General features: G+C 47.5%; 9 long non-coding RNA genes across 30 annotated transcripts, besides 26 other annotated features; 3 read left to right on the top strand and 6 right to left on the bottom strand.

Annotated features, from left to right (window-relative positions):
- Positions 1,924-2,053: a silencer, noted in NCBI's record as "fragment chr20:46857183-46857312 (GRCh37/hg19 assembly coordinates)". NCBI's record gives its function as "represses an EF-1alpha promoter that drives an FKBP-Casp9 reporter gene in an ReSE screen in phorbol 12-myristate 13-acetate-treated (for megakaryocytic differentiation) K562 erythroleukemia cells {active_cell/tissue: K562(+PMA)}" and the evidence as "EXISTENCE:reporter gene assay evidence [ECO:0000049][PMID:32094911]".
- Positions 16,349-17,173: an enhancer, noted in NCBI's record as "NANOG-H3K4me1 hESC enhancer chr20:46842063-46842887 (GRCh37/hg19 assembly coordinates)". NCBI's record gives its function as "activates a minimal SCP1, AML or CMV promoter by ChIP-STARR-seq in naive H9 embryonic stem cells {active_cell/tissue: H9 hESC(naive)}" and the evidence as "EXISTENCE:reporter gene assay evidence [ECO:0000049][PMID:30033119]".
- Positions 23,950-24,481: an enhancer, noted in NCBI's record as "H3K4me1 hESC enhancer chr20:46834755-46835286 (GRCh37/hg19 assembly coordinates)". NCBI's record gives its function as "activates a minimal SCP1, AML or CMV promoter by ChIP-STARR-seq in primed H9 embryonic stem cells {active_cell/tissue: H9 hESC(primed)}" and the evidence as "EXISTENCE:reporter gene assay evidence [ECO:0000049][PMID:30033119]".
- Positions 25,548-26,080: an enhancer, noted in NCBI's record as "H3K4me1 hESC enhancer chr20:46833156-46833688 (GRCh37/hg19 assembly coordinates)". NCBI's record gives its function as "activates a minimal SCP1, AML or CMV promoter by ChIP-STARR-seq in naive H9 embryonic stem cells {active_cell/tissue: H9 hESC(naive)}" and the evidence as "EXISTENCE:reporter gene assay evidence [ECO:0000049][PMID:30033119]".
- On the bottom strand, positions 27,737-38,171 carry LOC105372641 (uncharacterized). 4 transcript variants are annotated; one of them, XR_936809.4, is made up of 5 exons: positions 38,003-38,171; positions 37,454-37,599; positions 35,844-36,039; positions 35,054-35,242; positions 27,737-29,810 (listed from the first exon to the last, which is right to left on the bottom strand). It is a non-coding gene; the product is annotated as an uncharacterized LOC105372641 (long non-coding RNA). The 4 variants fall into 4 exon arrangements; XR_936807.3 differs by lacking the exon at positions 27,737-29,810 and adding an exon at positions 30,937-33,627; XR_936808.3 differs by lacking the exon at positions 27,737-29,810 and adding an exon at positions 30,937-32,956.
- Positions 54,457-54,957: an enhancer, noted in NCBI's record as "H3K27ac hESC enhancer chr20:46804279-46804779 (GRCh37/hg19 assembly coordinates)". NCBI's record gives its function as "activates a minimal SCP1, AML or CMV promoter by ChIP-STARR-seq in primed H9 embryonic stem cells {active_cell/tissue: H9 hESC(primed)}" and the evidence as "EXISTENCE:reporter gene assay evidence [ECO:0000049][PMID:30033119]".
- Positions 54,958-55,458: an enhancer, noted in NCBI's record as "H3K27ac hESC enhancer chr20:46803778-46804278 (GRCh37/hg19 assembly coordinates)". NCBI's record gives its function as "activates a minimal SCP1, AML or CMV promoter by ChIP-STARR-seq in primed H9 embryonic stem cells {active_cell/tissue: H9 hESC(primed)}" and the evidence as "EXISTENCE:reporter gene assay evidence [ECO:0000049][PMID:30033119]".
- Positions 103,634-104,519: an enhancer, noted in NCBI's record as "H3K27ac-H3K4me1 hESC enhancer chr20:46754717-46755602 (GRCh37/hg19 assembly coordinates)". NCBI's record gives its function as "activates a minimal SCP1, AML or CMV promoter by ChIP-STARR-seq in naive H9 embryonic stem cells {active_cell/tissue: H9 hESC(naive)}" and the evidence as "EXISTENCE:reporter gene assay evidence [ECO:0000049][PMID:30033119]".
- Positions 103,679-110,217, bottom strand: LOC105372640 (uncharacterized). Its single transcript, XR_936803.2, has 2 exons — positions 110,071-110,217; positions 103,679-109,624 (listed from the first exon to the last, which is right to left on the bottom strand). It is a non-coding gene; the product is annotated as an uncharacterized LOC105372640 (long non-coding RNA).
- Positions 135,861-136,030: an enhancer, noted in NCBI's record as "experimental_60566 CRE fragment used in MPRA reporter constructs". NCBI's record gives its function as "activates a minimal promoter by MPRAs in K562 erythroleukemia cells, with activity observed for both the introgressed and non-introgressed 20:46723291 variant alleles {active_cell/tissue: K562}" and the evidence as "EXISTENCE:reporter gene assay evidence [ECO:0000049][PMID:34662402]".
- Positions 137,261-137,769: an enhancer, noted in NCBI's record as "H3K4me1 hESC enhancer chr20:46721467-46721975 (GRCh37/hg19 assembly coordinates)". NCBI's record gives its function as "activates a minimal SCP1, AML or CMV promoter by ChIP-STARR-seq in primed H9 embryonic stem cells {active_cell/tissue: H9 hESC(primed)}" and the evidence as "EXISTENCE:reporter gene assay evidence [ECO:0000049][PMID:30033119]".
- Positions 137,770-138,278: an enhancer, noted in NCBI's record as "H3K4me1 hESC enhancer chr20:46720958-46721466 (GRCh37/hg19 assembly coordinates)". NCBI's record gives its function as "activates a minimal SCP1, AML or CMV promoter by ChIP-STARR-seq in primed H9 embryonic stem cells {active_cell/tissue: H9 hESC(primed)}" and the evidence as "EXISTENCE:reporter gene assay evidence [ECO:0000049][PMID:30033119]".
- Positions 154,061-154,246: a silencer, noted in NCBI's record as "fragment chr20:46704990-46705175 (GRCh37/hg19 assembly coordinates)". NCBI's record gives its function as "represses an EF-1alpha promoter that drives an FKBP-Casp9 reporter gene in an ReSE screen in K562 erythroleukemia cells {active_cell/tissue: K562}" and the evidence as "EXISTENCE:reporter gene assay evidence [ECO:0000049][PMID:32094911]".
- On the bottom strand, positions 164,202-205,274 carry LOC105372639 (uncharacterized). Of its 8 annotated transcripts, none has more exons than XR_936798.3 (5): positions 205,228-205,274; positions 188,707-188,814; positions 178,240-178,416; positions 167,724-167,837; positions 164,202-166,887 (listed from the first exon to the last, which is right to left on the bottom strand). It is a non-coding gene; the product is annotated as an uncharacterized LOC105372639 (long non-coding RNA). The 8 variants fall into 8 exon arrangements; XR_007067630.1 differs by lacking the exon at positions 188,707-188,814 and having other exon boundaries at positions 164,202-164,646; positions 166,769-166,887; positions 175,868-178,416; XR_007067629.1 differs by lacking the exon at positions 188,707-188,814 and having other exon boundaries at positions 164,202-167,049; positions 175,868-178,416.
- On the top strand, positions 164,606-173,131 carry LOC124904923 (uncharacterized). 2 transcript variants are annotated; one of them, XR_007067632.1, is made up of 3 exons: positions 164,606-164,679; positions 172,787-172,872; positions 172,957-173,131. It is a non-coding gene; the product is annotated as an uncharacterized LOC124904923 (long non-coding RNA). The 2 variants fall into 2 exon arrangements; XR_007067631.1 differs by lacking the exon at positions 164,606-164,679 and adding an exon at positions 166,951-167,032.
- Positions 166,998-167,167: an enhancer, noted in NCBI's record as "experimental_60555 CRE fragment used in MPRA reporter constructs". NCBI's record gives its function as "activates a minimal promoter by MPRAs in K562 erythroleukemia cells, with activity observed for the non-introgressed 20:46692154 variant allele {active_cell/tissue: K562}" and the evidence as "EXISTENCE:reporter gene assay evidence [ECO:0000049][PMID:34662402]".
- Positions 203,125-203,174: an enhancer, noted in NCBI's record as "active region_18013". NCBI's record gives its function as "activates an Ori minimal core promoter by ATAC-STARR-seq in GM12878 lymphoblastoid cells {active_cell/tissue: GM12878}" and the evidence as "EXISTENCE:reporter gene assay evidence [ECO:0000049][PMID:35858748]".
- A 1,010-nt stretch (positions 205,275-206,284) lies between the features above and the next one.
- On the top strand, positions 206,285-215,313 carry LOC107985437 (uncharacterized). The gene is made up of 3 exons (XR_001754652.3): positions 206,285-206,354; positions 208,130-208,365; positions 215,105-215,313. It is a non-coding gene; the product is annotated as an uncharacterized LOC107985437 (long non-coding RNA).
- Positions 209,430-243,435, bottom strand: LOC107985436 (uncharacterized). Of its 6 annotated transcripts, none has more exons than XR_007067622.1 (5): positions 238,783-239,238; positions 237,959-238,025; positions 219,112-219,885; positions 210,793-211,630; positions 209,430-210,277 (listed from the first exon to the last, which is right to left on the bottom strand). It is a non-coding gene; the product is annotated as an uncharacterized LOC107985436 (long non-coding RNA). The 6 variants fall into 6 exon arrangements; XR_001754651.2 differs by lacking the exon at positions 238,783-239,238 and adding an exon at positions 213,589-213,675 and having other exon boundaries at positions 237,959-238,326; XR_007067623.1 differs by lacking the exons at positions 237,959-238,025; positions 238,783-239,238 and adding an exon at positions 243,369-243,435.
- Positions 209,670-210,170: an enhancer, noted in NCBI's record as "H3K4me1 hESC enhancer chr20:46649067-46649567 (GRCh37/hg19 assembly coordinates)". NCBI's record gives its function as "activates a minimal SCP1, AML or CMV promoter by ChIP-STARR-seq in primed H9 embryonic stem cells {active_cell/tissue: H9 hESC(primed)}" and the evidence as "EXISTENCE:reporter gene assay evidence [ECO:0000049][PMID:30033119]".
- Positions 210,171-210,671: an enhancer, noted in NCBI's record as "H3K4me1 hESC enhancer chr20:46648566-46649066 (GRCh37/hg19 assembly coordinates)". NCBI's record gives its function as "activates a minimal SCP1, AML or CMV promoter by ChIP-STARR-seq in primed H9 embryonic stem cells {active_cell/tissue: H9 hESC(primed)}" and the evidence as "EXISTENCE:reporter gene assay evidence [ECO:0000049][PMID:30033119]".
- Positions 224,003-224,503: an enhancer, noted in NCBI's record as "H3K4me1 hESC enhancer chr20:46634734-46635234 (GRCh37/hg19 assembly coordinates)". NCBI's record gives its function as "activates a minimal SCP1, AML or CMV promoter by ChIP-STARR-seq in naive H9 embryonic stem cells {active_cell/tissue: H9 hESC(naive)}" and the evidence as "EXISTENCE:reporter gene assay evidence [ECO:0000049][PMID:30033119]".
- Positions 227,505-227,554: an enhancer, noted in NCBI's record as "active region_18012". NCBI's record gives its function as "activates an Ori minimal core promoter by ATAC-STARR-seq in GM12878 lymphoblastoid cells {active_cell/tissue: GM12878}" and the evidence as "EXISTENCE:reporter gene assay evidence [ECO:0000049][PMID:35858748]".
- Positions 227,565-227,734: an enhancer, noted in NCBI's record as "active region_18011". NCBI's record gives its function as "activates an Ori minimal core promoter by ATAC-STARR-seq in GM12878 lymphoblastoid cells {active_cell/tissue: GM12878}" and the evidence as "EXISTENCE:reporter gene assay evidence [ECO:0000049][PMID:35858748]".
- Positions 236,921-237,421: an enhancer, noted in NCBI's record as "H3K27ac hESC enhancer chr20:46621816-46622316 (GRCh37/hg19 assembly coordinates)". NCBI's record gives its function as "activates a minimal SCP1, AML or CMV promoter by ChIP-STARR-seq in naive H9 embryonic stem cells {active_cell/tissue: H9 hESC(naive)}" and the evidence as "EXISTENCE:reporter gene assay evidence [ECO:0000049][PMID:30033119]".
- Positions 240,376-250,400, top strand: LINC01522 (long intergenic non-protein coding RNA 1522). The gene is made up of 3 exons (NR_110027.1): positions 240,376-240,478; positions 241,751-241,886; positions 249,715-250,400. It is a non-coding gene; the product is annotated as a long intergenic non-protein coding RNA 1522 (long non-coding RNA).
- Positions 246,180-247,267, bottom strand: LINC01523 (long intergenic non-protein coding RNA 1523). Its single transcript, NR_109942.1, has 2 exons — positions 246,972-247,267; positions 246,180-246,511 (listed from the first exon to the last, which is right to left on the bottom strand). It is a non-coding gene; the product is annotated as a long intergenic non-protein coding RNA 1523 (long non-coding RNA).
- Positions 246,885-247,384: an enhancer, noted in NCBI's record as "H3K4me1 hESC enhancer chr20:46611853-46612352 (GRCh37/hg19 assembly coordinates)". NCBI's record gives its function as "activates a minimal SCP1, AML or CMV promoter by ChIP-STARR-seq in primed H9 embryonic stem cells {active_cell/tissue: H9 hESC(primed)}" and the evidence as "EXISTENCE:reporter gene assay evidence [ECO:0000049][PMID:30033119]".
- Positions 250,318-251,292: an enhancer, noted in NCBI's record as "OCT4-NANOG-H3K4me1 hESC enhancer chr20:46607945-46608919 (GRCh37/hg19 assembly coordinates)". NCBI's record gives its function as "activates a minimal SCP1, AML or CMV promoter by ChIP-STARR-seq in naive H9 embryonic stem cells {active_cell/tissue: H9 hESC(naive)}" and the evidence as "EXISTENCE:reporter gene assay evidence [ECO:0000049][PMID:30033119]".
- Positions 255,128-255,247: a silencer, noted in NCBI's record as "silent region_12982". NCBI's record gives its function as "represses an Ori minimal core promoter by ATAC-STARR-seq in GM12878 lymphoblastoid cells {active_cell/tissue: GM12878}" and the evidence as "EXISTENCE:reporter gene assay evidence [ECO:0000049][PMID:35858748]".
- Positions 259,313-259,812: an enhancer, noted in NCBI's record as "H3K4me1 hESC enhancer chr20:46599425-46599924 (GRCh37/hg19 assembly coordinates)". NCBI's record gives its function as "activates a minimal SCP1, AML or CMV promoter by ChIP-STARR-seq in naive H9 embryonic stem cells {active_cell/tissue: H9 hESC(naive)}" and the evidence as "EXISTENCE:reporter gene assay evidence [ECO:0000049][PMID:30033119]".
- Positions 259,813-260,314: an enhancer, noted in NCBI's record as "H3K4me1 hESC enhancer chr20:46598923-46599424 (GRCh37/hg19 assembly coordinates)". NCBI's record gives its function as "activates a minimal SCP1, AML or CMV promoter by ChIP-STARR-seq in naive H9 embryonic stem cells {active_cell/tissue: H9 hESC(naive)}" and the evidence as "EXISTENCE:reporter gene assay evidence [ECO:0000049][PMID:30033119]".
- On the bottom strand, positions 269,250-279,683 carry LOC105372637 (uncharacterized). Of its 6 annotated transcripts, none has more exons than XR_936789.2 (7): positions 279,569-279,683; positions 278,648-278,736; positions 276,659-276,792; positions 273,640-273,753; positions 272,830-273,505; positions 272,357-272,538; positions 271,443-272,230 (listed from the first exon to the last, which is right to left on the bottom strand). It is a non-coding gene; the product is annotated as an uncharacterized LOC105372637 (long non-coding RNA). The 6 variants fall into 6 exon arrangements; XR_936793.2 differs by having other exon boundaries at positions 272,357-272,472; XR_936790.2 differs by having other exon boundaries at positions 272,357-273,022; positions 273,202-273,505.
- Positions 277,584-278,084: an enhancer, noted in NCBI's record as "H3K4me1 hESC enhancer chr20:46581153-46581653 (GRCh37/hg19 assembly coordinates)". NCBI's record gives its function as "activates a minimal SCP1, AML or CMV promoter by ChIP-STARR-seq in primed H9 embryonic stem cells {active_cell/tissue: H9 hESC(primed)}" and the evidence as "EXISTENCE:reporter gene assay evidence [ECO:0000049][PMID:30033119]".
- Positions 278,697-279,256: an enhancer, noted in NCBI's record as "H3K27ac-H3K4me1 hESC enhancer chr20:46579981-46580540 (GRCh37/hg19 assembly coordinates)". NCBI's record gives its function as "activates a minimal SCP1, AML or CMV promoter by ChIP-STARR-seq in naive H9 embryonic stem cells {active_cell/tissue: H9 hESC(naive)}" and the evidence as "EXISTENCE:reporter gene assay evidence [ECO:0000049][PMID:30033119]".
- Positions 279,684-283,089: the final 3,406 nt, after the last annotated feature.

Below are 283,089 nucleotides of genomic sequence, written 5' to 3'. Positions count from 1 at the left end.
CCTCCATGTTGGAAAAAAGTAATTAGCTGTGCAAACAGCCTGATGATGGGGCTGTGTTTGGGTGTCTGCCACCCCGAGCAGGAAGGGAGATTCTCAGCTGGAAACTGCTAATGTGATGACATGGTGGTTTATTAGCGTATCTCACTAACAAGCTGTGCAGTTTGCAGACACACAGTGGAAGAGTAAAGATGAGAAGGAGGCGGGCCAGGGGAGGGAAGCACTGCCGCTCAGCTCTAGGGAAGCTTCAGTAGAGTGAGGGTTATACAGTAAGCCTCTCCTCTCCTACCCCACAGTGGCCTGGGACACAGTGAGTTTGGGAGGTGCTGGTGCTCGCCTGCCTCCCCAAAAGGCCAGGCATTCTCTCTCTGTTTCTCCAGAATTAAACCTCCAACTGGGAAGATTTATGGGCACAGCAAACAGCATGTCCCCAACTGAGCTCCGATATTCCCCACTCTGAACCTGCTCCCCTGCAAGCATCCCCATCTGAGTTGACGGCAAGTGTCCAAGATGTTGGACAAAAAGGGTCTTAACCAAGACTGTAAGGATAAGTTGAGAGCTAAGATGGTGATAAGTGGAAAACATTATCTGCAAGATCTGATTAAAACAATCTGGCAAAGCAGGGACTCAGAGAACCAGAACAAGGTGGGTGGGGAGGCCTGAAGTACAGTGTGGAGGAGGGGCTGGGGATATGGTTTGGCTCTGTGTCCCCACCCAAATCTCACATGTCATGGGAGGGACCCAGTGGGAGGTAACTGAATCATGGGGATGTGTCTTTTCCATGCTGTTTTAGTGACAGTGAATACGTCTCACGAGATCTGATGGTTTTGTAAAGGGGAGTTCCCCTGCACATGCCCTCTTGCCTGCTGCCATGTAAGATGTGACTTTGTTCCTCATTTGCCTTCCGCCATGATTGTCAGGCCTCCCCAGCCATGTGAAACTGTGAGTCCATTAAACCTCTTTCCTTTATAAATTACCCAGTCTCGGGTGTGTCTTTATTAGCAGCGTGAGAACACACCGATACAGCTGGGATCTCAGACATGGTGGGGTGGGGATGGGGAGCATCACTCTAGACCAGGCAGCCCATTTTCCAGAAAGGTCTGGGAAGAAGAGACCTGACCTGGCCTTGGGGTGCAGAAGTGGTGGCCACTGGTGGACACAGAGCTGCTCACTGCAAATCCTGTCATTTGATTCATCTTCCTGAAAAGACTACGACCTTGTGCAGGTAACAGATCATAGTAGACACTGTGGTGTCCCTGTGGGCCCATCAGGTGAGGGATGGGGATTTAAGCTGCTTAAAGGACTGGTCCTCATCCCCAAGACAACATTCCCTGCTTCTCTAGAAAAACGAGGGTGAAGGGTGCAAATTCAGGCCCCCCTGGAAGTCTTATGTGCCACCAATATGGCTGGGCTGGAGGCCCCTGCAGGAGGCCACGCTGTGAGCTTTTTCTGTGTTTTTCTTCCTGTCTCTCCCAGGATGTTGCGTTAAAGTCATTCCTCACCTCCTGCATTTCCACCTCTGCCTCTGTGGGTCGCGAGCCACTTCACTTCCATTCTCCTGTCTGCAAAATAGGTTGAAGTCTGCCAAGCAGGCTGGGAAAAGCATCATGGTGTCTCAGGATGGGGCCCCCAGTCCCCAGTGCTCCAGAAGAAGTCAATGTTATTATTCTGGGGCAGTCATATCCTGATCATTAATTTATGATAATGTTAGAAACAACAACAATTATAATAATGACTGGTTTTTATGGAGTTGTTCTTACTACTCTAGCAGGAATAATCAATTTATTATGTCATTAAACACCCTAATAGCTATTTGAGGCAGATTCTATTTACCAGCATTTTTTATCTTAAAAATGAAGTAACAGACACAGAGAAGTGGAATAACTTTCCCCATGTCCTCCAGTTAGAAACTAATCCAGGAGTCTGTCTTCTACACTGACTCCTTCTGCGCCAGGCTGTGCTTCCACCGATGTGTCCTCAGTGCCAGGTGGGCATGGCCCATGGCTAGACTTGAAGGATACAGCCATGGTCCCTGACCTCAGGGAGGATGCAGTTTTTAACATCCAGGCTTTAACACTCCACAGACCACCCGATTAGCACATAGCACCCATATTGAGATGATCCGTTGACAGGCTTGTCTGCCTGGACCGGGCACCCCTCAAGGGAGAGGACCCTGCTTCATCACCCCCGTATAGCCCACTGTCTGGCAAGAATATTAATGTTTCATCTTTCCTGGGACTTTATTCTGGAGTTATATTTTGCTATGCTTGGTTCTGTTTGATTGTTCCAACATCAGGACCGTATGGATTTGCTTACAGTGGCTCTGAAATCACTTAAGACCAGTGGTCCCGCCCCTAGTTGATTCCATCTTGTTTTTTTTTTGGCTGTTCTTTTTTTTTTTTTGAGATGGAGTTTCTGCTTTTGTTGCCCGTGCTGGAGTGCTTGGCAACTCGGCCCACTGTAACCTCTGCCTCCTGGGTTCAAGCGATTCTCCCGCCTCAGCCTCCTGAGTAGCTGGGATTACAGGCGTATGCCACCACACCTCACTAATTTTTGTATTTTTAGTAGAGACGGGGTTTCGACATGTTGGCCAAGCTGGTCTCGAACTCCTGACCTCAGGTGATCTGCCCACCTCCACCTCCCAAAGTGCTGGGATTACAGGCGTGAGCCACCGCACCTGGTCTCCTTGGCTGTTCTTAAACATGGGCTCTTGCGTAAGAATTTGAAGATAATTTTAACCTGGAGTCGGTCTGTGTAAATTTAAACCCTGCCTCTACCTCTCACAACGTGGGCCAGTCACTCACCCCCTTGTGTCTCAGTTTCCTCATCTGTAAGTGGTGGGTGGGAACAATGACAGGTGAATGGAGCTTCAAAGAAGTTGAGTGATGTCAGGTATGCTAAGGCAGTTGCAACAGTGCCCAGAGTGTGGTAATCGCTCAATCAATGGTAGCTTTTCTTTTCTTTTCTTTTCTTTTTTGAGATGGAATCTCACTCTGTCACCCAGGCTGGAGTGCAGTGGCACGATTTCAGCTCACTGCAACTTCTGCCTCCAGGGTTCAAGCGATGCTCCTGACTCAGCCTCCTAAGTAGCTGGGACTACAGGCACATGCCACCATGCCAGGCTAATTTTTGTATTTTTAGTAGAGACAGGGTTTCACCATGTTGGCCAGGCTGGTCTTGAACTCCTGACCTCCAGTGATCCACCCACCTTGGCCTCCCAAAGTGCTGGGATTACAGGCATGAGCCACTGTGCCCGGCCTCAATAAATGGTAGCTATTTAATTATCATTATTATTGAAATGTATGTGAAATAGGGAGTCTTCAGTCCTGCTTGCTCAAATCTCTTTGGAGCTGTTGAGCTTCATGCCTTGTGGCTATCTATTCTTGGGGTGAGAAGGTGCTTAAGCAGGAGATGGAGGCAGGAAACAGGGCAGGAGACTGTAGACCCTTGTTCTTTCTTGTGCAGTTGGCCATGAGGAGTTGACCCAGACAGTGAACAGTGAAGGAGAATTAATTCTCTTTCCCCAAGAGCCTGGCATCAGGCAGGCCTTGGTGAATATCTAGTTGGTGGCATTTCACCAGCCTTGGAGATTGTGCAGGTCTGGAAAAGTAAATGCCGCAGGGAATGGTATGCGACAGGAAAATAAAGCATGTCAACATTAGAAGCCTCATTCAATCCCTGTGCACACACTGTGGTTGGTCATACAATATCTGTACCCTACTCACATACAGACATTTCGAACACAACCCAGGACCCCACCAGCCCATTATACCCTCCACACGCACACATTTGCACACCAGTACACACATACTCTCAGCTAAAATATCTGAGCCCCCAGGGCCTGCCGTTGACCCCAGCACCACCACCTTCCTGCCCTGGGGAAGCCCTGCTCAGGCGTAATTTGGTCTCATTCCAGCTCTCAGACCTGGATTTGAGGCCGACTGCTGCTCTCACTTCTGGCCCTGCAGGTGTGGTGATGTCCCCAGCATAATGCCCAGGCCTGGGGATGGCCCTGGCTTCTCACCCCACCACCCACACTGCCTCAGCCACCTATCTCTTGCCGATGTCCAGACAGCCTGCAGGGACAGGGGAGGCCCTGCCATGCTTTCTTGAAATAGAAAGTAGTGCAGCTGGGTTTGAGTCCTGGGTGGGTGAGTGAGAGCCTCTCAGAGCCTCAATTTCCTCCCCGCATCATGGGGGCATTGATGGGACAGCACCGTCTCCCAGTCACTCCAATCATCAACCCGTTAAGTTTCACTTGACACCTTCTGGAGACCCAGCCCAGTGGCTGCCAGGTGGGTTCTGGGCACTTGCACCCTGGGTGACCATGGACAAGGGGGTGCCCCTCCCTGGGGCACAGTCTCCCCATCTTTACAACTCGAGACCTGATCAGGTAAGGGCCCTTCCAGCACAAATGTTCCATGAGTCTCTGAGTCCACAAAGAGCATCCGAGAAAGTTCCTCAGAGTGATGGTGTTGGGACTGGATGAGGGGAGCCTGTCCTTCATGAGCTCAGCCAGGAGTAGCCACCTTCCTCTGACTGGGGCTTCTGATAAGGCCCAGATCTGAAAGACACTGTGATTGGGCCAAGAGGGAGGGGATGAAGGAGTTGGCCATGTCTGAGAACAGGAGGGGTGTGTGTGCAGGTGGGGACATATACGTACGGGCACAGATCTGTGGGTGGGTGGGTGGGGATGCTGATGCACGAGTACTATGCACAGGCACAGTACACTGTTTGGGGGCCTAACCTATTCGTACACATGTGAATGTTCATCTCCGTGTGTGGTGCCTGGGCCAGGTATCCACGCAGGTGCATGCATGTGGGTGCCCACGTGTGCATATGTGGAAGCGTGTGGACATGCACTGGGGCTGTGTGCTTGGGGCTCATATTTGTCTCATGCCTGTTGCTTGCCAGCCATTCTTCTAAGCACTTTCCGTGCATTAACTCACGCAACCCCCATGACGGCTTTATCTGAGATTATTTCTTAGGTTGGAGGAAACTGAGGCTCACAAGGGTTAAACCACGTGACCCAAATCACAGGTTCAGAAGTGGTGAAGCTGGGGGTTGGACCCAGGCTGTCTGGTCTCGGAATGAGTGATGTGGCCTGTGTCTGTGGGGTCTGTGTAGAGAGTGGGGCATTTGCATTCAGCTGTTTCAGGGGGTGTGCGCCTGTGGGTGAGATGGCGGGAAAGGCTCTGCGTGTGTACGTATGTGGTGGAGTGTACGTGTGTGCAGGTACAGGCATGTGTTGTAGACAGGCTTTGCACACACATGTGGGTTTGTGCTCACATGTGTATGTCTACCAGTGTCCCTGTGGCTGTGTGCTTGGGCATGCACACAGGCACATTGGTGGGGATGTGTGAATTTGCACCCCAGCATGATAGAGGGGAACCTCGGGGCCCTGGCAGAGAACAGAGGGAAGCTGAGCCCTCCTGGCAGGGTCCCTCCCACTCTCCCCCACTTCCTCCTCCCCCAGCACCACCCCCCATGCCACTGCAGTCCTCTCAGTCTAGTCGGGGAGGAGGAGGGCAGCCTGCTCAGTGAGTTGCATTCCACGCTGCACATTTGTGTTTTCCAAACTGGGGGATGGAGCACTAATGGGTGTCAGCCGCCCTTGGAGAATGAGGGGTGTGGAGAGAAGGGCCTCCTGGGCTGCTCCTTATTACACAGATTGCTTTTGGGGAATACATATGAGGCTGATCTTATTGAGACAAGGGGTATGGCCCCGAGACAGGCCTCACCCATGACTCAGTGCCTCCTGGGAACTTCTCAGGGTGTTACAGATGGAAGATTGGATATGCCCTGCCCTGGAGCTGGGCGTGAAGCCCTGGGCTGAAAGCTTTTCCTGGCCAGTTTGAGCTCCATGACCCTGGTGAAGTATCTCCCACCTCTCAGATTCAGTTTCCTGCTCTGGGAGAAGGAGCCACGGCAGCATCCATGATTTCTGTCTGGATGTGTCCTTCCCGCCCACCTTTGACCTTCCCTTATGGACTTGGTCAGCCTCATGCTGAGCCGTGGTGTGGACCGGGTGGGGCTGACCCAGCACTGGGCTGGGGGGATGTGTGACCCCAGGGAGACCATACAGAACGCTCCATCCTACTGGACTCTGATTGGAAGTGGGAGGGACATTGTTTCCTGTGGCCACTATGACAAATTACCACAAACGGTGCAGCCCACAACAAAGAAATTCACATCTCACAGCCCTAAGGTGGGAAACCTGAAGTCAGGGTGGCCACGGCTCTCTCTGGAGGCTCAGGGGGTGGGGACTTTGCCCCACTTTGCCTCTCTGTTCTTTGCCTTTTCCAGCTTCAGGTGGCTGCGGGCATTCCTTGGCTTGTGGCCACAATGCTCCAGTCTCTGCTACTGTGGCCACATTGCCTCCTCCTCTGTCTTCTCCTCTTCCCTCTAATAAGGACCCATGACAGTATTTAGGGTCCACTCGAAATAATCCAGAATCATGTCCTCGTCTCAAGATCCTTAGCTTAGCCACATCTTTGCCCTACGTGGGCACCGCAGGTTCCAGGTATTTGACGTGGACACCTTTCGTGGGGGCCGTTCTGTGGCCTGTCACAGACATGTGACCACAATGGGCCAATGGGAGCATGCCCTGGGGCTTTGCTGACTCTGGGAAAGAGACGTTCTCTGTGCTCCGGGACTGCTGAGCTGGGGGATGGAAGCCAAGAGCTGCCGGCGGTCGTCATGGTCCCCTGTGGAGACTACCTACTTGGGAGTGAAGCCAACACAGAGGACAGCGGAGCCCAGAAGTGGAGACAGACTGCGTCGTGGCCAGATTGTTGGAGCCCTGGAGCCAGCTGGGTCAGAAGCCCAATACGCCTGACTTCATTACATGGGCTGGGAGGTTTTCTTGTTTCACTTAAGTCTGTTTGAATTGAGTTTTTGCAAGAATCCTAACAGAGCTCAGAGTTTTCCCTTGGGTCACCTAAAAGGTGGGACCAGGCTGATCCACAGAAGAGAAGGCTGCTTTATGAAGGCTCTGTCCTCTGCATCTGGGGACCAGGGACTGCTAAGCATCTTGTCCAGGAGGAGCGGAGCTGTGCCACTTCCCTGCCTCCAGCATGGCTCTGGGTTCAGGGTACCACGAGGAGCCTCAGCACCCAGCTCACAACATCCATCTCTTTCCATGGATCACACAGGTCCCACCCAATTGGCTGAGCTATCCACAGTCAGGTGGCTCTAGACAAGGAGCACGGAACTCCCTGATGACACCTGAGGGACATGAGGGAGGAGACGAGTATACAGGAAATGGGTCACCTTTAAACAGAGAGATTGCCTGCTTTTGATCAGTATCTAGTTAGTTCACCACTTGTAGGGGCCATTTGCTACCTTTGCCTACCCGGGATACAAACCCTTTATGGTCTGCTTCCTGATTAAATCCAGGATCCAACTGCTTCTCATTACCATTGCCACCACCCAAGTCCAGAGCCATGTCCCCTGTCTCCTGGACAATTGCAGTCCCCTCCTCACTGACCTCCTGCTTCCACCCTCCCCATGACAAACTAATCTCATACAGCAATCTGAGCAATTCGATTAGAACACGGATCATGTCTCTTTTCTTCTCAGAACCCCCAGGGGCTTTTCATGGCAGATAAAGCAGAAGTCAAATTCCTTCTAATGGCCCACAAGGGCCTGCAGGATCTGCCCCGTCACACTGGCTTGGGCCAACTCATCTTCGGCCCCAGGACCTTTGCACCTGCTTTTCTTCTGGGATTTCTATTTTCTGAAACATCCACAGGACTTATCTCCTTCAAGTTTTGCTCAAATGTCACCTTGTCTGTGAGGCCTCCCAGGCCACCCCATCTGACACTGCATGCCCTGTCCTCCCGTCCTGCTTTACGTTTCTCCACAACACTGCTGTCGTGAATATTATATAACTAATAAGTTCATTGATTATTTTTGTCTATACCCCTGCTGTGTTTTGGATATCCCTGTCAAAACTCATGTTGAAATTTAATTGCCAGCTGGGTGCAGTGGCTCATGCCTGTGATTCCAGCACTTTGGGAGGCCAAGGTGGGAGGAGCTCCAGGTGGGAGCCCAGGAGTTCCAGACCAACCTAGGCAATATAGTGAGACCCTGTCTCTTTTAAAAAGTTAAAAAATTGGCCGAGCATGATGGCACACACCTGTGGGTCCCTGATACTTGGGACCCTGAGGTGGGAGGATTGCTTGAGCCTAGGAGGTCAAAGTTACAGTGAGTAGAGATTGTGCCACTGCACTCCAGCCTGGGCAACAGAGTGAGACCTTGTCTCAAAAAAAAAAAAAAAAAAGAAATTTAATTGTTATTCTGATAGTATTAAGAGGTGAGACCCTTAAGAAGTGACTAGGTCATGAGGGATTTGCCCTCACAAATGGATTGATGCTGTTATCACAGAAAGGCTGAGTTACTGCCAGAGTCCAGCCCCTTTTTCTCTCTGTCTCATGCGTGTGCTTCCTCACCGTATGATGCCTTCCACCATGTTCTGATGCAGCAGGTAGGCCCCTCACCAGAGGCAGCCCCTCAGTCTTGGACTTCCCAGCCTCCAGAGTGGTGATCTGTGAGCCAAATACATCTCTTTTCTTTTTTCTTTTTTTTCTTCTTGAGACAGGGTCTTGCTCTGTTGCCCAGGCTGGAGTGCAGTGGCATGATCTCGGCTCACTGCAGCCTCAACCTCCTAGGCTCAGGCAATCCTCCCATCTCAGCCTTCCGAGTAGCTCGGACTACAGGCACATGCCACCACACCCAGCTAATTTTTTTTTTTTTTTTTTTTTTTTTGTAGAGAAAGGGTTTTTCCATGTTGCCCAGGTTGGTCTCAAAGTTCTGAGCTCAAGTGATCCACCTGTGTCCGCTCCACAACATGCTGGAACTACAGGTATGAGCTACTGTGCCTGGCCTCTTTTCTATTAAATCACCCAATCTGTAGTATTCTGTAATAACAGCAGAAAACAGATGAAGACAATCCCCAAACGAGGCTCTAAGCTCTTTCTTCACTGCACATAGTAAGCATTTTCTAAACAGGCAATGAATGAATGAGCTCTGCCTCCTGGGCACAGCACCTTGATTGTCCTTTGGGAAACCTCCATCCTCCACTCTTGGTTCATGTGCTGTAGGTGGGTGGGCCCCACACCCAGCTCCATGCAAGGGACAAGATCCAGGTCTGTGAACTGGCATATTCAGAATCACCAGGTACAGACTTATGTCCTGGCACAGGCTGCTTCTCCTGAAAGGAAGGGGCATCCCTTTCTTACTCGTACCAAGTCACCTGAGGGAGTGGCCCTGGCTGTGAGCAAATCCTGCCACCTTGACCCCAGTGTTTAGATCAGAGATGGACACATGGCAAGTCGCGTCCAATCAGGTGAATCCTGCGAAGTCCTCAGGGGCCGCCAGGAAGAGAAGGTCTTTCCCTGGGGCTGCTGAGCTGGTAGGTGGAATCTCTCCACAAGCAAAGGAAGAGGAGACAGCAGCCCTGGAGGGGTGGGAGAAAGTGTCTGGGTCCCTAGATCAAGCTCTACCTGACACTGGACTAACCCTCAAAGCTTTTCAGTTCTTTGAGTCCATTATTCCTTTTCCTTTTTTTTTTTTTTTTTTTTTTTTTGAGATGGAGTCTCACTCTGTAACCCAGGCTGGAGTGCAATGACATGATCTTGGCTCATTGCAGCCCCCACCCCTAGGTTCAAGCGATTCTCCTGCCTTGGCCTCCCGAGTAGCTGGGATTACAGCTGCACACCACCATGCCAAGCTAATTTTTGTATTTTTGGTAGAGACAGGGTTTTGCCACATTGACCAAGCTGGTCTTGAACTCCTAACCTCAAGTGATCCACCCTCCTCGGCCTCCCAAAGCTATCTATTCCCTTTTTGCTTAAGTCTGTTGGGGTTGGATTTTCTGTCCTTGCAACTTTAGGACCCCATCTGACTCAGGGTTCAGGAAATGCTACCCTACAGGACAGCCAGGAGCAAATGTGCTTTACTATGTTTAAACACTTGAGGTCCATGAAGGGCTGCTGGGGCTGCTGTGGGCTCTGACCTCATCACCTCCTTCCTTCGTCCAGGGCTGCTCCCTACAGGAGTCTGTTCCCCTCAGCGCAGCCTCTGCCTCTCCTCGAAGTGGGTTTCAACACTCACAGCTCCTTCCCTCTCACTTGAGTGATTTTCTCCTTTCCCATTTTTCATCTTGAAAAATGGCAAATTGAAGCACTTAATTTTCCTCCTCCAGCCCAATTAATGTGGACATGCTCAGTGCTGATGGGCGTGCTTGTGAAAGGAAAGTCATTTATATAAATCAGCAGAATAAACATGAGCTTTATGGCCCTCTGCAAACTCCAGGTGGAAGCTTCCTCAGAGAAGGAGAAGGGAGACCCCACGGGAAGGCCCAGGGGCAAATACCCCATTGGATGCATCTGGGAAGTCTGGAGTTTAGGGGCCATTAGGACTGTGTCGTGGTGGCATTTTGGAGAGGGCACAGGTCCAACCACCTCTCCTTCCTGTGAGGTCGCTCAGTGAATATGTCCCAGGAACAAGAGAATTACCAGACATGGCTATACCTCAGTGTCAGCAGGGGCTCTGTTCCTAAGCCTTAACGTAGAGTCCATCCAGCCAAGCAGGAATGCCGAGCCTATCTCCAAAGTGTGCCTGAGCCCCCCAGATGCCTCACTGGACAGAGCCCCTCATCCATCTTGGCCTCCTGGATAGTCACAGCAGCTTCATCCGTGGTCTCTGCTGTCCAATCAGGCTTCCCTCCATCCATGCTCATCCCGGCAGCTGAAATGAGCGTTTAAAAATGTAAATCAAATCATGTGATCCTCCTGCTCGGAAATTCTCAATGGCTCCCTATTGCCCTTGGAAGAAAATCCAAGCTCCCTTTCATGGCTTCCAATATCTTGCATAACCTGGCCCCTGGCAGCCTCTCAGACTCTCCCCTGGCTCCCTCAACCACAGGGGCCTCCTTGCTGTTCTTCCAGCTCCCCTTGCTCACTCCTGCCCCGAGACCTAGGCACTCGCTGTTTCCCACATCTTCTTCTGGTGGCTGTGTCTCATCCTTCATGTCTCAGCTCCAACAGCTCCCCTGCACCCAATCCTGGTACCTGTCCTCAGCTGCTGTTTATCTCTTTTAGACCCTTTCAAACCTAAATATGTAGCCAGCACCCACGGTAGACCAGCCCCAGCTCCGTGTGCTCAGTGTCCAGAGTGAGCAGGACACACAATAACCCCTGTCTTCCCAGCCCGGTCCTGGGAACTCTGCAGACAGATGAGATGCAGAAGACCTCCATTGCCTGAATGAACTTCCAGGTTCTGAGGACCCAGTTTATCCCAATGAGGGGCTTACAGAATGAGGCGTGGGTCGATCATGTAGAGAAACGATGCTCACAGAAATTAGGTGAAACATAGAGACGTGAGGCCTGGAGCCGTTAGCAAATGCCATTAGCGTTGGGTCCTCAGCAAGCCTGGGCCTCGTTGACACACCATGCCCATGAGTGTATGTTGGACAGAGGCAGGCCCTTAGGTGGGCACCAAGAACATGCTGAGGAAAGGTTTTTGCTGTTGGTGTTTGATTTTTTTTTTTTTTTTTGAGACAGAGTTTCACTGTTGTCACCCAGGCGGGAGTACAATGGCACGATCTCAGCCCACTGCAACCTCCGCCTCCTGGGTTCAAGCAATTCTCCTGCCTCAGCCTCCCAGGTAGCTGGGATTCAGGCACGTGCCACCACTCCCAGCTAATTTTTGTATTTTTAGTAGAGACGGGGTTTCACCATGTTGGCCAGGCTGGTCTCGAACTCCTGACCTCAGGTGATCCGCCCGCCTCGGCCTCTCGAAGTGCTGGAATTACAGGCGTGAGCCACCACACCTGGCAGGTGTTTGATTTTTGTTTTAACTGATATGAAAGGGATTCTAGGAAGGGAGAATACAGGGAGGACTGGAAAATAAAAATCCCTGCCCTCTTGAGCTGACATTGTATTTGAGGAAGAGACAGACAGCCATTGAGATACATAAGCAGATGTCAGATGGTCACAAGTGCTAAGAGAAAAATAAAGTACAAAATGTGGGGGTGAGGCTGCCATTAGAAATGAGGTAGTCAGGGTGAGCTTCACAGAGGAGGAGACACTTAAGCCAAGAACTGGGGGAGCTGACAGCAGGATGCCTGGGGAAGGAACTTCCAGGCAGAGGAAAGAACAAGGCCAGGACTGCACAGTGGGCGAGCCAGTGTCTGGTGTGGCAGAGGAAGGGCGAGGAGGCCACAGTGGCTGAGAGGGCGAGGGGGCAAGGGGAAGGAGCTGGGGTTGTAGAAAGTGGTGGGCAAATCTCACTGGGCCTTGGGGTCCTCTGTAAGGACTTTGGCTTTTGTTCTGAGTGAGGTGGGAGTCCTGGAGTGCTCTGAGCAGGGGAGGGCACGGTCGGCCTCAGGTCTTCAAGGAGTCCTCTGTTAGTAAGTGAAGAATGGCCTGGGGAAAGTGAAGGCGGAATCAGGCAGAGCGGTTTGGGGGCTGCCCCAGCAGGCCAGGCAAAATGCCATCTGCAGCGGGGAGAGGAGCAGAAGAGGGCCAGGTTTCTTGATCTGGATCCTAAATAATTCTTGGGAATGAGAAAGTAGGGGAGAGGGAGAGGTAGAGAGAGGCTTGGACCCTTCCTTGGGTTTGAAGAGTTATCATGGAATCCTGATGTGCAGGGACTTGACAGTGATATGTATTTGCTCATGCGTTCACTCCAGAATTCATTCATTCGTTCACTCATTCATTCCGTCCTTCCTTCATTCCAGACCCGTGAGAGGCTTTGAATTCAGGTGGACCTGGGTTCAATTCATGCCCCCACCACTTCCTACTTGGGTGTCTCTGGGCAGTTACTTTAACCTCTCTGGGCCTCAGTCTCCATATCTGTAAAATAGCGCACATAACGGCACTTGCACTGACGGTAGGGTTGCTGTGAGGTCTAATGACAGTGCATGAGCAAACCGGCAATTCACTGGCATTCGCTTGTCCTTCCTCCCTCACTCCCTCCTCCCATCGTTTCCTCCTGCCTCCTGTCTTTATCTCACCTGATTAGACTATATTTCATCTGTGTCTTTTTTCTAGCGTTTCACGCCCCGATGCCTGGAATCTTGCTTGGCACAGAGTGGGAGCTCAATGAATACGTACTGAATGGATGACCTCACTGGAGTCCTGAGCAGACGGAAAGCGCCACATCAGGAGGTGGGAGGTAAATTATAAATTTCGAAACACAGATCAAAGTGGGGCGGGGGTGCCACAGACGTGTCTACAGGGAACCGGATCACGCAGCAGAAAGCAACACATCCACAGAGCTAAATTCTGAGGCCCAGCAGATAAGCATTAATGAAATGTTTAGTGTCTTTTCCAGCTTATGTGCAAGTTTTAAGTCAAATTTATGGCCCAGAGAGAGTTGTATTTTTAATCTGCTCTATGTAACTTTGTATTATATTGGAGCCTATTGTGTAATCAATACACACTTTTTTTTTTTTTTTTTTTTTTTTTTTTTTGAGACGGAGTCGCTCTTTCGCCCAGGTTGGAGTGCAGTGGCGCTATCTCGGCTCACTGCAAGCTCCGCCTCCCGGGTTCACGCCATTCTCTTGCCTCAGCCTCCCGAGTAGCTGGGACTACAGGCGCCCACCATCACGCCCGGCTAATTTTTTTGTATTTTTAGTAGAGACGGGGTTTCACCGTGTTAGCCAGGATGGTCTCGATCTCCTGACCTCGTGATCCACCCGCCTCGGCCTCCCAAAGTGCTGGGATTATAGGCGTGAGCCACCGTGCCCGGCCTCAATACACACTTTTAAAAAACGTGTCTAGGAGCATATTTTTATGATGTTAGCTGTTTATGACGATCTACCAAGCCACCCTTGCCTGGGAGTTTGGCAGAGCCTGGGGCTTTGGGGATGCTTTTGGGGGAAGGGGGTATTTGTGTAAACGAGTGACGATGAAAGCTTCTGATTTAATGAGAAGTCACTCGGTCCTGAGTCCACTGTTCACATGATTCACATGTGTGATTTCACCGCAGCCCCAGACAATCCTGGGATGATTCCATTTTACAGATGAGGAAACCCGGACAGCAGAGGGGCTCGTGTTCCTCCCAAGGTTGCTCAGCTCTGAAGATCAAACCTCCCCTTGACCCCAGCTGTGTGCACACCCACAGCCCCAAAGCCCAGGCTTTGCACCAGCTTTTGGCACAGTCGAAATAGATAAATTATCCCCAAACAGCCTCCTAAGCTCTAGAAAGAGAAGCTAAGCCAGTGTGAATAAACCTTGTAATATTTATTCTAGCACCTATGTTAATTTTGTGTCATATCTGTGGTTCTAGAGACTTATAGTGTTAATGTATACATGCATATTTTTATACAAGAGACCCTTGATACAATTAATGTCTTATAAGACTTGGAGTATAATTTCATTACTTTTAAATATTTACAGAGGTTGAAAGTTGTAACTCTCCTTTTATGGCGTAGTGTGGGATACTATGGTCCTGTCTGTGATGTGTTTAACACTCCGTCCTCAGCTAAGAAGACACCAAGGACAGCTTTGGGGGACAAGCAGCTCTCTGAGGACCCCACAGGAGGCCCTGGGGAGGAGGGAGGAGCTCTGGCCAGAAATGAACCCCAGTGGGTGGGCGGGCAGAGCTGCCTCAGGAGCTGTGAGGAGACCCTTCCCTGTGACCCAGGAGCTCAGAGGAGACTCCTGGGAGAGGCAGGACTGGGCTGGGCCTGGAAGGGCAGGTAGGGCCTCGGGAAGGAGCAGCTGGGGGCGGGGCTTCCCCAGGGAAACCACGTGAAGTCATCCACTGGGACGATTGCCATCTGAATTTCCTTCCCTCTGAAGATGCTGTGGTCGACCTCCCCAAGCTCTAAGTCACTCAGGTCTCATTATGTTGTTTCCTCCATAAATCCTCCCCAGACACCCGGAGCAGAGAAACAAGGATAAAGCACAAATCCACAGAGGTCTGGCGATGCTCCTGCTGGGAGAGAGAGTCTAGGTAAATGTCTGGTTCGAATTCACAGGTGTCCACGGGGCAGTGAAGATGGGCACTGGCTCTGTGGTGGGCACCATTTGAAGCTCCTCCCAGGGAGCTGTATCACGTCATTGGACACAAGAATCCCACCATCAGGAAAGGATCCTAGGGTGGGCGTGTTCATGCACACAGGTGCGTGAGTGTGTACAGGTGGGACAGGGCTATGAATGTATGTGTGTGTTAAATGCACACTGTGTATTCACTGATTATTTTATTTAGCCAAACACTACTGAACATTTATTATGAGGCTGGGATTGTGTTCGACCCTTGAGATTCAGTAGTTAAAATGGAAGACGAAAGGCAGTGCTGAACACTAATCACCAAGAATGATCATTGCATGATGAGGATTGTGTGATGAAAATATAATGTGCTGCTTTAGGGATCCATGGGGGAAGCAGGAGCACACACTGTAGATGGGAGGGGTGAAGAGGTGTCCCTGACAAGGTGACACTGCAGGACACACATCAACCAAGACACCCCCTTGACATCTGCCTCCAGCTCAGTCCCCTCCTCGAAGCTCTGGGTTCTGAGTGACAGCCACCAGCTTGACATCTCCACTGAGATCCATTCTGCCCCAGGTCCATGTGGCCTGAGGGAAGCTCCTGTTTCTCTTGCACAACCTGCCCCTCCCTCCCCCAGACTTCCTCACGCAGCCCTTGGCTGCACTGTGTACTGAGTGCCGGAGGAGTGGGTTAAGGAGCAGTCCGGGCAATGGGAGTAGCCAGTGCAAAGGCCCTGGGGCAGGAAAGACGGTCCTGTAGTGGAGGATAGAAAGGAGGCCAGGGCACAGCCAGCCCCAGGCAACCCCCCAAAAAAGGAACCAGGTGAACTCCAACACCACCCCTGCTGACCTCCCAATGGGACTCCCCACTGGGGGGACACATCCAGAGCCAGAGGCAAGGGAGCCCTGTGGTGTGGGCCACCTGGTCAGTCTGCAGGTCACAGAGCAGGGGGAGGTTGGGGGAGGACCCAGAGGACAAAGGGCAGTCATGTGGCACAGGCTAGGGCCAAGGCCGGGGCGCTGGCACTCATTCTGAGTCAGGTGGGGAGCCGTGGGGGCAGCAGGCAGAGAGATTATGGCCCGACTTGCAGGTTTAAAGTGTTCTCAATGCCATGGGGACAGTAAACTGCAGAGGCCCCGGGTAGAGGCATCTGCGGTGACCCAGGGAGAAGTGACGGGGGCTCTGCCTAAGTGTGGACAGGGCAGGTGTGCAGAGGCGGCCTGCCTTGGGTCAGAGTGGAAAAGCCACACTGAGGGACTCCAGGTGGCTCTCAGGTCTGCCTTGAACAGCAGAGTGACGGTCCCGTCCCTGGACAGAAGCAGCCTGAACGTCTGAGCAAATGGCGGGATCCAGACCCTGCTGGACGCTGGGGGTGAGAGCTGGAATGGGACAAACAGACTCTCTCACCCTGGGCCGCCTCCCGAAAAGTCCACCTCGGGCCTCAGAAGGTGCAGACAGCGGGAATGAGCGAGGTGCCCGAGGGTGGCCCCGCGCCAGGGCACCGCTGTCCTCACATTTTCTTTCCCATCCATTAGGAGGAAATGCGCTGGGGCCACAGCCGGCTTCCTGTTGAGAAATCAATGGCTCATTAGAGTTCACCTTTGCCTCCCCTCTGCCCTCAGGCTATTAAAACTGGCCAGGACAGAGCAAGACTCAGCCTACCCAGGAAGGACAGCAGGCCCCGCCCCTCCTGCAAGGCCACCCCAGCCAGGGCAGCAGCTCTGTCCCCAAGACTCCCCAGCAGCCTTGCTGAGGGCCTGGCCCTGGCCCTGCAGAAAGGAGACCACGTCAGCCTGGAGTGGAGCAGGCGCAGCTGTCCGGTGTCCCCAGTTCAAATCCTGTCTCCACCACTCATGGGACCTGTGACACTGGGAGTCACTTCCCCTCCCTGGGGCGCAGCCTCCCCATCTGTAAAATGAGGCTTTACCATGAGAGTATCAGCGCTCCTCTTGCAACCAGAGGCTCCACTCTGGCTGGTTTGAGCAGAGAAAGGAATGGATTACAGGGTCACCAGGGGCTCTTGAACCTCTGGGAGGACAAAGAAGCAGATGAGGAGGCTATGCAGGCAGCAAGAAAGCATCTCTGGCAGGACTGATCCCTGGGGACCCAACACTGATGTTGTGGCCACAGATACCGCAGCCTGCACCCTGACACCCACCACAGGGTCGCAGTGCAAACTCCTCCCACTCTCAGTCCAAGTGGTTCAAGCCCCTTCTCTGCACAGGGATGTCATGTGACCTGGCTCTGGCCAGTAAGATCCATAACTCTATCTGAGCCAATGAGTGTCACCCCAGGGCTGTGCCAGACTCACTGGGAAAGAGCCCAGTTTCTGCTGAGGGTGCTAAGTTGGAGGATGGAAGCCTGGCTGCTGGGGACCCCCTTGCCACTACCTGAAGGGCCAGTCTGAGAACTCCACCGACACAGAGGGAAGCAGGGCTGAGAGACCAAGAGGAGGCACCCTTGTGACACTGTAAGAGCCCCTGGATGCAGCTGTGCCTGAAGCCATCTTGTGAATGTGGAACAGCAAACCAGACATTTTGTTTCTTTGTTCTTAGTTTTGTTCTAGTCCTTGATTTGGGTTCTTGCAACCAAAAGGCCAAGGAATAATTCAAGGAAACACCTGGCATGGCACAGGTCAGCATTAATTCCAACACTCAGGGGCCTAGGGCTGAGCAGTGGAGGTGAGGAGAGGACTGGAGAGGAGAGAGAGATGAGAGGAAAGGAGAGAAACGAGAGCCCCATGCCCTTCCTACTTGCATCCTCAAGGTGCTGGAGTGCCACCATCTGTGATTTGAGGAGCTGGGGCTGGGGTCCGGGCACTGCAGGGAGGGGCCCTCCATTCTCATCAGCTCCTTTCCCCTCCCGGAGGTGAGCAGACATCCTCCGAGGGGACCCAGGATCCTGATGTGGAGTGTGTCCAGGGGAGCTTATGAGAGTGCAGGGAAGGGACCCCAGACGTCTGCCTCCAACTGTTGCCCTGTTCTCTGTGCCAACAGCCCACCCAGGGCAGCAGCCTTGTGGAATCTTCTTCCCACTCACACCTGGAGGAAACGCCCCATGGAGATACGGGCAGAGCCTGGTATTTGGCACCAAACACACCTGAGTGCCTGATACCCTCTGTCTCTCACTGGCTGTGTGACCCCAGGCCGGTCACCTCACGCTCCCAGCCTCAGTTTTCTGGTCTGTGGAATGGGGGTAATGGTAATGCAGATCCCACAGAATTAAGGGAGTCAACCTGTATAAATGTGCCTGGTACACAGCAGGTGCTTGGAATGTGTGTCCTAATCCTTCCCTCCTGTCAGGAGGCCTGGTGGGTGCAGGAATGACACCTGAGTCCTCATCACCCTTGGTCAGTTAAATGAGGTGGCTCAGAGAGTGAAATGCAACTCCTGGCCTGTTTTCAGGACTCAATAACCATTCATCGTCATCATCATCATCATCACCACCATCACCATCATCACCATTGTGATTGTTATGGGTTGTGGAGGCGCACACCTGACATGCTGACTTGGGGAGATCTGGGCGCTGATCAGAAGCATGTTTACCTGAGGTGCTCATAGCCTGTGATGGTCAGGGAGGGCCTCTTGGAAGAGGAAGACCTGAAGTGGCATCCGAAGTTCGTGGGGGCTTAGGTGAGGTAGGGAGTGCTGAAGAACAATAGTGCTAACACACATGCAGCTGCTGCTTGTCGATGCGTTCACTGTGGGCAGCTGGGGTCTGGGCGCTCGAGGTGCCTGAGCTCACTCAGCCCCCACAGCCCCAGGAAGTTGGTGCAATTTTGATCATCCAGGTTACTGATGAGGTAACCGAGTGGCAGAGAGGTTAGTAACTTGCCCAAGGTCACTCAGAGATGAAATGGCAAAGTGGGGATTTGAGTCCAGGCAGCCATACTGCAGAGCCTACCCTCCTGACCCTACACTGTGCCGTCTCTATAACTTTATAAACAGTAACCATAATCCTAAGATTGTCTGACCTGTATTGCTCATCTACGTTCCAGGCACTTTATACTCATGATCTCATTTGTCCTTGTAACAGCTCTGCAACGTTGGGAGAGAGTGGGGTGACCTCAGCCTCAGTGTGGAGTCCCCAGTCTGGCAGGGACACAAACTCACAGGAGCAAGGCAGGGGGTGTGAGTGAGTGAAACAGGCCAGGAGTGGGGACAACAGGGAGGAGTGGGGATTGTGGCAAAGTGGGGAGCACAGGCCCTGTGTGGAGGGGCAGCTGCAGCTCAGCTCAGGGATTCCCTACCAAGGGCAAATGTCACCTGTGTTCCCACAACTTGTGATTACTCAAGAGAAATTGGAAATGCAGTTCTTTAAATGTAAAGTCTCCTTATTTAAACATTTTGACTACAGATTCCACTTTTCAGTACACTTGGGGGCCATTTCCGTGAATGAAATAAAACCCATCTGGGAGTGGTTCCGCCCATGCCAGCGCTCATGACCTCTGAACGGTGCACTGCACCCTCCAAGGAAGGCACCCGAGGCATCACAGTGAGGGCAAAGGTGGGAGACAAAGGAGTTTCCCCTCCTGCCTGAAATAGGGAGGACAGGTGGCCGCACAGATGGAAACGGGAAGGGACAGGGGCAGTCAGCCTCTGTTCCACACAGACCAGAGCTCCCAGGCGGCTGTCCGGGTTGTGGATCCCACAGTCCTTGTCTGGAGGGATCAGCTGTGGGAATTCTCAGGATGGGTGGTCCTGACCCCGGGCAAGTTCTAAGAATTGTGGGAACATACTTGGTCATCACTGACAAGCAGTGGGCGGGGCCGGGGTGCTGACATTGTGCCCTTGGTGCATGGGAAAGTCCTTCGCAACCAGGGCCAGTGTCGGGTCCAGCCGGGCTTTCATGTCCTGCCAGACATTCGAGGAGGTGAAACCCGTTCCTGAGGCTCTACACCTAGATTCTCGCTCAGTTGGGGTCTCAGTTTGGCCTCCCCAGAAGCAGACCCTGAGTCAGATTCAAGGGCAAGTCGTCTATTTGGGACATGACCCAGGAACCCTGGAGTGGGTGTGGGAAGGGAAGGCATCCCCATAGATACTGGGTGTGTCAACACGTCACCTCTGCAGGCATTGGGAGCTCAGACTGCTGGGGACTGGGGAAACAGTCCAGGACCTGCGCCCGGCAGTGTCCCCGTGAGCCACAAGGCTGCTGGCGCATTGCACACCCGCCTCCCTCCACGTGCAGTGAGGGCCGTACTCTGGGGGCGTCAGTGCCCTGGACTTCCAGCCACAGCTGCAGGGGAGAGAGGACATGCCCAGAATCAACCCGTGTCCTCGAAAGGAGGAGGGACATGGTGGACATTGTTGTGTCACCACAAAGGGTTTTCTTTTTATCCTCTCCGTGTGATTTTAAGATGCACTGAATTTTTTTTTTTTTTTTTTTTTTTTTGAGATGGAGTTTCACTCTTGTCACCCAGGCTAGAGTGCAATGGCGCGATCTCTACTCACTGCAACCTCCACCTCCTGGGTTCGATTCTCCTACCTCTGCCTCCCAAGTACTGGGATTACAAGCATGCGCCACCACGCCTGGCTAATTTTCGTACTTTTAGCAGAGGTGGGGTTTTGCCATGTTGGTCAGGCTGTCTCGAACTCCTGACCTCAGGTGATCCACCTACCTCGGCCTCCCAAAGTGCCAGGATTACAGGTGTGAGCCACCACACCCAGCCAAGATGTGCTGAATTTTTAAGGACGGCATCAACCTTTGACATTGAGGGAAGATTGTCCACCTTGCGGCACACCCACCGTCGTGTTCTTGTGTTGTGAGGTTACGGCACCAAGCGTGTCAGTCTGCCTTTGCACCCCCATGTTCACTGTCCTCTTGTGCTTAGGTGTGAACACCCCACGGCTTCATTTCAGCGTGGTCATGCTCACAGATGTACATATAGAAAACATTTTATCATATAATAAATAACATTTGATTCGAATTGCTGTCATTTCACTGTTTAGCATGTTTGGGCATTTACTGACCTTTATAAAATAACTTGTCTGGCTAGGTTACAGTATTTTATGACTCTTTTCTGAGCAGTGCAGGACCTGTTAACAAGCATTTCTATTTGAGGGCAGGCTGGGCTGGGAGTCTCTGTACTGGGAGTTTGAGCCCATGTGGCTGAGGATGGAGCTCAGGGCACTTTCTTCTCCAGCCCACGTGACTCCCCAGTGACACTGACAAGTGACAGCTGGTCCAGGCTGAGGCTTTCTGAGTAGAAATCGATCGTGTCCCAGGGGCTTCTAGGAGTGACCCTCTGGCCTGGCGAACCAATTAACCACTTCCCCAAGGAAGGAAGAGGCTGGAGCAAAGGTCAGGCTGCAGTGCCCCCGCCCACCCCCACACCAAACAGCCCAGCTGTTTACATGGGCACATGCCCTCCAATTCACTGTCTGTACAACAGGGCAGCCTCAGCCTGAAGAGGTCCAGAAAGCAGTTGGTGTTTACGGGTCCTGTTTAGAGAGGAGGTGAAGCCACACCTCAATCCACCAGTGAAGTGGCAGAAATGCACCTTTTGTTGCAAAACTTCACAATATCTTGGTGGCATTAGTGCAAACTGGTTGAAGCACAGATTCTGGATCCAGAATGCCTGGTTTGCACCTGCTTCCTCCCAGCCCTGTGACCTTAGCCAAGTATACTTGAACACGCTGGGCTTGAACGTGTGTTTCCTCATCTATGAAATGGGACAGTAACAGAATGTTTTCTTCATGTGGCTGGGACATTTAAAAACATTTTCTCATAAAAGGACTTAGACATAGCTATGCCTGCCATGTTCACTATTATTTCTGTTTGAGTCCCTGTGTTGCATGGGTAGTGGAAGTTTGACCTCAGACAATTTAGGGTGGCCCTTTCCCTTTTTGGAGGGTTTACCTGGTACCAGGTGACAGTGAGAACTAACATGGTCATTGGGTCACATCCCTCTGAGTCAGCACTTGCTGAGACACTCGTCTTGCAGCCTGGATCGTGGGCATCCTGGACACGCTCCTTGTGCTGGTCCCACAGCCCTCCTAGCCCAGCTGTTCTCTCTGCTACTTCTGGGCCACTTGGGGGCACATGAAAATACCCCACAGCTCCTGCACCTTGTGGGGTGGGCACTCTCTGCCATTCTCTTGGATCCAACAGCCAACCAGGCAGGGGCTGCGAACGCACATGTCTGAAGGGGCGAGGCGAGGACATAATGGGTGAACGGGCCCGTTGGGGGTGGCAGTGAACTGGCAGGAAGGTACCATGTAAAGGGACGGCCACTCCCCAGGTCTGGCTAATTGTTATGTGAAGGAAGCAAGGCCCTTTGAAACTTAATTCTTTGCTTTTGCAAGAAACCAGGGGTTATTCTATGAAGTCTCCTGATTTTTAAGTATTGCTAAAAGTCCGTTTTAAAAGCACCATGTGGGCCAAACATAAAATGCCTGCAAGACTGAGCTTGACCTAGACTCGAGGTGCAGTTATTCCCTGCCTGGGCCTTGGTGCCTCCTTGAACTCCACCCAGGCCCTTGCTGTACTCAAAGCCACACACCACACCCATCAGGGACTCTGGCCACCTTCCTGGGGCATTAGACACAGGGGACCCAGATCAGTCTCCCTAAGGTTTCTGTGTTTGATACCGGCCCCAGAAGGAGCAGGGGCCTCCAGATCAGCTTGACAGGAGCAATGCACGACCATTGATCTATCCATCCAACACCCACCCATCCACCCACCTTCCCACCCATTCACCCATCCATCCATCCATTCATCCATCCACCTTCCCACCCATTCACCCATCCATCCATCCACTCATCATCCATCCATCTATCCATCCATCCATCCATCCATTCACCCATCCATCCATCCATCCATCCATCCATCCACTCATCCATCCATCCGTCCATCCATCCATCCACCATCCAGTCAACAGAAAAGTATTGAATGCCAGGTGCAACAGACCCAGCTGTGAACAAACAGCTGTTGACCTCATGCGGCTGATATTCTATCAGTGGAGCCAGCAGTAAACAGAGTAATTAAGTAAATAAATAACATGTTGAGTGGTGGTAACTACAAAGGAGAAAAAGAATGCAGGTGAGAGGAATAAGATGTGTGTGTGTGTGTGTGTGTGTGTGTGCATGACACACATGCATGTGTGTGATTGTGTGGGTCTAAATTATATATTGAGTAATTGGGAAGGGCTCACTGATAAGGTGACATTTGAGAAAAGATCTGGATTTGTTGAGGGAGAAAGCCATGTGGGCTAGTCATCTGGAGAAAGGGCATTTCAGGTAGAGGAAGCAGCATGTGCAAAGACCCTGAGGTTAGATGATGCCAGGTGTGTTTGAGGAACAGCAATGAGGCTGCTGTGGCTGGAAGAAGGTGAGAAAGAGGGAAGTAAGGGAAATGAGGCAAAACATAACCAGGGTCGCATCAGGCAGGGCCTTGTAGACAACTGCACGGACTGTCTTTGGAGGGAAGAAGTGCTGTGAGGAGGAGGAACAGGAGCTGTCTCAGGTTTTCACAGGGCCCTTCTGGCTGAATATGGAGGAGGAACTGCAGAAGACCAGAGACGGGTCCAATGCAGTATTCAGGAGGGAGGTAAGGAGGCTTGGATGTGTGGTAGCAATGAAGGAGGCGAGAAGTATGCGAATTCTGGTTCTACTAGAAGACAGATGCTATGGTCTGAACTTTTGTGTCTCTTCCAAATTCAAATATTGAAGTCGTAACCCCCAAGGTATTAGGAAGTGGGAGCTTTGGAGGTGATTAGGATTCATGAATGGAATGAGTACCCATATCAAATAGCCCCCAGAGAGCTGGCTCAGCCCTTCCACCATCCGAGAGGACATGGCAAGCAGGCAGCATTTTCTGAACCAGAGAATAAGCCCTCTCCAGTACTGAATCTGCAGGCACCTTGATCACGGACTCCATGTTCTCCAGAACCGTGAAAAAGAAATTCCTGTTGTTTAAAAGGCACCCATTTATGGTATTTTGTGATAGCAGCCTAAACAGACCATGGCAGCAGGCTGGCATGGTTTACTGCTGGAGGGAAGGGGCGTGTGTGAGGAAGAGGGGAGTCGCTGGTGTGCTGTGAGGCTCAGGGCCTGCTGAGACAGGCCCCGGAGGTCCTGGCTCCCTTCACATTTAGTCACCTGCCAAATCCCAGAACTATCACATGGCCCCGAAGAGGTACCCCGGTGTGGGTTGAAGTTGCCCCCTCCTCACTCCCCCGGAATGGGGGCTGGGAATGAGGGAATGAGACATTCAATTGGGAGAGAAGTACGGGGGTGATGAGTTTCCCGCTCACCTGAGTGTGAGGACCAGACTCAGTCCACAGTCTGACTAATGCTCACAGTTGCGGGCCTGGGATGTCCCTCAGGGTGGAGACGGGGTCCGTTACCTCCCTGCTTCCCCTGCACCCAGGAGTGGACGTACTGTCTCTGCGTAGCCTCTGCCAGGTTGGGGGTCAGAAGGCTTCATCCTTCCCTGGGGCTGGGAGCTGGAGTAAATCCCCTCTGCAGCCTGAGGCCCAACAGCTGCTGGGTAATTCCTCAGCCCCCAACATGTGTCTGCCGAGACTCCGTAATCCCCAGACCTCCAGGGGCTCAAGTGTCAGTTGTGCCTGATCAGAGAAGGAGGGAGGAGGAGGGGCGGAGTGACACAGAGGAGGAGACAAGGGAAGGGAAATACTTGGTGGCCCTGGGAAATCCACCCCTGCAGCAGCTGTGAGGGCCCATGGTGCACCAAGACTGGCCTCCCCACCAAATCCACAGGTATTTATGGAGGGCCTACCACAGGGGTCACAACTGGATGTCCCAGACTCAAATGCAGCCCACAGGCGTGTGCAAGGGCCAGGCATGTTCAACACACCCAACACTCAGTAAGTCAGGACAGACACCAGCAATGCCCAGTGGGTGCTCACTGTGTAAATACCTGCCCTGGGCATGTCCCCTGTGGCTGTGCTCAGTGGTCCTGCCCTCATTTGCCTGCAGATTTTGGCACCCACCTGCTGTGCTTGAATTGATGAGACGCTTGTCAGAGCCACTTGAGGAGGCCTGTGTCCACCCACCAGCCAGGACATCCAGGAAGCCAGGTCCCCAGTGTCCCTGCCAATCATAGCCCTAGTCCTAAAAGCCCAGTGCTGGGAGCCACTCCCTTGCCGGGAAGCCTCAGCTGACAAAGTATTGATCAGCCATTGGTCGATGGGGGCCTTGAGCTGTCTGGGCTTCCTGCAAGGCTCGGTGATCCTTGGCTCCAGGAGCCCATCCTCCCAGGGCGGGGCAGAGCACTACCTTGGTCCCCCAGCAGCCTTCTGCTGATGGTGACTCTGTGCCCACCCTACACCCAGCTGTCTGCTCACAGCGCCCACTTCATCTTCCCAACGACTCGCCAGGGCACTGTCCCCACTTTAAGGACCACAGACCCAGATGCAGTAACCTGCTGAGGCTGTGGCCACATGGGGTGGGGTCACTCCCCACTGCCTGTGCCCCCTCCTGCTGCCAGACCCCCAGGTCTGAGGCCACATGCCCAGCCCAGGGCAGCAGCTCCAGGGGGCTCACGGGACCTGCCCGTGAGACTGTGATTGGCAGGTGGTGACCCACATCTGACAAATAAGGGGTATGCTGAGGTTGAGTCTTCTAAGGAAAAATTCAACCAACGCATAGACCCTGCGTGCTCATGCTTTTTTCCTGCTGCCACCCTTTCTTCCTGCTCTGGCCCCGTGTCCCATCTCCCTGGCCTCCACCCTGGTCCAGCTCCACCATACCCGGCCCACTGAGTGGCCTTCTCCCAGGGTTCCCTGCCTTCCCCTTCACTCCCACAGTGGGTCTCCACACATGGCCCCGGGGGACTTAAAACCTTGCTCAGGTCCTGTCCCTCCTGTGCTGGGACATCCCGGCCCCCAGCTTGCTCAGCACGAAAGCCAAAACCTCGCCTGGGCTTGGGGCACCAGCTCCTCCTCAGTCCACCTCCCACCCCACAGGGGTCCCTTGCAGCCCCCCAGACTCTCCAGGCTGCACGTACCCAGGCTTGGCCTTGCTGTTCCTTGTGCTGAAGCCCCCTGTTCCCCCCCAATCCCACTCCTATGTCTGCCGGGCTCCCCCACCTCCTCCAGATCTCAGGCCTCCTTCCACAGCGGTCCTCTCAGACCTCCTTTGCTCACGCATTGCCCGTGACTCCCTGTTCCTCCCTCCAGCACGTTTTTTCTTCCTAAGACTTATCCCAATCTGACATTATAGTTTATACTTAATCATTCACTTCTTCAATATCTGTCTCCTGTCTCGAAATATCCACTCCAGGAGGACAGGAATATGTGGCATTTTTGCACCGCTATGTTCTCAGGGTGCCTGAACATGGCACCGGGTACTTACAGGAGCTCATGGATGAGTGTTGGGGAAATGGATGGAAGGAAACAGCCTGGAGAGGGAGGCATGGGCTGATGGGCAGCGCTGGCCTTGGGACACTCAGGGAACCTTATGGCAAAGTCACCGCTCCCAGGGCTCCGCGTCTTGTGTCTTCATTCATTCACCACCCATTCATTCATTTATTATTTCACCCAAACAGGCCTTTGCTGTACACCTACTATGTGGCAGCAGCTACTATGGGTTCTAGGAATAAAGTGTTGGGAAGGAAAAAAAAATTCTCCTTCACGTCTTAGTCTCTGGCTGAGTTCTGAATTCAGCTGACATAGGGCAGATGAATAGGAGAAAGTGGACAAGCTTGACTACATTTTGACGTGTACATGGGGCCTTCACAAGAGAAGGAAGCCCTGAAGAAGTGCCCAGTGCAGAAAGCATTTATCTCTCTCGAAGAAATGATATATTTGTGAAGAAATGATGAGACAAAAAGGTTTGGACTGGGGGCAGTAAATCGTGGGGGAGGAACTGGAAGATTCGTGGGGGAGAAACGAGTAAAACTGGTGGAAGCAAAGGGTTATTTTATTAAGTGTGTTTGTGCAGATGCACCTCGGCATCCACTCCCAGTGTTTGGTGATAAGGATGTTCTCTTCCTGGTACAAAGGGAGTGTGTATCTCGTGGGAAATGTCATGGCCTGTTCTTGGTTAGAAAAGGGGAGGTCCGAAGGCCCTGCCTGCACCTGCTGTTTCTCCAGTGCCTGCAGCTCAAAATAATCCATATACCAAAGTGACGTCATTTGGGGTAGCTTGTCCTTAATTCCTTCTAAAGCAATGAACGTAACAAACAAAAAAAGCCTGTGTCTTAGGACTTCACATTTCACAGCAGGGGCTGGACAATGATCAAGAAGTGAAAACTTGGTTTGTCTGATGGTGATAAGAGCCAGGAAGAGGACAGAGGGGAAAGGAGGGAGGAAGTGTCAGGGTTGGCACTTTAAATGGGGTGGCCAAAGACGCCCTCACTCAGAGGCAACATCCGAGTCAAGACCTGAAGGAGGACACTGAATCCTCCCGACAACCCTGTGAGGGGAACCATCATCCTTATTTTCCATGGGAGGCTCAGAGGGGTTCAGTAACTTCCCTGAGGCCACACAGCTGCTGCATGGTGAAGCCTGGTTTCAACCTGAAATCAGGCTCTTGACGGGTTGTAACTCTGCTCCTCCACGTCTTGCCGGGGCTCGTAGTCACTCTGGGTCTGAGTGTCCTGGGCTGTGTCTGCCATGAGAGCTCAGCTAGGGGCCTGTGACAGCTGCCTGGGAAGGACGCCCCTCCTCCTGGGCCTTCTCTCCTCACCCCTCCCGATGTTCTAATGAGCAGGGAGAAAAGACATCATACAGCACAGCTAGAATTCATTTCAATATTAATTCTGAAACCTCATTTTCAGCGGATAATTAAATTACTTTTTAATTACAAACAGAATATCTGTACATTCCCTCTGAGTGAGCACGGGCGGGTGGGGAGTGGGAAAAATGGTGCCGCCTGGCATTTTCTGCTCTGTCCCCAGCACACAGCAACCCCGCAAATGGTCCCCTCCTTGTCACATCTGAAGGCTGGGAGCACGTGTCCAGGCGACCCACCTGCCCAGTCACCAGACAAATCCCACCAATGAAGCCGTGTTCTCTGCTGCGCGCAGGCAGAGCATGAAGCCCCCGCACTGCCGCCAATAGCCACCTCCTCCCCAGCCCCTAAAAGCACTCAAAGGGAGGACACCAGGTTTCCACTAAAAAAGGAAAAGGATCCCCTCGAAGTGAGTCTTGGACAGCAGAGGCCACATTGCCTCAGATGGGCTGCAGAGAGGGGTCTGCGGTGAAGGCAGATGCGAGCTGTCCTGACCCAGGCACTTCTGCAACCCAGCAGAGAGCCCGGGCCAGGGCACAGTGTCACTGCAGAAAGCGACAGTGGACAGCAGCCTCTTCCCTTCGTGGAGACACATGTCTGCAGCTACAGGGTCACAGCAGTGTCCCCTCCTGCTCTGTCCCCAGAGAGCCCCTCCCACACCCTCTGGGCTGCCTCTGGCTGGAGTGTCCAGGCTGTCCAGGCCTGGGCGGGTGAGTGACAGAGGAGGCTCCTAGAGGTGCAGCCTCTTGACCACTGACCAGATGCAGCCTGGGGACCATCCCCAGGCCTTGGCCACCAAGTGTTTGAGGCGGATGGCCTGGTGGGCACAGACTTTGGGGACAGAGGAATTGAGTTAGCTCCTGGTTCCATGGCTGAGCAGCTGAGAAGGGGGTGAATGCCTGCTGCCAGCCACAGCTGCGCCCTGGGTGAGGAGGGGGCCCACCTGAGCTGGGGGAGCCCAGAGCTGCCTGGGCAGGGATGAGCATAGATGGTGCCCACCACCCACAGCAGCCCTGCCCGTCAGAATCCACCCTCTGCGTGACCAGCCCTGAAAGCCACCTTCTGTTGGCTTCCTTCTTCTCCTTCACTTCTGCCTGGCCCGTCTGTGCAGCCCCTGTCAGGGGGACACAAGACTGTCAGCACAGTGCAGCCCCCAGGAGGAGATGGCAGTCCCCAGACCCCATGTCCTGCCTGGCCCCCTTTCACATGAAAATGGGAGAGACAGCCAGGCAGATAGCCACTAAGCCGGGTGCTCTGGAGAGTATGGACACGAGGCCACATCCACACCAGGTGGCTGGAGCGGCTGCTGGACAAATGGTATCTGATGATGCCTGTCACTCCTGCATCCTCTGTCCCTGGAGCCCTGTCCATCCTCTGCACAGAAATCACACCTATTATCTCCCCTCCATAGCACTCTGCGACCACGGGATGGGAACTGCCAGCCCAGCCTCTGAATATCCCGCAGCCTGGTGAGCACGAGCGGTCCCTTTATTTAAAGTGACACCCAGATCCCCAGGGTGAGGAGCAGAGCAGATCTGGATCCCAAAGGGGTCTCTAAGGCTGCTTGGAGGGAGGAATCTAGGCATTGTGGGTGGGAGCAGGCTTTCCAGGCAGGAGGCCCCAGCAGAGGAGAGAGCAGCTGTTGCCTGGAGCCTCCTGTGGGCCTGAGTTCAGGGTCAGGGTGGCACAGCCTGGACGCAACCGTGCTCTGCCTCTCTACCCAGGCCCTCCACCCATTGCCCTGGCCCCTGAATAGGGAAAACTCCAGCCCATCCAGAGCAAGCACCATGGCATTTTGCACCCAGCCAGCCTGTTTGGACGTGGAGAGGAGGCCTGGCCTCGTGGCCCCAGAGAGCCCTCAAGCCAGAGAGCCCCAGAGTGATGGCAGTCGGTGGAGGGGGTCCCCTTCCAGGCTGGGGATTCTCCACTCCTAGGATTCAGCTACTCCTTGGCATGCAGCAGCACAGCCCCAGAGGCTGGTCATGGCCCTCCTGGTGGGAGATGCTGTAGGGTCCGTGACCCTCTTGGTGGGAGATGCTATAGGGTTCATGACCTGTGGAGATGACGTAGGATGTCTCCTGCCTCAGAACCTCCCCAAAGCCTCATGCTGGCCCTGTGCAAAGGAAAAGGGAGTTAATTCTACTCCCTCTAATTTCCAGACTTTATGGAGAGAAGCCAGGACTTCCATTCCAAAGGAACCTTAGTTTTCTCATCTGCTAAATGGGCTTATGGGGAAGACAAGAATCACCTAAGAGCAAACAAAAGAGGGAATTCTGCTGGGATTGTGGACCTAGAGGCGAGTGGCGATTGGGCTTCCCCACTCACCTCAACAAAGTAACTTCCCTCCTGCTCCCGGATCAGCCACCATTACACAGCCCCGTGAGAGCTGGGACCTTGCCTGTCACGTCTAATGTTGGATTTTCAGGATCTAAAATAGCAGGTCCTGGCTCACAGTAGAGCCTCAAAAGATTCGTTGAGTAAGTGAATGAATGAATTGAAAGGTGAATTAATGCATTGACTTTATGTGACCTTGGTCCTGCTCCTTGTCTGGGTGCATCACCATCACTCTCCCCCTAACTTACTCGGCCACACCAGCTTCCACAGGTTCTCAAACACTCGGGAACCTCCACTCCGGGCCTCTCCCCTTGCTATTCCCTCTGCCTGACATTCCTCGTAGTCACCACCCTCACCTCCTTCAGGGATCTGTACAAATGTCCCCCATCTTGGGACCTCCCTGACCCCTTTGCCTCAATCTGCGATTGACCCTACCTCCCGGCATTTCCTATCCCCACTTCATCTTTGTTTTCTCCGTAGCACTGAGCACTTTCCAATATATTAATTTCTCTATTTTGCTTATTATCATACTCCCCGCAGGAAGGCAGCCACCAGGGCAGGGATTGTGGCCTGGTTCGTTCAGTGCTGTTTCCCCAGCGTCTGGGAAAGCAGTGCCTGACACATAGCAGGTGCTCAGTCAACATTTCCCCAGTGAACAAGGAAACAGTCGAAGGAGCGTCCTGTGGGCTGGGGGAAGCGGAGAGAGCTTTCGTGGCTGAGAGGACTTGAGATGAGTATTGATGAGAGAAAATTCCAAGTAGGACAAAATACTCAAAACCAAATGTGGTTTCGGGGGCTTGGGGCAGGTAGCATCCCGCAGGCCCAGTTTTGGTTTGTTGTTCTGTGTGTGTTGGTTTTTTGCATGTGTGCCTTCATTAGATCTCATGCAGGCTTGGCAACAGTTCTTTGGCAATTAATTTAATGTTTTATTCATCTTTGAATTCCTTAAAGCTGCAAATCAAACCGTCACTGGGTGCTTTGCTCACCACGTTCCAGGCTCTGGTGTCGCAAATAACTGTGCTCTTTGCATACCAAGCAGACCTTGCTGTGTCCTGGGAAAAAGTATTTCTCCTGGTGCTCATTGCTCTAATTGCATCCACAGCGAGGCAGTCCAAATATGTTTCCATCCGCATTTGCATTATGCAAAACCTTAATCTCCCCAAGTTTCCTAAAGCACTGTGAGTGACTCACAGCCTCTCGATGCCAGGAAATGCACTGTTTGATCTGCCAATCCATATAAATTAGATTTATTGGGAGGAAAGAAAGGAGGCTTGATACTATAAACTATTGGGAAATAATCACCCATGTGCACGTGTGCCCCATAAATTTGCTACTTTGGAGAAAAACGAGGCAGCTGACCCAGCACATGTTGCTGAATTTATGTCCTCGGTGCAATGATCACAATGCAATGGTTGGTGGACTTCTGTGTTGGGCAGACTTCTGCGTCATCTGAGTCTGGGTTGACTGGTTTGTCAACTCCCACACTGCCCGATCTGAGGACAAACTGGCCTGAGAGAGGCCAGGGAGGACAGTAGAGTAGCAGGGTTGTCAGGGTTATGGCCAGAGCCCAGAGTAGGGAATGCCAGGACTGTCCTCTGTGTGCTTCAATATGTCATGCAGGTAATTTATCTTCCCTTAGCTTTAGTTTCTAGTTTCTTTCTTCTTCTTCTTTTTTTTTTTTTTAGACGGAGTTTCACTCTCATTGCCCAGGTTGGAGTGCAATGGCGCAATCTTGGCTCACTGCAACCTCCGCCTCCCAGGTTCAAGCAATTCTCCTGTCTCAGCCTCCTGAGTAGCTGAGACTACAGGCACATGCCACCACGCCCAGCTAATTTTTGTATTCTTATTTTTAGTAGAGATGGGATTTCACCATATTGGTCAGGCTGGTCTCGAACTCCTGACCTCAAGTGACCCACCCACCTCGGCCTCCCAAAGTGCTGGGATTACAGGCGTGAGCCACCGTGCCTGGCCAAGCTTTGGTTTCTTTAACTGCTGTTGGGGGAACACAACTTAATAGACCATGTAGCGATGAGGGTTTGATGGTGTCCTGGGTGGAATCCTCACTGGACGCCTTCTCTGTGCCAGGCCCTGGTCTATGCTCTCGGGGGCAGTGGAGAAAAAAGGTCAGCCTAGGCCCCTGCTTCAGGGAGCTTACAGAGGACGCACCAGGCGGCAACCCTCATGGAGGAACTCAGACCATGATAAGCGAGGTGGTGCATTGTCTTTATCACACAATTCACTTTGAGTTGGATTTTCTGTTACTTGCAGCCCAAAGCACCCCACCTGCAGTAGGCAGGCCCATGCTACCTGCACGCAGTCTCTTCCATTTGGTGAGCAAAGACCTTATCATGTAGAAAGCGCCAGAATTTTGCAGCATCAGAACCCCTGCAAAGTGTGGGTCATGATCCCTACTTACAGATAGGAGTGTTAAAAGAGGGTTAGTGAGGTCCCAGTGTCAGACCCACAGGCCATGGCTGAGTGAGCAATTGGCTGTGGTCCCATCTCGAGTCCCAGGGCAATACCTCTCCTGCCCTGCCACTGCATCCAGAAGACCTTCATCATTCTGTGATTTGAGGCCCTCCTCAGGGCATCCAAGCCCCATGGAACCCCCACATCCCATCACCATTGCTTTATGTTCTCTTGATTGGAGTGGCTTCCTGGGTTGAAGAATTACATCTCAGGACATTTCCTGTTGACACCTGCATGTCTCACCTAGAGAAATAGTGCTCGTCCACTGGCACAAATCAGTTCTTCAGATTAGGCCTCAGAGGTGGCAGGATATGGAAACAATGGGACAGGTAAGTTTGGGGCTGAATTTAATCATGGTGGCAGGGTGAGATTCTATTTATTCGTTCACCCATCACTCCTTCTGGGAATATTTACTGTGTGTCCTCCGTGCTGGACACTGTGCCCTCAGGACCCAGCCTTCCAGTGAGCAGAAAGAAAGCAGACATAAAAACAAGATGATTAGAGCTTTGACAAGGGCTACCATTGTAAGAAGACCAGGGGACATACAGAGAGTGATTAGCGAAAACGAAGGAGCATCCAAGCTTGAGCTCCCTAGACGACGACTTTGAGCATGGAGCCAAGGGCAAGTCGTTTGTCTGGAAGGGGATCCAGGCAGTACTGGTAAGGGGTGGGGAAATGAGACAGGAGAGGGAAAGCAGCCAGCACAGGGTGTTACCGAGCAAGCAATGCAGCGTGCAGCCGGGGCTCAATCCTCCTGGGGCAAGTTAGTGTAGAGCACACAGCTCAGAGTCATCCCGCTGCGGGGCGAGGGGCCTGGGATATTTTCCCACCAGCTACCAAGAGTCACTGGTTGAGGGCCGCTCCCACAGGGTAATGCGTCTTTGGCATTTCTAGCCCACCAGAACAGCCTTCCGGGACTCTGGAGAAATAGCCTCAGGCACAGAGATGAAGGTGGAAATCTGCACAGCGCGCTGCAAGTTCCGGGCTTTATGGGAAGGAACTAACAGCATCTGCCACAGGGATCCCCGTTAGATTGTGGGGGCGGGGGGGTGAGGGTGTCCGTGATGCTTAACTGTAGGTGTCCCATCGGCCAGGTGAAGCTGCCCAGTTGTTTGATCACAATCCATCTAGATGTTGCCGGGAAGTTAATTTTTAGATGTGATTGACATTTAAATCAGTAGCCTCTGAGTCGCGTGGAGTGCCCTCCACAGTGGGGGTGGGTGTCATGCAATCAGTTGAAGGCCTTAAGACACAGGTTCCCAACCCCCAGGCCCGTGGACCGGGATACTGGTCTGTGGCCTGATAGGAACCAGGCCGCACAGCAGGGGGTGAGTTGTGGGTGAGCAAACATTACCACCTGATCTCCACCTCCTGTCAGATCAGCAGCAGCGTTAGATTCTCGAAGGAGCATGAACCCTATTGTGAACTGCGCATGCAAGGGACCTAGGTTGCGTGCTCCTTATGAGACTCTAACACCTGATGATCTGAGGTGGAACAGTTTCACCCTGAAACCATCCACCCAACCCCCCACAGTCCGTGGAAAAATTGTCATCCACAAAACTTGTCCCTGGTGCCAAAAGTGCTGGGGACTGCTGCCTTAAGAGAGTGTGGTCCCTCAAAGAGGAAGGAATTCTGACTCCAGACTGTAACGTAGAAATTCTGCCTGAGTTTCCACCCTTCCGACTCCAGACTGCAACATTAACTCTTGCTGGAATTTCCAGCCTGCCTGTCTGCTTGCAGATTTCACACTTGCCAGCCCCCGCAATCCTATGAGCGAATCCCTTAAGTTTCTCTCTCTCTCTCTCTCTCTCTCTCTCTCCCCACCCCCCCTCTCTCCATATGGATTCTGTTTCTCTGGAAAATGCTGATTGATACAGCCTTCACGTGGGGGTGACAGGTGAGCTAATACCAGAAGGATGAAAAGGGGTCAGATACAAGAAGGTCTGGGAAGAAAGCAATTCAGGCTGCAGGCCCAGCAAATGCAAAGGCCCTGAGGTGGGAATGTGCTTAGTACAAAGTGAACAGGGAGAGATGTGTCGTGAGGGCAGGGACCAGATCACAGGGGGTCATGCAAGCCACAGTGGGGTTTGGATTTGATTCCAAGAGCAATGAGAAGTCATTGAAGATTGTAGATGAGAGAGTGGCATCATCTTAATTGCACTTTATCATGCTTACTCTGGTGGCTGAAAGGAGAATGGATCATGGGGGCAGGCGCAGCATGGAAACTCCACAGGAGCCTGTCTTAATCACCAGGACAAGAGAGGACAGTGGCTTGGACAGGGGGTAATGGACGTGGTGCTGAGCAGTGGGTGGAGCTTGGAGGGCCTGCTGCCCACAGGCTGGGGTCCAGGGTCCAAGAACCCTGGGGTGCAGGATACATAAGGCACAGGTTTCCCCACATGAGCAGAAGTGAGGAGGAGGAGGAGGAGGAGGAGGGGAATTGCATGGTGCCATGTGTGCAGCTAGGCAGGAAGAAGAAGAAGGGCATGGAGTCAAGGGCAAGAGAAGGGAGCTGCCTCTGCAGTCCCTACAGGGCACTGGGATCTGACTCACCTGTTAACTGGGAGGAGGAAGGCTAAGTTTTCTTTCATGCTTTTTCTGGCTCAGACATTCTGAGCCTCCACCATCTGGTAGGGGCAGACCCTCTGAGCCTCTGCCATCCGGACAGACCCAGATGGAGCAGAGGAGGGTGCGCAGGCCAGGGCGTCACGGTGTTCTCAGTCCCTCTTTATAGCCTTGACTCTGCAAACAGGACAGGGGACTGGCTCGGCGCTGCCAGGACACAGCTGTGGCAGCCCCTCACACCCCCATCCCCAGTCTCAGCATCACAGTCCTATGAGCCCCCACAATCCTATGAGCGAATTCCTTAAGTTTCTCTCTCTCTCTCTCTCCATATGGATTCTGTTTCTCTGGAAAATGTTGACTGATTCGGCCTTCATGTGGGAGTGACAGGTGAGCTGGCACCAGTGGGTATGAAGGACGGAGGGCAGCCCTGTGTCCCACACCCAGGCCCCCTCCCCTCCCTTGACTCGCTGCTCCCCAGCAGTCCCAGCTCCATCGTCCTCCAATGTTGCGCGTGCACCATGGAAACAGGTCCCACCTTCCGGGGCCATTCCTGTGCTCTTTTCCAAAGAGCTGTTTGGGCCAAAAGCCTGCGAAGAGAGCCGCAAGTCTGCGCGCCCTGCAGGGCTGGCCCTCGTCCAGCTCATTCGCCCGCAACACTCCTGTCCCTGGAGCAGCTCATCTAGGCCCTGCTGGTGTTTGAAAAGCTCCCATCATCGCCTGCAGCTCTAGGAGGGCTCTGGCGAAGCACAAACCAGGACCTGGGGGCATCTCCCATTACCTGTGGGCCCCACGGCGGTGATGGTGCACGTGTTCAGTAGGCAGTAGAGCCACTGGGAGGGACACAGTGTGGGTCGGCTCTGATTGGAGGGGGACATGGCAGGAAGGATCTGGAGGTGGAAGCCAGGGCAGCAGGGCTGGCCATAGGGTGGGGGTGCTCAGGCAGCCCCGCATGGGGAACCTGGGCCTGGAAAGTTCTGGAAGGGAAACATTTCAGGAAGCAGAAGGATATGGCAGCATCCACACCACATGCTGGGCAGAGGCTGGCTAGGGACCCGCCCTGGGAGTGGATGGACTTGGATCCTGGGCCCCTCTGCTGAGACCCTCAGGACTTCTGGATGGGAAAACAGAACAGCACAGGGCCGCTGCAGTGACCTAGGGAGAGGAGCTGAGCCAAGCCACCCTCACACACCCAAGGACCTGCCCCTGGGCCACACCCCAGACAAAGCCCTGGGCTTAGGTCTGGAGCCACACAGCCTGGGCTCAAATCCAGCCACTGTCCTTGTAAGAAAATTGTGGCTGCAACAACGGGAGATGCGGTGGGTGAAGGTGCCAGCAATGGAGGCCTTTTCTTACCCCTTAGGAGAACTCTGGAGGCGGGAGGGCCATGGCCAGGCAGGGGCTCCACAGAGTCACCAAGCCACTGCCCAGTCTCCTCTGGCCTCATGTGGCCCCCAAGGCATCCCTCATGGTCACACATTGTCACAGCCCCCATGTACATTCATTCACTTATTCAGTCATTATTTATTTGGGGATAGCCACGTGCCCAGCACTGCCCCAGGCCCCAAAAGGGGGCCCATGAGGGAGACAAAGCCGCCGTAGAGCTGCTGTTCTGGTTGGGCAAGCGGAACAGCAAACCAAATAGCTCGGTGTACCAGGTAGTGTATCAGAGAAACTAAACTGGGAAGAGGTGGGGGCCCAGGGCATGGGGAGGGTTGCATTTTAGACACTGTGACAGGGAAGGCCTAGTGGAGATGGAGACTTGTGAACAGAGACCTGGGGGACGGAGGGATCCATGGGGGTTACTAGGGTAGATCATTCCCTGCACAGGGAGCAGCTCGTGCAGAGGCCTGAGACGGAGCTGCCGGGGAGGTCAAGGGCCTGTGAGGAAACCAGGGTGGCTGGGACAGTGAGTGGAAGGGAGAGACGCAGGGGAGGGTGCGGGGAGGGGCGGGGGTCAGTGGGGTCCTGTGGGGAGTGATGGGGTCTTGGGCTTTGACTCAGTGTGAGATGGGAAATCCCTGGAGGGCTCCGAGCAGAGGAGCAACACGGCCTGACTTGGATTTGAGCAGAATCCTCGGGCTGCATGAGACCAGGGAGGAGAAGACCAGAATATTCCAAGCAAACGAACACAGGATGCTGTGCTTTGGATTAAGGTGGTGGCAGTGGAGGTGGGGAGGAGGGGTCAGGTGACAATGCCCAGGGCAGGAGGGGATGAGGCCAGGGGAGAAAACATGCTCCTCATGAGCCCCCTCTCTTTACAGAGAAAAGATTTTCCCAGAATCCCCCAAGCACATCCCTTGCACGTCATTGGTCAGAAGTGGCTCAATGTCCACCAATCACAGGCAGAGAGGTGGGATCCCGCGATTGACTTAGACCCCTGTGATTCACCTTCCGGGCTTAGCTCAGGACCATCCAGAGAGAGCAGGGGTGTTGTCCAGGAGGAGGAAGGACTGTGGAGAGGTGACCAGCATGTTGGCCATCAGCACTCTCCAGCTTGAGGTCTCAGACATACAAGCGACTGTGCCTGGATATGCCTGTACAGAGAAATGGGACACCACCTCGGAGAGTCGTCTGGAAGTTCCAATGGAAGGATGCAGGTCAAGCTTAGGACAGAGCCTGACACACTTGAGAGAGAGTACCTTCAATGTTAACCAGTGTCATTCCTGTTTGCTACGAGGACCCATATCTACCTCTTTCTCAGCCTAATGATGTCACATCACTGTTCTCCCCGCCCCCCGGTTTTCCTGCAGAATTTCTGCTCCCTTCGCCCTGTCATGGTGCTTGAAATTCCCGCATTAGTCACACACCTCCCAGAAGGACCATGAACGCCCTACTTTGTAGTTCATTAGAGAGACAGCTATGAAAATTTGAGAAAAATACATGTCATCATAACTCTATAAAAGTCATAAAATACAAACAAAAAAGCTTCTGACCTACCTACACACAGGGTACAGAGGCCATTCTTGTGCCGTGAGTGTGAGTAACGTGTTGGTCGTGGCAGTGGACACCTGGCACTTCCCCACCTGACTCCTGCTGACCCCGTTCCTGATCACGGCATGGGCGTTGTCCCAGGAACCACCCTCCACAAGTCGCCCCAGTTGGAGCTGGCCCACACCTGGCTGTCGGCCTTTACATAATGCCTAGGACTGACCAATCAGAGAACTGCTTCATTCCCTTATCCATGATGATTGGTTAACGGGGGGCGGGGGAGGGGGGGGGGCTCCTGACTCAAGGCTATCCAATCAGATTCAAAGACAGGTAATTCCAAGCTTTTCACCGGAGGGATTAGAGAAAGACTGTCTCTTCCCACGGGGTTTATAGGTGAGATTAATCAAGGGTGCAGAATTGTTGACACTCACCTTGCCAACCCATGGAGCCTGAGAATGCAGCCACCACAGAGGTAATCCTAGCTGAACCCTGAAAGAGACTTGGTCCTAATTCCAGTATCTGGGGTTCTAGATCCAGCCATGCCTGAAGTAAAACAGCTTCAAGCTGAGCCTGTTGGGGATGGCTTCCTGCCGCTTGCAACCAAACAAGTCCTAACTGACACATTGATGCTGCGATGGGGAAACTGTCACCCTCTCCAGCCATGTCACCATCTCTGTCTCCCTTCATATCCAGTGAGGGGCAGTTTCATCAAAAGACAGTCTGGAGCAGTGGTAAAGAGGACAGACCTAGAGGCCAGACTGTCTCCGCCACTTTGCTGTGTGACCTTGGACAAGATATTTAGCTGCTCTGCACCTCTGTTTCCACATTTAAAAAAACAGGGATAATTATAGCACCTACTTCACTCCAGAGTTTTGGGGATGGAATGTTAACATATCTAAAGCACTTAGCACAATGCCAGGCCCATAGTATGTGATGTGTGTTTTTAAAGAATTATTAACTTTTAGCAGCAGAAAGTTCCCCAAAGCGGCCTCAGTCTTCATGCAGGGACAAGACAGCCTGGAAGCCAATGGCCTAGTGGACTTTGCTAGGCCCAAGACCCTGCAGGAGAGACTGCCTCATAGCACCTCTTACTCCAGCAGGGACATGGGAGGGAACTTCTGGGGTGACTCACACACCAAGTGTTAGAGCACTGAGTGGCTCCTTCCATGGAAATTCGGAGCACAAACACAGAGCTTAGGTGTGAAATGGACATAATAACACATAACACGATCACATCAGCAGAGGATTAAATGAGATAATATGCAAAATGCACTTGGAACTGTGCCTGGCAGAGTTAGCCCTCGGTGGGAATTGGTGTTGTTGTTCTTACTATTGCCTTGTTAAAATATAATTGTTTCAGGTGAGCCCTGTAAAAGAAAATAAAATTTTAGAACTGTCTAAAAGTATTATGCCATGGGAGAAGTTAAGCCCTGGCGACTGAGCCACGGCTGCATATTTGCAGTTCTGCTTCTTAGATTAGAGCTTAACTGTCTTCCTCATTGTTCTCGTTGCTATAAATGACTAAGAGAGACCAAAGAACAGACCTTCTCCTCCTTCCAATCACTGATCTTTGTTATAGATTAACTGTCTCCTTTATTGTCCTGTACCTAACTCAGACCAGATGGTGCCCAAGACCCCGTGACAGTTACATCTTCCATGGAGAATGTTAAATTCACCTTTCTGGAAAACAAAAGCCATCTCAACTAATCAGATCATTTTAACTATGCATTAAGCCTTACATAGAAAGAGATTGGAATTCTGTTAAGCCTCCCTAAGCTTTGTCTATATAAAAATCCCAAACTTCTACAGTTTGGAACATTGACTTCTATTCTTTGGAATCTCTGCTTCCTAGGCAGCTTGTCCTCACACTTTGCACTTAAATAAATTCTCTTTAAACTAGATTCTGACCCTGTTGATTATATTAGGTTGACAGCCCATTCTTAGCAAATTAATTCTTAGTGAATGAATCAATTCACTTACCCCAAAATGGTCACCAAGCTCGTGCTATGTGCCAGGCATCGTTCAAGGTGCAATGGAAAAAAAGCTAAGCAACAATAAACAAAAAAAGCTAAACACACAAGACCTGCCCTCCCTGATCTAACACTCAGACCCCAACAACAAATCAAACCAATGAGAAAATGCCAAGCAGTGAGAGTGCTCCACAGCCCCAGCTTTTGGAGCTCTTGGGCTGGGCTGCAGCAGGTACAGGAGTGGGCTGACTTGTGGCAGCTGACTGAGGGCGAGGGTGGGGTGGGAATGGAGACTCTGCATGGAGGCTCCCTTGACTGCCAACTCACAGGCAGGGCACCTGCCTTCTTTGCTGCCCATTTGACCCAGTGCACACCTCCTTTCCCACTCCAACCCCTGGTCCGGAAAGGTCATGGCTGGCTTTACAGCATGTATGGCTGAGCTAGGCAGAGTGAGGCATGCACCAAGGAAAGCCTCTTGTTCTTCCCCAGCTGCAAAATCCTTCCTTCCCCACCCTGGGGAAAAGCTGGCCTGGGTTCCTAGGCCCCTCCTGACTCTATGAGCAGCCAGAGGACAGGACGGGAGGTGGTCAAAGCACAGGCCCTGGAGCCAGAGAGAGGCCTGCTGTCTCCTCCTCTTCCCACCCACTTCCCGCCCCACCTGCTTACCAGCTGGGGAATATTTAGCAAGTCACTTAACCTTTAGTCACTGAATGCCTTAGTTTCCCCATCTCTAAAATGGACATAATAATACATTTCTCCTTGGGCTGTGGGGGCATTAAATATGCAAAATGCTTAGATAAGTGTCTGACACCAGAGTAAGCCCTTAATAGATATTAACTCCTATGGATACTTCAATTAAAGGCACTTCCAGAATAGCAGAGTAAAGACCTTCCCAAATCTACTCTTCCATAAAACAATAAGAACACTGGCCAAAAAGCAACTGTCAAAATCGACTTTTCAGAACTCTGGATATTAACCAAAGGCTTAAACTGTACAAGGATGTTTATTCAGGAAAATGCTGAATCTCAGAAAGAACAAGCTTTGTTTCAACTTGCCCTAACCCATCCCCATCTCCCCAGCTCCGTGGTAGCCTTGAAAACCAACCACCTCAACTAAGCAGCTATAGAAAGCAGCCACCTAGCAGCCACTTGGGGGAGCAGAGGGACAGGAATTTCCCCAAAGAAGATATGAGGATGCCCAGTAAACACATGCAGTTGCCCAGCATCAGGAATCTTTAGGGAACTGAAAATCATGACCACAATGAGATGCCGCTTCACACCCACGAAGATGGCTTAAATCAAAAAGACAGACAATAACAAGTGTTGGTGAGGTTGTGAGAAACCAGAAGCCTTATTCATTGCCAGTGGCAATGCAAAGTGTGCAGCCACTCAGGCAAACAGTCTGATGCTTCTTCAAAAAGTTAAACAGAGTTCACACACTATGCAGCAATTCCATTCCTAGGTATATATCCAACAGAAACAAAAACACACGTCCACACAAACATTTGCATGCAAATGTTCACAGCAGCATTATTCATAATAGCCCAGAGTGGAAGTGACCCAAATGTCTATCAACTGATGAATGGATCAAGAATGAAAAGCTCCCTTTGGGAGGCTGAGGCAGGTGGATCACTTGAGGTCAGGAGTTTGAGACCAGCCTGACCAACATGGTGAAACCCTGTCTCTACTAAAAATACAAAAAAAAAAAAAAAAAAAAATTAGCCGGGCATGGTGGCACACCCCTGTAATCCCAGCTACTTGAGAGGCTGAGGCAGGAGAACTACTTGAACCTGGGAGGTGGAGGTTACAGTGAGCCAAGATCGCACCACTGCACTCCAGCCTAGGTGACAGAGTGAGACTTCATCACAAAACAAAACAAAACAAAACAAACAAACAAAAAAGAATGAAAAGTTGTGCAGTCGGCCTTCCATATCCACGGTTCCACATCCTAGGACTCAACCAATTATACATCAAGAATATAGTCAGTCCTATGATGATCATGTCTGTAGTGAACATATATAGATAGTTTTCCTTGTCATTAGTTTCTAAATAATATAGTATAACAACTATTTATGTAGCATTTACCTTGTATTAGGAATTATAAATAATCTAGAGATGATTTAAAGTATACGGGAGTATTGTGTAGGTTAAATGTGAATACTACTCCATTTTATATCAGGCACTTGAACATCCAAGGACTTTGGTATCCATGGGGATATCCATGAGGATACCAAGATGGGACAGCCAGTGCAGAGGCATGCATGTGGTAACTGTTCAGAGGGCAGCAAGGAGGCCAGTTTGGCTGGGGTGGAATAAACCAGGGGGCAGATTCAGTGAGAAGGGAGGCTGGCAGGATTCGTGGAACCAGTCCTCTACGAATACCAAGGGACTACCGCATATGCATTCAGAGTATTATTCTATTTCTATTATTCTACCACAAAAAGGAATGGAATGCTGACACATGCTACCACGTGAATGAACCCTGAAAACATTATGCTAAGCAGAGGAAGCCAGTCACAAAAGATCCCATATCGTCTGATTCCACTTACATGAAATGACCAGAACAGCCAAATCCACAGAGGCCGACAGTAGCAGTGGCTGCCTATGGTGGGAGGGTAGTGGATGGGGAGTGACGGCTCATGGGTATAGGGCTTCTTTGGGGATAATGCAATGCTCTGGAATAGATAGGGATGATGACCACACAACTTCCCGAGTTTAATCAAAAGCACAAAACTGTATACATTAAAAGAGTGAACATCATGATATGCAAATTATCTCTCAATAAAGCTGTTACTAAAAAAAGATTCAAACACCCAGTCCAAAGCACCGCCATCTCACGCTTGGACCACTCTGGGGCCGCCTCATGGGTCTCTGGGTCTACTCTGCCCCTTTGAATCCCTGGACCCTTCTGATTTGTTGAAGCCAGAAGCATGATGGCGTCTCTCCCCTGTCTACGGTCCGCCATCCTTCATTTCCTTGTGTTCACCCTTCTCTCATGATTCAGGCTTTGGCCTGTACTGTTCCCTCACTGGATGAGCCTTCCCTTCCTGTCTCCCTGGCTAATCTCTGTCCACCCTTCAGGATCCAGCCCCCTCCTTGGAGAGGCCTTCCAGAAGCCCTCTGCCTGGGTTGCTGCCCCAGCCAACTCGCCCCAGCTCAGAAATGTTTCCTGTGCACTGTTGTCTCTCCTGCTGGTCCAGCACCTGTTTTTTCACTAGATCAAGCTCTTGCAGAGGAGAGTCTGGCTTCTCCACGGCTGTAGCCTCAGTGCATATGTCAATGTCTGGCACAGGATAGGGGCTCAGTCAACACCTCTGAGTAGATGATGTCCCGGGCTGCAGTGCAGCCCAGGAAGGAGCCCAGAAGCCAGCTCTGCAGAGACCTGCTCCGGGACGTTGGGCAAGACACCACCCACTCACGTGTGAACGAGCTGGAGAGTGCTGGCAGGGCTAGTGTGACAGCTTAATTTAATTGGCTTAAATAACCTCTGCATAACAATGCGTGGTTTAGCAACAGCTTCTCTTTGTACAAGCTTTGGAGGAAAAGAATCTAATCTCTCTTTAATTAGCACCACTTTGCAGATGAAAGTGAGGCTGGCAAGGTGCACTGACTTGCTTGGAGTCACAGTTTGAAAGAGGTAGAATAATTCACCTTGTTTGTTCACTCACCCATTCATTCATTCACTTGTTCACTCAGTAAGTCAGTATTTATTTTTCATGTAAAAGTTGTCCTGGGTCCTGGGGATACAGTGGAGAAAAGACAAAAGTGGGCCTGATTCCATGGAACTGACATTCTAGAGAAAAAGACAGGTAATGACTCCAGATTTTGGTATGTGCTGAGAAAGAAAAGTATGATAGAGAGTGAGTGAGTGGTGGGAGTGGGGAATGTGTGGGGGTGTAGGAAGTGCAGCTGTTTTAGCTGGGCTGGCTAATGAAGGCCTCACTGAAGAGGTAACATTTGCCTGAGATTTGGGAAGAACATTCCAGGCAGAGGGAACAGCCAGTACAGGGACACGCATGTGGTGGCTGTTCAGAGGGCAGCAAGGGGGCCAGTTTGGCCGGGGTAGAGTAAACCAGAGGGCTAGATTCAGTGAGAAGAGAGGCCAGCAGGGTTGGTCTCACAGAGCTTTGTCAAAAGTGATGAGGATCAGAGTCTGGCTGCTGAAGTGGACAAGCATGCTGGGCTGTGGAGCAGAGTGTGCAAAATGTGTGTTTCGTGTCACATTAAACTTTCCCAGGGAGTCACAAATATGCATTCATTAAGGTGAACTTGAGTTCTCTTCTGCACGTGGCTGGAAAAGACATTCTCTTGACTCAATCTGGTGGAGAGACCCAGCCAGGACCACCTGAGACAGAACCGTCCCGAGCAGTTCAGTTCTGCAAATACGTGGAGGAAACTTCCCCAACCAAGGCCTGTGCTGCAAAGAGAGAAGTAAAGTGGGCCAGCCCTTCCCTGAAAGATCCCACAGTCCTGGGGTAAGAAACCCTTGCCCGTGTGGAACAAGAAAAGAAAGACAGGTTTCAATGCTCATAGGTCAATCCAGCAAGGCATCTTCCAGAATATCTGGGAAAGACTACAGAGGTAAAAGTCAAAAGTTGAACCATGAGGCATGGTGAGATTTGTGGAGAGAAGGTAGTGAGGTTGGCCCCAGCAAGACTTTCTGCAAAGGCAAAGGTCAGAAAGTGGGGAAAGCATGACAAGCACAGGAAGGGTGCAAAGGAAGAGGCTGGGTGGAGAGCCTGGTAGGTCCTGGGGCAGGAGGGCATGGCGTTCAGTGGAAGTGTTGGTCCCTGACCACGAGAGACCTGAAGTGCAAGCTGTGGAGTGTTGGCTTGATCCTCAGAGCTCTGCCCCTCCCTGAGAAGCCTCATGAGTCCCCTATATCAGTAAGGGTAGATCCAATCTCATAGAACAGAAAGTTCAATACAAGAGAGCCTTCGACACAGGGATGCACTCCTATACTCTACTTAAAGGAAGTTTGAGAGATAAACAGTCCATGACTGATACGGAAGTTCCATGAAGTCAATAGGGTCCACAGAACTTTCCTATTTCTGCTACTCTATGGATATTCATAGCTTATATGCAAATACTACTTCATTTTGTATAAGGGACTTGAGCGTTTGTGGATTTCGGTATCCATGCGGGTTCACTTCCTAGTCCTCATGGCCACTTCATAATCCAGGATGGCTGCGAGCACCACTATAACATCCACATTCCAGGTAGCTAGAATGAGGAATGGAATCAGAGCACAAAAGGTGTATATTCCTCCTGAACCTGTTCTCTACCCTGAAGCCTCACCAGAGACTTCTTATGATATGACATTGATCTTTACTTTATCACATGACCTCACCTAGTAAAGGGAGGGTGGGCAAAGTCATCTTCCTTCTAGGGAGCCCTGTATCCAGTTAAACTGGGGGTTCTGTTTCCAAAGAAGAAGAGAAGACTAGATAGGGGGTGGGCAGCAAGCAGTTTCTGCTAGACCCTGGGTTTTGTCTCTTCCAAGATCTTTAAGGAAAGGAGCACGAACGCTTATCTATTCCTCAAACAACGATGCTTTGGCCAATTCAAAGGCCTTCTATTCAGCAACTCACTGAGGTCCATTTTTGGCCCTAATAAACCATCTCACTCCTGCAACCTCCTTGAGGAGAGTGGGCCCAATGAATGTAGTCTCCTCTTTAGGAAGAGACAGGACTTTCTGGCTGTCCTCAAACTCTCCTGCATGATGGCACCTTGGTGTGGAATGTCCTCTGACCAACCATGGCCCCTACTAATGCTCACTGCTAAACCCAGCTTCTCTCTCCCCTTTCCACAATGCCCATGCTTTTTGAGAAATGTTTTGAAGGCCTCTTTCATTAGCTAACTCTGATGCTGGGGAAACCAGGAGAGTACCTGGGGGCAGGAGGGTGAGGAGGCAGCTGTGTGGTTGACAGACATTTTCTCCCAGGATCCCAGATGTTGGAGAGGAAGATGACAGGTGGGATAGAAGCACATGAACCCTTCACACACCAGGTTCATGCCTCAAACAGTAGCATGGTTTTGGCAAATTACTCATTAAGTAAAGTAAAGCCCCAGGTTAAGGGGTATAATTACAGCCTCTGCATGTGTGGGCAGAAGGGTGATGTTATCTCGGAGCAGGACTCTGCTGTCTCCTGGGAACTGGGCCTTCCCAGTCTGGGGCCTCATGGGCCCCTTGGCTGGAATTTTCAGTTTCACAGGCTGAGATTTTTAATGTATTTTCTATTTTCCAGAGAGGGAGGACAGAATTTATCTTGAGTGTTTGTTACCAGCCTTGTGGACCAGATAATGAAATATGAGAGCAGACAGCTGAGATGCTAGAAAGATGGTCATCTGCAGTGGCCCCTAGACTAGTGAAGCCCTTCAGAGGCTTCCAAGAAAAGGTTCAGGATCAAAGGCACTCTATTTGAGAGACCTTGCAGAGCAACCAGTACTGGCATGGAGTCAACTTTGAAAGAGAGAAAATCCTGTACAGTAAAAGCCACAGTGGCACTTCGTGACATCGCTCTGCTAGTGGCATTGAGAGCAGCTCTCAGGGCCGCATCATGGGTGGTGTGAGGACTGATTCAGGGCTGGGCTGCCCAGGTTCAAATTCCTGCCAAGGTGGAACCCTCAGCGGGTTATTACAGCCCTTTGTGACTCAGTTTCCTCACCTGAAAATAAAAATAGTCCTAGGAGGTACCTCACAGGGTTCTGAAGATTAAATGAGCTAACATTTGTCATCTTCCTTCTAAGGTGACAAGTATTGGCTCATTAGAATGGGTTAACTCGTTTAGAATGGGGCTCAGGCTTGGTGGCAGGGGCTGTTAGAAATCATGACTAAAGAAATTATGGGTAAAAACCATGTGTCCCTTATCTTTGGACACAGCCATGTTTTCAGAATTTAAAAGGCCCAAAGCCACTGATTAAAGGGAGGGTAAGGAGCCATCTATGGCAGCCCCTACGGCTAGGTGGTTGGTGAGGCTGGGGGTAGAGCACCTTCATGGATTTAATGACCATGCATGATTGCATGCTCACCTTTGAGCCAATCACTGTGGCTTGGGCAATGGACTGCTCTGATTGGTCAGCTCTGGGTCATGGGGTAGAGTCAGCCTTGCTAATCAACATGAATGACAGCAGAGTTAAGGCAGTTCCCAAGAGAAGACCAGGCAGGTGTGGCCAGAGATGGGAATGTCAGGGTTGGGCAGGCTGAAAAGGTCCCTCGATGTCACGGCACCATTGGTGTTAATCTGCAAGCAAACATGGGATACTTAGCTAAGAAGGGAGACCTTTAACACGGCCACGAAACCCGAATATCCAAGTCATTAGAGTGGGAAAGGAAAAAGATCACCACCCGTTGGTGCAGTGCCAGTCCTCAGGCCAAAGCTCGATGGAAGGAAGAACTTTCTAGAACCATGTGCAAAATGAAACAGGCCATCTTGCAAAGGAGGAAACTCTGTTATTCCCAAGGTTCGAACCATGGCTGTGAGTTTGCAGGGATACTGTAGACAGGGTTTTATCTTTAGGAGGGCTAAGCTCCTCTAGTGTTTTCCAAACATCTCTCACAATTTTATCCATTTCCCTTTGCACCATCTGTACTGTAATCTATGAAACATTTTTATTTGCCTACATCTGTGTGTTTTACTTATATACATGGATTTAAAAGAAATATATACTTTCCAGGGGCTAGGGGCAGGGAGGGAGTGAGGAGTTGCAGAGGGTATACAGTTTCCATTCAGAAGATAAACAAATTCTGGAGGTGGATGTGGTAATAGTTGCACAACAGTGTGAAAGCATCTAATGCCACTGATCTTTCCACCTAAAATAGTGAAAATGATAAATTTTGTGATACGTATATTTTGCCACAATACAAAAAAAAATTTCACTGAAAAGAAAAAATAAGAAAATACACACATGTAAATGTCATCATCATAAAATGGAAAACCAGAATCATTTCCCTAAATAGAAGGAAATAGTAAGAACAAAAGCAGTAAGAAGAAAATATTGATAGTAAATTCTAGCCGAATACCCACAGAGCACTGTGATCCTGATAACCTGACCTCTGATTTTTCAAATGAGTATTAGCAAGGGCTATGAAATTTATTAAAATGTATTAGCATTAACCTTTGACTTTCTCCTTGATGAGGTTGAAAGAGAATTGATCTGGGAAGAAGTTTTTCTTGGTATGAGTCAATGTTATTCTTGGTCAGGGTCTAACTCCCTAAAGTCATCTTTGAAGCCCCAGCAGTTTTTTTTTATTGTCTTCCCTCAATTTCCAAGGAAGAGCTGATGTTGGAAGAATTGGGAGAACTAAGAGGGTGGGACATTGGGCCTTTTTCCTCCTTTTACCCTTTTCCTCTTTTAACTAAATAGCTTAGTGTCGATCCGTTTTCATCATGGACGTTCCCACAGACTTTAGATTTTATTTGACAAAAGAGGTCTGTGGCTCTAAAAAAAAAATGTGTCTGGAAACTATTGGTCTCAATCTGGGAAGATGCTGCTAACTTTAAGATTCCAGGATTCGTCATAATCATGATTATTCTCATTCTCAAAGTAAACATACCCAATTTCCTTCTGTTTTTTTTTTCTTTTTTTTTTTTTTTTTTTTTTTTTACAATTTTAAATGTTTTTCAGACCAAATTTTCCTTGCTTCAAATACGCTTCCCTTTTTTCTTGTAATGAACCCTATTTTCCTGGGCGAGCCACCCCTCCTCCACTCCCTGTGCAGGTAGTTTTGTTGAGTCCAGGGCTATGATGTGACCTGGGTCTGACCAATCAGAAGTCTCTATCCCATGACCACAGTGATTGGTTAAGATATGCACATGTGACCCAGTTAAAGTTACTAAAGGCCAATTCTCAGGTATCGGCCTCAGTAACTGCAGGAGCAGTGCTCTCTTTCCACTGCAGTTGCTGAGAAGTTACGATGCTGAGCTGGAGCAGCCGCTGGCCACCTTCATACGAGTGAACATCTACCCTAAAATATAGCCAACTCAGGGGAATGCACAGTTTAAAAATAGAGAAAAAGAGCCACATGGTGACATCCTTTGAGTTCCTGGATCCAGCCACACCCAAAGCAAAAATCCCCATCCTGCTTCAAGTCTGTGATTCAATGAAACACTTGGTTGGATTAAACCAACTGGGGTAGGATTTTCTGTCACTTGCAACCACAGAATCCTGATGGATACAAGACACTCTTTCTCATAGAGCCTCTCTTGAAGCTGCTATTTGATTACTGCATGGTCTTCTAAATAGTAAATATAAAATATCACACTTGGAAAGAACCCAACTTTTAGGCCTTTGGTGGGTAGATTTTTTCCTGAGGATTCAAGTCAGCAGCCTAGAGACCATCGTGTGTCAAGGTCTTAACCTCAGACACTCGCTCTTCTTTGTTACTTTAAAGCTGTCTAATGTAGAAACCCCTGAGATGCTGCTCCATAGACATGAGAAGACAGAGTCCTCGGGCCCTGCGCAAGGTCTGAGGCCCATCACCAGCTCAGCTTCTGCCCTTTTGCAAAACACTGGTCTTTTTGTCTCTGATGATGTGAGTCCATTGCTCACATATCTGGCTGTTTCATCCAAAAAAAAATATTTTACTTTTGGCTTAAAAGCCCATCTCAACATAAACATCGGAGCTCCCGAATGTTGCTCTAACAGCTTGACAACTCTGTAGGTGTAGAGCTGGCTGCCCGCCAATCCAAATTTTTCTGCTTCTTTCTTTTAATATAAACAGAGCCTTTGAAGAACTGTGGATTCATTGAATGAACAAATGAACTTGTTTACATAAAACATGCAGGAGGAAATTTCCACTGTGCTTCAACATATAATTTCAGTCTGTTTTTGGATGGGCTGGTGCATTATGGAGATTGTTTTTCTAGACCAGGATGCTGTCCTCCATATGGTGGCCTCATTGTTCACTCCAGTCGGTAAGTTCAAGGTTTAGCTATGAGGGGAGAAGGGGTACAAAATTAAATTCTGCTATGTTGGTTCACAAAGAACAGACTCGAGTTTGGAAGACCCCTGACCAATTATAGGAAAGAAAGAAATGGAAATGTGTTTTTTTCTTAGTGTATGATGTTTTATAGAAACAGAAGCAAAGGTCTTCTGGCCGGCTCTTCTGACCCTCCACTCCAAATATGCACCCTGAATCTAGTGATTTACATTAATTTGTAGAAGTTAAAACAAGCGAGGAGGTCGCTCAGGATGGGTTGGGTAGGATGATTAATGATAGTTTTATGTCATTTCAAGAAAATAAACATTGCTTTTCACAGGCTTTGTGTGCAGCCCTATGAATCATCTCTTGGTTAATAAAGAGGCTCCTCCCATCACTCTATTTGCTGGTGACAAATCACTTTAGGAGGGGGTGACAGGAGTTTTCAGAAAATGCCTTGTGTGATGATGTGAAATCCAGAGATAGAATATGCCGGTGGAAAGTTCAGGGAGGATGAGAGGGTGTGTATTAGTCTGTTCTCATGCTGCTAATAAAGATACACCCAATACTGCATAATTTATAAAGGAAAGAGGTTTAATGGACCCACAGTTCCACATGGCTGGGGAGGCCTCACAATCATGCAGGAAGGCAAATGAGGAGCGAAGTCACTTCTTACATGGTGGCAGGCAAGACAGCTTGTGTAGGGGAACTCTTCTTTATAAAACCATCAAATCTCATGAGACTTATTCACTATCATGAGAACAACGCGGGAAAGACCTGCCCCATGATTTAATTATCTCCCACTGGGTCCCTCCCATGACACATGGGACTTATGGGAACTACAATTCAAGATGAGATTTGGGTGGGGAAACAGCCAAACCATATCAGATGGTGTGGGCATGAGATGCCGGTGGTGGGGGATGTGTGGTATGGGGAGGTCTTGGGAGGAGGTGGCCATGCCAACACACCCTTGGAGGATATTGGTACATCCATGGGTCTGCAAAGGTCTCACACATTGGTAATCACCAAGGTGGATGTAGGAAATGCTCCTGTTTCCTCCCCTATTGTTACCAATGAGGACTTTTTATCATGAGTTGATGGCGAGCTGGTTTGATCAGTAGTTGGAAGCGGTAAAGTCTACTTATAAAATATATAAACAAGCCCTCTTGCAAGGAGTTACATTTTATTCTTTATTTCCTGTGAATGGTTTATAAATTAATACCTCTAGGATGCTACCTTCTGGGACACCAAAATCAAATCACAGAGTTCTTTAAAAAGTCTTCACATTTCAGCTTCAGCTAAGGGCCTACTTGTGCTCCTCCAGCCAAGCCAGATAAAAATTTAAATGATGATAATAATAATAACAGACTACATTTAGTGCCACGCACTGTTCTGAGCATTTCTGCACTTTAATTCAATCATTACAACAACTATGTAAGGACCACTTAGTCCTATTTTGCCAGTGAGGAAACTGAGGCACAAGCAAATTCAGCACCTGGCCCACAGTAATGGATCTAATAAAGGATGGAGCCAGGATTGGAACCTGAGTGGATGTTAGGGCCTTAGATGAGATTGAAAAAAAAAAAAGAGTGAGCCAAGAGCTTCAGTCTTTACTGAATAAAGGGGACTGAGTGGGATGTTTCCAGATGAGGGGCGGAGAATGTTGGACGGGAGTTAAAGACACATGGCAAGAGCTTCAAGCAAGATGTGCTTTTGAAATAGGAAGAAGGAAAGTGATATATTGATTGTCATGAAAAACAGAGAGGGGGCTGACCCTGCCTCTAGACTTGGAGCGCCTGAATTGTGAGGGAAACAAAGAGAGCTTCCTTGGAGAGGGGCTGCTTGTCCTCAAAGAGAGTCAGATTACAGGCAAGGCTGGTCCGTGGAGGGACTGGGAGAGTCATCTGGAGATGTTAGGGAGAAGGGGGGATTGTTGATAAAATAATTGTCTTAAAGATTTTAGGAGGCAGAGAAGATAATAGTGGACGGAAGGGTCAGATGAAGCAAAAATTAGGAGAGAGGGTAAAAAATTGTGTTGATAGAGACAAGAACTAACTTACAGATAAAAGGAATCTCTCAAGGAAAAAAAAGACAATGCAGCAAGGGAGCAATACAAATACCGAAAATAATAATTCAAAAAAACTTCCAAAAACAAAACCTTGGAAATTATTTGTTAAAAGAGCAGGCTGCATCCTGTGAATAGTGACCCATCATGACCAACACCAAGTTCAAGTAAAATTGCTGGACTTTAAAGAAAATGAAAACAAAACAAAACAAAAAAAAACTCCCACAAATTCTTTGGATCCATGATTGAAATGTCCAGAGGGGATCTGATGGATTTCAGGCCTGGCTAGATCCAAGGGCTTAAATCTTTTCATCAGGACTCGGCCTTTCTGGCTTTTTAATCACTTATCTCTGTTTGCATTTTGTGGCTCCCTATGTAGGCAAATTATCTCTATATGGTGTCTCCAAGCATTTCTCAGCTTCTATTATCACAACATAAAATCCAGCATAAAAAGAATATCTCTCTTGTTTAACAATCTCAACATAAAATCCAGCATAAAAAGAATGTCTCTCTGTTTAACAATCTCAGTGACAATTTAAGACTTGCATTTTGATGAACCGACTGGGGTCCTAGGCAGCTGGTGAATCTGATGCTCTGATTGGCCAGGCCTGGGTCACCTACTCACACCTAGGGTCAGTCCAGGACACCCGAGTAAGGTGAGAGTGAGAGACAGGTGGTTTCCCAAGAAAAACACACATTCTGACCTCAAAGGGAGGAGAAATGGATAAAGCATAGGCAAAACAATTTCTGTCCACTCAAATTATTAACCTCGGCTTTCCTGCTGATGCATTTTGGTCTCTAACCTGGGAGGAGACCGCTGGGCGGTAGCAGAGGGGAGGATGGGTTGGTGTGTGGCTGGAATAGGATTGTGTCCAACACCCTGTTTTCCTATTAAGGAATGTGTCTGGCTTTTGTTCTGGGTTCCTAGGGGGAGCTTGCTGATTGGTGAACACGTCAATGTGTATGGAGGGGGATGAGTCCTGATTCCACGAGGCAAGAATATGGGAACTCTACGTTTGAGACCATCCCAGACCTCACCCTTTGTGCCTCTTCATTTGCCTGGTCCTGATTTGTAACCTTTATAAGATTGTAACCATCCATATAGCGCTTCCCTGAGTTCTGTGCATTGTTCTAGTAAATTATGAAACCTGAGTGGCTCGTAGGAATCCTTGATTTGTAGCCAGTTGGTCAAAAGTGTGGGTGGCCGGACTTGGAGCTGGTGTGTGAAGGGAGGGCAGTCTTGTTGGGGACCGTGTCCTGAACTTGTGGAGTCTGCACCAACCCAGGTGGCGTGCCTGGGAATGGCGTTGAAGTATTGCAGCATGCCTTCCTCACTTCTTTCTGAGGGCACTTCAAGTGAGGACTTGGAAATGAGTCCCAGTCTCAGCAGATCGCACAAGTCTGTTCTCAATCTTATTGCCACAGAAAGGAACACGCTAGCAGCAGGCACAGCCAGGACTGAGCCCAGGTCTGTCCATTCCCCTGGCAGAGCCAAACCTCAACGGCACGTGGACCATGCAAGAGCTCCCTTTGGCCATTGGCATCCGGCTGTTTCTCATCCCACTTGGCTGATGCAGGGTGAGAGGGACAAGTGGGTGCTGCACCCCTCACTTGTGGGTCCAGCCACCCACACTTTTGACCAACTGGCTACAAATAAGGGATTCCTACGAGCCACTCAGTTTTCCTAATTTACTAGAACAATGCGCAGAACTCAGGGAAGTGCTATATGGATGGTTACGATCTTATAAAGGTTACAAATCAGGACCAGGCAAATGAAGAGGCACAAAGGGTGAGGTCTGGGATGATCTCAAACGTAGAGTTCCCATATTCTTCCCTCGTGGAATCAGGATGCATCCCCCTCCATACACATCAATATGTCCACCAATCACCTTCCTCCGCTGGGGACAGAGGTAGACAGTGGCTGACAGGGAATGCGGGGAGGAAGGAGCCTACATGAGCCTCAGTCTTGCTCAGCTCCCCCAGACAGGTGAGAGACAATGACATTTCAAGTACATGGCGTGCCTGGAAATGAATGACAGATTCCTCCTGAAACCTGGAACTGCTCACAAGCTGCTCTCGTGTCTCAGGGCTTGGGCCAGGCCGACTTTGACATTTACCGCTTACCTCTTCATCCCTCCTCCCTCCTTTCTTGTTTTCTTCTTAGGCCTGTGTTCCCACACTGCAAAGAGAAGGCAGTAAATGCCCATCTAATTTATCAGGGCAGTAAAAAGTATTGGGATTCATGACCAGAGGATTGTTCCGGAACAAAAATTGTGCAGCTCACCTCACCTTTCCTTGCACTGTATCTTTTTGGAATCTAAGCACGGCGAGCAGGGCACATGAGGACACGGATTCCCTGAAAAGCCCTTGAGTAATTCTGGCTTAGGCCATTAACCTTACACAGGCATAAGAAATCAACATATTTTACACATGTTCTTGTACCCCAGCTAGTACATAGATCAATGTAACTGACCTATAACATGCATATGAACCAAAATACTAGAAATCTTGTCCTGGGCTATCTATAAGGTGCATATGAACAAAAATACTAGAAACTTTGTCCTGGGCTGATCTATTACATGCATATGAACCAAAATACTGGGAACTTTGTCCTGGTGTTGTCCTGAATAGGACTTCTTCCAGTCACCAGAATGCCAATATCATTAGCAGACACTTTCCCATTTAGCAGCGAAATGGCAGGTCTGTGGGGATGCTACTGAACCATGTTTGCTTTCATGGGGTGGAAACCTGCTTGGCTCTGTCTCTGGTAAGTTCAACCTCAAAATATTTACTCTTAAATGGGTTAACTATTTTCTCCTAACCACACTGAAGCTAGCAGCAAAGGACGAACAGGTAACTTTAACATTCATTTTCCCAGGGAAGAAAGTAATTCATCACCCCGTAGCGGCCGGCTGGCGGGCCAGGCTGAAGACTGGTGTGGAGCGAGCCAGCAAGGCTAAGGTTGGCCTAAGAGACCACAGAGGGTGCCAGAGCCACAGAAAAGGCATAGCCTTGCCCCCTGGCAGAAAAAGAGGGTGAGAAAAACCCTGGCTTCTCCCTTCTTCCATGCTCCATGGCCCCAGCAGTGGCTTGGACTGGCCAAACCTGGCCCAAAGACAAGGGAGTCTGGGGAAGCTGGGGCCGGGCTCCCTGGGACAGAGCCCAGCAGAAGGGCAGGCAGTGGGCCTGAAGACAAATGCACCATTAACCAGTGACCAGCACAGAGAGAGTTCAAGACAGTTTAAATAATGGGCCTTCCTAGAAGCTGGACTTTGACTAAGCAGGTCTCTCAGGTGCATTTCTGAATTCTGCTGTCTGATATAATTCTCCCAGTAACCCGCCTTAGAAGAGACTATTTTTTCCCCAGTTATGCTGGCTTCTTGGTAGTGTTGACTAACAGAAAAAATATACAGTCCAGTTCATTATGCGAGAAATAACAGAATTCCAACTCAAACTGACTTAAACTACAAATGGGGACTTATTGGCTCAAGTAACAAAAAAGTTCAAGAAATTCCAGCTTCAGGTATAGGTAGATCCAGGGGCTTAATGTGTTCAGGAAGCCCTCCAGCTCTTGGCTTCCCTCTATATTGGCTTCACTGTCTGGCAGGCTCTGCCTTTGTGCTGATAAAGATGTATCCAACACCTCAAGGGTGAAATCCTACCAGATCAGCATTGCCAGCAAGAATCTACAAAAGTCTCAGGATTTGCACAGATTGGATCAGCCTGGGTCCAGTGCTCACCCATGAACTAGTCAGTGGGCTGGGAGAAATGGAAGACAGGGCTAAGCCAGACCCCTATCCCATACTACAGCCTGACACATCGAATCGCATCTCCAGAAATGAAAGGGTCCTGTGTGTCTGATGATGAAGCCCGTCCCTTCTCCTCCTTGTGTCCAGTCAGCTCAGGTTTTCGGGTCTCTCCTTTTCTGGGATCCTTTCCTGGGGAAATAAAGGGACATATTCCAACCAGGAAGGTAGGGAGTTCCCGGTGATACCCAAGTTGCATGGAGAACTCCCTGGTACACCCAAGGAATCCTGCCAGGCAGTTAACAGGGGATCACAGTGACTTATCCCTTTGTTCAAAAGGAAAATCATCGGTTTGGGCTGGGCAGTGCCTCTCCCTGTGCCAAGTAATCAGATGTTTCCTGAAGAATCCAAATTAGAACGCTGAGCTCACCAGGTCTCGTTCGAGATGTCTCTCATCACTCTCCCACCAAGAACACCAGCCCTTGGCTCAGAGCTGTCTCTGACCACTGCAGACTCGACAGAGAAGAACTCGCAGGCTGGTCTGTTAGACCGCAGAGAGCCAGATCATGATCCTCACTTTATGGATAAGGACTCGGAGGGGTTGTGATGACCATGGCTCTCTGCCACGTCTGTCTCTGCCTCTCCACGCATCTCTTCTACTTTGTTCTGGTTTGTGCATCTCTCTGTTACTCTCCTTTGCACTGTCCTTCAGCTCTTGGTAAATGTTTGGGTCTCACAATAAACATTTCTTAAACATCTACTGTAGGCTGGAGGTAGTGTTGGATTCCAGGGAATATAAATCTGAAACAACAACATCTCCATCTTTGTGGAATCCACCCTCCACTGTGGAAAAATTGATTTAAGATACAGCTTGCAGATATTATAGGGAGAGGATGTTTTGAGAATTCCCCAGAGAGGGACATGCTTCTGTCTGCCTTGGATAATCAGGGAACCATGAATAGACACAGATGTGATAGGTGGATTCTGAAGTAGGAGTTTTCAGGTTGCCTTTGAGATGCATTTCCACCAGATTTTTCCTTTCTCATTTTTCACTAGGACCCCGAAAAGAAAGTGCAACCTTATGGTTTGAAGTGCAAACTCAGGGACAGACTTCCTCGTTAATTCCTGGCTCCCCTACTAGCTAAGTAGCCTTCTGGAAGATGACCTTGAGAAATAACTTCTTCCCAGCCTCAGTTTATTCATCTACACAATGAGGATAATAGTAATACCCATCTTATAAGATTGGTGTGTGATCTTATAAGTCACACACCAGTCAGGGCAGCTCAATTGCTATACCAAATGACCTCCAAATCTAGGGTGATTAGATTTAGGTTTGCCTAAGACTGAGGGGTTCCCCAGGAAGCAGGACTTTCAGTGCTAAAACCAGGACAATTACAGGCAAACTGGAACTGACAGTTACGCTGCTAAGTCTCCATGGCTAACATAATAGAAGTTGTTTTCCAGCTCACATGGTTGTTGAGCAGCTGCCTTCCATGCAGTGACTCAGGGATCCAGGCTCCGATCTTCTTTTGGCTCCACCACCTTCTCCACTGGCATCTGTAATTCTGGCTGGCAGGTGGAACAAGAGGATGTTGATTTGGAGGTTCTTTGGGCCAGACCTATAAGAAGCTTGCATTACATCCAGCCACATATGCTTGGTTGAATTTAAGTCACATGGCAGGACCTAAATGCAAAGGAGGCTGGGAAATGTGGTCGTTTTCTTTGACCAGGAGGGAGAGGAAGCTGCTTTAATAAGGACATATTGGTGTCTGCTACAACAGTAAACGAGCTGAGGACAGCGACCAGCATGTTTTGATGTTATGCATTCTTATGATGAGGCTTTCCCTGACCACCCAAGGAAAAGCAGCCCCTCCACTCCTGGCACACTCTCTACTTAATGCCCTTGTTTAATCATCTTGACAACACTCAATCATAATATGGATTTCTTGTTTACCATTGTTTTCTTGCTTACTATCCATCACCCCTCCCCAGCTAGAGCATCAGCCCCAGTAGAGCAGGGGCCTTGGGAATCTTGTATGCCCAGGCCTGGGCACTGTGCCTGGTATACAGTAGGTTCTCAGTACATATCTATTGAAGACATGTGAAGAGTGGGGCTGGGCCTTTCACACCAAAGTCTCTCCTTCTCTGCCTGGCTCATTCTGTTTTGTGTTTTTCAGTCTGCAGTCTCCTCTGATCCCCTTGATCCCAGCTCCTCCCTCCCTCTCTGGAGCTCCTATCCAATCTCCATTTCCAGGGATCCCTGGGAGTCCTGGCAGGTTCACTCATTCCAGACTGCAGCTTCACTCATTCCACACCCGTGGTGTGGCCAGCCTCTGCTGCAGTCTCCCAGGAAGCTGCCTCCCAGCCCTTAGCTCCCACCCCCACCTGACACCTTCTTTTTGGAGAGGTGTTGGGTACAAAGGGAATTAGCACACATTCAGCAGACACCGAAGTCAGACATTGCACCAAGCTCCTCGCTGTTAGATTCTGCAGATGGCTTCTGGGCACAAAATATTGATGAATCACATTTCAGCATCACGTGGTCCGAGAAGCAAAAGTCACACGGATGGAGCATGTGTCTCTCAGCATGTATCCCTCTCTGCTGTCTCTGGGGTGGTCAGTGCCTGCTCCCCACTCCCTGTCCAGAGGATCTGCAGGGTTTGGAATGGGGCCTTTGGGTGGCCCTCCCCAGAGACCTGGCCACAGGGTTCTGTTGGAACTCAGGGCTAGCACAAGAGAGAAGATTCTGGGCAGCAGGAGGTAGAGGGAGAAGGAGAGGAGAATGGGATGGGTGTGGGGGTCAGGACTGGGCAGGGGTGGGGTAGGAGGTGGGGGGAATGAATCAGAGGGCATCCTGCAATTCTCAGACTCTGAAAAGTGGAGGAGCCAGCTCCACTTCAGCCTTGCACAGATGAAGAAACAGCTGGTGGCTGGATGGTTCAAGGCTATGCATTTGTTGAGCCGCAGTTAGGACTGGGACCAGCAGGGGGGCTTTGGGGCCCACTCTGCGGACTTATACAACAGGCAAGGTTAACCTCCAAGACCCCATCTGCCTGTGCCCAGCAAAACTGAAGACACAAAGAAAGAACGATGTACAGAGAAAAAGGAAATCATAACTGAAAATGTGAATGCCGGCTCTGCTGGCACCCAGACACGGACCAAACCTTCTTCTGGATCTCTGAGGGCGCAAAGAGGATTATGTTCTAAAGGTGGTGCACGAAAGTAAACAGGGTGCCTGCTTAAGATTACCCTTGACAACCTGTCATTGCCTATAAAGAACAGTCAGGGCTGGCACAGAATCAGAAGGCATTTCATACCGTGCCGTCACTGTCTTGAAATTCTTAAGTTTTATCTTTGAGCTTGTGATGTGTTGGTGAACTCCGGTGAGACACTGGCACATGCTTGGTCCTGCCCTTCCCCCCCACCAGATGAGTCCTCCAGGGCCCCCGGCCCCATGCGACCTCCCTCTCCCTGACCCCAGTCACTGCCATCAGATGGCAACTTGGCGGCAAATGCAGGGGCAGTTGCAGTGGGGCACATGCACTCACTTCATGCATCTCAGAGATGGGAGTGGTGGTGGCTGTCTCCACCCCAGGCTGGCAGCTAGACATTCCCTGTATCTTTTCAGTGACCGAGCCATCAATTCTTTATGTCTTTTTCCCTTAAGCCATTTCGAACTGGGCTTCTACAGTTTCAAACTAAAAGACTCCTATGGACTCTTTAGGCAGCACCCTACCCCCGCCACATCAAAATCAGATTTTAGGAAATGATACTGTAAGCTTCTTCCAGCCAGGTGGCAACAGCTGATAAGCTTTCCTGTGTTACCCCTCAGCACAGCATTGCCAGGAAGGCAGAAAGTCCAAGAGAGGGAGCTTAGAGATGTTTCCGGGGATCCACAGCCTTCTTCTCTATCAGCAAATTGATACTCAGAGAGGGTAAGGGGTTGGCCTGGAGTCACACAGCAAGTGAGGGCAAGAAGCCTGGTGCTCTGACCCAGGTTCCCATTTGGATACTGTGGTACCCCAGACATGCTCTTGACCCTACCAATTCCAGTGTCAGGATTCCCTGGGTTCTCTCTCTCTCTCTGCCTATCTCTGTCTCTCTGCCTCTGACTCTTTCTGTCTCCGTCTCTTTTTGCTTCTCTCTCTCCTTCAAATACATCATCACATAATGAATAGATGAACAAAATGTGGAATACCTGTACAATGCAATAGTATTTGGACATAAAAATGAATGAAATATTGATACATGCCACAGCATGGAAAAATCTTAAAAATACGCAATTCAAAAAAGCCAGGCAGGGCACAGTAGCTCGCACCTGTAATCTCACCGCTTTGGGAGGCCAAGGTGGGAGGATTGCTTGACCCCAGGAGTTTGAGACCTGCCTGGCCGACATAGTAAGAATCTGTCTCTACAACGTTTTTTAAAATTAGCCAGATGTAGTGGTGCACACCTGTAGTCTTAGCTACTGGGGAGGCTGAGGCAGGAGGATGCCTTGAGCCCAGGAGTTCGAAGTTGCAGTGAACTATGATTGTGCCACTGTACTCCAGCCTGAACAACAGAACAAGACCCATTTCTGAAAAACAAACAAACAAACAAACAAAAAAACAGGCCACATTTTGTATGTTTGTGTGATTCCATTTATATGAAATGTCCAGGATAAGCACATCCCTAGAGACAGGAGTAGATTAGTGATGGTGAAGAGTGAAGAGCCCTGACAGCTAGCAGGTGTGAGGCTTATTTGGGGAATGATGAAAACGCTCTGGAATTAGATCGTGGCGATGGTTTCATAACTTTGTGCTTCTACTAAAACCTCTAAAGCCCGTGCACAAGGCGTGCATCCTGAGGCAGAAGAGGGAATTGTTTCCAAAAGGATGGATTTTTATGGTGTGTGGGTTATATGGCAATAAAGATGTTATTAAGAAGCACCGTCATGTGACTTGGCACGTACACTCTGTTAGACGCTGAGCACTCCTGCGTCTGCGGTGCGGATGCACATGCAACGGATGCACAGGGTAAATCCACAGAGTCATGGGCACTGTCCTACAGGATATTTACAGGGTTTTCAAGGCCGATTTTGACTCTGTAAGATTTCACCTTTAGAGTAGCTGCAGAGGCTCGTGCCCCAGGTAGGATACTCGGCCACCAGCTCACCAGTGCTGGCCAGAAGAAAGAGCCAAGAATCCTAAACGTAAAAAACAAACACGATGTGTACATTCTGGGAAGATACAGAGCCCTGGAGGCTGTCTGTGGGGCTGGATTTCCTTTTTTTCAAAAGAGAGATTTTTGGCTCAGCACGGTGGCTCACACCTGTAATCCCAGCATTTTGGGAGGCTGAGGCCGGCAGATCACTTGAGGTCAGGAGTTCAAGACCAGCCTGGCCAACATGGTGAAACCCTATCTCTACTAAAAATACAAAAATTAGCCAGGCAGGGTGGCAGATGCCTGTAATCCAAGCTACTCGGGAGGCTGAGGCAGGAGAATTGCTTAAACCCAGGAGGCGGAAGTTGCAATGAGCTGAGATTGCACCACTGCACTCCAGCCTGGGTGACAGAGTGAGACTCCATCTAAAAAAAAAAAAAAGATTTTTGACTGTGCACAGAGCCTCCTGTCTATAATCCCAGCACCTTGGGAGGCCAAAGCAGGAGGATTGCTTGAGACCAGGAGTTTGAGACCAGCCTGGGCAACATAGCAAGACCCCATCTCTACAAAAAATAAATGAGTGGAGTGTGTTGGCACTAGCCTGTAGTCCCAGCTTCTTGGGAGGCTGAGGTAAGAGGTTTGCTTGAGCCCAGGAGTTCCAGGCTGCAGTGAGCTGAGATCATGCCATCACACTTCAACCTGTGTGACAGAGTGAGACCTTGTCTCAAAATAAAATAAAATAAGATAAAATAAAATAGAGAGAGATTAGCACTCATTAGTGCTTAAGGACTCCCTATAAGGAACTTGAAACTTTCTCCTTGATACAATCAGAAGGTTGAAAATGAATTTTAAAAGGCCCAATTCTGGATGGGCTACAATATATCCAATGCTGTTTCCTGGACCCCCGACCTTGTCTTCAAGACAATGAAGTCTTCAGCTGCACTTTAATCCTAGGCAATTTCATCTGTGTGTACACAGCACCGGCCATCTCAGCTGCTCTCCAAGCGCTGGGCCCCACACAAGCATGGAATGGGAGCCCACACCCAGCCTCCCAGACTCTGTGCTCTTCCCTGCTCTGCTCCTGCCTGAACATCTCACCCAGGCAAATGCAACTGTGCTCTTTAAAGACAGACAATTTTTCCTACCATATGACTGGCCCCTAAAGTCAGCCAACTCGTTCATCCAGGACTCAACTAGAAAAAATGGATGCCGTGTCTCAGCGCTGGAGGGAAATGCTATGTCAGACTCACCAAAAAAATGATGCGTCCAGATATACCAAACTCAACGGGCAATGGTGCTCTTGTGCCATTTTTGTCTCATACTCCATCCTCAGGATCCAACATAATCCTCACTGTGCGCTGGGGGCCTGGGGGAGGGAACCGTGGGATGGCTTCAGTTCTGGCTGTCAGCTATTGAGCACTCACTGTGGGCCTGCCACATCTAAATCCTTTGCAGGCATTAACTCATTAATGCTCACGACAGCCCAGTGAGATCCACGTTATTACCCACATTCAATATCCAATAATATGAGGCTCAGGAGGCTACTGACATCACCTGAAATAACAGAGCTGCCAAGAGGGGCAGCTGGGACATGAGCTCCAGGGTCTGTTTCCCTTTGCCATCTGGAGTCATTGCCTGCAGGACAGATAGGAGTCATGTCCAGGTGTGAATGGTCCCCACTCTGCTTTGGAGGCTCTTGCTGTGCACTGGCCTCCTCCGATAAAGGGCCAGCCTCTGGCCAGGGGCAGGCAACCAAGCAGGAGTGTGACGTTCCCACAGTACCAAGTGCCAGCAAGAACACGGAGCTACCACGCATGATGCTGGGGGCCATAGACACTGACGCCAACCCTTTGGAAAGTTTGGCATTGTCTACTGGAGATGAAGATGTGAAGACCCTCTGGCCCTAGCAATTGCACACTTGGTATATCCCCAGCAGAAATGCATTTTACATGTGCGGTGGGACACATGTCCAAGTCGTCCACCGAAGCGGCATGGGGAACAGTCCCTGTGCCCTGCTGATGACTCCGGCAGCCATCAGCAGCAGAATGGATAAGCACCTCATGGTGGACTCACCCCAAAGCAAAACATCAGCAGTGCAAGGAAGAATGAGGCTGCATCCAACATGCCACTGAGCAAAAGAAACCAGACACAAAAGTCCAAAATCAGGCAGAACTAAGCTTCTGTGTGTTCAGGGGATCAGGCTTAGGCAGTGTAAAAACAGAGGAGAACAAGGAGGCTAGTGCCTCAAGTCAGAAGAATGATGACTTTTAAGCAGCAAAGGAGACTGTGATTGGACAGGGAGACATAGAAGGCTTCCAGAGTATCTATCTGTATCATGATGTAGTGGAAGGGGTACCTGAATGTTCAATTTACAATAATCTGCTAATAATAACAAATACGTATTATGCACTTTTCTGAACACGGGTTCCATTTCACAAAATAACCGTTCCACCAACAGAGAGTGGTGGCCTTCCTCTTCAACCTTCATCCCTGATTTCCCTCTAATGACTTATCCGTGTGACCACACGCTCACGCTTGAGACTAAAACTTTCTCCATAACGGCAAGCTTGTCCCTGGCCTGTGCCAAGCAACCCCAGCAGAGCGGCTGCTGAGGGAAGGCGAAGGAAGGGAGGTTGGTTCTCCCGTTTTCCAAGGGTTCTGTGCTCCAGAGCCAGCTGTCTAGCCTCAGTTCTTGAACGTGATTTTTTTGTTCACTTTGTAAATGAAAGTTCAAAGCAAGGAAAACTTACTCTGGAAAGTTTTCCCAGGGAAAGCTATGTTCCTGCAGCTGCCCACTGAAATCTGCTCCCAAAGACGTCCCTCAAGCCCCCAGCCTCTCTCCATCCACCCTTAAAATGAGAAAACAGAATTGTTTTATTTTCAATGTCCAGTGATGAGCCCTGATCTCACTCCACAGAGGGAAGTGCGGTTTGTTTGTACTTGCAGTGTTTGGGCGTTTAATTTCGTTTGCTTAGTGATTTGCTCTTCTTCTTCCCGGTCTGAGGTTAAGACCAGGTTTTGGTCTTTGTGGCTTGTTTATGACCTGGGTGGTTGTCCTGTGGAAAAGAACTCAGCTCCCTGACCCTGCAGAGAGAACCACGGGTGGTCAGTGCTGCTTTAGAGGAGCATTTCTGTTTATGGTTGGCAACCAAAACATTCTTTTTGGTTTGGTTTCATCTCCTTCTTCCCAGGCTCTGGCTGGGATAGGATTAGAAGCCTGAAACAAACAAATAGAACATCTGACTTTGCAGGGCGCCTACCCTGTGCCCAGTACTGCTCCATTATGCGTGCTGACCAAGCTCATCCCCAAGCCCTCTCTGTGGGAGGGGCCATTACCTTCATGCCCATTTTACAGAGGAAGACACCGAGGCACAGAGAGGCCAAGCAACTTGCCCAAGGTCACACAGCTACTTACTGGCAGAGCTGGGACTGGAACCCTGACTGCCTCCGAACCACTGCTTCTTTCCCTGTCTCTGGAAAGATGATCTTCCCATCCCAGAGTCAAGGCACAGTCAGTGGCCGGGGGGATACTCTGGGAGTTGCATTTACAGAGGATGTTCCCACCCAGGAGAATGCCACCCTCTCACAGGACCTGTCCCCGTGGAGGACCAAAGACCCTGCCCAGCGGGATGCCCAGGACTTGTGTTTCACGGTTAGAGGTTTGCTTACATATTGTCATCGTCATGGTAGGAGCAGGTACAATCTCTACACCTTTGTGGGAAGGGAGGTAGAAATGCTCAAATGGGGACTTGTTCCCCTGAGATGTGTCAACTCCTCATTTTAAAATTGAATCTTCATTATTTTGGGGATTTCATGATTTCGGGTGGATGGGGAGGGGGCTCACCCAGCCCGAGAAAAAGGGCCCCTCGTCCTCAGGTGAGGCTGGCTGAGCTGTGTCCCTGGAGCCAGACCACCTGAGCTGAACCCTGGCTCTGTCACTTAGCAGCTGTGTGGCTTTGGGAAAGTTACTGCCTCATTCTTTGCCTCCGTTTCTTCATCTGTAAAAGGGGAATAATAGTCCCTGTTCATAGAACTGTTGTGATGATTGAATCTCTCAATATGTGGGAACCGCTGAGAACACTGCTGGCATAGTAAGCCCTCGATACGCACCAGCCAGCCTAATAACGGTGGGAACGATAACAGTTGCTGCTATCAGAACCCTTCCAACTCTTCCTCCCACCCTCCAGGCAACTGTCAAGGCCAAGTTCTGCTGCGGCGCTGGGCGGCAGAAACATTCCTCCCTCTGTGTACTCAGTCTGGCTTCCCGCAAACCCACCCAGAGCCATCCCCCCAAAGGCCCTTCCTCCCATGCGCCTCGAGTCCCCAAACCCCACCCTTCCTGCCCATCTTCAGGAACCAACCTGCAGGACCCACTCCTTCCTCTCTGTAACTCCTTCCTCTCTGTAACCCCCAGCCAGCCTTCATTCCCTCCCATGGCACCCGGCTACCATCATTACTTGATGGTCACGAGGTGTCAGCCTTGAAACCTGGACAGAAAGGGGCTCAGAACTCAGAGCCCCCAGGCCTGGTTTGCTTCCCAAAGGACAGAAGGTCACCTTGCCATTCTTTTTCGGCTGAGAAGTCCACAGGGGCTATCAGAAAGAAGAAAAAGAGATGAGTCACAAACTAATGTTTTAATCGTATTGTAATGTAAACAATCACAAGGCAATGTGATAGTCTTTCATTCAACAAACATGCGTGGAGACCCTACTACGTGTCAGGCACTGTTCTAGGCTCCAAGTATGCACGGTGAGCATTATCCCTTCCCTTATGGAATTTAAATTACACTCAGGGAGACTGACAAGAAAGAAATGTACAGGGAATACCAGGTGGTGATGAGGACCGGGGAGACACATGAGGGCTGGGAGGAGGCTGTGGAATGCCGGGCCGGGCTGGAATGATTTGCCCTTCCGAGCTGGCTGTCATCACACGCAGGGCTCTACTCACAGGCACCTCCTCCGAGAAACCATCCCTGACCACTGTCAACAGCAGCCCCACTCTCTCGCTCCATCTCCTGCCCTGCATTCTTTTTTCCACAGCATCTATAATTGCCTGGAATTATGTGTTTATTGGCTTCTTGGCTTAACTGACCCCATAACCACAATGCAGACTTCACGTGAAGAAGGGCTGTACTTGCCTCTTTCAACTCTATACGCCTGGCCCCTGGCACACGGCAGGTGTGCAATAACTATTTGTGGGATGAATGAGTCCAGTGGTTATTGGTCAAGCAATGGGGATGCCATAATTACTACAATGAGCAAAGCCCTGCCCTCGTGGAGCTTGTGTGTGTGTGTGTGAGAGCATGTGTGTGTGAGAGTGTGTGTGTCTGTGAGTGTATGAGTGGGTGTGAGTGTGAGTGTGTATGATAGTGTGTGTGAAAGAGTGGGCAGGTGGGTGTGAGAGTGTGAGTGTGCGTGTGAGGGTGTGTGAGGGTGTGTGCCTGTGAGTGAGTGAATGGGTGTGAGTGCGTGTGTGTGCGTGAGAGAGTGGGTGGGTGTGAGTGTGTGAGTGTGCGTGTGTGTGTGCACGTGTGTGTGCTTGTGTAGGGGAGCTGGGGTGGCAGCAAGTGGAAAGACAGATACTGAACGTGTTAAACAAATGAAGCTTGTTTGCTGGGGTGTTGGCCATCAAGCCCCCGCCTTCAGTGAGAGTTCAGCCATCATAGGGTCCTCCCGGCATGGGTGGGCAGGAGTGGGCATCCCTGTGACACAGAGGCCTTGTTGATATCCCAGAAAGTGCCTCCTGTTGCCAGCTGCCTCCTTCACGGGAGGGAGGACCTGCCTTTTGTCTCTTTATGTTGCCTGTGGGCAGGTTCAGGTTCTTGACTCCGCCACACAAAAGAATTTGAGAGCAAGTCCAAAGTAAAAGCAAGCAAGGGAGTGGATTGCAAAACGGAAGTGTGCTCTGCCAGCTGATCAGAGCAGGCTGAGCAAGGGTGAGGCTGCACCGACGGACGCTGCAGATTTGGGGGTCTTCCATGAGAATTCATGAAGGGCCAGGAAGGGGCTCTGCTGCTGAGCATGTTCTGGGTGGTTTTCTGGCAGTGCATAGGCTGCGGCTGTGCATGGTTGTACATACATGTCTCATTAGCATTGTAAATCTCCACTGAGGTGTTTTTTACTGTTATAATAAGCACAGGTCAACCCAAGGACATTAATCACAAGTTTCTGCACTTGCATGAATTTGGGGATTTTCCTTTCTGCTCCTCTACCTCCTGGCTGCAGGATATTCTAACCACAAGCCCAGGATGTAGTTTGTGCACAATTGGGCAGTGCGTTCTCTCCATATATTTAGCAAGTTCGCTCTCCTTCGAGGGAGACTTTAAGGTCTCCTTTAAGTCTCCTTTAAGGGAGACTGTGACCACATCATCTAACCTACCTCATTTATGCTATGCCGTGCTCCGGACACAGGTGGTGCTCAATAAAGCAACCAGGGCTGACTGGGTGATGACCCCAGATTGTCTTAACTGATGGTCTCCTGATGTTCTTAAACATCCTGGAAAATCACAGGGATGTGTTGTGTTAGACTTCTCAGCAGATCAGAGCTGCAGGGACCTTAGGGAAATCAGTCTAATATCTCCTCCCATTTCACAGGTAAAGAAACTGACTTGAGCCAGATGGGAGCGCATGGGCTGACCTGGCACAGATCTGATCTTCCAGCCATGGTGCCTGGCTGCTTGGTGGACTCCGTATTTCCCACAGTGCAGGACGTGTGAGCCACACAGAAAGGTGGGGGGGCTTTCAGACAAACGCAAGGTGTTTTGGTAGCAGGCTGACGTGTCACACGCAATGACATGGACTCGCAGGTGCAAATCTCTTTTGATCCCTCTGTTTTCCCCTGGCCAGAGTCTCCGCCCATCGAAAGCCTGCCTTGAATGCTTCGCTATCGCTTGCTCATCCTTCTGCGGATGGAGCAGGCCTCAGGCTCAGAGCCTGGAAGCCACTGTGATACTACTCACACTGTATTTCCTTTTATTATTATCTTCTATTTATGGCACTGGTTTTAAACGTCAAAATACGAAGAGAGAGAGAGAGCGTGTGATTTCTGTAATAAATAGCTGTGCTTAAGTAGAATATGTATCCATTTTGAAAAATCTAGGAAAAACTAGAGACAGGTGTTGCTATCATGACAACCAGGAAGCTGGCCGGGTGCAGTGGCTCATGTCTGTAATCCCAGGACTTTGGGAGGCCGAGGCAGGCGGATCGCTTGAGCCCAAGAGTTTGAGACCAGCCTGGGCAACATGATGATACCCTGTCTCTACAAAAAAAACACAAAAATTAGCCAGCCATGGTGGCTCACGCCTGTAGTCCCAGCTACTCAGGAGTCTGAGCCTGGGGAGATTGAGGCTGCGGTGAGCCACGATCGAGTCACTGTACTCCAGCCTAGGTGACAGAGAGACCCTGTCTCAAAAACAAACAAACAAACAAACAAAAAACAAAAAAACAGGAAGCTAAGGTGTAAATGACTGAAGTTTGGCAAACCATCAGTTGGTGGTTGCATTTTTGGGAGGATATTAAAAATAAGCAGTATTTGCTGAGAATTTACTATGGGCCGGGCTCTGCTCTCAGGCCGCCCCCAGCATGAGTGATGGTTTCCCAGTGGATGCTGACCCCATGTTGCTCCTCGGTGCAGGCATCTTGAGCAGTTGAAGATTTTGTCATCAGGGGGTGGATGGGGTTGGGCTCCCTGGCACAGTCAGGCCTGATCGACTGCCCTTGGAGTTCCTGGTCTCCGTGGGCTGAATTCTGTGGCAGATATCTGCAGAGGACCTGAGGATGGAGTTGGAGGTGGCAGGGCCTGTGGCTTCCTGGAAGGCATCTGGTGTCCTTGCTGTGGGGAGTCGGCGGCATCAGGCCTCTCTGGTTAAGTCCCATTCCACACCTCCAAGGGCACAGGAGTCAGAAGCTCCATTCAGCTGTGGCTGGGACCCAGGTGGACCTCAAGAGATGGGCTGAGTCTTCCCAGCCTGGGGCTGTGGCCCTGACCACCCAGCCACGCTGACAGCTCTGCACTGTGGGAGCGGCTCTGGCTATAGTGAGGGTGCATAGATCAGCATGTATCATTTAATGGAGAATAAATCCACATAGCCTGACCTTCCCTGGAACAGCGAGGGGAACGAAGAAGTCAACAGGAGGACTTTTCTGGCTGAGAAGCCATCTCGGAGATTTGGAGCCCTGGGTTCCGGGTAGCTGGAAAGGTAAGCTGCCCAGCGTGGCTAGTGGGTGGCATGTGGAGCTGAGCAAGCCAGGACCCTCTGGGGCACTTGGGAGGGTCCCGAGGGGAACTCAGCTGTGCAGACCCAGCTCTCGACTCTTGCTTCCTCCACCTGCCTTCTCTCTGGAGGGAGTGGGGGTTTGTTTGGGAGTGAGTGAGGGGGCAGGAAAGTGGGGCCACTTCAGTGTGGCCAGGTCTCCTGCGTGCAGTGATAGGGGAAGAGGAGTCAGAAGACAGCATGTGGAGCTTTGCTCCTGCTGGATGAGCAGGAGGGTAAAGGGAGAGGAGAAAGGCACAGGAGCACAGCCAGGCAGGCTGTCCAGGTTGGGTGGGGGAAATAGGTGGTCCCTGGGTAGTCCTCTGGGATCTCCAAGAAGAGGCCAAAGTCAGCCCTCAGTGGGGGCAGGGGTAGGGGAATAGAGACCTGACCAAGGACATGGTCAGGAGGCCTGGGAGGAGCATGGGACAGCCCTGGGGAACCCCAGGGACAGCCCCTAAGCAGGCAGGCAGGAGCCATGAGGATGGGTGACCGAGGGGGAGCAGTTCTGGTGTCTGCTGGCCTGGGTCCTGTGTGGAAGCTTTGCCCCATGATAGGAACAGGCAATGACACCGAGAATGGCGTTTGTTCAGGGCATTGGTTATGTGCTGTGTGGGAACCAATCTTTCTTTATTCCTCCGCCCCCTGAGCCAGATGGGTTTTTTATGTCTGTGATGTGGATGAGGCAGCAGAGGAGCGGAGCCATTTATCCAGCACCATGGAGCTCATAGCAGTGGAGTCAGGGTGGGCCCAGTGGTCTGATGGTTCTTCCTACACTGAGACCACCTCTTATGGAGGAGCTCAGCTCAGACAGGCATGGCCTCTTCAAAGGCAGTTGCTTCACAGTCTCTGTCTTCACAGAGAAGGGGGTTTAGAGGGAACATGGAAGCAACCAAGCCTGGCAGCCTTGGGTGCACCCTTGGCATAGACAGGTGATCACATGTAGGCCTGACCCTTGGCTTCCTTTCTTGATGGTACAGGGGACCCAGAAGACGGAATGCAAGCTCCTGGGCATCTCTATCTGCTTCCGTTTTTGTTTTTTGTTTTGTTTGTTTGTTTGTTTGTTTGTTTGTTTGTTTGTTTTTTGAGATGGAGTTTCACTTTTGTTGCCCAGGCTGGAGTGCAATGGTGCAATCTCGGCTCACTGGAACCTCCGCCTCCAAAGTTCAAGCAATTCTCTGGCCTCAGCATCCCGAGTAGCTGGGATTACAGGCGCGCCACCATGCCCAGCTAATTTTTGTATTTTTAGTAGAGACGGGGTTTCACCACACTGGCCAGGCTGGTCTTGAACTCCTGATCTCAGGTGATCCACCCCCCTCAGCCTCCCAAAGTGCTGGGATTACAGGCGTGAGCCACCGCGCCTGGCCCCGCTACCATTCTCCTCTTCCCTCTTCCTGAATCCTGGGCAGAAATCCATCCCTGCTCTGCATTTCTGGATCGCCACAAAGTCAGTGTGGTCTGTAATCCACACCTGCCAGTCAGGCAGGAACTGTTAGGCGTGTGTCTGTGCCTACCACACACATGCAAACACACACACTCACACACACGAACTTGCAAACACACACTACAAATACACTCAGTCTTAGACACATACACACGCTAGCAAACACACACACAAATATACTTACTCTCTTACCCACACTCATATACATGCACTTGCAAACACACACACACTCCCACACCCTCTGTTACACACATACACATGCACTTATAAAGCACACACTCACACCTACTTGTACATATATGTTAAATGCACACACTCTTGTGAACCACAAAACCTCCTGCTCAGGTACTGTATATCTTTGCTCGTGCTGAATACAACCTCATTCCAACCCACAAAACACAATTCACTGCACCCAAGCACACACCCACATACCTAGCCTCCTCCATTAGCACGTGTGCACAAACACACACACACCTGTCATCCAATGCACGTAAACACAAGCACATCCGCAGTTGTTTTCTGCACATAAGCACATGCTCATTCATCTGTTTTCATTCATTGAACATCCCCTGAGCTGCTAGTGGCTCTCTGCAGGGCCACATGTCGTGTGTCATGTGCCATGGGAGGCAGAGGACAGAGCGTCCAGATGTTCTGGAGCTGGGAGGGCTGCCAGGAGAAAGCAGAGTTAAGCCAGGTTTTGACGGATGGAAAGGAATTTGCATGAAGACTAATGATTCATTCATTCATTTTTGTTTCAATGGTACCTTTGTTTGTTGGTTCATTACCTGTTTTCCCCAAGCAGAATATAAGCTCCACCAGGGCAGGATTTTTCTTTTGCTCGTTGCTTTGCTTCCAGTGATTTGAACAGGGTCTGACTCACATTTGAGTTCTTAATAAATATTTGTTGAAATGCTGAGATTCAATCACTACATGAAATACCTGGCTGTGAAAAAAAAAACCCCACAAAAACAAAAACCCAGAGGGCTGTTTTCCAGCAGCTCTGGGGAAGCTACGTGACAGTCAGATGCCAGCTTCAGAAAGATTCGCCATGCGTTCTGACCCTATGTTGGTCTCTTTCATCTCCTTTTTTTCTTCAAGAAGGAAGCTGATCCCAGTGATGTCAGCCCATGCATTAGACAGGAAACAATAGCAAATGTGTAGAATTCGTATTTTTCTAAAGGAAACTTAAAAACTGTCGCTATCTGTTATATACAAAACTGGTCAATGCCACATGGACAGGGAATAATAAGTTTGATTTTGGTACTTCTTGTTCCTCTTTGTATTCAGTTGTATAGAACTTTCAAAAGCAGAATGAAAAGAAAGCTCTTCTGTATCAAACCACCTAACCAATAAATGTCATATTTTAAAAGTAGCAAAATAAATAACAATAAAAATTGTTGAGTCAATAAATGTATCCATTAATCCTCCCTGAAGGATTCTGTTGGGGGTGATTTGACCCATATTTGATGTGATAGGTTGTTTCAAAATGTTCATGAGGAATAAGGATCTTTTTGCCCCTTTATGGAGAAGAGGGTGAAATAAATGGTGTTTTCTCTGGAAAGAGTGGCTTGGAATCAGTGAGTTAGGAAGAGTTAAGTTTCCACAATCTTCTTGGTGACTTCAGAACTATGGAGAGTGGAGAGGGAGGGAGAAGGAAGGAGGAAAGGAGGGAGGGAAGGAGAGATGGAAGGGAGAGATTGAGGAGGAAAGAGACAGCTTATTCAGAAAGAAATCAAAGAGCACTGAGACCTGGCATCCTCTGAGAACTGGGTGACCTGGGTCACTGGGCCTGTTTTCTGAATGTCGGCTGGGAATGAGCCAGCCCAGAGGACAGACAGGGAGTTGGAAATGAAGAGAGTTTGCTAATCCTGCGGTTTTGTACAAATCCTCTCATGTCTCTGGGCCTCAGCTGTGCATAAACTCAGAGGCTGGACAAGAACAGTGCTGCCAAAGTGGCATCAGTGGGCAGATTTCAGGTGGTACCTGGACATGCATGTTTCTATTTTAATAACTATTTATCAAGAAATAGAAAGAACAAGAAATAATGTGATAATTGCTATTCCCAAGTATGAGGTTGATTCTTACAAGAGAGTTGATGGAAAGCAGGTTTGAAAGGACATAGGTAATTTTGCCCAGGTGAGATGCAGGTACAAGACGGTGCTGGTGGACATGAATGCTGGTGTTTGGGAAATGCTGGCCTGAGTGACTGGAAACATTACCAGAAAGGGGTCCTGATCCAGACCCCAAGAGAAGGTTCTTGGACCTCATGCAAGAAAGAATTTGGGGCAAGTCCATAGAGTAAAGTGAAAGCAAGTCTATTAAGAAAGTAAAGGAATAAAAGAATGGCTACTCCATAGGCAGAGCAGCAGCATGGGCTGCTTGACCGAGTATACTTATAGTTATTTCTTGACCATATGCTAAACATGGGGTGGATTATTCATGAGTTTTCCAGGAAAGGGGCAGGCAATTCCTGGAACTGAGGGTACCTCCCCATTGTAGACCATAGAGGGTAACTTCTTGATGTTGTCATGGCATTTGTAAACTGTCCTGGCACTAGTGGAAGTGTCTTTTAGCATGCTGATGCATTATAATTGGTGTATAATGAGCATTGAGGATGACCAGAGATCACTTTGGTCACTGTCTTGGTTTTGGTGGGTTTTGGTGGGCTTCTTTACCACATCCTGTTTTATCAGCGGGGTCTTTGTGACCTGTATCTTGTGCTGACCTCCTACCTCATCCTGTGACTAAGAATGCCTAACCTCCTGGGAATGCAGCCCAGCAGGTCTCAGCCTCATTTTTTCCAGCCCCTATTCAAGATGGAATCTCCTGGTTCACCTCTGACAATTCCTCCTTTGCAAAAATTATAACAGAAAATTATGGCCGTGAAAGACATCTGACCTAACCAACCCCTATCTTGCCTTCAGCCTCCAACTGCCCTTGGTCATTCTTGTGCTTGGCAAGCTAACCTTGGGAGAAATTTAGTGTATAGTTTAAATGGTAATATCCCTTCCCACAAACTAAACCTCCTAATGAAAGACCACTGGGTTAGAAGGATGAGAGGAGCCCAAATTCTACCAGGCAAAAAGGATTTTACCAATCATTATTCTGGAGGCCACAAGATTTGCAACTTCCCCAGTGACTCCTGCAGATAACAGGATGATTGTAGAACCTAGGAGTGGCCTTTTGAGGTGTCTTCTCAGACTTCTGCATTCCTGAAAACCACCTGGATGACTCTACCTGGACCTGTGACTTTTAACTCGGTCCTTGTGGCCCCACCCAGAGGTGAATTCAGAGTACAAGGACTGTTTTCCACACCCCGATGATTGCATCCCCAACCAATCAGCAGCACCCATTCCCTAGCCTCCTGCTTAACAAACTGTGCTTGAAAAACCCTGGCCTCTGAATTTTCAGAGAGACTGATTTGAGTAATAAAACTCTGCTCTCCCCTTCAGCCAGCACTGTGTGAATTAAACTCTTTCTCTGTTGTAATTCTCCTCTCTTGATAAATTGGCTCTGTCTGGGCAGCACGCAAGGAGAACCCACTGGGCAGTTATGTGACCCCAGAGGAACCTTCCAGCTCTGTGGTTTTAAGGTCCCACAGCACCTGAACATCAGCCTCACATGCAGGTTAACCTGAAAGGGGAGCCCCCTGGAGCTCTCTGCACCCCCTACCTGACCCTGCCCTCTGGAAGAGGAAGAAGATCTTACAAGGTCTTCCTGGGGCAGAGGCTGTGCCTCCATCTTCATGAAGCCAGGAAGCATCCTGAGTGGGTGGGAATAATTCTGATTAGTGAGTGCCTTAGCTTCTGAATAAGGTGGACTCTGAGCCTTTACACTGGACTCTGAGCCCTCCTCCTAGGCCACTCTTCCTCATCACATTCAGGTCTCTGCTGTCATGTCACCTGCTTGGAACCACTTTCCCTGTGTGCCCCATGACATAGGCCCCACCCACTCTCATTACTCTCTAGCCCTCGATCTGCTCTTGTTTCCTTGGCTGGAAACTTCTTATTTAGTTGTCACCGTGTTGAGTGTCCATCTCCTCTACTTCATATCAGCTCCATGAGAGGACAGTCTGTGTCTGGGGTGCTCACTGCCTATACCCTAGTCCATTGCCGAATGAATAAACAATTGGCCGTGAAATATTCTAGTCATCTGCCTCCACCTGTTGAACATGCTTTTTGATATCCATTCAAGACAGGCCAGGGTTGTTCTTTTCTTTCTTCCAGGGCAGACTTGTGGGGCCATCGTACTATAACTGGAGTGGGCATTGGCATGTTTTAACAACAGCAGGTGGAGCCGAGCATTATTTAACCAGAGCCTGTGCCTGGGGTCCTCTGAGAGTTCACCAAGGGCCGCCATGCATCTGTTCCTGCTTTGGGGTGTCCTAGTTGGCCAGGCCCCAAGAGGCCAGGAGGGAAGCCCCAGTCTCTCTGGATGCCTGGCAGATTTGCTTTTAGTGTTTGCATTCAGCGAAAGGCTTTGCAAAGACAAAAGCTTCGAGGCCCGGCTGCCCATTGAGGTTGCCCGGCTGGCAGGTCTCCATGGAGACCACAGAAGCACATCTGTTCCCTCTGACTTCCCAGGGAGGGCGTCTGCCCTGAATCCACAATGCCCGGGCCTGGAGAAGCCCAGGCTGGGTCCCCTCTGTCCACAGGGAAAACAAGAAGAGGGGGGCATCTGTTCACGCCAGGAGGTGGGCAGCTTGGGAGTCAGGGCAGAGATGGGGCTGGGCGCAGAATGGACCCTCAGGGAAACAAAGGCCTGTTGTAGCACACGGAGCTCCTATGTGTCTGGGGGTGGTGGGACCAGGAATGCAGGGGTAGGTGACCAGCAAGAACAGCTGCCAGCCTTTTCCCAGGAGGCAGAAGCAGTGACTTCCATGGGATCAGACTTGGGGTTCTCAATACCTGGAGCCTAATGCCCCCGCCACCCGACCCCGACTTTCTGTAGCTCTTGGAATCCATCCAGCCTCCGTTTCTCTCTCTGTCTTCCCCTTGATCTCTCTCTCACTTTCTCTTGCTCTTTCTTTTTCTTTCTGCTTCAGTCTGTCTTCCTTTGGGCACTTCCCTGTCTCTCTGTGTCTCTATCTTTCTCTGCCTGTGTCTTGCTTCTGTCCCTTTCTTGGTACCACCACTCACAAGGAGCAGTGTCTCGGGAGCTATAGAAGAAACTATAGGAGGAGAAGTTAGAACTTGCTAGAGCTGTGCAAATTGTGCTCAGCCCCGACTTCTGCCTGTGGCTGGCCTTGCCCCCAGCCTTGCCCCTGCGAGTCCCTTGCTCCTTGCCACTCAGAACACAGCCCTCAGTGTTCCTCTCTGCACAACCAGATTGTCTCCCCTCTGGGCTCTGCCTCCTCCCTCCCACACCATGGGAGCAGGGAGTCTGTGTTAGCTGGAGGAGGCTCAAGTTCACATTCTGGGATGCCTGCAGATAAGGCATTGCCTGGTGGTCTTGGAGCGTGTCTACCCCTCTGAGCCTCATACCCACAGCGATGCTGAGGCCAGGAGCTAGGGCTCCCCCACCATCTCTGTCTGTCTCCGCGCAATCTGTTGTCATGACATCTCCAGCCTAGCTTCAGGGTCATCAAAGTTCTGACACCTTGGGCCAGAGCTCCTAAGAAACAAGTCGAGAGAGAGAGAGGGAGAGAAAGGGGCGAGATCTGAACTGCCTTTTGTGACCAAACCTTGGGAATTTGCAGTTTCCACTTCCCCTACATGCTGTCCGTGAGGACGACTCATTCCTAGTCAACAGCAGAGAAACAAAAATATTTCTAGCGGAAGGACTGTCAAAGAACTTGTAGAAGTATTTTAAAGGCACCACACATAGCAAGAGAATGGCAGGGCTGAGACTTGAACCAGACGGTCGGGCTCCAGAACGTGTGCTTGGCCACACTGCTGTGGGTTTTTCAATGTCTTCTCTTTGGGGGAAAAAGGCTGCACTTGGGCCCAAGCACATAAAAGATGCTCAATAAATGCTTGTAGATTATATTGCATAGACTGTAAAACCCCACAAGGCCAAGGACCCCAGGACAACACTTGCTCTCATCTCCAGAGCTCAGGGAGAGAGTGGATGGGCAAGAGAGGGTGCAAGCAGGAAACTTCCAGGGGCCACTGGTTGGAAGGGCTAATGAGATCACCAACATGCATCTGCCTCCACATAGCTCTGATGAGGAAAGGCTGACTTTCCCTTTGCAGGGTTTCCATAGCAACCAGCAGAGGCCCTGGCTTCTGCAGGTGTCCTCATTACAGTTGGTAGCTCCTGGTTACCAAACACCCTGCTCCTGCGGGTTACTGACTAGGAGCTAAACTGGCCAACTACGAGGAAGGGACGGAGGTTTACTCCCTTGGCATAAGGACAGGATCTGTTATTCTGGCAGGAAGTGAGACCATGGGATGGGTAGGCTTAGGGACAGGAAAGAACAGCCTCCAATTCCTGCTGGAATGGGAGAATTCCAGCGTGTTCTTGGAGATCACCTAGTCCTGAAAGTTTTATTCGCTCATGGATTCACTCACTCTCTCAACCAACATCCATGGAGCATCTGCGCCGGGCAGGAGACGTGCTAGGGGCTGAGCTGTAACACCGAGGGCCTGTCCTCGTGGGGCTGGCACGTGGGAGGGGAGCCAGAGGACACTCAGAATGCATCCGAAGGGAATCCATGTGCTGGACAGAGGCAAGAACCAGGGGAATGTACAGCAGGGAAGGGAGACAAGAGGGTGGGAGAGGGCGCAGCCCCAGCAAGCCCCCTTGAGAAGGAGGCAAGTGAGCAAAGGCCCAGTGGAGGGGAGGTTGAGACCACGGGCTCACCTGCCACTTCTTCCCCTTAGGTGGTGATTTTGGGGAAAATGGGTGACTGTTCACCGTACAATGCCCCGCTCCATGGGAAGGCCGTAAACCCCACCCTGTGGACTCAGGCATGCCTTCGTGACTTGCTTCAGCCAATGGAATGAGTGGAAGTGACATGAGCTACTTCTGAGCTGAAGCTCCACCTGTGCCTGCTCCACCAGTCCCTGGAAATGCTCCTGGTAGAGCGTGCTCCTCAGCCCAGGAGGATTCTGACACCCAAGGGACCGTTCACAATGTCTGGAGACATTTTTGGGTGCCATGACTTGGAGGAAGGGTGCTACGGGCACCCTGCAGTTGAATTTGTTTGCTAGGGCTGCAGTAACATGGTACCACAGACTGGGCAGCTTCAACAACAGAAACAACAGGCTCACAGTTCTGGAGTCCCAGATCAAGGTGTCGGTGGGGTCGGTTCTTCTGAGGACTGTGAGGAGAATCTGTTCTGTGCCTCTCCTCTAGTTTCTGGTGTGTCACTGGCCACCTTTGGTGTTTCTTAGCTCATAGAAGCATCACCCTCATCTCTGCCTTCGTCTTCACATGGCGTTCTCTCTGTGCGCATGTCTGCATCCAATTTTCCCCCTTTTCTAGGGACGCTAGTCACTTTGGATTACAGCCCCACCCTACTCCAGTGTGACTTCATCTTAGCTAATTACATCTGCAGCAACCCCATTTCCAAATAAGGCCACATTCTGAAGTATCTGGGCTTAGGACTTTAACATATGAAAAGGGTTGGGGGGCACAATTCAACCCATGACATCGGTGGAGGCCACAGATGCTGCTAAACATCCTTCTCTGCACAGAACAGCCCCCACGATAGAGAATGCCAGTAGTGCTGAGGTTGGGAAACCCTGTGATAGAGCTTGGAGTTCTGGATGGCAGGTGGCTTGGAGCTGAGTGGCAGTCCGGCTGTGGAGGACCTGCAGCCCCGTGAAAAAGTCACCTTTGCTCTTGTGAGCCATGAAACAGCTTATGTGTTTCTTACACAGCATAATCTAGCCCATTCTGACTGATGCAGCCACCTGGTACCCGCTAAGAACATGCTCAAGCCCCCAGCAGGATGGAGTGTCCTGATCATTTAGTAATGCATGCCATGGTGCAGGAAGGGAAAGTGTCCAAATGTCCTCATCTTCACTGTTTCTGGCCTCACCCCTGCAACTCAGAAAACGCCCAAAGTCATACAACTCACAACGTTCTGGTGCTTTGCACAGAGTTTGTCACGTAATAATGTTCAGTAAGTATTTGCTGGGTAAATGAATCTCCAGCAGGATTAGAAACCAGGCCTCCCGTTATCTTTCTACTCCACTAGGTCACATCTCCAGAGATTTTCATGCTCCCAAAATATCGTAAATGCTGAGACTAAGATTGGACCGTGCCACAAATTCTACCTTTCTCTTATCAACAATTGCTCGTGGAAAACGGATTCTCATATTCTCATTGAAGAAGCTTTAATGTGAGGTTTAAAGTGTTGCTTTTCTCCAGGATGATTTTCTTCATCTGGAAATTCAAAACGAGACTCCCTAATGCTGGCATTCCAGGCAGCAGCGATGGTGTGGGAAGGATTTGGGGAAACAGGGAGGGCATGCTTCTTGGTGTTTCCGGAATCACTCTAGGCAGGTGAAGGCTTTTTGCAGTGTTAGATAGCCAGGGCCCAACCTGAGGGTGCATTGGTTGAGGGAAGATAGATGTCATCAGCATATATTTGCAAATGAACTATGTGCCGGTGACCTCTACCTTCCCTCAACCTCTGCCCAGGAGAGATTAACCATGGAAGGATCCGTGATTTGCATGTTTGGAACAGGGCCTTAAGAGAAGCAAGGAAAATGACCAGAGGACCCCAGGCCAGTGTATGTCTGACTGAGCAGAGAGAGAAGAATTGTCTCTGTGCTGTCACCTTTGGGGAAAATCATGGGCTAGACCAGTGCTCTGGAAAAGATGGTGTCTTACAAGGAGGTGTGTGCCAGGACTTTTTTGGTTGCAAGTGAGTGACAGAAACCCAAATCAGATGGACTAAAGTAAAAAGGAGTATGATCACTTCTGTAAATGAAAGCTCGAAGGGTTTATGGCCTCAGATGCAGCTGGATCCAGGGTTTAAGTGACTTGGATTCTGGACTCTGGAAACACTGATCCATTTCTCTCTGTCTCTCAGTTCCTCTGTTCTCTAGGTTGGCCCCATTCTCAGCTGGCAGGAATGAAAGACATGATGAGCAGCAACCTCAGGCCGCTATCCTGCCCTCACAGTGACTGTGAGATCAGGAGAGGCCTCAGTCCCTGTTGTGCCAGCAGCGATCCGGGATCGGCTCTGACTAGACCAACCAGGGTTGCATCTTCAGCCCCATCCCCACCCCTACCAGTGACTGAGGCTGGACAATGGAAGGGCCAGGTCTGGGTCACGTGGCCAACCCTGGATCCACCCAAAGCACAGGGATTGAGTTTGTGAGCCAAGAACACCTGGGGCCAGAGAATGGGGGAATGGCTGCTGAACAATCAGAAAGACCCAGCGTCCACCACACAAGCCGACAACCCCATTGCAAAAATGTCTATTTCTAGTACAAATGCCCCCAAGGGCACCCCTTTCCCTGTCAATGAAATGTGATTTGAATTCATTTCTTACACCAAATACATGGAGACGGCGCAAGGCTCATTAAGAAGAAGGATGAGCAAGTGCACACGCTGGATTTTAATGGTTTAAAACTATGTTGCCTCTGTCTGTTTAAGAATTACTATTCCTCAAAGAATTCAGCTCCATACGATAAGTGTTAATGCTTTATTTCTTGGGGAAGTCTGCAGTCTGGAGTTGGAATTGATTGTGAACAGAATAAAATAATTTGCTTTTTATCAGCATCCTCCATGGAAACTTGTTTGCAGCCAGTCTGGGCCTCGGAGGAAAATGCATTTAGCTTTACCTCCCTAATCCCTCTGTAAGGCGCCTAAATCACCACCCATCACTCAGCACCACTCAGCCTGAAATGACCGTTGCTCAGTAATCATAAAAACAGAATTACGGTCGCTGTCACCTCCTGCTGATGGCTTCTTTAGGGCCAGATGAGAGCAGGACTTAAGAGTCAGCGATCGCAGGGAGCCACAAGCGCCCGCGGCTCTGCCAAGCACGGCTGTGCCCACGGAAGGGCCTTGCGTCCCCTAAATCAGCGCTGGCCATTCTTGTGTTCTTGACTCCCAAAGTCAGAATTAATGACCCTCTCCTTTACCGTGGAGGTGGTAGCTGACTGCTGATTTACAGACTACTGATGAGTTTCATTTTGCTTTTAAAAAATATATCAATCACCAAATCTGATCGTTGGGAATTTCCACATAAAAGCCTGGATTTTACTCCCTTTTTGGAAAATAGGGAGAGTTGAAACCGCTGCATTTGGGTGGTGCTGAGGAACGACATCCCACCTCCCTCTCCAGTTCACCCGAGCCCTGGCCACTTTCTGGAGGCCCCTTCACTCTTTATGTCACCTGCCTGGCCCCAGGCCACCTACATCTGAGACCCTAGCCCACAGTGGTGCAGGTGGGTTGGAGCTCAGACTCTATAGACGGAAGACTTACTGGCTTCCACTGCCAGCTCTGACCTGTCCTCGCTGGATGTCTTGAAGCAATGACTTGGTTTTGCATGTGCATCAGTTTCCTTATCTGTAAAATGGGTACAGTCATAGCATCGGTTGATATGCAAAGCAAATGAGTTAACGAACATGCAAGGCAACGGGAACCTCTCCCGGCACGCAGAAGAGCTGTGCTCGGATAAGCTGCTACTGTCATGCTCCTGCCTTCCTTTGCCCTCATGGCATTCTCTGCCCCATCTTGGATATGGAGTGCATGGAACTGTGGCCCCCAAGAAGATATGACCAAGGCCTCCACCTCTGGTGCCTGTGAATGGGACCTTATTTAGAAAATGAGTCTTTGCAGACATAATGAAGTGAAGACTCTTGAGGGAGACTATCCTGGATTAATCGGGTAGGTCCTACAACCATGACAAGTGCTTTTATGAGACAGAAGAGGGAGACACAGACACAGAGGGGAAGACCTGTGAAAATGAAGGATGGGACTCAACTGAGGCCACCACAAGCCGAGAACACCTGGGGCTGCCCAAAGCTGAGAGAGGCTGTGAAGGCATCTCCCTGAGAGACACTGGATGAAGCGAGGCCCTGCAGACTCCGCGATTTCAGACTCCTGTCTTCAGAACTGTGAGAGAATAAATTCCTATTGTTGTAAGCCCCGAAGTTTGCAGTGATTTGTCACAGCAGCCACAGGACACTAATAGCAATGGGATGGCAGATTCTGTGGCCAACACCATTTCTCTCCAGCCTGACCCAGCTCAGTGCTGGGCACGATGTCGGGGTGACTCTGGATCACTTCTCAACTGGGAAAATGTGCTTACACCTCCCAGCACATCTGTGAGGGACAGAGGGACCCTTTTTAGGGAAAGCAGGGCAGGGACCTGGAGTTCCAGGGTTGGGGGGGTGTTCCCCTTTCCCCACAGAAAGGCACAGAGCAGCAGCGAGCTCAAGGGAGAAAATGATGCTCACATGTTTAGGAAGAGATGAAAGAGGCTTCCTGCCACCAGAATCACACCTAGTACATGTGTGTGGGTTGGATCAGATCCCTGCTATGCAGGCCCAGTGCAAAATGGAAATACAGGGTTTCATGTTCAAAGACATTTAAGAATTTTAAGATGGTGACAATAGAGCACTAAGCCAAGTCGGGGGCTCTTCTGAGCATGGGAGGCTGCACAGGTCACAAGCCTGTGAAGCTGGGCCTGGGGACCCTGCAGGCAGCAGGGAACAGTTGGTCACACCACGTCCCTACCCCAGAGCTTACCTTTTGGTGGGACGGCGACAAGAACCAAGTAAGCAAACCTACAACATAGATGCATGGTTCCCATCCTCATGAGCAAACCTGGCTAAGTAGATCCACTTTACTCCCACAGGAAGGGGAAATAGAGAGTATGAGACAACAGAGAGGTTAAGTAATATCTCAAGGTTGCACAGCTGGTTTGTGCTACAACTAGGCTGCAGGCCCTAAACATCTTTACTTACTTCCCCTCAAGCAGGCAATTATTAGACAGCTGATATGTTCACTTCACATATATTAACTCCTTCAATCCTGCCACATGGTCAATCCTGTTATTATCCTCATATTACAGATGAGGAAACTGAGGCACAAACCGTGTAAGTAGCTTACCCAAGGTCACACAGCCAGCAAATGGCAGAGCCTGGATTCAAACCAGGGAGATGGCTCCAGGATCTGTGTTTTCTACCCCAGTTCTCTACCGCAGGGATGGCTCTTGTTAGGTTGAATTTTGATCATTAATTCTAATTCTTCAAGCCATTGTGCCCATTTTAATGCAACTTGTTGGAATTTAGTGTTGTTTTAGCATAAAAATGGTCAATAAACCATAGTTTTTTGCATAGAGGAAAAAATATTAACAAGGATTTGCCCCAGAAGGAGTTTTTGGGAAGGAAATTTTTCGGAAGGAGTCACCCGTGTCATGAGGTGGAGGACAGGGCATCTCGCCTTGATCAGTTCAGGGCATGCTCTGGTCTGCGGGGTCCTTGGCTCCTCTGTCGCCTGCCACCTCTCTTGTCTGTTCCGTTGCTCACTGACGTGTCTATCTTGGGCTGCGAGCCCAGTGCTCAGCACACACTGTTTTTGAATGAATCTATCTCTTTCTCAGTCCCTGCCGCTCTCTCCATCTCTCTCTCTCTCTCTGCTTCTGCCTCTAGGGCCCTGTGATTTCTTGAGGATTGTTCCAGGAAACACACTTAAGACACCTGGGCTCAGGGACACTGACCTGTCCAGACGCAAACATGATCCAGGTGGGGCCAATGACTCAGTGCCCCCATCCCAGCCCCATCACCCCAGGAAGACGAGACAGATGGACTGCTGGGTCCAGCGTAATCAGGGCTTGGAATGGGGGCCTGATTACCTGTCCATGGAACATTGATTTATAGGTAATTCTTCTTCTCCTCCAAGACTCTGGATTGCAGCTAATTTACCGACAGTCTTAAATCATCCCCCCACATGCAGTGGTGAAACCTGAGGCACCCTCTATCATGGGCCTCCTGTAACCACTGCCTTGATTAAAATGAGAGTGGTGAGGAGAATATCCTCCTTTGTACCGAGGGTGGGGCTCACACGGGAACTGGCAGTGTTGTTTATCCAGAGATGGTGGCAGCCCACACACGGCTCACTTAATTTCATGTTTGGTTGCTGACGGGTTTTCATTTATAGATAATATAAACAGGTTGACAGGGCCCTAATTAACTGATTTGTGGTCCTTTGGGAACAAAATGCTTATTAATATTCATAAACATTTGTAGTACTTAGGCAGATGCCCGGCCCTGACATGATCATAATATGCCATCAACAGTGAGCTCTCGTGATGTCTGATTTGTCCCTTGCCTGTGAACCCCAGAGAGCATTGTCTGACCGTGGTCCCTCTCCAGGAGGTGGGTCCAGCTCTTGATCCTGGCATTTGTGCATGATTTACCGATCACATCTTGAACTTTCCACAATCCTTTTTTCTCCCCAGATGTCCTTGACCCAGCCTTCCTCCAATCCCACCCCTGAATCTTTTTTGAGATCAGCTGAGAACTTCCTCCTCCAGGAAGTCCTCTTGGATTGATCTCTCCCTACAGTGATGCCATCTTTCTATAACAGAGTTACTTAGTGCAGTGTAATTGTTTACATGTGGGTAATTGTTTGCTGTTTGATATTCTTAGGTTATTTTATCGAAGAATGTTCTGCCTTGTGAGCTTTCCCCCAAATCAGGGATAAATCAATTTCTTCCTTTAGCAGTAGAGCCTCACCTTCTGCAATGTCATTCGTGCCATGGAAATTAAAGAACAAGCAAAACAGCAGCAGCTAGCACCTTCTGGGCTCTTCATTACATGCCAGGAAATACGCCAAGCCTCTTACCTGCTTTTCTCACCTCAGTCCTGGGAGGCAGGTGCAAGGGTCTTCACTGCTTTCTAGATGAAGAAACTGAGACACAGAGAGGCCCAGTAACTTGCTCAAGACCACAGATTAGTGAGTGGCACAGTCAAAATTACTCTTAAAAATTCCCTTAAGTACTCATAAGGTCCAGTATATATGGTCGAGTGAGCTGACTTTAAAACTTTATTCAACTCTAATGCGTAGCATGAAATGTATCTTTCACTGTGATCCGGTACACACTCGTGCATAGACACACGCACATGTGGACAGACACACACACGTGATGGAATTGACAAGCCTCTTAAAGCAATATTTATTTTATGATGTGTAAAATATCCTATTGTCTTCTCCCCTATTCCGTCCTGTTGGGAAAAATTCTGACCCACTGATTTTGTTTCTTAACCTATTAACAGCTCACAACCCTCTGATGGTGTGATGGTTAATAAGTGTTAACTCGATTGGATTGAAGGATGCAAAATATTGTTCCTGGGTGTGTCTGTGAGGATGTTGCCAAAGGAGATTAACATTTGAGGCAGTGGACTGGGAGAGGCAGACCCACCCTCAATCTGGGTGGGCACCATCTAATCAGCTGCCAGCACGGCTAGAATAAAAGCAGGCAGAGGAGCATGGAAGGAGTAGACTGGCAGAGTGTTCTGGCCTCCACCTTTCTGCTGTGCTAGATGCTTCCTGCCCTCGAACATCAGACTCCAAGTTCTTCAGCTTTTGGACTCTTGAACTTATACCAGTGGTTTGCCAGGGACTCTCGGGCCACAGACTGAAGGCTGCACTGTTGGCTCCCCTACTTTTGAGCTTTTGGGACTCAGACTGGCTTCCTTGTCCCTCAGCTTGCAGATGGCCTATTGTGGGACTTCACCTTGCGCTCTTGTGAATCAATTCTCCCGATAAACTCCCCTTCATACATACATATATCCTAATAGTTCTGTCCCTTTAGGGAACCCTGACTAATAGAGATAGGTTGTGATAGAGTTTGAAGATCACTAGTGTGAAGCACACCACACAAACACATAGAGAAGATGCTGTACATTTCCCTAAACTTTTGTAAGTAAGATACTAACATTTACCTGGGGCTTATTCAGTGCTAGGCACTTTGGTCAGAACTTTTCAACTGTTAACTTCATTCCCTATGGAATATTAGGTTGAATCATATGAAATTGCCTATGGTTGACAATTTCCTGTGGGGAATAGCAATTTCATATAGCTGAACTTAATATTTATCTTCATGATAATTCCATTTTGTATACACACACACACACACACACACACAAACAAAACAAACAAACAAAACCAGAGAGATTAATTAACCTGCTCAGTGTTGCACAGCACCATGTGAGGTTGCTGCATCTAACTCCCAGGCAGCCTGGCTCCAGCCCATAACCATAGATCCTCCTAACCACTGGGTAGCCAAGGCTCTTTAGCCAATGATTCCTCAAGGACACTGAGGAAGCTTGCAGGGGCCACTTGAATGAGCAGTATCTCCCCCCTGTTTTATGCCTGGGAAGGCCGTTCGAATCATTCTCACATTCTTTCTATAGGTTTTCCAAGCTTTCTGGGCTTTTAGACATCATGGCATTCAGTGCCCAAGGCCTCCCTCTAAGGAGCCCAAAGACTAGCTGAATTCCTGCCCTGTGTCAAGCCCATCTCTGCATCTCATCATCCCCCTCAATGTGAGGTGGAATTTGTTGGTGAGTTAAATGCAGTGTGGCACAGATTACCCACTGTTTCCTCCCAGGACGCATACCTGGGATGCATTTGCTGACCATCAGTTTAAAAACGTAGTCAGAGACGTAGTCAGGGGCCCACTGAAAGGTCAAATGACAGTCTGGACTAGAAGTATTTTTTTTCATATCTAATAACTTAATGAAAAGCAATGAGTTGGAAGAGGTGTTAGAGTCCCCATCGTCCAACTGCCCCGCTAGCCCTGACATCTGCAATTCTGCATCAGAACGTCCCTGACATTTGATGAGCTGCCCTTGTCATAAAACCATCTAGTTACTGTGCCTTTGGATCTAGGGCATCATCCATCTGCTTCTGGAAATTTCAATTACGTTATGTAAGCCGTGAGGTGCTTGCTTACAATTTATTCACCTTTCCAGAATTTTCATTTCCTCTTACCCATGATGGGCCCGCAGGTTCCAGCCAACCAGTTGCCACCCTGCTCTGCTCTGGAGACATGGCATCAGCAGCCTCCATCTCTTTGAAAAACGGTAGGGTAGCACCTGATGTTGGCTCGGGATCTAAAATTACTAATCAAGGCCAACATCAGATGTAGAAACAGCTGAAGATGTTCATACCCCAGGATCATCCTCAATATGGCTAAATGAACATATTTGAGTGGCCCTTGGCAACGGAGACACAATGACAGAATCGCAGCTCCATCTGCCACCACCCCCTCCCACCGGCAGGTGCCCAAAGAGGGGCATGCCCTGGCTGGATTATTTACATACATTTACATATTCTATGTTTCATTATTAGCATACATTTACTATCCTTTTTGTTATAAAACTAAAGATAATCTTCCCACGTTTTATTTTCTGTCAAGTGTATTCCGTTGTATTTACGTCTGATGCAACTCCACTGTAATCCTAACAATAAAGCTATCTGCTCTTGAGGGCACTCTGAGAGGTTTGAAAGAGCACTAGCTGACAATGAAAAGCCTGCCTGCTGGAGCCATCTCTTTCATTTACTGACTCTGTGACTTTGGAGAAGTCATCTAATATTTCCGAGCCATAGGTCCTCTTTTTTCTAGACTAGTGGTTCTCAACTGGGGGTAATTTTACTCTTAGAGGACATTTGGCAATGTCTGGACACATCTTTTTGGCTTGTCACAATTGAGAAGGGGAGGGTGCTACTGGCATCTAGTGGGTAGAGGCCAGGGATGCCGACAAACATCCTACAATGCCCAGGACAGCCCCACCACAGAGAATCAACCAGCCCAAAATGTCAACAGTGCTGAGGTTGGTAGACTCCAGTGTAGATGACTCCAGTGTAGACATACAAAAGGCATGAAAAATATTACCATGAATATCCATGTTTCTAGCTTCCAGACATGAGGAGAGGGTTGAAGCCCTCTGCGTGTGTGCTGCCAAACCCTTGGAGTACCTGCCTCCAAGTGCATGTCCCTCCTTCCCCAAGCAGTAGCCACCATGCTCAGTTACACAGTTATCACTCCCATGTACACCACTGACAAGAAGGAAACGATTATAGCACATCAGCCTTATTTAAGAGCTAACATAAGGAACATTTGTCTGAGACATAAAGCCCAAGAAAATGTTGCAAATATCCCCTAACAAAATTTACAAATGGGGGGATTACGATGGTTTCATTTTCTTTTCCTATTGCCCCTTTCAGCGTTCAGAGTAGAAATCCTTCCACCTCCTTCGACAGATGCAGAAATGACGTCCAGAGAGGTTACATGACTTTTCCCTGACTGCACAGCAAGTTAGACCCAAGCTGGGCTCAAACTCCAGTCCTCAGAGTCAACTTTTGGCATCACCATGTGAGTCCAGCTTGGACACACTTTCAAAGACTTGGAGCCACAGGAGTTAATGGAAGTTGATCTGGGCTTCTCACCCGGGTTAGCAGCTGTGCGCGCTCTTGCTCGCTCTCTCTTTCTCTCTCATGCTTATGTGAAAAGCATTTTGCCCGGACTTGCCTGCCTCCCCACAAGTGGCCATTTCATTTTGTAGAGTAGCATTGAGGCAGGCTTCTCTCCAGAGGGAGAGAAGATTGAAGCCTGCTCCAAAGGCATTTGCCCTTTCAGGCCAGCCCCCTGCGGAGAGCCGGAGCTCACAGGAACAGCAATTGGGCTGCCTCTCCTGTTCCTTTTTGTTCCTCATGAAAAAAGGTGAAAAAGAAAGCAATTTCTGAGAAAATGACCTAGGTGATTAGGTACAATCACTTCTCTTTTGCTTTCTGCTCCAGCTGGGAAGCTGCAGTCAGACTGTGTATGAGGAGGGAGGAGGGGGAGGAAGATGGAGAAGAGGGCCCTGGATCTGAGCTGCTGCCCATCCCCTAGGAGGAAGGGACAAGACTGGCTGCAGAGCCACTTCACAGATGACTTCAATCTTTTTTTTTTTTCTATTTATTTAATCCAAGGGATGTACAAACAGATTAGCAAATACTTCTATAAGGTTTCTTACTAAAAAAGCATTTTCTCACTCTCTTTGCCCTCCCCCCCTTTTTTCCACACTCGGGCAATTGCTTTCAACTCTTTTAGCTGAATATGTTGATATTTAAATCTAAGTAGTGTAACCACCCGACAGGCTCATCTTGCTGGCTGCCCAGATAGAGCTGATTTATCAAGACAGGAGAATGGTAATAGCGAATGTTTAATTCATGCAGAGCCAGCTGAGACTGGAGTTGTATTATGACCCACATCAGCCTCCCTGCAAATTCAGGGCTTAGGGATTTTCAAGGATAGTTTGTGGGAAGAGGGTTAGGGAATGGGTGCTGCTGATTGGTTGGGGATGCAATCATAGGGGTGTGGGAAATGGTCCTGGTGTGTTGAGTTTGCTTGTGGGTGGGGCCACAGGACCCAGTGGGTCACAAGTCTCGGGTCCAGGCAGAGTCATCCGGTCTTCAGAAATGCAAAAGTCTGAAAAGACGTCTCAAAAGGTCAATCTTAGATTCTACAATAGTCATGTTATCTGCAGGAGTAATTGGGGAAGTTATGAATCTTGTGACCTCTGGAACAAAGGTGGGTATCCTTTAACTATGCTTACATCTCAGCAGATTCAGGCCCCTCTCATAATCCTAACCTGATGATTTAGTTTTGAGAAAGGGCTATTATCATCCTGGTTTTAAGGTTAAACTACAAACTGAATTTCTCCCAAAGTTAGCTCGTCCCACACCCAGGAATGACCAAGGGCAGTTTGGAGGTTAAAGGCACAATGAGGTTGGTTAGGTCAGATCTCTTCACTGTCAAAATTTTCTCACTGTCTCAATTTTTGCAAAGGTGGTTTCAGTAGCATGCTTGTAAAAAGCCTTGCCATCTTTGAAGTCAAAGCAGGTGACCAAGGAGACGTAAGTGAGTGTTGCCAAGTGAAGGGGCCAGAGTCAGCTGCATGTGCACCAGCAGCCACCTATGCTCATGAGGAACATGCCCATAACGAGGCTGAGTAGAACAAGAGCAGGCACCCATCTTCCTCTTGGCAACATGGAGCCTACATACCACCTCTGGATGCTGACTGCAGATTTCCCTTTTGTAAGACAAGTGAAACTCTCATTGTCTTAGCCATTGTTTAGATTTCTTTCACTGGCAGCCAAACAACCATGAATTGGAACAATGACAAAGTCAAGTGCAAAACATGGCCTTTATTTTACTCACTAGATAAACCTGTCACTGCACATTGTTAAAAAAACAAAATTCCTCTTTGTCATATCATACGATCTGCTGTCCAGTAAAGAGCAGCCTCACAATGACCAGAGACCCTCAGGGGGTGCTGCAGAAGACCTCTCAGGCCCTCAGAATGCCCCTGACAAGGCCACACAGTTCAAAACTCACCTTCACAAAGCATCCCTTTGGATTAGGGAGATGCTCCCTGGATGCTCTTTTGTTTTGAGAAGCGTAAATTTGCATTATGAGACATTCATGCTCTGAAGGACATAACCAAGGAGATGTGGCCAACGGTAACAGGGTGGGGGTGGTGGGCAGGCACTTTCAGATTGGGGAGGAAAATTAGCCAGCCATGATGGGGTGCACCTGTAGTCCCAGCTACTCAGGAGGCTGAGGCATTAGAATTGCTTAAACCTGGGAGGCGTAGGTTACAGTGAGCCAAGATTGCACCACTGCTCTCCAGCCTGGGTGACAGAGTGAGATTTTGTCTCAAAACTTAAAAAAAACAGATTGGGGAGGAGTTTAGTGGTGAGGTGGTGGGGTGATGTCCCTCAGTGAGGGAAGACACCGAGATCAGTCTGAATGTTGAAAATTAACTGGAGTAAGGTGGGGGTGCAGGAAGGGACTGCACTCTAGGCAGAGAGAATAGCAGGTGCAAAGGCCCTGAGGCTTGGATGTGTTTAACACACACAAGCTGTGCATGGTGGAGCTCTGTGGCTGGGGAGGAGGTCTGGAGGTGGGCAATGGCCACGCCATGGCTGTCTGTGGCTGGGAATTTTTTTTTCTTCTAAGTACTCTGGGAAGACCCAGCAGGATTTTAAGCAGAGTCTACGGACACTCCAGAAAGTTCTCACCCACCCCTGGGGAACTCTGCCTTTCCTGCCCCCTTTAACTGAAGTGCCTTTCTCCATTCCCTCTTTCACCTGGCTTACAGGGCTTGACGCTGTTACTTCCAAGAAGTGTTGCCCAACCCATTCTCCATGTCACAGGGCCAGCGCCTCTCAGGGCTCTCAGAGCCCCCAGAGCGCCCTTCCACTTGGACACCTGCCCCATGATTGTCAGAGGCACTTGAACCAGAGCAACTCCATCTTGAATAGGGGCTGGGTAAAATAAGGCTGAGACCTACTGGGCTGCATTCCTAGGAGTGTATGCATTCTTAGTTACAGGATAAGATAGAAGGTTGGCACAAGACATAGGTCACAGAGATTGCACTGATAAAACAGGATGTGGTAAAGAAGCCAGCCCAAACCTGCCAAATCCAAGATGGGGATGGAAGTGACCTCTGGTTGTCCTCATTGCTCATTATACGCTAATTATAATGCATTAGCATGCTAAAAGACACTCCTACCAGCACCATGACAGCTTACAAATGCCATGGCAATGTCCAGAAGTTACCCTATATAGTCTAAAAAGGGGAGGAACCCTCAGTTCCAGGAAATCTCCACCCCTTTCCCAGAAAACTCATGAATAACCCACCGCCTTGTTTAACAGATGATCAAGAAATAACTATGAGTATACTCAGCCCAGCAGCCCATGTCACAGCTCTGCCTATGGAGTAGCCCTTCTTTTATTTCTTTACTTTCTTAATAAACTTGCTTTTGCTTTATTCTATGGACTGGCCCCAAATTCTTTCTTGCATGAGGTCCACGGACCCTCTCCTGGGGCATTGGGACCCCTTTCTGGTAACATTATGTTTCAGTGAGTAACTTCTTGGCCTCCCTTCTCAGAATGTGGGGTCCTTAAGCACAGGACAGGCTGTGTTTGCCTCTAGAGCCCCAGCGTTTGGCTTGGTGGGCTCAGCCCTGGATGCTCCTTAGCACCACTTGGGGGCCCCTGATCCCACATCCAGGCTGCACCCCACACTCTCTGCAGTGGGGCCCAGGCATCAGCATTTTTAAAGCTTCCCAGGAGATGACAAGGCGCTGTCAGGTTGCCCACTAGATGTGCTCCAAGTAAAGGAATGGATGCTGGTCTTCAGAGCGTCTACAATGTCCACACTGCTGCAGTGGGCGTGAATCCAACCCAAAAGCCCAGGCCGGTTAGAAACACCGCTCCTCAGTTTTTCTGTAACTCAACTGAATTTTCATTTTAGGTCCCCATTTGCCTCTGTGGTGGACACTCAGTCTCAGTCGGTATCGAACTCCCCTTTGTGCCAGGACTCCAGCTGGAAGTGGAGGGCATGTGCCCATGGGGATTGCTTAGCGAGTGGTAAGGGGCTCAGCAGGAGGGAGAGTGCAAGCGCCTGGGACCAGGAATTGGAGAGGTAGGGGCTGTTGCTCGCTTGGGTCCAAAGGATCCCCGGAAGGGGTAGGTGATATAGGCTGGGAGAGGAGAGTCAAGTGGAGAACGTGGCCTGGGAGGCAGCTGGGGTCTCTAGTCAAGGGACATAGCCAGGCCATGTTTACCCCACAGGCACAGTCTGTGATGTCAACTCCCTGCCCTCCCGCAGCCGCCTGCAAAGCCCCCAGCAGCCACACCCAGAAGCCAGAGGCCACAAGGGCCATGCTGTGGTACATATGTATCAGCCTCCCAGGACAGAGAGCGGGAGGGAGGAAGGGTGGGTGGACCTGGTGGGACAAGGTGAAAATGCCCAGCAACCCCCTCCCCCAGATCACACTCACCATCTCAGGCAGGGTTGAGTAATGCCAGGTGAAAGCACTGGGGGTGGGGACTAGTACACAGTTTCACCTGTACACCCTGAAATACACGGAGATGTCTGCAGGGACAATGTTCAAATATCCACACAGCACAGTCATGACCAGCCAGAACACTGGTCAGGAACTGAGGCTCACGGTGCTCCAATGCTGGTGGATGCTGAATCCCCTAGTTCTGGTCTGCACTGGGGCATCGCCCTCCCTCCACACCCAGCTAGGTACTTGAAGATCATCCTGCCGCCTCTGCAAACACTAGGAAATGGCAGACCTTATCTGCAATATGTCTTAAATGTGATTTTGAAATTTCATGTCTAAAAATCTGCTCTCATGAATAAATGATCAACTTCTACATGATCACACCTTGGAGGAAAGTTCGTAAGTAAGAATGTGCCCAGTGTCCTGGAAGCAGAAAGAAGCAAGGAGAGGCAGAGGACTGAATTTCCACCTCTGTAGACCTGAATTATGAGCCCTAGCTCGGAACTGGGTGCTGCAGCCCTTGAACAGTCCAGGCAGATGCTGGGAACACCCCAGTGACTGCTGCGCCAGGAGCTGAGTCCAGCAGCAGAGAGGGTGGGCACAGGCTGGGATATGGCGCGACATTGCCTTCATCTGCCTGAGAATACCCACAGCTCCTCTCGGTCCTGGTGGCCTCTGGTAAGTCTCAGCAGGTTCCTAGGCATGAGGATGGGGTTTTGACTGCCGCAGGAGCCTAGCTGGGCAAGTGGCTGGCGATGACTGGCGTAAGCTGGGACCACAGAGGAAGGAGGGATGGGGAGGAAGGAGGAATGGGGGAGGCTTTCTGAGCTGAAATAAATGTCAGAGAGCATCAGCAGGTGCTACTGGCATTTGAAAGCATTGCAAGAGACTTAATGTCCTTGATCCCGTCCCCTGGAATGCCAGCAGTGCCTTTCAGCTATTGTGACAACAAAAACATCACCTTATGTTTCCACAAGCCCCTGAGAAGGTGGGCCTCTTCTGGCCTACACACCATCTACCTATTTTATAAGTGAGAGCAAGATGGGATAGTGAGATGGGATAGTCCCTACCTCTTCCCTTCGCAGGCGGGAACTGGAGCAGCTTGTTTTACTCAGCTTATTGCTGGCCACTCTTCATGCTGGAACCGTCCGGCTGCTCCTCTCTGGCGGGAGCAGACTCTGTGCAGACCCCGCAGTAGAGTCCAAGCGTGTTACAACCCATGCTCTTTCAGCTCTGCTGTCCAGGGATGGCCAAGTACCAACCGACTCAGTGGAGGGTCAGGGTGACAGCCCTTGCCCTCTTGGCACCCGGGTTCTTGTCCGACGAACCAGGAAGAACCAGGTCACATGAACTGTTTGAAGGGTGATGAATGTAGAAGACTTTATTGAGCAGCGAGCAGCTCTCAGTGGAAAGGGAGGCTGGAAAGGGGATGGGAAGGTGGTCTGTCCCTGGAACCCAGCCGTCTCTGGCCAGGCCCCTCTCTAAAACCACAGTATCTGAAGTTAGCTGCATCTATCTCCAACCTCCGATGCTCAGTTGCTTCTCTGCTCGCTGTTCAGCCACTTCTATCCTCGACGCTCAGCCATTTGCGTTGCTTTGCCAGCTGAAGTCTTTAATGGGCACAGGATAGGGGCGGGGCAGGTAAAAAAGGCAACATTTGGGGGGAAAAAGGAGGTCAGCTGTTTTCACTTAGGGCCATGATTCCAGGCTTAAGGGTAAGGTTTAGCTGGGAATCCAGCCTTTCTGTATCAAGAGCACATTCTAGAAATGCCATCGTCTGTGTTGCAGCCTGGGGAGAGCCAGGACTATACCCCAGGTCTTCTACTGCTCCTGGTCCTACCATCATCCACTTTATTACAGTAGAGCTGATCATAAGGGGGTGAAATTTCCATAGGGTTAGTAAGATCTTCTAGCGACAATTACAGCAGTCATAGTAGTCATTGACATTCTTGGTGGTCTACAAAACAGCCATCACCTCCTGCTTCTTCTCTGCACAGAGATCCCCAATTTTGTGTCAAGAAAAGAGATGGGGATCTCAAAATCTCAGAGAAGCTAGCCTGTCTTCAGTCACAGAGGATTAATCTGGCTTAAAACCACCATGGTTCACCCTTTCCTTTTGCCAGTGACTGGTGCAGGAGTTGCCATGTGAATCTGTTCTGGCTAATGAGGTGTAAAGAGAAGTATGTTGGGCGGTTGCCCACTTTGAAATAAAAATTGACAAAATCTCATGACAGAGCTTTTTAACCCTGATTCTTTTACCTTTCTAGGGATGGGAGAGCTGGAGCTTGTCAGCCATCTTGTGACCATGAGGATGCGGATGTGAAGCTGAAAGGTTAACATGCTGAGGAAGGCAGGGAAGAAACATGGAACGACCCCATATCCATGGGGGGCATCGCACTGTTGCCATATCAGCCCTGGGATCTCCAGGCTCCAGATGTCTTGTTCAAATGAGACAAGGTGCTGTCTAAAAAGAGCACAAGACGGAGCTAGTCAGGTGTTCTGAAACTGCAGCCAAGTGCATTCCCAATGATGTAAATATTTTCCTGTTTACAGAGGGCTCTGTTGAGTATCTCACTCATGAGGAAATCAACAAACATGTTTACTGAGCCACAATTATAGGACAAAAATTTTCTAGGCCCTTAGAATACAAAGGTAAGCCGAGTTTCTGATCTCCCAAAAACTGAAAACAGGAGAGGAAACACAACATGGTCATATTCATAATAGCTACCCTCAGGATTTGTCAGGCACTGTGCTAATTCACTTGATCCTGGGTGGTCAAAGCTGAGTGGAACAGCACACGCCTTGCTGGGCAGTAGCCATTCTGCTTCTGTTCATAACCCACCCTGGGCCCAGTAAAAGTCTAAAAGCAAAATTCCGAGGGCGTGACTCCTCAGGCCAGGGGTGGATGGGAGCCTGAGACTCGGGGTCTTTCTTGTTGTTAATGGGGTGGGGTGTGCAGACCCCCACCATCAAAGCTGCAGTGAGGGAAAATTCCAGAAACCCCAGCTAATGGAGACTTGAGCCAACCAGCCAAATGGGACTCCCAACTTCCCAGCTCCTCTGTTTTTCGGAATGCGGACACGTGTCTGTTGTCCTCCACAGTCTGTGTATGGCAGGGAAGTTATCAGTAACTGGCCCCCCGCCCTCCCTGCTACCCCCACCCTATGAATGCCCAGCTCTCAGTTTCCTCTCCCTCTCAAAGCTTTGCCCAGCCTGATGCAAATCCTAATTAAAATTGCACACAGATTGACTTTAAAAAACACTGTTATGATTGAATATCTTTATTAAATCTGGGTAAAATATGTAAACAAACCACATATTACTAGGAAAACTAAGGGGAAGAGGATATGATGGCCACAAGTGCTAAGTTAATTCCTGAAGAAGACTGTGGGTTGTGTCTAGAAAATATCCCAAGGCCTCTATTGAAGGGACCATATTTCAATTTCTTATTTTTTAAATTGTGGTAAGAACATTTAATATGAGATCTACCCTTGTAGAGACTTTTACGTGTGCAATACAGTATTGCTCTCTATAGGCACAATGTCAGGCAGCAGATCTCTAGAACTTATTCATCTTGCTTAAGTGTAATGTTACACCTGTTGATTAGAAAGTTTCCCTTTCACCCTCCCCCCAAGCCTCTGGCAACCACCATTCTACTCTCTGCTTCAATGAGTTTGCCTATTTTTGATACCTCATATAAATGAAATCATGTAGTATTTGTCCTTCTGTGACTGGCCTTTTTCACTTAGCATAATGCTTTCAAGGGTCATCCATGTTGTCATAGATTGCAAGATTTCTTTTTTTTTAAGGCTGAATAATATTTTATTATATGTATATATTACATCACATTTTAAAAATCCATTCATCCATCAATCAAGATTGATTTCACATCTTGGCTACTGTGAACGATGTTGCGATGAAGATGGCAGTGCTGAGATCTCTTCAAGGTCCTAATTGCAGTTCTTTTGAATAAATACCCAGAAATGAGATTGCTGGTTCATATGATAGTCCTACTTTTAGTTTTTTTGAGGAGCCTTTATGCATTTTTCCATAGTAGCTGCACCATTTTGCATTCCCACCAACAGTGTAGCAGGGTTCCAATTTCTGCACATTCTCACTTGTTGTCTTTTGATTTTTTGATAATAGACATCCTAAAAAATGATGTGTGGTGATATCTCATTTTGGTTTTAGTTTGCATTCACCTGATGATTAGGGATGCTGAGCATCTTTTCATATAGCTATTGTATGTGAGACACCACATTAACAGAATGAAGGAGAAAAATCTCGTGATCATGTCAAGTGATACAAAAAGAGCATTTCATGAAACTCAACACTCTTTTATCATAAAAACACTCAAAAACTAGGCATAGAGAAAAATTATTAACTCAACATAATAAAGGCCATATATGAAAAGCCCACAGTTAACATTACACTCAATGGTAAAAAACTGAAAGCTTTTCCAGGAAGAACAGGAAAAAGACAAGGATGCTTACTCTTACCACTTCTATTCAACATAGTACTGGAAGTCCTAGCCAACACAACAAGTCAAGAAAAAGACATAAAAGGCATCTAAATTGGAAAAGAAGAAGTTAAGCTTTCCCTTTTGCAGATGGCATGATCTTATATATGGAAAACCCTAAAAACTCTTAAAAAAAACCTGTTAGAATTAATAAACAAATTCAGTAAAGTTGCAGGATACAAAGTCAACATACAAAAATCAATTGTGTTTCTATATACTCACAACAAACTATCTGAAAAGGAAATTAGAAAATCAATCCAGTTTACAATAGCATTAAAAAAATACTTAGGAACAAACTTAACTAAGGAAGTGAAAGATCTGTACACTGAAAACTACAAAATATTGATGAGAAAAATTAAAGAAGACACAAACAAATGGAGAGATGTCTCATGTTCATGGATTGGAAGACTTAATTCTGTTAAAGTGTCCCTACTACCCTAAGCATTCTACAGATTCAAAGTAATCCCTATCAAAATCACATGGAATTTTATTTTTACAGAAATACAAAAAAATTCAGAAATTTATATGGAACCACAAAAGACCCAGAATACCCAAAATAATCTTGAAAAACAAGAACAAAACCAGAGGCATAACATTTCCTGATCACAAAATATATTACAAAGTTATAGTCATTAAAACAGTATGGTACTGGCATAAAGACAGACCTATAGATGAATGGAATTATAATAGAGGGCCCAGAAATAAATACCCAAATATATGGTAGGATGATTTTCAACATGGGTGCCAAGAATACACAATAGGGAAAGGATAGCCTCTTCAATAAATAGTGGTGGGAAAATTGGATATACATATGCAAAAGAATGAAATTAGATCCTTATCTTTGTCTTACACCATTTACAAACATCACCTAAAAATGGATTAAAGCCTTAAATGTAAGATCTAAAACTATAAAGCTCCTAGAGGAAAGCATAGGGGAAAATTTCATGACATTGGTCTTGGCAGTGATTTCATGGATACAACACCAAAAGCATGGGCAACTAAAGCAAAAATAGACAAGTACGATGCCAAACTAAACAGCTTCCGCACAGCGAAGGAAACAATCAGTAGAGTAAAAAGGTAGCCTACAGAATGAGAGAAAATATTTGCAAACTATGTATCTGATAAGGGATAATTTCCAAAATATATAAGGAACTCCTACAACTTTATAGCAAAAAATCCCTAATAACCCAATTAAAAAATGGCTAAGGATTTCAATAGACATTTCTCCAAAGAAGCATGACTTTTAATTAGCCTAAGCAGCCTTACAGAAGGTGGGATATGGAGCAGGGTAATTGTGCAGAGTGATTTTCCCCTAAAAGATCAGCTGCCCTGGATGTCCCAGCTGGTGGGAAGATGTTCAGCCCATGCTGGGGCAGGGCCACAGAAGGGCTGAGCTGGACATAACCAACCACAACTTTCACCCGGATGTATCTCTTTGCAGCCAGGAGGCCATGACTTTTAATGGAGGGTTGCAGATCTATTTTATGTATGCTAGATGAGATTTTAAACAGACCTCAAAGAGCTAAGACAACTGCCCCCAAAAGGGCAGGGCTGGATTTTCTATCTTGGACCAAATAAGCAGGGATGAAGGTAAAGGGAGGGGTATAGAGCCAAACCTGCTTTTTATGACTGGGAAGGGGGAAGCGGGGGTCTGAATCTAGATTTAAAGGAGGAAATAAATAGAAAATGAAATTCCTTTTTCTTAACAAATAAAATAATCGGGGCACTGTGGTTTCTTAGAGGAGAAATTATTTCACTCTTCCTCCTTCTCCAAAGCTATAGATTTTTCTACTCCTTTGCTCGTTAATCAACTAGAAATGTGACTTGGGGGAGGCAGAGCAACAGCATTTTTTGCTCTGGAGTTCATTAGGAATTCTGGAAAGCTGACATCATAACTCACTCCTAGTGCAGCTGGCTGCCAACTTCCCAGAATCTGAGGTTGGGGAGCCCATTTAAAGCTGCAGGCAGCCTTTCTGCAAAATAACTCAGCTCAAATAGGATGTCTATTTATAAGCAGGACATCAGGATTTTCCTAGGAGTCTAGACTTCAACAGCTCCTTTAGTCCAGGAAAATGTCGGCTTAAAAATTGTATTACCACAGGCTGGGTGTGGTGATTCATATCTGTTATCCTAGCACTTTGGGAGGCCGAGGCAGGAGGATCACTTGAGGATGGGAGTTCGAGACCAACCTGGGCAACATGGCTAAACCCCCAATTCTATTTTTAAAAACAAAAAAATTAACCAGGAGTGGTGGTGCATGCCTGTAGCTACTACAGGCACTTGGTAGGTTGAGGTGGGAGGACTGCTTGAGCCCAGGAGTTCAAGGTGACAGGCAGCTGTGATTGTGGCACTGAACTCCAGCCTGAGCAACAGAGTGAGAAAACCCTATAGCTAGTAAGAGAGCAAAAACTAAGTTAGACGTGTCAGAAATAATAACAAAAGCCAGTAGGAAAATAGGATTCTCATTGCTAAAAAGCAGACGTTCATAAGACACATACCTGCACGTTGCTATTTTGCCAATTTAAGTGTGACCTATAAAAATAATGTAAAAGAGTTGGTTATTGACAATCTTTTCCCATAAAATATTTAGAAGTCTTGCTTCCTTATTTTATGAACTTGACTTTTTTAAGGAGGAGAGATGGATTATTCAATTCAACAAATGGGCAATGAGCTCCAACAAAAGGCTGCCTTGTTTATCTTGAATTTCGGAAGTGAAATAGACACGGGGTCTTGATGCCCCATCAAGGGCATTGCCCCAAGGGCAATGCATATCTGAAGTGTTGGGCTGACAATCTCAGCCCTCCTTAAGAAATAACATCGATCGTAAGCACCTTCAGAAAATACAGGCAGAAGAAACACTCCTAACTCATTTTATGACACTCACTTATGACACTATAATACCCAAATATGACAGATAGTCAGATTTCAGCACTGAACAGATAGTCAGATTTGGGTATTATAGTTTCAAGACATCTCAAATTTATTCCAATGTCTCTGGGCTATGCTGTTTCCAGCAAATGTCTACCAGGAGCTTCCACGATAGGCACGATACCTTTTGGTGGAAAAGAACATCTACTCGCTACCGTTTTTTTCCTCCCTGGACTAGTGTCATCTGCCCATAGACAATAGCTTTTTCTTTAGTACTTTTGTGAAACCTTCATCTCATCCACTCCAATGTCTTTGATTGGCCATTATGTTCACCAGGTTCACAATAAAGTCAGAAAGAGGTGACAGTATAACATTGCTTCTCCTTCTTCTCCCATGTTCAATTCAATGTGTCAGAGGCTCCTGTTGGTTCTTTCTTCCAAAACATTGGAATCTGAATGCAACTCCTGGTCTCTGCCGCTGTCATCGTGGGTTAAGCCCCATCATCCTTCTCCTGGTTTGCTGACAGCTCCCTAACTTGACTTCTTGCTTCCCTTGTCTATAGACTCCTATGTACAGAAATGAAACTGTTCAAGGATATTCTTTTTAGCCTTTTTATTTTAAAATCAAACACAGGTACAAAAAAAACACAAAAATGTATAGCTTAGTGAGATATTATACACAAATATTCTTATCACCAAGACTAAGTCAAGAAAGAGCACCTGGCCAGAGTCCCCTTCACGGCTGCATCCCAATCACAGTCTGTCCCTTCCTCCCTCCAAAAGTAACCCTCATGCTGATTCTCATAGTCAACAACCTCCCTACAATCTGCATGGCTTAATCACCCCCATGTGGCTCCCTAGACAGCATAGTTCACGTTACCCATTTGGTAAATCTTGGTAAGTCTCTTAAATTTCCAGATTTCCCTTCCATGCCTGTCTTTTTCTTAAAACTTCTTTGTCACAGTGCCTGAACCCTGTGACCTATAAAGATTTTCACAGTCTGGATTTTGGCGAATCCGAATTTATGGTGCAGTCAGCACATTCCTGTCTCTGTCCTGTGTATTTCTTGCAAAATAGCAGCTGGATCCAGCAACTTGTTCAGAATTAAGTGTGATTGTGAAAAAAAAAAAAAAGTCTGAACTATAAAGAAGCTATTGGGGAACAGTTGTAAAGTTGTAAAGTTAGATCATGATGTTAAAGCCCACCCACCTAAGACTGCCAGGAACTTCCCTGCAGTCACAGTCAGTTTATTTAGCTTGCTGCAGTCAGGGAGATTCCCACGCCCATGGCCACCTGGGGGCATCTCAGTAAGGGGGAAGGGGCAGTGCTTTTTAGAGGACCTAGGCTTCTACAGAATGGTTCCAAAAAGGGATTAAGGAGGCAAGGTCAAGAAGTGAGGGCAACTTGGTGATTGCGTATCTTAAATACTTTATCTCAGGAGTGGGAAGCTTGAAGCAGGCTAGAGTTGTCACTGGTAAAGAGGCAGCTGTCACTCATGTTAGAAAAGGGGCATGTTCAGTCATTTCTGTGGCTGCAGAGTGGTCTTATCCCTGCCTACCTCTAAACACAGTCAACTTGTGGCCTTGTCTGAACGAGTTCATATTCTTTGAGTGTGGTTCATGTCGACTCAGGAGCATCATGGCCTGGAGGGTTGTGTTTCTCAGTTCCCTCCATAGTCTAGATGCAAACAGGACTGTTTTTTTTTTTTTTCTCCCTTACCAATGATCATATTATGGAAGGCCTTGGTTTTCACCCTGAGAAGGTTTGTATATAACTTGGCAGATGAGACAGAGTTATCAAAGATAGTTGGGTGCTGGAGTAATCAAGTTAGAATTGTACTTGAGAGATCAGGTATCTGTCAGTCTTTTGAAAGAGAAAGGACAGGAGGTAGGGTATTAAGGGCAATTATGGTCCAGGCTAGAGAAGGTGCAATGCCAATGAAGGTACCAGGCATAGGAAGAAAACAAGCTGACCAATAGAGGAGGCATCTGAGGGAGGGAACAACAGGCTGTCCCCTGGATTGGATGCTGGCGGTGGAAGAAGATAAAGTAGGAGGTGCTGATGTTTGCTCACCCAACAGCTGTCCCCACCCTACTTGCTAACAGGATTTTTTTCTAGGCAAAATGGAAATGGATCACAATTGGTCAAAACCAGCCTTGGCTATGCCAGTCACCTTTGCCAGATACTTCCCAGCTCCCTTTACAGTGAGGACTTCCCTATGACTCATTCTGGCCCAAAAGACCGAAGAGGATTGTGACAGGTCTCCTAAGAAAGGTTTTCATTTCTTATAAAAATAACAGGTGTAAAGAGGGTGTTCCTTTGAATTGCCCCTATTTCGTTGTTTTGGCTTTGATCCTAAACTGGAAGCATTGAAGCCAAGCCTTTGATTAGCTCCCATTTTCTACAATAGGAAATTGGAATACGTAATGCCCAGATCTGCACCCCACCCCCCAGTCTTTTCCTAAAAACACTGGTATTTTCTTTCCTAAAAACACTGGTATTTTCTTTTCCTATCTTTTGAGATGGAGGTATTGCTCGTGTCTGGGTGAATTGCTTATGCCAATGAGATGTTCGTAGACACGGCACAGGCAGAAGCCTGGAATGTGTCGGCACTGCCAGGCCTGCCCTCTAATGCTCTTGATTTTTCCCACGAGACGAGCGTGCCCCAGGGAACTTTGGCTCCAGCTGCAGGATGAGAGGCATGTGGAGCACGCAGGGTTCCAACCCTCAGCCTGGAGTCAAGCCCAGACTAGATCAGCCTAAGCCCAGCCAAGCCACGGGTGCAGGAGTGAAAAGCAAATGCTAACTGTCCATGACATTGACTTTCAAAGGGGCGTGTCATGTTATGTGGCTCATCCCAGCAACAATGAAGATATTTCTCTATCAGTCAGTCGGTAAATAATTATTGACAATGTGCAAGGAAGCTGGAGTGATTGGAGTAGATTTGGTCACTATTCTTATGGAGCTTATTTTCTAGAGGGGAAGACATATGATGGATCAATAAATATAAATTATTCTATTAGGTTGGTGCAGCAGTAATTCCAGCACTTTTTTGCCAGTAAAGGTAATGGCAATCAAAAGTGGGGAGGAGCCGGCGCTGCAGTTCATTGAAAGTAATGACAAAAACTGCGATGACTTCTGCACCAACCTAATAGAATAAATTACGAGTGCGCAAAACGCTGTGATGGGAAAGTTCCAAGTGCCAGGACAGCATCTAGCTTCCTGGACTCAGGAGATGGGGGTTTTCAACCTAAGCAAGGTTAAGTCCAAGTGGTGGGGGCAGGCGGGGGGGCGATATTTCAGTGGAGACTCCAAGGATGAATGGAAATTAGAAAAGTGAACGCAGATGGTGAGGGGGGAGGGGTTTCAGGCACAGAGAACAGCATGTGCAAAGGCCTAGCGGGGAGGACATCGTGTGTTCTGGATGTCCTCCCCGCTGAGGGGCGGGGACTGAGGGGCAGCCAGCAGGCTGGAGCTGAGCGGGTGGAGAGGAGGATGGGGAGCCGGGCAAAGGCGCTCCACGCAGGGGGCACAGCAGGGGCAAAGGCCCGGAGTCAGGCCTGAGCCTGTGTGGTTTCAGGAAGTGACAGAGGCCTGTCTGGGAGGAAAGTAACAGCAGAGGGGAGACCATAAGGTCAGGGCAGAGGGCAGGGCCGTGCTGGGCACTGTGGGCTGTGGATAGGACCTGGCATTTATGCTCGGGTGAGGGGAACATGTTAGAAGATTTTAAGGAGGGCAGGAACATCTGGGGATAACGTGTATTCTAGAATCTCAACCAAGTAAATTCTAGTTTGAATGTTCACAAGACTTCTGCACAGGCAAAGTGAAAGATCGTTTCTAGAGCTGTGAGATAAAATCATAGTAAAAGAGAGTTACTAAGTTTTTAAAGGTTATTTCAAATGGTGGATTTCCACCTTACAATTGAATATAAGTAGATTGTAAGGTTGATGGAAAGTAGAAAAGTTTCCTGACTTGTGTGAATATAAAAGAAACATCAGTTTGAAAGAAAACATTTATTTATTTACTTCCTCTGCAGTTTTCCTGACTGCTACATTTCATGAGAAGGGATTATTCTTGAGGGTTCTGGAGCTGCAGCCCAGGGGAGGAGCCAGTGCTGCCACTGACACCTCAGGGTCGTGGAGGTGAAAATCCCAGAGGAACAGGTGCTCCTGTTGCAGTTTGAGGTTCCTGGAGCTGGAGACGCAGGGAGAAGATGGCGCTGCTGTTCTAATTTAAGGATCATGAAGCCGGAGACGCAGAAAGGAGCTGGTGCTGCCACTGCTCACATCTGAGGGTTTTAGAGCTGGAGCCTGGGGGTGGAGCTGCTGCTGCCTTTGAAGTCTGAGAGTCATTGACCTGGAGGTCCAGGAAGGAGCTGGTGCTGCTGTTCTAGTTTGAGAGTCATGGAGCTGCAGACCCAGGGAGGAGCAATGTTGTCATAGTTCAAGGGTCAGGAAGCTGATGACACAGGAAGGAGAGATCTTGATCTGCTTTGAGGGTCGTGGAGCTGCAGACCCAGGGAGGAGCAATGTTGTCATAGTTCGAGGGTCCGGAAGCTGGCAACACAGGGAGGAGAGATCTTGTTTTAGTTTGAGGGTTGTGGAGCTGCAGACCCAGGGAGGAGCAATGTTTTTGTAGTTCCAGGGTCCGGAAGCTGGTGACCCAGGGAGGAGAGATCTTGTTCTAGTCTGAGGGTCGTGGAGCTGCAGATCCAGGGAGGAGCAATGTTGTTATTTGGGGACTGGAAGCTGCAGACCTAGGGAGGAGAGGTCTTGTTCTAGTTTGAGGGTCATGGAGCTGCGGACCCAGGGAGGAGCAATGTTGTTTTAGTTCGAAGGTTCGGAAGCTGGTGACTCAGGGAGGAGAGGTCTTGTTCTAGTCTGAGGGTCGTGGAGCTGCAGATCCAGGGAGGAGCAATGTTGTTATTTGAGGGACTGGAAGCTGCAGACCTAGGGAGGAGAGATCTTGTTTTAGTTTGAGGGTCGTGGAGCTGCGGACCCAGGGAGGAGCAATGTTTTCATAGTTCAAGGGTCCGGAAGCTGGCGACACAGTGAGGAGAGGTCTTGTTCTAGTTTAAGGGTCGTGGAGCTGCAGACCCAGGGAGGAGCAATGTTGTTATTTGAGGGACTGGAAGCTGATGACACAGGGAGGAGAGATCTTGTTTTAGTTTGAGGGTCATGGAGCTGGAGACCCAGGGAGGAGCAATGTTTTCGTAGTTCGAGGGTCCGGAAGCTGGTGACCCAGGGAGGAGAGATCTTGTTGTAGTCTGAGAGTCATGGAGCTGCAGATCCAGGGAGGAGCAATGTTGTTATTTGAGGGACTGGAAGCTGCAGACCTAGAGAGGAGAGGTCTTGTTTTAGTTTGAGGGTCGTGGAGCTGCAGACCCAGGGAGGAGCAATGTTGTTATTTGAGGGACTGGAAGCTGATGACACAGGGAGGAGAGATCTTGTTTTAGTTTGAGGGTCGTGGAGCTGCAGACCCAGGGAGGAGAGATCTTGTTTTAGTTTGAGGGTCGTGGAGCTGCAGACCTAGGGAGGAGCCATGTTTCCATAGTTCAAGGGTCAGGAAGCTGGCAACACAGGGAGGAGAGGTCTGGTTCTAGTTTGAGGGTTGTGGAGCTGCAGACCCAGGGAGGAGCAAGGTTGTTTTAGTTTGAGGCTCCGGAAACTGGCGACGCAGGGTGGAGAGGTCTTGTTCTAGTTTGAGGGTGCGCCCAGGGAGGAGCAATGCTGTCATAGTTCGAGGGTCAGGAAGCTGATGACACAGGGAGGAGAGATCTTGATCTGGATTGAGGGTCGTGGAGCTGCAGACCCAGGCAGGAGCAATGTTTTTGTAGTTCGAGGGTCCAGAAGCTGGCGACACAGTGAGGAGAGGTCTTTTTCTAGTTTGAGGGTCGTGGAGCTGCAGACCCAGGGAGGAGCAATGTTGTTTTAGTTCGAAGGTTCGGAAGCTGGTGACCCAGGGAGGACAGATCGTGTTCTAGTCTGAGGGTCGTGGAGCTGCAGATCCAGGGAGGAGCAATGTTGTTATTTGAGGGACTGGAAGCTGCAGACCTAGGGAGGAGAGGTCTTGTTCTAGTTTGAGGGTCATGGAGCTCCCGACCCAGGGAGGAGCAATATTTTCATAGTTCAAGGGTCCAGAAGCTGGCGACGCAGGGAGGAGAGGTCTCATTCTAGTTTGAGGATCATGGAGCTGCTGACCCAGGGAGGAGTAATGTTTCTGTTGTTCGAGGGTCAGGAAGCTGGCGACCCAGGGAGGAGAGATCTTGATCTGGTTTGAGGGTTGTGGAGCTGCTGACCCAGGGAGGAGCAATGTTGTCATAGTTCAAGGGTCAGGAAGCTGACGACACAGGGAGGAGAGATCTTGATCTGGTTTGAGGGTCGTGGAGCTGCGGACCCAGGGAGGAGCAATGTTTTCATAGTTCGAGGGTCCGGAAGCTCGCGACCCAGGGAGTAGAGGTCTTGTTCTAGTCTGAGGGTGGTGGAGCTGGAGATCCTTGGACGAGCTGGTGCTGCAGTTTAAATCTGTGGATCCTGGAGCTGGAGCCCTAGGCATTAGCTGGTATTGCTGTTGTTCATATATGAGGGTTATGGGGCTTGAGGTACAGGGAGGAGACGCTGCTGCTGTTCAAATCTGCGGGTCGTGTAGCTGGAGAGCGGGGAGGAGGTAGTCCTGGTGTCTAGTGTGAGGGTGGTGGAGCTGTAGACCTGGGGAGGAGCTGGTGCTGCTGTGTAGTTTGAGGGTCATGGAACTGGAGACCTAGGGAGGAACCAGTACTACCGCCATTGAAGTCAGAGGGTTGTGGATCTCGAGTTTTCGGGGACAGCCCGTGCTGCTATGTAACTGTGGGGAGGATCCAGTGTGTCAGGTGATGTCTGAGGGTTTGGGAGCTGGAGACCCAGGGAGGAGCCGGTGCTCCTCTTCTAGTTTGAGGGTAGTGGAGCTGGAAATCCTGGGAAGAGCCAGTGCTGCCATTTAAATCTGTGGGTCCTGGAGCTGGAACCCTTGTGGGAAGCCGGTTCTGCCATTCATGTCTTAGGGTCGTGGAGCTGGAAACCCAGGGAGGCAGCGGTGCTGCTGTTCTAGTTTAAGGATCATGAAGCTGGAGATCTGGACAGGAGCTGGTGCTACCATTATTCAAATCTGAGGGTTGTGGAGCTGGAGCCTTGGTGAGTTGCCGGTGCTGCCTCATCTGAGAGTTGCTGAGCTGGAGATCCAGACAGGAACCTGTGTTGCTGTTGTAGTTTGACGGTCATGGAGCTGGAGACTCAGGGAGGAGGGGTGCGGTTCTAGTCTGAGGGTTGTGGAGCTGGAGACCCAGGGAGGAGCTGGTGCTGCTGCTGTTTAAGGCTGAAGGTTGTGGAGCTGGAGACCAGGGAGGGAGCTGCTGTTGCTGTTGATCAAGTCAGAGGGTCATGGGGCTTGAGGTACAGGGAGGAGCTGGTGCTGCTGTTGCAGGTTTAGGGTCATGGAGCTGGAAATCTAGGGAGGAGCTGCTGCTGCTGTTCAAGTTTGAGGGTCGTGTAGCTGGAGAGCGGGAAGGAGGTAGTCTTGATGTCTAGTGTGAGGGTGGTGGAGCTATAGACCTGGGGAGGAGCCGGTGCTGCTGTGTAGTTTGAGGGTCATGGAACTGGAGACCTTGGGAGGAGCCAGTGCTACTGAGGGTCGTGTATCTGGAGCTTTGGGGAACAGCCCGTGCTGCTGTTTAACTGTGGGGAGGATCTGCTGTGTTAGTTGAAGTTTGAGGGTTTGGGAGCTGGAGACCCAGGGAGGAGCTGATGATGCCATTCTATTTTGAGGGTCATGGATCTGGAGACCTGGGGAGAGGCCGGTACTGCTGTTGTAGTTTGAGGTTCGTGGAACTGGAGACAGGGGGAGGAGCCGGTGCTGCTGTTCATGTCTGAGGGTTGTAGAGCTGGAGACCCAGGGAGAAGCCCGTACTACGGCTTTTTAAGTCTGAGGGTCGTGGAGCCTGAGACCTGGGGAGGGGCCAGTGCTGCTGTTCAAATGGCTCATTCCGGGGTCTCCAGCTCCATGACCTTCAAACTAGGACAGCAGCAGCAGCTCCTCCCGGGGTCTTCCAGCTCCATGACCCTCACACTAGAACAGCAGCAGCAGCTCCTCCCGGGGTCTTCCAGCTCCATGACCCTCACACTAGAACAGCAGCACCGGCTCCACCCTGGGTCTCCAGATCCATGACCCTCAAACTAGAACAGCAGCACTGACTCCTCCCCGGGTCTCCAGCTCTACAACCCTCAGACTTGAGGAGTTGGAGACTCGGGGAGGAGCCAGGGCTGCTTTTCTACTTTGAGGGTTGTGGAGCTGGAGACCCAAGATGCAGCAGCTGCTGCTATTCTAGTTCGAGGGTCTTGGAGCCAGAACCTTTTTGAGGAGCTGGTGCTGCCTTTCAAGTCTGAGAGTCATTGAGCTGGAGTTCCAGGGAGGAACCGGTGTTGCTATTCTAGTCTGAGTGTAGTGAAGCTGGAGACCCAAGGAGGAGCCGGTGCTGCTGTGTAGTTTGAGGGTCGTGGAACTGGAGACTTAGGGAGGAGTTGGTGCTATCGCCCTTTAAGTCAGAGGGTCGTGGATCTGGAGCTTTGGGGAACAGCCCGTGCTGCTGTTTAACTGTGGGGAGGGTCCGGTGTGTCAATTGAAGTTTGAGAGTTTGGGAGCTGGAGACCCAGGGAGGAGCCGGTGATGCCATTCTATTTTGAGGGTCGTGGATCTGGAGACCTGGGGAGAGGCCGGTACTGCTGTTGTAGTTTGAGGTTCGTGGAACTGGAGACAGGGGGAGGGGGCGGTGCTGCTGCTGTTCATGTCTGAGGGTTGTAGAGATGGAGACCCAGGGAGAAGCCCGTACTACGGCTTTTTAAGTCTGAGGGTCGTGGAGCCTGAGACCCGGGGAGGGGCCAGTGCTGCTGTTCAAATGGTTCCTCCCCGGGTCTCCAGCTCCATGACCTTCAAACTAGGACAGCAGCACCAGCTTGGAGCCAGAAACTTTCTGAGGAGCCAGTGCTGCCTTTCAAGTCTGAGACTTGTAAGAGCTGGAGACCCAGGGAGGAACAAGTGTTGCTGTTCTAGTCTGAGGGTAGAGAAGCTGGAGACCCAAGGAGGAGCCTGTGCTGCTGTTCATGTCTGAGGATTGTGGAGCTGGAGAACCAGAGGGGAGCTGGTGCTGCTGATCGTGTTTGAAGGCTGTGGAGCTGGAGATCCCAGGAAGAGCCGGTGCTGCCGTTTATATCTGTGGGTCTTGGAGCTGGAGCCCTAGCGGGGAACCCGGTCCTGCCATTCATGTCTTAGGGTCGTGGAGCTGGAAACCTAGGGAGGTGGTGGTGCTGCTGTTCTAGTTTAAGGATCATGAAGCTGGAGACCTGGACAGGAGCTGGTGCTACCGCTGTTCAAATCTGAGGGTCATGGAGCTGGAGCCTTGGGGAGGTGCCGGTGCTGCCTCTCAAGTCTGAGGGTTGTTGAGCTGGAGATTCAGGGAGGAGCCGGTGTTGCTGTTGTTGTTGGAGGATTGTGGAGCTGGAGGCCGAAGAGGAGCTGGTGTTGCAGTTCAAGTTTGACGGTCGTGTAGCTGGAGACCTAGGGAGGAGCTGGTGCTACCACCGTGTAAGTTGAGGGTTGTGGAGCTGGTGGCGCTGGGGAACAGCCAGTGCTATAGTTGAATTTTGAGGGAGCTGGAGACCCAGGGAGTAGCTGGTGCTGCTGTTCTAGTTTGAAGGTTGTGGAGCTGGAGGCTTGGTGGGAGCTGGAGCTGCCTCCCAAGTCTGAGAGTCATTGAGCTGGAGATCCCCAGGGGAGCTGGTGCTGCTGTTGTAGTTTGAGGATTGTGGAGCTGGAGACCTGGGGCAGAGCTGGTGTTGGAGTTGGAGTTTGAGGGTCAGGGAGCTGGAGATCTGGGGAGGAGCCAGTGCTGCTGTTTAAGTCTGAGGGTCGTGGAGCTAAACATGGAGCCAAAGTTGGGGAAGTAGAGAGAGAGAGTTACAGGATGACCCTGGAAATGGTAGACGTAGCTGTACCCCAAGCAAGCTAAGCTTGGGAACTTCTCAATGCTAGTGATCAGTGCATTCTTTTTCCTCTTACACAGTTTGGATTTGTTTTCCATCTCACGAGACAGAAAGATCCTGATTAATACCCTTAGGAATTGAAAAGCTAAAAAAACTAAAGGATGTTGGTAATAATAATAATAGGAATTAAAACATGATTATCCTGGCTGACAGAGACAAAATCACACACACAAAATATATATCTTTAAATCAGTTAGTAAAATAAAAAATAAATGGAAAAATAGACCCAACCAAAGCTATAAAAAGTTGTTTCATGGAGAAGCGATGGAGGACAGAGATTAATCTGAGAGTTGCTATTAATGAAAAAACTTTAAACTTACCATTTTTCCCGTGAGGTTTGGTGTAGAATGATATTGTGTGAGTTCTGGCAGCTGAGTCACTTCACACAGCCCGGTGATGCAATAGTTGTCACAGAAGGACCCTCTCCCAGTTGGTCCTGCCTCTCTGCTACAATGAGTGTCGCCTCTGATCCCCAACAGCTGACTGTGTCTTGAGACCACGCCCATGAGCACAAGAGTTTCCACGGTGAAGGTTCCTGGATGGAACGCCGTGGATGTTCCTAATGTTCCTTCCTGATGTTCACCTGCCATCTTGCTATTTAATGCAATGTCTTCTAAATATTGAATAGAAAAAAGTATTTGTCCAATATGGGCAAGGTATGAAGAATATGAATACACTGGACACACAGACAGGGAGGGGCACCCACAGCAAACTCCCTTCGCCTGGGAGCAGGTGGGGTCCTTGAGTCCTATGTCACCTGTTTCTTCCTCCGCCTTGGCCTACAGGCCCCATGTGATCTGACCTCTGCCTGCCTCTCCGACTCCATCTCCCCTCCCGCTCCTGTTCTTTCAACAATTATGTTACAGCCTCAGTGAATATCACAAGGACCCTGAATCACGGTGGCTTTACTAAGACAGAGGTTCATTCCTTTCACATGAAAGTTCAAGCCAGTCGGGTGATTCTTCTCTGTGCATTTTTCAGGGTCTTAGGGTACTTCCATCTTGCTGCTTTGACTTCTTTAGGGTGTAGCTTCCCCCACAGTGTCCATCCTATCTACTACCAGCCAGCAGGGAGGGGAGAAGAGAACAAGAGGACACAAATCTTCCTTCCTCTAATGGCAGTTGCTGTGCACTGGCCTCATGTGCATTGGCCACTGCCTGGTCACGTGGCCACTGCTGGGGTGCTGGGAAGTTTTCATCCTGGATGCCAGTGCCCACCTGGGTGACTCCTGAGATCGAGGGCAGAGAGGACATGAAAGAGAGTCACTGGCTCTTCCCACCATCATGCACGTTGCTCCAGTCTAGGGCGACCCACTGCCTCAGCTTGCTTAGGACTGAGGCGGATGATGGGGCACAGACCTCTCAGTTTTATAATAGGGGAAGTTCTAGGCAAATCATCCCAGCTTGGCTGAGACTCAGAAGTTTCCTGGGACATGGGATTTCTAGTGTTAAAACCAGGAAAGTTCTGGGCAAACCGGGACAAGTTGGTCCCCTTTACTCCAGACCCACTGGCTTCCGTTCTGCTCCTCCAGCAGGCCAGGCCAGGGCCTGCCGTGGGGTCTTTGTATCTGCTGTTACCCCATCTGGGATTCCCTTTCTGCAGCTCTGTGCGGTGCTCACTCCTCTTGTGTTGAGGAAAGGCTGCTCTCTGGGTGTCCCCGGGTGCCTGGTGTGCTGTACTCAGCACTACATGCTCTGTGAAAATCCCTGCATGCTCTTCATAGAATGAGATCGGTTCTTTCCACCCTTCCCTGCCCACTTCAGTTTGAAAGTCTCTGAGGATTATTAATTTTTATTCTCTTCAGCGCTGAAAGATACATCTTTTTCCCTGAATCTGTGGCTGTGTTCATGCATAGTCAGATAAATCTGATATTGATAATAACCTGAATGAAAAACATGTATTAAATCCCAAGATTATAATGTAGGAAGCAGGGATTCTGAAGAGATGTGTAAGCCTAATAAAGACCAAAGGGTGTGGATTAAAAGGAAATATGGGGTGGAGAAACATTTCATGAAATAGAACCCCACCTCTTGTGTGAGTTAATTAGTACAAGCTTTCTAGAGGGCAATTGGCAATTGGCCAATGAAAGTGCATAACTTTTGGTCCCAAATTCATTTATAGGCATTTATCCCTAGGAAATAGTCAGAAAAATACACAAAGATGAATCTCTAAGGATTTTTATAAGACGAAGTAGGAAGTATGAATGCCCACTGGTGTTCCTGCACCCTGGCACCAGTGCTCCCCTCTCCTAGTGAGTGGGCACAGGCTACATTTTCCCAGGCTTCCTTGCCATGAGTTGTGGCCATGTGACCAGGTTCTGGCCAATGGGAGGTAATAAAAGTATTGGGTGGCATTTTTGGAAACCCCTTTCTGTAACTTCTGTCTTGATATGGTTTGGATGTTGGTCCCCTCCAAATCTCATGTTGAAATGTGATCCCTGATGCTGGAGGTGGGGCCTGGTGGGAGGTGTTTTGGTGATGTGGGCAGATCCCTCTCACAATGGGTTGGTGCTGTCCCAGTGGCAATGACAGAGTTCTTGCTCTGAGTTTATGGGAGATCTGGTTGTTTAAAGGGCCTGGCATGTCCTCCTCCCTCTCTTGCTCTTTCTCTCGCCATGTGATGTACCTGCTTCCTTTCACCTTCTGCCATGATTGGAAGCTTCCCGAGGCCTCCTCAGGAGTTGATGGTGGTGTCATGCTTGTACAGCCTGCAGAACTGTGAGCCAATTAAACCTCTCTTCTATAAATTACTCAGCCTCAGTTATTCCTTTAGGCAATGCAGATGGGCTGACATATATCTTTAGTGTCATTTCTTAGTTGTTCATCCTTTGACCTGCTTCCTGGAATAAGCATATGATGGTTGGAGCTATTCTTGTCACCTTGAACCTTGAGGATTAGGCTTCTACCCTGCGGATAGCAGAATGTCCTCTGGAAGGAAATGAAAGTCCCTAACGCCACCCTAGACTGACAACTTCCAGTTTTGTTTTTACTTTTTTGTTTTTTGAGACAGAGTCTTGCTCTGTTGCCCAGGGTGGAGTGCAATGGCGTGATCTCAGCTCATTGCAACCTCCGCCTCCCAGGTTCAAGTGATTCTCATGCCTCAGCCTCCCGAATAGCTGGGATTACAAGTGTGTGCCACCATGTTCAGCTAATTTTTTTTATTTTTAGTAGAGACGGGGTTTCACCATGTTGACCAGGCCAGTTTCGAAATCATGACCTCAAGTGATCCACTCGCTTCAGCCTCCCAAAGTGCTGGGATTACAGGTGTGAGCCATTGCACCCATCCCAGTCTTGCTTTTTGTGAGATAAATTTCTATCTTGGCTGAAGTTACATCACTGATAGGGGATATAACCATAACTGGATAAAAGGTAGGAAATTGATTTAATACTTATATCTACACATGCCCATACCAAAAATGATAGTGATTTGTTGTTATCTATGTGTAGATATGGACACAAAATATTATTTAGAGTAAGTAAAGCTCTTTTTTTTTTTTTTGAGACAGAGTCTCACTCTGTTGCCCAGGCTGGAGTACGGTGGTGCAATCTTGGCTCACTGCAACCTCCGCCTCCCAGGTTCAAGCGACTCTCATGCCTCAGCCTCCTGAGTAGCTGGGACTACAGGCGCACACCACCACGCCCAGCTATTTTTTTTTTTTTGTATTTTTAGTAGAGACAGGGTTTCACCATGTTGGTCAGGCTGGTCTCTAACTCCTGACCTCAGATGATCCGCCCTCCTTGGCCTCCCAAAGTGCTGGGATTACAGGCGTGAGCCACCTCGCCCAGCCAGCATTGGTATTTTCTGACTGCTGATGGTAGGAGGTGCTGTTCCCAGTTGCCCAAAACATCCTAATCAACCCCCAGGGAGCCACAGATGACAGGAATGTCTTTGAACCTGGACAACTCACAGGATAGTGGGGTCTGCATGGAAATAGGAAAGTCTGGGGAGACGCTGTATCGGGGATGGGAAAGAAAAGGTAATTTTGTTTGAATCTTCCAGGTTTAAATGGACAGCAAATAAAGTCTGGGGCTTGAGAGAGAGGCTAGAACTTAAGTAGATAGCAGGTGGGAGGGATCCAGAGGTAATGGTTTGGAGATCTGCCTCAGATCTGTTTTGGAGAATCCTGAGTAAATGTAGACTTTAATCCTTTTCCACATAGTCAGATATTACTTTTAGGATGTTGTGAACTCATTGCCTGGCTTGGTTTTTGCACTTGCATAGCCTGGTTAGAAAATAAATTCATGGCCGGGTGCGATGGCTCACGCCTGTAATCCCAGCACTTTGGGAGGCTGAGGCAGGCAGATCATGAGGTCAGGAGATCGAGACCATCCTGGCTGACACGGTGAAACCCCATCTCTACTAAAAATACGAAAAATTAGCTGGGTGTGGTGGCAGGCGCCTGTGGTCCCAGATACTCAGGAGGCTGAAGCAGGAGAATGGCGTGAACCTGGGAGGTGGAGGTTGCAGTGAGCTGAGATCATGCCACTGTACTCCAGCCTGGGTGACAGAGCGAGACTCCGTCTCGAAAAAAATAAAAATAAATAAATAAATAAATAAATAAATAAATTCACAGGCCAGGCGCACTGGCTCACGCCTATAATCCCAGCACTTTGGGAGGCTGAGGCTGGCAGATCACGAGGTCAGGAGATTGAGACCACCCTGGCTAACACGGTGAAACCCTGTCTCTACTAAAAATATTTAAAAATTAGCTGATTAGTCGGGCGTGGTGGCGGGCACCTGTAGTCTCAGCTACTCAGGATGCTGAGGCAGGCGAATGGCGTGAACCCAGGAGGTGGAGGTTGCAGTGAGCCGAGATGGCACCACTGCACTCCAGCCTGGGTGACAGACCGAGACTCCGTCTCAAAAAAAATAGAAAAAAGAAAATAAATTCACCTCCCTTGTATCAATATAGTCACCAACCACTTCCCGCTGGAGAACTCCTTCCCACTCTCCTGTGCATTTGTTTACTTTTTGAAAAGCTTTTTTTTTTTTTTTCATTTTCAATATTTCAAAGGCAGCTGTTGCCACAGTCTCTGGGAGCTTGTGAATCAGCAGAGGCCTGCAAGGAATGATGGATCTTTGTGAAGCCGGAGGAGGAGGGGATGAGGGCAAAGGGGCCAGGAGCCCTGGAGAGTGGATCAGGAAGGACAGGTCCAAGCAGAGTCAGAGAGGGGTGCAGGAGAGTTTTGGGGATACACAGACTGCTGACTCCTCCACCTCTTAAAATATACACATCTAACAACTTAAAACAAGAGGGGATCTTAGATGAGAGGTGTGTTACTCTGTTTTCACACTGCTGTAAAGATACTACCTGAGACTGGGTAATTTATAAACAAAAGAGGTTTAATTGACTCACAATTCCACATGGCTTGAGAGGCCTCAGGAAACTTACAATCATGGCAGAAGGCCATGGCACACTCTACATGGCCACAGGAGAGACAGAGCAAGAGGGGAGGTGCCACACTTTTAAACCATCAGATCTCGTAAGCACTCACTCACTATCACGAAAACAGCATGGGGAAATGGCCCCCATGATCCAATCACCTCCCACCAGGGCCCTCCCTTGACATGTGGTGATTACAACGCAAGATAAGATTTGGATGGGGACACAGAGTCAAACCATATGAAGAGGAAACTGGGTCATGGAGATAGATGCCCACTTTTCCAGAGTCAGGGATGAGGGTGGCATGGGAGCCAGTTCTCTGAACTCTTGCCCATTGCTCTCTTCCTCTCCCCCATCACCTTTCCTTCAGAATGAGATGTGAAATCAGCGGAACATTATAAGCAGATGAATCATGAGTCTGCTCTGTGTATCAATGTATCACACAGAATGTTCTGACAAGGCGAAGAGGTCAGGATGGGGGTGGCAGGTGGAGGACAGGAGGTGAGAGACCAGTGAGGGGGTTGTTGCAAAAACTGGATGAGAGCTAATAGTAGCTTGGACCAAAGTGGGAGCAGTGGAGGTGGTGAGAAGTGACTGGACTCAGGATATATTCTGAAGATAAAGCCTACACAATTTCCAGGTGGACTGGATGTGGCATATAAGAGAAAGGAAGAAGAGAAAGATGGTGCCCAGGGTTTGGTCCTGAGCACCTGGAAGAATGGACTTGCTTGGGCCGAGATGGGAAAGGCTGCAGAAGAAGTAGGTTTAGACAGAGGATGTCTCAGTCTGATCAGGCTTCTATAACAAAATTCCATAGGCTGGGAAGCTTGTCAACAACAGAAATTTCTTCCTCACAATCCTGGAGGCTGGGAAGTCCAAGATCAAAGTGTCATCAGATTCAGTGGATGACGGGGGCCTGCTTCCTGGTTCAGTTAGCACCTTATCCCTGTATCCTCGCCTGGTAGAAGGGGGTGAATGAACTCCCTTGAGGTTTCTTTTATAAGGGCATTAGTCCTATTCACGAGGCTCTACCCCTAAGTCCTATTCACCTCCCAAAGGCCCACCTTCTATACCGTCACCTTGGGAGTTCAAATTGCAACATATAAATTTGGGGGAGGGGAGTGCATAATCATTCAGATTGTAGCACAGGAATAAAGAGTTTCATTTTGAACAGATTAAGTCTTGATATGTCTGGACAGCTGAGTGCATGAGTTCTGAATCCAGGGGAATTTCAGGCCAGAGATACAAATGTGGGAGCTGTGCGCATAGAGATGTTTAAAGCCTTTATCTTGGAGAAGATCCCCCAGGAAGAGAGGATCAGATCTTCTCAGATGGGCTTCCTGTGTGGTCTTGGGACTAGCCCTCCACCTCTTGAACCTTTTGTTGAAGCAGCCTGGGCAACAAGAGCGAAACGCCATCTCAGGAAAAAAAAAAAAAAAAAGGAAAATACCAATGTTTTTAGGAAAAGACTGGGGAGGGCAGCTCTGGGCATTACATATTCCAATTTCCTATTGCAGAAAGCCAGTTTGGCTCTATACCCCTCCATCTACCTTCATCCCTGCCTATTTGGTCCAACCTTTTGCTTGTCAGTAAAAATATGGATTAAAGAACTTGATCTCCAATATCCTGTCCTGCTCCATTGTTCTAGAATAGAAGAGGGTCTTCAGGATTGACTGAGCCAGGTTGATAAAGTGGATGCTGCCCACAGATCAGTGTTTATCTGCATTAGGGTGAAGACCTGGATATACATGGATTATCACCAGGTTGACAGACCCTGATGCAGGTGGAGTGAGACATGGGATGCTCCCCGGTGCTTCAAGCTGCTTAACTGGAAGCATCAACAGCCAAGCCTTTGATTAGCTCCTGTTTTCTACAACAGGAAATCAGAACCATTAGACAAACCAGTCCAGCTGGGAATCTCAGCTGGCATTCCCCACAAGACCCACCACCTCTGTGATCAATCACATCACCAGGAAGGTCACTGGCAACCTGTTGATCAGCTGGTGGTGAAACCAAGTGCTGCACATGCAGCCAGGCCATGCTGCTTGGCATCCCGTTCCCTATTATCAAGAGCCCTGTAATTCTTACTTCTGCCCAGGGCCCTATAAAGGCAGTCATTTAATAATGATTTTACAGAACGACCCAAGCTCTGTGGGGGTAGGGTAAACTTCTGCTCTAATTACACAATAGCTCCAGCTGGTGCCTTAGAAATGGGGCCCTGAAAAATAGGAGAAAGTCTTTGTTTCCAGGTCAGGCAGGCTAGGCTGTTTGTGGAGAGAGAGAATAAAACGGGGACTAGAATAGACTGAAGAGGTATGTTGGGTTGGACTGAAAACTGCCTGGCACCCAAAAGGTCAAAGTCAGGAGGTTGCCTAACAGGTTGTACTGATGAGACCAACATGAAAACCTGTACATGTATCCCTCCAAGAGACAGTAGGTGTGATGGTTAGGAACACGAATTCTGGAGACACACTGCCTCGGTTGGAATCCTGGCTGTCTTTTTGTACCTGTGTCACCTAGGACAAGTGATTTAACTTCTCTGTGTTTAAAAGCTTCACATGAAAAACGGGTACAATAATGGCACCGATTCCATCAGATTGCTCTGAGGATTAAATGAGTTAATATACATAAAGTCCATAGACCAATACCTGGAGCACCATGAGTATTACACAAGGCTTGCTGTTCCTAAGGACTGAACCCTTAGCCAGATTCCAAATTTTGCCTACTATTTGAAAAATCGCCTGTGACACATCCGGACTCAGAACGCTCTCAGTACATGAGAGGAAGAACTCAGCTCATGGATTTCTTACCTCTAGTCTTGCTCTTTAATCAGATAAATCAACACTTATTGATTAGGTGGCTGCAGTGTGGGCAGCTCTGGGCCGGATGTACAGAACCTTAAAATCAAGATGTAGATCCAAGACACAAACATGTAACTTGCTGAACAGAAAGAGTGGCACCAAGTGACATTCAGGATAGTGATGGGAAAAGTGTCACAGGGCAGCACATGGTCAGTACCCAGATGCTCAGGCAGAGAGTGAGAGGTGCAGGAATTTGAACAGAGTATTAGCAGATGACCTACTAGGAAAACCCAAGAGAATCTACAAGAAGTTTTGGAGCTTGTAATTGTGGCCAGAATTCCAATGGGCTACACAATTAGCATGTGGCCGGGCGCCATGGCTCATGCCTGTAATCCCAGCAATTTAGGAGTCAGAGGCAGGCAGATCGCTTGAGTCCTGGAGTTCAAGACCAGCCTGGGCTATATGGTGAAACCCCATCTCTACAAAAAACACAAAAATTATCCGGACATGGTGGCACGTGCCTGTAGTCCCAGATACTCGGGAAGCTGAGACAGAAAGCCTGCCTGAACACAGGAAGCAGAGGTTGCAGTGAACAGAGATTGTGCCACTGCGCTCCAGCCTGGGCAACAGAGCCAGAACCTGTCTCAAAAAAAACAAAAGCAAAAAGAATGGTAGTTAAACCACAAACAGAAACAAATCCAATTTTAAACTGCAACATACAACATTTTGATATTATTATAGCAAGTCTTTGGGATCCATATGAATAAAACCATAAAAACAAAAAATCAAATAATAACATGCATAGCATGGGAGTTAATATTGACTTGATACCTATTTCCTTCCTCTCAATCTATAAAATGTGAAATTCCAGTAAATTATCATGAGGGAAATGGTCTATAGTGAATTTGAAAACTTAAGTCATAAAAAAATCCTTTTTAGAAAAGAAAAGAAATTATGGATTTAGCTATACCAGGTATTCTCACACACGGAATTGTAATAACTGAAGTGTCAGGCTGATTGGAAACAAAGCAAGAAAACTCAATAGAAAATTCAGAAAAAGACCTGCAGATATAAAACTTTGCAATGTGATAAAGGTTGCATTTCCATTATTTGGAGGAAGATGGATTATTCAATAAATGGTATTCAGATCATTTTGAAGGTGCTTAATGATCTAGATAAAAATATTAAATCTGATCCGTATCTCATTTGTACATCAAAATACACTCCGGATATGTTGGTAAATTAAGTGTAGAAAACATGTAAGTCCTGGAAGGAAATAAATGAATTTTACATAATATTGGGGGATTTGTAAACATAAATATGGAAGGCACAAAGAAAAAGTTTATTGGATATAAGAAACAATAATGGGAAACTTTTCTTTCGATATCTCTGAAATTTATTCATTTTTCAATTTCATAAACTTACTCTAAGGTACCATTTCTTGCCTGAATTCATTCATTCTTTCTTTCATTGAGTGGCTACTATATGACAGATATTGTTCCCGGTGCCAGAAATACAGTAGTTTTTAAAAAGAGCAAAACTCCTGGCCCTTATGAGGCTTGCCTTCTAGCAGGGCAGACAGAGTAGGAACAGGATAGATAAGTAACATACACAACATGTCAGATTGTGTTTGGGTTTATGAAGAACAATAAGGGAAGAGATGGAGATATAGTTTGCGGGGAGTACTTTGCAATTTTAAAAAGAGAGGTCAGGCTGGGCATGGTGGCTCAAACCTGTACTCCTGGCATTTTGGGAGGCAAAGGAAGGAGGATTTTTTGAGCCAAGGAGATTGAGATCAGCCTGGGCAACATAGTAAGACCCCATCTCTACAAATATTTTTGTAAAATTAGCCAGACATGGTAGCACACCTCTAGTACCGGCTAATCAGGTGGCCAAAGAGGGATGATTGCTTGAGGCCAGGAGTTCAACACCACCCTGGGCAATATAATGAGACCTCATCTCCACAAAACATAGGAACATTAGCTGGGCATGATGGTGCACACCTCTACTCTGGAGGCTGAGGTGGGAGGATCTCCTGAGCCCAGGAGGTCAAGGCTGCAGTGAGCTGTGATGATGCCACTGCATTGCAGCCTAGACAACAGAGACAGACCCTGCTTCTAAAAAAGTGGGGAAGGGTGTCAGGAAAGCTTCTATGAGAACTTGACATTTGAGCAAAGCATTATAGGAAGAGAGCAGGTGATTATGTGGATAATTTAGGCAAAATATTCCAGGCAAGGAAACAAGGAAAAGGCAAGAACAAAGCCCCTGTGGCAGTTGTGTGCCTGACAGTGGTTGAGGATCCTCAAGGAAGCTGGTGTGGCTGAAACTAAGCAAGTGAGGGAGAAGAGTAGCAAGAGATGAAGTCAGGAAGTATTGGGAGCTGATCATTTGGGCTCTTGTAATCTATTCAAGGAATGTTGGCGTACAACTTCTTCCAATGAGAGGCTGTAGAGCATGGTGGTAATCTGGTGAATGGATGAATGGGCAGATGGACGGGCAGATGGGGCGATAGGCAGGTGCATGAATGAGTGGATGGGTGGGTGAGTGAGTAGAAGGGTGAAGGGGTGGGTGGATGGTGGGTGGTGGATGGGTGGGTGGATGGGTAGATGGGTGAAAGGAAGAGTTAATAAAGTAGAGGCAACCAGAGGGAAAAACAAAATATGCAGTTGAATACATGGATCTGAAACTCAGATAAGGGAGAACAACTGGAAGTGACTTTTTGGGAGTCAGAGAGGCAGCAGTGGTCACTGGGGTCTCAGGCATAGACCAGCACCTACAGAAGGAAGACAGAGAGGGAAGAAAGGAGCATCTGGGGCCAGAGCTTAGGGGATCATGAGCCGGCCCTTTTCTAAACTCTTTGCATATTTTAAGTCTTCCCATTCTCAAAAAAAAAAAAAAAAAAAACCCTGAGGTAGATACTATTGCTATCACGTTTTTAGAGGTGGTATAACTGTGACACAAAGAAATTAAATGACTTGCTCAAGGTTCCACAGTGAGTAAGCGGAAGGGCCAGGGCTTGAACTCAGGCATTTATGATCTTCTCTTAATCACCATGATGAAATGATGGGACCAGTGAAAAAATACGACACAACCACACAATGGAGGGGCTGTGCAGCCCGTAAACATGATGCTGCAGAAATGTGTGCATTGATGTGAAAATTTTAAAACTGCACTGTGATTCAGTGATAAAAACCTGTGGATAGGTAGATTTATCTAATGCATGCATAGAGAAAGGACAGAAAACTACACCTGAATTTCCTAGAATAAATACACTACTTTAAAAAAATTTTAATAGAAAAAAATGCCCAGATAAAGATACCGATCACAGTATCCACATCTATACAATGATTGATCCAGCTGTGGCCCTCCCCTCTTACCCAGCCCCATGTGGCTTCCTTTGAAACTGCAGACTGGAGATGACAGTGGTGAATTCTAGTCCTACTCACTGGATATCAGCATTTCTGAAGAAAGTCGCCATATCAGAGTGCCTCCCTTCCTCCCTCCCTCCCTCCTTCTCTTCCTCCCTTCTTCTCTCCCTCCCTGTCTTCCTTCTTTCCTTCCAACTGACATTTATTGAACACATGCCGTATGCCAGGTACAGTGCTAGGCACCCAACAAATAAGGTCAAGAGGGTCCCTCCCTCACAGAGCAGATGGAGGACGTACAAGGCAGTAAATGAACAATATAGTGTCAGGAGGTGGTCCAAGTTATGAAAGAAATGGAGTGAGTAATGTCATAGAGAATGTGGTGTTGTCACAAGTAAGAGTCCCAGAAAACAGACTCTGAGGGCACTCATGAGCATGCAGGATGATTATTAAGGAGGGAAGAGGGAAATGGCCACTCTAGAATGTGACGTGATCTGATGTCACTCTCTCTGCTGCGTGGACAATGGATTTTATAAGGAAAGGAAACAGGGTGGTCCATCAGGAGAGGTTGCAATTATTAAGGTATAAGATGACGGTGGTACAACAGGCCACCTTCCAGGGACAAAGCCTAGTCAATACAAAGCACCTGCATGGAGAGCGTGGGTCCAAGCATCAGCCTCGGGGGTCCTGTTCCCAGTCAAGGTCACTGTTAAGCCCCATGTGCAAGCTCTGCAGCCAGTTGGCTAAGCACATCTGGGACAAGGTGGGGCAGGTCTAACCCTGGCATGAAAACACTTGAGTGTATAGACTTTGTGGCCTATTCGTATACAAGGACCTGGGCAAAGTTGATGAGGAAATGAAGTTTCTTCCTGACCTTCATTTAGGAAATAAGAGTCCATGAAGTGTAAGGAACAAAGGTCATCTACGTACCTGGCCACAAATATGTCGTCTCCCCAAAACACCCAGCTCATGTTTGCAGGTGCCTTCCTGCTTGACATTCAAAGCATTTTCATGTCCACAATCACCATTCTCTTTTTTTTTTTTTTTTAACAGTCTTGCTCTGTCACCCAGGCTGGAATGCAGTGGCACGATCATGGCTCATTGCAGGCTCGAACTCCTGGGCTCAAGTGATCCTCCCACCTCAGCCTCTTGAGTAGCTGGGACTAGAGACATGCACCATCACGTTTGGCTAATTTTTTCGTATTTTTGCTGAGAAGGGGTCTCACTGTGTTGCTCAGACTAGTCTCAAACTCCTGGCCTCAAGCGATCCTCCCACCTTAGCCTCCCAAAGCACTAGAATTATAGGCCTGTGCCACCACGCCCAACTCACCATTCTCTTCCAATAGGCTGTGTAATTTCCTCTCTGTGTTGTAGATGAAGAAATTCTGGCTGGGGGAGATCAGAGGAAAACAACAATTGAATTTCTCAGACATTCCCATGACTTGGTTCCGAGTACGGGCTGGGAAACCTGCCAGGGGCTATGAAATGCATCACGTTTGCCCCAAGGTCACAGAACAAATTGGTCATAGAGTCAAGACTTGAATGTGAGTTGCCCAATTCCAGGGCTCTATTTCGTGCCCGTTGGGGCCAGGGGGTGCAACTATACTCTGCCCCTGTGCGCTCTTCCGTGAGGCTCCTGTCACCACTGGAAGGAGGGCTGGACATAGGCTGACTATACGATTCACAGTTCCCAAACTAGACCCCCTTTGAGTATGAATGGGGAGGTACTATTAATAATTATTCTAGAACACAGGGACTGTCTCAGGTAAACTGGAACTTGTGGTCCCCTTAACTGGATGCCACATTTGCCCAGGACCTTACGTAAGACAGAGACAACTTCCATTGTCTGTGACAGAGAATGAAACCAATGGGCTGATGACCCAAGAGAGTAGAAACCTGGCCACCACATTGCCCAGCTCTGTGACCCAGGCAGCTTATTCACTTCCTTTGTGCCTCAGTGGCCTAATTTGTCAAGTGGTGATGACACTAATAATTCTACTTCCAGGTTTCTCTAAAGATGCAGTGAGATGATGGCTGGGGAGCTCCTCTATCTGCGCCTGGCAGGTTGTGAGCACCTTAAAAGGACTGGCTTTCATCGTCACTTCCAGGGATGACATGGCCGCGCCACTTCCAGCAATTCTGGACCTTGCCCTGTGGAGCCTGAACAAGCACTTTGTAGGATGCACTGCACGGATACCAAAGAGGAGCATCTATGTCCTCCTGGAAATTTGAGTCTGGCTGGAGAGACAAAAGACGGGAATTCTCAATCAGGGAGAATTGAGCAGGGGAGTGAGAAGGGTTCGCTGCAGATGGGTGGAGAGCAATCAGCAAATTCCAGGACTAGAGGAGCACGGGTTGCATAAAGCTTCTATTGCTGCTGTCACAAATCACCACTAACTTTGTGGTTTAAACAACATCAAGGTATTACCTCATAATTCTGGGGTTCAGAAGTCTGAGATGGGCCTCACTGGGCTAAAATGGAAGGGTTAGCAGGGCTGCATTCCTTCCAGAGGCTCTAAGGAAGAATGTGTTTCCCTGCCTAGCTCAGCTTCTAGGAGCCACCCACATTCCTTGGCTCATGGCCCCCTCCCTCCATATGTCAGTCATGTCAGGACAAGTTCTTCTCATGGTGCCAGCTCTCTGGTGCTACCTCCCTTATCTATTTATAAGGACTCTCGTGATTACCTCGGTCCCACCCAGATAATCCACAATCATCTCCCTATTTTAAAGCTAGCTGATACACCACCTGAATTCCATCTACAACGTTACCTCCTGTTTGCCATGTAACCTGGAATATCCACAGGTTCCAAGGATACAGATGAGACCGTCTTGTGGGGCAGTTATTATTCTGTTTACCATGGAGGTCATTGAAACTGAATAGCCTCTTCCATCCTGCAGTGTGAACGCTGAGGCCCTGGAAGAGGCAAGGAATTGCCTGCGGTGCTATCGCTGGTCATTGATGGTGATTAGATCCCTGCCCCCCAACAAACCCTGTCTCCCAGGCCAGGGCTTTTCAGTTCCAGAAAATGTTGTGTAATATATTTTGCAGTTGAGGTATTTAGAGGGAGGTTCTCCATGAGAGGCAGTGTCATGACTGCTGTGGAAAGTACCTGGTGCGTTTTCTCAAGCTGCTCGGCCTGGAGTCTCTCCTTTTAGTAATAAAGGGTAAAATTAAACCCAGTGACTTTCTCTGTTGCTGGAAGTCACATCAAGTTCAGCAGGAATCGTTGCAGAAGCACCCTTCGCAAATCACAGATTCATTACTAAACATATTTCAAAATAAATGTCCGTTTTCCAGCCCTAGAATAGAAAATCAATACCACAGTCGTGCTCAGGCAGATGGCTGATTTAGGAGCTGACTTCGTCACATTCCCTCATCAAAAAGGTCACTCAGGAACCTCCATCATAAGCACACCCCCTCTCCAACACAAGCCGGAGAGGGATGAGAAGGCGGTAATTTATACATGTAATTATTCTCATGCGGTGAACAGATGGGAGATTTTCTCCAGGGAACATGGTGTACAACATCCCATTTCTCATGGGGGCAGTGTGGACAGTTCCAATTAGCCAACTTCCCTCGAACCGGCTCCCAGCAGAACTCAGAGGAGGGAAAGGAAAGAGAAAAATGATCAAGGCTTGCATTAGCTTCTGTCGTAGCGCGGTGCCTATTTGAAAGCTTAATGTTCTCGCCACAGTCAGAAGCAATGTTCTTGGGTTTTTAGAGTCAAAAAGAATCTGCAAATTGTGCTCATGTCAACTACAGTCCACAATGGCCTGGCCTGTCCTCTGCTAGGAGGCAATTGTGATGGGCCCTTGACAGGCTTCTCGACCTTGTAGTGGGAGCACAGGCATCAGTTCTGACCTTGAGGACTGTACGGTATAACTGGGAGAGATGAGTTATCTCCCTCCCAGTTAACAGGAGAACTTTCCATGAGCATTCAGTGACCACTTACTCAGGCTACCTGGGGCTTCCATGGGAGCACGGTGTAGAGGAGAGGGCAGGCAAGTGGAACAAACCCAGATTCACATTCCTGCTGAGTCTCATAGTTAACCATGACCTTGGCAAGTCAGTACTGCCCTCTGAGCCTCAATTTCCCTGACCTACCAAGATACTCTGTCTGCAGCACCATGGCAGGGTTTCGAGCTGAAATAGGTAAATCATTTCATTAGATTCTTTTCTTCTCTTCCTTTTTCACTTTAGTTTCTCAGAAGGGGACAGGCAGCCTATGCCCTAGGGATAAAGAGGGAAGGATGCAGTGGTGTGCAGTGTGAGTTGATCCTTAAAGAAAGGTGTGGCAGACACTGCTAGTTGCCCAGTATCCTCTTCTTTCTTCTAACCAAAGGACTCTGGCTTTGTTCGAGGTGGCAAAGTGCCCAGCTAAGGCATTCACTTTCCCAGCCTCCCTTGCAGCTAACAGTGGTCACATGGCCCAGTTCCAGCTAATAAGATGTAAATAGAAAGCTGCAGGAGGGTTCCTGAGAATGCCTTCCTACCCCAACTCCCTTCTCTCTCTTTCCTGCCTGGAGGTGAAGCAGCCATTTTAGAACTAGACAGCAGTGCACCTGTGGGTGAAAACCAGTGCACTGAGGATAAAGAGCACTAAGACAGAAAGTCCCAGGCCCCTGATACATCAATGACTGACACAGCACTGGCTCAGGACTGCTTGTCTCTGGGTTTCTTTATTTAAACCACCTTTGGTTGGATTTCCTGTTACTTGCAACTAAAATGATTCTAGACAGTGAACCATTATGATATGTAGGAATAGACCAGGCATTCTGCAGGAGGAATGGCTGAAGCAAGTGGAGGAAAGTAGAAAAGCACAAAGCATGTGCCGTGGCCAGGGCTGTTGGCTCCCCAGTATCCAGTTGGCACCAGATGAGACCAATCATGGCACCCTCACTGACCTTCCTGCCAGTGACTGGTCTAGGAAGGTGCATGTGACCCCATAGTGGCCAAGGAGACCCAATGCAGAGTCTTCTGGAAGATTCCAGAGAATATTTTCAGGCTTCTAAGAGGATAACCAAGAAAGACCAACCCCTCCTCTCTCCTCTCTCATACATTTCTCACATCTGGAACTGCCTGGAACTGTGATCAGCCATCTTGTCAACAGAAGTGTTGGCCTGTGGATGGAGCTGATGCCCCAAAGATCGCAGAACACAAAATGAGAAAGAACTAAGTTCTTTACTTATGTCTTTGAGCCCCTGGATTAACCAACCAGCAGCTACCTGAACTCCTAGGTGAGTAATACTAATCATCAAAGTCATGGTTGTTGAAGACACTTTGAGTTGGGTTAACTGTTACTTACAGCCAAGATCATCCTAATTCCATTTATTTGAGGGAGAAAAGCTTGATTGATCATCATCAGTTAACTAAGCAGATAGCATGTGTTTGTCTTAAGTTTGTGCATACACGGCTTCTTTTTAATCTCCCAGAGTAAATCACAAACACTTGCTTCAGGGCAAGAATCTATCTGTCTTTGATTAGATCTATATCATATTGGCAGGCAGCACAGCATGACGGTAAGAACATGAATTGTAAGCCAGACTGCTTAAGTTTGAATTTCAAGCACTGTGACCTTGAATGTATTGTTTCAACTCCCTTTACTTTGCTTATTTTAAAAAATAGAGATAATAATAGCATCTCCCTGGTGGGCGGGGTGGTTGTAAGGATGAAATGAGCAAGCCCACGTGACGAACAGTTCCTGGAATGTGGTAAGAACTGTGTAAGAGTTAGCTTCTGTCACACTGATACACAGGCAAACAGCATTGTCGATCCAGTATGTCCTCCCACTGTTATAGCAAAAATATTCCCATCTTGCAGATAAGGAAATGAGGCATAGAGCATTAAAGTTCTTTGTCAAAAGTTCACACAACTGGTAAGCAGAGAAGCTTGGATCTGAGCCCAGGCAGTAGGGCCCCAGGTCCCGATCTCTTAACCACTGTTCTATTCTAGATCTTTTGCATGGTGGTCAAATTGAATGAATCAGGCAGCTAACCGAGGGGGCTCATTAAGCTGGCTGGAATCCATCTTGCTTTGCTGGTCCATGAATACAGCTAAGTACCAGCGACAACGGTGTGTTCCTTCTTTGCCAGGCTCCTTGCCATCTCCCAGCTCCAGTCATTTCAAAGCACCATTATCATTTCTCTCTTGCAGTTTGGAGCCTCTGAATGGGTCAGCGGGCTTGCAGATACAGAGGGAGCTCCGCCAAAGCCCCACCATCTGGCACAGCCTGAGAGATCGCATATGCCATGGCCTTCTGTGTGAGGCATCCTTCGCAATGAGTCCAAATGAGGTCCTAAATGCTCCCGATCAAGGATCAAAGCGGGTGGTCCGCAAGGCCCCTGTCGAGAAGTGCCAGCTCCCCACAGCTAACAGTCCCCCAGGCCCTAGGCCTTCTTCAGCTCCTGGGCCAGCAGCCCAAAAGAGAATTAAGTGTGGTGGGCGGCAATCTTCTACTTGTTCAGCCTGAAACAGTGCCCTTCAGGTGGGAGGCATGAAAGAAACAACTGACATGAGAGCAGACCACAAGTGCAGGGCACCTACGTGGCAACTCACAGGGCCAGGCACTGCATGGGGTGCCAGGAGCACAAAGGTAAATAAAGCCTGGTTTGTGCCCTGAAGACACCCACAGTGTTGAGCGCAAGACAGGCAGTAAACAACTAAGATGAGCCAACATGTATTGATCGCTTCCCGTGTGCCAGACAAAGGATGAACAGATTGGTTGGGTCTCCACACCTACTCCATGAAATCGCTCCTATTATCATCTCCATTTTCCCCAGGAAACGGAGGCACACACAGAGAGGTTAAGTCACTTGCCCAAGGTCACACAGCTCATAAGCAGCTACAGCCAGGGAATGAAACCAGTCCTTCTGGTTCCAGAGTCCAGCCTCTTAAGCATCCACTCTGCTTCCTGCCTGTAGCACTCAGAAGAGGCATGGCATGTGCTTTAAGTAAGGACTAGGTGCAGGTGCCCTGGGAGCCGCAAGTGGAAAGCAATGATTCCTCCTCCCACTGGAGAGAGGATGCCCGGAGGGAACAGGGGCCATGAGAGGTGGGCAGATGTAGACTTTGCCAGATGATGATGATAATGATAAAAAATAATGGTAGCTGACGGCCGGACGCAGTGGCTCACGCCTATAATCCCAGCACTTTGGGAGGCTGAGGCGGGCAGATCACGAGGTCAGGAGATCAAGACCATCCTGGCTAACACGGTGAAACCCTGTCTCTACTAAAAATACAAAAGAAAATTAGGCGGGCGTGGTGGCAGGTGCCTGTAGTCCCAGCTACTCTGGGAGTAGCTACTCTGAGGCAGGAAAATGGCGTGAACCTGGGAGGCAGAGCTTGCAGTGAGCTGAGATCGCACCACTGCACTCCAGCCTGGGCGACAGAGCGAGACTCTGTCTCAAAAAAAACAATTAATAATAATAATAGTAGCTAACGTTGACCGTGTGTGCACTAAGTGCCAGCCACTCTTCTAAGTGACTCATCCGTGTTTTTCTGTTATTCCACTCAACACACTTAAGGGGGCTACCATCACCATCTTAATTTTATAGACAAGGCAACTGAGCCATAGAGAGATTTAGTGACTTGCCTAATCTCAGAAGAGACAGAGTCAGGATTTGAACCCACGGAGTCTGGCTTCAAAGCCAGACCACAGAGATGGGGAAGACAGTTTGGGCAGAGGAAGCTCCCTGGGCAAAGGAGAGTGTGTGGGGTGGTGCCTGAGCCTGGAGAGGGAGCATAGCCTAGGCATGGTGTGGTGCATGTGCTGTGGGCAAAGGGGCATCAGGGAAAGGGGGTTTAACAGGATCTTTCATTCAGCACAAAGGAGAAGGGGCCTCAGCCTGAAAGTGGTTGAGTGGTGTTGACGCTTTCTCCAAAGCAAGATCGTGTGTTTGATGGAAGGGCAGGAGACTGAGTCCTGATCCTGGCTCTGCAGCACCATGTGACCATGTCCATGAGACTCAGCTGTCTCTTCTGAGAAGTGGGCACATCACAGCCAGTAGTAAGATAAAAATTTCAGTACACAGAATAGCATAAAAGGAGGAGCGGTGCAGAGCATACAGTTGGTGTATATTTGGAGTACAAATGTGAAATGAGGGCACCAGAAGGAGAGGCTAGGGGGGCGAGCAGGCAGGCAGGGGAACCAATGAAAACTTTTACACAGGAAGAGTTTGTATAGGAGAGTGATGTGATCTGTAACAATCAGTCTGCTTCATTGCAAACAACAGAATCCACTCTGGCTTACGCAAAACAGAAATTCATTAAAGGGTAGTAGGTGGCACAGAGACTCTTCCAAAGGGCCAGCGCATAGATCAGGAAACACACAGCTAGGAGTTGCACCAAACCACGGGGCACTAGACACCAGAAAGTGCACCTGCCACCCCAGAACAACCAGATGCCTCCACTCCCTCGCTTTAAGAAAACCTCAGTTCTGTCTGTCTAAGCTGCCTCCATATTCCCTCCCAAATCATAGCCTCAAATGAGAGGATATGATTGGAGAAGCCAAAGTCACATGACTGCCCCCAGCAGCAAGGGAGTCTGGATGAATGTCTTCTGGTTTCTTTCCTGGAGAGGTAGAAACTGCACAATGGGAGACTATCTCAACACCAGGTGGACATTCAGAAGATGCTGGGTAGCTTCAGAATGTCTCAAATGTCCCTTACGTGGTTTTATTTGCATTTTAATTAGATTTCTCCAGCAGGATCCTGAAATTGGGATTTTAGGACAAGGCTGGAGACAGGGAGATCTGCAGCAGATGACAGCAAGAGAAATAGGAACCTGAATGAGGGCAATGGCTGCAGAGAAGGGGGTGGACGTTAGGAAATATTTGGGAGGCAAAAGTATCAGGGGACACAAGCGGAATCAAAAGGATCAGCAATATCTAAAGCATTGTACCCCTATTTACGCAAAACCAAACTCTAGGAAAGGATACAAACCATTGATAAGGTTGGCTTTCAGGGAGGGAAGTGGAAGTGAAGGGGAAACTGGGGCAAAGAGGGGCTTTCATTCATGGTTTTATTCACAGGACATTAATTTTATTGATCTTTGATTCCTTTGCAACAAGACTGTGTGCTTCTTTTTTTTTTAGACAGGATCTCTGGAAATGGGATTTTAGGACAAGACTGGAAACAAAGAGATCAGTAGCAGATGACAGCAAAAGAAACAGGGAACTGAATGAAGGCAGTGGCCGAGTGCAGTGGTGCAATCTCAGCTCACTGCAGCCTCCATCTCCCCGGGCTCAAGCAATCCTCCAGCCTCAGCCTTCTGGGTAGCTGGGACCACCAGCATGCACCACTATGCCTGGCTAATTTTTTGTATTTTTTGTAGAGTCAGGATTTTGCCATGTTTCCCAGGTCAGTCACGAACTCCTAGGCTCAAGTGATCTGCCCGCCTCAGCCTCCCAAAGTGCTGGGATTACAGGCGTGAGTCATCACACTCAGCCAAGACTGCTTCTTACTTGGCCTTCTTTAGCTGTTCTGCTCAGATGCTGCTTTTCAAGGAAATAAAAGCCATAGGAGCTTGGCTGGGATGGGCACCAAAATCTTTGAGGGGGCTGAGATCCGTGGTCTATTCACCTTTTAACCCCAGGATCCTGGCATAAGTGCTGACCCACCCCTGGCACTCAGTGATGGCTGATTGTGGATTGCCACATTGGCTTGAGTTACAGCTTCAAGACGGTCTGCTCCATTAGAGAAATAAGAAGGAAAGAAATGTTGTTCTGTGCCCCTGACCGTCCTTTTAGGCAAGGATGTTCTCCATATATTCACTCAGTGAGGTTTTATGACACCTCAATAAGCCAGCCAGGGATCTGGATGGGGTAGAGGCCACAGGACAGGCCTGTCCTCATTAGCTCTGACAACTACAGGGTTTATATTTTTCAAGCCACTGCAGGATTTAAGGCTCGGTGGTAAAACGGAAGTGCAGAAGGGGAGAGAGTTCCCAGCCTGGGAGGGAAGGGAGGGAGTTCTAAGCCTGGCTCGATTGTTTATCAGCAGTGGGACCTAGGCAAGTTGATTAAACATCCCTCCGTCTCAGTTTCATGCTTTGTAAAATGAAGAAGAAAATCATCACGCCTACCTTAGGGGTGAGGGTTAAAGGATATGACACATAGGAATGCCAAGAACCACTCCTAATGCGCAGTAAGCATGCTGTGTAGCTCTTAGGATCATAAGATTTTTCTTAGGAGATTGTGCAAAGCTGTTCCTGCCTCTGGGATTTTGCCCCTGCTGTTCCCTCACTGTGAAAGTCTTCCCATGCAGCTTCTTCTCCACTTGCAGATTTTAGCTCTGATGCCAGCTCCTCTGACCACTCAACATAAACTAGCCTTTCCCACCAGCGGGCCTGCTTGCTTTCTTCAGAGGACTCACCACTCTCAGAAAAATATCATCTTTTTTTGTTTGTTTGTTTTTAACTTATTGATTGTCTGTTTTCCCACACAGGAACTGTCAGCACCAGGAGGTAATGCTGTTGACCAGGTTGTTTCACCTCCTTATCCTCAGAGCAGGAACAGTGGCAGACAGGCTCACCTTGCCTACCTGCTGAATGGGTGGGCAGAGCTTAGACTCCATTCTTTCCCACCCTAGGTCCCAGGATTCTGTCTCCGTGTTTTGACTTCATTCTTCTGAAGGGCACTGGTGTATTTGAGGGGAATTCTCTGGATTCTTCCTCCAATCTGGAAGAGCTGGTCTATAAGTTAGGCTGCTGCTGCAAAGACCCAAAGCAACAGTGACCTCAACATAGGTGGTAGGGCAGCTCCACTCTACAATGGGGTCAGGCAGGCACCGGGCTCCCTCTGTCTTGTGGTTGCCGTCCCTAGGGTGTGCCCCTCTTCCACATGGCCCATGACAGCTCCCTGACATGTCTGGGTTCCAACCACATGAAAGGGAGAGCTGCCATCCTTGCCCTTTGAGGACTCCAGAAGGGAGTCACATTCACCACTTCTGCTCAGTCTCATTGGCCAGAGCCTGGTCACATGGCCACACCCAGCCCTGAGAAGGCTGGGAAATGTAGTCTTCACTCTGTGCAGCTGTACACCCAGCTAGAATTCAGGAGTGCTATTATTATGAGAAAAGTGAATAATGGAAGACATTCCTAGTTTCCAACCCATCTACCCTCACCTTCTTCCTTGGGCCCTGTAAAATGGATGTGCTTGTGAGAAGAAAGAGGAGATAGTGAATGAGCCCAGGAGAGGGTCCTGAGGAATCCGTTCCCACTTTGAAGTTGTGGGAGGGTTTGAGCTGCCTCCTTGTATCTTTCCTCTGCCCCCTCTTGCTCTCACCCACTCTAGTCGTGCTTAAGGATTGTATCTGAGTTTCTCCTGCTGATGGGGTCAAAGTACAATTGGTCTCCCCATCAAGCTGCTGATGCCCTGGTGTCCCTCAGTCGTGGCTGCCTGGTCTTGCTTTTCATGCCCAGTGCACAGAGAGGCTGGCTTTGTCTGGCTCAGAAATGCACTGGGCCAGGTGTTTCACACTCAGTCCCACTGGGTCACACCACTTGGCATGGACCCTGAGAAGCTCTCAGCTGCCAGTACTGGCAGCTCTGCCAAATGCCAGCCTCCTGGCCAGAGAGAGAGGACAGTGCCACCACTCAGTCTCCTTCGGGCAGCAAGTGGGCTGCTTGTCAGTGAGGGTGTGGGCATGCGGTCATCTCACTAGGGTGTCCGAGGATAGCCTCTCCGGGCAATGCCAGGTCTGCAGAAGGATCAGGCCAAAGGTGCCCTGTGGCCCGTCATTCCTTGGAAGCTACAGAGAACAGGTTTTCTACTGTCTGTTGGCTTCTGCCTCATTCTTATGTCTGAGCCCAGGAACCTGGTGCTGCCTTGTCCAGTGGGTCTTATGGGGAAGGAGCACTGGCATGGCCTTCCAGGTTTTGTCTGCCTCGCATGCATTCTGCAGCTTATGGTAGCAGCAGTTGTCTTCCCTCTGGAGAACCACCTCTTCTCCCTGTAGTTAGTGTGGGGCTGACCCCACCCTTGGCTCCAGGAGTGGACATGTGACCTCAGCCTGGCCAATCAGAGTTATCCATTCTGCTGGGCAAAGTTTTGAATGGAAGATGGTCACATGACCATGCCCGGCCAATGAGGGAGGTTAGCCAGCACTCAGCGCTCTGAGGATCTGGTCTCGCTTCCTTTTTTTTTCCTTTTTCTTTTTTTTTTTTGGAGACAGTTTCACTTGTTGCCCAGGGTGGAGTGCAGTGGCATGATCTTGGCTCACTGCAACCTCCACCTCACAGGTTCAAGTGATTCTCCTGCCACAGCCTCCCAAGTAGCTGGGGTTACAGGCACCCACCACTGCACCTGGCTCATTTTTTTGTGTGTTTTTAGTAGAGATGGGATTTCACCATGTTGGCCAGGCTGGTCTCTACCTCCTGACCTCAGGTCATCTGCCCGCCTCGGCCTCCCAGGGCTCTCTTTCATACTTCTGAAATTGCTGGGCTGTAAGATGTAGCCTGGAGCTTCTTGTGACCGTCTCTGCCATCATGAGGGGAAAACCTGCCTACAAATTAAGCGAAAACAGTGGAAGAAAAGCAGAGGGATGGAATGAGAGGCAGATTCCTGAATGCAGCTGTGCCCAAAGCCTGTGTTATCCCTTGATGACTCAGTCACATGAGCCAATGAATTCCTTTTTGGCTTGCAGCAATTTGAGGTAGGTTTCTGTCTCCCGAAACGAAAAGATTTCTTGCCTATGGTCTTCTTCCTGAATCCACAGAGCAGGCCTCGATGGACAAGGCCTCGGCCCACGCCAGGCACTGGGAGGGAGGCTGGGCTTCCTATCACTATGGAAGTGTCCTGCCAGCCCTAGGTTCAACCTGGCTGGGTCTCGAGCCCCTGCCTGTGAGGCCTCACCTGCCCTTTCAACAGGGCTTCGCCCGCAGCCCTGGCCCAGCTTCCTTTCCCTCAGCCCTGGTCAGCCCCTTCTGGCTGTGTTTCTCACTCTCTTTTCTCCCTTTTCCTCAGCTTTGTCTTTTTGAAGCTGAGACCCCTTTAGCCAACCCCTGAAATAATCCCATAGTTGCCAAAGACCACTATTGTGTTAATAATAGTTAATAAAATAAAATATTATTTTATATTGTGGTAAAACAATACACTTAAAAATTAACCATTTTAACAATTTTTTTTTTAAGGTGGAGTCTCGCTCTGTAGCCCAGACTGGAGTGCAATGGTGCGATCTCAGCTCACTGCAACCACCCCCTCCCGGGTTCAAGCGATTCTCCTGCCTCAGCCTCCTGAGTAGCTGGGATTACAGGCACACGCCACCACGCCCAGCTAATTTTTGTATTTTTAGTAGAGACAGGGTTTCACCACGTTGGTCAGGCTGGTCTCGAACTCTTGACCTCGTGATCCACCCTCCTCGGCCTCTCAAAGTGCTGGGATTACAGGTGTGAGCCACCGCACCCAGCCCATTTCCACAATTTTTAAGTGGACAGTTTGGTGGCATTAAGCACATTCCCATTGTTGTGCAACCACCACCACTCATGCACAGAATCCTTTTCATCTTGCAAAATTGCAACTCCGTACTCATTAAACACTAACTCCCCATTCTCCCTTCTCCCCACCCCTGGCAACCACCCTCTCCTTCCTGTCTCTATGAATTTTCCTATCCAGGTACTACGTATGTGTGGAATCATCAGCACAGCTGGTCCCAACTCACAGGATTTTTCAACTTTACAATGGTGTGAAAGTGACACGTATGCAGCAGAACCCCACTTCGAGTTCCCATACAACCATTCTGTTTTTCACTTTCAGTACAATATTCAATAAATCACATAAGATAGTCAACATTTTATTATAAAATAGACTTTGTGTTAGATGATTTTACCCAAAATTAGGCTAATGTAAGTGTTCCGAATAAGGTAGGCTGGGCTAAGCTATGATGTTCTGCAACTTAGGTGTATCAAATGCGTTTTTGGCCTATGACATTTTCAATGTATGATGGGTTTACCAGGACGTAAATCCATTGTAAGTTGAGGAGCGTCTACATTTGTTCCTTCATAACTGATTTCTTTTCTTTAGCATTATGTCATCAAGGCTCATCCATGTCATAGCATGGGTCAGAATTTCCTCTTTTTTTGAGACTGAATAATGGTTCATTGTACGTATATACCACATTTTCTGTATTCGTTTGTCATGAGTGGCACAAGGTCAGACATAACCAGGTCAATGCACGTTTGTATCTTTCCACAAGGTCAGACTTTTATTGATCCTATTTCAACCATAAAAGCCAGAAATTACATGGAGTTTCCAAGGAGACAATTCTTCTTAGTACCCCAACCCTCCGTTCACTTGGTCATCAAAGCCATGGGCACACACATTCAAGACGATCCGCAAATCAGTGAATATTACAAGCCATACATAGTAGTATACTTAATATATAAATGCTATAGGTTAAATATTCCACATCAAACAAAATAACATTTGACATCAAGAGAAAAGGGGATAGGAAAAATGGTTAACAAACCAGTCCAAGGAGAGTGACGTGGACAAGAAGAGTGTCCTGGCCTGATCTGGATGGGTATCAACATCTTGCAAAGAATAGTCTTTGATTTGGGCAGTCCTTCAGTGGCAGATCCTGGATGCTGATCACAAGGGACAGGAAGGCAGTGCCTATTAAGATGGCTATCTTAAGCTGGCGAAGCCCTGCTCTTTTTATAGCTCCAGGGTCCCCTGGTGATGATAGTAAAAGGGCATGTCCGGTTATGTTCTTATCTGATTGGGGGCTGTCTCTATTTATTAGGCAAATATCTGGTCCCTGTTGACATGACACTATTTGAAGTATAAGATGAAGTCTTTTCCTAACATGGAGTCACTTATGTCAAGGGCGCTGTCTACCTGGTTCATCTTTCAATAGACTCTTGTGTTACTTATACCTTTTGTATATTGTAAATAATACTGTTTTGAACATAGGTGTACAAATCTCTCTTCAGGTCCCTGCTTTCAGTAATTTTGGGTACATACCCAGAAGTGGAATTCCTGGATCGTATGGTAATTCCATTTTTAATGTTTAGAGGATCTGCTATAGTGTTGTCCATTGCAGCTGCACCTTTTTACATCCTCACCAACAGGGCACCGGGTTCCAACTTCTCCTCATTGTCACCAACACTTATTATTTTCTGTTTTCTTGTTTCTTCCTTTTTTTTTTATTTATTATAGGAATCCTAATGGTTGTGAGGTGGTATCTCACTGTAGTTTTGATTTGCTTTTCTCTAATGGTTAGTGATGTTGAGCATCTTTTCTTGTATTTTATGGCCATTGGCACATCTTCACTGGAGAAATGTCTATTCATATCTTAGAGCCTTCTTTATTCATTTTATTCATTCTTTAGTTTATTCATCCATCAGTATTTCTCGAGCGCCTATGATGTGTCAGGTATTGCTCTATGTGCTACGCTACAACAATGACAAGACAAAACAAACAAACAAAAAACAACCAACCAAACAAAAAACAACCAAACAAAAAAGAGCTGCCAACCTTAATCTATTTATAACATAATTCTTGCCTTGGAGAGCTTGTCACGAGAACGAAATAAAGTGATGTCTGTAAACCTCCAGCAGAGGATGGGGCCTCAGTCAGCTCCTCCCTGCATCTCCTCCCCTCTCTTCCAGGATGTCCACACTCTCCCTCTGCTCTTCCTCCATCCCCTCTGCCACCTTCTCTCCCCACCTTTTCCTGGATTTTTCCTTTATTATGTGAATTTCAGTAGCTGGTGCATCTCAGAGCCAGGGCCACCATGCCTCCAGGGTCCTGGTGGGGGATTTCCGCCCCTGCTTCAGCTTTTCTTCTGAAATATCAGAACACATTTTCAAAACACCAAATGTTCATTGTTAACCCTTCCATGGAACCACTGTATGTCAAAGCCCAGATGGAACCTCTATGAAGAAAGCTGCCATTTTACAGTAACAGCCTTTGTCTGACACACGTATTAGGAATCATTGATATGGATAGGAAGCAAGAGATATGTTGAGGCTGGAAACAGAAGAGAACTCAAATATCTGCAAGGAAGATGGATGCAACGTGTGAATGGGAGCAATGGAGCATTGACCCTGAGTCATGAACAACTGGCTGAAATACAGGCGACCATCCATCAACTTCTGGAAACTTCTTCCAGTGGAGTGGGTCTCTCAGCAGTGGCCAAACAAGTCTTCTTGTGTCCTTAGGAAGAGGTGAATGGGGACCTGATAAATGGCTCCTTCTTCTCCAAGCTTCCCTTTGGGGCTCATTTCCATGTGTCCAGTGAGTGGACGGGCCTCAGAGGCTGCCAGGTTTCCCCTTTCTCTGGAGGGGTGCATTCCACACTGTCTGCTACTCCTGGACAGAGAAATTCGAGACGGGAGGGAAAACATGTGAGGCTGCCAGCCCTGGCCTCCTCCTCCATCAGGAGCTCCTCAGGCCCCTGTGTCCCAGCGCCAAGCAGCCCACACAGATGGGTTCTGTTCGCTTCTCTCCGGGCTCACAGGCCCCGGATATTGGATTCATCACCAGCTTTGATGGATGGTGATGGGAGCTGGGACTCTGCCAGCCGCAGATGACTTGGAGGTGTTCAGATGACAGACGACTCTGGGCCTGGGACAGGGCAGGCATGAGCCTCACAGTGCACCTTTCTACTGGAACAGAAGCATCCACAACGGTCCGAGCACAGCAGAAAAATGCATCCCTCTGTGAGGATGTCAGTGAGGGACTGTGGCTTCAGCATGTCCCCATCATACTTCTCTCCATGGCCACCTCCCAGCCTCCTTCTAACAACCTTGCTCCCCACCTGTCCCCCCACCCCCAATTCCCAATTTCCAGGGGCCCCGGCCTTTGTCCCTCCTCCTGGGCTGCCCATCCTTGGTATGAAAGTTTCCTGCCTTCTGCCCCATTGAAACTTCTCTGTTTTCTTACATCTTGTCAAAAAGACAGATGCTATCTCCTTAGAGCTTAACTAAACTGGTAAGCGAAGGTGCACCAAGTATTGAAAGATGCATGGCTGTGCAGTTGAGTAACTGGAATTCCTGTTCAGACATCATCCCTAATTAGCATGGAAGATTAGGAAGCCATTGTTTCCTAGGATGATAAGACATTGTTTGCACCCTACTGAGCATCTCTCATTGGCTTAACCAAAAGGATGGAAAGGAAGCCGAGAAGGAAACAAGAAAGATGGGAGCTTCATCAGTATATGGTCCACTGTCATTTTTTTTTTTTTTTTTTTTGAGACAGAGTGCTGGAGTAAAATGGTGCGATCTTGGCTCACTACAACCTCCGCCTCCGAGGTTCAAGCGATTCTTCTGCCTCAGCCTCCTGAGTAGCTGGGACTACAGGCACATGCCACCATGCCTGGCTAATTTTTGTATTTTTAATAGAGATAGGGTTTCATCACACTGGCCAGGCTGGTCTCAAACTCCTGACCTTGTGATCCTCCCTCCTCAGGCTCCCAAAGTGCTGGGAATACAGGTGTGTACCACCGCATCTGGCTGGCCCACTGTCATTTAATGCTTTCTATGGGATGTTCTGTGCTGGTGGTTGCAAAAGCATTTTGTAATTTGGTGGGACACAATCTCTGGGGAAGTGATGTTCTCTGGCTTGTCAGTGGAACAATTCTGTTTATTTTCTTTTCTTTTTGAGACAGGGTCTTGCTCTGTCACCCAGGCTGGAGTACAGAGGCATGATCTCGTCTCACTGCATGTAAGAAAACAGAGAAGAAAACAGATGTAAGAAAACAGAGAAGTTTCAATGGGGCAGTTTAGACCGCCCAGGTTTAAGCCATCCTCCCACCTCCAGACCAAGTAGCTGGAACCACAGGCTTGCACCACCACACCCAGCTACTTTTTTGTATTTTTTGTAGAGATGGGGTTTCTCCATGTTACCCAGGCTGGTCCTGAACTCCTGGACTCAAGCAATCCTCCCGCCTCAGCTTCCCAAAATGCCTGGATTACAGGCATGAGCCACCACACCTGGCCCAATTGTATTTCTGACACTAAATTCTGATGGTAGGAGGCAGAGTTTTAGCAAATCTCCAAATTCAGGTACCCACTTGAAGCTGGGAAATCCAGACCCCACCAGAATAATTGCAGCTGCTGTGTATTGAACATGTGCCATGGGCCAGGTCCTATGTCAGGCACGAGGTGCTCTAATATACATGTCCCACTGACCCTCATTATAACACTGCTGGGATTCAGATTTATCAGCCCATTTTTCAGATGAGAAACTTGAGGTTCGAGGGCTTGCCAAAGGCTGCACTGCAGGAAAGCGGCCTGGGCGGGTTGGAGCCTCACTGGACTCACATGACCCCAGGGTCTGTGTTCTCTCTGTGGCCCACGCTCCTTCCTGCTTTGTGCTGGACTCTCCGTGTAGTGAGAATGTGTGTTCCAAGTAAGCCCAGCTCGAGGCTTTGCTGTGTTTGTAAAGGGATTTTCTCTAAGGCTTACAGAGAACTATATTTTCTTAGAGGCCAGAATTGCCATATCTCCTGATGTATCATTTGACCACTCACATGCTCCATCTTCATCCCTCCTTGCCTTTCCGCCTTGTCCTCTTCTCTCCTGACTACCCAAATAAAAATATCCTTTATTACAAGAAGCAAAATCTCCAACCCAAAATGATTTAGAAACCTATGAAGAGAATTGCTGACTTTTGTCATTGAAAGCTGCAGCAGTAGGGCTAGCTTCAGGTGTAGCTTGATCAAGTTGTTCAATTGATGCCATCAGAATCTGGCATCTCTGTCTTAGCTCAGACAGACTTTCCTTTTGTGGCTGTAGCATTTTTCATCTCTTCTTAGGTTCAAGGCCTCTGGAAAAGAGTGATTATCTTTGTGCCAGCATTCATTTATTGATTCGTTGATTCAGCAGATATCTAGGGAGTGCTGCTTTGTTCCAGAATTTTTCTAGGTGCTGGGCATACAGGAGGCAAAACAGACAAAAATCCCTGCCCTCCTGGAGCTTTTGGTTCAGTTGGGGGGACTAACAATAAATGAATTGACAAACAAATATATCAAAGATGTTGTATTTGGTTGGTGAAAAGTAACTGCTGTTTTGCCATTGCTTTTAATGGCAAAAACCACAATTACTTTTGCACCAATCTAATATTTGTCTGTTTTCACACTGCTATAAAGAACTGCCCGAGGCTGGGTAATTTATAAAGAAAAGAGGCTTAATTGACTCACAGTTCAGTCTGGCTGAGGAAGCCTCAGGAAACTCACAATTATGGGGGAAGGGGAAGCAGACACCTTCTTCACAAGGCGGCAGGAGACAGTGTGAGCACGAGGAGTGAAGGGGGAAAAGCCCCTTATAAAACCATCAGCTCTCATGGGAACTGACTATCACAAGAACAGCATGAAGGAAACCGCCCCCATGATCCAATCACCTCCCGCCTGATTCTTTCCATGACACGTGGGGATTATGGGGATTACAATTCAAGATGAGATTTGAGTGGTGACACGGAGCCAAAGCATATCATATGTGATGTGCAGCAAAGAAAATTAATGCAAGGCAAAGATAAAGAAGGCAGAGGTGGCTATTTTAGAGTGATCTGGAAAGGCCTCTCAACAAGGTCGATTTTCAGAAGAGACCTACGTGAGATGAGCCCTGTGGATGCTGACGAGAAGAACATTTCAGGCAGGGGACCAGCACCTGTGAAGCCATAGAGGAGAGACCATGCTTGGCTCATAAGCCTGGAGGTGGGTGTGGCTGGGGTAGGAGGCCAAAGGGGAGGGTGCCAGGAGGGTGGAGAATTGGGCAGGAGGTCGACCTACATCGCAGACTCTGTAGGAGTCTGGTGTTTATTCTAGGTGTTGAGTGAGTAGCCAATGGAGGAGAAGAGCAAGTGAGAAACTCTCCTCTACACCTAAAGGGCCCTCTGGCAGCAGCGAGTACCCTGGCTCTTACCAGCTACATGGTCATTTCTGGCTCCACTCAGGACGTGAGACCCTGGTGGGTCTGAGCTGAACAGTGGGCAGAAGGGGTTCTCAGGAGAAACATCCATTACTGCCAGCAAATTGCAGGGCTCTGCTCCAGCAGCCCTGGTGTCCACTCTGGGGTCTCACCTCCATGGCCCTTCTTGAGGCTCCTCTCTTCCTTCATGTGGACCCAGCAGGTTCACACAGATGGGGCCACCACAGGCGACATAAGGCAGCCATGGCCTCTGTTCACACAACTATGTCTTCTTGTCATCTCTGCTAGATCAGGAATTGGCCAACCATCTCCTCAGGCTAAATCCAGCCCACTCAGCCCGTTTTTGTCCTGCCCCTGAACTAACAATGGTTTTTACAACACACACACACACACAAGAATATATGGCAGAGACAACACGTGGCCCTCAAAACCTAAAATATTGTCCGGGTGCAGTGGCTCACGCCTGTAATCCCAGCACTTTGGGAGGCCGAGGTGGACAGATCATGAGGTCAGGAGATTGAGACCACCCTGGCTAACACAGTGAAACCCTGTCTGTAATAAAAATACAAAAAAATTAGCCGGGTGTGGTGGCAGGTGCCTGTAGTCCCAGCTACTCGGGAGGCTGAGGCAGAAGAATGGCGAGAACCTGGGAGGCAGAGCTTGCAGTGAGCCAGGATCATGCCATTGCACTCCAGCCTGGGCGACAGAGTGAGATTCTGTCAAAAAAAAAAAAAAAAACAATTAAAATATTCACTATCCGGCCCTTTATAGAAAAAGCTTGCCAACCCCTGCCCTAGATTACAAACTATTTGGGGAGGACCCTTTTTTCTGCCCATCTTTGTGTCACCGACAGAATTGGTTCCAATGGCAACATCTGATTGTATCATGATACGATCAGCCTTCTGTGATCATCAGTAAATACATAGTATTTCAGAGAGTGCAGAAAGAATCCAGTTTTGCCAACAAGTCTTTTGTACAAAGGAGCCATAATAAATGGTTGGCCTTGAGACTTAGGTTGGACATCTGCCACTTGTCCCTTCTATTCCTCTGGATCACGGCACCCCCAATCCCAGCATCCATTCTACTTCTCTGGATCAGAACACCCTCCAACCCCTTTTTTGTTGAGCAATACCCACTACTCTCAGCATTTGAGTTTCCTGGGGCATCAGCCGAGGTTCCAAAAGGGAGTCGTAGACCCACCCTGGGCCAGTGAGCTGAAATTCTGATTTCTATTGAAACTCTTAGCCAGGGGATGTCTCTTTTAATTGACTTTGGAAGTGAAAGGAGCTCAGCCTGGGCAGCCTCGGGCCACAAGGTCCCCCCTGTGGAGTAGGACCACCTGAAGGTGAGCCCAAACAGGAAGGCAGGGCTGAGAGATGGAGGAGGGAGACAATCTAGTAATGTCATCGGACCTCACAAGTGTGTCCTTGCCATCCAAACTTCTCTTCCTGGCTGTAGGACCCTAGTAGAATGATGATCAAATCTATTGACTAAATCAGACCACTTTTGAGAATAAATGGGGGTGTTCCTCATTATTTTTGGACAGCATTATGTTGGGATTGTCCCAGGGAAGACAGGAGGGATGGTCAGCCTAGACCTGGGTAGGTTACTTTAGGTCCCTTTATCACATATTCTTCATCCAAAGAAGACCAATCTCCAAAGGGATGTGGTGAGGATTAAATTAATGGACACAAGATCTTAGAAGACTGCCAGGCATTTAATAACTACGGAATTGTGTTCGCCATTGTTGTTAATATTGTCTTTATTATTGTTTGCCCCCATTTAAATCTCCTCTCATGTTTAGAAAATTTTCCATCTTATAATTTCATGCCTTTCTACATGAAAAATTAGTGTTCAATAAGGCATTTTATACTTAATGAGTTAGATTGATTTTTCCTGCTTGTAACTAAGACTCATAATGGATAAAACCCCCAGATGCAAACATGCCTGCAATCGTCTTCCGGACTTTTTAGTTAAATAAACCAATCCTCCACTTCCATCTTCTCTTATCTTTGAATGCAGTTTAATTTAGATTCCTGCTACTTACAGCCGAAGCTTACTAATGAATACACACACATGCTCTCAAAACTGGGCAGGCAGGAAAGGTGCTTGGAATAGAAAAAAAACACACACACACACACATCATTCTTGTGGCCAGGCATGGTGGCTCAAGCCTGTAATCTCAGCACTTTGGGAAGCCAAGGCGGGCAGATAACTTGAGGTCAGGAGTTCGAGACCAGCCTGGCCAACACAGTGAAATCCTGTCTCTACTAAAAATACAAAAATTAGCTGTGTGTAGTGGCGTGCACCTGTAGTCTCAGCTACTTGGGAGGCTGAGGCAGGAGAATCTCTTGAACCCAGGAAGTGGAGGTTGCAGTGAACTGAGATCGCGCCACTACACTCCAGCCTAGGCAATAGAGCCAGACTCCACCTCAAAATAAAACAACATGGCATTATTCTTGCACAAAACTTTAAACTGCAGTTCCTTAAACACCCCTCTCTTCATTATGTAATATTTCCACCCTCACTCACCAGCCATTTAAACAGAGTCCCTGGCTACCTAAAAACAAAGTTAAACATAGGCAACAGGTATTTCGTATCTTATTACCTGTATTTCTTTCCCGATTGCTGGTTGAGAAAATGTGAATAAAGACTCTGGTCTGTTGCTGTTTCCTTTGGGAGGGCTCTATGAATACATTGAATCTTTGCGTGTGCTTTGAACAGTGATTGTCTTTGCAAAAGCCTATCTTCCTTCTCACCTTGGACTTGCAGTTGCCCAATATCTAGAGTGCTTTGTGAATATATAAAGGGAAAAGAAAATATAGTAATTCAAAATGTCATGTAACCCACCAGCGCCTCCCACTCTCTAGAAAACACACAGTCCCAAGAAAAAGAGGTTCTCAGAATTCAGACCTTTGTGAAAACCCCCTAAGATTTATCCTCTTACCAACATCCCCAAATAATTTATTTGGATATGATTGAGGGTTTCAACCCAAGAGAAAAAAAATATAAACATCTCTGGAAATAGAATTCTCATTCATGCTCAAAGTTTACATTCTAACATTATTTCCATATGCCCTGTCAGAACTAGGAGGAGGAAGAGGAAGAAAAATGAGGCTTTAAAATCAGGCTTGCTTGTACTGTATTTTTATAGGCAGGAACAGTGTTTGATGCCACCTTTGAAGTGAGGTCTGCTGGCCTGTCCTTCTGCAGAAATCCAGGCCATGCCTAGGTGAGATTGGGGCCAGCGGGGTTGTCCTTTAAAAAAATAAATAAATAAAGGGAAATCCAACTAATACTTTCAGAGAGATCAGTTTTGTGTGAGTGTGACCTTAAATGTTATTTAAAAAATTATTATACAATAAAACTGACCTTTGTGTGGTGTGCAGTTCTATGAATTTTAATGTGTGTATAGGTTTGTGTAACCACCACCATGATCAGGATACAGAACAGCTCTATCCTCCCCAGAGAAAAACAAAACAAAAAAAACGCCTTATGCTAGCTTCTCCAAGTCACCCCATCCCCTTCCCCATATAATCTCACACCCTTCTTGTATTGTATGGTTTCTTTCTCCTTGAGAAAGTCATATAAATGGAAATGTACAGTATGTAATATTGAGACTGTTTTCTTTCATTCAACATAATGCCTTTGAGAATCAAAGGAGTTGCTGTGTTTATCAATAGTTCATTGCTTTGTATTGCTGAGTGGCATGACTCAAAAAGTATCTGAAACAGATCTCAATCAATTTAGAAAGTTTATTTTGTCAAGGTTAAGGACGTGCCCATGACATAGCCTCAGGAGGTCCTGATGACACATGCCCAAGGTTGTCGGGGCATAGCTTGGTTTTATAAATTTTAGGGAGACATGAGACATCAATTAATATATGTAAGATATACATTGGTTCTGTCCGGAAAGGTGGGACAACTCGAAGCGGGGAGGGGGCTTCCAGGTCATAGGTAGATAAGAGACAATCGGTTGCATTCTCTTGAGTCTCTGATTAGCCTTTTACTGAAAATGCAGTTCACGCGTGAGAGGAGGGTAGAGGAATAGTCACTTATGCCTTAGTCTGGCTTAGTGAAACAACAGGGCAGAGGAAACAATCAGATATGCATTTATCTTAGTGAGCAGAGGGATGACTGAGTTCTGTCTGTCCTTTGTCCACAAGGAATTTCCTTGTGGGTAAATTGTGAGGGAGGTGGGCAACTTTTTTTTTTTTTTAATCTTTGTAGCAATCGTATTGAGAGAAGAGAGACAGACCCTCTCATATTGTTTTATATTGTTTTATACTCAGAAAAGGAAAGAAAAGCGAAACAAAAGGCAGGTAGCCCAGCTCCTAAGAGCCAGACCCAAAACCAAAGAACCAGACCCGAAACTAGGCCTGGGCCTGCCTGACTTAAGCCTGGTAGTAAATTCCACCCTTGACCTAGCAACCGATGTTATCTATAGATTCCAGACATTGTATAGAAGGACATTGTAAAACCTCCCATCCTGTTCTGTTTCGTTCTGATTACCAGTGCATGCAGCCCCCAGTCACGTACCCCCTGCTTGCTCAATCGATCACGACCCTCTCACGTGGAGCCCCTTAGAGTTGTGAGCCCTTAAAAGGGACAGGAATTGCTCACTCAGGGAGCTCAGCTCTTGAGACAGGAGTCTTGCTGATGCTCCCAGCCAAATAAACCCCTTCCTTCTTTAACTCAGTATCTGAGGATTTTCGTCTGCAGCTCATCCTGCTACAGTATTTAGGAACAAAATGGGAGGCAAGTTTGCCCAATGCAGGTCCCAGCTTGACTTTTCACCGTGGCTTAGTGATTTCGGGGTCCCCAGATTGATTTTCCTTTCACAGTGGTCTCGCACCAGCTGTTTTTACCCCAGCACCTGATAAAGGCCATTTGGGTTCCCTCCATGTTTCAGCAATTACACAGAGAGCGGCTATAAACATATGTGCACAAGTTTTTGTGTGGACGTAAGTTTTCCTTTCTCTGGGGTAAATACCCAGCAGTGGGGTTACTGGATCAACTGGTAAATGTATGCTTAACTTCATGTGGAGACACAAAGCTGATTTTTACAGTGACTGTACCATTTTGTATTTTCCAAAGCAACACACGAGTTCCAGTTGCTCCGTAACTTCTCTAACACCTGGTGGTGTCAGGATTTTTATTGCACCCATTCTAATTCTAATAGGTATGGAGTGGTATCTCATTGTGGCTCTAATTTGCATTTCCCTAGTGATTAATGAGATAGAATATTTTATCATGTGTGTGTCTGCCATCTATATATCTTCTTTGATGAAGAGTCTATTCACATCTTTGCCTCTTCTTTAATTGGGCTGTTTGTTTTCCTATTGCTGAATTTTGGGAATTCTTTACATATTCTGCATTCAATTTTTTTGTCTGTCAGATATATGATTTGCAAAGATTTTCTCCCAGTAACAAACTTGACCTTTTATTCTATTAACAGAGTCTTGCACAGAACAAAAGTTCTTAATTTTTATGACAAATATATTAATTCTATCAATTTTTTAATGGATTGTGCTTTTGGTATCACATCTAAAAGCCATTTTCCTAACTGCAGATCCCAAAGATTCTTCCTGTTTGCTTAGGATCTATGTTTCCATTTGCTCCATTAGTGTTCATAATTGCTTATTGGAGGATTTTTATAATAGCTGCTTTAAAGTCCTTGTCAGAAAATCTCTATATTTGTGTTATTTCATTATTGGGGTCTCTTCGTGGTCTTTTCCCATGAATACTGAGATTTTCCTGGTTCTTAATAAGCAAGGAATTTTGGATTTTATCCTGGACATTTTATATATTATGTTATGAGACTCTGAGTCTTGTTCAAATATTGCCCATCAATATCATAAGGTTGCTTAAGAGCTTGTGTCTGGAGTTGGTTCCTTCCAGTGGGTTCATGGTCTCACTGACTTCAAGAATGAAGCCGCGGACCTTCGCGGTGAGTGTTACAGCTCTTAAAGGTGGCCCGGACCCAAGAGTGACCAGCAGCAAGATTTATTGTGAAGAGCAAAACAACAAAGCTTCCACAATGTGGAAGGGGACCCCAGCGGGTTGCCGCTGCTGGCTGGGGTGGCCAGCTTTTATTCCCTTATTTGTCCCCGCCCATGTCCTGCTGATTGATCCATTTTACAGAGTGCTGATTGGTGCGTTTACAATCCTCTAGCTAGACACAGAGCGCTGATTGGTGCGTTTACAATCCTCTAGCTAGACAGAAAAGTTCTCCAAGTCCCCACTCCACAGAGGAAGTCCAACTGGCTTCACCTCTCACTTGGGCATGAGGGAATGGAGAAAAGAAAAAAACAGTGGAGATGTCCACACCCTGAGTGTTAAAAGTTCCCTGAACCAGAACTAGAGGGCATCCCTGAAATGCCCCTGGAGCTCTGTCTTTGCCCCATTGCTCACTTCTGAGTTTCAGGATCAGGTCCGGTGATACCAAAGGGCAAAACATGGCAAATTCACCACCAGTGCATATGGTTTGGTTCTGTGTCCCCACCATCTCATGTTGAATTGTAATCCCCAGTGTTGGAGGTGGGGCCCAATGGGAGGATTGGATCATGCTGGTGGTCCTTCATGAATGGTTTAGCACCATCATCTCGATGCTGTTCTCGTGATAATAAGTTCGTGAGTTCTCATGAGATCTGGTTGTTTAAAAGTGTGCAGCACCTTCCCCCTCTCTCTCTTCCTCCTGCTCCTGCCATGTAAGATGTGCCCACTTCCCCCTCACCTTCCTCCATGAGCAAAAGCTCCCTGAGGCCTCCCCAGAAGCAGATGCTACCATGCTTCCTGTACAGCCTGCAGAACCATGAGCCAATTCTTTCATTGATAAATTACTCAGTCTCAGGTATTTCTTTACAGCAGTGTGACAATGGACCAATACAACCAGTTTAGTGACACTTCACATTCTGATCTTCTGTGATCCACCTACAACTATTTACTTTTCAGAGCCCTCGGATTACTGCTGTCTTTCCAGGTTCTAGATCTTCATTCAGTGGGAGAAACATGGTAGAGTGTATATATAACATCTTACCTCAACCAGAATCTGTAAATATCAGTTTTTGATTAAAAAAAATTTTTTTTGAGTTGGGGTCTCATCTGTTGCACAGGCTGGAAAGCAGTGACACAATCACAGCTCATTGCAATCTGAAACTCCTGGGCTCATGCAATCCTCTTGCCTCAACCTCCCAAGTAGCTGGGACTACCAGCGTGCACCACAAGGCTCAGGTAAGTTTTTCTATTATTTTGTAGAGACAGAGTCTCACTATATTGGCCAGGCTAATCTCAAACTCCTGGCCTCAAGTGGTCTTCCCACCTTGGCCTTCCAAAGTGCTGAAATTACAAGCATGAGCCAATGCACCCAGCCAGTTTTATAGAATAATGATTCATTCGTTTATTTAATATGTTTATTACAATTATCCCTGCGTCACAACCCCACGTATGTTTGCCACCTCTACCTCTGGGATGTGAGCTTCTCCAGTTCACCTCCCTGGTTTCATTCATCCTGAGTCTATCCCAGGACTAAGCTTAGGATGAGACTTAGAATAAACCCTTATAATAGTACTTAACATTAGTATGTAGCAAAAGTCAGAAAATCTAACTCAAACTTGTTTAAACATTTTTTTCTTTGCACTCATAACAGAGAAGTCCAGAGGTAGCAGGCTTCATGACAAGTCGAATCCAGCATTGTACATGTTTTAATTTCTCTCCTTCATCTGTTTTCTGCAACATTGGCTTCATCTGTGGACTTCAACTTTGAACAATTCTGAGTTCTCATCTGTGGCAATAAAATGGCTCCTGGATGTCTAGAATGCAGATCCTCACACCACAGAAACTAGGGGAAGGAGAAGGGTCTCTTACTGTATCTACTGCATAAGTCTTGAAATTTTTACCATTTCTATAGCCTTAATTGGGTTTTGTGTTTATCCCTAAACCAATCATCAAAGCCAAAATAATAGAATATGCTAATTGGTTTAAGCTAATCTAAACTGTCATATAGAGCTGAGTGTGGTAGGAGTCCCACTCAAAACACATGTCTGAGAATATAGGAAGGTTACATTTTCCAAAAGAAAATCAGACAATAAACAATGAGAGAAAGAATAGATGGATGTTATGGAGTAAATAATGTAGATTAATTTTGAATGTCAACATCAAAAATATTAACTCATCCTGGCTTAATTATTTTAAATAATCTATTGGTTCAGATAAACAATAAGTTCAGAAATTTGGATATCAGGAGCGGCTTGATCAAGTTCCCTCTCCAATTTATCTTTTATACTCTGTATTGGGCCCTTCTCCTCATCCTCAGCCTGGCCTTCCAAAATGACCCAGCAGTTCTGGTATCCAGATAACCGTGCCTTTCACATTCAGAAGGAGATTTCCAAAGAAAATATGAGTTTTTCACTGATTGGGCCACCTTGTGGGAGAGTATTATATATTAATTGGATTAAGCCTGGTTTCACTGAATGAATCATTGGTTCATTAAAGTAGGATTACTCTAGTTAGCTTAGACCAATCCGGGTGTACTGCTGTAGTTGGGGGTCAGGTCAGTTCCCCTCTGAGTCATGGGCTACCTGGAAGACAGATGATATCCACAGAGAGTATTACAAGGAAGGGACATGGGTGATTAGATACTGGGTAGGCACATAAACACAGAAAAACTGCCAAAACTACCAGATATAGCTACCAAATCTTTCCAAAGCAGATAATAAATCTTGTTAATTTTGAAATTCCAGAATGTTCTGTGTGTGGCACTTAGTAGGCACTCCATCAATTTTTGATGACTGAATTAATGACTTAAAACAACCAGGCTCTAAAGAATAAAATTCTAATCACACTTAAAAATAGGATTCACAGTTCTAGGACTAATTCCAGTTGTAGGCACTATCACTGACAGACATACTTTGCTATAGCTGTGTCTATGAAGAATTGTCAAAATATTTTGAAATTAGATAATAATTTGATATCTATTAAGATTCTATCTTCAAAAGTCTTTTTTCAGTGAATACAGAGCATTGAGGACAGAGCAAACTAATGTAAAAACGTTTATTTTATGTCATCTTATCTTGGCTTCCAGGCTAGGGGCTGCCATAAATCGACACTTGTCACAGAACTCAAAACGTGGATGGTTCTTAGGAAGGAAGATGACGATCATTTATAACACCATGCCCGATAGGTGATTTTGATATCAAAGGCTATAGAATTCTAAGGAGGGTAAAAACTCTTCAGAATTCTTGGTCAAGGTGAGATTTGAACAGAGTACTGAGGATCAGTAAGATCATCCTAAAAGTCAGGGCTGGTGTCAGGTGTTAGATGAGATGAGGTGTTAGGTCCAAAGCAAAGGCTTAGAATCCAGAAAAGGCAAGGTGTATGGTACCCAAGACCACTCACAGGACTAAGGACTGACTGTGAGGATTCACAACCCTCAGCATGTTGTCATCCTCTTGACTATGATGTATTGCAGAAAAAAGCAAAATCAACAAAGAAAAATGGTGCATGGGTGAAGTCTGGGAGAAGTCAGGCCCAAGCTTCCAAGGGTCTCTGCCATTGAAGTCACACAAGATGTGCTAAATTCCCCCAGCAGTGAGGTGTGGCAATGCCTGGGAAGTGTCATCTACCAGGGAAGATGATTAGAGACTTGGTGCCTGGGATTTTTATTCAGGGCTGGTTATGGGGCAGCCTTGGCCTGGCATGTACCAAAATTCCAGACTCCCAGAAGAAAAACATGTTCGCCAGGGACCATGCTGTTTTGTGTAAACAGTTTAGGCACAGCGAGATGTCTCAAATGTCACATGCTGCCTTGACATCTTTGAGCCTCACAGAAACCCAAAAGCCTAACCATGAGTTCTCCTGCCCTCACCAGATATGTCACCCACCCAAAAGGAAAGAGTCTCTACCTGGCCAGTTCCCCTACCGGCTACACCAGCTGTACCACATCTGGTCCTCAACCTCATGGATGCACCTCTCTGCCAACCCACAGATTATTGAAACAAGCCAACTGCATCCTCCTGCAGGGACCAGGGGCACCTCAACCTCTTGTTGCCACAAAGCCTGCCATCCACAGCCTTGGCTGGTTTTCTCTGCCCCCCAGCACAACCCTGCATGGCCCTGCACGGCGTGTGATGCCCTCCTCCCCCAGGGTGTTAGTAGACGTGACTGATGAGCTGCTGCCAAGGTCATCTGTCCAGTGTTGGGCATCGTGTGTTCAGCCATCTCATATGCTTTAGGATGGGACATCCCTCCCTAACCAGTGGGATAAATAAGAGGTAATTGAAACAAGCACTGTGGTTGCCACTTGGATGCAGGATGTTCCTAGGAGCCCACTTCATCACATGGGGTGGGTAATAGATGGGAGGACTCATTTGTTTATTTCAGGACAAAGGCCAGGGGTTGAGGGTCGCAGTGGTCAAAGTTCTTTCGTGTCCATAGCACAGAGTGGTGGGAGGAGTCATAAAAAATCTATTTTTTATGTTTGACTGTTGGGGGGAGGGAGGCGCCCTGATGGGGTGACAGCCTCCCCAGCTGTTCTCTTGTCCCACCCTGGGAATGTCATGTCTGTGGTCCTGGAGCCCCAGCAGGTGGTCCTGCCCAGCCCTGCTGGTGAATCTAGCCATGTCGTTGTCAAATCGCCCTTCGCTTTGAACCGCTTTAGTTGCCTTCAGCTACAAACTCTCAGTTGTAAAGATTTACTCTGAAGACACTGGGGTGTCCCTTGTTACATTTTTAATTAACAGACCTTGGACTTCATGCAAGCAGTTTAGTCCTGAGACGGCAACAAGGCGCAGAATGAACACAGAGCATGCTGCTCTCCTGGGTGACTCCAGTAAGTAAACACTGTGTTCCTCAACAGGCCAGGCATGGTCTTGCCTCGGGGTCTTTGTGCAGCTATGCCTTTTGCCTGGAGCACCTTTTACTCTCTTATAAGCTTGGCTTGCTCCCTCCTTTCCTTCGGGTCTGTGTTTGGCTGTCACATCCTCAGAGTGGCCTTCCCCAAACACCTTTAACAAAGGAACCCCCCAGCTACTCTACTTAGCTTTCCCCCACAGAGCTCATGGTCACCAGATAGATTGTGTGTCATTCCTGATCTCTGTTCTTCCACACATCCTCAAGAACAGGAAATTCATTTTTTCACTGCTGTATTCCCAGCACTTGCTACATAACGGAAGCTCAGCAAACATAGTCTGAAGAAAGGATGAGGCCACGGTGTCTGAGCCAAAGCCCCCTGTTTTCAGAGACTAGGAATGGGGGCTTAAAAACAATCCTCCAGGGAAGTGGCATTTGGAGCAAAGAGAAGGACATGGGACTGAGATTTGAGAGATGTGAGTGCGGCTCCTGCTCTTTCCCTGGGCCAAGAATTGGGTGAATTGTTGTTATCCTCTATGATGGTTAAGGTTAAGTGTCAACTTGATTGGATTGAAGGATGCAAAGTATTGTTCCTGAGTGCGTCTGTGAAGGTGTTGCCAAAGGAGATTAACATTTGAGTTAGTAAACTAGGAGAGGCAGATCCACCCTCAGTCTGGGTGGGCACCATTGAATCAGCTGCCAGCTCGGCTAGAATAAAACCAGGCAGAGGAACGTGGAAGGACTAGACTGGCTGAGCCTTCTGGCCCCATTTTTCTCCTGGGCTGTATGCTTCCTGCCCTTGAACATCAGACTCCAAATTCTTCAGCTTTGGGACTCTTGCATCTTCGACCACAGACTGAAGGCTGCACTGTTGGCTTCCCAACTTTTGAGGTTTTGGGACTCGGACTGGCTTCCTGGCTCCTCAGCTTGCAGATGGCCTACTGTGGGATCTCACCTTGTTATCGTGTGAATCAACACTCCTTAATAAACTCCCCTTTATATATACATCTATCCTATTAGTTCTGTCCCTCTAGAGAACCCTGACTCATACAGATTTTGGTAGCAGGAGTAATTCTAGAGGAACAGAGTATTAAGGATGGAGTTCTTTTGTTGATTTGGGGGTTTCTGGAGTTGGCTGCTTAATATGATTAGACTCAAAAATGCTAAGGGCTCTACTTCTAATAGCATGGAGAACACCGATAGTTCTTGCAAAATAAATGCATTTGATACTCCTGATTCACTGCTCATGAGAGGCAGGAGCTTAATGACTCTATACCTGATATCTTTGACCCTACGTGGAGAACCAAGGAATATAATGAAGTTGGTTGGTTGCTCCTAAGTTCACTGGACAAAGTGATGAAAGAAAAAGAGCCTCATTTTCTTTATCTGAAAACAGAAACAAGGTCGACCAGCATGTGGCTGAGCCAATGAACCCAGGCAAGATGTGAAGAGACCTGCCCCTCCGGGAGCTGACGAACATCGCCTTGTGCCTGCCTCCTCCTTGACAGCCCCTGATTTAATGCAGAGATGGAGGCAGGGGAGCATCTGAGTCTGTTCGGGTAGCAGCAAGACTCCTTCCCGCCCACACCAACCCCAGCTAGCCTCAGAGAAGGCTACACAGCCTTGCAGAGGAGAAGGGGCTGTGAAATCTGCTGGATTCATTCCTTTCAAAGCACTTTACCAATGTGCACACACAGGCCCTCCATTCTCTCAGGAAGATCAAAAAGCAGCCCAGATAAGCTGAGATGGATGAGTCTCTCTAGAACAGTGCACGATACCTAGGGTGATCAATAAAGTGTTTGTAGAATAAGCAAGTGAATTAATAAATATGTGAATGAATGAAACCATTTTTTTGAAAATGACTTCCGTTGAGTTCCACAGAGCAGAATTTGAAAACTCAGTGATTTGTCAGTTGTTGCCAACCCATCTCCGTGGTTCAAAATAAGCACTAATTCTCACACGCGCAGATTCACAGGTGACTCATGGCTCTGCGACCCGGGCTCTGCGACATGGGCTCTGCTGGATAGGGTGCAGGCTGTGGATTGGGCTCAGATCTGCTCCACACGTGTGCGCACTGGACCGAGTATCAAGGGACAGTAGCTCCTGTTATAAAGAGAGCACACGCTCATCACAGCAGATCCCCAGGAGCAAGAGTGAGCCAAGCTGCACATTTAATCCCTTTGCTCTCATCACTTCTGCTGACTTCCAAATGGTCAAAGCAAGTCACACAGCCAAACATCAGCAGGGTGGGAAGTGTTCTCCACCTGCAGTGTGAAGGGGAGAGAGTGAATATTTGCTTAATGATAATCTAAACTGTCACAAAAACCCTGGCCCTAGAGAGTGGCTCGACCAGCTTTAATGTTGTGATGGGTCACAATCTAAGAGGCTCTGAGATTGCTATTGTTTAAAATTAATTAATAAATGAAAATAAATGCCAGAATCTGACATGCCCTGAGGGATGAGTCACAGTGACAGCTAGTGCAGGCGCACCCCACAGCCATCTGCCAGGAACTTCAAGTCTCAGAGGCACCAAGTATGTTGGGCAATTGACCTTGGGGGTTCTGGCCAACTCAGGGATGGGAGATTTGAGATCGTCACTTGCCTCCTGCAGGTGGATGCAGCACACGCTTTAATAACTCCAAATTCAACTTTAAACTGCAGCTGCTGTCATCGCCTGGGGACCCTTATCTTTTTACATGTTATCGTAGATCAGTTGCCCGCTGCTGCAATAAAGAACTCTCAATGGGTTGCCTGGAATTTCTAACTCAGTGCTCAAAAAAAACCTGGTGGATAAACCAGATGGGCTTTTGTTCAATGGTGATTGGTGCTAGACTCAAGCAGGCAATCATGGGGTCTTGGCTTCTTGGAGGCAGCCCCCACTGCACCCATGAGCTCAAGGGAGGAATTTGCTTCCCCTGCAGATGAGGGCAGTGGTGGTGTGGCCGGGTAGTAGCAGGGATGGAAGGTGCTGGACAAACACCATGCTGTATAGCTTTCACCTGTATCATCTGGCATTTGTGAAAAGGCATTTGCCAGCTTTCTTTAATGCTTGTTTGGTTCCCAACCATGTCCTTACCACTATAGAGTGAAGGGAACAGGGTGGTTGGTCAGGCATTAGATCAGCCATCATCTCATAATCAAAAAATCAAAAAATGATAGATGGCATGGATGTGGTGAAAAGGGAACAATTCTACACTGCTAGTGGGAATGTAAACTAGTGCAACCACCATGGAAAATGGTGGCAGGGAGGGCGGGGCGCAGATTCCCTAAAGAACTAAAAGTAGAACTACCATTTGATCCAGCAATCCCACTACCCGGTATCTACCCAGGGGAAAAGATGTCATTATACGAAAAAGATACTTGCTCACGCATGTTTACAGCAGCACTATTCACAATTGCAAAAATGTGGAAGCAACCCAAATGCCCATCAATCAATAAGTGGATAAAGAAACTGTGATATACTGTGATATATATATACGCACACATATATATATATAGCGTGTGTGTATACATATATTTATGTGTATGTATGTATATATACCACTCAGCCATAAAAAGGAATGAATTAATGGCATTTGCAGCAACCTGGATGGGACTGCAGACTATTATTCTAAGTGAAGTAACTCAGGAATGGAAAACCAAACATTGTATGTTCTCACTCGTAAGTGGGAGCTAAGCTACGAGAATGCAAAAGCATAAGAATGACACAATGGACTTTGGGGACTCAGGGAGAAAGAGTGCGAAGGGAGTAAGGGATCAAAGACTATAAATTGGGTTCAGTGTATACTGCTAGCGAGATGGGTGCACCAAAATCTCACAAATCCCCACCAAAGAACTTACTCACAGATCGGCCATCATCAGATTGGAGTACTCACACCTCTGGGGATACATGACAATTTTTTAAGGGTTCACAGGCATAGACAGTTTTAAGATCATCAATTTCCAGACCCCCTACCTACATGTATCCTATTTTTCAATTCCTCCTTCACAAATGCCCTCTTTCATTATATTAAAAGTGGGAGTTGAACAATGAGAACACATGGAGACAGGGAAGGGAACATCACACACTGGGGCCTGTTGTGGGGGTGGGGGATAGGGGAGGGACAGCATTAAGAGAAATACCAGATGTAGATGATGGCTTGATGGGTGCAGTAAACCACCATGGCACGTGTATACCTATGTAACAAACCAGCACGTTCTGCACATGTACCCCAGAACTTAAAGTATAATTTAAAAAATGGGTTTATCAGTCAGGATACTAACACAAAACAGAAAGCACACTCAAATTGGGTAATTCGAAGAAAGTTTAATACAGGAAATGTTTATAAAGGTGTGGGTGAAGTAAAGAAAGCCACAAAGGATAGTGCAGCTCTCTAGGGTTAGTGGGGCCCTGTGCAGAGTTAGAGAAGAAAGAGGTTTCCAGAATCTGGAGACAGGAGAGGCTGTGTAGAATGTGAAGGAGCTGTGACCTTCCTGAGAGAGATGCAGCCACCCTGGGTCATCCCACAGATGGAGCCCAACTTTATTCTTCCCTGCCCTGACCTCCAACCACTGGCAGGGAACATAACTTGGAAGCAGCAGAGAAGGGAGCCCATTGCTGTGGTCCATGCAACCAGCCTCCCAGGACAGAAGGAGGATGGGGAAGGGTGGATGGTGGAAGACGTCCTCACACAAAAGCCATCACCCAGCTTGCGTCTTACAAAGGCGTTTTCCCCTCCTGGGAAAAGTCCTTCAGGGCATCAGGCAAAGACACATTTTGAAATATTAGCCTGAGCATTGAGAACACAAACATCTCTGACAACTGGGTACCCCATCTGGGTGTATAACTGGAACCACATCCCTTTACAGTCAAATTGTTTTCAATTCTTCACTTTCACTGAAATTGAAGAGGAACCTAATAGGGATGTCAGCTCATAGATTATCAAAAATATTTTTATGATAAATCATTGTGTGATTTTTGGCACATAACCTGGAAGGAGTCCAAACAAGTGCGTGGCTTCCAACAGAAGGCCCCCCTTTCCCATCTGCTTGTTTATGTGAACGAATGCTCAGTGCTTACACCAATAAAAACAAAACGGTGTGAATAAAATTGATGATGAAACTGCCTCCTTAAAATAACAAGTAATATTCATGAATACATTAATGGAAAAAAAAATCCCACCTATCATACTAAGAGAAGAATAGCCAAATAATTTTACTTTTTTCAGATTAATAATTCTTTATCCTGAGCTCTGCCATACTTATGCTGCTTTGATCAATTGTGTTCTGCGAACAACCAGAATGATCATCCATAATGATAAGTTTAAAAAAAAACTTATTTTAAAATGTAAAGACTTATAGTCAGAGACATTTTTTAAATTTAAATGTAAATGTATGAGCATATTTTTGTTGCAGTCAGTGATATGTGATAGAGTAATCAATAAAAAAAACTTCCAAGAATAAAACTATGATACATTATGATCAAATTCTTCTAGGGGTGTACAAGTTCAAGGGGAATAAAGAACAATGAAAAGTTCCTAACCATGAGAAGCTCCTGTATGTATTTTTTTAAAAATCAATTATGACAGGTATCAAATCACAATCGTATTGAGCCTCAGTTGGACATACTTTAAGTTATATTACGGTTTTCTCTTAAAATATCCAGTATTTACAATATGCTGAAAATTTTACCCATTTATTTATTTATTTTACACAAGTAAATATCTTAAAAATATAAAATATATATGTAATTTATAAATATATAATTACATCCAAATATAAATTTAAACTTATAAAAAATTTAGCTGGTAGCTTAGGAATGCAGGAATATAGACATGATTTTTCAAGTTGAAAGAGATGCTAGATGTGTCTGCAGAAGTCAACAGGGTCAGATCTGTTTTTTGAAGGGCCTTGTTTGCCCATTACATGCTGGGAAAACAAGGAATGAAATAAGGTAACATTCACAGAGGATGTCAAAGGATGTCTACTTCAAGTGCCCAATGACAAGGTAATAATGTGCTGTCGGAGAAGGAAAAGATTGCTGTGGACGAAGGTGATCACAATGGGAGGCAGAGGGCCACTGAGGTTAACCCAGGACTTGGAGGAGTGTTGAATCGATCTAGTCTTGGAGAAAAAGTTGCCAGGGAAGTGGAGAAAAATAGAAGTGACTTAAGGATCCTGGAGTCCCTTCATTGGCAAGCAGATCAGCTGGTTGACACTCAGTTATTCTCAATTGTGATAACAGTAGTAATATTACTATTCGATATTTATTGAACACTGTTTTTAGGCATTGGCCTGAGACATCTTGATATACAGATATAGGCTCTGAGATTCTAGCACCCATCCTTGGCCACTACTCCACGCTACTTCTCTTGTGTTTCCTGGGCTGTTGTTCATGCAGTCAGTCTTTCTTTTCTTTCTTTCTTTCTTTCTTTCTTTCTTTCTTTCTTTCTTTCTTTCTTTCTTTCTTTCTTTCTTCTTTCGTTCTTTCTTTCTTTTCTTTCTTTCTTTTCTTTCTCTCTCTCTCTCTCTCTTTCTTTCTTTCTCTCTCTCTCTTTCTTTTTCTTTCTTCTCTCTCTCTCTCTCTTTCTTGATGGAGTCTCACTCTATCACCCAGGCTGGAGTGCACTGGTGCATCTTGGCTCACTGCAACCTCTGCCTCCCGAGTTCAAGCAGTTCTCCTGTCTCAGCCTCCAGAGTAGCTGGGATTACAGGTGCGCACCACCACACCCGGCTAATTTTTGTATTTTTAGTAGAGACAGGGTTTCACCATGTTGGCCAGGCTGGTCTCAAACTCCTGGCCTCAAGTGATCTGCCTGCCTCAGCCTCTCAAAGTGCTGTGATTCTAGGCATGAGCCACCCTGCCCGGCCCCTTTTTTATTTCTTTTAGCAAATAATTGTTGCGTGTTGACATGGGCCAGGCAGTTGGATATATTTATTCATCTTAACTGTTGGTAAGTTCTCATCTGCACTGATTTCCCTGCAAAAGCCTCGTTCTTGGCATGGTTTGATTGGGAAGGAGTGGCAACTCCCTTCTCCCAGCCTTGGAAGGGAGCCATGGTCTCTCTGCTCCCAGGTCCAACCCATCCTGGCTAGTTCTTTGAGTGTCCACTGCAGAGGAGACAAAACTCCACTTTCAACCTCTTAGGGTTCCAGCTGGGCTCTAGAATGAAATCGACCTAAAATAGATTAAGAGGAGAAAAGCATACAAATTTATTTAGTACAAGTTTTATGTGGCATGGGAGCCATCTTAAGGAAATGAAGACCCAAAGAAGCAGAGTCAGTCCCTCAGATAGTGAAATTGGACAGAGAACAGTAAGTTGTGAAAAAGCAGCTCACTCATGTGGGGAGGCTGAAAAGATAAGAGTTGTTTTAACAAGGTCTGTACAGAATTATCTCGGCTAGGACTCCCCATCAAAGAATGTTTCTTTTCTCCTGGCACAAAGAGGGCATCTTTCCCATGGGAATTTTTATCTCCCATCTTCAGGAAGAAAATGTGAGATCAGAATGCTCTTCTTGCATCTGCTGTTTTTCAAGCACCTTTAGTTCACAGTAATCCTCAAGTTGAAGCAGCGTATTTGGGGTGGGTGAGAGAGTTCTCACCCTTCACCACCTTTCTCAAAACCCTGAAACCTCTTCCAGTCTGCACCACACCCTCCTGCTCAAAGTTTATGAAGTTTTCCCCAGGACACCTAATCATATTGGACACAGGAACTACCTATTACACTTCTGAATCTCCCCAAGATTTCTAGCTCAGAGACGCCTTCTGAGATGAGATCTGAGATTTTGTTCAGTTATGAGTTCCCCCCGAAATGGACAGTACCTTAAACAAGATAAAGTGTCCTTCTGTCTTATGTAAAGGAGGACAGCCTAAGGCTAATACAGCGGCCCCCATGCCATCGAGGAGCAAGGCTCCTTCTAGCTTGTTACTCTGCCATGATCAGCAAAGGGTTTCTCACTCATAGCTCAAGGTGACGGCTCCAGATCAGACGCCTGAGTCTGCATTCCAGCTGGCAGACGGACAGAGGGAATGTTCTCACTCCTTAAGATACCTCTCAGAATCTGGACACAACAAATAGGTTTATATTCCCCCAACTAGAACTTCTTAGCCACATCTACCAGCAAGCCTGGATGGAAAATGGAGTTTTGATTCTATATGGCCATATGGCAAATAAAATATCTAATAAAAAAGAAGGAAAACAGATGGCGACGAGGAGCCACCGCAGTCTGCCATAGCATCTCAACACATCCTCTCCACCTTGACTTGACCCATCTCTCCAGCCCAGCCCCATCCTCTGGTTCTATTTCCCCCCCGAGGCTTGGAGATCAGGGCACAGAGCCTCCCTGTCTGTTTGCAGCCCTCCTCCCCATCCCCCAGGAAAATCCTAGCTTAGGAGTTACTAATACCAATACTGAGTATTTCCCAGGCCCTTGTGCTTCTCTGACTTGTAACATTTAGAAATTGTAAGAACATGTTCACAGATGGGCTTTTCCATTAATTTATAATCCAATTTCCATCTTTTGAAGCAAAAATAAAGGTTTTCTTCTCATTTAGTTTGTCAGCTGTCACCAGGAGGTGGGCAGGAAGGGCCCTTACATGTCAGATGCTTGGGTGGTGGCTACACAGCACTCAACAGCTGTTGGAGCATGAAAAGGATGAGCTCGTGACGGTGCAAGGTCTTAACCAGAACATCTGCCAGGATGCTTGCAGAAAAGGAATTTAGTCAATGTCGGTGTTGGGGATCCTCTGGAAGGAACAGTAAATCAGGCTTTTTGGTGTCTCAACAGCCAGGAATAATGCTGTGTGTGTCATCCTATAAAGTACTGACATTTCCACTAAAGACACAGGAATTATGAATTGGAGCAGAAACCCTGAGACATTCCAAATTTAAAAATAATAATAATTTTTAAAAGTAAGCAACTTAGGTGGTGATAATCTGAATTAGCTCCAGTTTTGCTCTTGGACCCCAAAGTGGAAGCATTGATGAGCTCAATGTACTAATAATCTTAAATATTTAGTTGAAGTACCGGCCAGACGCGGTGGCTCACGCCTGTAATCCCAGCGCTTTGGGAGGCCGAGGCAGGGAGATCATCTGAGGTGGGGAGTTTGAGACCAGCCTGGCCAACATGGTGAAACCCTGTCTTTACTAAAAATACAAAATTAGCCAAGTGTGGTGGTGTGTGCCTGTAATCCCAGCTACTTAGGAGGCTGAGTCAGGAGAATTGCTTGAACTCGGGAGGTAGAGGTTGCAGTGAGCCAAGATGATGCCGCTGCCCTCCAGCCTGGGCATCAGAGTGAGACTCCATCTAAAAAAAAAACAACAGTATTTAGTTGAAGTAATAGTATAAACACCCACACTGCACTCAATTGTTGGACCACGGGACATTTATTCTAATCACTTGGTTAGAAAGAAATTTAGACTTTAGAAAGGCCCCACCGGACTATTTATAAGCTAGGAACCAAGAAATAAACAATTATGAACTAGGGGTCAGTTTATTCCTCCAAGTTACCATATACCTTATTTACTCTGAGTTTATCTACATTGTATTCTTCCAAGGAAAACTTCTAATAAAGATTCCTCAGAGCATTTTATTCCTTCTTTTTTCTTTTGTTTTGTGTGGTAAATAAACTATTGATTTTGTTTTCATGGTAATTTAAGGGATAATTCAGCTCCATTTGATAACCACCACCTTAATGTATTCAAAGTAAACAAATCGTAGGGTTTCAATTAGTTATTTTTGCCATCAAAATCGACCACATCATGACAGGCACTGTGGAGATCGCTGTGTGGGCTGTTTGGGCCCTAAGTTATATGTGACATTAATGATCTGGAGACCAATTGCCAAAGGGAAAAAAATTGGTATGAGACGCCAGAGAGACTCACCCAGAGTTGTGTGCTCTTCGAGGGTAAATTAACATTGGATTTCTTAGGAAAAAAGTGAATTGGGATGTGATTTGGGGGAATTCAACAGAATTGATTCTAGTTAGGCCAAAAACATCTTTCGAATGTCTTTGCAGAATGAGCGTATTACCGGTTCACTGCGAGGGAAAGAACAGCAATCTTTAAAGAGGCACACTCTGTCTTTGAGGACAAGGGTCCCCAATCCCTGGGCACAGACAGAGACCAGTCCATGGTCTGTTAGAGGCCAGGCCACACAGCAGGAGGTGAACGGCGGGTGAGGGAGCATTACTGCCTGAGCTCCACCTCCTGTCAGATCAGCAGAGGCATTCAAGCTTGCCCAACCCACGGCCCGGAGCTAGCATGCAGCCCAGGACGGCTTTGAATGCGCCCAACATAAATTTTTTTGTTGTTGTTTATTATACTTTAAGTTTTAGGGTACATGTGCACATTGTGCAGGTTAGTTACATATGTATACATGTGCCATGCTGGTGCGCTGCACCCACTAACTAGTCATCTAGCATTAGGTATATCTCCCAATGCTATCCCTCCCCCGTCCCCCCACCCCACCACAGTCCCCAGAGTGTGATATTCCCCTTCCTGTGATCTCATTGTTCAATTCCCACCTATGAGTGAGAATATGCGGTGTTTGGTTTTTTGTTCTTGCGATAGTTTACTGAGAATGATGATTTCCAATTTCATCCATGTCCCTACAGAGGACATGAACTCATCATTTTTTATGGCTGCATAGTATTCCATGGTGTATATGTGCCACATTTTCTTAATCCAGTCTATTGTTGTTGGACATTTGGGTTGGTTCCAAGTCTTTGCTATTGTGAATAATGCCGCAATAAAATGCAGCCAACACAAATTTGTAAACTTTCTTAAAACGTTATGAGATTTTTGTTTGCAATTTTTTTTTTTTTTTTTTTTTTAGCTCATCGGCTATCATTCGTGTTAGTGTATTCTATGTGTGGCCCAAGACAATTCTTCCAACATGGCCCAGGGAAGCCAAAGGCTGGCCATCCCTGCATTAGATTACCACAGGAGCATTCACCCTGTTGTGAACTGCGTGTTCGAGCGGTCTAGGTTGTGGGTTCCTTATGAGAATCTAACTAGTGCCTGATGATAGGAGGGGGAACAGTTTCATTCTGAAACAATCCCTCCCCACCACCCACCATGCGTTGAAAAATTGTCTTCCATGAAACCAGTCCCTGGTGTGAAAAAGGTTGGGGAAGGCTGTTTTAGAAGACATTAGGTTGTAAGTGACAGAAAACCCATGTCCGACTAGTTTAAACGAAGGAAAGGAATGTATTGCCTCATGCCAAGAAAAGGCCAATGACAAGCTGGCTTTGAGCATATCCAAATCCAGGGACTATGACTCTTTTTCTCTCCATCTCAGCACAACCTTCTTGACATCACCCTGAGGCACATGTGACCCCCACCCAGGGGGCTCTGAAGGTGGAGTCTTACACCTTCCATCCTTCCTCCCCTAGCAAGGCCCAGGGTGAGCTTTGATTGGGTCTGACTGGGTCACATGCCATTCCTGAGCCAATCATTGTGGCCAGAGGGATGTGGCGCCTCATTGGTCAAACCGGAGCCACATGATCATTTCTGGAGCTGTGCTGAGACCAGCAAAGCCATGGTTCCCTGAGCAAGCTCAGAGCATGGCCCCAGAAGTGTGGGGTGAAGGCTGGGCAGGCACAAGACATCTGCCAACCACACGTCCATCCAGACAAACAACTCATCAGCCTCCAGAGTCAACCTGAAGTCATTGCACACCTTAGCCCTGTTGGCCTTTGGGTGCTGGGCCTCATTGCCCCATCTCTGTCCCCAACCACAAACACAGGGTACCCCCTGAGCCTCTGCTTCCAGAGCTTGACTTTGCCCACATCCCTCCCTTTCACCCCTCTTCAGTTCCAACTCCTGGGAATGTCCCACGTGCCCCCTTCTGACCCCACCTCACTCTGCTTTCTTCTCCGATGTCCTGATTGGGTTTCCAGCTGCGTCACAGTTCAAGCATCTGAGCTCCCTAAACCATGTGTCTGTCGTCTTGGACATCAGCTTGCGGAGGGCCAGTGAGCACGTGGGTAAGAACCGCCTGCTGAGAGCAGCCCTGCTCCCTTGCCCGCATCAGGAAATACCAAACATGAACCCACCATTTTTTTTCAATCATTAAGTGGCATTGGGTCAAAAGCAATAAAACTCTGACGCAATCCAAGTTTTCATGGGAACGAAACGCAATGGTGACTCGCATGTATGGATGTATTGTGTAAGTGTGTAAGTTTGAAATAAAATGCGAGGTTATTGTTTCAGTCAGATCACACATTTTTATCGGCATTGGAAATGTAGTCTGATACTACTCACATTAAACAGACATGCACACACAAATAATACTTTATATTTTCTGTGGGTAGATCACATTGTCATTATAGCTAACATTTTTGTGTATGATTTAAGTCTCATGACAATGCCATGAGCAAAGCACTGTTTCTGTTTTCATTTAACAAACAAGGAAACTGAAATACAGTCAAATTAAGTGACTTGTCCACAATCAGATGATCAAACAGTGAAGTCAGGTGTGTAGTCGAATTAACCTTTTTCTTCTCAGTGAAGGTGGGGGTGGCCAGTGACATGAAAGAGGAAGTGATAGGTGTCACTTTGGGGTTGATATCTTTAAGAAGCAGTGTTTTGTTGTTGTTGTTGTTTTCTAGGCTTTCCTCCTTTTTCCAGATTCTTGATGGTGGAGGAACTGCTATCACAGGTATATGAGGGTTTACTTCAGCAGGTAATACATTTTATTGCTTTAAGCTTTTGAGACTTGAACTAATACATTAAGACATTAATAAGTTAGGGCATTCTAGATATCTGTGTGTTCTTGATGGCTAATGATTAAGAATTAAAATTTTATTTCACATTTAGAAAATGTGGGCTTTACTGGGCTTGGTGGCGTGCACCTGTAGTCCCAGCTACTCTGGAGGCTGAGGCAGGAGAATGGCATGAACCTGGGAGGTGGAGCGAGATGGCGCCACTGCACTCCAGCCTGGGTGACAGAGCAAGACTCTGTTTCCATAAAAAAAAAAAAAAAAAAAAAAAAAAACACAAAATGTGGGCTTTAAATCTTTTTAAAAAGTTATACAGATGTTTATTATTCTATTTATTGTTCTATTATTTTAACATCTCTGATATTTTTAAGGTAAAATATACAGCCATATCTCCTTAGGTAGAAATACTGAATGTAATTTTTCTTAGTTGTTCTTTTCAAAAATATTTTTTTATTATCAAAGGATTTCTGGAACTTACTCTATGCCAGGAACTATTTTAAATGTTTTACAGATATTAACTTCTTTAAACTTGACACTAACCCTTTGAGTCAGGTTTTATACTTAACTTTCCCATAGTTAGTGAGTAATGAGGCTAGTATTTGACCCCAGGCAGTTTGTTCCAGAAATCTGCCTTTAGCATCTATTCTGTCTTCACTCTTCAGGCCTCAGAGACTTCAAGAGGAGCTTGGCACATAATAGGCCCTCAGTAAATGTGTTGAATGCATGAGTGAATGAATGTATGAATTCCACTTCACAAAGGGCCATCGTTACATTATTTCGTTGGAATACCACCCCAATCCATTGCCATGCGTGTTATTTCTATCCTCGTGTCACAGAAAGGAAACAGAATCTGGCAGAGTGAAAGGCAATGTGACCCAAGAAGGTGGAGAACTACTGTCCCAGGCCTTAAAACCAATAAAAGCAAAGAAAAGGGTATATTTTCCCTTGGAGGGAACGGGTGATCCTGTTCCTTCCTCTGAGATGACACAAACGTGGATGTCTGCATTGAACATGTATTTCCTTGCTCTTTCTTGTTGCTTGAGGAATATTCTATGCTCTCTCTGTGATAATAAGGCATAGAGGAGGCCTGGAACAGCCTGTTCTGGGCCCCTGCCTGCTTTAGGAAAGAGTGGCCCCCTAGCAGGGAGAGTTGTTGCAAAGGTTGCATGAGGTAGCATGCACTGCACAAGCTTAGAACAGAACCTGGAACACAGTAAGTGTGCAAAAAGTTTTTGCTCATGAAAGAATAAATAAAAGAATTCAAATGCAATACAAAAGTTCTTTATACTGTAGGATTAGACTACACCAAAACAAAATTTAGGTATATTTTTCCTCAACTTCCTCGAAATAGACATGATTCTCTCAGAGCAACTCCAGCCCTATTGTTCTGTATAAGTGGTGGAATTCCAGCCACTGGCATCATCAGAAGAGTTTTATTGTGTTTTCTGCAGAGGCTGCTGGATGCAGAGTTCAGTGTGTGGCTTCTAGAGCCAGATACCTGGGTTCGAATCCTGTCTTGGCTACTAACTGTAAAACCTCGGGTAAAATACTTAGCTCAGTTTCCTCATTGTGAAATAAAGATAGTCATGCTATGAGGACTAAAGTAAATATCTGTAAGATATTTGGACTGAAGCTGGAACATCTATCCAAGTTACCATTAACAGAGTTGGCTTTGTATTTTAAAATGCTTTGCAAACTGTCAAGTCTTGGCGGAAGTGTGTTGTTGGTTTTATTCTTATTCCATCCTTGTGAGTTTATGCAGATAGGACAATCATTATCAGCAAAGACAGGTCATGTTTTCCTTGTTGGTTTCCTGGCCTCACATATTTGTGTAATCCAGATTTCTCCAAGAGACATCAAGCCAGACCCTCCCCATTTTCTCCCTGCCTAATAGGAAGTTCAGTCTTTTCATGGGTTCCTAACCCCAGACGACGTCACAGAGCTTCTCTGTGATCCGCCCTCCCCAGGCTCCAGCCTGCCATCCCTGGTGCTATCCCTATCTAGTTTCCCTCATGAAGCAATGACCACAACAGTTCCAACCCCGTTACCTACACAACATGCATGCTTCTTTATGCAGAGTGTCCGTGGGGCTTAGACCTCATTCAAGCTGACGGAGCTATCAGCAGAGACAGGGCCAGTTCCTGGGTCTCCCATCTTCCTAGGGCTGCACTCTACAAAACACAGTCAGCATTCCAAGAAGAGTCCTGACATAATGGGAGAGGCACTGCATGGCCCTCACTCATTCGGCCAGTCATGTATTCACTAATTATTCAACAAATAGTTACGATGCTTGCTGTGTGCCAGGCACTGTTCCAGGTAAGAGGACATTGGCACTGCATTATGTAAAAGGAAAGGAAAAAAAACTGGCTGATTTCTTCTGGAAAATATGTTTGTTCCATACTGCGAAAGCATTAGTGGCTCCAGAATTTTTTACAGGAGGGTCTCAGATGTGGCAATGTTCTGGAAGGAGGAATGATGGGAACATAGAGTACTCATGCATATCTGCTCCTCCCCTCCTTCTGGGAACAGAACACCTCCTGTATTAGTCTGTTCTCACGCTGCTAATAAAGACATACCTGAGACTGGGTAATTTATAAAGGAAAGAGGTTTAATGGACTCACAGTTCCACATGACTGGGGAGGCCTCACAATTGTGGCGGAAGGTGAATGAGGGGCAAAGTCACATCTTACATGGCGGCAGGCAAGAAAGCTTGTGCAGGGGAACTCCCCTTTATAAAACCATCAGATCTCATGAGACATATTCACTACCATGAGAACAGTGTGAGGGAAACTGCCCCGATGACTTAATTCTCTCCACCTGGCCCGCCCTTGACACTTGGGGATTATTACAATTCAAGGTGAGATTTGGGTGGGGACACATCCAAACCATATCACCTCCCCTCCCCTTGAAGTTAGGTGGGGTCATGGGGCATGTTCTAGGCAACTGTTGTGGATGGAAGAAGATGAAGGTTTCACTTCAGAGTGAAGCGTTTCTGGGGCTCCCTTACCTGCACCATGATGGTGCCAGAGCTGTGAGGTGGACACTGCAGGATAGAGGCCACCTGGATGGCTGAGTCCACATGGAGGATGCTGCCCACGAGAGTCATCTGGACCCGCAATTGCTTTTTTGTGAAAAAGAGAAAGAAATGTTGCCGTGATTTCTGCAATTTGGCTGCAATTTGGGGGTTATTTGTTATTAGAGCATTGCCCAGTCTTTCCTGACTGATATGGGATCGGGAGAAAGGTTAGGATACTGGTCTTGAAGCTGAATTTGCAGAGTGTCACACTTTCTAATTGGAATGTAGGTCCCCTATAAGCAGCAGCAAAACAGTTTCCTAGAGATTTTATTACATAACTTTGCTTGTATATTTTTCTTAGTACCCTGCATGGCAGCATATAGAGAGAGCACTGCCTGGGGTTATGAGTGGACTAAAGCTTCTCTTTCCAAGTCATGCCTTGGAAACACTATTAATTAAAATATAATAAATAATAATAGACTCAGTAAACACATTTTTACACTAAGGAAGGCTAAACATTAATTAATAAATAGGACTCAATGTTTAAGGGTTTCTTTTTTCTTTTTCTTTTCTTTTTTTTTTTTTTTTTTGAGACGAAGTCTTGCTCTGTTGCCCAGGCTGGAGTGCAGTGGCATGATCTCGGCTCACTGCAACTTCCACCTCCCAGGTTCAAGCAATTCTCTGCCTCAGCCTCCCAAGTAGCTGGAATTACAGGCACCCGCCACCATGCCCAGCTAATTTTTTTGTATTTTTATTAGAGACGGGGTTTCACCATCTTGCCCAGGCTGGTCTTGAACTTCTGACCTCGTGATCCACCCACCTCGGCCTTGCAAAGTGCTGGGATTACTTTTTTTTTTTTTTTTTTTTGAGGCAGAATCTCACTCTGTCGCCCAGGATGGAGTGCAGTGGCACAATCTCGGCTCACTGCAACCTCCACCTCCCGGGTTCAAGCAATTCTCGCACCTCCGCCTCCTGAGTAGCTAGGATTACAGGTGCCCGCCAACACACTTGGCTAATTTTTTTGTATTTTTAGTAGAGACAGGGCTTCAGCATGTTGGTCAGGCTGGTTTCAAACTCCGGACCTCAAGTGATCCACCCGCCTCCGCCTTCCAAAGTGCTAGGATTACAGGCATGAACCACTGCGCCCGGCGTGTTTAAGAGTTTCTTAAGGGCCAGCTCTCACGGTGACTTAATTAAGAAGCTCAGCTGAGAAGCATCGGGCTATTAAATAGAGGTTGACGGAGCCCTGGTGGATTCAGGGCTGGATAGAGACACGGCCTTTATTAGTCTTCTTCGCTTCTATGAAAGCAAAGCAGGTTTGTGTTCCACTTTGGGACTAATCCATTTGTCACTGTGAAGTCTCTAAGGAGAAGGATGTCCATTTCAAACCTCATTTGCAGCTGCTTTTTAGTCTTAGTGGTTTTGGAATGGAATTCATCTGCTTCGACCCCTTGTACATTTGGTTACCTCTTGCAAATATCTAGTGCCCACAGTGAAATTCCAATATAACATTAACAATTTGTTTTCTCTGATATCAGCTCTGTTTGTCACAGGCTGGAACCCAGGCCCATAAAGAAATGTCACTTTGGGTCTCTTTGTAATAGTTGTATGCAAACAACATCCAAGCCTTCATTCTGTGATAATGATTTCAAGGAGAAGTAAGACTGGCTAAGGAGGAGGGGAATGGAAGGAGGGGAGTAGAAGGAAAAAGGAGGAGGGAAAGAAGGGGGCGGTGGTGAGGAGGTGGAGTCATGGAGAGAAGGGAGGCCTAGGGAAGGAATAGTGCATGGGTGTCCATGAGCAAATGAAAACACACCTCTGCCTCTACAACATGGTGGGGTGGTGGTCGAGACTAGTTGCCCTGAGCAGCTTGACGCATTCTCAGGGACAGACACGATGGTGTGTGAGCAATGCTATGGAGAGGACCCAGTGCTCATTACAAAATACTAGTGATTCCAGTGCCAGTAGGGGATGGAATGCCAGGCCAGTAAGTCAGAGAGCAGAGAAAAGGTTTTTGAATTCAGATCACCTCATTCCCGAGGGGCACACAAACACCATGCAAGGGTATCTGGGTATGGACCGCAAACTCAGTGTGTTCTCATGCCCTGCAGTACTCACCCTGAGAACACTCTTGCTGTTCTTTCCCATCTACCCTTTCATAATCACCCTTTTCCCTTTTAGAAAAAAAAGTACCATCTTCACTTATCTAGAGCCTTTCCAGAATGCTTTGCTTTAGGCATGCAAATCCCCCCACCCCACATTCTACAAGGGGAAAGCTTGTTAAGAGTGGGGTCTGGGACAAGTGTCCTTTAATTAAGACTCCACAACCCCCTCCATCCATCTCCTAAAGACTTTACTTTTAATAAAATATTGCTTCGATGCTTAATAATTATTTATCAAAATTTACTGTGTGTTTGTGTTGTTTTGATCACTTGGGTGTTACAAATAACACCAATGATAACTCAGTTCTGATTAAATTGTAAACATAGTATATTTAAAAGTAAAGCAATTGATAGCATCAAAATAAATTGAAATAAGATAAAATTATCCGGAGGAAGTAGAAGGAGGAAAGGAAATGATACGCATTTCTAACTATTAAGAAAAGCTTGTTAATATATTTTAAAGATCATGCATATTAATCAACTATGATATTTAGCTTCCATTGGATGCATTTGAAAGTGTGTCCAGAATGGGTGTGTTCTTGGTCTTGCTGACTTCAAGAATAGCCGTGGACCCTTAAGATGAGTGTTACAGTTCTAATGGTGGTGCGTCTGGAGCTGTTCATTCCTTCTGGTGGGTTCGTGGTCTCACTGTCCTCATGAGTGAAGCTGCAGACCTTCGCAGTGAGTGTCACAGCTCATAAAGGTGGTGCGTCCAGAGTTGTTCGTCCCTCCCGGTGGGTTTGTGGTCTCGCTGGCCTCAGGAGTAAAGCTGCAGACCTTCGCCATGAGTGTTACAGCTCATTAAGGCACACCCACCCAAAGAGTGAGCAGCAGCAAGCTTTATTGCAAAGAGCGAAAGAACAAAGCTTCCACAGCTCCAAAGGGAACGCCAGCTGGTTGCCACTGCTGGCGCTGGCAGCCTGCTTTTATTCCCTTATCTGACCCCACCCACATCCTGCTGATTGGTTCATTTTACAGAGAGCTGATTGGTCCATTTTACAGAGAGCTGATTGGTCCATTTTACAGAGAGCTTATTGGTCCGTTTACAATCCTTTAGCTAGACACAAAAGTTCTCCAAGTCCCCACTAGATTAGCTAGACACAGAGCACTGATTGGTGCATGTATAAACCTTGAGGTAGACATAGGGTGCTGATTGGTGTATTTACAAACCTTGAGCTAGACACAGAGTGCTGATTGGTGCATTTACAAACCTTGAGCTAGACACAAAGTGCTGATTGGTGCATTTACAATACTCCAGCTAGACATAAACGTTCTCCAACTCCCCACCTGACTCAGGAGCCCAGCTGGCTTCGCCTAGTGGATCCCAAGCCAGGGACGAGGGCAGAGCTGCCCACCAGTCCCGCAGCGGCATGCCCGCACTCCTCAGCCCTAGGTTGATGGGACCCAGCGCCGTGGAGCCGGGGGTGGCCTCCTTCAGAAGCCCATGCCGGGGGGCTGGCTCTTGAGCACAGCGGGCTGCAAGTCCCGAGCCCTGCCCCACGGGGAGGTGGCTGAGGCCCAGCAAGAATTCAAGAGCAGCGTGGGCCAGGCAGCAGTGCTGGGGGACCCGGTGCACCCTCCACAGCTGCTGGCCTGGGTGCTAATCCCTTCACTGCCCAGGGCCTGCGGCTCTGGCTGGCCACTCCTAGTGTAGGGCCCACGGAGCCCGTGACTGATCCCAGAGAAGCCCATGGGAGCCCCAGGGAGAGTTTTCTTTGTGAAGGGCAGGGCACCCTGGAATGGGTTTGCCGAGCCCGCTCCCACCCGGAACTCACGCTTGCCCACAAGCGCCCCACACAGCCCTGGTTCCCACCTGCGCCTCTCCCTCCACACCTCCCCGCAAGCAGAGGGAGCCAACTCCGGCCTTGGCCAGCCCAGAGCGGGGCTCCCACAGTGCAGCGGTGGGCTGAAGGCCTCCTTAAGTGTGGCCAGACTGGACGCTGAGGCCAAGTAGGCATGGAGAGCGAGTGAGGGCTGCTAGCATGTTGTCATCTCTCAAAAGGACGATGCACAGTTTTATTGCAAAGTATCAATATTTACAGTACTCTTGTCATTTACACAACCTTGTCATTTTTGTCCTTTGTATTTTACCCTCTAATTTTTTTCCTTTGCCCTTTACTTCCATGATCAGGAACTGGCTTTCTCATCAGGGCTAATTTTTCACAAAGAATCTGCATTTGAATCAAATCATGAGAAATATACAAAGCAGATGAGAGAGAAGCCCAGGCTTCCCTGGCACCCACATTCTGAGTAGTGGGCCAGCCCTGCTCAGCAGCCAAGTGGAGTGGGTCCACCCACCAGCCCTGCTCCACATTTCTGCATACCATGGAGTATGGTGGTCATGACTACTGCTCACTAAATATTCCCCCGTCCCTCCAAGCACTTTCCCACAATCTTGGAAGGCAGGTGCAGCCATATGACTGACTTTGCCTAGGACATGTGGGATAAAATGGTAGTGTTGCTCTTGGGCAAATATTTTAAAAGCCAATCTTTATGAAGCCATGTTATCTTCCTCCTGCCACAGTGATTGTAGAAGGATGTGCCAAGAGGGAGGTGCTGTGAGGTGGGCCCCAATGTACAGAAGTCTCAGCTGACCCTGTGGTGGCAATGCAGCCTTCTTATTTAAACCACTGATATATTTGGTCTTATTTGTTACTGCAGCACAACCTCACCCACGCTGAGTAGCACCATGAGTCATTTGCAAACAGCTGAAACTTCAAATGTTAACTCTGTGAAATGCAAAGTTATTCCACATTCAGCTCCTCTTTATAACCATTTATTTTTTTTTACAAAACCCACCATGCTTTGTCAAGTCAAATTTTTGTATCTGACTTTTTGGAATAAATTTCTTACATGGACAAATTTGCATTTTCTCTTCTGATTTGACCTCAGGACCTCAGGACCTTTGACCAAGGACCCAGGGATTCACCACTCATCCTGTTGAATTTTGCTACTTCCCATAGGTCTTTGAGCTTGAGGTCAGTAGTGATCACTTCTCGGCTCCTGCCTTCTCTGACTCTTGAGACATTTCTTTAAAATTCCGTTTCCTTCTCTGATCCCAGGTCAGAAGCTCTTGTGCATAAGCAGGCCTGGTGTCCATCAACATTCACTATCAAATAAGAATGTCAGTGTGAAGGCCTTTCCCACAGAAACACCAGGTGCAGCTAAGGGAAGCCGGAGGAAGTGGGTCATTAGCCCAGAAGAGTGAAGGAAACTGATTCGTGAGTCAAAACGACATTACCCACTGTTCCACTAAAGAAGATACAGACTCGAACCCCATTCTGCATTTACCAATCCACTGATGAGTGACCAGCTCTGAAGGCTGATGGGAATCTTTGCCCCTTTAAACCAACCAAGAAGCTCATTTACACATTAAAAAAGAAAAAAATATCCATTTTAGACAATGATTTTCTGGCTTAATAGTGGTAGAATAACTGTGATTCTCACTTTGTAACTCTAAAAAGATATTTTTTCCTCCATGCACGTAAACGTTTCTCCATCTCTCTGGGGTCTTGGCATATCAGGGATCCAACAGTTTTTAAAGTAGAGGAAAACCAGAGCACCCAATCCAGCATCAACGTCCTAATTGAGGTCAGCCCCTCTTGGGTAAATCTTAAGCCGCACATCCTCATGTTCCAATGGTCCTGGTTTTAATGTTTTCTTAATTTCTCCACTATACGCCTAACTGAAACCACCCAAAGCTAATTAGATGCTCTGTCTTAAAGGTACAGAAGGATGCCTGCAAGAGAAAGCTGATAGCTTGATAACTCTTCTTGCAGAACCAGCTGAATCTAGAGACTGAGTAGTAACTGGCCATCTGGTATGATTTCAGGGGTCTATGTACCATTGCCTTCTTCCTGGATTGCTATGTGCCCTCAATCCTACCATTACTGCTCCTTTCAGGCTGAGACACCAAACACCCCTTTTAAAGTAAAAACAGCATATAATTGGAAGATTGTATCAGTCAGCACTCTTGGTTGCATGCAACAACAACAAAACCTAAGTTAAATAGCTTTAAATGAAATAAATTTATAATATCAGATAACTAGAATGTGGAAGGAGTAGCTTGTTAGTTTCAGGCACAGCCAGATCCAGAGGCTCAAATGTCAGCAGTTCCTGATGAGTGTCTCTTGATCCCTCTGCTCCTCTTTTTCCCTCTCAGGGCGGTTCTTAGCATCTCCTGCTGTGGCTGCAAGGCTGACTAAGCCTGGTAGAAAAGAGCCTCTGGCACTCCCAGAAGCCACAACAAAAGTCTCATTGCATCTCGTTGGACTTAAGTGTCACATACTCATCCCTGGACCAGTCAGAGCTGTGGAAAAAAAGAGCCTGATGGTTTTAGTCCACCTGACACAGAGGGTTGGTCCAGCCATTGGAGGGTGGTTACCCAGGGGAAACTGGAATTCAGTTACCCAAAGATGGTACAATAGATTCTGGGTAGCCAAAAATAAATATACTACAAAGTTCGTATTCTTTAAAGAGATTTATAAACAAGAATGAGATGCACAGAAGCAAAGTTTCACTATCCCTGTCTAAAGATGAAACCACTAACTTACTACCTGGGTTGACATCTCAGATTAGGTACCTGTGACCTTGGAAAGAGAAGTCCTATTAGGGTTGGGACACAAACCAGGAACGTTTGAACTGAGGAAAGGAATTCAAAGCTCCTAAGATGGAGAACTGGCCAAGTGAGGCACAAGAGAATGGAGGCAACCAGCAGAATGAAGGGAGGTTCTGGATGGATCCTCAATATAAAGAAGAACATAACAACAATGAGGGCAGCCATGGATGATGGGCTTGCTATGTGCCAGGCACTATGCTAATCACTGTCTGCATATTAACACATTCACATTTCACAGCAATTTTAATGTTTATGAAAGTCATTTCCATTTTACAGTAAGACAACTGAGACATGGAGGGCTTGATAAAGTTAGTGGTGGTGATGCTGAGACTTGAACTCAGGCAGTCTGTTCCAAAGTTCACATGCTCAGACAAGTTATGGAAGAATCGCCCAGAACCAGAGCACCAGAACGGTGATGCTGGCAGTAGATGCTGAAGCTCCTTAGAGCAACTGTCTCTTCATGAGTAATGGGGAAACTGGGGCCTCTATAACTGGGCACTGTTCTACCCCAGGATATTAGTTAGGACCCCTTCCTTCGGTAGCCAGCAACAGAAAATGCAGACCAGACTTGTTTCAGTAAGAAGGGAATTTGTTTTCTCCCAAAACAAAATAACAAAATATCTAAGTATTGTACTGGTTTCAGGGACAGTAGATTCTGGACTCAATTCAACTTGACTCAGTTTCCCTGATGCCTTGACTCTACCCTCAGCTGTGTTAGCTTCATTCTGCAGCTCTAGTAGCAAGTTATGGCACAGCCTCATCATCCAAGTTTCAATCCTGCAGAAAAGGGCCACAAGTTTCCAGGGAAGTCCGGAGACTCATTCTGATTGGGTCACCATTAGGTCATGTGCTCACTCACCCCTGATAAATTGCTGTTGCCAGAGCACACCACGTGGTGATTAGCTTAGCTCTAGAAAAGCTACATACTGATTGGCTTAGCTCTGGAAAAGCTGCATGCTGATTAGCTTAGCTCTGGAAAAGCTACATGCTGATTGGGCTTACCTCTGGAAAAGCTACATGCTGATTGGTTTAGCTCTGGAAAAACTACATGCTGACTGGTTTAGCTCTGGGTCTTGGGCTAGAGTTCTGACTGCAGCTCATATAGATTGAAATATAGAGGGGAGATTTTTCAAATGAAAATGGTGAAGATGGGAGTTTTGTTTCTAAAATAAAGTGATAAAGGTGCAAGGACTAAAGAACAGCTCTTCGTAATACCCAGTCTCCTATGTGAGAAAAGTTTATTGTTTTCTTAGCTTATATTGCAGCGAATTCAAATGCATGTAACCCACAATGACCTCTTCCAGGCTGTTATCTTGTAAAGTGACCCATATCCTTTCATCTATTTCCATACTCACCTACATGTGTTTGGAAAATGGATTCGAAGCCGGGCGCAGTGGCTCACACCTGTAATCCCAGCACGTTGGGAGGCAGAGGCGGGCAGATCACCTGAGCTCAGGAGTTTGAGACCAGCCTGGCCAACATGGCAAAACCCCGTCTCTACCAAAAAAATACAAAAATTAGCAGGGGCAGGGGAAGAACTGCTTTATCTTAAAGTCAATCATTGATGACACCTCCTATCACTGAGTATTGATTGGGTTAGGGTGGGTCTAACAGATAAACGACTCTTAAGAATTCAAGTTTAGCAAGTCGTTTATAACCAGAAGCTCCTGCGTTACTTACAGAAAACAGATAACAAGCCTGCGGCAGAGGCAGAAGATCAAGTACCAAGAAGGAGGGAAAGATTTATGTGGCCCTAAGTCAACAAGAAAAACCACAGTGAGAATCGAAGTGTCAGCGTCTGCAAAGAAGATTCCCTCAGAGCTGTTCTTTCTGCTTCCAGATGAATGGAAGTGAGAAAAGTATATCTATTAAAATGCGTGTGGCTGTCAGCAACCAAAGACTTGATTAACAGACTTGAAGAATCATATAGATTGTCCCCTATAACAGAGGGGATGAAGAATGCAGCTCAACCATATCTGTCTCTCTGCTCTGCCTTCCTTAGCAGATTGACTTGTTCTTAAGCATGGCTCCTCATGCTCACAGAAAGGCTGCTTCGGTTCCAGCATGTTGTTCTCAACCAATTATTTTCAAAGGCAGGAAGGAGAGTTTCTTCTTGTGCCTCCGTTGCATTACGAAACAAAATTTTTCCTTGAACTCTTCCCACCTCAGAATATTGACTCTCTCGTTGCATTGGTCAGGTTTGGGTCCCATGGCTGCTTCTGGATGCAAAGGAGGCTGAGCAAGAAGCATTTGGTATATTTGGGCTCTAGAGGAAGAGAAGCAAGCACCATGCAAGACAGAGATAGGGGGCTGGGGCTGTAGCGGGCCACATTGGGGGTGACCCTTAGCTCCCGCCTCGTAAAGACAGCTAAAGCCTTCTGTCCAGTTTTATTTTGTTTTTTTCTCCTGGGGGCTACTTGGCCATTTGGACAGGATTGTGTGTCATACATTACCATCCCTGAACCCTTACACTAAATTCTAGAAATGACACCCACCATGAGTTATTGTGACAATGCAAAACTCTAGATGTTTTTAAATTAGCAGAACTGTCCCCCGTCTACATCAAAGATTCTTAAAATATGTGAATTTTGTTCAGGCCGGTGTGGTGGCTCACACCTGCAATCTTAGCACTTTGGGAAGCTGAGGTGGGAGGATTGCTTAACTCCAGGAGTTGGAGACCAGCCTGGGCAACATAGTGAGACTGTCTTTACAAGAAATCAAAAAATTAGCCAGACATGGTGGCGTGTACCTGTGGTCCCAGCTACTCAGGAGACTGAGGTGGGAGGATCACCTGAGCCCTGGAGGTTGAGGGTGCAGTGAGCTGTGATCGCTCCACTGCACTCCGGCCTGAGTGACAGAGAGAGAGCAGGAGAGAGAGAGAGAGAGAGGCTCCTGGATTGAGGGGAGGGTTTCAGGGGGTGTAATATATTTAATGTATCACATGGAGCACCCACCCCCAGTTTCAACCAGAGCAACTGGGTTTCTAGCCAGTTTTACAAATTGAGATTTTATAAAAGGTTCTCTTTGCAGAAAATATTAATATTTGGAAATAGTTGAAAATGACTATTTGAGTCTCAGCTGGAGTTGGGTGAATTCAAACTGTCTTTTTCAGGAGAACAATCAGTCAACATGGTTATTTTACCCAGCAAATATGTCAGACTAAATTTTTGATAGTTGATAGAATAAATTGTGGCTAGTTGACAGATTGCATTTTCTTCTGTTTCTTACTTTCAGGGGGCATCTGTTTTTCAGATTCAGCTTTTATTCTCACCAGAAATGGATCTTAGAAACCCTTTTGTGTGCTGGCCTTAGAGTCATGGAAAACGCTCCAGGCAAAGTAATCCTGGCTGGTGGCCAGATTGTTTCTTTTTGTTTGGGTGTTTAACAAATTTTTTCTTCTAATTCACGCATCTATGGTGTGTTAAGGAAAATGGGATAATTTAGGTTGTGTTTTTTTCTTCTTCTTCCTTTAGAATGGAAAAATAAAACTTGGCTAGAGTTGACTGTCTCCTAATCCCCAATAGGAACCTGACATTTTTATGTTGCTTTTTCACCCTCTCCAACCTGGCCTGAGGTGCAGGTGGGGAGCTGCTGGTAGAGTGTTACCATAATCCCACCCAGCATGACAGAGACCTGCCTGAGGGCTTCAGGGGAGACTGAAGAGTCCCAAACACATCTCTTGTCTAGGGTGATGAAAAGCTGATCTGGGCTTGGTACCAAATATTACTTATCAGATTCCAAGTGGCATTGTCTTCATGGAACCTGGTCCTGCCGGAGTGCTTGTTGAGGGTGGGCTCCATCCAGAGAGCAGGAGGGGCATCTGGGCACCGGGCAAGGTGGATTCAGGACCCCCGGTGCAGGTCCTAGCTGTGACCACTGTTTGGTTCTGGCAAAGACCAGGGCACTATGGAGATGGGGAAACAGAAAAGAAAATGATTCATCTGGCTGGGAGCCCAGAAAATGTATGCTAATGCCTTTGTAAGGCAAAAATAAGATTATAAAGAGACATTGCAGAAAACAAAAAAAGCCCAACCTCAATCCATTAACATGGAAACTAATAATGTGCTGAGATTCAAAGAGTCAGAGAGAGAACCATGACATGAGTCAAGTTGTTTTTGAAGTCAATTCTTGCCTGTCCACATCCCATTCTCCTTCTTGGTAGACATTGCTAGAACTCACAAATAACCCTAGCCTCCTACTTCTTCCAGGCCCACAGGACACATACCCTCCTCTAACCCCTTAAAGTCATGAATAGGCATGTGACCTCTCTCAGCCATTGAAATCTGAGAGAAAGCAACAGGTGCTATTTCCTTATGATTACAATTTTATCATTCAGGATACAGATCAGGACCAGCCAAATGAAGAGACTTACAGCACAAGGTCTCAGAGGGTCTACAACATGAAGCTTCTGTGCCCTCTCCATGGAACCAGGGCACTCACCTGCCTGGCACATCCAACCAGGAAGTTCCACTGAGCTGCTAACAGGTGCTAGTTCTAAGGAGAAGCATTTAAGAACTGCAGTGTGATTGGCTATGCTGTTTTTATGCTGTGGTAGTCTTGGGAGCATGCATTGAGACGGTACAGCCTCCAGCAGACTGGATCACGGAATGACTATGATGAAGGGAGCCCTCCACAAAGAACCCACATTGGATATAAAGTGTAAGTGGGTTTTAAAACATTTGTTGTGTTTGGCCCTAGAGATTTGGGTCTTATTTGTTACTGCAACCTAACCTTGTCCATCCTGATTGATATGCTCAACATCTTCCACCACAATATCCCATATCTGGACACATTAGAGGCTCATGACTTCTTCTAAACCTACATCCCAAAGATTATCAGTTCTCAACTTCCTCCAGGCAAAAGAAACAGAATTGTTAGATGAGATAGCTGTTGACTTCAGCACATCAGGAATTGCTGCTCCAATACTGAATCTGATGAAAAAGAAAGGAGAATTTAAAAGTGCAGACATTGGAGAAAAACGCTTTAATGGTTATGTCAAAGGAGATTCAACTCAGAAACAGAAATAAAGTTGATCCTTAAACAACACAGATTTTAACTGCATGGCTCCAATTATACACAGTTCTTCCACTTCTGCCACCCCTGAAACAGCTCCACCTCTTCCTCCTGTTCCTCAGCCTACTCAACATGAAGATGACAAGGATGGAGACCTTCATAATGATCCACCTCCACTTAATGAATAGTAAATATATTTTCTCTTTCTTATGATTTTCTTCATAACATTTTTTCTCCAGCTTACTTTATTGTAAGAATATAGTATATAATACATATAACATACAAAATATGTGTTAATCAATTGTACATGTCATCAGTCAAGCTTCTGGTCAGCAGGAGGCTATTAATAGTTTAGTCTGGGGGAAGTCAGAGTTCTACACAGATTGACTGTGTGGGGGTCATCCATGCCCCTAATGCCCACATTGTTCAAGGGTCAACTGTAGTCTGGTGACAGGTGGGAGTGAACCTGTGGGACTTGGGTGGTGATGCTATTTGGGATTACCTGAGCTCAATAATTATTGTCACCTCCATTGTGAGTATCTTAAATCTATTAAGAAGTGAGAGGAGAAAAGTATGTTGTAACAAGAGGCTGGACAACATGTTGCACCCACAGCTACCGAAATCAAAAGGCTCCAGCTGCTTTTATTCCTATAAAGGATGAGATGTGGGCTGGGTGTGGTGGCTCACACCTGTAATCCCAGCATTTTGGAGAGGTCAAGGTGGATTGACCACTTGAGCCCAGGAGTTCAAGTCCAGCCTGGATAACATGGCAAAACCTCATCTCTACAAAATAATACAAAAATTAGCTGGGCGTGGTAGTGCCTGCCTGTAGTTCCAACTACTCAGGAGGCTGAGGCAGGAGAATTACCTGAGCCCAAGAGGTTGAATCTGCAGTGAGCCCTGATTGCACCACTGCACTACAGCCTGGGCGACAGAGCAAGACCCTGTCTCAAAAAAAGTAATGAGCTGTGAAGATATGTAAAAAGGTTGGCAAACTGCAAGTATAAAACACCAAAATCAATTTCATTTTATTTAAAAAAAAAACTTGGCTCAGTGTAGTAGACAAGTGTTGATTTTGGCCCACATACACACACACACACACACAAACATTATTTTTAGTAACAAAATATTCCCCATATATTTTCCAGGAGACCACCCCCTATCCTGCCATTTCAAGCCAAGAGAAATAAAAACATATGTCCAAATAAATATGTGTCTATGAATGTTACAGCAGCATTATTCATAATAGCCAAGAAGTGGAAACAGCCCAAACCTCCATCAATTAGTGAATGAATAAAAAAACAAACAGAACTGTGGTGTATCTATATTATGAGCTATTATTCAACAACAAAAATAAACACACTAAGATACACACCATGACCTGAATGAATCTCACAGACATTATGCTAAGCAAGAAAAGCTAGAAAATAAAACTAATAAATAATAAATAATGTTTGTAAAAAAGAAAGAAAATCAAGTTTAACAAGTCACAGACTTATGACTCCATTTATAATGACATTTTCGAAATGAAAACTATAGGGATTAGGGATCAGATTAGTGGTTGCCAACAGCTGGGGAGAGAAGATTGCCTACCAAGGGGCCACATGAAGAAATTGTGAGGGTAATGCAGCTGTTTTGCATCGTGATTTTGGTGGCGGAGAGGCCAATCAACACATGTGTTATAATCTATAGGCCTATATGCCCACAAGAGGTCCATTTTACCATAGGATCATTTTACAAATAAAATTATTTTTAAAAATCTTATGTGGATTAAATTTGGCTTTGGGCTCTAAAATTGATCTCCTGGATCAGAAGCTCTTTGGATGATCCTACTTTATTAAAGTTGAAGCTTTAAAGAAAATATACATATTCCATCCTTGAGCAAGCTGATTCCCTGAGGTTTTTTTTAAAAGTAAAATTTAACATTAATTTTGATTTTGTTGGCATTCCAGCCAATTAGCATAGTTCATTAGAATGTTTGGTTCAATCCAGGTGACTAAAAATGTTTATTTATATAATTAAATACATATGTAAAAAAGTCACATTTCAGAAAATATGTAAATGCAATTTTTGAAAAAGGAAGGTGCTTGATTTATGAGGCTCATCTTTTTTCGGGAGCTCTGAAGTTTCAAATCCTTCTGCAATATTTATTATTGTTCGGCTCTCTCTTAGAGAGGAGACTATGGGGTCTCCATAACCCAGATCCTATTTACTTATTTTTTATTTAAATATAATAATAATATTAATTATTATTATTATTATTAGATACAGGTCTTGCCCTGTCACCCAGACTGGAGTGTAGTGGATGATTATGGCTCACTGCAACCTTGACCTCCCAGGTTCAAGGGATCCTCCTACATTAGCCTCCTGAATAGCTGGGACTATAGGCATGCACCACGAGGCCTGGCTAATTTTTTTTAGTAATTCTTATTTCATTTTACTTTTTTCAAGATGGGGTCTTGCTATGTTGTCCAGTCTGGTCTCAAACTCCTGGGCTCCAGTGATCCTCCCACTTCAGCCTCCTAAAGCACTGGGACTACAGGCATGAGCTAGTGTGCCCAGCCACAGATCCTATTTGATCTAATCATTTAAGGAATAGGAGGAAGAAGAAGTGCAGTAAGAAAGAAATAGATTGTGCCATGTATTAGTCTGTTTTCACACTGCTATAAAGATACTACACAAGACTGGGTAATTTATACACAAAGGAGATTTAATTGACTCACAGTTCTGCATGGCTGGGGAGGCCTCAGGAAACTTACAATCATGGCAGAAAGCGAAGCAGGCACCTTCTTCACAAGGCGGCAGGCGAGAGACAGCAAGCAAGAGCATGGAAAACTGTCTTATAAACCCATCAGATCTCAAGAGAACTCCCTCACTATCAAGAGAACGGCATGGGGAACCATCCCCATGATCCAATCACCTCCCTCCATTGACACAGGGAGTTTACAAATGCAGATGACATATGGGTGGAGACAGAGCCAAACAATATCATGCTGCTTTTTGTCTTTGATGGAGGTTGAACGATAATTTTTTTTTTAACAAAGAAGACAGAGGAAGCACTGGCAAAGAGGAAAGGGAGAAGTCAAAAGCACTGCCAGGTCTTAGAGCAAACTCTATGAAAAGAGACACTCGGGTGCATCAGAGGCTCCAGATTTCCCTTCCTTCTTCCTTATTAACTGAACCCTGATGTTAATTGAAGAGATTGTATTCCCAGCTAAACAAAATTTCCCAGGCTCTCTTGAATCAAATGTTCACATGACACAGACCCAGCAAATGATTACTCAACATAAGCTACTGGGCAGGACTTCCGGGAAAACGCTTTAAAAGGAGCTGACTCAGCAGGCAGGTGTCTGTTACTATTGTCTGTCATGTTGGCTGGAACTGTGGCAGCCGTTTTGAGAGCATGAAGACAGGGCTCACAACAAAGATAGGGTCATGGAAATCCAGAAAGGGCATGGGTCCCAGATGTTATCATGGAGCTACCATTCCATCCCTGGACTACCTGCCTCTAGACTTATTTAACATGAGGAAAAATAAACCCCTATTGGAGAGGGGCTAGGGGTCTCTGTAACTTGTAGAACTTGTAGCCAAAACAAGTCTCAAGAAACTTCATGCCTATTTTTCAACCACCCATAACAAACCACCTCCTGATGTGACAGTGCCTATATCTCTTCTCTTTCCAGGGGGGCCCTTCCTTGAACTGAAATGATAGATATTTCTGCTACTTTTCCATTTGCATGGAAAACACTAAATTATAATATATCATTTTCATTTCACTGTACCATCAAATACTTCTTTGAAGTCAATAATCATAAAGCTCATCCCAGGAGTAATTTCCTGATCATCAAATTTTTGAATGTATAGTTTAATTTGTTATCCCTGCTGGCAAGGCAGTTGGTGGGTATGTTACACCCTGGAGATTTCACTGTTATTTTTCCAAAAGGATGTAAATCAATCTTCAGATAACTTTCAATTGTGTACATTATTAAGAGACACCATAGAATCAGGACATCAAAGAGCTTGATAGAACTTCAAGAAAAATTCCAGCTGAGATATTGTTTATGTAGTAGGGTGAACATTTGCAAGAGTTGTCCGCAAAGTAATCTGGTGGCAATCCAAAGCTTTTCTCAGTCTCATGAAAAACTATAGATATTCTAGGACACATTCAGGAGGGTGACCTTCCTGTGCCTCTACCCAGCTGTCTCTGATTCAAGCATCTCTGAGGTCCCCATGCCTCCATTATTAATGATGTGGATCAGACTTGGCTATGAGTTGCAAATAGCAGAATCTACTCTAACTAGTTTAAGCCAAAAAGGAATGTATTCAGTGACTCCCAGAAGCTCTGCAAGGCCAGAGAATCAGGCTTGGAGGCTATATAACAGAAACAAGGCAGACCCACAGCTACTGGTGGTGCTGGGCATATCACTGACACAGACAATAGGGGACAGTGTGACAGCCACCCACCTCTGCCTCCCCACTGCTCTGTACCTTCTGCAAGCCCCATATGTCTCTTCAGTACCCTCTGCAGAATGGTCTCTGCACGCTGCCGTCTTTTACACAACCTTCTCTTCTTAACGAGAGTCTAGTTCGTACCCCTCTGATCAGTGCACTCCATGTCACATGTCTGCTCTCTAGCTGTAAGGCAGATGGGAACGTAGACTTCTGGCTTTTCTTTTGGGGATGTGCAGACACATCAGGAAAAAATTTCCCTGACATGTAAGAGTTTTCAAAAGGTTCTGGAAACCCACAAATCATGACCAATGCCATTATCAGTCATTCTCCCAGCACAGGTATTGGCACAGGTATTGTAGCTCAGCTCTTGACCACAGTAACATCACTTCCCATTTCCAGGCTAAAAATTGGCAAAGGAGCATAAGAAGAAGAAGAAGAAAAAGCAGATTCAAATTTCCAACTGCCTGGTTAAGAAACACAAAGAAGGGAGCTAATGATCGGTAGAGAAAAGTCACGATACAAATTCCAGATGTTATTCCAGAAAAAGGTGTTTTTGGCATGAACTTGTAATTCTAAAGTAATAAAAACCATTCCATTTTAGAAGAAACAGTGTCTAGTTTTCCAAATATGTGTGTGTGTATCAAAGTATGATTCTCAAATGTTAAAAGCATAATTCTCATGAGCTGGATGGTAAGCATTTGTCAAATCTGTTTCATTAATAATGGAACTAATAGGATGGCAAAGTTGATTCAAAATAGGGTATAAGAACAAGGATTCCATGCAGTCAATCAAAAAGAAGAAATTCTGCCATTCAATTGCTGAGTTGGCTACAATCACTTCAATATCTTAATGGTCAATAATGTTATAATTTGGGGATTATCTTTAGTGCCATCAGAAAAGAAACACATTCTACTTTATAAGTTTCCTATATCTTAACCTCTAACTTTCCAGAATTATAAAATGTCTGGGCCCTAACAATGGTAACTAGGAAGTCAAACAAAGTCACATCTCATGAGGGACTCAGGTCCCCCCACATGGACTTGTTAGACTGCCCTACACCCTGACACTATGTGTCTCAATCATCTTTATACCTTATTTTCAAGTTTTGAATATTTTTTAAACATATATGAGCTTTTCCCCCATACCTCAAAGATAAATATATTGGTTTGACTTGGGCTTTTTCCCACTTAACACCTGTTCAATCACTCATTTATCCAGCAAATGTTGATTGGGCTTCCATTCTGTGTCAAGAACTCATGTAGACAAAAGTAAATTAGACATAATTCTAACCCAAAGAAACAAAAACCTGAAGTTAATTCTTACAAAGTTCAATAATGGAGTTGTTAAAAATAATAACAAAGTGCTGTGGGATGGAAGGGAGGAGGAAGCAGTTCTGCCTTAAGTTTGGAGGTCAGAGGTACAAGTAAGTTAGGCAGCCTCAACGTTTCTTAAAAACCTACTAGGTGGGCCAGGCGTGGTGGCTCACGCCTGTAATGCCGGCACTTTGGGACACTGAGGCGGGTGGATCACTTGAGGCCAGGAGTTTGAGACCAGCCTGGGCAACATGATGAAACCCAATCTCCACTAAAAATACAAAAATTAGCCAGACATGGTGGCACATGCCTGTAATCCCAGCTACTTAGGAGGCTGAAGCACGAGAATTGCTTGAACCCAGGAGGCAGAGGTTGTAGGGAGCCGAGATCGAGCCACTGCACTATAGCCTGGGTGACAGAGTGAGACTTCATCTCAAATAATAACAATAATAATGATAATAATAATGCCTAGTAAGTGCCATACATATCCCAGGCTGTAAGAATCCCAGGATGTGTTGCTTGTGCACATGGGCTGGGGCAGGCCTCTGGTGCTGTAGACCGGCCAGTGCCCATTCCCCACTCTTCTGCCCTGGACTTCAAGTTCCCCTCGAGGATCCCATGCCCACTTGGTCACCATCTCAGGAATGGATGACCAAGGTGCTCTGCCAGAGAGTGAGCGTGGGGCCCAAGCCCACACTTCCCTCCTGGGAAATTTTACCTTGAGGGGACTGAGACAAGAAACAAGAGTGAGTAGGCCCTCACCCCAAAATGTATGCCTCAAAGAGATTTCTCAGACTTGACCCAGGTCTAGTCCTTCTGTCACCTGGTCCCTTAGCCCTTCTGTGTTCTCCGAGCTACCCCACATCTGTCCACAGATCCATGTTTTGGTAAGGCTGACCAAAGCCAGCTTCCATTGCTTGCAGCCAAAGGATCCTGGCTGGTGAATGCAGCAGCTGGAGAAATGTGCCAAGGAAGGGAGGTGGTTGGCATGGCAGAAGATCCAATACCAGCAACTCCCACCCTGTCTACCCCTCTCTCCCATCCAATATGTTCAGTCTTTACCATGGGATGGGACCACAGCATGACTCTTTTGAGAGACTGACAAATCCCAGGTAGGGGAATTCACCTTCTCAGCCCCAAAGTCACAGTTTACAGCCCCTTTTGGCTACCAGGCATCATGCCAGGAACAGAGGATGTAATTCCTGCCCTTGAGGAACTTCTGTAAATGATTTCAAAACACTTGCAGGATGGACCCGAGTTTATCCACATGAACTCAATGAGAAAATGCTCCTATCATGTGCATTTCACACCTGATAGGATTTGGATGTTTGTTCCCTCCAAATCTCATGGTAAAATGTGATCCCCAGTGTTGGAAGTGGGGCCTGGTGGGAGCTGTTTGGATCACAGAGGTGAATCGCTCATGAAATGGCTTGGTGTCCTACCATGGTAATGAGTTCTCTTGTGATCTGGTTGTTAAAAAGAGTCTGGAACCTCCCCAACCCCTGCTCTCTTGCTCCCTCTCTCACCATGTGACACCCAGACTCCCCTTCACCTTCTGCCATGAGTAAAAGCTTCCTGAGGCCTCATCAGAAGCAGATGCTGGTGCCACGCTTCTTGTGTTTCTTGTACAGTCTGCAAAACTGCGAGCCAAATAAACCTCTTCTCTGCATAAATTACTCAGTCTCGGGTATTCCTTTACAGAAATATAAAGCAGATGAATACAACATTGAAAGGAGAGAACTGAACTGACTTGTGGAAACCCTACTTCCTCTGGAGCTCAGTTTCACTGTGGGAGGGAGCTGCCCTTGCTGTGAGGCAGGCATCGTGATTCTGTCAACATGGCAGACCAAGCCCAGTGCTTGAAATGTGTGGAGAGTTTGTACCGTCAGCATACGAGAGACCTGTATAGGCCACCGTCAGTGATTTCCAATATGTTTTTCAACACCAAAGGATGATTCTCTTGAGGGAGGTTGTCTTGCCTACCTGCAGTTTGTTACTGCTTCACGGAGCATCTGGAGCAATAAAGTGTATCCTATTTTATACAGAAGGCTGCCTCAGGAAAACTTTCTATTTGTCTTCTCAGTATTTATTCATTCAACAGATATTTAAGGAGCTTCCACTGTTGAGTGTTATCATTCTAGATGCTCAAAATACAGCATTGAACAAAATGGACAAAAATCTCCATGTCAAAAGGACATGCCTTTTAGTGAGGGGAGTTTATGGCAGCAACTTGATTTTCATTTAGAAAACTCTCCCCACCCCTACCCAGCCAATGTAGTGTGGAGAGAAAAACATCCCAGAGTCAGGGGCTGGGACCTATGATCCAGGTTAAACCTATCAGCACCAGCGTTGCCCCGGCAACAAGAACTTATCACAGGTGGGCACGTGACCTAAGCTGATTCCATCTGAGTTAATCTCGGGCTTTTTGAAAGCTACTAGAAAACCAGCCGACCCTAACTCATCGTTTGACAACCTTAGTAAAATACATCCTGGGGCAATTTTTACATCCCTTTGGTCCCCAAGAGCTAAGCCAACTCTAAGATGCCCTGATGACCGCTGGATTTGCTATGCCTGATGATGATGCCAAAGATGACCAGATAACTTACTCGCCAACTCAGGACATGTGTTAAGTGCGAAAGGCAGCACCATTCACAATTACAGCAAAACAACCAGCACTGACGAGGACCACCTTGTGCAAACCAGGTGTGCTCAGCCAGTTCCTGGTTGACTTTTTTTCATCATACGAGGCAAGAAATTACCTCGTCATTAAGCCACTCAATATTCTTGCAATGAAGTTCCTCTGCTTAGGTAGGGAGCAACACTGAGGTTTAGTGATAGGTTGGGTCATACGGGAATGCTATTAATAATTAAGGCAGCAAACAGGCTCACACGGGCACTCCCCTGTTCAGACCAGGACAGAGGCTTACATACACACTGAATGTCTGCTAGGTGCTGGCCCTGTGCGTACTGGGCGTGGAGGGTTCTAGGATGATCGAGGCACAAGTACCTTCCTCGAGGAGCTCACTGTCTTAGTCAGAGACATGAATACCTAAACACACAATGGCAGCACAAGATGCTGAGAGGGAGCCACAGGAGGAGCTCACCTGCTCAGCTGCCTCTTTCAATCATGATCATGTCGTCAGAGTTTGCCTTTGTTCAGTAAAGCCCAGCAATGGTGAATTACTGGACAGAGCAACTGAGTTGACTTTCTTACTTCCCCCAGCATTAACTGAAAATTCCAGCCCTTCAAACAAAAATGGCAGGCCATCTGTGGTTTAATATTTGAGCTGCTTTCTGTCTCTCAGCTATTAGAATTTTTGCCTGGGAGATTTAGAGATGGAAGCCCCTCATCTTTGGGTCAAGAAGACAGTGGCAAGGGAATGAAGAGAAGGCTTAGCCTCTCCCTCCATGCTTACCCTGGAAGGTTTGTAGGGAGAGGAAGCGTTTCTGCAATATCCACTCTTGATAGCGCCTGTTCTTGGTGGGCAGGGGATTGCCAGAGTGACTTCTCAACAACTTTTATTCTAAAATTAAAACAAAAGCATAATTTTCCAAAGACATCAGGTAGCACGGGCCACGTGGCTGCGTCTGATCCATTTCCCTGGTGGGAAGCACGTGGCAGCGCAGGAGGGAGCCCTCTGTGCTGGTGTTCAGCATGGCTGCATTGATTTTATTAGTTTGTCTTTTGTATTTGGAAAAATACAGAACATTTGGCCAAGGATCTGTCTTTATTGAATGGCCCCGCATACCGTGGTCAACACATCAAGCTGGCATCTATTCCAAAACACACCATGAGGAAAAGCAGAGATACGACGTCTCTTATCTTCCTGAGCGGTACAAGCCGTGTGACAAGTAAACGGGTGGGTTTGATGGAGTGTAAGACAGCTTGTCATCCAACAGCTAAGTGGCCTTATTTCCTTTCCCTGGGATAATATTGGATTTCATACCGATAGCATCAACAAGAGAAAGGCTCGTACCTAACAGCTAATTTCTGAAGAACATATGTTTCTGCTCAGTTTAGGCACCTTTATGGCCCCTTGTGACATTGCAATACTTTCTGCTGCAAAACAGACCTCATTCGACTCATCTGTCTTACATCTAATTCAAGTCAAAACCAGTAAAGCCAGCCAACTCCTGGCCTATTTGTAATTCTTCCACAAATTATTGTCGCTGATTCTCGCGTGCTACAATTTTTTTTCAGGAACCAGCAGCTGAAAAAACAAATGCTGATCAAATTGCAGATCTCATTTGCTTTTCTGTATTATTCTCTTAAAAGAGGAAAGTCACAAATTGGGATCCTAACGGGACGACAAGTCTCATCTGTATAGATACTGTATTATTATTTTTATTTTTTAAAAATCACAAACCCGGAGCACCTGTCTACCTTTAACTCTGTAAACACAAAGCGAATCCTTTGGCAATCTGCACACTTCTCGATAAACACAATACACTCCCACAGCTCAGCATTCAGGGTGATCAGACCAGAAAGCTTGGAGTCAACCTGTATGGGTTTTATTGTTCTCCTTCAAACCATTTTACAAAAACATCCCATCCATTTTACAACCACTTCAACCACGCTTCAAACACTTCTGTCGTCACAACTGCTACTGCCATGGTCCATCACTATTGAAAAGGAAACCGTCTCCTCTCTGATTTCCCAGAGTCTGCACTTGCCCCAGCTGCTCCCCTATCCTATTCTGAGCACAATGGTCAGAAAAATCTTTCTAACTACAAGTCACAGGCAAGATTCCAAGATGGCCCCATGATTGCTCCTTCCCTCCTTTAGAGTCTGGGCAGAAACAAAATCTGATGGGATATCGTGCCATGGATTAGGTTGCTAACCGACTGACTTTGAGTTGATCAAAGGTGAAAGAGTCTGGATGGACCTGACCTAATCAAGCAAATTATTGAAAGAAGCTGAGTTCTTTGGGAAGGAACGATGGAGGGGACCATGTGTCGAGGGCCTGGGAGCAACAGCCAGAGGCTGAGTGTGGTGATGAGCTGACAGCTAGAAAGACACAGGGTCTTTGGCCCTTCAGCGCCAAGGGAAACTGATTCTGTCCAACAACCCGGGGGAGTTTGGAAGTGGATCTTTCCCAAGTGGAGCCCCTAGATGAGGACGCAACCAACTAACATGTGGATTTCAGGCTTGTGGGGACCTGAGCAGAGAGCCAGCTCTAACATGCTTGACTCCTTTACCCCCAGAAACCACACAGTAATAAACCTGTGTCATGTTCAGCTACTAAGATTGTGGTCATGTATTACACAGCAATAGAAAATGAATATCAAAGAAAATAATATTTCTTCCCTCTGTTCAAAATCCCTCAAAGTCCTCCGGAGTCACTAAGATAAAACCCAGATCCTCACAGCGGCCCATGAGGCTTTGTGGGTGTCTGGCCTCCCTGCCTCTCTGGCTTCTCTGTCCATGCATCTCCCTCCACTCTGCTGTGGCCATACTGGTCCCTCACTGCTGCTGGAACATGCTCCTGCCCCAGGGCCTTTGCACTTGCTGTTCCCTCTGCCTTTCCCCAAGATATTAGCCTGTCTCCCACCTTTGTGGCCTTCAGGTCTCTGCTCCATGACAGCTTTCTCTGAGGATCCCCACTTCCACCCAACCCCCCTTCCTGGCTTCATTTTCCCACTCAGCATCAGCCTCCTCCTGGTACACACAAGACACATTCTGTCTTTTTTTTTTTTTTTTTTTTTTGAGACGGAGTCTCGCTCAGTCGCCCAGGCTGGAGTGCAGTGGCGTGATCTCGGCTCACTGCAAGCTCCGCCTCCCGGATTCAGGCCATTCTCCTGCCTCAGCCTCCCGAGTAGCTGGGACTACAGGCGCCCGCCACCATGCCCAGTTAATTTTTTTGTATTTTTAGTAGAGACGGGGTTTCACTATGTTAGCAGGATGGTCTTGATCTCCTGACCTCATGATCCACCCATCTCGGCCTCCCAAAGTGCTGGGATTACAGGCATGAGCCACCGTGCCCGGCCACATTTTGTCTTTTTATTGATTGTCCTTGACCGGAGCATGAGCTCCATAGCATCAGAACCTTGGTTTTGGATCCCCTGCTTTAGACTTTGAGTGAAGAACAGTGCCTGGCACATTGCAGACACTCAGTAACCTCTTGAATGAATGAATGAATGAATGAGGGGTTAATTGGGAAACCAAGCAAAACAGAGGGTTCCTTGGAGCCTTAAATGCCAAGGGAAAGGCGACATGTGAACCTCAGGGTGTCTATATACAGAAAACACCAAAACCACAGAGTTTTATCAGACTGTGTCGTTAGCACCTCCCAATCTTTGTGCTTTTTAAAGAAACCATGAAACATAGTTTCCACCTTGGCATGTGCTTTTTGTTGTTGTTTTGTTTCGAGATGGAGTTTCACTCTGTTACCCAGACTGGAGTGCAGTGGCATGATCTCGGCTCACTGCAACCTCCACCTCCCGGGTTCAAGCAATTCTCGTGCCTCAGCTTCCCGAGTAGCTGGAACTACAAGTGGGTCCCACCACGCCCAGCTAATTTTTTGTATTTAGTAGAGATGGGGTTTCACCATGTTGCCCAGGTTGTTCTTGAACTCCTGAGCTCAGGAAATCCACACTTCAGCCTCCCAAAGTGCTAGAATTACAGGCGTGAGCCACTGAGCCCGGCCTTGGTGTGTGGGTTTTAATCAGCCTTTCTTTGCCTGCTCAGCAGCTACTGGAGCTCCTGGGTCCCCCAGATGCCCGACTAGTCATGGAGCCCTTTTCCCTTTGGAGAAAACGAGGCTGACATGAGCAGTTGCTGTGCTGCCTTTGTCAGTCAGGACCAAGACACACAGCACCAAATGTCAGCCAAAGATGAGACTCCTGCAACAAGGGGCTAATTGGTTGAAACATTTTGCGTAATTGGAAGATGAGGTTAACAGCAATAAGGAAAATTCAGGTGGATGTCCAAGGGTTTATGAAGCAGACGCTGAAAAATAAATAGATCAGAGGGCGTCCAACTAGCCCCGCCTGACTCTGCTATTTCTTGGATAGTGATGGTGCCACAGAGAGGATGTGTGTTTGCTTAAAATCAAGGGCTGTGGAATTGGGTCAGGGACTTGGGTTGAAATCCAGCTGCCAGCTCTCCAGCTGTGTGACCTTGACAAGGCCCGCCCCCTGACCTTTCCCCAGTCTGTAAAGTGGAACAACATTCATAAGAAGCGTGACTGCCTTAGGGGCTGCAGGAGGGTCCATAATCCACAGGAGACTAGACCACTTGGGGGTTTCCAGGCCACACACACACAGGGCACTTTCTCACACAGGGCTCTGCTGGCTGGATACTCGCGTGCTCCAGGGAAGCCACTCGTCCACCCCATGGGGTGGGTACTGCCGCTCTCCTACTTTCCGGAGGAGGGAACCAGGCATGCAGAGGGAGCCTCTTGCCCACGGCACACAGCAAAAGCCCCAGCGTCCTGAGCTCAGGGGCCGGCCCCATCCCACTGACAGGTTTGCTTCTATGAAAGGATCATTTTCCCTCCCGCTGTTGGCTTGTTTGATCATCAGACACTGATGTCTGGGCCATTCCTTGAGCCCTAAATCTGAGGAGTCTGAAAGGTTGATGCCCAGGCAGCTTGGGGGTGCCAAGAAGACCTAGTTTCCTGACATCCCACCCCAGACCCAGGGCGGGGTGAACGGCCGTCTAAGGAGCCAGTGTCAGCCAAAGCAAAGGCACCGTGAAGGCTATACTAGGGGTCATTGCTCAGTGACAATGTCACATGATGCAAAATTCATGGGATAATGGAAAAGAAATTTTCTGCAGGTCATGAGAGGTCAGCTTTTCCTGAAAACCCAAATGCGTAGAGAGGAAGAAGGTGGGGACAAAGCACAAGCAGCACTTTTTAAAAGAGAGGAAGAAAGAGAAAAATATTTATGTCACTTGTTCCTGGAAGAGTTCATGAAATTACAGAAATTTTTAAATCCCCAAAATGGATCTTGGACAACTGCGCCCCTCCCAGGTTTAACTCCATGGTCAGAGGCTGGCAGAAGGCTCTCCCAGTTACAGGATCTGGCACCAGCCTGTCCTCAGTGAGACCTGCAGGGTTCAGGAGAATTCACCTTAGCCCTTTGCTGAACCCCTGAGTCTCAGCTGCTCCCAATGCTGCAGACATAGGCACCTCAGAAGATCCCTGGCATGAGGAGTTGGCTCCTTCAGGAAATGCCCTCACTTTCCGAGTCTGGTCATGCCACAGGTAGGTTTATGAACAAGATGGTTTGAACAAGAGAAGTCAGTGTTCTTGTCCTAGAACTTTTTTTTTTTTTTTTGAGAGAGATTCTTACTCTGTTGCCCAGGCTAGAGTGCAGTGGCACAATTTTGGCTCACTGCAGCCTCCCCCTCCCAGGTTCAAGCGATTCTCCTGCCTCAGCCTCCCAAGTAGCTGGGGTTACAGGTGTCTGCCAGCATGCCCTGCTAATTTTTGTATTTTTAGTAGAGACAGGGTTTTGCCGTGTTGGCCAGGCTGGCCTTGAACTCCTGACCTCAGGTGATGCACTCGCCTTGACCTCCCAAAGTGCTGGGATTGCAGGCATAAGCCACCACTCCCAGCTTGTCCTAGAACTTTTATCCTAGTTTAAAGCTTATGCTATCCTTTTATGTAGGTTATTAATAATTATCACTAATATTAATAATAAAACAGAATTATTAAGGATGATAATCATTTCATTATAATTAATACCTAGATATTAATACATTAATAATAACATCATTACTTTAATTCTTTACAAAATCGTGCAAAATAGCTCTCACAAGCTACATTTAGTTTGATGTAGTTTGTAGGAGGATGTCAGGGAATTCTTACAACTCTACCTTATTGTAGATGAAAAAATAAAACTGGGCACAGAGAGGGGAAGTGACTTGCCTGAGGACACACAGCAAGTAAGGGACTGAGCTGAAGCCTGGGCCTGGCTCCTCTCCTATGTCCAGGCTGGCTACTGGTGGGAAGAGGAGCACTGGAATGGGAGTTAGGCGCTCTACATTCTCCCCGGCTTCCTCCCCAACTAGCCCTGGGGCCTTGAGTAGGTCACTCCTTCTCAGGCCTGAGTTGTACCACTGTTGACATGCAAGCAAATGAATCATGGAGCAACATAATGCCCCAGGATCTTTTTATCTCTGTTATTCTGAGACACCAACAGCTCAGCCTCCAGCTCTCTTTGGTGATTTCTCCAGCTCACCCTCCATTCTCCCCACTCCCACACCTAAGGAATCCTTATCAGTAATTTTATTCTACCTTTGGTAAGACAATTGCAGACAATAACTAATGCATTCTCCCCATATAATAGACAGAGGAACTTTTTAATTATTTAAATATTTTAAAAGATCAAAACGCTATAAACAGGAGCAAAGTCCCCCCTCATCATCTCCTTCCTGGGCCTGACCCCACTCCATAACTGCCCATGGTGTTGATATCAGTGTGCTGGTGTCCAGACCTGATTCCCCAGTTCTACCTATTTGTGTGCCTATAAAGACAAGACCATATTTTTGTATGCACATGTTTCTATAGATGGCTTCTCACATCACATATGGTCTAGCATCTTGCTTTTCCCCCCTCAACCAGATGCACTAGAGACCTGTCGGCCTTGCTGCATACAGATACCTCCTCCCTTATACCTGCTGTGGTCTGTATGTGTCTATGTCTGGAGCTAACCCCCATGTATTAGTTCGTTCTCACACGGCTATAAAGGCATACCTGATACAGGGTAATTTATAAAGAAAACAGGTTTGATCAGCTCAAGGTTCTGTGGGCTGCACAGCCTTCTGCTTCTGGGGAGGCCTCAGGAAACTCACAATCATGGCAGAAGGCGGAAGGGAAGCAGGCATATCTTCACATGGCCAGCAGAAGACAGAGAGTAAGGAGGTGCTACACACTTTTAAACAAGCAGATCTCAGGAGAGCTCTAATCACAAGAACAGCAAGGGGTAAGTCTGTCCCCATGATTCAGTCACCTGCCACCAGGCCCCTCCTCCAACATTGAGGATTACAATTTGACATGAGATTTGGATGGGAACACAGAGCCAAATCATATTACCCTAGTTCATATCACCTTTCCCCTAAGGATGGACACTTAGGCTGTGAGTGGTCATGAGGACGTTTGTGAACTAGTTCCGATTCTCTGCCCTCTGGGCAGGTGGCAGTGCAACTGCCCTTCTCTGCCCTGCACTGAAGGTAGTCATGATCTTGGGACTTAATATTGAGCAATGAAGTGAAAGCACAAGTCCTATGTGTCACTTCCAGGCAGAAGCTTAAGAGGCAGTCCCTGATCTTCCAGGTGCCCTTTGTCCTGCCTGGGCTGTCACAGGAGCATGAAGAGAAAGTCACCCTCTACAGGATCCCTGAGTGGGCATGACGTAGAGCAGAAGCCCCACCTACCTGAGGCACATGCAGCATGAGTGAAAAACAACATCAGGGCCAGGCGCGCTGGCTCACGCCTGTAATCCCAGCACTTTGGGAGGCCGAGGCGGGCGGATCACGAGGTCAGGGGATCGAGACCATCCTGGCTAACACTGTGAAACCCCGTCTCTACTAAAAATACAAAAAATTAGTCGAGCGTGGTGGCGGGTGCCTGTAGTCCCAGCTACTCGGGAGGCTGAGGCAGGAGAATGGCGTGAACCCAGGAGGCAGAGCTTGCAGTGAGCCGAGATCGTGCCACTGCACTCCAGCCTGGGTGACAGAGTGAGACTCTGTCTCAAAAAATAAAAAAAAATAAAAAAATTAAAAACCTTAGCTGTTCAAGCCCCTGGTATTTTTGTGGTGCTTGTTTTTTTTCTTTCTTTGTTTGTTTGTTTTTATGAGATGGAGTCTCGCTCTGTGGCCAGGCTGGAGTGCAGTGGTGTGATCTCAGCTGACTTCAACCTCCACCTCTCGGGTTCAAGTGATTCTCCTGTCTCAGCCTCCCAAGTAGCTGGGACTACAGGCACGCACCACCACCACGCCCAGCTAATTTTTGTATTTTTAGTAGAGACGAGGTTTCATCACGTTGGCCAGGATGGTCTCGATCTCTTGACCTCGTGATCCTCCTGCCTTGGCCTCCTAAAGTGCTGGGATTACAGGCGTGAGCCAGCGTGCCCAGTCATGGTGCTTATTACTGTGGCATAAGCTAGGCTGTTCTGACTGCTGTAAATTATTTTGGGGTGGACTGAATAATTGTGCCCCCAAAGCTGTTCACATCCTAATCCACAGAATCTGTGAATGTTATCTTACATGACCAAAGGGACTTTGCAGATACAATTAAGAATATTAAGATGGAAAGATTAACCTGGATTGTCCACAAGGGCCTAATGTAATCTCAGGGATCCTTATAAGACGGGGGAAGGTCTCTGAGGAATCACCACACTGCTTTTCACAATGGTCGAACTAATTTACACTCTCACTAACAGTGTATAAGGGTTCCTTTTTCTCTGAAACCCCACCAACCACTTGTCGTTTTTGACTTTTTAATAGTAGCCCATCTGACTGGTGTGAGATGATATCTCACTGTGGTTTTGATTTGCATCTCTCAAATGATTAGTGATATTGAGCTTCTTCTCATATGCTTCTTGGCCGCATGTATTCTTTTTTTGTTTTTTTGTTTTTTTTTGAGATGGAGTGTCGCTCTGTCCCCCAGGCTGGAGTGCAGTGGTGCAATCTCAGCTCACTGCAAGCTCCGCCTCCGGGTTCACGCCATTCTCCTGCCTCAGCTTCCCAAGCAGCTGGGACTACAGGTGCCTGCCACCATGCCCGGCTAATTTTTTTTTTGGATTTTTAGTAGATAGAGGTTTTTACCATGTTAGCCAGGATGGTCTCGATCTCCTGACCTCGTGATCTGCCCGACTTGGCCTCCCAAAGTGCTGGGAATCCAGGTGTGAGCCCCTGCGCCCGGCCGGCCACATGTATTCTGTGGTGGCATGCGTCTGTTCTGGGTATGTACCCAGAGGAATACACATCATTCTATCATAAAGACACATGCACTTGTATGTTCACTGCAGCACTATTCACGACAGCAAAGACATGAAACCATAAATGGTAGACTGGATAATGAAAATGTGGTACATATACACCACGGAATACTATGCAGCCATAAAAAAGAACAAAATCATGTCCTTTGCAGGAACATGGATGGAGTTGGAGGCCATCATCCTCAGCAAACTAATGCAGGAACAGAAAACCAAATAACATGTTTTCACTTATAAGTGGAAGCTAAATGATAAGAACACATGGACACATAGAAACAGCAGACACTGGGATCTATCAGAGGGTGGAGGGTTGGAGGAGGTGGAGGATCAGGAAAAAATAACTAATGGGTACTAGGCTTAATACCTGGACGATGAAATAATCTGTACAACAAACCCCCATGACACAAGTTTATCTATATTATAAAACCTACACATGTACCCCTGAACCTAAAATAAAATTTTTTTGTTTGTTTGTTGTCGTTGTTGTTGTTTTTTAGAGGAAGAACGAGCACAGTGTCTCACTCCTGTAACATCAGCACTTTGGGGAGGCCGAGGCAGGCAAATCAGTTCAGGCCAGGAGTTCAAGACCAACTTGGCCAACATGGCAAAATCCCATCTCTACTAAAAATACAAAAATTAGCTGGGCATGGTGGCATGCACCTGTAATCCCAGCTACTCAGGAGGCTGAGGCATAAGAATCTCTTGAACTGGGGAGATGGAGGCTGCAGTGAGCCAAGCTAGCGTCACTGCACTCCAGCCTGAGCAACAGAGTGAGACTCTGCCTCAAAAAAAAAAAAAAAAAAAAAAAAAAAAAGGAGGAAGAGGGGACAGAGTCAGAAACTAGTGATGTGGCAACAGAAATAGAGAGAGAGAGAGAGATTGGAAGATGCTCCATTGCTGCCTTTGAAGATGGAGGATAGGGCCATGAGCTAAGGAATGCAGGTGGTCCTTGGAAGCTAGAAAAGGCAAGGAAATGGATTCTCCCCAAGAGCAGCCTTGTCAACCCATTTCAGACTCCAGAACTGTAAGAGAATAAACGGGTGTTGTTTTAAGACATGAAGTTTATAATGATTTGTTACAGAAAGAATAAGAAACTAATACATCTTCCAAATTTTTGTAAAACAAACTATGTTCAATGAACATCCCTCCAAATCTCTTGGCTATATATGAGTGTTTCCCAAATTAGACTTTTAAACGAAGGATATATCCTCTAAAAGTGTATGTTCTTTTTTAAGAATTAAAATGAACTTCCTGCTAAAGAAAATTGTATTCAAAATTTCTGAAATATCTGAGGTTAAATACAGAATACTACTTAATAATCCATCACTCCCTGTTTAATATGAAGCTCCAGGTAATTGACATCCATTCTCCCCATCTGATATTTTTATTGAATTAGGCACAGTCATAGTTTGTGGTTAGGCTGGGGATGGTGAATTTTGTTTCTTGGCCCAAAAGAACTCACAGAGAACCTCTTGCTGAGAAGAGACAAATTTGGAGTCCTCTTCCCCTGCCCCCTTCCCTGTATTTATTTGCCCTGATCATACATGTGCACCCTCTATTGCCTGTAGATAGGCAGCTGCAGGAAATGGCAGGACAATCATCTTACAGGGTATGCCGTGGTCTCAGAACCCCAATGTCATTTTGCATTTTGCTCCCCTGTATTTAGCCCAGGAGTGGGTTAGGGAAAGTCACAAACTGCCAGTGGAATGAAATCTTCAACCTTCCCAACCTTTGTCCAGACCTGTCTCCTATTCCCCGCATTTATGGCTAAAACTTGTTTTCTTTTTATTTTTCTCCCTGGGAACCCTGAGATGGAGCAGGCCTATGGACTAGGCAAGATTCTTAATGGCTGGTTTGATTGATCAGGCCTCAGCTGTTCTCTCATTTTCGTATACAAAGGTTACCTAGCTCCAGAAACAATCAATGGATCACTAATGTATGCAGGCATGTTCTCACCCGCTTTCAGGCTACAGGACATTTTATAGACAGGCTGCCAAGTCATTTTAAAGCTGTGAGCACTCAAATTGTTTTTATAGCTGAGCCCATGCTGGAACACACTGATTTCAAGGCTTGGTGTGGTTCTGATTCTTTATAAGCTGCTAATGGGTACGTGGGGAGAGAAAAGTCAGATTGGAAGGCTTGCATTTAGGATGGTGAAGTAGAATGCCCGTAGAAGATGGAGAGATGTCATTATGCTTCACAATGACATCTACCTCTACAGAGTATCTAAAGAGGTAAAGGCTAGAAGTGAGACTTTGAAAGATACCTGTGGCTTTACTGGGCACTGAACTTGGCCCACAGTGACACTGGTCTAAACTGAGGGTCCCTGAATTCTCACCTAAAAGACACTGATTTCCAGAGAGGCAGATTGCCTGGGTAGGGGAAGGTGAGAACAAGGGAAGTGCAGAGGAAAAGGAAAAGAGCTCATTAAAAAGTCCTTTTCACCATTCACTGCTGAGAGGATAATAGTGATGGAGAGGAAGTTACTAAAAGTCAGCATTAGCCAGAAACTCATGCTCTGAAATTGACAAGAACACCAATAATGATTATTCCAAGTGCATGTGGCTTTGCTAGTGCAAATTTCATAATTTGAGTTTCTGGCATTCATTGCCCCATCTTCTGGTAACCAGACCCTGGTAACCAAGCAGTCACTCTCCTGTTGCCCATCACCAGGTTCAAGATGAGCTCCAGGTTTGGATCTAAGGATAGAAAACGTGACCAGGTCTGGCCAATTAGCTGGTAAATCCCTCTGACCTGGAAGTGATTCAGGATGAGCATGTGGCAGGAATTAATCCAAGCAGAGTGAGCCCTGGCTCTGGAGCAGGAGTGACTGGGAGAGATGCTCCCTGGGTCAGGCTCTGCTGGATGTCCACCCAACAGCTCCCCACCCCTTAGTTCCCCAATCCAGAGGCTGAGAGTGCCCGTTCCTTGCTTTCCCATCCTCCTTTGCAGGGAAGGCAGAATCACATGAATCAGTCCAGCCAGTGGACTCTGAGGGAGTGTCTGTTGGGGTGTAGGGTGGGGAGGTGGAGGGTTCTGGGGGGGATTTGACGTGTCTGATAAAAGAGAGATGTGCCTGACAAAAGGCTTGCTTTCCTACCTTCATTGGACACTGTTGTGTGAACACAGCAAGTGGCAGCCATTTTGGGGCTATACCAAAATAAATCACGGAATTACAAAGAAATCTCCCTAGAGCCTTAGGTTTTGAGTTACTGAGTCATTCTCTGAGCTACTTACCTTCAGGCTTCTCGTTATGTGTGGGGTGGGATGGGGAAAGGGGGAACTAAGCCACTTTTTAGACTGAGGTTCTATTATTCTGCTCAAATCATTTTAAGTGGACTTAAAACATAAATGGTTCTGGAGCTACTAGAAGCCATCTTACCTCCTGCAGAGCCCAAGAATGACTCTGTCATGGAGGAGAATGGAGCTGAAATAAACAATCCTGGTGGCTTATTTAATCCCTTAAATCTACCTAAGTCTCACTCCTGAGTTTTTCAGTTGTATAAATCAATACATTTTACTTTTGCTTAAATCAGTTAAGGGTGTCTTTCTCTTGCAGTTGACTACATTAAACTTTAAAACTTTTGCATAACAAAGGATGTCGTTAAAAATTTAAAGATGTTCTCTACAGTAATATTTATAACAGCAAAAGTAAATGAATGAATGAATATATAAGCAAATGAAAAATACTTAGTTGTCTATAACACAATGGTTAAATAATATATGGTGCACCCATACAGTGTGTGACTATGCAGGCATTTAAAGAAATAAGGTGGGTCACTGTGCACTGGCAGAGGGCTATGTCCCAGACATCTATTACATGAAAAAGGGAGGTGACGAATAATATTTATAGGCCAAGCACGGTGGCTCATGCCTGTAGTCCCAGCACTTTCAGAGGCCGAGGCAGGCAATCACTTGAGGTCAGGAGTTCGAGAGCAACCTGGCCAACACAGTGAAACCTAGTATCTACTAAAAATACAAAAATTAGCCGGGTGTGGTGGCGTGCACCTGTAATCCCAGCTACTCGGGAAGCTGAGGCAGAAGAATTGCTTGAGCCCAGAAGGCAGAGGTTGCAGTGAGCTGAGATTGCGCCATTGCACTCCAGCCTGAGTGACAAAGCGAGACTATCTCAAAAAAAAAAGAAAGAAAAGATATATTTATCTGTATGAATAACTGACATATATGCACTTTGCATGCCCACATTTATAGAGGTACATGCATAGAAAGTAATCTAAAAGAACATAGGCTATTTATATGAAATAATACTGAGCAGGGAAGTGAAATTGTGGGAAAGGAGGATGCTTTTATCCCATACACTTGCAAATTGTTTCAATTTTGATAGAAGTCTATTTTTTGTATTCATTGTGAGTTTAAAAATAAAATTAAGATTTGAAAAATATATAAAATAATTGTGATGCTCTAAGTGGGCTCTACTTAATACAAAACATTTCCTAATAAAGAAAGAAGAAGAGAGACGATAAGCAGCGTGGACAGGTGGACATGCAGCCTGGAAGCTGGAACGTTCTCCTTGACTTTCCACCTTGGTCCTTCAGTCTCCATGACTGAAGCCTGAGAACCAGCTAAGAATGCGCTCCCAGCCAGCATATTGGGAGCACCCCTTTGACCCCAGGGGGCCAGCCCTCTAACACAAGTGGGACCCAGTCTCTGCCCCCTGCCAACCAAGCTCTGGCACCTTAGAGCAGCTCTCCAGGCCCCAAGCTGAGCATGGCTGCAGAAGGGCTTTTTTGTTGAGCCCCTGTGACCCTCGTGGCAGTTCCATCCAGCCCAGTTCCTTGGAGACAGCCTTTAAAGGTATCAGTTCCACCCTCTAGGGTGACGAAGAGGAGTGAATCTCCATCATTTCGTGTTTCCCTCATACATGAGAAACCAGCAGTTGTAGCCTGCTTCGTGTGTATAAAGCTGCCACTCGAAAGAGTATAGGCCGGGCACAGCAGCTAGCACCTTTAATCCCAGCACTTTGGGAGGTTGAGGGGGGAGGATCATCCAAGCCCAGAAGTTTGAGACCAGCCTGGGCAATATAGGGAGATCTATTATTCTTAATGAGAGTGGCCATGCTGTACATTAGGTCTCTGGAAATGTGTACCCTTTGACTGTCTCCCCATTTTTAATGTACTTCTATTTTTTTTTTAAATTTTATTTTTTGAGATGGAGTTTCGCTCTTGTTGCCCAGGCTGGAGTGTCGTGGTGCAATCTCGGCTCACCGCAACCTCTGCCTCCCAGGTTCGAGCTATTCTCCTGTCTCAGCCTCCTGAGTAGCTGGGATTACAGGCATGTGCCACCACACCCGGCTAATTTTGTATTTTTAGTAGAGACAAGGTTTCTCCATGTTGGTCAGGCTGGTCTCAAACTCCCGAACTCAGGTGATCTGCCCACCTCGGCCTCCCAAAGTGCTGGGATTATAGGTGTGAGCCACCGCGCCCAGCCTTTTTTTTTTTTTTTTTTTTTTTTTTTTTTTTGAGACAGGGTCTTGTTCTGTTGCCCAGGCTGGAGTATACAGTGGCATGATCTTAGCTCACTTCAGCCTCAACTTACTGGGCACAAGTGATCCTCCCAACTCAGCCTCCCAAGTAGCTGGGGCTACAGGCACATGCCACCACACCCACCCATCTCTACAAAAAAAAAAAAAAATTTTTTTAATAAAAAAGCAAAAATAATAAATGAAAATTTTTAAAAAAAGAAAAAAAAAACAGTACAAAACACCAAACAAGTCAGCAAGAGTCTCACAATGTGCTCATATTCTAGAATAATAATGTTCACAGTGACCGCAATAGCAGGCACTTCCTTAACACCTGCTCTGTCGGAGGAGAAGCGTGTTCTGCCCTGAGCCTCGGCTGTGCTGAGCTCCTGTTGTGTTCCAGGCAACACAGTCTCTCTTGGGCATGGACCAGCATTGTGCTGCAGGACAGATAGATGTGAGGGGAATGGTGAGGCCCTCCAGGGCCTTGTGGATTCTTGTAACATCATTGGCTTTTACTCCATGGGAGGAGACAAGCCACAGGCTGCTGTGAGTTGAGGAGTGGCAGAGATGACTCCACTGTTGGCAGACCCTCCGGGCTCTGTGGGGAATAGACCATCTGCAAGGCAGTCTGCAGCCAAGGAGGAGCAAGGAGACCCAGGAAGAGGCACCCGCAAGAATCCAACGGGAGATGATGGCAGTTAGGGCCACAGCGGGAGAGGTGGCATGCTAAGAGGTGAACTCAGTGAAACCGACAGGATTTGCTACCAGGTTGGGGGTGGGAAGGACAGAGAGAGGTGTGAGGGCTGACTCTGGCTCAGAGGCATCTATTTACATATGAAATCGACACCAAAAATACATATTCTTTCAAATTTTTATCAAAGTCATACAGGGTAATAGGATTACATGGCTGATAATGAAAAGCTGCAGTTTCCCACACCAACCCCCACTACTACTCTCCAGGAACAACCATTTTCAGCAATTTTAGCATGTCTACGAGTATCACCTCATTTCTGAGTAATATGTTTAGGTTGCTATTTGCTCTTTTTTCTAGTTATTACCTACTGTCTACTGGCTGTGAAGCAAAAATCATGAGGATTTCGTTCTCAGACCAGAGCCCCTCACACATTCCCCTTTGCCCATCTTCCTGGGAGAGCCATATCGAGCCTTCACATATGTAAGAAATATAGAGGAGCCTGGGCAGCATGGCCAGACCCCATCTCTACAAAAAATAAAAATTAGCTGGGTGTGGTGGCACATGCCTGTAGTCCCAGCTACTCGGGATTCTGAGTTGGGAGGATCGCTTGTGCCTGGGAGGTAGAGGCTGCAGTGAGCCGAGATCACACCACTGCACTCCAGCCTGGGCAACAGAGCAAGACCCTGTCAAAGGGAAGGGAAGGAAAGGGGAGGGGAGGGGAGGGAGAAAGACGTTAAAAATGGGGAGACAGTCCAAAGGGTACACATTTTCAGAGACCTAATGTACAGCATGGTGACTCTCATTAAGAATAATGTACTGTATATTTATACTCAATATTGTACACGTGAAATTTTCTAAGAGAATAGATCTTAAGTATTCTTACCACACAAAAAAAGGCAACTACATCAGGTGACAGATATGTTCATTACTTTGATCGTAGTATTCATCTCACAACATATGCATGCATCAAAACATTACTTTGCACACTTTAAATATATATAATTTTTATTTGTCAATTATACCTCCAGAAAGCTGGAGAAAGAGAAATGCTCAGTGTTTACACCACCGTGGGTAAAAGCATCCACAACTGAGCCATGAGGTATAAAATTTAATCATCTTTCTTTTACACATTTCTTGTTCTGTTTCGTTTTTGTTTTCTCGAAAATGAATAATGACTTTGAACTTTTCCCACTTCCCTAGTTTTCTCCATAGCAGTTACTAATCCACCCCTAAATTCCCTGCCCTGACTCATCAATTCTAACAAATGTTTAGTAAGATGGTAATATAGAGGAAAGTGGCAAGGACCAGGGTATTGAAGGGATTTATAGGAACGTTCTGTACTTTTTGCTTAATTTAAACTGTTCAAAACACAAAAACATTCTATCAACTTAAAAACAGAAAAAGACAAAAGAGAGAAGTCACCCATATCCTACCACACCTTTCTTTCTTTCCTTTTTTTTTTTTTCTTTTTTTTTTTTTTTTGGTAGAGTTAAGCAAAGTTAGCATGGCCAGGTTCACCAACACCACTGCCTCCCTAGATTGGACCTCGGACCTTGGGCCACCACACTGGGTGCTCCCAAACCTGACAGGCTCCAGGAGAAACACAGACCCCTGGGCATGTCGCCTGGGCAGCCCGAGGCAGAGTAGACCTGCACTCCTCAGCCCTCGTGGCCCTCCGCCTGAGACGGCCCCCATCCAAGCAGCTTTGTGGATCTAGAAGCAGAGCCAGCCCTTCCTGGCTGCTACAAAAAGACCTTCCAACCACCTTCAGGGCTGGCACGAGCCCCCTCCCACCTTGGGATGTGATCCTTGTCTTACCTTCTATTGCTGAGGGCAGGGAGCCTCCGGGAGACAAGGAGCAGAAGGCCAGCCAGCTGCGTCAGCCTCTGAAACCACAGCCCCTCCCTATGCAGCCCTCACCGCCTATGTTCTGTGGCCAGCAGGGCCTTGGCCCAGTGCACAGACAGACCTCGAGGAGTCGGGCATCCGGGACCAGACTGAGTCTCACAGACGCATATGCAGTGTCAGGCTCCATCTCCCAGCCAGGGGCCAGCCCTGTTTTTAATTTTCTTTGCTGGAGCTGCATAAATAAATAAACACACGAGTGTGTGGACGGATCCTGCCCTGCTTTGGATTCCTAACCCCAGCTGGTCTGCTCCTCAGGTGCCAAGATCTGAATAATTAAGAGGAGAGAAAACCTGTGACTCCTCTCATCTGCCATTTGCAGGAGAACAGAGGTCCCTCCTAGAAGACAATTCTTTCACAATTTATTGCATTGCGTTGATTTGTGTTTTTGTACCAGCCCCTTGCTAAGCTCCAAGCTCCACAACAACTAAAGCGGTCTGTGAACAGTTTACCCCTCATCCCTATCCCTCCCATTCCACAGGCGAGGTCACTGTTTCTCCAGGAATGGTCTGAGTCTTATTAAAAATGCAGATTCTCAAATCCCACCCCTAAACTACTGAAATTGGGCTCAGAGAATTAAACATTTTTAAAAGCTCCTCAGGGGATTCATACACACATCTACCTTGGAAATATTTTGGAGTAGATGAGAAACAGACCCATTTATCTCTACGGATTAAAAATAAGACTGGTCTTTCTGTTTATATTTAATGCAGTTATTCATACAATTTAGGTCTGGTTTCTTACTATTTGTTTTCGATTTGCATCACCTTTCTCTTCTTCTGCCTTATTTCTTCTTATCGAGTATTTTTATTATTCCATTTTGTCAATTCCAATTAACTCGTTCATCTTAATCTCTTCATTATTCTTTCACTGTAATACTAGGGATTATAACATATCTCCTCCAGTCATTCTGGTCTGCCCTAAATTAGAGTCTTGCCACTTCCTGGACAATGAGGAACCATAGAGCACTGTAACACCATTAAACATTTTTCCTGGATAGACGCATCATCCCTGTCACATCATCTAATTCTACAGATACGGTAAGCCCCACGGGACATTCTTGTTATTGTTTTGTGTACTCATTAAATTTACCAATGTATTAACCCTTTCTGTGGCTCTCCGTTCCTTCTTGCGCGTCTACACTTCCATTTAGAATCATTTTTCTTCTGCCCGAAGAACTCTCTTTGGTGTTCATTGTAGTGCAGATCTGCTGGCAATAAAGTCTGTCGATTTTCACTTCTCTAAAAATGCCTTTATTTCATCTTCGCTTTCAAAGCATATTTTTGATGGGTATAAGATTGTAGACAGGCAATTATGTTTTTTCAGCAGTTGAATCTATGTCATTCTGTTATCTTCCACTTCCATCGATCTTATTGAGAAATTCGCCGTTTACTTATGGTTTCTTCTTTGAAGGAAATGTATAGTTTTTCTCTGGTTGTGTTTAAGATGTTCCCTTTGTCTTTCACTCATGGCAGTTTTACTATGATGTGGTGAAGTGTATCTTTCCTTGTTTTTATTATGCTAGGAGTGCTTGAATCTTTGATTTCACGTATTTCACTAGCTTTGGAAAATCCTCAGCTAATATATTTTCATATAGTGCTTCTGTAGAATTTGTTTCCTGTTTTGTTTTTTGAGACAGGATCTCACTCTGTCGCCCAGGTTGGAGTGCAGTGGCACGATCTCAGCTCACTGCACCCCGTGCCTCCCAGGTTCAAGTGATTCTTTTGCCTCAGCCTCCCGAGTAGCTGGGATTACAGATGCCTGCCACCAAGCTATGCTAATTTTTGTATTTTTCATAGAGACGGGATTTCACCACGTTGCCCGGGCTGGCCTCAAACTCCTAGGCTCAAGCAATTCACCTACCTTGGCCTCCCAAAGTGCTGAGATTATAGACATGAGTCCCCGCACCCAGCCTTAGAATTTCAATTACGTGTATTTAGATCTTTCATCATATTCTATATTTTCTGATGCTCTTTTTTATATTTTCAAAGTTTTTATGCCATACCTCAGCCTGTAGATTTTCAACACACCTATCTCCTGCTTTGTCTAAATTGTTGATGTACCTATCACTTGTATTTTCAATTTTAGTTATTTTATTTTTCAGTTTGAGACTATTCATCTGATTCTGCTTTATAAATTCCATTTTTCTGATGAAATTTTCCAGCTTTTCATTTTTTAAATTAATATATCACTAATTGCTATTTCAAAGTTTGTATCTGATCATTTCAGTAACTAATCATCTGTGGGTCTTTTCTTGTTGTCTATTTTTTTTATTGCTTGGTTTTTGGTCATTTGCACCTGCTCCTGTTATTAATACTTCTGATGACTTTTTTTTATGACTTCTGGCTATTTTATTTGAAAAACTGAGTGTCTCTTGATATCTTTTCCCAGAGAATAAATTCTTCTGTCAACCACGATGGTAGGCACAGATTACCTTAATCAATCTGGGATTAAGGTAATTTAAGGCTGATTTTCTGTCTTTATAAGGCCTACTTTATTTTGGTTTGATCTTTCTTCTAGGGCAATTCCTTGGAGGACCTCAACTGAAAGACTTGCATATTTTCCAGAACTCCTGTTTGTTGAGTCTTAAACCCTAATTTTTGTTGTTACGGCATCATGATATTGATGAAAACTGCTTGGTTTCTTAGCTTTTGGGGGCCCACTTTCAGCTCGGCTTCTGAGCATCTCATTCTGGATCAGCAAACACTGATACAGAAATTCAGACTCACTGTCAGGGGTCCCATTTTCTCTGACATCTCTGTCCCTCAAACCCTGGCTTTCTTGTCAGCTTGAATGTCAACTTTCGTCTCCCCAGATCTGTGAACTTGGCATACAACTCTGAGCCACTGCTTTCTGCTTTCTCAACCCCTCTGCACTTACAAATTGGCTACTAGCTCAAGGAGATTCAAGGCTACTAGCTTCAAGGAGAATGTAGGGCTTACCTCGTTGCAGTTCGCTTTTCCATGGGATCGTGGACCCTCAAGTCCTGGCAGCCTGGGTTGCTTTCTGATGCCTTCAAACAACTCCTAAATGCCTACCAGCACCAAGCAGGTAAGTCAAACAATGAAGCAATCCAAGCATGATCAAGAGGGTAAATTCAGTTATCAAAGATGAGCTATATTTGGCCGTGGTGATGGGGAGACTCTAGGACTGGAGGGACTGAGGTAGACCAGGAGGAGAATGTTCCACCCTAAGGGCACGTTGGTAATAGCTGCCTGTGGCAAGATAGGAAGGCGGACTGAGTATTGGGAGAGCTCCGTTATTGTAACATATAAGCTGTTTGATGTCAAGAACACACACACTTAAATTTCTGACAATTTCATTTTAAACATTATGCCTCCAATAATAATAATAATAATAATAATAATAAAAACAGTTTGGCACAGAAGTTTATAGCATAGGCTGTGGAACCAGACCATCTGGGTCCAAACCCTGCCTTACTCCTGCCCAGCAGATGACCCACAGTAAGGCATTGAACCCCTCTTGGTCAGAGTTTTCCCATCTCTAAAATGGGAATAATAAGAGTGCCTATCTCAAGGGGTATTGGGAGAATGAGACAAGTTAACATACATGAAACACACAGAACCCAAAATCATGAGTGCTAGGAAAGTGTTCACTAAACAAACAAATGAAACAGTTTGCCAGACAGAGCCCCTCTCCAGGCTGATTTCAGCCCACAGCCCACATGTGGAAGCCTCTGCCCTGGTCTAGCCCTCCTTACTCTACGGATGGGGCAAGAGGAGGTACAGAAAGAAAGAGGGGTCTGCTCAGGCATTTGCACAGCTTGTTAGTTGTAAAACTGGCTCTAAGGCTGGAATTTTCTTTTCATACATTTTATCAATTAAATTGTGTGCTCTGTAAGTCAAGCAGCTAATTTCCCTTGAAGACAGAGGGGTCAAATCTTGCTCAAACTATAGATAATTCTCTAATTGCTGTGTCTGCCCCAAATCCATTGTGATCATTAGCAGAGCCCCCTGTGCTCCAGCTGAGAGAGGAGAGGGAGGCTCAGGCTCATCATTGCTCATCTAAATGTTTAATAATGCTCCAATCTGCAGATCACTGGGGCATCAAGCCTAAATTAGCCTGATACTTAAAGCCACGAATAACAAGAGGAGTGAGAGGGATAAAGTTTGTTTAATGAAAATTTCATCAATGCAGATTTCTCATTGAATATTAAGGTTTTGGCTTGAAGACAGCATCAGAGTGGAGTCTGCTGTGACATTGACCTTTATCCCTTGGAGACACAGGTGCAAAGTCAGGCTGGTTTCGCTCTCTGAGTGACAGCACAGTGGATTGTCCTGGCAGTTACAGCGAAGGAAGGTCCTGAGCCTGGGGTAAAGATGGCTCAGCCCTGTTCTTTTCAGGGAGTTTCTCTGCAGGTCCCGGCGTCTCTCCCCACCAAGGCTGCCCTTCCCGGACCTCCCACTCCTCATTCAGGAGCTCCTCCCTTCTTCCAGCTGTGCATCCCAAATCCTGGGAATCCTCCCTGAGCCATGCATGCTGTCCTCTAACTACTGCTATTCAATCCATCCGCAAGTGCAGTCAGCCTGACCTCTGTGAAGACCTGCCCAGAGGCTCTGGTCACGACAGTGACAGCCAGCGCCCTTTCAGTGGCATGCAAGGTCTCGCACAGATCCAGTTGTGTCCCCTCTGACCTCAGCCCCTAGTGTCCTCCTCTCCCATCTACCTCCAGCCACATTGGCCCCTGCCCCTCAGACATGCGGCACACATCTTTCCAGGCCCACACTGGCTGTCCCTCTGCCTTGGACCATCTCTCCCAGAATCCATGAGACCCCCATTCTTTCAGCATCCTTGACGAAAGCGGCCTCCCTGAGCGCCTGCTTAGACTCCTGCCCATCCCCCTCTGTCCCATCATCCTCTGCAAGCTTCCTCCTGGGGGTCATCAGCGCCTGGCTCCTGACTTCGCTATTGTTTGAAGTTCATCATGTGCTCAGCAGCAAGGCTGGAGGAAACAGACATGAATAGCAAGGACCTGTCAATTTCTAACAATAAATTCACCAGGAGTAGTGCAGCACCTACTGTCAGGCCGGGTCTAGGTCCTGGGGACACACCAGAGGACAAAAGATCCAGAGTCCCTGCCCTCGCCAGGCTGCCCCTCTGTACACCCACAGACCCTGGACCTCCAGCAGGAGAGGGAGGAGCCTCGGCTGCCAGAACAGCTCTCAAGGAAGCCCTTTGGCAAAGGGGCGGTTGGAGTTGAGCTCTAGAGAACAGAAAAATCCACCCAAGTGAAGACTGATAAAAGGTGCACAGGGTTGGAGATTTCCGGAAACAGGGGAGAGGGCTTTGCCTCCAGCCAGTGTGACCGAGGAGGACAGTATGAGATGGCAGGGCCCTGTTTTCAGCTAAGTCACACGCTGAGGTTCCAGTGGACATGAATTTGGCAGGGACACTCTTCAGCTCAGGGCAGCTTCCCCTTTTCCCCAGATCAGCATCCAAGCACCCACTCTGACTCACCTTTGGAAAGACCTTCAGGCCCCGAGGGTGGTCAGTGAATGTTTCTGTTGGTGAATTACATTCTTGATGGTTTTGCCTTGGCTATGTCCTTGCCTACAGCTTCCCAGGAGTTGAAGGTCACATTTGGGGCTCACCCACCTTCAAGCCCCCTCTTCCCTCCTCAACCTCAGGGAAGCTTTTCTGTTTCTCTGTCAACCCAAACACCCACTTTGTCTCTACTGAATGACGTTGTCTTTAGTTGTTTGCATTTTGAAAAAATTTGCGCCTTTTGTCCCTATTTTCCTAGGCAATGAGTCAAAGGGCAGAAGAAGCCCCTTCACCCTCCAGCCACACATCACCATTTTACCCACAACAGCACAAAGGGGGTCCCTCTCCCATCAGAGCAGGGAGAAGACCCTCAGGCCTTGGGATGTGGAGCAAGTCACTTTTTTCTCCTCAGCCTCAGTTTACCCCTTTGCAAATGAATGGGTTTGTCTAGATGGCTTCCGAGGGCTTCTCCTGACTCCAACACTCTAGGATTCAAATATTTATTGTAGAATTCTCAGCATTCCATTCTCTGAGTCTTTCCCTCATTCAATTCCTCAGCAAATCCTCATCCAGAGCTCACTCTGCCACAGGTCCTTTTCTTACTTAGAGCAGGGATCCAGCAGCGAACAGACAGATGAAATTCCACACTCATGTGGGTGACATTCCTGTGGGTGCAAATGACAATAGCAAAACGGGAAGAGAGGCAATCAATTCCAGATGGTGACAGTCCTGTGCAGATCACGGGTATATGGCGTCGGAGTGCAGAGGGCTTCCTTGGGAAGGTCAGGGGTGTTCTCTGAGTGGGTGACACCTGGGTGAAGAACAAAGGGCAAGAGGGTGCAGGTCAGAGGGCGGCTGTGGGAAGAGCATTCCAGAACGCAGGAGCAGCAGGTGCACAGGCCCTGGGGCAGGAGGACTGGGGCGTGGGAGGAGGAGCCAGAGGCCAGTGCGGCTGGGATGGGGGAGTGAGGGGAGGTGGTGGGAAGTGATCTGGGGAACCAGCAGGACTCTGCTGGGCCTTGTGGGAGGTGATGAGGAGGTGGAGTCTGCTGTTCCCAGTGCAGTGTGAGCCGCTGAAACATCCGCTCAGGGCCACATGGTCATTTTCAGGAGCTCACTCTGGATACACGCAGAGAGTAGATTTCAGGCATGGGAAGAGGAGTGGGAGCAGGAGGGCCCATGGGGGCTGTTGTAGTGACCCAGGTGAGGACAGAGGTGCAGACTTGGGGACAGCAGCAGGGTGTGGAGAGGAGTGGACAGACAGGGGTGCATTTTCAATTTAATAGATTCCATGGCAGCTAGAAGATGAGGGAGGGCCTGAGGATGCTGTCTGCTCACTGGCTTGAGGAACCGGGCATTTGGTGGCACCACCAACTGGGAAGGGGACACTGGGTCTTTGGTGGCTTTGTTGAAAAATTGCCAGATCTGAAAGCCTGAGAGGCGCCAATGACTGACCCTCCAGGCTGCCCTCCCAAGGGCCTTCTGGACAGGAGGCCATGGGTACAGAGGGACCAGCATCCTGGTTCCCATATGCCAGTCCCGACCCAGGGACTGAGCCCCAGGCAGACCGTGGAACAGCATAAGACCCAGATCTGGTGCTGCCTGGGCAGAGCTGAGCCCAGGATTTATGAAGGAAACTGGCAGGAACAGAGCAATTCCTTCAAACAGCACCTTGCTCCTCACCATCCTCAGTGGCACCCTCAACCGCAGGAGGGAGAATGGTTAGAGGATGGCATTCTTACAGGGTCCTTCAAGACTGCCATTTGCATTTGAACAAGGCTGTGCTTTCTTAGCCCCAGTCCCCTCCATAAGCCCAGGCTGTAAACTGGAAATAAATTTAACTGCATACAAATGTCAAGATTCCAGATACCCGATATAATCAAGGACACATTCTTCATTACTCCGGCTGTTATACTTACTTCTCAGTAGACTTCAGGGCCCTCATTAGAGACTGAGTCATCTTGTAAGTGCAATTAGGAAGACAGAAAGAGACAGGAAGAAAGAGAGAGAATGAAAGCTGGAGAAAGGAAGAATGAATGAGAGAGAGGATGACAGAAAAAAATGAGAAAGGAGAAAGAGGGCTTTCAACATCCAGATGAGACCCCAAATTTTCATTGATTTCTTCAAATGTTCTCTGGACAGGATGACTTTAAATATTTTTTTGTTTATTTAAATTTTTGAGACATTATTTGATGCTGGATGTTAGCCACAAAAATAGCCTTCTAAGAACCAAGACTTTGTCTACATTCCCCCTTTGGGGGTGTGTTAGTCCATGTCATGTTGCTATAAAGGAATACCTGACACTGAGTAATTGATAAAGAAGAGAGATTTAACTGGCCCACGTTTCTGCAGGTTGCACAGGATACATGATGCAAGCATCTGTTCAGCTTCTGGTGAGACCTCAGGAAGCTTCCGATCATGGGGGAAAGTAGGCATGTCACATGGCAAGAGAGAGAGCAAGAGGGAGGGGAGGAGGTGCCAGGCTCTATTAAACAACCAGATCGTGAGTGACCTAACAGACCAAGAACTCACTCATTACCAGGGAGAGAGCACCAAGCCTTTCATGAGAGATCTACCCCCATGACCCAGACACCTCCCACCAGGTCTCACCTCCAATAATGGGGATCACATTTCAACATGCAATTTGGAGGGGACAAATATCTAAACCATATCAGGGGCACTGGTAACTTTCTCAAGTCAGCACTAGAAACTCCCCTTTGGCTATAAGAATCACCAATGTAACAATAACTCAGACATGGGTAGCCCTACCGTGTGCCAGTTTGAAATGCTCAGCATGCAGCAACCAGTTCATGCCTCCCAGGAACTATGAAGGCAGAGCTTCTCTCAGCCCACTTCCTGTTGGGGGGAAAAAAGGCACAGGAGGTGGAGAACTTTCCTGGGTCACACGTGAGCCCGCAGGGCAGGTTGTGCTCCCAGGACCCCCTTCCATGGGTCCTTCTCCAAAGAGGTGGACCGAAGAACCTGGTGGATTTATTTTCTGGCCAGATAGATGATTCCTGGTTAACCCTGGCCTTTGGAGGACTTGCCCTGGACGTAAATAGTGGATTTGCCAAGTGGGAGGAGCTGGCTGTCCTTGGCGAATTCCTGGTCAGTTCTGGATGGAACCAGAGTAGTGGAAACCTGGCAAAGTGAAGCTCAGGTTGTCTCTTAGGGGAGGCCTGGAGATGATGCGCTCACCCTGCTGGGGCTGCGCCCACCAGCCCCTGGCAGCTGCCTGCCCTGCAGGACCCAAAGACAGAGGCAGAGAATCAATGCTGCCTCCTGTGTTGCAACCACAAGGCAAGAGGTCCTCAAGATGCTTCCCGGCAAAATCTAGAAAGTTGGCCTCCAGGAAGAGTCTCAGGCTCATGTGGGATCATTGTATGTTTTCCCAGGCTAAAAAGAATTTAAACAAATATCTCTATTACTGATAACAGAAGGCTGCCTTTATTACTCCACATATACAGTTACACAAAGCAGCGAGTTGTTACTCACTTTAAGCAACATTCCAACCACAGGAAATTTGGTGCCAAAATCCTGCCTCATCTTTCTCTCATGACGATCCTGATCCTTGTGGCTTCGGCTTATGGAAACCACTGGTGGGAAAGATACGAATGCTTGACATCTTCTTTTCCCTTATGATATACACTTTGTAATGCCAAGATTGTATTATACACGTTCTATTGCCAAGATTCATTTGTATGTCTCTGAATAAAAGATTTCATACACCAATACCAGATATATACATTGATGGAATTTACTTATTTAGGGGCCATTGGGGAAACACATATAAATTATTCTTTCCTTGGAAATAAATTTTTTGTCCCTATGACAGCAAACTATGAGACGAATGAGGAGCATGAACGTAACTCAAACAGAAGGAAAATCACCACTTTATAAAGAAATAGGTAAATAGTGAGTAAAAGAACGCAGAACAGAGTGTGTTTATGGATTCTAAACCTTGCCAAAACCAAAAGAATTTTTAAGAAAATACTCAAAGTGTCTTTGTAACCTCAAACATATCATGTTTAAACATCTTTAGTAGACAATGGGACCCTCCGGGAATTAAAGCCAGTATTTAAGAAGAAATAAAAAATGAACCAGAACTAACATTTTGAACTTGTAATGAGAAGGAAAAGTGTAGACACAAAAGGAAAGTCCAAACCAAACAGTATTCATAGGAAGTTTCCAAAAAATCAAAGTTTTAAATTTTAATTTAATGTATCTGTTTCTGCCAAATATTAACTATTGTGTCTTTTGCATTTCCTTTTTTTTTTTCTTTCAGGAAATGATAAAAAGAGGCTGATGAGTTTCGGGTGTGGTTCAGCCTGGGAAGCCTCCTTATTCACAGGAAGCCAGTCCTCGGCTTACACAGCATCAGGGGATCAACCACCACACCGTGATCTAAACTGAGGCCCGCAGAAGTTGGAACAATGTTAAAATGAAAGCTTAAATCAGCCCCAATTAAAAGATGATATGTCATTTAAATCACAAGGATGTTCTCTATGAGGCCTTAGAGCTGAAGTCCTTGCACAGCCGACTCTGGCACCCATCAGCACATCTCAGACCTTTTCTAGGTTTGGTCCCTGCATTCATCAGGACTTTAGATTACAGGTGGCAGAAATCAAATCAAATGGCTCAAATAAAATGGACAATTGCTAGTTCATCATATCTTTTTAAAACTCCAAATATAGACTTTCAGGTATGGTTAACTTCAGGTTCTAGGTCTAGGCAGCCTTCTTCCCCATCTTTAGGTCTGCCTTCCCCTCTGTGGGCTCCATTCTTGGGCAGCCTCTCTTTGTGGCGTGGCGTGGCTTCTGGCAGATCCAGCAACTCCCATAGAGATGTGAGTTTCATATCCCTCAGTTTCCATGGGAGAGCTAAGTCTCATTGGCTCTGACTGGACCCCTTGGCTATCTCATTGAGCCAGTCTCTGTGGCCAAAAGGGCTGGAACACTCTGACAGTTCAGTCCCAAGTTAACTCATGCCACTGTAGAAAAGCCCCCAGTCTCAGATTTCGAAGAAAGATGTGACTCTTTGTAAGAGCTGTGTCATAGGAAGGGGGAAAGCACTCACCAGTTTCCTAATAGAGCAAAACGTCACTTGTAATCTAGGGTCCTGATTAATGCAGAGACCAAACCTAGGAAAGATCTGGATGCTGGAGTCTACTGTTTGAGGACTTCACCTCTAAGACCTCATATAAACATCCTTTCAAGCTTTCTTCTATACCCAAGGCCCCTCCAACCTTTGCCTGGAGAGGAGAGACGGTGACTCTGGTGAGGAACAGGCTGAGCGGCAGAGGGGCGAGCAGACCTCTTCATTGTGGATCCACGTCTTCGTAGAGGCTTTTGAGAGGATCCTGACCACATGCATTTGGAAGAGGTCACTATATTTTTTCAGTAAAACATTTAGGATCTGTAAAGAGGTCACGGTGTTCGGCTAGGGGATAAAAAGAACTGAGAGTTTCTTTGCCAGTTGGGATTTTTAACTTGTAAAATACGTGGCTTGAAATTCTGTTTATTTGGCTGGGCGTGGTGGCTCACGCCTGTAATCCCAGCACTTTGGGAGGTCGAGGTGGGTGGATCACTTGAGGTTAGGAGTTCGAGACTAGCCTGGCCAACATGGTGAAACCCCATCTCTACTAAAAATACAAAAATTAGCTGGGCATGATGGTGGGCGCCTGTAATCCCAGCTACTCGGGAGGCTGAAGCAGGAGAATCATTTGGACCCAGGAAGCAGCAGTTGCAATGAGCCGAGATCACACCACTGCACTCCAGCCTAGGCGACAGAGCAAGACTCTGTCTCAAAAGAGAAGATAATTGGGAAATGTTATTTGAATATTTAAGTGATCAAGTTGAGTATGCATTTCTAGGGGATCTTGGATGACGTAGAGTCACTGTGCCTCCTCTCCAGGCAAACCTTTTAGGGGTCTTGGGTACACTTGGGCATAGAAGAAAGCTTGATGTTTTGCTCTATTAGGAAACTGGCAAATGCTTTCCTCCTTCCTATGACATAGCTCTTACAAAGAGCCACATCTTTCTTTGTACAATGTCACTCCTGCCATCTCTCCAGTCTCATCTTGTGTCACTACCCCACCCCCATTCCTACCACTCCACATTGGTCTCCTTTAAGTTTCTCGTGTGTGGCAAGTTCTGTACACAGATGTCCCCTCCATCTGGGATACCCTTTCTGCCACACCTTCAGCCAATGAGCCTATTCTTATCCTTCTGGGCCAAACTTAACTGTTACCTCCTCCAGCAAACTTCCCCTGACACCTGTCCACCAGGCTTTCCTCTCCCTCACCCCCAGGATTCTCCACCTCACTTCATGTTTGTTTCATTCCATATGTGTCTATGGAGTACCTACTCTATGCCAGGCACTTTCTAGGGGCCAAGACTACATCACTGAGCAAACAGACAAACATTACTGCTCTCACAGAGTTTATATTCTAATAAAGAGAAGAAAGAAGTAACCCAAATAATAAGGAAACGTTATAGTTTATTAGAGGGTGATGAGTGCCATGGAGATCAATATAGCAGGAAGGAGAAGAAGGCTGAGAGGATGCAATTTAACAGGAATAGGGAGAAAAGGGCTCCTTGAGGAGGCAAACTTTGCACATGGATCTTAGGGAGTAAATGATACAGTCATGCAAATATCTGGAGAAAAAGTCCATGCAAAGTATAAAATAAATAAAAACAGTGCCAGGTTGGAAAGGGAGGGAGTCTGGAGTCAGTGGCAAATATTCAAATATTCCCCTCTTGATGTCTCAGCAGACAATGAGGGACACATTCTACATGGTTTCTGAGAGGGTCTCCAGTGGATTGAGCCTAGTTGTCCACCTGTGTACCCAGTTGTCTATTGGTGCATAGCCAACCACCTCAAAACTTTGTGACATAAAACAAGAACCAGTTTATTCTGCTCGTTGACTCTGTGAGTCAGAAAATCAGATAAGACATAGCCCTAATGTGTGTGAGGCCTCTGCTGGAAAGAGTTGAAATACTGCCAGCAACTCAAATCACTAGAGGCTTGAATCATGACAGAATTCTTCAATCACTTGTGTAATGTCTGCCTGCAATGGCTCACAGATTAGCCTTGGCTAGGACTCCCCAGCAGAGGGCCTAAATGTAGCCTCCTCACGTGGCTTGGGCTTCCTCCCAGCATGGCAGACTTCAGGCATGGTAGCTCAGGATTCCAAGAGCAAGTGTTTTAGCAAATAAGATGGAAGCTAAATGATCTTTTATGACCAAGCCTTGGAAAATCACATAGCATAACTTTTGCTAGCCGGAAGAGTCACAGGAAAGGAGAGGGGGCATAGAGCCCACCTCTAGATTGGAGGAGCATCAAACATCTGCAGCCATATTTTAAAACTGCCACACAGTAACTAACTCAAAATGCATCCTTGTATTAGCTTCTTCTCTTTCTCTATTTCACTATTCCCAGTCCTTCCATTCCAGTTCCTGGGATTGCTTCCATAATCTATCTGAACCCAAGCCCTTGACTCAGGCTCTGCTTGTGGGAGAACCCAAGCAAAGACACTCCCCATAGCTTCAACCTGAAACAATTTGGGGACCTTCCAGGTTTGCAAGATGTGGTTTGGTTTAGGCATAAATGAGTTCTAAGTTGAGTTCACTTCGATTGGAATTTCTAATGGTCATTGGAGCAAAGGAAAACACCCCAAAATCTGACATAGTCACACACTCTTTCTTTCATAGGACTACTTGGGTTTTCCAGTTTTATTTCTCTCCCCCTTAGCAGCTGCTTACTTTTACTGGACAGAATAATTCATGGGAGAGCTTTATAATAACCTTTAAATTCTCTACTTTATGAAGAGAAAGAACAATAATAAATGCATGAATATTAACACAGGTGAATGTTTCCCCTCTCTTTTGATTTGGCTTCATAAACCCTGTGACATGGCAGGATTTGGATCAACTCAAATTGTATCAAATCTAAGTGGTCTCACTTTTTAAAAGTCCTCTGAGAATTCACATATATTTTCTCTACAGGTGATTCATTTTTCTCCCATCCACTTTGAACATATAAAATTCAGAATATATCAAGCATAGCATCGATTTATTTCAAAATTCACCATTAACTAGGACCATTTTTAGACCCTGTGTTCTTGCCCTTCCCTAAAAGTAGCCTGCAGCATTTTCATAATAAAAAGCAGTTAGCATGCTTAAAATCTTGAATGAATTAGAAATTATTTCCAAGAAATCCATGGTCGATTTATAGGCAATAAGCTTTTTTTTTTTTTCATTTGAGGTGTGCTTTACAAAAGCATTTTCCTACCTCCTTCAACTCTGGGTGACGGCTGTTGATTCCGATTGTGGCTGAAACCATGATGATGAAGATAATAATGATGCTGCTGATGGCAGAGGTGGTGATGGTGATGATGAAGTTGATGCTGCTGCTGATGGTGGAGGTGATAATAAAGTTGAGGGTGATATTGATGATGGTGGCTGTGTTGGTAGTGATGGTGAAGGGGATGGTGATATTGATGGTGATTGTGGTAATGATGAAAGTGAGGGTGATATGATGGTGATTTGTGGTGGTGGTGATGATGAAGGTGGTATTGATGGTGGTTGTGGTGGTGGTGATGATGAAAGTGATGGTGATATGGTTGATGGTGGTTGTGGTGATGATGAAGGTGATGGTGATATTGACGATGGTTATGGTGGTGGTGATGATGAAAGTGATTGTGAGATGGTGGTTGTGGTGATGAAGGTGATGGTGATGATGAAGGTAATGGTGATATTGATGGTGGTTGTGGTGCTGGTGGTGATGATGAAAGTGATAGTGATATTGATGATGATGGTGGTGGTGATGAAGGTGATGGTGATATTGATGGTGGTTGTGGTGGTGGTGATGATGAAGGTGATGGTGATATTGATGGTGGTTGTAGTGGTGGTAATGAAGGTGATGGTGATATTGAGAATGGTGGTTGTGGAGGTAGTTACGTGAAGGTGATGGTGATATTAATGATGGTGGTTGTAATGGTGATGACGATGAAAGTCATGGTGATATTGATGAAGGTGGTGGTGCTGGCTTCTCACGTGGGAAACACTGATTGAAGATAAAAAGTATTAGCTGTGGATAGTTCATTGAAAAATACAAAATATTCCTTTCACATTCCTGGTGCATCTGGTTACACTTTTAACCTCATTGAAGTATTCACAGGTAATCACGAAAGATCCCAATTTGAGAACCTTAACCACAGAAACACCTGAACCCAGATGAGTCCTTCCAGACAACAGTGCAGGTCACGTCACTGGGTCAGGGTTTCCTTGGATGGGATTGAAGAGGTGGTTACCATGCAGATCTCTAGGAGAATGCATTGCTTCAGCTCAAGAGGAAGCATTAGGGATTCCTCAGTTGGGTCAACTGTGGAGTAACTTAGGAAAAGAAGTCCCTGTTTGAAGACACCATATAAACGAATCTCTCTCTTGAAAAAATGAGACTTTGATATGGTTTGGGTTTATGTCCCCACCCAAATTTCAAGTCAAATTGTAATCCCCATTGTTGGAGGTGGGGCCTGGTAGGAGGTGATTGGAACCTGGGGGCAGACTTCCCCTTTTGGTGTTTTTGTGATAGAGCTCTTGTGAGATCTGATTGTTTAAAAGTGTGTAGCACCTCCTCCCCACCTTCCTCCTTCTCTGGACATGTAAGACGTGCCTGCTTCCCCTTTGCCTTCCACCATGATTGAAAGTTTCCTGAGGCCTCCCCAGCAGCCGAGCAGATACCAGCATCATGCTTCCTGTACAGCCTACAGAACAGTGAGCACATTGAACCTCTTTTCTTTATAAATTACCCAGTCTCAGGTAATTTGCTTTTTATAGCAATGCAAGAGCAGACTAATACAGCCTTTCTTTATCTGCCCTCAGTGGAAACTGACTAAGGAACACATCACATCACATCACATCACATCACATCACATCACATCACAAGCAGATGTCAACCTTCACAAAAGCATCTCAGGCTACACTCATCTGGTGAAGAATTTTCCTCGCCATTTGTGAGAAGGACCACAGGACCTCCTGCACCATCATGCTTTCATCTAAAGCAGACCAGCCAGGTTCATAAGTCATCTGCACAAGCCTGGCCAGTGTACAGTGACCTGCTTCAATGCGGATGACCACAAGGAAGACGTACATGAAGAGTCAGCTCACCTGGGAGCCACCAAACCCCATTTTCCTTTTCTTTTCTTCCAAAATAAATGAGTAACTCATGCAGCAGTTTCACTCATTATCAAAGGCAAGAAAGAGACAGGGATAGAAGTGAATACATTAATCAAACTCAGCTCACAGACCTACTCCCTTCTTCAGTTAGAGCCTGTAATTTGGGTGCTGTGATTTTTGAAGTCAGTGAAATGCTAAATAGAAGCATGTCAGCTGGTATCAAATAGATCCTCAAAATAACATTGCTGGGAATGGATCCTTTGATAAAATACTCCTTAAAAGTTTCAAGATACATTTTTTTTACAAAAAGAAATTGGCAGAATTTTCTTCTAGTTTCCAGCTTTACAAGGATGATTTTCATTCCAAAATGTTTTTAAGCTTGCAAAATATCTTACTTCTTTCACTCCCCCTATACTGAGTTGTCTCTTTTGCATTTCGCAGTTAATTTTAAATCTGAGATGGATGACTTCTTTGGTGCTGAGTCACTGGAACAGAAATGGCCTAATTTTCTATTGCATGTGAGCAAAATGGGGCGTCTGAGGCTTGTATATGGGCAACATGAAATATCCCTTAAGAGACTGAAAACTACAAACTCTGCTAGCCAAAAGAATCTCTGATGTTCTCCAAGCATGGTTTTTCTCTTGTAGGTTTTTCCTGGCAATAAAAAGGGAGGGTTTTTTTAAATTAAATACTTAATACAAAAGCTAAGTATTTTTATCTTCCCAGCTAGACCATATGTGCTATGAATTTAGCATCTGATTTTTAACTGTCCTAGTGCCATTCACTATCCTTTGAATCTGAGAACAAGTCCTTGGTAAATTCTTACTGACAGCTTGATTAATACCTCTGAGAATCAGGAGATGACAGATTTGGGTGTGAACTGGGATCATTGAAAAAGAAGGAAAAGCCTTGCTTTCATTAAAAACAAAGTAGCTGTTATGGACCAGATTGGATTCCCCTCCAAATTCATATGTGAAGTCCTAACCCCCAGGACCTCAGAATGATGTATTTGGAGACAGGGTCTTCAAAGAGGTAATTAAGGTTAAGTGAGGTCATTTGTGCCAGCCCCAAATCCAACAGGACTAGTAATATGGTTTGGATCTTGCCCAAATTTCATGTTGAATTGTAGTCCCCAGTGTTGGAGGTGGGACTTGGTGGGAGGTGATTGGATTATGGAGGTGTTTCTCATGAATGGTTTAGCGCCATCCCTGAGGTGCTGTTGTTGTGATAGTGAGCGAGTTCTTGTGAGATCTTGTCATTTAAAAGTGTGTAGCGCCTGCCTCTTCTCTCTTGCTCCTGCTCCCACGTGAGGTGCCTGTTCTCCCTCTGCCTCCCACCATGACTGGAAGCTTCCTGAGGCCTCCCCAGAAGCCCAGCAGATGCCAGCATCATGCTTCCTGTACAGCCTGCAGAACCGTGAGCCAATTAAACCTCTTTTCTTTATAAATTACCCAGTCTTGGGTATTTCTTTACAGCAATGTGAGAACAGACTAATACAACCAGCATCTCAAAGAAGAGAGGACACAGACACGTGCAGAGGATGTAGGGAGCAGATGACCATCTCCAAGCCAAGGAGAAAGGCTTCGGAAGAAATCAACCCTTCTACCCTCCAGAATGCCGAGGAAATACATTTCTTGTGTTTAAACCACCCAGTCTTTGGTAATTTGTTACGGCAACCCTTGAAAATGAACACAACCACTATCTTCCCTTTCGCTGTGGTTCCATTCTCTGAGAACTGATATTGCTTATTCACATGCAATCCGCGAGTGAAATATGACATGTTTTTACATCAAAGTCAAGGATGAGAGACATTTGAACTTGAGCTTAAATGTTCAATTTGTACCTGGCCAGATAGAGTGTCTGTAAAATGCATTGTCCCCAAACAGTTTCAAATGATTTATAATCCCAACGTGAAAAAAGGAAGTGGCCTTCTTACATTAGTATTTGAAATACTTTCCAACTCCCACCAAAAAAGTAACAGGCAGTTAGATCATATCTCAAAAACTAATCTGAGCAGAAATGTCAAGCCCTGAACCGGCCAGCCTCTCTATTAGGAAGCAGATCTGGAGAGACAAGTGCTTGCCACCTGCTTCTCTCATATTACCTAAACTTTGTAATAAGAGTATGGAACTTCGAAAAAAAATAATGCATTAAAATGAGAAAACATAGAATAACCCATACTGAGTTCATGCTGAGCACGGAGCCCACTCATTGCCCCTCAGTCATTGCTTCCCTCCCTCCACTTCAATGGTCACAAACCTTCAGCTCTCCTTAAAGCTCTTCCTCTCTGCCGGCTTTTCCAGATCTCCAAAGCTCCCTCTCCTCCCCTGGCTGGCACCCTGTGCTCCCAAAGCCTGGACTGGGCCTGGAAGGGACCTTCTCCTCTGTTCTCCTCCACTTTCCCCCTGCAGCCTGGGGCAAAAGTGTCGGGAGAAGGTACAGATGCCTCAGCTTGTTGTTCCCCAACTCCTTCCCCAGTACTTGGATCCCTTCTCTGCCTGGGGCTCCCTGTTCCAGAACTGGCCCCTGAGAATCGCATCTCCGGGGCTCCCTGCCCTCTGGCGTCCAGTTATGTTCAGCCAAGGGGACTCTTCCCTGGAGGTCAAAGGCAGGAGGGGAAAGGTCAGAGTGCCTCTTCCCTACTCTCCCTGTGGTGTGACCTTCCCTGCAGGGCTCTCCCTGGGCTACTCATGCACTCTCCTCCACCCACCCCTCCAGCCCTGGGCTCTGGGCAGCTCCATCTCTTGCTGGTCCCCAGGTGCTTTCATCATTTAGCAGTTCCCTTAATTCTGCCACAAACCCCTGCAGCGCATGCCTCTGTTTCCCATTGGGGCTGGGTCTGAAAAAAACTGCTAGACCAAGGCCAGGCACGTGACTCATGCCTATAATCTCAGCACTTTGGGAGGCCGAGGAGGGCGAATCACTTGAGGTCAGGAGTTTGACAACAGCCTGGCCAACATGGCGAAACCCTGTCTCTACTAAAAATACAAAATTAGCCAGGGCTGGTGGTGCACGAGTGTAATCCCAGCTACTTGGGAGGCTGAGGCACGGAATCACTTGAACCTGAGAGGCAGAGTTTGCACCGAGCTGAGATCAAGCCACTGCACAAACCAGAGCCCAGGAAACAATCAGGAACTGAGTCCCTGACCCAAAGGGGGCTCAGCAGAGAGGAACCGGAGTCTGCAGCCCTGGGTGCCACAACTCTGGTTCCTGCCACAGAAACCAACGATGCCACACATGGCCACCCCCCATCCCCAGTCCTGCGCCTCATTGGCCCTGTGCACACAATGCCACGGGGTGCCCCAAACCACAACCTTCCCTGGGGCTCGGCTTCTGCAGCTGAGCCAGGCTAAGAGCAGCAGGGAGGGGTACAGGCTCTCCTTGGAACCCTGACTCGGCCCCTTCCAAGCTGTGTGACTGTGGGGAGGTTATTTGCCCTCTCTGGTCTCAGTCTCCTACCCTTTAAAATGGGTGGCATGATGGCCCTGCCTCATCGGGTGGGAGGGGCTTCAGTGAGATACTGCATACACAGTGTTCAGATCCAGACCTGCACAGGACGGGCTCAGTAAACCCAAGCTCTGGGGATTTCCCTGTGCCTGGGACGACCTGCCTGGCTTGCCTTCTGCAGCCCAGGCCTCTCTGTAGACTGTGGACACTGCATAGATTTCTTCCACGCATACATATTCTCCTCAACCCCCGCTCCAGCCCACATTCCTCCCTTTAAGGAAATTCTATGTCCTGCGGTCAGTGTCTACACCCCTGCCTCACCACCACTCACCCCGGCACTCCCACTGGGCTTCCCAGCCCTGCTCCCCAAAGCCTCTCCTATGGAGCTCCCTGTGCTCCCCCTAAGGACCCGCCCAGTCCCTCCTGGGTGTCCACAGAGGGTGGTCCTGGGCCGTCGTTCCTCCTGGTCTACCCCTCTGCTACTGTCTGAAGGTGTCTCCTGAAATTCTCATGTTAAAACCCAATTGCCAACGTGATAGTGTTAAGAGCCGGGGCCTTCAGGAGGTGATTCCAGCATGAGGCCAAGCTCCTGGATGTGACTGGCACCCTTCTACCCATTTGGACACAGACAGCAGCCCTCACCAAACACTGAACCTGTCAGCGCCTTTGTCTTGGACTTCCCAGCCTCCAGAACTGTGAGGAATAAAGTTCTATTATTTATAAGCTACCCAGTCTCAGGCATATTGTCATAGTAGCAGGAATTGATGAAGGCCCCCTTCTTGTTCCCATGCTCAGCCAGGCTTTCTCTGCCACCCTTGTCCTCTTCTTCTCCTGCTCCTAAATCCAGGGGGTCCCTCCATTGAGTCTGCCTCTCGCTCACTCTGCTTCCCCTCCTGGGGGTCTCAGCCCCCCTTAGACCACAGACACATGGGGTCACAGACACACAGGGGACTCCTTAGCCACACCAGCCAACCACTCTCCTGGCTTCAGACCTGCAGGTCCACATGGGTGTCCCATGGCACCTTCAACTCAGCCCGATAAATTCACCCCCAAATGTAGGCTCTTTGGGGGTCACCGCCTCAGTGACTGGTGACCCCGTCCCTCCAGGCCCATCCAGAACCCTGGGCAGCTCTCTTATCCCCTATCTCCTCCCTCTCCCTCTTGTCTCAAACCCAAGTCCTACTGAGTTGATTGCTAAATGGCTCTTGGCTCTGTTCTATTCCTTCCTCCTCTGCCATCACCCTGCTAGCTCAGGTGACCATCCTTTCTCACCTACATGATGGCCTCACCCACCTCACAGACCACCCTGGCCCTGGGCAGCCCCTCCTCCTCATCCCCCATACCATGGACAGAGGGACCTTCTATGGTCACGTCACATCCCTGCTAACCTCACTGAGGTCTCCCACTGCATTTAAAGACACCCCCAGTGCCACATGTGGCTGAGAAGGCCCTGCCACTGTCTGCCCCTACAGCCCCAACCCCTGCCTTCTTCCCTTGTCATCCTCACCCTAACACTCGGCTTAAACCCCACTGAACTTCACTCAGGTTCTCCAACTTGCTGCACCATCTTTGCCTCCAGGCCTTTGCACATGCCATTCCCCTGCCTGGAACTCCTTTTCCTGCTCTTTTTGCCTGTCTGAGTCCTCATCATCATGAAGTCAGCACAGCCACATGCTCTCCTGGAAGCCTGTCCTGGGTTTGCCCCTCCTACCTGCTCCCATAACAGCTGAGCTGCCCAAACACACAGACAAGTCACTCACTGCTGGGCACTTCTCATTTCCACAAGCAAAGGACAGTGACCTCATAGTAAACTACTGAAGGAGCAGCTGTTGGTTCTCCCTGCCCATCTTCCCATCTTCCATCTACAATTTTTTTCCATATAATTCCGTTTTTCCTTGAGAAAGCCTCTCTTCCTTTCCCCAAATCCATGTGGCAGTTCCCAGGGCTGGTCCACTCCCGGTGGGCCTGTGACCCAGGTCTGGCCCATCCGTGTACCACATCTTCCTAGCCACAGCAATTGACTTAGGATGGAATGTGACCCAGCCTGGCCCAAGGATTACCCTGCCTGAGAACAGTTGGCAAGAAGACCCTCTTTCTGGTAGGGCTGAAAGGGCTGAAAGAAGATACACCTGGTGTTCCATTTACTGCATAACAAATTGTTCCAAAATCAAAGAGCTCAAAATAACTATTTCATTATTCCATGGGTCCCGTGGGTCCAGAATTCAGACAGAGCAAAGCAGAGTGGTTTGTCGCTACACCACAATGTCCAATGCCTCAGCTAGGAAAAATCAAACACAGGGAACCATCTAGAAGCCTCTTCACTCAATCTGGTAGTTGCTGCTGGCAATCAGCTGGGCCCTCAGTTGAGGCTGTCAACCTCAGCACCTCCATGTGGCCTCTTCATACAGTCTGGGCTTCCTCCTAGCATGGCGGCCTCAGGACAGTAGGACTTACATGTCAGCTCAGGCTTCCAAAGGCAAGTGTCCCCAAACACAAAGCAAAAGCTGCACTGCTTTTTCTGACCTAGTCTCACAAGTTGTGCAGCATCATTCTCACCTCTATATACTGGTTTCCAATGAGTCACAAGCCTGTCCAGCATGAAAGAGAGAGGACATAGACTGACTTCTCAGTAGGAGGAATATCAAGGCCACGTTGTAAATGAGTGCCTGAAACAGGGGATATTGTTGTAGCCATCTTTGAAAAATAGAAGCTATTGCCATAGCTGGTGCTTGCAAAAGGAAAGAGGCTTTCTACTGATGAAGCCAACACAGAGGAAAGTAGAGGCATAAGAAGGGAGGGACCCAATGCTAATAATGTCATGTGAGCACCTGGATCCATCCATGCCTGAAGCGAGACATCCTGGATCTTGTACATGAACCAATAATTTATCTTTTTAACCTAAGAGCTATATTTCAACCATTCACAACCAAAGGAGTCCTGATTAGTAAAGAAGCAGCACAATGCAACAGGTAAGAGTGTGCTCTTTGGAACCAGAAAGCCCAGGTTTGAATCCTGGTGCTTCCTGTTCAAGCTGTTTAGCTTTGGAAACAGGTTCTCAGTGGCCTGGTTTGCACCACCTGCCTATCTTTTGAAACTAGCCCAAATGTCCCATAGAGCTGATGCTTAGGGTTTTTCTGAATGAACATAAAACCTGATCCTCCCTGTTTGGTCTCAAAGCTTGAGAAAGTTACATTTGTCTTATCTGAGTTCTTTCTCAGGAAACCAACCATCAGGCCTCCCAGATAGTAACAAGGAACTGAAACTCACCAGATGACTACATTTAGACAATGAAACACCAGACCCCTCACCCATGTCTGCCTAAGCCATCACTTGCTCCCTATTGAGCAACTCCTCTTCCTTACCCCTCCCTATTTCCTGTCTTCCCATACATGGTTACATTTTGTACCTGCTATGTAAACTCCTAATTTTCGTTAGTCAAGGAGACGGATTTGAGGCTGATCTCTCATCTCCTTGGCTGAAGCAGCTGATTAAAGTCTTCTTCCCTGACAATACTCCTGCAGCATCTGATTAAAGCTTTCTTCCCTGACAATACTTGTTGTATCAATGATCGGCTTTCTGTGTAGCAAGCAGCAGGACCTAGACTGAACCCCTGGTGTTTCAGCAACACTTTAACCACTTGATTCACAGAAACCATCAAACTGCATGCAGAGATAGGCAATTTCTTAATCGAACCATGAAAGAAAAGAATGATAATTCAAACTCACTAAAATTCAGAAGTTCTATTCATCAAAAGCATCATTAAGAAAGTGGAAGGGAGTAAAAAGGCAAATCTCAGATGGGAAGAAGACATTTGTAATACCGTATACTTGACAGTGACTTGTATCTAGAAGATACAAAGAATTCCTAAAAATCAGTAAGAAAAAGGCAACCCAATTAGATAAGGAACAAAGGATTTCAACAAACCTTAACAAAGGAGGAGATCTGAACATCCAATAAACATGTAAAAATATTTTTCATGTCATGACTCCTAAGAAAAATGCAAATTAAAGCCATAATGAGATACGTCCACACATCCACCAAATAGCTACAATGTCAAAAGACAGACAATACCAAGTGTTAGCAACGGCGTAGGACAACTGTTAACTCCCATGCTGTTGATGGGAATGCAAGTCACTACAGCCACAGTGAAAAATGTCTGGAAACATCTACTAAAGTTAAATAAATATCCACCTCCCCTATTACCCAGTCCTTCCACCCTGGGAACTTACCCGAGAGTAATGAGTATGTACATTCACCAGAAGACGTGTATGCATGTCCATGGCAATTGTATGCCTAATAGAAAAATATATTAGGCTGGCCGTGGTGGCTCACGCCTGTAATCTCAGCACTTTGTGGGGCCGAGGCAGGCGGATCATGAGGTCAGGAGATCGAGACCATCCTGGCTAACACGGTGAAACCCCGTCTCTACTAAAAATACAAAAAAATTAGCCAGGCATTGTGGCGGACGCCGGTAGCCCCAGCTACTCAGGAGGCTGAGGCAGGAGGATGGCGTGAGCCTGGGAGGCGGAGCTTGCAGTGAGCTGAGATCGCACCACTGCACTCCAGCCTGGGCGACAGAGCAAGACTTCACCTCAAAAAATAAATAAATAAATAATATTAAATATCCATTAGGAATAGAATGGAAAAGTAAATTGAGGTCTATGCATGCAGTGGAAAGCTATGTAACAATGAAAAAAAATGGACCACTGCTACAATAAACAGCATGGAGACATTTACTGATCCAGCAAGGAGCCAGGAAAGCCAGACACAGAGGACTAAATATGCTATGATCTTTTTTATAAGAAGTCCAAGGACAAGCAGGGCTAATCTCAAGACTAACCTATGGAAGTAGAAATCAGAGTAGTGGTTTATTGTGGGTGTGTGTATTAGTCCATTCTCACATGGCTATAAAGAAATACCTGAGGCTGGGTGAGGCGCGGGGCTCACACCTGTAATCCCATCACTTTGGGAGGCTGAGGTAGGCAGATCACCTGAGGTCGGGAGTTCGAGGCCACTCTGACCAATATGGAGAAATTCTGTCTCTATTAAAAATACAAAATTAGCCAGGTGTGGTAGCACATGCCTGTAATCCCAGCTACTCAGGAGGCTGAGGCAGGAGAATCGCTTGAACCCAGGAGGCAGAGGTTGCGGTGAGCCAGAGATTGTGCCGTCACACTCCAGCCTGGGCAACAAGAGCGAAACTCCGTCAAGAAAGAAAGAGAGAAAGAGAGAGAGAGAGAGAGAGAGAGAGAGAGAGAGAGAAAGAGAGAGAGACAGAGAAAGGGAGACAGAGACAGAAAGAGAGAGAGAGAGAGAGAAAGAGAGAGAGAGGGAGAAAGAGAGAAAGAGAGAGAAAGAAAGAAAGGAAGGAAGGAAGGAAGGAAGAAAGAAAGAAAGAAAGAAAGAAAGAAAGAAAGAAAGAAAGAAAGAAAGAAAAGAAAATAGAAAGAGGGAGGGAGGAAGGGAAGGAAGGAAGGAAGGAAGGAAGGAAGGAAGGAAGGAAGGAAGGAAGGAAAGAAAGAAAAGAAAGAAGGAAAGACCTGAAGCTGGGTAATTTATGAAGAAAAGAGGTTTAATTGGCTCATGGTTCTACAGGCTATCCTGGAAGCATAATAGCTTCTGCTTTTGGGGAGGCCTCAAGACTCTCACAAATATGGCAGAAGGCAAAGGGACAGCTGGCATGTCAAACGGCCGGAGCAGCAAGAGAGAGTGAGGGGAGCTGCCACACACTTTTAAACAACCAAATCTTATGAGAACTCACTCAGGACCGGGGGGGATGGGGCTAAACCATTCATAAAAACTCCACGCATCTCTCACTCATCTCCCACCAGGCCCCACCTCCAACACTGGGGATTACAATTCTACATGAGATTTGGTGGGGACACAGGCCCAAACCATATCGGTATGTGTTGAATCACAAGGGGTGTGAGGAAGCCTTCTGGCTGTTGGAAATGATCTGTATCTGCCCCTGAGAGTTGTCACATGTGTGTGTCCATGGAAAAGTGTACTGTGTTTATACTTAAGAAGTGATCGAACCTAACCTTAGATGCTCCCACTGAGATTCTTCTACTGAATCTGTGGTCTTTCAAGTTTAGCCATTCGGTGGATCTATATTTGTTCACAGTTACAGGTACTGTGAATCCTGTGACTATTACCATGTATAGTGTCGGTAGAATTGGCCTTAGGGCACCATATTGATGAGTTCCTCATAAAAAGACAATTATAGATGTCCCTCAGTATCCCTGGGAGATTGATTCTAGGACCCACCCACCCCCGCCCCCCACGGATATCCACAGATGCTAAAGTACTTTGTATAAAAAGACATAGTGTTTGCATGTAACCTATGCGTATCTTCCCATGTACTTTAAATCATTTCTAGGTTATGATACCTAACACAATGTAAATACTAGGTAAATAGTTTTTATACTATACTGACTTTTCAAATTTGTTTTCCTTTTTAACTTTGGTTTTTTTGTTTTAGTTTATTTAAATCCACATTCTGCATAACATATTGATTTTTTAATCTGTATTTTTAAATTGTTGGGTTTTTTTTTTCAAATGTTTTTTATTCACAGTCAGTTGAATCCACAGATACAAAACCCATGGATAGAAACAGCTGACTATACATCTTACTCACATTCTATGGCTGAAGTCCAGCTACAGGGTGCCCTTAGATGGGGGTGAGAGAAAATTAGCAAAGATCATGTGACCCAAGGTGGGGAAATCCAGCCCTCTTTATTTGGGCTTCAGCAAGAGCTGACCAAATCATCTCTTTTTTCCAACAAAGGGCATTTTTAAGTTTCATGAAGCCAGAACAGAGGAACTGAACTAAATAATAATGTTGGGTGTTTTTTTTTTTAAATAAAGAATGCTTCCTAGTGAATTCCATGCTGCCAATTCATGCCAACATTGAGGCCTACAGCATGGATAATTTGGACCTGCTGCTGAGAGGAGTAAGACTTTGTGGTAGCTGAGGGCAAGATTTCATAGACCTAGGATGCTCCTGGATCCTAAAAGGGAACTGTTGCAAGCATGCGCCAGCCAGGCCAGACCCCAACTGTGGTGGTTGCCATGGTGACAACACAATGGATTCATCAGGGAAAATGTGGCAACATCTCTGGTCTTAGGGAAGTGCTTGTGGTAATCAATTCCACCCTGGCCTCTTCAAGGGCAAGCCTAAACACAGTTAGGCAGAGATATTGAAGCGTTTGCTCTCCCTGCTCCGTCCCTTGGTCAAGTTATTTCTCGGTTCAGCAGGAGGCCAGGAGCTTCCCTGTAGACCATGCACACCCTGTTCTGCAGAGAGAAGCCGAGCATCCTCCCTGGAAGTACTCAGGCCCTACTCGGGTGCACAGAACCTTCAGTTCACAAAATGCGCCTGAGCTGCTCTTCCCACCAGCTTCGCTGAGGTTTGAAAGAGCCATATTAGTGTTCTTTTTTTATTCCTGTAAGACATATTATTTTCCCACCTTTCACACACACACACACACACACACACACAGGCATGCATGTGTGCACATCTATTTTCCAGAGAACAAGTGTTATCTGTTATGTCATTCAGCTAGAAGGAAGTTCACACAGCTTTTCACAGACCTGTCTTCAACTCACAGAAAAAAATCCCTTTCTGAACATCCCTGACACCTTCTCAGCCTCCCTTTTTGAGATGGAGTCTTGCTCTGTGGCCCAGGCTGGAGTGCAATGGCACGATCTCAGCTCACTGCAAGCTCCGCCTCCCCAGTTCACGCCATTCGCCTGCCTCAGCCTCCCGAGTAGCTGGGACTACAGGCATCCGCCACCACGCCTGGCTAATTTTTTGTATTTTTAGTAGAGATGGGGTTTCACTGTGTAAGCCAGGATGGTCTCGATCTCCTGACCTCGTGATCTGCCCGCCTTGGCCTCCCAAAGTGCTGGGATTACAGGCATGAGCCACCGTGCCCTGACCCCCGTCTTCTTAAATACCTGAGGGGTATGGCATATATCAGTTAGCATGTTTGGTGTTGCAAACAACAACAACAAAAATCAAACTGAACTAAACCTTAAAGGAAGCATTAGGTTTCTCCAGTTGAGGTAGAGGGCCTCAAATGGGTTTGATGAGTCTTGGCTCTGTTTCTTTGTACATCTCCTGCTCTGACTCCAATGCCAGAGACTTCATTCCCTCTGAATTTCCTCGTGGTCACAGACTACTGTTTGCATCCTCACTTTCCAGGAGGGAAAAAGCTTCTGTTTCCCAGCTGTGAATCAAAAGTCTTATCTTCCAAATCAATTAATGTAATCCATCACATCAACAGGCTAAAGAAGAAAAATCACATGATTATATCAATAGCTGCAGAAAAAGCACTTGACAAAATTCAACACTCATTCCTGATAAAAACTCAGTGAACTAGGAATAGAGAGGAACTTCCTCAATTTAATAAATAGCTACAAAATCCCACAGCTAACATCACACTTAATACCAAGAAACTCCACTTAGCTTTCCCACTAAGATCAGGAACAAGAAAAAGATGTTCCTTCTCCCCACTGCTTTTCAACATTGCACTGGATGTCCTAGATAATGCAAGTCCTAGCTAAGATAAGAAAAGGAAATAAAAGGCATATAGATTGGGAAGAAAGAAATAAAGCTATCTTTGCCTATAGATGGTCTGGATTGTCTATGCAGACACACTGAAATAATCAACAAAATAACTCCTAGAACTAATAAATTATTATAGTGAGGTTGCAAGATACAAGGTTGATATACAAAAGTCAATCACTTTCCTATTTAGCAGCAATGAACAAGTGGAATTTGAAATTTAAGATGCAATACCGTTCACATTAGCACTCTTCAAAATGAAATAGTTATAAAACTCACAAAATATGTACAGGTTCCATATGAGGAAAACTTCAAAACTCTGAGGAAAAGAACTTTTTAAGCTAAATAAATGGAGAGATAGTCCAGGTTCATAAATAGGAAGACTCAGTATTGTCAAGATGTCAGCTCTTCCCAACTTGATCAACAGATTCAATGCAATCCCAATCAAAATTCCTGCAAGTTATATTGAGGATATTGACAAACCGATTCTAAAGTTTTTATGGAGAAGTAAAAGACCCAGAATAGCCAGGCACGGTGGCTCACGCCTGTAATCCCAGCATTTTGGGAGGCCAAGGTGGGTGGATCACAAGGTCAGGAGATCGAGACCATCCTGACCAACATGGTGAAACCCCATCTCTACTAAAAATACAAAAAAAAAAAAAAAAAATAGCCAGGCATGGTGGTGTGCACCTGTAGTCCCAGCTACTTGGGAGGCTGAGGCAGGAGAATTTGCTTGAACGTGGGAGGCGGAGGTTGCAGTGAGCCGAGATCACACCACTGTACTTCAGCCTGGGCAACAAAGTGAGACTCTGTCTCAAAAAAAAAAAAAAAAAAAAAAAAAGAGACACAGAATAGCCAACACATAGTAAAAGAGAACAAAATTGGAGGACTCACACTACCTGACCTCAAGACTTACTGTAAAGCTACAGTAATCAAGACACTATGGTACTGGTCACATTGATAGATCAATGAAACAGAATAGAGAGCCCAGAAATAGACCCACATAAATAGAGTCAACTAATCTTTGACAAAGGAGCAAAACCAGTACAAATGAGGCAAAGACCTCTCAACAAATGGTGCTCCAACAACTGGACATTTACCTGAAAAAAAACAAAACAAAACAATGAACCTAGTCGCACAGTTTACATCCTTTACAAAAGTAACTCAAAATGGAACACAGACCTAAACATAAAATGCAGACTATAAAATTCCTAGAAGATAACATAGGAGAAAATCAAGATGACCTTGGGTTTGGTGATGACTTTATAGATGCACCAAAGGTATAATTCATGAAAGAAAGAATTGATGAGCTGAACTCCATTACAATTGAAATGTAATGCTCTGCAAAAGATACTGTCAAGAGAATGAAAAGGCAAGCCCCAGACTGGGAGAAAATATTTGCAAAAGACACATCTGATAAAGGACTGTTACCCAAAATATAAAAAGAACTCTTAAAACTAAACAATAAGAAAACAATCCAACTAAAAATGGGTCAAAGATCTTAAACTACACCTCACCAAAGAAGACGTACAGATGGCAAATAAGCATATAAAAAGATGCCCGCTGTAGTACGCAATTAGGGAAATGCAAATTAAAACAATGAGACTGGCCCCGGTGCCTCATACCTGTAATTCCAACACTTTGGGAGGCCGAGATGGGAAGATCCCTTGAGCCCAGGAGTTTGAGACCAGATTGGGCAATGTAGGGAGGCCTCGTCTCTATTAAAAAAAAAAAAAATTAGATACCAGTAACCACCTATTAAAATAGAGAAAATCCAAAACTCTGACAACAAATGCTGATGAGGATGTGGAGCAATAAGAGCTCTAATTTACTGCTGGCAGGAATGCAAAATGGTACAGCTACTGTGGAAGACAATTTGTCAGTTTCTTGCAAAACTAAACCTGCTCTTACCATACGATCCAGCAGCAGTCATGCCCCTTGCTATTTACCCAAATGAGTTAAAAGCTCATGTTCACAAAAAAAGCCCTGCTTATGGATATTTACAGCAGCTTCATTCATAGTTGTCAAAACTTAAAAGCAACCAAGATGTCCTACAGTAGGCAAATGGATAAATAAACTGTGATAAATCCAGATAATGGAATATTATTCAGCACCAAAAAGAAATGAGCAATCAAGACATGAAAAGACAAGAAGGAACCCTCAAAGCCTATGGCTAAATGAAAGAAACCAGCCTGAAAGGCCATGTACTATATGATTCCAACCATACAACATTATAGAAACGGCAAAACTATGACAGAAGATCAGAAAATTAGTGGTTGCGAGGGATTGGGGAAAGGGAGCAATGAACAGGTGTAGCACAAAGGATTTTTAGGGCAGTGAAAATACTCTGTGTAATATTATAAGGATGAACATATGTCACTGTACATGTATCCAAACCCATAGAATGTATAAAACGAAGAATGGAGCCTAATGTGAACTATAGTCTTTGGATGATAATGATGTGTCAATGTAGGTTCATCGATTTTAGCAAATGTGTCACTCTGGTGTGAGATGTTGATGGGGAAGATGTACAGGTGAGGGGGCCAGGGATATGTGAAAATCCTCCGAAACCTTCTGCTGATTTTGCTGTTAATCTAAAACTGCTCCAAAAAATAGTCTATTACAATTGAAAAAGTTCTGTCTTCACTCTGATTGGATCAATTCTGAACCAATTCCAGTGGCTAAGGGGAATACTGTGCATTCATTGGCTTAGCCCTGGGTTATGTGATCACCTGTGAACCAATCTCAGTGGCGAGGGGAACGTGATCCTGCCGTGGACCCATCTTCAGATCTCCAAATGTTTTCATGATGAAATATTTCACCTTTCTTAGTCAGTCTGGATGGTCTAGACTTGAAAAAGTAATTGACTCGTCTTCCAGCTCTCTTCCCATACACCTGAGTTAAACCAGACACTGTTAACTCCTAAGGATGGGGGCTGCAGGACTCACAGAGAAAATGGATGCAGAGAGCTGGCCTCCAGGGCCATCATGCTAACAGAAGAGGCAAAACACACGTGCTCACACAAGCACACTGTTCCACAGCAGCCAGGCCTATGCAAGCCTACCCTCAAAATTCCGAGGAAGCTGAAAGGATGAACAGAGAGGCTGACAAATCCAGTTTCTTAGGAAGAAACATGTAATAGGGATGTGCAAACAAAAGCCATGTCTGTCTCCTGGTTGGAGGTGAGACAAGGTGATGCATCCCCACACCATTACTCCCCAGACCCACAGGGAAGGGGTGATTCAGAAGGGATGTGTAGAACTATTGAAGTAAGATAACATCAAGGTTGTTTGAACTAAGGGCAGGATTTACAGTAAGTACCTGCTCTTACACAAGGAACAATAGATAAACTGAAAATCTTAGAAGTCTTCCTGAAACTGGGAGTAATCAGAAGCCAACATGGTGGATTCACTTCCGAAATGGAACTTCTCTGGCCTCCACATATGTACACATGTGCACGCACACACACACACACACACACCCTGCACACGTGCTCACAGGCACACACCCCAGTGCACATAGACATATGCACACACATACACCATGCACTTCTCTGGAAGAGAGGGGTCTAGGGAATAATCCACTTCCTGGAGACCCCCATGGCTCCACCATCACAATGTGGGTTGACAGTTTGAGGTATGTATTAGTCCACTTCTAAAAAATAAAGTTTTTTTTTTTCTTAATGGAGCTTCTAAACTGTTGCACAAAAAAAGGAGGCTAAGATGACGTCCAGCAAGAAAGTCATCTGTATAAAAAGATCTCTGTCATGAGTGGGGCCCAGAAGTCAGGGTAATGCCCAGGAAGGACCCCAGACAGACCAGAGGAGTCAAGTCCTGACGCCGAGTGCAGGGGCTCAGAAGTCAGGGTAATGCCCAGGAAGGACTCCAGACAGACCAGAGGAGTTGAGTCCTGATGCCGAGTGCAGGGGCTCATAGCCCAGCCTCCCTGCAGGACCTCACTCACTGAGGTACCCACCCCAACAACAGGGCAACTCCAAGGGCCCCTTGCACCTCAATATTCCATGAGGATCTCCAATGTTGAGTTTCCAAGGGCAATTAGTGAGAAAAGAGAAAACAAGAAACCAGTCAGGCAGGCAGTTAGGGTGGGTCCTCAGTTGAATTCTTTCAAACAAAGGAACAGCCTGATAACTCGAGCTACAGGCACAGATAAGGGAACTTGCACAGGGGAGCTTGCCTGAGACATGCTTACGTCTGCACAGGTAATAAAGGCTACACAGGTGACTTGCCCGGACATGCCCATAATGGAAAATTCCATCCGCTAACACATAAACAGTAAGAAGAACAAACAATATGAAGTAACTCAAGCTAAGGGGCCACAGGTGCATTAGGAGGATGGGGTGGAGCTACCAGAAATTCGAGCCTTACACAAATGAGATGCCCAGCCCTCATCAGTTTCTTATAAAAGCCTTTGCATTCAACTGTAAAAACGGCAACCCTCTTTCAGGCTCCGTCTCTGTGGCAGAGAGCTTTCTTCTTTTACTTATTAAACTTTCACTCCAACCTCACCCTTTGTGTCCATGCTCCTTAATTCTCTTGGTCCTGAGACAAAGAACTCTGGATGAGATCAATTGGAAAGATAGTAACATTTGGAAATGACATGCTACCTAGGGAGGTCTTTACTCTCCAAGCCTAAAGAAAATATTGTGCTTACTTCTCCAACCTCCGCTGCCACAGTTTTTGGCCAGGGATGGAGTGAGGTGGAGGGTTGTGCTTTGGGTGAATAGAGGCACAGAATGAAAAATAAACTACTTTTTGAAGCTTTGCATCTGTTTGTACCTACAGTCACTTTGTTTCTAAACTCAAAAATCCCTTTTACAAAGAAAAACACTAAGCCTTGTAATTAGGGCTTTTCAAACCAACTCAGCTCCCCATTACAGGGCCAACTGCACACGAACTTGAGAATGGTTGTAGAGTGTAGCAGATACCTGGTGCCAAATGTGATGGTAACAAGAGTCCAAGTTGACTGATCTCTCTGGCGAAGAGATGAGTCTGCTGAAAATGGCATTTATCAGTGATGTGGGCGTGTCATTCAGTCCCATTTTCAAGGGTTTATTTTTGTGGTTTTGCTGCCTGCTTAAAGTGATTTGCTGGTGCCGTCTTTTAGTCCTCTCCCTCCCTGCCTGGAAGGTGATGTAGATGTATTTGCACTCCCAGCAGGAGACACAACCCTTGGCAAAAGAAACTCCCAGCATAGGATAAGCAGTTCCAAGCTCTGGCTCTGAAAGTCATGCAGGCTGTAGCATGAATCCCATGGCAGAGCACCAGAGAAGAATGTGCCTGCAGCTTTTGCAGCCCTGAGGCTTCCTCCTCCTCCAGAGAGGGGGATAGTTCCCGCACTCCCACTCTCCCATCTTATAAGTCGCAGAGTCAGAGGCTGGTCCTAACTCTGGCGGTGGACTGGGGGTGAGTCTGCATGGAGTCTTCTGCCATTTGTAGGGGGGCGGTGAGAGAGCACACTTCCATGTAGACTCTTCACCCTCGACTTCACCTGGGAGTCTCACATTCTGGCCACTTACACTGCACTCGCATATTTCAGAATGCTTCCTCTAAATTCTTCTGATTATTGTCTTAATACTGCCCATGTCAACATATTATTGAAACAGATTATTGCAAAGATATCACTTCAGGAGAATGTGCTTAGGGGTAACAGCTACATCCCAGCTTTTCTTCCCCTGCCCCCAGCTCTATTTCCCATCACTACCATGTTATAGCCCTCAGGGGGACTTGGTTAAATATCCAAGGATCTCACCGCTGATAAATCCTAAAACATTGCTTAGAGACATATTATATAGAAGCCAAGAGGACAACTGTCTTATTCTCCGAGAGCTGCAGGCAATCTTCTCCTTGTCCCATAACAGATTTCTAGTTAATAGATAACATTGCCAATTGTCAGAAAATAGGTGGCCCCTCTGGGACAGGTCCACAGCCCTTTCCTGGCTTGGCTGCATTCATCAAGCTGAGTTTTGTCTCTCAGCGGTGTCACATCCAAGTTAGTGTCTCTGCTTGCTGCTTCCTCAGTTATCTCCTTGAAACAAATTTCTTTAAATTGACTCTGCAGAATACCATTCCAGAACTTGCCATCATGTCTAATGAATATAAATTTCTGTAACAATTTTCAAAATTGGCCACCAGCATCATGGGTTCTCAGCATCCACATTATAAATTTCAGAGGCTTCCAGACCTGCATATCTCGTCACTGAATAGATCCGAGCTTAAAATCAGAAGAACTGAATCATCATGCACTCTGAGGCTTCAAGAAACATTTAATCCGGGTAACCAACACACAGTAATAAAAACACTTTTATCATCACTTTATGATATTAACTTGTAAGGATGCTCAATTAAAAACCTATTGATTGATCAAACATTTAGCCCTTTGAAAAGTATTTTTTAACAATTGCTTTGTGCAAAACACTGTTAGGTGTGATGAAGTGTCCACAGAACCATAATACAATTCAATTAAATGAGGCAAATAATGATGAGTTCCTGCCATGCATGAAGAATTCTGCTAGATTGCGTGATCCAGAAGTGAGCAAAATGCAGATCTTATCGCTGTCAAGATGACAGAGTAAAGTGATGTATCCACTAAATCAGTAACTCTAATGTAATAACTTTGTGCTAAATAGGAGATGAGTTCACACTGGACACAGGCAAAGGCTGGCAAACGCCTTCATTTCCTACAAGTTACATGCTGCATGGGGCACATGGGTGCTCAAGGAGACAGTGGGCCTGGGTAGCCTACGAGAATCGTGGCTATGAGCACTGACCCTAGACTCAGACCCTGCAGGTGGAAGCCAGCTCTGCTCCTACTCACCATGAATGTGCTTAGGACATTAGAATGCTCTGGCCTCAGTTTCCGAATCTCTAAAAACCAGACACTGATACCTAATTCATTATGGATGAGACAGTGCCCGTAGAGAGCTCCTGTGAGGCGTGCCTGGGCCCAGAGGTTGAGCGGATGGCTGTTACTATTGGAGGGTTACAGCAGGCTTTGGTTCCCACTGGATCCACCGAGAGCTCTGTCCTTCACCGCAGCCAGCAAGACTGTCTTCGGTACACAAGCACCATCCTGCCTCAGGAACATGACGTTGCATCCAGACATGGTACCAAACTGTGTGCCTCCCAGTCTAGCAGAGGCTTCAAAGCCATCAAGCCCAAACCCCACCATGCTCCCTGTGCACTGAGCCATCCCTACACGGTGTGGGAGACAACTTAGTGTGGGGCCACCGTATGGGTTAACCTGGCTGTTCTCTGGCTGGCTGCAGTCTGCCAAAGTAATAAGCAGCAGTGAGAAGTTAAGTAAACATCACAATGTAATTAAGTTGCTATGGCAGTAAATCTTAGTGACTCAGGTTCAGAAAAGGAGTGGCTCTCAACCAGGGGCAGTTGTCCCCTCCGGGGAACACTTGCTAATGTCTGGACACAGTTTTGGTTGTCACGACTAGGTAAAGGTGTAACTGGCATTTACTGGGTAGAGGCCAGAGATGCTGTAAGCATCCTGTACAATGTGCAGGACAGTCCCACAACAGAGACTGCCCAGCCCAAAATGTCAATAATGCTGAGGTTCAGAAACCTCGACACAGCAGCAGCAATGGCTGGTGCTTGTTGGAGGAGGAGGGTGGCTTAACTAGAGTCTTGAAGGATCATGAAAGTTAGAAGAGCAGGCAGGAGAGGGGAGCCTTCCAGGAGGGGTCCCAGCACAAGCAAGGATGGGAGGGAAGACTGTCTGAGGGGTAGTGAGCAGGCTGGCTCAGCTGGAGGGGCGTCTGTGCAGGTGATGTGTGGAGGGCGTGTGGGGTTTGCTCTCCAGGCCTAAGCAAATCCTTGGGCTTCCGCTGAGAAACTCCCCATCCCTGTCCTTGTGGTGAGGAGGGACTTTCAGTCAAATGACAACACTGTCCCTGAGTCCAGGGGGTAACATGTGGCCAAGACAGGACCATCCTGTCCTCCTGTGGGGACCTGAATGGTGAACAGTGACACATGAGTGGATTCACCATGATGGCCACACAGAGGACCCAGGAGCTGCCCTGATGTCCCCAAGCCCCGTGAATCTGGCTCTTCATATTTAATTTTCCTACAGACTTAACCCATTTCTTCCTATAAATGTCTTCAAAAAATTAAATCAAGGAATCCAGAGTCGGTTTCCATTGCTTGCACTCGAAGTTGGATGGGGGTCTGTGGCTTGGGTCTTCCTCTACCTTCCTGCCACATACCTTCTAGTGCCTGGACCCTGACTGTGGGGACAGTGGAGTCTGCCGAGCAGATACACACTCCACTGAATTATGGGACTGTGGTGTGTTGTGCACTGATGTTTGCAAGACACACACACACACACACACACACACACATACACAGAGGAGAGAGGACACATAGGGACAGCCAGGTTCACAGCAGACACTGAGCAACCACTTTCCTTTCTTCCTTGGTAACAGAGCCACACTTTTGTTCACCCCTCCAGTAGAAAACAATGTGCTGAAGGAAGGTGGCCCTGCCTCAGCCCTAAGCAGAGCAAAGTGATTGGTCAGTGGTTCAAAGCCAATCACAGTAATCCTCTCCCCTTTGCTTGTGATTGGTTTGCGAGTAGGCCTGTCATCCAGTTCTATTAATAGCTAATGGGACCTAAGAGACATCTACTAGAGGCTTCCGGGAAAGCCTTCCCAAGCCACACAGGAGAAAAATCTCCCAGCTCTCCTTCCCTTCCTCTGTTCTGGACACAGGCTGGTGATGCTGGAGCCACAACAACCACCGGAAACCCCAAGGCGAAGACCAGAGAATCCCAGAGATGCAGACAGAGACTTCCTAGAGCTACAGAGTAAGCCAAATTGGAGTTGCCTTTTCTGGACGTCTTGTTAAGTGAGTAAAAAAAAAAATGCCTTTGTAATTTAAGCCTGTGCTTCTAGAACTTTAATATTCAATAGCCTTTTCAACAAATAGTGTCAGAAAAAAAATTGGGCATACATAGACAAAAAATTAATCACACCCTGTCACACATGATACAAAAATTAACTCAAAAATGGATTTTGGACTCATAATGTAACACGTAAAACTATAAAACTTTTTAAAAAAATACTTAGGAGAAAATCTTCAGGACCCAGGGCTAGAAGAAGAGTTCTTAGACTTGACACAGAAAACACAATGCGCAAAAGGAAAAATTGATCAACTGGACCTCAATAAAATTTGAAACTTTTGCTCTGCGAAAGGCCTTGTGAAGAGGATGAAAAGACAAGCTATGTACTAGGAGAAAATATTTTCAAACCACTTATGCTACAAAGGATTTAATACCTAGAATAATATAAAGAATTATTAAAACTCAACAGTAAAAAAAAAAATCCATTTAGGAAATGAGCAAAAGACATGAACAGCTATTTCACCAGTGGTGATATATGAATGGCAAGTAAGTACACAAAAAGATGTTCAACATCATTATCCATAAGGAAAATGCAAATTAAAATCACTAAATACCCACATGAAAGTGGCTAAAATAAAAAATAGTGGTAACAGTAAATGATGACAAGGGTATAGAAAAATTGGATTGCTCATACAATACATTGCTGATACACAGATGCTCTGGAAAACAGTTCAGCAGTTTCTTCCAAAAATTAGACATGCGCTTACCACATAACCCGGCATTTGCACTCTTGGGCATTTGTCCCAGAGAAATGAAAACTTGTATTCAGATAAAAATTTATATACGAATAATCATAGCAACTTTGCTGATAATAGTGAAAAACTGGAAAACAACCCAAATGTCCTTCGATGAATGAGTTAAACAAACTGGTGCATCTCTACTATGAAATACTATTCAGCCATGAAAGGGACCAAGCTATTAATACCTGTGATGGCATGGATGAATCGCCTGGGAATTAAGCTCAGTGAAAAAAACCAATCTCAAAAGGTTATGCACTATATGACCTCACTTAGATTTTTTTTTTTTTTTTTTGAGGCCGAGACTTGCTCTATAGCCCAGGTTGGAGTACAGTGGTGCAATCTCGGCTCACTGCAACCTCCACCTCCCGGGTTAAGGCGATTCTCCTGCCTCAGCCTCCCAAGTAGCTGGGATCACAGGCACCCGCCATCACACCTGGCTAATATTTGTATTTTTAGTAGAGACGGGGTTTCGCCATGTTGGCCAGGCTGGTCTTGAACTCCTGACCTCAAGCGATCCGCCCACCTCGGCCTCCCAAAGTGCTGGGATTACAGGCGTGAGCCACCGCACCCAGCCACTACAGCATTCTTTAAATGACAAAATTATCAAAATGGAGAGCGGAATAGTGGTTTCCAAGCATTAGGAGTAGAGGAAGGAAGGAGAAGAGTATAGCTATGTAGGAAAACAACCTTTTGTGTGGCAAGAGTGACACCATCTTGAAGCAAAACCGCCATGATGACCAGTGTTTGACTCTTGCATACTAAGGTGCTCTCATAGTGTAGATAACCTCTCATAAAGGGAATTGAACAATGAGAACACTTGGACACAGGGTGGGGAACATCACACACCGGGGCCTGTCATGGGGTGGGGGGAGGGGGGAGGGATAGCATTGGGAGATATACCTAATGTAAATGATGAGTTAACAGGTGCAGCCCACCAACATGGCACATGTATACATATGTAACAAACCTGCACGTTGTGCACATGAACCTAGAACTTAAAGTATAATAAAAAGAAAAAGAAACAATGCCTATAGCATAGATAACCCCTCATAAATATGTTTATCTAACCTCCTTAGCGGTCACAAGTGTCACAATCTGAGGTGTGAGTAGTTGCACGTATTTTACAAAAACAGAAGCTTCCTATCTAAAGGATATTTTCTGGAGAGTGGGTGTAGGGATCCACAGTCTGGCAGCCACCTGAAATATCGCTTTAGTAGGTCCCTACTAAATGTTTCTTTCATAGAAGCTGGATTTGTCAGCTTCTTTCTTCAGCCTCTCAGCTTGCTGGGCCTTTGGGGAAAGGTTTACATAGACCTGCTCTTCATGGAACAAGCTATAAAAGGACAGCGTGAGGAATGCTTAGGAAGGAACTGTTTTCAATCTTAATGGTGGTGGTCACATGAATCTAAACATGTAATAAACTTTCAAAGAACTAAATACACACTAATTAGTGCATATAAAACTGGTGAAACCCGGGTCAGATAGATGGATTGTATCAGAGTCAATATTTTGGTTGTGAAACTTTACTATAATTAGGAAGATGGTATTATTGGGGGGAAATGAGTGAAGTGCATGTGAGATTTTTCCTATTTCTTACAATCACGTGTGAATCTAAAATTATTTAGCCAAATTTCACTAAATTTTTTGTGGCTCCATGAATTAATGTGGGGAACCCATTTCCTGAACTGCACGAAGGCGGTTAAATAATGTATATTACATATCAGAAATCAATTCCTTCTGGTATTGTGATTTTTTTTTCAAACAGGAAAACGTAGCAGGGGCGTTGGGGAAGATTTGGAATTAATATGTAATTAGATATTCAGCCAGGTAGAAAGCTTAAGCAAAATAAACTTGACTCTAAGTAATTAAAAAATTTAATATGCATATGAATCACCTGGGTCATCTTGTTAAAAAGAGAAAAGCAGATTCTGATTCAGTAAGTGTTGGGTATTACCTGAGATTCTGCATTTCTAATGAACTGATATTGCTGGTTCATGGAACCCATTTTACGTAGCAAGAAAATAAGCCACTTTTAGCTGCATTTTCTGTTAGTTGCCGCCAAAAGCATCCTAACTCTTTTGACCATTTGCATATTAGCCCCGCCCACTGGAGGAGCCCAGAGTCTTATCTTCCCACCAATCAGATTCACCCTCCACCTGTGGGAGGAGCCAAGAGACAAGTGGTGGGGAGAAGGCCGTCCTTTTTCCAAAAGGCAAGAGTGCTTCCTTGTATTGTGAGCCTGGGTGAGAGAGAGAGACCGAGGAGGATGGAGGTACAGCCAGAAGGCAGGGACAGATGCTGATTTGGGGATGTTCTGGGTCTCCAGGTGCCTCTTTATGGTCTGTTTATGAAACCCAGACGCCCTTTCAGTGAGAAGCAATTCTGCCATGTTTATTTTTTGCGGGGAAAAGAAGCCACAAAACCCAAATATTTATATCCACTGTGCAATCTTCTCCAGTTTCCAGGCACATCTTCCTTTTCTATATCTTGGAGAGCATTTCAAGCCTCCTGGAATTTTTCTTCAAGGAGGGGCCTCAGGGCCACTGCTGCAGTGTGACTCACTGAGCTGCCAGGAGGCCTGGGCTTCCTTCCTGGAATCAGGGATCCCATGTGGGCCTCTCAGACCCAGCTCTACTGTGAAGTTGAGAGCTTCAAGTGGGTCTTCTAGGGAGGTCAAGAGGCAGAGGGAATATTGGAAATGGCTCTGCCACTAGCATGCTCTGTGTCCTTGGGTGAATGATTTGGCCTCTCTGAAAACCAGTTTCTTCCCCTGCGAATGGTAGGAGTTGCATCAGGTGATTTCTTAGGATCCTACCTGCTCTAAGTGTTTCTTGGTCTCTAAATTCTCATAAACAGGACTTAGCTTAGGTTAGTGCTCTCCATCTTGGCTGCATATTTGAGTCACCTGAGGGACACTAAAGATACTAAACCCAGATGTTCTGATCTGATAGATCTGGAGTCCGATGTGGGCGTCAGAAATCTTTAAAACTTCCCAGGTGTCACTAACATACAGCCAGGGTTGAAAGCCACCGGGCTACGCCTGATTTTACAGAAGAGGAAACTGGGCTCACATCTCTGGTCAGCAGGTCAGCCACCTGTGGAATCCAGTGACTCCCGCTTACAGGTGTGGGACCTCACAGCCACCCTCTGCATTCCAGCACATCCCTAGGACCTGGGGGACATTGCACCTTTCCATTCTTCAGTAATCTTCTCCTCCATCTCTTTCCCTCTCCACCCCGCCCCTCGCTCTGATGAGCTAAATCTTTCTCAAGTAGCTTCTGCCTCTGTCCTGTGAAAGTCCCTGCCAGGAGGAGTCGCCACACCTGTTTACCTCCATGAACTAGAAGGAAGGAGGGAAATACAGGCAGAGACATGCAGAACTCAGGGTCTCCCATGTTACTCTGCCTCCCACCCAAAGCACCTTGCTCCAGGTTTGTCACAGGACAAGGGGAAGCTGCTGTGAGGACACTGAGGGTGACGGAAAAGTTGAAAAAGAAGGAGGAGAGAAATAGCACATCTGTATTTAGACATTATCCCTGGATGCTTCTTTGCATGTTAGGAAAGGCTCACTACAATCTAGTCATGTTTAGCCCTTTAAGAGCCCTGGGATAGTGAGTCCAGAGCCAGCACTGGGGGCTTTTCTCCCAGCCCCTTTTCAAAGTCATGTTGACCTTTGAGCATCTCCTGCCCCAGGAGAGCGCTGCAGCCGCTGCAGACAGCATGAGATGCTTCTCTATGTGGGCTCAGCTTCACCCTTCTGTGCTCCTGAGGATGGAGGACAGAAAGTGGTTCTTCCTCCCTGGCAAGCATTTCCAGTCTCTGAAGACTCTCTGGGGAAAGAACACGAAGGGGGAGAGGCTTCCTAAGTCCCTTCACTGGGGGCTTATCCGTGACCGACGTTCCTGGGGAGACATACATTTCATCAGTCACTTTCCATCTCACTCCACTCTCCCTCCTCCTCTCTGCAAGCTTACACTGCAGCCCGATGGAATTACACACAGTGCCCTGCATATGCCAAGGTTCTTCCACCTCTAGTCATGCTGCTTCCTGTCCTGGAACCCCCTTCCCAACTCGATCCTGCTGAGCAGCCTGGGATCTGTGTACGGGACGCCCCTCAGAGTCACCCAGACACAGGGGAAGCTGGGGTGTTTATTTCCTGCCTGTCAGTCACCAGTGCAGGCCTGCTCCTGGGGCACTCACCCCAGCATCTCCAATGCCAGGCAGCTCAGAGAGCCACTTTCCTGTCCAAGCAACCCTTAGAGAACATTCCCAGGAGGAGCGAATGTCCACCTTGTGTGGCATCGTCCTGGGGCGCTCCTTCTGGGGGGGACCCCAGTCCCTCCTGCCCTTCCAGCCAGAATCCTCCTGTCTCCTGGGTGAAAACTGGAGCCCGGGTTCTAGCTCTGCTGTGTCTCTCAGACTCTGGTGAGTGTCAGAATCTTCTGGAGGCCTTGTTAAAACTCCGATGGCGAGGCCCACCCTAAGGTTCCAATTCAGGAGGTCTCAGCAGAGCCTGAAAGCTGGCTTTCCCAGCAGGGCCCCGGGGTGCTGATGCTCCTCCCCCTAGAACGACCCCTGAGAGCCCTGGCTCTCCACTGGGACCTGCTCACCTGGAGACAGTGACCACAGGCCACAGGTCACCCCTCACCGCTTCACTCCACGCCCTCTCTTGTGACCTCATCTCCTCTCACCTCCCCCTGGGTCACATGGCTCCAGCCACACCCGCCCCCCTGCTGTTCCTCACCCAGGATCACCAAGGTCTCTCCTGCCCCGGGGCCTGTGCACCTGCTGTGCCTCTGCTTGGGATGCTCTTCCCAGGGCTCGCCCACCTCCTCAGAGAGGCCTCCTGACCCCTGACACGGCCTTGCCCTTCACCTCTATCGTCCTTTAGAACAGCCCCCACCTCCCGCACATCATGCAGTTGCCGGTTCAATGGCTACTGCTTGTCCTCCAGACTCGAAAGTAACCTCGCAGTGGGTGGTGGGCAGGGGGCGTTGTTTTGTTCCCTGCCCTGTCCCAGCACCCAGAGCAGTGCCTGGCAGGGGTGGGTACTCAGTACACACCTGTTAGCAAGTGACTCTGATGCAGGGACCGTTCTCTCTGATCTCTAAATCCAACTTTCTTATGTTGTAGTAACAATGTTGAATGTTGTTCCATACATCATCCATTTTCTTTTTTGACTTTTAGATCATAGTGCCTTAGAGAACAACTGGGCAAAAAATGGACTTTCAGACACGGCAGGTGCTCAGGTCCAGCCCCCACCCTGTGGCCCTTCAGGGACTGCACTCATTTATTTTTCTCTTTCTGGCTGTCCGCGAGCCAACAGCTCTCTCCTGGCTTTAATTTTCATCCATTTAAGTTGAAAAAAAAAATCAAACAAATGAAATGCACTTAAGAGAAAGCCTTGAGGAGTTAGTGAGCCACCTGAAGTGAACGGACTCCTTTCAAGGCGCTATCAATTGTTGTTATCAATTATTTATTGGGCCATGTTTGTTCCTGGTGCCACCAAGACAGAGAGGAGACAGGGTCCCTGCCCTGAGGCATCCCAAAGAAGAAGGGAGCATTTGTGAAATGAAAAAATGTCCCAGATGATAAGACAGTTACCCGTCACACCTCAAGGCTGCTCTATGCTTTTATTATATTTTTACTCTTAAGAATGTTCACTTATTTTCTGATTTTAAAAAGTAATTGAAAAGTTTATAAAATATTCCTAGAAATAGAGAAAAAATAAAATCTAACTCCAGTGTTTTTAATGCACATATAAAATCTACTTGGTTTATAAAATTAGGATTTATTCTAAATGTTTAATTTAGTTAGTTTGGAAGTTTTGTTAATTTACTCATCAGATTCTGCCTTGAGTTTTCTTCACATTATACCATGTTCATTTCTTCAGGCCATCAAGCAGCCTTCAAAAACATAAATTTCATTAGTTACAATGTATTTCATATAGATATACGATAACTGCCTTCACCAATCTTCTATTTCTGGACAATACAATTTTTATTTTTTTTCTTGTTTTGCTTTTGGTTATTATAATCAATATTCCTGTGAATATGCTTAGTTTAGAAAGCCTTGACTCGCTGTTATTATAATTTCAGTTTATAATCAGGAAGAGGGAAAGCCTAACTCTAAGGTTGAAACTAAATCTTAAAGCTAGTGACACAGCCTCTCTGAGCTTTGCTGTCCTCTTCTGTCCTATGGTAAGAATGATACTGAGGTCCTAGGGAGCTGTGAAGCATATGCTGTGAGACAACACAGCTGAGCAGCCCAGCCAGAGCCCCCTGGGGAAGCCGTCAGAGGTCAGCCGCTCCCGTCTGCTTCCCTCTTGACTCCTAATAGGCTGGGACAGAACTTTGCCCTCCCTTCTTCCTGTCCAAAAGACGCACAATGATAATGATGCTGATGGTTATTTAGTAAGAAACTTCCCAACAGGAACAGTTGTCAGGAGGGGGCACAGTTGGATTCTCTCCAGCAAAGATGTCAGGGTGGATAGAAATGTCAGCGTGATCCAAAGAGGACACAAACACTCCTGTTATTTTGTTGTCACCATAGAAAGGCCAGCTGTAGGTTTGACGAATGTTTAGTGAAAGAAAGTTTGCAAAAGTCAAAAAGAAACTGACATAATGATAGCCAAACAGGCTTTCTCTGCATTAGAAGAACTCAATAGGTCCTTGCACGTCTGATTAGAGCAAAACAAAACAAACAAGCAAAAGCTCCCCTGATGCACAGAGTTAGTGCTCCACTGAACTAGACCAGAAGAGCTTGTCCTGCCCCTTGGAAACAGGGGCCAACATGATGCGGTGGGCAAGGACCCATCATCTGACATGAAGATGCCCTGGGGGCAATGGAAAGCATGGTGTGTCCGGAGAAGATGGCCCTGACGGCAGGTGCATTCGGGTGCTAGTGAGTGCTGCAGCATGTTGGGTCTCTAGTTTTGTATCAGTCAGCTACTCTCACAGTCACACTGTGTAACAAACCACCCCCAAACTCAGTTACAAACGATAGTACTTATTTCTCATTCTCATGTCCACAGGTCTGATGGGGTTCATCACATCTGAGCCAGGACTGGCTTTTCTTGGCTGCAAGCTGAAAGTTGGGTCCAGGTCTGCTGTACTGAGGGTCTCCTATCTTCCTTGGACAGGGACAACCAGAGGCCTATTTATCTCATGATGGAAGGCAGGAGAACAAGCAGGCAAGACCAGCTGTGCTAGCACATGCCACCTCTTTGCCCACGTCACACCTGCTGACGTCCCATTGGCCAATGCAAGTCACACAACCAAAGCCAACATCAACAGGACAAGGAAACAGACTCTGCCTCTAGATGCACAAACTACAGAGTCACGGACAGAGGACACGGATCCAGGGAAGGAAGATGGAGAATGAGAACAATGACCCTCAATAACACAGCCTCCCACAGGTTTCCAAATCCCCAACCCAGGCATATATCCAAGGAAATGGAATCATGGGTTCAGGTTTTAGAGCAAGCAATTTCTGCTCTCCCTGCCTAGTTTCCACACCCTTAACACAGGGGCAATGATGTCACATCAAAACATATCATACAAATTTGTGATGATGTTTCAACAACTAAACACCAGAAAAATGCTTAGGGCAGGGCCGGGTAGGAGGGGCAGAAGCCAATAGTAACTTAACATCACTGCTAACCCACAAAGTTCTGGGAATTTCTTTGAATGTCTAATTAGAGAACCATGTCCCCAAGAATTAACATTTCTTTTGCTTTTTTTTGAATCTGAGAAAATACTAATTGTCACAGGGTAGAATATTTATCTGATGAGCATATAGAAGTTAAGGGCTCCTTGAAATCACAGTGCTAGGTTTGGGTCTCATTCCTCCTCCTACCTGCCTCTCTGAGCCTCAGTTTCTCATCTGTAGAATGGGTACAATCCCAACCTCATGTGTTTGTGGCAGTCAGGGTTAATTGGGCTAATGATTCTAAAGTGCTCTGCGCAGGCCTGGCAGGTACTGAGCAACCTTGGGCCATAGAGAGAGCACTGACTTGGGAGTCAGGAGCTGGGACCTCAGGTCCTATTCCCTGGGGATCCGGGAAAAGTCCCTTGGCTTCCCTGAGCTTCATCTGCCCCACGTGCTAGTGAGGTGGCTAGACCAGTCAGGCCAAGGACGTCCCTGCAGCTATCTAACTTCTCCTTACTCCCTGTTCAGCAAAGGGCAGGAGCTGGGCCTGGCCAGGCTCCCACAAAGCCCAGGCGTGGCCGTGCTCAGCTCACGACGGGTGTGGGGGATGCGTTTCTGCCCTCAAAGGACTGAGCTCCAGTTTCTTTCTTCACTGAGTCCTTTACTCTCTGCCTGCGGGTGGTTATTTAAGACATCTCCTGCCTGCAGGGGCCTCTTAGAGAACAAACAGATCGTTCCTTCAGCTGCAGTGCAGGCTTTACTGGGCTTGTTCCTGCATCAAGTAGACAGATCCTTCCTGAATGGAGTCGCCCCACAGGCCCCACACTCGGAGAGGGGCAGCCAGGAGCCTCCGAGGCTCTGCCCAGCCCGTCCTGAATGTGCTCCCTGCCCTGAGTGGAGCGCTCACAGCTCCCCGCATCAAGGTTTCTGTCTCCCCAAGGATCTTCCTCATAAAAACCCTTCTTCTCCCAGATCCCACAAACCGACATTATAAAAAACACAAACACCCAATAAGCACCATGTAAATTGATCACATACAAATAATATCCAAAAATAAGAACTCGTATAACCACTTTAAACTATAGAACATGTCTGTTGGGATTTGTGGGAGATCATGGATCACAGGTTCCCCCTGCTCCTGGTTCAGCACTGTGAGAAATGGAAGTGAGGTTCACCCAGGGACGGGAAAGCGTCAGCTGCCACTCATGAGGCTGGGGGGCAGGGGAAGCCCTTCATCCGTGGACACAAACAGGCATCCTAACATGACTTCCATGAGCAGAAGTGGGCAGACAGGGCTGAAAAGCTGACCTTACAAGGCTGAGGACCTGCCTTGAGCTCTGCCTGACTGCAGAGAAGGAAAGTTCTCTTCTTGCAACCTCAAATCTTCCAGATAAGAACCAAACGACATCCGGCCTTTGCGTTCTCTCCACCAGCTCCCGGCTCACCCACCCAGCAGCTCAGCACCTGCGAAATCCGTCTCCCGATGCACACTTGCTAACCGCGTGGGTGTGAGCACAACGATGGGAAACAGCGGAAGTCCCCGGAGTGCAGACTCAGGAGTGAACCTGCCTGAAGAGTGGCGTCTAACGCACACACTGTGGTCAGCTCCACCCCACTATGGGTCCCGGGAATAGGAGCAAGTATGTATTTTGCTTGCAGGGCAGGTGTTTCATCCACATTATTGCAGGAACAGATGAATTTAATTAAAAGAACACCACAGTGGGCACCTCTTCCAGGGATGCCTCCCTCTAAGAACATGACACTGAGATGATCAAGGTTCTAAAAGGGCGATCAAATCACTCTCCGAAAATGAAACTGCTCAGACAGAATGACAATTAAATTAATAACAACCAAGACAATGCCCAGATTTCATCTCCGCTCACAGCCCCTCCTGTGTGCTGTATGATCAGGTTCTTGGGGGTGGCTCCAGATACAGCAAACAGTCAGGATTAATCCACAAGAGTGAGCTGTCAGCATGAGGTTCCCCTACAGTGGAGCTTGCCAAGGTCCGTGGCTCCCAGGGCACCCGTTCCAGGGCTAACAGATGAAGCATGGAAATGCTGTGTGGAGTGAGCTGAGCAGCCATTCTCAGGAGAAAACAGACAAATCCTCCTGCACCCTGGCAAACCAGCTTTGTGGCCTGTTTTATGTCATCTTTGCTGAGCTCCACCGGGTCACCCCTCCTGCTGGCTTTGTGATATTGACATTTCAGGCACTGGCACAGATACATTGGCCTTCCTGGCTGGGATTTCACGGACGGAGTGAGCAGTGCTGGCTTGGAGGAGCCGTGGCGGCACAGGGCCTGTGCCCTCAGCTGATCAGTGCCTGTCCTGACCCCAAAGGGCCCTCGCAGCACTGTTTGAAATTGCTCTTGCCATGTTTGGAACCGATTCCTCGGTACGTTTCAGACTCATTGTTGTGACTTTGGTTTCAATCCAGGGACACACCGTGGCCAATGGAGTGTCTCAACAGCATCTATGATCGCTGTTTCCCAGAGACAGCATCTCAGATACCGATGCTGAAAGAGAAACAGCAGCCTGTCCCCAGGTGGCAGGAAATAGTCCATTTTAACGGCAATTTCATAAGTGGCAGATGATTTTTATTGTAATTTTCTGGTGAGCTGATTAAGTGGAGGCAGAGTCAGTTCTGAGGCGTCAATGTCTTTAACAACTCGGGGAGACCGAGGCCATGCTCAGCAGGAACACTAAGTCCATGGAAAACAGGCCCTGGGCCCGCTGATGTGCATAATTCCACGTTTGCCCCCCATGTAACCAGGATGGTAAATTACAGGTGTCAGATAATCACGCTCTGGAGTGGCTACTTGAGGATGCGATCGACCAATTTAAGCTCCGTCTGACACATGATCAATAGCCCGTGATGCTGCATGGAATTGCAGGCACAGCGTCCAAACCTGCAGAGCAGTGGCTCCCAGCTGTGGCAACTTTGCCCCCCAGAGGACATTTGGCAATGTCTGGATATGTTTGCAATTGTCACAACTAGGAGAGGGGGATGCTATTGGCATCTGGCGAGTGAGGCCAAGGATGCTGCTAAACCTCCCATGATGCACAGGAGAAGTCCCCACACAGACACATCCTGCGCAGACTGTCCATAAAGCTTAAATGAGATGCTCTGACTTAGAGCCACAGTGAACATTCCATTCCATCGTCTGGGTATCTCCAGGGATGTACGTAGCTGGATGTCTAGCTTTTCATCTGGGTATGACCGGCCTCACGCAGAATCAAAACCATGTGTAGGTCGAATCTCTTATTTGCTCTCCTGCTTCCTTTCATTGTAATATTCTCCTTCTCATTAGTATTTTCTGTTATTGGAGGAATGGTAAGAAAACATAAAATGCTGGAGAGTTACGATTTTGTTTCTGTCAATAAAAAAGTAATTTGCCAGTGACTCATAAAAAGCAGAAAATTAATTAGAGAAGACATGAGATCTATCAAAAAGCTGATCAGGGTGGCTCACGCCTGTAATCCCAGCACTTTGGGAGGCCGAGGCAGGTAGATCACCTGAGGTCAGCAGTTCGAGACCAGCCTGACCAACAAGGTGAAATCCTGTCTCTACTAAACACATGAAAAAAAAGTTAGCCGGGCATGGTGGCAGTTTCCTGTAGTCCCAGCTACTCCAGAGGCTGAGACAGGAGAATTGCTTGAACCTGGGAGGCGGAGGTTGCAGTGAGCTGAGATCGCGCCAGTGCACTCCAGCTTAGGTGACGGAGTGAGACTTCGTCTCAAAAACAAAACAAACAAAAAAAACTGATCACCTCAGGAGAGCAGCAGAGAGAAGAGTCCAGATGGGAGCTGGTCAGTTTCAGGAGAGTGCACAGAGCAGGACCTCGTGGGACTGGCCTAGAGCTCCTCAAACTAACGTCAGTTCAGCGGGTGCAACTAGCATTTTAAAACATTAATCACAGAGTTGAGTAGAAAATATCAAAAGGTATCAGTATTATTTTGTGAAACTTTATATTCATATATATGGGGGGTGTGTGTCTCTGTGTGTGTGTGTGTGTGTGTGTGTGTGTGTGTATGTACCAGGTTCCATTGTAAAATAATTTCTTATGATGGGTTGTGATCAAAACAGCTTGAAAAACACTGGAGTGGCTTCACTGACGGAGGATTGAGAAATAATTAAGTATCTGTAAGTAAACTTTGCAAATAAAAAGAACAAGAAGGCCAGGCACGGTGGCTCATGCCTGTAATACCAACACTTTGGGAGGCTGAGGTGGGCGGATCACGAGGTCAGGAGATCGAGACCATCGTGGCCAACATGATGAAACCCCGTCTGTACTAAAAATACAAAAATTAGCCAGCATCACGTCTGTAATCCCAGCTACTCGGGAGGCTGAGGCAGGAGAATTGCTTGAACCTGGGAGGCAGAAGTTGCAGTGAGCCAAGATCATGCCACTGCACTCCAGCCTGGCGACAGCGAGACTCCATCTCAAAAAAAAAAAAAAAAAAAAAAAAACAAGAAAATTACGAACTCTAGGAAAAATGAAAGGTGTGTAAGAAAGAAAATATTATAGTACTTCGCTCTGCAGAGAATAGCATTTACCTGGTCACATGACATAAAGGCTGATTATGATGCAATTAAAAATAGTGATGTATCATACAGCGTGGCAGGAAGGGAGCTGGTGGGTGGTGTAAGAGCTAACTTCTCATCTAGCTTAGCAGACATTAGATAACACTAGACCTTGAAAGCTCTATGAATAGCTTCCCTGGCTTCCTCTTTCGTTTCTTTTCTTTTTTTCTTTGAGACAGGTCTCACTCTGGTTTCCCAGGCTGGAGTGCAGTGGTGCGATCTTGGCTCACTGTAGCCTTGACCTCCTGGGCTCAGGTGATTCTCCCACCTCAGCCTCCCAAGTAGCTGGGACTGCAGGCACACACCACCACGTCTGACTAATGTTTTGTCTTTTTAGTAGAGACAGGGTTTTGCTATGTTGCCCAGGCTGGTCTTGAACTCCTGGAATCAAACAATCCACCCGCCTCAGCCTGCCAGAGTGCTGGGATTACAGGCATGAGCCTCAGCACCTGGCCAAGCTTCCTCTTTCAGGATTCGGAAATAATGTGCGGAAACAGCTAGAGGATTACTTGTGGATGTCTCTGAGAAGAGGTGGGCAGGGAACAGACAGATTCAGTGGTGTTGCATTTGATGACCATGTATCTCTTTATTTAAAAAGGGACCATTCAGGACCAGTGAGGTCACGGTGGTGTTCACTGGAAAGACACCAGGGACCCAGGTGGCTCTTGGCTCTGTGACTTTGAACAAGTCCTTCTCCAGCTTTTGACACCAGTTGACCAACCTCTAAAACAAAGAGGCTCGGCCAAATTATTTTGACTTGTCCTTGGAGCCCTGTGAATCTGTCTCACCGTGGAGTGACTTGGGAGTCTGGGCACCACCCACCCCGACTCTATGTCAAATACCGTGCACATCTCAAGCACAGTGCCTGGCTCAGCACAGGCAGCAGGAAAGCTGTGTGGGTGTGCCTCAGGGTTGGTGGACACAGTAGACAGCCTTTGCTCTCCCAAGATGGGGGAGGCCCTGTACCATGACTTAGGGAACTGCTCATGCCTAAGCCCCCACCCCCTCCACAGTAGTGCAGAAAGGATGCTCTCCTAATCAGCTAATTTTCACAAAATGTGGGATGCCCTGGTGGGATCCCCTGGTAGGAGAGTAGATGACTTCCAGGAGCACATAGAGGGGGCAGAGGCTGCGGGCTGACCCTTGATACCCCTCATCCCCTACATTTCACATTGGAAATCCCAAAGTTTAGCTGCCCGGACCAAAGCTGAATTTCCCATTCTGCCTTGCAGCTGGTGTGTACCTTCCCAGTGTACCCTTAAATGAATGGGTACGCTCCACTTGCCCTTCTCCTCTTCCCTCCTGTCTGATGTGACTTGCACCTCCTCGGACCAGGTAGACAAAAACAGCCTTTGTCAATGACAGATCACAGGACTGGAGTGTCGAGGCTCAGCCCCGGGAGCTGCCCAACCAGCCAGGGGGCCCCCACGCCGGGGCTGTCACATGGGATAGAAGCAAACCTCTGGCTCGTGAAGTCATGGGTATTTTGGGGTCTGATGAATTTACTTACAAGTAAATATGGGAAGTATATTTTTATATCAATAGTTATTTATTCACTTCAATATCCATTGGAGAAAAATATCTCAACTAGTGGATTCACCCCTGCGATTCCACTAGGTGAACCCACCAGCAATCCTGGGGACGCTGAGGACCCTCCCTCCTCAGCACATGGCCCTCCTGACTGTTGGGGGAGCCAGCATGAAGCCCCCGTCGCCGACCGGCAGGCCCGAGCTCCTGGACTCAGCATTGACCGACACTGACTCTGTTCCCACAGCAGCCGCTTTGTTCGTCTCCTTTGTGGACACTTAGCTCAGCGCCTGTGCTGCTCGGCTGTGACCTGACCTTCGAGGGTCACCTCCTGAATTCACTCGCTGTGACCTGTGCTGCGGACCCCGTCAGGAAGCTCCTGGTCTCCCCCGGCCCCTCCCCCGCCTCATTTGCACAAAAGGCCTCATTGTTCTGCAGGGTCTGACTCAGACCTGCCCTGGTTTCAGTTTCCGCAAACACCCAGCACTGGCTTTGGGTCAGGGGTCACTCTGGAGTGAACGGGGCGCCCTGAGCAACCCCACATCGCTGTGTGATCCCGGCTCATCCACAGGAAGCCCCGGCCCAGGGACCCAAATGGGTCCCAGAAGTGGACCAGATGCAGCGCCGACGGTGATGTGGGGACGCCGGCATCTCCAACAGTGGGAAAGAGGAAACTTTCTACTTTTCATTAACCCCGTCCTCTTCTCCCCCAGGGTTACGGGGACACAGTGTCTTCACTGGCCATGTTGGAACGTTCTGGGGAGTGAAGGGAACGTCCCCAAGAGCATTGACTTGACCTTCGCTTTGGCTGAGATTTGAAATTCTCTTCTTATCAATCTCTATATCTGTACACGCAGGAGTCTGTTTTACATCCAGCCATCCCTGTGACCTCGGGCGAGTTCCTTACCTTGTGTTTTCTCATCTGTAAAGTGGGTATAATGACCACCGCACGGCCTCGCATGCTTGTCAGAACCAAATCAGACAATGCACGAAGACCCGTTGGCCCGGAAAGCTGCAGCTGGGCCCTGACGATGCCACGCTGTCCATCTGGGGAGGGGAAGTTCATTGCTAATTCGACTCAAAGGAGGAAAAATGCACGTCCCCCTGAGCTGAAAGAAGGAACGAAGCCAAGTCCATCAGGCCACCGGGTCTCCTTAGGCTGAGGAAATGGACAATGAGGGCGACATCGAAACTGCAGAGAGCAGCAAAGCCCTTCACTACTGCTGCCCGAACCCTGCAGCGGCTCCTACAGCCACCACGGGTCACTGGGCCAGGAGCAAGTTGGGGAACAGCCACATCACCATCCAGGGAAGCCCCCGGAATGGTGGATTTGCTAACAGCAGCCACACAGACACCTCACCTCACGCCAGGCTGCTGAGCTCAGCGGGGGGCACGATTGCCCAAGCAGGGGTGGGGCAGGGCAAGGCAGACCGAGTCACACGGTGGGAAAAGCCAAAAAAAAAACCTGCCTGATTTGGTAAAATGCCAGAAAACTGCGTGAACTGGGCATTTGAAAGTAAGTTTTTAAGGCGTAGCCATTTGTTGGGGTTTTTTTGCCCCGTACTCTCCTGTCTCCCTCCTCGCCACACAATAAACTGTGTCCAAGGCAGCCGCCCTCCCGCTGCCAGGACGTGCGAGGCAGGAAGGTCAGGAGCTCTGCTGTGAGGGCGCCACCCGGCTTCCGGTTTGTGCATGAAAACCCGGCTCAGCTTTTCCATTCCGTGAAGACTGGGCTTCTCCAGGCTGCTCGGTAAATAATCACGGATTCCACTGGGAATAGGAAACGTCCCCACAGCCCCATCTCCATTGTGCACCCAACCTCCAGGTGTTTTCAATCTCTCAAAGAGCCCCGACGCCTGAAATTTAACAACTAAAATCTTATTTTTCATTTCCTGAGATTCTCTTGGTGGAATCAGGCAGCCTGGCGGTGCGCAGCACCTAGGGTGGCTCATGATGAAAAATCCAGAGGGGACTTTGCCTTCCTGCATGTCCTTTTGTCACCAGAACCCAGGGACCAGCAGGACCCAAAGCTCCCTGCGGGATCAGCTGGGTCTGGGAATCACTGTCCTGGGCCCAGTTGGACTTTTCGGATGAGGCCGGTGTTTGGCACCTGGGCTGGGCAGGTGGGAAGGACAGAGGCACTGATGGAGAGAGGGAGGAGAAGGGGATTCATGGCGGTCCTGGGGGAACCCCACGGGTGCCTTTGGCCTCTCCCTGGTCTGTCTGCCCCTCAGGATGGTTAAACTGTCCCCTGAAAGTTCCCCATTGGGCAAGTCCAGCAAGCCTGAGCCAGGCCTGTGATCTCAGGGTGGGTGGAGCTCTAGAAGGCCTGGCCCTCGCTCCTGGAGTCCACATTCACCCTCAAGGCAGTGAACGGCGCCCCACTGCGCATCTACTCACTAACCAGGCATGGGATGGTTTCCATGGTTCCTGTGTCTTAGACCAGCTCGCTCACGGTGACATGAGATGCCCTGAGACCCCGCCATGGTGCAGAGTGACATTAATGCATTAAATTAGCAGCCTCTGCAACACAAACACATTTCCATGTGGAGCCTGTGACGTTCTTTGGTAAAAGGGATCATTACGTGTTTGCAAACATTCCATAAGCTGAGGAAGGGCCTCAGGTTCTGACAAGTGATGAATGGGAAAATTAGAGGCTTCAGGAAAATGCAAATATCATCCTTTGTAATTCTGTCCCTTGGCAGGAAATAAAAAAAGGTTTCCCCAAAGCACCGAGGCATTCCTTCTATTAAACGCCAGGAAGAATGGCTGTGACTCTTTCAGGCACTTGCACGGATCTTGATTTGTCTTCCACAGCCTCCCCAATGCCCTGGCAATGTGTGGGAGAGAAGCCTGTGATTTCAGCGGACTGTCCTCTAATTCAGCCTTTCTCACCTTTAATTCATGATCAACCCCTAAGGAACCTTCATAGAGGTTTTTTTCTTACTCACCCCCACCATGAATTTAATACTACAGAAATACCGCAAAATGGTTTATGCACTGTGCCTACATCTGTATTTTTACATAATGAGAGAAAAATCTTTTCACCTCCAGGAACCAGCTCTGGCCCTCTTGGGAGCAGTATTCCCCGCTGAGGAAGCATGTGCTCATTCCTTCTTTTGTTCATTCGTTCAAATGTGCAGAAAACTGTGTATCTGGTGTAAATTCTGGGCCCTGGAAGGAGGTGTGGGAGCTGCCTGGGGCCTGGGGGCAGAGCGATGCAGGAGAGGGGATAGCGAGGACAGAGTCCAGAGACACGAGGGGAGGGATGAGGCTGAGGAGCAGCCAGGAGCCCCGTGTGGCTGGGGCCAAGGGGTGTTAGAAGATGAGGCCAGAGGGGTGATGAGTCACAGTGGGGCAGAGAGAGAGATGGGTCATCTCAGGCCTTAGGCGACCCTGTGAAGACTTCAGCTTTTACTCTGAGGGAAGTGGGAGCCATTGGAGGGTTTGAGCAGAGACAGGATGTGGTCTGGTTTACTTTTTAATGGGATTCTGTGTCTGAGGACAGGTTGGGGGTGTGGGGCAACAGCTGGAGCAGCAAGACCAACAGGGAGGCCAGGTGGAGGTGATGGTGACCGGAGCCATGTGGTCAAAGTGGAGGAGGTGAGGGAGTCCAATACTGCAGATCCCTTGCAGGTAGAGCTGCCAGGACTTGCTGATGGATGAGAAGCGGAGTGTGGAAGGCAGGGAAGAGTGGAGGATGACTCCCAGGTGTTGGCCTGAGAGCTGGGAGGGTGGGGCTGCGATTTACAGAGATGAGGAAGACTGCGGGAGGACTGTGCTCTGACAAGGCCCTCTGCTGACTCTGAGAGACACAGGAGAGCGGGACAGAGAGGATGAGGGTGACTCTTAGTAGATTTATTACATTCTCCCAGCAGATCCAAGTACATAATTTTCACAGCCTGTGCAAAATGAAAATGTAGGCCACATGCTCAAAAGCAAGAACAAAATGTCATTATAGGTACTAAAATAAGAAAGCTTTTGCTTTCTTTCTGCAGTCTGTCTCTTGACCTGTCATGGTGTTTATTATTTGCTACTCAATGTTGCGTTCCCTCGGATATGACGATGTTTGTAGGGTAGCTCAGACCCCCCACAGTCAAGCCCTTTCAGGGGCAGAAGGTGAAAGCAGTCACCAGCAGGGTTATTCTCCTGAGTAGCATCTCCAGGGTGGCACCTTTTCAGTAGCCTTTTCCAAAGGAATGAGTTAGTATGACAGTTGTCACAACTTCAATGAAAAGCAGCCAGCGCAATGGGAGATGGGAGAATGAACCATCAGTGATGGGAATATGAGACACCTGGGGAAGGTCAAGGGCTAGCAGATCCTTTATATGGGCTCAGCGCTTCTACAACCTGCAGCAAGGTTCAGCCCCCACCATGGCCCCTCTCCACAGTGGCCCCGCCTTCATTCTGGCCACACCCCCATCCTGGCTACGCCCCTGCATGACCCTGGCCCCTGCCTTGTTTGGCCCTGCCCCACTTTGGCCCTGCCCCTGTCAAAACCATGTCCGTCTCCCCCCAGCAAATCTGGTCACACCTCCAGGCTGTCAGGCATCATTGTGGCTAGGGTAGACCCTGACAAATAGCTTTCGGGAGTGAATCTCCTCTTTCTATGTAGATGAAACCTGTCCAGGCAGGAATTCTTGCATTTCTTCCCCAGCCCAGCCGCCTCCTTTGTGGACACCCTGGAGGCCTCCTCGTGGTGTATGTGGGACAGGTGGGCTCCGAATCACTCAACAGATACCTACTGAGATTTACTCTGTGCCCAAGTTTCAGGTCCCGGCCCCAACGGTGAAGGAAGCGGGCAAAGCGCCCTCCCTCTGAGGTGACGTCTCCAGGGCTGGTCACAGGGACTCCAGGGCCATGAGCACATGGTTGACCACTCTGCAGATTAGCCCACCCCAGTCGTAAGCTCCTGGAGCAGCTCCCGGCTTTCTGGGTGGTTTCTACCCCTGTGGGGTGATTTATAACCGAAGCCCAGAGAGCGAGAGGTTGATGGGGGGCCTGTCCCGTCCCCGTCTCAGAGAGGCAGGAACTGCTTAGAGCTCCGTGCGCGTGGGACCAGTGGCTCCGACAAAGCCTTGGCCAAACTCTGCTTCCCGATCCTTCCCCTCACCCAGTCGCCTCCTTCCTACAGCATCTGCGGATGCTCAGCCCCAGGAGATGTGAGCTGCTCGGGGACCGCCCTGAGTTTCTGAGAGTCCTGGGGGCGATGGCACCTGGGTCCTGTGCAGATGACACTGGAGAGCCTCGAAGGCTTTGACTCGGGCTGAGCGTGGGGGTGGGCACGGGGCATGCTCAGTCCTGACCCCACCATCGCGGCCCGGGGGACATATGATGGGGGTTGTGTCCCCTCAGAAAGAGACAGCAGGTCCCGCTGTGAGCACACGCTGAGAAGAGACGGTCCAGCCTCCACCAAGTGGAACCCTGAGCCCAGAGGGATGGCCCTGCCCCTTCCACTAGGTCTGGCCAGTCCTGTCTGTGGGTTTCCATTGTCAGCTGTGAAGGGGACTTGAGACTCACAGGTGGGGTTAAGCGGAGTGACGGGAAGGTTAATTCTGGATGCACAGGGAATCTGAAGATGGAATTGTGAAACATTCATGGATTTGCCCCAGTATTCCAGCCACCCATGCCTGTGTGGGTCTGTGTGTGTGTGGGGGGGGGGGGGGAGGGGGGCAGGGGAGGTATGAGTGTATGTATGTGTTGGTACTGGTGTTGATGGTGTATAGTTCTCTCACTTGGGACTCTTGCCTCCCAACCAGATTTAACACAGATTGAGCCCACATGGCCTAGTGGTTAAGAACATAGTCCCTGGAGCTAAACTGCCCAGGCTCAAGTCCCAGCACTGCCCCCTGAGCAAGTGCCTTGACCACTCTGCCTCAGCTTCCCCATCTGCAGCATGGGGAGCTTAGTAATAGTGCCGTATCTCATGGGGTTGGTGTGAGGACTGAGTGAGATCATAGATACAGGGCACGGGGAATAGTGCCCGGTGTGTGCCAGCTCCCACCACTCTGCAAAGAGGACACATCCTGCCTCCCCACGGCCAACTCACACCCAACAGCTGCTGCATGGACATGGATAGAATGAATCTGCTATTCTCTGGGGACCTCCATGCACCTGACTTCAGCCTGGCCTTCAGGGGTCTTTCTCAGGATGAACTCAACTCCATTCATACCTAAAGGAATTCAAGCACTGACTGGGGATCTGCTGGGTCTTCACTGATGAGCACTCCAGAGGAGGCGATCTCAGGTCAAATGTCCCTTTCTGAGAATTTAGGGGGGTGGTAGACTGGGGAAGGTAAATGGGGACTTGAGCTTATCTTTAATGTCTTGGTTTTCTTACAGGGAAATACATGATATATTACTTGTGTCGTGAAAATTAATTTTAATTTAAAAATCAATTTCATGCAATACAGATTTCACCATAAAGTAACATAATTTTTAATTTTTTTGATTGAGATATTTGACAGTAGGCACTGCATCATCCTGAAAGAACCAACTTTACAGTAAACAAATTTTAGTCCCTTAATAACGAGATCAGAAATAGCTACAATGCCTGCCCCTCCTGCTAACAGTTATTCAGGGCTTTGCTCATACCAAAGCTTTGCCTCTCATGACCTGTTTCCATCCTTATGACAATGCAGCAAGGTTGGAAGAAGAGGAGTATGATTGTTTCTCTTTTGCCAAAGAAGATGGAGTGACTTTCTCCCTGCAATGGGTTCCTACTGAAGGATTACAGCAACAATTCACCAGGCCCTTCTTCACCTGACCCCAAATCTCCCAGCACAGTAGCCCATGGCCCTGTCCCTGCCCCCAGCCCCAGCAGTGGGCTGTGATTGGCCTGATGCAGTCAGCTCTTCCCACTCTCTGACCTTGACTGATTCAAGAATGGGCACCTGGCCCAGGTGGGCCAGTGAAAGGTAAGATGTTGCCTGGGAGCCCTGGCTTTTCCATGGTTTGCTCTGGACAAGGTGGATGGGATGCAGCTCTTAGAACCACTGCAGCCTTCTCTGCTACCACAAGAAAAGCCAGTCTGAAATCATGACCCATGAGAGAGGACAGTCTGAAATCATGACCCATGAGAGAGGACAGTCTGAAATCATGACCCGTGAGAGAGGAAAGAACCAAGAGAACTTCAGGGAAACTGAGCCACAGCCTGATCCAATCATTCCTGATGCTGTTTATCTCTGGGATTTTTGAAGGCTGGAGCCCATGAAGCTCCCTCCTGCTCACACCTGTTTGCACTGAGTTTTCCATTCCCTGCAACCATAGCTCTCTATCTGATTCTGGCTCTCGTGTCGCATGATAGTAAGGGGTAGATTATTAAGCCAAGACCTTCCCTGGCTGGCTCTTTGTGTGCAATACGCATCTTCTTACAGCCAACCTGGTTCTTTACATCTAAACTTCAGAGTCAGACGAGAGACCCTAGAGGTCATCTAGTGCAGCCCCTTAGTGTAACCCCTGAGCAAAGTGAGGCCTGGGAAGAAGTCGTGAGCCTGGATCACAGGGCTGGACTTTCTATCCCTGATTGCTCCTGTTTTTAGGTTAACATGATCTAAGAGACCACCTGTGACAAGACAACCTGAGCTTCATCTGTCAATGCAAAGTCTGTATCTGCACACCCAAAATGAAGCAAAGTCTGTATCTGCAAACCCAAAATGAAGCAAATTCTGTATCTGCACGCCCAAAATGAAGCAAAGTCTGTATCTGCACGCCCAAAATGAGGTGGCAAACATTAGCCATTGCAGACCACTCAGCGAGAAAACCTCCTCTGTTCCAAATATCTGGATACAGTCCTGATTGTAAATTGGAGAGTGACTTTACTATTTTGACTATCTGGTATTTTTGCTTTTCTCTGCTAAATTCGATGACTTTTTTGAAGATTATTTTTATTCGATCATATCACTTGGGTACAGATCTGCAGTGTTTTTCTAAGCACAAATTTCCATACCAACAAAAAATCTTAAAAAGGAGCAGAAATGGAGAATGGATTAACTTACCTTTTATTCTATCCCTACTCCCTATAGACTCTCTCACGAGGCTGGGGCTTTTGTTTTTCTTCTCTTCTAATTTCTATTAAGACAAGGACACATGGACTGACATGCAATCTCCAGGTTACTTGAAGCACGGCTGTGGGAGATGCATCCCAAATTGGGATTTTTCTGTGCATGGCCACGTTCAAGGGTGCAAAAGGCAGGAGCCACTCAGAGAGTGTAGCTTGGGAGGGCTTTGTGTCACTGTCCAGGTGAGATTTCTCACTCTCAGCGTCTCACCTGGTTGAAAATGTTCATCACGGTAACAGCAGACCCTTCAAGTCTGTGTCACTCTTACAGCAAAGATGCTGTGTTGAATTTTCATGGCAAAAGCAACTGCAATTTTAGGCCACTGTAAAACATCTTTTGTTTTGTGCTGAGCCATGGAGAGTGAGAACTTAAGCAATAAACACTCGGCATCTGCCGTCCTTCCAAAGCCTCTTTCACATTGACTTACTTCCGTCAATCCATTCAGAACAGTGTCATACAAAAGTGATTTTCAGGCTGGGCACGGTGGTTCACACATGTAATCCCAGCACTTTGGGAGGCCAAGGCGGGTGGATCACTTGAAGTCAGGAGTTCAAGACCAGTTTGCCCAACATGGTGAAATCCCATCTCTACAAAAATAAAAAAATTAGCCCGGTGTGGTAGTGGGTGCCTGTAATCCCAGTTACTTGGGAGGCTGAGGTGGGAGAATTGCTTTAACCCAGGAGGCGGAGGTTGCAGTGAGCCGAGATCATGCCACCGCACCTTGCACTCCAGCCTAGGTGACAGAGCGAGACTCCGTCTAAAAAAAAAAAAAATGAATGCCAGGCACAGTGGCTCACGCCTGTAATCCCACTTTGGGAGGCCGAGGTGGGCGTATCACAAGGTCAGGAGTTCCAGACCAGACTGACCAACGTGGGGAAACCCCGTCTCTACTAAAAACACAAAAATTAGCTGGGCGTGGTGGCAAACACCTGTAATCCCAGCTACTCAGGAGGCTGAGGCAGGAGAATCGCTTGAACCTAGGAGGCGGAGGTTGCAGTGAGCTGAGATCACGCCACTGCACTCCAGCCTGGGCGACGGAGCAAGACTCTGTCTCAAAAAAAAAGTGATTTTCATCATCCCCCTCAGAGATTATTGGAGGGGACAACATCTCATTAATTTTTTACAATCTTATAATCAATTTTTAATTAATGAGACGATGAAAAACAGACTTTACAGAAAAAGAAAAATCACTCATGTAGTTGCAGCTACAGCCAATGTGTTTGAGACTAGGAGCTTTGGAATTGGGTATCTGTGTTCAAATCCTGACTCCACCATGTCCCTGCCGTGTGAGTCCGGGGACATCACTCACCTGAGGACGTCACTCACATGACAGTGTCACTTACCTGAGAGGCCACTATCTGGGGAGGTCATTGACCTTCTCTGAACCAGTTTTACTCAGTTTTAAGGATTATTATGAAGGTTCAAAGTCAAAATATATTATTAAGGTCTTGCTTCTTGAAGTGTGGTCTGCAAACCAGCAGCCATCACCTAGATGATTGCTAAAAATTACGGAATTTCAGGGCCCATCCAGGTCCTACTGAATAGAAATCTCAATTTTAACAAACCCCCCAGGTGGTTTGTGAGCACATTAACGTGTGAGAAGCATTGTCTTCAAGCACGTCCTTGCCGTTAGGTGCACAGCAGGGCCTCAACTTAGCCTCCTGATTGGTGTACCTCTTATCACATTATACTATTTCTTACTTAACAAAATGCATTTCATGCTGTTTTACAGTTTTCACTTGAGTTCATACTACTTCCTGGTCTACATGGAGCTATTCTGAATGTCTGTGTAATAGTCTACTGAATCATTATATCGTGCTTTCTTCTCCCATTTCCCCATCTTGATCGTTCCCAGCATTTTGCTGTTAGAAAATAGCACCTTACTGAGGCAGGAGACTCTCTTGAATCCGGGAGGCGGAAGTTGCAGTGAGCCAAGTTTGCACCATTACACTCTAGCCTGGGCAACAAGAGTGAAACTCTGTTTCAAAAAAAAAAAAAAAGAAGAAGAAAAGAAAAAAGAAAAAGAAAAAGAAAATAGCACCTTAGTGAGCACCCTTTTATGTAGAGATTTCCAGAGACAGGGAAGAAGGAGGAACAGGAAAAGAGAAAAAAGGAAAAAAAGAAAAAGAAAAGCATATATCTGTCTCTTTAAAGTCAGGAGTGTTGAACGTCCCCTTTAATCTCATTGTAAACTAAGGGAGAAAACCATGCCCCTGGCTGCATCCACTGGGTAGTGATGGGGGTACAGAGACAATTACCTCACTGAGTCACAGCACAGAGCTTCAGGGATGCAGGATGCAACCAGGGCAGAGGTGTCAGCCACACCTCCATGGCACCGATGCCTCATAATCACCTTATGGAAAAATTATTTTGAAATTGGCTTACCTGCTCAGGAACTGAAACTGGAGAGAAACCCGGATTATAGGGGGACACTTGTATTGAAGGGCCTCCTCGTGAGTGGTCTCTGCACATACAAATCACCTTGCTGCTCAGGAGTTCAAAGCCCTGGCCTGGCACTTATTTCACAGGCTTGCAGGAGCTGACATCCTTATGCATTAATGGGCAGCTCAATTGCAGGGAACCCTGGTGACAAGTGACTTCCTCGCCACACTTGGAAACGGAGCCCCGCCTAGCCTCTCCCATGGCCTGTCCAGAAAGTTAAAGGCAGGCAGCACTTGAGCTCTGGTCTCCCGTCCCCACAGCCTTCACTGTTCCCCCAACGCAGGTGCCTCTGGCCCTGAGCCACTTCTCCAGTGGCCAGCCATGGCACTTCTCCCTCTCCAGAGCCATGGCCTGTTTTACATGAGATAAAAATCTGCAGACAAAAGCTCTTGCTGCCCAGAGCATGCGTTCTAGAACTCAGATAAATAAATGAGCAAGAAACCGAGCGTGTGCAAGGGTAGCCATGCTGTGGGGAAAAGAAGGGAGGGAGGATAGTAAGGGGACCCCAGGCTCAGGGAGTAGGAGGGGGGCAAGGGGATCAGGAAGAGTTGGGGGGTTCCTCATGCCTCAGAGCTGGGGGAGATTGGAGTGGGGATGAGGGAGGACTTGGGTCCTGGGCCTCTTGGCTGCTGACATGACCAGGGATAGAGGGGAGATGAGAACAGGCTGCCAGGTTCCAGGTAGGTGATGGCAGAGCCACGGCTGTAAGCGGACAAGGGAGCTGGGTCTCACAGGGGCCCAGAGCTCTGGGCATCTCTTCTGTCCCACCTCTGGGGCTGAGCCTGGAGGAGCCTGGTCCGCAGCATGTTCCATGTTGTCACTGCCCCTGTGGAGTTTCAGGAACCCCAAGGGCTGCCCAGGGGCCAAAGCATCTCCTGTGACCTCCCCCCTCCCAGCAGAGGGAGAAGCTGGGACCCCCCTCTTTTGGAACACTCCTTCCAGAGGCAGCTGCAGGTGGATTCTCATCTGACAAGAGACAGCATCACTCAGAACCCCTAGAAAGGCCATTGATTAAATGCCACAGAGCACAGCAGTGATGAGGTCTGCAGAAGGCAGCACATAGCCAGAGGCGGGGCCAGGTGATGGATGGCCCCTGCTTTCAGAAACCCCCCCGGGCCCCACTGCTCCCTGCCCTTGGGCAGGTCGCTCTGGAGTTTAAGAGTCATTAAGAGAAGCAGTTCCTTTTTATAACCAGTTCTCTTTCCTCTCTCAGGTGGTTCTGGAATAAAAACATCATAAAAGCGATGTCAGGTCACAAGGAAGAAGCTGCCTCAGGTGAATCTGGCTTCAGAGATGGGGACCCCTGAAGTGAAGCAGGAAGTGAAGGATGCCTTTAGCTGGATTGAAATGCAGGAGAGGAAAATACTGCACAGGCTGGCCTCCCTGTGCCTGGGGATGAAGAGGTCTCCTTCCCATCCAGGGATACTCAGAGCCCTCATCAGGGTCCCTCAGTGACTCCATCAGGCCTGAAAACATCCTCTGGGATAGACAGAGAATTAAAAAACAGAGATTCATCCAAAGCTCTTTGGAATTTAATAATAAAGGAGATAAACAGGCAAGGGGGGCAGGCGCGGTGGCTCATGCCTGTAATCCCAGCACTTTGGGAGGCCGAGGCAGGAGGATCACTTGAGGCCAGGAGTTTGAGACCAGTCTAAGCAACATGGTGAAACCCCATCTCTACTAAAAACACAAAAATTAGCCAGGTGTGGTGGTGCAGGCCTGTAATCCCAGCTACTTGGAAGTCTGCACCATGAGAATCACTTGAACCCAGGAACTGGAGGTTGTGGTGAGCTGAGATCACGCCACTGCATTCCAGCCTGGGCAAAAGAGTGAGTGAAACTCTATCTCAAAAATAAATAAATAAACAAATAAATAAATAAATAGAATAAACAGCCAAAGTTTCCCGTGTCCTGAGGGCCAGTACGTGGTCGTCATGCCCCCAGGAGGGCAGGCAGCACCGTGCCAGCCATAACATGGGGCACTGCTCCATTGACCAGACATAGAAACAGTGTCCGGCCATGCCACTGTCCGGTGGAAATCCTTGGAGTCTGTTTTCACTTCTTCCTGCTGGAATGGAAGTCCAGGGACACAGCCCAGCTTCCCCCAGGCAGGCATTCTATTCTCCCCCCATTCCTTGTTTTGTTGTTGTTGTTAACATTATGATATGACTACTTGGGAAAGATGACTCACATATGCTTTGTATTTAATTCATTTATTCAGACCTATTTCATTTACATATCCACAATTTTCTGAGCAAAGTATTTGTTTATTTATGCAGTGACTTCTCTGAGCACTAGAGCTGTGAACAGACAGACCTGGCCCAGGCCCTCAGAGGGTGAACGTTCTGGTAAAGGAGGCACAATAAACAAGGAAATAAACAAGATTGGTGAAGAGGGTGAAACTGCTCTACAGGAAATAAACTGGGAATTGAAAGAGCAAAGGGAAGAAAGGCCACAGTGGATGGGGACAGCCTCTCTGAAGAGGTGGGCTTTGAGCTCAAGCTGAGCACTGAGAAGTTTCCAGCCCAGTAACGGCCATCAGGAGATCACGCCAGGTCAAGGGCACAGCAGGTGCCAAGGCCTGGAGGTAGGACTGGGCTGGACAAGTCCAGGGAACAGAGAGGACGCCAGGACTGAGGACGTAGGGAGAGCAGGTTGCAGGGATGCAGGAAGGGGTGGGGGGTGTGGATCAGGCAGAACCTCCTGGGACAGGGTGAGCCCCCTTGGGGTTCACATGGGGAGCAGTGGGAAGTGATTGGAGGAGTTTTTATGGTGGAGGTGCAGCACAGCTGGTGCACATGTCTGGACAGCCACTGACTGGCTGCTGGGAGGGAATGGAGGGAATGAAGGGTCAGGGCAAGCATGGAAACCGTGGGTCCAGGCTGAACCCAGACCTACAAGATGCAAATGTATCTTTCCTGAGCCTCAGGTCCTCATCTGTGATTGAGGGAATCATGAGCCATCCTGAGGCTGTTCTGAGGATGTAATAAGAAGGCGCCCACGGCACAGCCCAGCACATAAGGTCAGTGTCTTTCCATAACGATAACAGGCGAACCTTGACCTTCCCAGACTCATGTCCATGACTCAGGAGATAACTCAGACCAAAATAACGTGCCCTTGGGTTGCCCTATGGGTGTGCTTGTACAGACCCAGCCCATTGATCTGTCCTTCATTCATTCTGTCTCGACTGTTAGGGTTTCTTCAGGTGGTGAGAACGTGGCCCTGGTATTGGGATTGCAAATTCTAATTGACATCTCACCTGGGAACGGCAGGGCAGCTCATTAAAGTGACTCAACCCAGAACACAGCCGTTAGGGAATTTGATGGTGAAGCCTGGGAGCAAACACCTGCCTTGGTAGTTCAACAAGAATCCAGGAAATCATCTTAAAACACAGGCCAGGCACGGTGGCTCACACCTGCAATCCCAGCACTTTGGGAGGCCACGGCAGGCAAATCACGAGGTCAGGAGTTTGAGACCAGCCTGACCAACATGGTGAAACCCCATCTCTACTAAAAAAATACAAAAATTAGCTGAGCATGGTGGCACATGCCTGTAATCCCAGCTACTCAAAAGGCTGAGGCAGGAGAATTGCTTGAACCCAGGAGGCAGAGGTTGCAGTGAGCCGAGATCATACCACTGCACTCCAGCCTGGGCGACAGGAAGAAAAAAAAAAAAAAACACCTTCCTTTGCTCAGGCAATGGCTTGACAATGGCTCCTTTGAGCTCCAACACCCCATTCTGGGTTTAATTGAAACTGACACACCTTGGCAAGGATGTCCAGCGGCATCCATCTGCAGAAGGAATTGAAATGACACCATGAGGCAGCAGACTGACAAATCCTGGATGTGGGGCATCCCACAGAGCAACTGCTCCCAGGAATTCAACAAGCAGTGGCATTAAAAGTAAAATGAAGGAGAGGGGATCACTGTCAACCAAAGAGAAGTTAGAAACTTAACAACCAAATGCCGTGTGGTCCTTGTTGAATTTCTGGAAAAGCAACCAGAAAAAAATATCTGAGCAACACCTGGGGGAATTTGAACATCGGAGATGTTTAGGATATTGCAACTTTGTTAGAAAATGTCCACTTGAGGTCTGGGATTTGCTTTAAAATAATTTGGCAGAAAGAGGGGAAAGAGCTGGAAGGAAGGGGGCAAACCCTGAGAGCTGTTGAACCTGGGTGATGGGTAGATCATGATTCACTATATTCCTCTGGTTGAAATATCTATAGTGGGCCGGGCGCGGCGGCTCACGCCTGTAATCCCAGCACTTTGGGAGGCCGAGGCGGGTGGATCATGAGGTCAGGAGATCGAGACCATCCTGGCTAACACAGTGAAACCCCGTCTCTACTAAAAATACAAAAAAATTAGCCGGGCGTGGTGGTGGGCGCCTGTAGTCCCAGCTACTCGGGTGGCTGAGGCAGGAGAATGGCGTGAACCCGGGAGGCGGAGCTTGCAGTGAGCAGAGATCGCGCCACTGCACTCCAGCCTGGGCGACAGAGTGAGACTCCATCTCAAAAAAAAAAAAAAGAAAAGAAATATCTATAGTGATTGTTTAATTGTGCTCAGTCTATTTTTAAAGATTGGAGTTTTCTTGTGGAAGTGTTGTAGAATATTGCAGAACACAGCCCAGGAATTGTCATTGTATCATTTTTGCTCCCGCCCCTGTAGCCCAGTATGAACAGGGCATTTCACAAGGACGTGAGGCTGGGACTGTAAAATACCAACTCTTTTGCAGATGTGGTTCTCTCTGCAACCCCCAGCCAAGTCCTGGATGCCAGGACGGGATTTCATGTGCATACCATCTGAAGCTACCAGCTTGCTCACTACACAAGTCGACAGACTGACGTGACTCTTTGCAGCACTGAGCACAACAGCCGGGGCCTGTCAACCAGCTCACCAGCAGAGAGCCAGGGGTATTTTCAAGCAGAAATAATGGGCCACTGTGGCTTTTTAAAGAGATATGATTTATCTCTGGGACCGCATCCAGGCTAGAGCTGCTGGAGGACAATGACAGGCTCCTGGGCCAGCGAGGAGGCTTTCATACCTCGGCTTGTCTGCAGACGGAGGACAGCTGGGGCTTCGCAGGCCGAGGCACCCAGGGGTTGCCGTGATCAGCAGGGGGCACAGAGAAGCAGCCAACTCTGCACCCTGAGGAGGGTGGAGATTTAGAGAATTTCATTGGATTTGAACCACATGACGGTTCCTTGGAGGAACTGGGAGTCCAGGTGGAATCTTTGCAGACAGGGTCATGTGGTTTGGTCACCTTCATTACTCAAAAGCAGGAATCTGTGTTTGGGAAGATGTGAATTACGTACTTTTGATTGAAAACAGCTGCACACCCACAATCCCTTTAGCCAGTTAATTGGACCATGACAGGCACTCCAGATGTCTACCCACATGCCCTTTTCTTACCAACAGGACCCCGACGATCACACACTCCCTGGATGGTGCCCAGCTTCCTGGCCGCTCAGCCTGTGTGACACAGCTCTAGCCCAGTGGAGGGGGAGAACAGGCAGCTGCTGGGGATTCTGGGAAAATGTGGTCTTTTATGTAAGCTCTTTCCTGCTCTCACCTCCTCCTTCCTCCTCTCCCATCTGGAGGCAGACAGGAGGCCGAGCGTGGCAGCTCCAGCAACCACAGAAGGCCTCGAGGTAATGGCACCGCTGAAGATGGTGGCAGAAAGGCAGAAGGAGCCAGGCCCAGGGCGATATCCTGCCGCCCCACACCTGCCCTGCCTGGCCCCTTCGCCCCGGACCTGTGAATCTGGAATAAGGCAACTTCCCCCGGAGATGCCACCATGCCTGGGCTTCTGTGGCTTTGAGCTGAAAACAGCCCTGGGTGATGGAGAGAGACAGTAGTGGTCACCCTACCCAGCAACCACCTACCTGCACAGGTATAAATTTCAGGTCAGCTGAATCCCACAAAGCTAAATCCAGAATTTATGAACCTTCTTCCACACCAACCATACCAACCATCCTATTCCTTCAAGATTCTTTGAATGTGTGGCTGGGCTGTCCTATGAGTGCCGTTAGAGGAGGGAACAGGTCTTGCTGCATCCTCCTGCCTCCGCTTCCCCTTCTGTACAACAGAACCTGATTAGCATTTGAGGATTCACCCTCCCCACTCGATCCATGTGTCTAGGGTGAGCTGACCCTGAACCTCAGGTCCCAGGGTGGACACGGGAGCTGGACCTAGCCCAGCCAGCACCACTTGCCCTGGACAGCGATGGGCTCAGTGAACGAAGGACCTAAGCTGACCGTTTAGGGTGACTCTCGTGGCCTTTGTGGGATCCGCTCTTGTCGCTGGATTTGAACCTGAGAGTGTGAGGCTAGAGCTTCGGTGGGCAGCTAGCACCAGGCAGGGGCACCTGGAGGCTGCTGGGCCTCCTCCTGCTGAGGAGCCATGACCATGGCAGTGGGTGGACACGTGGAGGCCAGGGGCTCCAGGGGACAGTGTCCAGGGGTCAGACCCAGCTTGCCTGAAGATCGAGCAGAAGTGGTCAAGCCTATTAATGCACTCTCCGCTGAGCCACCGGAGTCATCAGGTCTTCTGTCACTTGCCCTGAGAGAATCCTGCAGCTATTAGGGCTGAAACTTCACCGGCCCTTGGGAAACCTCCAGCCCGCCCAGAAACCAAGAGAACATTTCCGCCTGCTGAGTTTCCCACCACAGTCGTCCTCCCTGGGCCTCACCCACCTCCATGTGGGGCCATTTCCTTTGGCTGAATTCACTGGACTGTCAGGGAACTGCAGCTGGGGTTGGCTTTGCTTGCTTCTGGGCGGGAGAACACATTTTGGTCTGTTTTAACACCTAAATGACACACATATGCCCTGCGTAATGCAGAAATGGAAAGTTCCTACGTGCAGAGGTCATCACAGGCATCTTTGTTTCTGAGATTTTGCTCAAAGAAAACAAACCCGCAGCCAGAGCCCCTTGCTGGGAGGTCAGACTCTGCTGTCGCAGCTGCTCCGAGGGCTGAAGTGCCTCATCCCTGGCCCAGGTTCCCTCGATGGCCTGGCGGCTCAGTCTCTCCGAAGGGCCTCTCCCCTCCCCCTGCTGACTCCGCTCCCCACCACCAAAGGCTCTGGCCTCCTGCGAACCTTGTTTCTGGGGATTAAAAAGGCCTCGAGGATCTTGCAGCTCTGTCTGCAGAGGCTGAAGGAGCAGCGATGTCAGTGGCTGTTTTGCTAAACTACAACCAGCCACCTCCCTGAAGGGGGTAAAATACTGTGAGCCCCAAGACAAAAGTCCACTCGTGGAGGTTCCAAAAGCAGAGAGGCGAAATGCCTCTGAAACAAACAACCTTCACAAACCACGAGTTGTCAGGTCACAATCACAGGCGGGGCTGGCCAGAGGTGGCTGTTCCTAACAGCCCCTTTGTGTTTCTGTCCGTGAAACAGACTCCATGATGGCCCCATGGCCACTTCTGTGCTTCGTTTCTTCTCTGCTTCCTGGAGGCCCCTGTCCACTTCCTGTCCTTGTGGTTGGGTCCCGTTCCCAATTCCTAGAACCCTGTGCTTTCCCTGGACCAGGGCTTCCCAGCCTTCCAGGGAGTGGGCTATAGAGCAGTGCATTCCTCTCCTTTCTGTATGTCTGAGGTTTTCTGAGCCCTGTAGTTTTTAGCTGCCCAAAGATGACACGTCTCCCCAAACTTGAGGCCTGATCCTCCCACCAAAGACGCTGTGTCCTATTACCTGCTCTCTTTTCATGTTGGCATTTATTATTTTCTGGAATTGTCTTGTTTAGTGACTTATTTACCTCCCTTAGGGTCTGACTCCTCAGACTAAATGTGAGCTCTGTGTGGTCTGAGGCTACATCTGTGTAATTCTCTTGTGTTTCCCTGGAGCCTGCAGTCATAGAGGGTGCCTGATAGGAGCTCAATCAATGTGAGGTGAAGAGATGAATGAAGGAAGGATGGAATGAATGAGTGGGGACCTCTTGGTCACAGTCCCCCTTATTGTTGCTCTTTTTTTCTTGCTACTGCCTCTCTCCAACTTGATGTTTTCTGGACTCAAAACCTTATATGTCTGTCTCGTGTTGTTGAGTACAACTTTCTGCACATGGTGAAAATATTCTGTGTCTGCACTGTCCAATATAGCAGCCGCTAGCCACATGTGACTATGGAGCACTCAAAATGTGGCTAGCGTGACTGAGGAACTGAATTTTTAAAGCTATTTAGTTTTCATTGATATAAACTGAAATAACCCCAGGTGCCCAGTGACTGCCATGGAGGACAGCACAGGTCTTGATCTTCAATGTCATTCTTAGCTGTGGCCTTCAAATCTCATCCTGTTGTCTGCCTACATCTGCTCCATCCAGACTCCCAGCTCTCACCCCACCATCAGCCTGGAGGTCACAACCTCCTGCTAGGCAGGCACCTTATTCACCTTTGGTTTAGGGGCCCACAGGGATTGGACCAGGTCTCAATTTGATTAGAGCACCTGAGGCCATTTCAGTCCAATCTTAGCTCAAAGGTTTCCCAAGAATACAGGACAAATATGAATCTCCTCCCTACAGCCTAGGGCCCCCAACAGGAGACCTCCAAAAGCTCTAAAAGTCACTGAGACAAAAAGGGGGAACTGTCATCTATCGGGCAGCACTTTTTTTTTTTTTTTGAGACAGAGACTCTCTCTGTCGCCAGGCTGGAGTGGAGTGCAGTGGCACGATCTCGGCTCACTGCAACCTCTATCAGGCAGCACTCTTGATCACAAAGGACAGAATACCCACTCAAACTTAAATGAGTGAAAACATGAATATCTTCACTCCAGAAACTTAATGTCCCGGCAGTATTTGACTACAGGCACAGCTGGATCTTGGTGCAAAATGACATCATCAGGAAGGGTTCTCTTCCATTTCTCAGGCTGGCGTCCTCCTGGGTGGGCTCCCTTCTGGGTCACACAGTTCTCATGAGGTGGCAAAGATGCCCCAGCAGATCCTGATCCTCCCATCAGCCCAGCAAGGTCAGTAGAAAAGAGAAGCCTCTTCCCCAATTCCCCAGCAGAGGTCCAGGGACTGACTCAGATCAGACAAGCTGGGCTCACGAACCCACCTCCTGATGCCATCACAGAGTATGTTTGATTGGCTGGGTCTGGGTCACTTGCCAATCTTGGAGCTGGGGAGTTGGGGGATTAAGAGTTGGGGAAGGGGGCACCAGGCACAGTGACTCATGCCTGTAATCCCAGCACTTTGGGAGGCAGAGGTGGGTGAGTTGTTTGAGCCCAGGAGTTTGAGACCAGCCTGGGTAACATGGCGAAACCCAAATTAGCTGGGCATGGTGGTGCACACTTGTAATCCCAGTTACTAGGGAGGCTGGGGTGGGAGGATCGCTTGATCCTGGGAGGTCGAGGCTACAGTGAGCCCTGATCTAGCCACTGCACTCCAGCCTGGGTGACAGAGTAAGACCCTGTCTCAAAAACAAAAAACAAAAAACAAAAAAAAACCATAGTGGAGGAAGGTTGTTTCCCACAAGGGAAGCCCGCTAAGAACTAGGAAAACAGAGAGAAACTATCCAGGTAGGTGAAACCCAGAGATGCCCCTTCAGGGTGTTCAGAAGACCTCAGCCCCAGCCCCATGTGACATGTGCTGCTCTCTTCTGCCTACAGTGTCACGAGAACTGGTTCTGTTCAAGTGGAGCCCTGAAACCCCAGAACGAGTTGACATGTCCCCACCACAGGTGAACGCAGCCCCATGCACCACGTCCATGTCCCAGGAGAACCTGCCAATTGATGGTCTGTGCCGGGGTTGAAGGTCTTGTCTGATTAAAAACTGCTGTCCACTCCTCCACACATTCTAGATTGATCAGTATCATATTCCCAGTGTCCCCAGCCTCGCCACCAAAATAGATTTAACCTAGAAAGAGAAGTGAGCTGCAGAAAATTAATCACTTTTTTATCCTCAAGGGACACCAGCGTGATGAATTTAAGCTTTGACTGGGGAAATTAGAGTCACAGAAATGGCCAAGTAGAGCCTGGAAACGTGAGTTCAGGCGGCCTGTTGTCCACAATGGCATCAAGAGGGTCCAGGAGATTGTGTCATTTCTTCTCCCTTGCCTCAGTTCCCTTATTTGCAGAATGGGGATGATGTGGTAACAGCAGTGCCTACCACTCAGGGCTGTTGCAAGAATTAAGTGAGTGTATATACTCGGCACATAGGAAGAATTAGCTACTATTTATGGAGCCTGAATGGCAATTAAACAACATTAATAACACGCATGCACAAACACATCCGCACACACACACCCACACACTGCAGACTTCCGCCAGGCGGGCCATCACCATGCTCTTCCTTAGCCCATTCCCTGACTTCTACCCAGGCGTGGGCCAGCAACTTAACGTGGTCATTTCTCTTTGCACAACTCTCTGAGTTGGCCAAGCACCTTGACATATGTCACCTTGGTCTTTGAGCCCCAGCAGTCGTGACTGATGGATATTGGAATATAGGTTCATGCCACAAAGGAAAAAAACTTGACCCAGAGAGGAGGCATCTCTCCCAAAGTCAGGTGCCTGGGAACAGCTGAATCAGGACTTGAACCCAGGACTCAGATGCCAGGCTCACCCTAGGAGTCATCAGCATCATGTGCAGCCAGCACCTCTGGGCTGGGTATCGCTGTAGGCTCTGGGGACACAGGTTCGTAAGTCAGGTCGGACACTGATTTTCCTTGGAGCTCACACACAGGTAAGGAGGGGGAGATATGTTCCCCAAGTCAACACATGCTCAAATTCATTTCAGATGGTGATGAGGGATCTTGAGAAGAGGAAATGGGGTGAGATGCTAGGAAGTGCCTTGGTGGAGAGGGCTCCTGGGGACAGGGTGGCCAGGGAAGTGCTCACCCAGGAGGTGGCACCTGGCAGAGCCCTGAAAGGTGAGAAGGGGCAGCCATGCACAGGGCTGGGGACAGCATCCAGGAGGAGAATGGTCAGTCACACAGGGTCCCTGGGTTGGGAATGAACCTGGCTGTTTGTGGCACAGAAGGAAGGTCAGTGAGTCCAGGAGAAGGGGGAGGAGGAGTGGACAGGCCCCTGGCGCCTGCACGTCTGGAAGCCAAGTTTCCAAGCATCTTCCAGGGCAGAGAAAGCTCCCTTCTGAGTAGGAGGGGCTTGCTTCACCAGCAGGAGGGGTGGGAGAGTAGGAGGGAGCCCTCATGTCCCGGCTGCAAGTCCAAGGCTGGAAAACCAGGCGGGCCTCCGTGGAGGCTGCTCCTTCCCCATCGGGCCTCCGCCATCTGGTTGGGGCATCTCAGACTGAGGAGCAGGAAGTGTGACTGTCACAGGCCAACGCCTGCTGACAAATCTCCCAGCCCAGGTGGTGGCCTGTGGTGGGCTTCCCAGTGCAAGTGGAGGCGGCTTTGGCAAGGGGCTTCTCTCCCCTTTCAATTTCCTGCTGGTTCTGCCCACATGAAACTGAGCTGGTTGGCTGGGCTTCCTTTACTCTATTTGGTTATCTTACTCTCTGAATAAAAGATGAAAAGTCAAAACATATGCATAATGCAGAATTATAACACTTGGATTTGTTTAACTTTATCTTTGCCGCTTCTCGAGTGTTCTTGCACCTAAAGCACACCATTGCATAGAAAAAGACATGCTTTGGAGAAAGTGATATGACTCCTGCTTCCAGGAATGAAAGACATTTTTCATTCAGCTGTTGACATGTGTGAGTCTGCGTATGTGTGTATATGTGTGTGTCATGTCTATGTATGAGTACTGACCATGTCTTTTATTTTCAGTATTCTGATGCTCTGACATTTCCAGGCCTTGCCGACCCTGGACAGCGTGCTCTTCCCATGCCTGCCAATTCCTAAGAGACAGGAAACAACTCATCTGGAGCATGTCTTGCAAATGAAAAACAAATCAAGAGCCCACACGCCCCAACCACCTCTTTTATTGGGCTCTCCCTCTCCAGGGCCAGGTACCAGACAACTAGGAACAGCCCCTATGTCCCAGAGCCTGCTGAAGTGACTCACACTCACAACCCTGAGCCTGGTGACTGCCTATCCATTCATTCCTCAATAAAGTCTCTTGCTCATGTCTCACTTCCTCCCTCTTCCTCTTGAAAGGAAGCGTTCCCCATGTGGCCCTGCAGAGCACGGTTCCCGGGTTCCCAGGGTTCCCCATGTGGCCCTGCAGAGCACGGTTCCCGGGTTCCCGGGTTCCCCATGTGGTCCTGCAAAGCACGGTTCCCGGGTTCCCAGGGTTCCCCATGTGGCCCTGCAGAGCACGGTTCCCGGGTTCCCAGGTTCCCCGTGTGGCCCTGCAGAGCACGGTTCCCCGGGTTCCCCGTGTGGCCCTGCAGAGCACGGTTCCCCGGGTTCCCCGTGTGGCCCTGCAGAGCACGGTTCCCCAGGTTCCCCATGTGGCCCTGCAGAGCACGGTTCCCGTGTTCCCGGGTTCCTAGGTTCCCCGTGTGGCCCCGCAGAGCACAGTTCCCGGGTTCCCAGTGTTCCCCATGTGGCCCTGCAGAGCACGGTTCCCGGGTTCCCCGTGCGGACCGCAGAGCACGGTTCCCGGGTTCCCAGGGTTCCCCGTGCGGCCCCGCAGAGCATGCCATGTCTCCCGTTTCTCGGGACCTAGAATGTAATGAATGTCTTCCCGGATGACAGTACTTTCTGTGTCTGGGGGTCTTACCATACCTGATTAAAACAAATCCCTGATGAATAGAGTGAGTCTCTGTATCCCATTCTGCGGGCATGCACACAACAAATACACACATATTCACAGAGTCCCTTATGTGTGCTCAGACATGTGAACTTTGCATCACAAAACCACTGAGTGATGTCAGAGGCGCCATGAATCATAATGGCAGCTCCTGGCCTGGTATCCAAGAGACCTCAACACGCTGCTAAGTCACTGTTCCCCGCTATGAGAACCGGTCACTCTCTTTGAGCCTCCAGTTGAAGGGAACTAAATTAATCTAGGATGACCCATATTGTGCAGCAGCTAATGACCCAGTTCACCTCTGGTTAATTTTCTGCTTCTGGGTGTCCTGGGAACGGGTGGTGTTTACTCCACTTGGGACAAACCTTTATTAATGAGCCGGAGTGTTGGCTGCTCTAGGCTGAGTGTTTTAATAGAAATCGGCCCATGGGCCAGGGCGTGCTGAAGTTGCAGAATATGAATAAGGCCATTTTCTTTACCCTCTCTCCTCTGCCTTGATTTGCATGACTAAGCTTTTATGCCTTTTAAAAAAAAAATGTGTTTGTTTGTTTCTTGATTGTCGCTCCATCTCCTATGGAGGAAACAAATTACTTACTCACCAGGCAGGGACCTCAGTTTGGCAGAAGTCCAGGTCTGTTCCTCCAGCAAAGGGGAGTAAGACAGCCACACTCAACGCTAGTAGGGACAATTCCAGGAGAGCTGACATGGCCCAGGATGTGGGCTAAATGATTACACAGGTCCCCAGCAGACTCCTTAAGAGGGAAAATACTCCCTCTTAAGGAGTCCTAGCAAAGGATAGCAGTTGGGAGAGGACAGAAAAGAGTCCTTCCTTGTAAAATGTGGCTCAAACTAACAAAGAGCTCCAAGGTGTCTCTCAGTGAGGCTATGGGTTTCCTATGGAAAGAGAAGATGTTGCTAATTCTTTGTAGATGTGTGATTCTCGACTCTGTCAGAGTCAATGCCAGGCTTTTAACACAAATACTTTATCACTTTCCCTTTACTCAACTGAAATGAAATTCATAGAAAATATAACCTAGCTACAGGCATTTTCTTAAACAATGTAATTTCCCCAGAGGGATATAAAGAGAAAAAGAAAGGAATTTATAATAAAACAAAACATAGTTCAACATGTAAGTGCCCTAGTGATATGGTTTGGCTGTGTCCCCACCTAAATCTCACGTTGAACTGTAGCTCCCATAATATCCACGTGTCATGGAAGGGAACTGGGGGGAGGTCACTGAATCACGGGGGTGGTTACCTCCATACTTTTCTCGTGACAGTAAATGAGTTCTCAGGATAATCTGATGGTTTTATAAGGGGCTTTTCCCCCACTTCACTCTGCACTTCTCCTTGCTGCCACCATGTGAAGGAGGACAAGCCTGCTTCCCCTTCCGCCTTGATTGTAAGTTTCCTGAGGCATCCCCAGCCCTGCAGAGCTGTGAGTCAGTTAAGCCTCTTTCCTTTATAAATTACCCAGTCTCGGGTGTTTCTTCATAGCAGCCTGAGAAGACTAATACACCTGGCATTACTAAGGTAGACCGTGTAATTATGTCATCAGATGCTTGAACTTGGATGCAGAATCACAGTGAACGAAGTCACAGATGCGGACTGACTACAGCTGTACTGTTCTGGGCAACTCAGACACCACAAGAGGCTCTGCCATTGGTAAGGTGATTTTTTTCAAACAGGTGAGCAACATTGAATAAATCCTGAAAAGAACAGAGTACAATCTTCCCGTAGTTTACACCATGGGAACAGTGTGGTAAAACTCAGTTTAAAACAGTAAAAAAAATAAAATAAAATAAAAATTATTTCTATGTAAAATGGATTTCAGTTCTGGGCTCAGATCATTTCAAGCAGCTTTTTAACCTATGTGAACATCCAACAAGGCATTCAAAATTAGTGCCAATGCATGAAGCAGCAGCAGCAGTGGTGGGCTTCAGAGGATGATCCCAGAGCTAATCCCTTGGGCAGGTGTGGGTGTCCCATGTTTAGGTGATGAAATGCATCCAGAGAGAGAAGACACTCACCCAAGACCTCACAGCCAGAAAGGGCCAGAGCTGAAATAAAATTCTGTGGGACTCTAACCCCAGTGTGGTTTCCTGCCTTTCTTCTAATGTCCCTTGGCAGATCCTACAGCAGCCCAGCAAATCTCACAGTCCCCATTACAAGACTGACCCATTCTGTCTTGGAACCTGAACCTGAACTTGAAGAGGAGGACCACCTTGACCACTGTCTATTAATAGACGGTTGGAGCGGGTGTGGATGCTATCAGACCCTTGCGTGGATCCCCCTTACTGAGCATGTGCAACTATGTTGGTTTTTTGTTTTGAGACAGAGTCTTGCTCTTGTTGCCCAGGCTGGAGTGCAATGGCACAATCTCAGCTCACTGCAACCTCCGCCCCTCCCAGGTTCAAGTGATTCTCCTGCCTCCGACTCCCAAGTATCTGGGATTACAAGTACCCGCCACCATGCCCAGCTAATTTTTTGAATTTTTAATAGAGACGGGGTTTCACCTTGTTGGCCAGGCTGGTCTTGAACTCCTGACTTCAGGTGATCCTCCTGCCTCGGCCTCCCAAAGTGCTGGGATTACAGGCATGAGCCACCGCGCCCGGCCTGCCCCAGCCGTTTTGAGTGGTGTCTGAAAATGGCTCACAGGTGTCCCCCTCCCCAGAGTACTGCCCTAGGCCACATGAGAACTTCCTTGTCCAATAAGCTGCAACCCCCATGCTCATCCTAGGGCAGCCCATAGCCAATGACTAGCATGGAGATGCAAATGCCAGCCCCCTGCCTCAGACTGGGACCTCTGGGGTACAGTTCATGCTCCCGGGCTTTCCATGGGACCAGGCTGAAGTTACTCTCCTTCCTTGCTTAGCTTTTTTTTCCTGACCTATTCTGCACCCTCACTCCCTTCTCTCAGGAGTAGCTTCTCAATAAGTCACATGCATAAGCCATCTGTCATAGGCTCTGCTTCTAGGAAACCTGACCTAATACAGGGTCAAGACAGAAACCAAGAGCCTAGTCAGGAGACTACTGCAATAGTCAGTTGAGAGATGATGATGGCTTGGACCAAAATGGCAACAGTGGAGATGGAGAGAAGGGATTGATGACTTTAGAATATTAGTGACTGTGTTAGGTGCTCTTCCTGTATACCAATAAGCTAAGCCAGGGGTCAGCAAATGACCTTCTACAAGAAGCTCTAAACCCCATCCATAGGAAGGGGCCCTTTTCCAAGCTTGTCCTTCCTAGGGTTCATTCTCTTAGCCTTAGGGAGCCATATATACTTTTTAAAATATTCTACAGTTATTCTTTTATCATAGTTTAATATTTACTTACGTAACATTTTCTCTGTTTAAATCACTGTGTGGTTTTTATCCCCTGATTGGGCCCAGGCTGCTATCCCAAGTGGATGGAACCCAGCAAGAAACAAACTTGATGAAGAATAAATGTAAAGTCTCAGGTTCAGCATTATAGAATGAAATTTAAAAGGTTGAGT

The sequence above is a fragment of the Homo sapiens genome, chromosome 20 (assembly GCF_000001405.40).
Source record: "Homo sapiens chromosome 20, GRCh38.p14 Primary Assembly".
Taxonomy (NCBI): domain Eukaryota; kingdom Metazoa; phylum Chordata; class Mammalia; order Primates; family Hominidae; genus Homo; species Homo sapiens.
Note: the sequence above shows the minus strand (reverse complement) of the source record. Positions and strands in the feature narration are given on the sequence as shown.